Source organism: Passer montanus, unplaced genomic scaffold (genome assembly GCF_014805655.1).
Source record: "Passer montanus isolate IOZ18808 unplaced genomic scaffold, ASM1480565v1 scaffold7, whole genome shotgun sequence".
In the NCBI taxonomy this organism is placed as follows: domain Eukaryota; kingdom Metazoa; phylum Chordata; class Aves; order Passeriformes; family Passeridae; genus Passer; species Passer montanus.
Genome location: NW_024372147.1, coordinates 14,186,550 through 14,470,892, shown reverse-complemented (window position 1 = coordinate 14,470,892; position 284,343 = coordinate 14,186,550). Strand labels below are relative to the sequence as shown.

At 39.1% G+C, this 284,343-nt stretch overlaps 4 protein-coding genes across 13 annotated transcripts; 2 read left to right on the top strand and 2 right to left on the bottom strand.

Annotated features, from left to right (window-relative positions):
* The first annotated feature begins 45,890 nt into the window (after nt 1-45,890).
* ZNF366 (zinc finger protein 366) lies at nt 45,891-77,849 on the top strand. Of its 10 annotated transcripts, XM_039729595.1 has the most exons (10): nt 45,936-46,039; nt 47,238-47,287; nt 50,486-50,559; nt 60,882-60,951; nt 63,206-63,379; nt 64,314-64,439; nt 65,855-67,180; nt 69,069-69,260; nt 74,917-75,091; nt 76,020-77,849. In XM_039729595.1, the coding sequence occupies exons 6-10, from the start codon at nt 64,419-64,421 to the stop codon at nt 76,553-76,555; spliced, it is 2,250 nt and encodes a 749-aa protein (XP_039585529.1). In that variant the 5' UTR covers nt 45,936-46,039; nt 47,238-47,287; nt 50,486-50,559; nt 60,882-60,951; nt 63,206-63,379; nt 64,314-64,418; the 3' UTR covers nt 76,556-77,849. The 10 variants fall into 10 exon arrangements, with proteins under 10 accessions (XP_039585527.1, XP_039585522.1, XP_039585528.1 ...); XM_039729592.1 differs by lacking the exon at nt 50,486-50,559; XM_039729590.1 differs by lacking the exon at nt 63,206-63,379.
* Nucleotides 77,850-110,776: 32,927 nt separating this feature from the next.
* Nucleotides 110,777-122,569, bottom strand: PTCD2 (pentatricopeptide repeat domain 2). Its single transcript, XM_039729612.1, has 6 exons — nt 122,452-122,569; nt 119,685-119,776; nt 116,818-116,931; nt 115,296-115,370; nt 114,441-114,554; nt 110,777-113,052 (listed from the first exon to the last, which is right to left on the bottom strand). The coding sequence occupies exons 2-6, from the start codon at nt 119,751-119,753 to the stop codon at nt 112,828-112,830; spliced, it is 597 nt and encodes a 198-aa protein (XP_039585546.1). The 5' UTR covers nt 119,754-119,776; nt 122,452-122,569; the 3' UTR covers nt 110,777-112,827.
* Nucleotides 122,570-128,341: 5,772 nt separating this feature from the next.
* Nucleotides 128,342-170,335, top strand: MRPS27 (mitochondrial ribosomal protein S27). The gene is made up of 11 exons (XM_039729611.1): nt 128,342-128,493; nt 130,293-130,370; nt 136,091-136,161; nt 138,057-138,115; nt 158,189-158,303; nt 158,802-158,880; nt 160,115-160,230; nt 161,730-161,832; nt 164,030-164,172; nt 165,671-165,826; nt 169,921-170,335. The coding sequence occupies exons 1-11, from the start codon at nt 128,430-128,432 to the stop codon at nt 170,158-170,160; spliced, it is 1,224 nt and encodes a 407-aa protein (XP_039585545.1). The 5' UTR covers nt 128,342-128,429; the 3' UTR covers nt 170,161-170,335.
* A 9,223-nt stretch (nt 170,336-179,558) lies between these two features.
* MAP1B (microtubule associated protein 1B) lies at nt 179,559-251,073 on the bottom strand. Its single transcript, XM_039729801.1, has 7 exons — nt 250,572-251,073; nt 245,897-245,998; nt 204,765-204,847; nt 200,999-201,139; nt 188,342-194,888; nt 185,976-186,214; nt 179,559-184,210 (listed from the first exon to the last, which is right to left on the bottom strand). The coding sequence occupies exons 1-7, from the start codon at nt 250,747-250,749 to the stop codon at nt 184,055-184,057; spliced, it is 7,446 nt and encodes a 2,481-aa protein (XP_039585735.1). The 5' UTR covers nt 250,750-251,073; the 3' UTR covers nt 179,559-184,054.
* Between the last annotated feature and the right edge of the window lie 33,270 nt (nt 251,074-284,343).

Sequence of the window (284,343 nt, the reverse complement as noted above, 5' to 3'; positions counted from 1 at the left end):
ACAGGAAATCTGGCACAAATAGGCTTAGGCAGACTGTTCATCTATCTATTCCTTTACTGTCATGTATGTCATGCAAAACTGACATAACAACTTGTTAACAGGCATAATATCACTGCAACACGTCACTACTACTATAACTACAGAAGCACATATGTACACCAGATTGTAGGAAATACAGCAGGTAGACATGTTAGGAACAAAATTTTTGGCCAACACAGTTTATCCTAAACTCACATGTTTAAATATTAAATAATATTTATAAAGTATCAAATAATAATTTTGTTTACTTCATCTAGCTTTCTTATGTCTTTAACTATCAAACATTATAATAAATATTTATTTTAATATTACTGAAGGGAAACTGACAGTGAGATAGATTTAGGTTGCACTCTTTGAAGTAGCACAAAACAGTGTCACCACAGAGAGGAGGTTCGTACTACCTGAATGTGTAAATGTGAGGGGACAAAGGTCTTTCCAGTCTCTCCCAACTCCCATCAAAGCCTCAGCTAAATAATGTTGGAGAAGAGATTCACTTTGTATTTTCAAATATTTCTTCCCACACTTTCAAGCCCTAACTATGAATTGATTAAGAAAAACAGAACAATAAAAAGCTGTTAAGATAGCATGACAAAAGAGAAAAGTATTTAATTTCTATGCAGCTGGTTTCCTGTGATGGGGAGTGATACCAAATTTATGCTTCTGTAAAATATGAAAAAAAAACTTCACATGTTAAACCTATCAGTGGCAAATATCACAGTCCTGTGAGATACTGTCCTGGCTTTTGCCAGGCCAGAGTTCAATTTTCCACATTGGCTGTGCAACGGTGTAACCTGCAGCCATGTGGGTATGTCTAGGTGGTTATTCTATACCATGAACACACTGTTGGGGGTGGAACTGAGGGACTTCCAAGGAGAGGTGTGTTGCAGATGGAAAGAAAAGTGTGGGTGGGGAGGATTGGTTCACCATTCTGAGTGCTGTCTTGAGGATGTGCTGCAGTGGGTCAGGGTGAGCATATTTTGCATGTTAATCACTCTCTCTTTGTACACTTTTTTTGTTAATATTATGCTGTTCCAGCTAATTTTCTTATTTCATTGTTGATTTTAGTAAATTGTTCTTATCTCAACCCTTAATCTCTGCCTTTTGTCTGTCTTGATGAGGGGGGAGAGTAAAGGCAGCTTCTAAACCATAGATGTATTGAACTTCTGGCTGCTGCTGCTGTTGAACATGAAGGGTTGTAACAATGAACACTTGAGAGCCTGTTCTGAAGCCCATTGCCTGGCTCTGATCATCTCTGATAGCCACAAGTCAGTGGGACACAAGGCAGGATCCTACCCAGAGAGACCTGGACAAGCTTGAGAAGTGGGCCCATGGGAATCTCATGTGGTTCAACAAGTCCCAGTGTGAAGTGCTGCCCCTGGGCCAGGGCAGTCCCAGATATGAGCACAGACTCACAGGGAGAAGAGCTCACTGAGAGCCCTGTCGAGAGGGGCCTGGGGATTCCCTGGATGAAAAGCTGAACATGACCCAGCAGTGTGTGCTCACAGCCCAGAAGCCAGTCCTGTCCTGGGCTGCAGCATAAGGGAGCAGGGAGAGGGAGGGGATTTTCCCCCTCTGCTCTCATGAGACCATACCTGGGATGCTGCGTCCAGGTGTGGGGACCTCAGCAGAAGAAAGACATGGACCTGTTGGAGTAGATCCAGAAAATGGCAAGAAAGATGATCCAAAGGATGGAACATATCTCCTATGAAGACAGGCTAAGAATCTCTGAAGAAGGCTCTGGGGAGGCCTCAGTTGTAGCCTTTCAGTACCTTAAGGGGACTTATAAAAACAAGGGAGAGAAACTTTTTACATGAGCAGATAGTGACAGGACAAGGGGTAATGGTTTGAATGAAACTCAAATATGGCATGTTTAGATTAGATGTTAGAAAGAAATTGTTTACTCAGAGGGTGATGAAAGACTGGAAGAGATAGCCCACAGAAGCCATGGATGCCCCTTCCCAGAATTGTTCAAGGCCAGGTTGGGCGATCTGATGTACTGAATGGCATCCCTGCCCGTGGCAGGAGCTTGGAACTAGACAACCTTTAATGTCCCTTCCAACTCAAGCCATTCTGTGATGTCATTCTGGTTGATCCTGGCCTTCTCCTGCCTGGCTTTTATGCCCTGTTGTTTTCACAAAGTAGAATTTCAGTACTCTAAACTCTCAGAACACTGTTTCTCCCCCCCCCACCACCCCCTTCCATTTCTACAGGTAAAAATGTATTGTAACAAACTTGTCTTTCTGTAGAATTTACTGTATATTTTTTTTTACCAAAATTAACTTTTGGTTATTATTTTGGCTCTGGCTTTTAAACAAATAAAATGCATTTTTCTGTGTTTAGATGACTAAAACTATGTTTCTGTTTTTTATTAGTAATAGGCACATCAACTCAGCCTAACAAACTTCCTTTTAACAAGAAAAGCTTTCTCCTTGTGAATGAATAATGCATATTGGAGAAATAACACCACTCCTGCATTTTCTGCGTAGGCTGATAACATCCTATCTTTCAGTAAATGCATTAGGCAAATGAGAACACTTTGGGGAAACAGCCATCTCCCAGAATAGAACATTGTGCTCTTGCTATAGCAGAAATAAGTTACAGTGTTAGCAACTCCATGGTTTAAAACTCTGGATGACTTGTCTTTGCAGTCATAACTGGAGTTGTGCAGCAGGAGGAGTTACATATTAATGGTCCTCCTTACTGTCAGAAGAAGTAGCTGGCTCCAGAGGGCTCATGCCATCCCCAGCAGGTCAGAAAGCAGGGTGACAAAACAATGAAATAAAGTTGTAGGGAGGTGCAGAATGTGTCACAAATATATTCTCATGACAGCATTTGGGAAGATAGTAATCTTCCCAACAGGTCCTTAGAAACTGTGATAACATTCTCTTGAAAAAGACATGTTATGCTGTCATTCACTGAAGAAATTTTCTATGATTTTCAGGCTTGAAATACAGAGGTCCTCAGACTGTTTAAGGACTTAGATGTGGGAGTCCTCACTGCTTCACCCAGCTCAACGTATCCTATTTCCCAGAAAAACCTTCTTAGACTGGCATGAAAACAATGTATTGATAAAGAAATAAGAAAAATACGAATCTATCAACCTCACACTATAAACTCTCTAAGGCAGAGACTTTCATGACAAGATTTCCTTTATATATTCACAGGATACAAACATATGTATTTTATGCAACATACATAAATGCAACATGCACGCTGCATAGAACACACACATTTTTAGACTGTGTTTTTCTGTACTATATTATTTTTTTTAATATTACTTCTGTATTAAAAAACCCCTACAAACAACACAAAACCAAAACCCAAACCAAGCCCAACCCAAGTGTCTCTGTCTGAACTATTTAGGAAATAAATGCAGACAAGTTAGAATGTTCTGACACTCCCTTAGAAAATGTCACCATTTTTCTTTTCACTTTCTTAATCTTAAATATGTGGGTGGTGAAGACAGCTGATTACTGTGTCTGTGAGATCATAAATAAACAGGGTCTCTGAAAAAGATCTAAATAGAAAGAAGGCAAAAAGGCAGTATGAACAGAGGCAAAATCAGAAAACCGGAGAGGAAATAAGCTGATGCTACACTGCCGTATTTGGCAGCTCTGTGTTGAGAAGAAGAAGATTGAATACAATTCAAGATGGGGCTGAATAGAAGACTAAATGTTCAAATGTAGTTTGGGAAATACCTCAATGCATTAGGAAGTTATCTGTGGGATGGTATGTTATGTATGCGGCATAAACAAATCAGAAATAATTTGGTCATTTAGAACAATTTTCCCACAGGAATATAGTGAAAGGTAAACCTATGCAGAAAGCACCATGTGTTACTAGTGCCTACTAGAAATCTGCGTCATGGGTTGTGGTTATGTGAATTTTGCTTACATGCTTGCAAAGGTACAGTGTCCCTTTACTCCTCTGGGACAGAAACTCCTGTCTGCAATCATATGCTCAGTTTCTGTATCACCATAGTCTAGTGATCTACTGGAGTTGTGTTGGGGTCTTGAACTGGACTGCAGCATTGCCTAGTGATGTTTTCTTGGCTCACTGCCCAGACTGAAGATTTATTAAATATTTTATGAGTATTTAAAGGAGACTCTTTAAAAGAAAAATATCTCAGAAGCTCTAACTATAATTTATGGCTTTTGAAACTCAAGAGTCAGAATAAGGAAGAGATTGAGAGCATACTAAGGATAATTCTTCCTTCACTTTTCTCACTTCATCTAGCTGGAAAGTAAAACTGGCCTTCTGTTGCCACAATTTGATTATTTTCTCTGTGTCACTGATTAACGTGATTTTCGTCCTGACTCTGGATGCAGTAAGGCATCTGACTAGCACATAAAAGCTTCCTGAATATCATGCCTATTCCTGAAACACAGACAGAAAAGATAGTGCAGCTGTTAGTCTTGTTGATTTGTAATGCTGCAATGCTTAGAGTCTCAGCCAAAGAGACTCTGCATATGTTAGCCAGCTACAAACTGGACATGAAAACATGTTCACTCATCTTTGTGCCCCAGTCCCATAGTTTTACAGAATTTCTCCTGCTGAATTCACTTTGTTATGATTTATTTCATGGCAATACCCATGAGGATCAAAACAGAAATATAAAATTCTCCATGTATAAGCTATTAATGTATACAAGAAAAATCACTGTAGGACCCCAGTACTTTGAATGGATTCGAATTTTTTAGTATTGTACATGTCTTCAGCAAAAAGAGGAATTATACACGAATGTAAGAGTATGCTTTCATACCAATTCTCATCAGAAATGCTGTATTTTTATACCTCAAGCTTCCCTGCTAAAACTAGAAATTTGAGCCTGTCAGTGTAAGTGCGGAAGCTCTAACTGCTGTTTTGCTTATTAACTGTTTTGTAAATATCACTTTAAAAATCTGATTTCCTGTAGTTGAGTCAACAGTAGGTCAGTTTATAGCATTTTAATGTGGAATTATTTAATCTAAAAATACATAAAACAAGTTTATTTTACCCAAAGAAATAAAATATTGTGAAATAAATCCTCTGCTAAAGGGCTTTTTGGAAGGGCTAAGAAATGTCTGTCACTCTAAGTTAAACAACAAAACAACTGCCTTCCCTGTCGCAGCTCGTATATTTTCCTTTTGTGATTGCTCTTACAAACTATGAAATTTACAGTGGTAGTACTTTATGTGGAGATACAGGGAACTGTGTAGGAGACAATTTTTGAGAGCAGAGAAACATATGAAACTCCTTCTAATGGCAGAATACCTGTTTCTTTTCTGTTGAAGCAGACCAACAATATAATCACAAATTAAAAACTTGATTTGAAGCCTTCCATATGATAGATGGTAGATACACATGAAAGTTATGTAAAGCAACCATTAAGAGAAAAATCTTTAAGGATTGAGAGAAAGCCAGTCTGAGAACTGGGACTTATTTTGCATTCTGGGCAGAAGGACAAATTTTGCCGTATGTCTGTCGAAACTGGTACAAGAAGCAGCTGACTAAAGTAGCTCACAAAACACGTGGTAACACTCTTTAAAGATAAAATTTTTTAACACCCTTGGGCAATATTCTTGTACAACATTCTTGTCTTATGATGAACAGAGTTCTTAGGTCATTAATGGATAATTTTCTATATCACTGCATTAATTTTGAATTATTTAATACTCACACAGTCATGTTGAAACTAGCTACAAAATGTCCATTTGATTTTAACAAGAGAAATCCCTAAAGCTGCAAAATACTACTAGGAGCAAAGCCCCAAACTGTACTGCTATTAGTCATCCTCAGTAGTAGCTAGTCCTTGAGTAGACCCTTGAAAACAATAGGAGCATTTTAGAAAAAACTGCTACTTAGCTGAGTAATATGTGAATAAAAGGAATGAACAGTTTGTCTAGTTGACCCAAAACCTTTTAACAAGTGCACAGCAGTGCAATAGTTGTAGAGACATGGCTTTTCTGGCAACAGTTCAACAGCTCCAGCACTGTAATCAGCTTGCAGCCTTGGCATTTACAGGGGCTTATGCTGCACTGATGACCAAGCCTTGCCAACAGTAGCAAATCACGTCAACATGCAACCTAGTAGAGCTTTGAGGTTGGAAATGTTCCACATTTCATTCAGAGGTGAAAGGTACAGCTGTGACCAATTCTTTATTTCAGTCTTTGCCTCAATAGGCAGTTTGTGTTTTGAAAGACACATGTGTCAGAAAAAGTGCTTTAGAGGAGCAACCTTCTCTTAATTGTATAATAAAAATATAATGGAAGGTTATCTGTAATTGGGTCTAACTTGAAGCAGATTGTGCTCATCATATTTCAGCTAGAGGCTCCTGGGGTGGTATGCTGATCCAGGAGTCAGAGACTACAGCATGCCTGTTGAAGCAGCTGGCTGGCTTTCTGCCCACTTGAAAGCCAGTTGCTCCTACCGTAAGTGATGAGTCATTTATCTGGTAATGCAATGGCAGTGAAGAATCATTACAACTAGCAGTAAATTACTTAAAACAGCAAACTATCTCAGTTAATTCTATCACTATCATAGACAACAGCCATGTTCACTTTTTGTAAGTACAGGGAACTTTGGCCTGTCTGAATTTTCCTGAATATCTTGCTCACCCAGCCTATATTTAATTCTCTGTGCCAGGTGTTTCCTAATGCCTATCTGTACATTTATGGTCTCTGAACTTCTGAGGCCAATAGAATCTTCACTTATGGCTGGAAATTTATCTATCAATTACATTAAATTTTGGCCTGAGTTTATGGGGCAGGGGGTGACATCTGCTCATGTCACTTGCAACTCCTGGAGTTCAATGTATCATCTAGGTGAGCTTCTCAAAGAAAGTTTGTGGTGTTGTAGACCAGAAGTATAGAAATAGAAACCTTTTTTAATACTTGAACCCATGAGCACACCCTTTGAACACACATGGGTGTGCTCAAAGCCACCCATGTAGGGCACACCTTGCAGAACAATTTTCATGCAGGATAACCTCTGCAGAATGAAACCATCTTGGTGGCAAGCATAATATAGAAATATAGAAGGATAGAAAAATGCCTTGCATTTGGGCAGTGGCACATGACCAATGTTCTGCCTGGAGGCCAGAATCCCGACTAGATACCAGTTTAAACAACTTCCCAGCAGCTCTACAGACAAAAGCAGCTCTCAACCTTGCCGTGGTCTTAACAAGTAGACAGACTTGTGCTCTGCATTACTTGAAATTGTGAATGAAACAAATGTACATTTTAGGTAGCAAAGAGATGGTATGAGCAATGGATCACGGTGTGAGCAATGGCTGCAATGTGTCTGCAGCCAGGTAAGGTATTACTGGCAAAGAAGGAGAAGGAATATTTGTCAAGATGTTGGGTGCAGTGATGATAACTTTTGGTTTTGCCTAGTAGTAGTAGAGAGGGATGTGAGACAGGTCTCATGTTAGAGACAACATGTGGAAAAATGTCCTCCATTCTTCCTTCTGCTTCTTCCTGAATACCTAGTTTTTTGCTTTGTCTGTGAAAATGCCTTTCTTTTTTAGGAAGTCTGGCATTCTTAGCTTTCCAAGTACTCACCCAAATCACAAAACAATAAATGGAAGCTATCTTCAACATTTCGTGAAACATGTTTTTTTTTCAGAGAGAAAATCCATCCAAAGAGACAACGTAAACACAAACTGCTTGAATCCTGATTTGCAGATAACATGTTAAACCTGATTAATGAAATGACTGTGCAGATGTAGATACATTTACTTAAGCTAATTTTTCAAACTATCATGGCTGCTAACTCTTGTGAAAGGTTATGGTACTTTTCCAGTGCACCTGAAAAACAAGACAAATGGTTCGGCAAGTCACCAAATTACACATCCAGATTTTGTTTTTAAAGAGTCTGCTATTTAAACTGTTGAACATCTCTTTACCAGTACTTTTCAACAACTTGAAGATGTTACCTGAGGATGATTGGGAGTTTACTACCAATATATCAAGAGATCCAGGAAGATCAGGAAGATCCAGGCACAGAAGAATTCCTACTGTGTTTTTTTCCTTCATTTCATAAGTTAAATTTATTTGGTTCCTTTTTATTTAGTCTGCTACTTCATCCTATTGTCTTGTTCAACCTTCCACATGTCCTGCTAAGGGGCAACAAGCACTTTCAAACACATTTCCTCTTAATTATTAATTCTGAAAATGAAATTCACAAGACCCAGAAATCTGTTCAGGTTTTCAATTTTATCTTTATCATTACATTTACTAAGACCAATAGGAGAAATAATATTTATATAGAAGCTGCATTTAATTAAAATTTAAACCTGCTATGATGACCTCCAATCTGTTTCCTATGATTACTCATCATTTCACGTTACTCTGTGAAATCCTCTAGTTGCTCCTACTGAACATTTTGTAAAAAAAACAGGTAAAGTTATATCCACAGACATTGGATGAAATAACTTGTTCTACAGTCCCACCAAAATCCATCACCTGTGGAATGAGCTTGGCTAACTGCTTCAATCTGTTCTGTCACTTGCCATATAGAGATCCAAATTTCATTTGCTAAATCGTGTCATCATAAATCTTAACATGATCTCTGGGTTTTTCAACGATGTTACACAGGCTCAAACCACTACAAGTATTTACACAGAGGTTACATCACTGCCCTTGCCAAGATACACAAGCATGTGAATACCTAAACTACTGTACTAGTACTTTTGAAAATGGTAAGAAAATCAGGTATCTATTTGCATGTGTGGACAATATATACCTTAAACTCCAATTATGAGATATCAATACATAATTTGTGTGTACATAAAATACAATATATAATTTGACAATTTATATATACAGTTATTTACTTTAAGGGAACAATACCTAGTGTTCTAAAAACTGGGACAGTTAGTATAGAAACTTCACATCTGTCCTGATGCAATTACTTATGTTATCCTCAGTTCTGGGTGTTCAAGCCATCACTGGAAATCTGCTTGGTGTATGATGACAGGAAAACTATTTTCATCTTTTTGTAAGGATAATGACATTCTTGGTCCCCTTCCATCTTTTCTCTCTCATCTCAGCTTCTCACCCTGCCCCTCATCCTTCACCTGAGCTTGAGCAAAGGTGGATTTGTACGTACCAGTTCTGGGGTCCATGTAGATACTGATGAGCTGAAAGTGCATAGACTACTCCCTCAGCTACAGAGCATGTTTGTTCAACCATTCAATATGGTGCTCTATTAAGTATTTAAGCATTTACCTAATTTCCAATTACTGTATCATTAAGAGTTGTTTAAGATTGTTTTTTCTATTAGCACATCCCCAAGGTGCGACCAAGGGCCTGCATTTTTAGAGGTCTTACTCTTCCCCAAATAACTTCGACAACTTCTTTCCTTTTCCAGAGAGATGTTTAGAAGCAGGGATCCTGCAGATGTGGTCCACCACAACAATCTTCAGAAAAATGTCAGATTTTTATGCCCTGAGCCATGTAATAATGCTGTCCCTGCAGCCGAGACTTGCCACATGCAGTACCATCAGCAGGGATGCAGGTTGGTATGGTCCCTACTACTGATGGCAACCAACAATCCACTGGGCTGTGAGAGAGCTAGCCAAAACCTGCGGGAGGAGATGCCAAGCCACCTCTCAGCAGACTCCTGCTCAGGGAACCCTGATTGCTTGCATATGCAGGTGCACATACTCAGGTGTGCATTCAGAGCATTTTTTTCATGAATTCTTTCTGTTGCTGTGGGTCTCCACCAAATGAAGCTCACCAACTTCGAAGTACCAGTATTCAGATGGAAGTGCCGGCAGTAAAGTAGCCAACACCTACCACAGTTGCTTGTAGAATTTTACACGTAATTGGCAAACTGAAGCCATGTACAAAGCAAGGTTCTGTTTTGTTTCAAGCTGACTTTAAATTTTGAGAAATTTTTATGTAATCAATTACCATAAAGTACAGCTTCCCAGCACAAAATATAGCAATGACCATGAAACTCTGCAGTACCCTGTGCTGCTGAAACAACACTGTTTCACATTTCTTTGCCATCTATTTGAAGACAAGAACCCCTACAGCAATTTTTTTGGGGTGATGGAAATTGCATAGTGACTAAGTTCAGTATCTTTTCTGATGGCAAACTACTGCCACGCAGGAGCTGTGAGAAAAATTAGGTTTGACACCTCACCATATTCTGAATCTGACAAAAAATGAAAGACCTGTGAGGTTTTTTTAAGCAATAGCAAATGACCATAAATTATTAAAATGGACATGAGCACTGAAACTCCAGGTGTAAAAGCTGAGTTTGAATATCTCACCCACATAAACACATGCTCCAAAGGCCACTCTCCAGCCCCTCAAGGAGTGGAAATGTGGACTGAAATAGTACTGTACTGAAACTCCTGCTATTTAGATTTAGTGAGTGTGACTTAACACCACATGGTTTATGACTTAATGTGACTTATGGCTGATGTCTCCTGCCTTTGAGGTACTGCTGCTTTCTGTGTCGGACAGATCTGTTCTGCAGGGACGAGCAGACCTTCTACTACGGGCTGTTGCATTCTGCAGCAGAAGATAGACACAGTGTTGTTCCTATTTCTAATACAGTTTAAAATGTTTCACGAGGAAGTATAGTATATTAGAGAAACATTTGTACTCTGAGCAGTGTTCTAGATACAGGTGTATATGAATTCAGGTATATCTCCAGCTAAAGTGCATTTAGATAGCAGTATTACATCTTGTGCTTAAAAGCAAAGTTGCTGTTTCCTGTGCTGTCATTCTCTTTTCAAATTTAGAAAGCATTAGCAGGAAATGTTAATTAGCTTAGCCATCTGAGAATTTTAGGTCAAAATTATGTTTTGCAGAAAATGTCATCATTCTTTCACACATTTTATTCATGAAAAAATACATTTTTTCTGAGTCACATTAAAATTCCATTTTACTACAATAGGATTATATTCTGGTCATCCATAGCAGGTGATGTTTTATTTTGTTTAAATTTTATTTTAAAACAGCTGCTGTATGAAAAATAACTGGTCTATAACTGGGAATGATACTGGAAATGGACATTAAGACTTCAGACAAAAGACCTGAAAGATGACACTTAAAATTACTAGCTGCTTTTTCATTAAAATTCCATTTTACTACAATAGGATTATATTCTGGTCATCCATAGCAGGTGATGTTTTATTTTGTTTAAATTTTATTTTAAAACAGCTGCTGTATGAAAAATAACTGGTCTATAACTGGGAATGATACTGGAAATGGGCATTAAGACTTCAGACAAAAGACCAGAAAGATGACACTTAAAAATTACTAGCTGCTTTTTTTTTTTTTTTTTTTTAGCAAAAAACCAAAACACTACATTTGTAGACAAAATCTGATATTTGCTACTAAGCTGCTGTTATCAGGAGTTACAGTGATGGTTTACAGAGCTTTCTTTCCTAAATTTGAGAAATACATGTCAAGTTATGTTGTAATTGTTGCAATGCACTATCAAATTCTAGGATGATAATAATAGAAAAATTTGGTTTGAAAAGCTTTTATAGACACAGAGTTTAAGAATACAACCACTTGTATGGTCCAGAAGATCCTTTTTACAGCTATAGAAGCTGAACATTTAGAAAGAGATTGAGTATTTTGACCTAATATTATATACTTCTTAGTAGGAAAAAGTGCACATTTTTGCCTTGCAGATCTCTAACCAGCTGGACTGAGGACGAAACAGCTCTGAAAGTGTACAGCAATTAAATACAATGATTAAAGGGTTAAAGCCAGTGCTATAGATCAACTGTAAAGAGTTGATGTAAAGACTCAACTATGAGTCAAATGAGATGATAGTAATAACATACTTTTCCTTCATATATTATAGCTTCTTCCCACACAACCTCTTTAAAAAATTAAACACTTAATATTGCCAGTTGGTTCCTGTGTTTTGTCAGTAATATATCTGCCTGAGATTATGTTGTCTGTCTAGCTGACTGCTCACTATATCAAAATGACTTGCTGTCATCATATTTTCCCATTTCAGCTCTGTGGGACTAGAAGTGAATATTCTGGTGACTTCAGTGAAACTTCTTCTCTGAATAAAGGCTGCCGGGGATACACAAGGCGGTGAACAGATTGGTCAGGAAGGTTGTGGATTCTCCATTTCTGGATAAACACAGCCCAAACTCTGCATGGCCTCAGCAGGGTCCCCTTGGTTACCCTGCTTTGAGCAGGAGACCCCTTCCAGTCTCAACTGTTTTATGATTCAGCCAAGATGCCTTGGCTTTCACAGCTCTGAAGGGAATTGAGTGACTTTGGAAATAAATGCCAGTACCTTGGTTGCCTCTCACTGAGCTGAATAAATCAGAAAGGCACCAACAGGCTGAAAGCACAGATCATATGTAATGGGACATAGTTTTCAAAATAGCTGAATGCATGATTGTGGACAACAGATCAGAAAGCTGTTTGATATTTTGTCAAATCCCTTCCATGCTAATGTCTTGTCTTAACTTTCATGGTCCTAGATTTCTTATTGGAACTTAAGAAGGTGGCATTTTTCTTTTGTGACTATGATTACATATCATCATATCATATCATATCATATCATATCATATCATATCAATCTATCGATCTATCGCTATATCTATCCATCAATCCATCTATCTATCTATCTGTAACTATAGATCACATTGCCCATATTTGCTGTCATGTAATGGGCCTTAAGAAGTGACCCCTATGGCACAGTTCTTTTTAAATGAGGATTTTAGGTGGTAGTATAGTATTGTGTATTGTAAAAAAGCACCGAGATCCTTAGGCTGTATTTGTAGTGACAGCTAAGTTAAATGGTTTAATCTGAGTTATCATTTAAACACCCTGGTTCCCAAGTACACAGCTCCATAGCACAGTTTTCTCCTCTGGGCCCAACAAATACAGGGATATAATAAAGTCTTTCCATCAACTGTTACATGACAAAGGTTTGACTAACTATTTTCTTTTTTAAAACAACTAATGCACAGATCTGATTTGAAATTTATAGTACTTTGTACGTTGAGTAAGAGACTGCAGTCCATGGTCAAGAAAACACAAAAATAATAAAAAGGTCTTTCTTAGTAATGAAATGTGAACATTTAAGTCTTTAACAGCTACTGTGAATCTGGCAGGACAATTATTGCATATCATAGTCCCAGAATTCTCTGTAGCTGCAAGACATAAGCAATGTACAAGACACATATTGTGCTTCTAGTTTAATCAAATTGTCAGGAAATCGGTGAAAAAGTATAGTTTTGGTATAAAATGAAATTCTGATTAAGGTTGACTTTGTATCAGCAGTGATTTTTTTAATTTGTGAAAAACAGTGAAATAAGAGCAGAAAAATCTGTCTTACTCCTAACAACCCAATAAATCTTTAAAAACAATAGGCTGTCCTTAAACTATAATAGTCAGATCTCAACAACCCAAAGAAAAGCACAGATGGTGTTGAAAGGTACCCTATGAAAGAAGCCTTATCTGCTGCCCATCCCAGTCTGTAGTGACTCCAAGTCTGAAAATGAATACATTTCAAGCTCTGCCAAGATTTTGCAGCAAATTAAAATGGAATAGCTGAATATATTTGTCAGTACAGAACACTCAAGCACTTGGATGATCTCTACATTGTGTGAATTTTCTAACTGGTATGTGGATTTGGCTGCTCTTACATGGAGTGGTTTAAGAGCTGTTTTCTGGATTTAGTCCAGCTATAGGCAAGGCTGCTGCTGCTCTAAGTCTTGGAGTGTTATGAAAGAATATATTCTAGGCTGACTACACCAGCAGGGAAGATTGAAGAGCTTTAAACATGAAAGCTCTTTCCCAGCTAAAGAGAAGAAGCAATGATACGAACAGCTGTAGCAGCCGTGACAAAGCTGCTACAGAGTCATCTTCATATTCCCATTAACCCCATGACCTCCAGTCACTCCATCCTCCTGTCTTGCTAATGCTCATAAAGACTCCCATGTTTCCAGTATTTAGACAATGGTTTAAATGCCAAGGCCAGTAGGAGTTTTGTCATTGCTATCTACCATGACCCCAGTGGTGATGATGTTTAATTCTGCTTGGGATGAATCTGGCACAGAAGCAGCAGCATGGCCTAGTGCCCAACCACTCATGTCTCAGAGCCTTACCAGCATGACAGGTAACACAGCAGATCCTACTAGGAATGGCACAACGCCATGGCCCTGTGCACAACAAAAATAGGCAGAATGGGAACACAACTATGCCACTTACTTCAAAGCCAGAGCTCTTTCAAAGCTGTCCACGGGTGATTTGATTCTAAGTTCCCCACCCAGTTTGTGGATTATCCCCTGAGAAAACTTTCAGATCAACAGAACATCATCATGCAGAACTCTGCTCATTTCCTCTCGCTCATCCTCACCAAAAGGTGTAGCACACCTGCTGTGTTGGCTTGCACAACTGTGAGGCTTGGTCTGGTGCCTTGCTAAGGAAAACAGTCCAGCCTGATTGTAGTTGAGCAGCTTCTATGCTACGGCTGCTCTTGCGGCCCTGTTTATATTTCACCAAGAAGTTTTACCTTTATGTGGGTTAGCTCATTCTGCCAAAGGGGACTGGAAATCACAGCGTCTTCTCAAGACTAGCAAGTTATCTGGTCAAGCTGTCTGTATGAGGCACACAAGGTGGAGGGTGTGGAGATCTAAGTCACCAGACACAAACTGTAGTGTGAGTAACAAGAGAAAGTATTTTCTCTGCAGATTAGTATTTAGTGGATTAGCCAGACTTGGCACATTTTACTAGGCAATTCATAGTCTAAAATAAAATTCACAAATAAAATTATTTCCTGGAAATTTAGGGTTGAAGGTACTTAACAGCATTCTTGTGACAACACAAATCAGTTATATATAAGCTGAAACTCTGGAAAAAATTAAAAAAAAATACTTACTCTAGGAATCAATGATGTCCTAGATTTTGCTGTGTGATACACTATTGAGGGTCATCCTCTTAGCCAGTTTTTCTGGAATATCACAACTTACTGACAATGGCTTTCTTCTTGTAAACCTATTCTGAATTTGAATAGTGAAAATAACTTTTAAAGGAATTAATCACTTCTTTATAGGAAATTGCTTGACTATTTTTGTACCCATTGCTTTTCATTAAATGATCAGATTACTTCAAAACATTCTAATTTTTCACTGCACATATAAACAGAAAAATTAATTTTCCCTCCTCTAGTTGAAACAACTTTTGGTTTTCCATCTTTTTTTCCCAACAGAACAATAAATTTATCACTTTTTAAATATTTGGGTTTAATAAAGTGCCCCTCTAATGGGATCTAATGAATGTAATGTAATAGCAGAAATATTCCTCTGTATGTAATATTCAGATGAAATAGTTGTTAATCTGACACATTTTTGTATGAATTCAGTATTTCTTGAAAGATCTATATGACTGACCACCTTTCCATGAGATCAGATTTGATTATGAAGATTTATTCCTTGGAGGTACTCATGTTTTGTAAAATGCAGAGGACAAAACCAATCAGTGCCTCCAGGCACTGGAATGAATAGAGAAGCTGATGCTACTGTTCCTGTGTTATTCACTTATCATTTAGCCAGTAATATGCATAATGTGATATTACTTTAAATGCTGACAAAAATTTCTTTCATATAATAATTAATAATTACTTAAAAATAATAAAACCAGCTTGGGCAAAAGCTTCAAACACAATTAGAGATTCACAGTGACTGTAACAAAAAGAAATTGCTAGAATTATGAGAATAAGAGAAATTCTATTTCTAATAAATACTCTAGGAACACATAGTTATTATTGTAGTTATTGTAGTATTAGTTATATATACAATTATATATTATAAAATAGATAATAATAGATAATGATTAGATAATAGATAATAATATATAATAATTATTATATGCTCATAAAAATGAGGCTTTTGGGAATAGGCATATAACTTAATATTTCTCTGTGTCAAAATGTGAGTGGTGTGGATTTCTCTTTGTCTTTCAAGAAGTCTTTTGCAGTTTTTGGATCTTTCAAGCTCAAAAAAAAAAAAAAGGCAAGAAAACATTTGAAAAATAATATCAATGAAATTGTAACACCAGTGCATAAGCTTTACACCAATCCTTCTGTGCATGACAGAATGCTTTATTTCCATGTTTCCATGACTCTAGAAGCATCACATTTTCTAGCAACTGATCCCATCCCTTGACACTTGCAAAACCTCCTGTGTTTTGGATAAGTGCATATGATGTAATAATGCTCTATTCTTAGAAATCTGATTATGTGCTTCGAGAAGCTTAAAAAAATCTAGCAGTGATGCACTGTCAACAGGAATGTAGAAGAGCTTTTGTGTTCCAGGGAGGTTAAAGCCATTCTTTCTTCTCTATTAAAAACGAAAAAAAATCTGGAAAATAAAACAAAATTGGAACCAACCCCCCCAGCTTTCTACTCACTGCAACACAGTCATGCTCATGCTGAGTAAACATGAACACAGCTGTTACAGCTCTGCTGTGTAAGAGAAAAAAAATATAATCTGTACATTTGTTGACACAGTTTCTGACATTTGGCCAGGCCACGCCACTCCCAGCTGAGGTGAAATACAAAAGTCATATGCTGCTGGCACGTTCGGCACGAGAGATGAGCTGGGGTCCGTGTGCCTCCCGTGCGAGCAGAGAGCTCAGAGCCCATCAGCCCGCGGCAGCTCCAGGGCAGTGCCCGCAGCCCGAGCCCTCTGCTCGCTGCCCCCCGGGAGGGACTTGGGCACCGGAGCAAGCCGCAGCAGAGCTGTCTGCAGAAGGGGCTTGGGGCTCTGAGAAAGGAGCCGAGACCCAGGAGACGCCCTCACCTACATGCTGGGGACTGGCAGGATCGGCAGGGGAAGAACTTATCTCACTGCCTGCGAGCAGGGAGGCTGCACACACAGAGTCCCTGGGCACTTGGGTGTGTTTTACCTCTGTATGAACCTGAGCAGTGCTGCCCCTTAAAGAAAGGGGCCTCCAGCAGTTCAAACTTTGAATGATTTCTCTCTTTATTTCTCATGTCTCATCTAAGATACCCTAATTTTGAAGTTGCACAAAATGAAGACTTATGGTTTCACTGGGCACAGTTTCAGGATCCCTCAAAATTTTCCAGAGAATGTTGGGAGTAGATAAACCTATTGGCTGCAGAGATGACATCCTTAACTCTGTTTTTTGGGGACTGTAGAAATAGTCCACACGTCCCTAGGGTCCAGAAGCATCAATTATAAGTGTTGCTAGAACATAAAGCAAATATATTTCTGCAAATTATTACATCATCTCATTCATTTCAATTTGCATCTATATGTTAGAAAAAGTTTAAAAACAAACTTGATTATATATAGATCTAAAAAGTTTCTTCTACTTGCTATAACCTCATGGTTCAGTTATTTAATTCCTGGACACTGTTCAGAGAGAGGTAAAATCAACATCGACTTGGCAGAATTTATTTGCTTTTCTGTTCATCCCTCCATTGTTTTTCCAGTCCATCTAGATCTCAACAGAAAAATAGTATTTGTTTTCTTTTGGAAGTTGACAGAAAGTACATGTTACCCACAAAATAAGTGGAGGCCTTATGTGTTGCTGTTTCTTGAACTTCATGACAATTAGCTGTGGGTGGGTTGGACCTATACACTGTTTGCATGAGTACCACCTCAATACAAGCAAATCAGAAAGCACCGACTGTACAGGACTGAACTAGTCTGAATACTCATTAAATAAATATGTAAATGCTGTTATACAGTCAAATTATTGGTGGGAATTTGCAAGAGCCCTCCTGCTGCAGAATTGATCAGACCATTATAATCACAGTATCTCTTTTTCAACACAGACAAATGCAATGCTAGAAATCATATACTGGGGAAATCCCTCAGGGCCAGATGTAATTCTGATTTATTCCCAGAGAAAATGTTAAGAAGAAATGTGTTTCTTATAAGGCCCGCTGGAGTTATGTATAAAATTAATTGCTTTGAGACAGAGAGAAAGGTAGATGCAACTAGATTTGCAACTAAGACAAGGATTACTAGGGGATTTCATATCCTTCCATAAGCTTTTTTAATCTTTGAAATTACATGTTAATTTTGAAAATATGTTAATTGTCTTATTTCGATTTATCTAATCTCAAGAAAGCTCTGAAAGCCACTAAGATTTTGCATCAATACATTTCTATTGCCAGAAGTGGTACTTTGGACTCTGTACATTAATGTATTGTAAAGCTGTGTAAAGAAAGACACAGGACCTACTTTCAGGTTTTCTCCTTTGAAGGCCTGGGTAAAAAAGAGTTCTGTGTTTCAGGGATATGAAGGTCATGAAAGACTGGATGAATCAGGAAAAATAAGTATCAAATTAGCTGCACAATGATGGATGAAATATATTCTTCATTACTATTGGAAAGAAATTGTCAATGAATCACCAATAACAATGGTGCTGGTGGTTTTACTACAGAATTGACTCATTTGTATATTATCAGGCAGGTGATAACTTTAACTGCTTTTTTTCTAATAATGCAACAATAGTTACTGTAGGTCCAAGTGAAGAAACAACTGCTGACAAATATCCCCCAACATGCTCATAATATGTACTTCATTACTCATCATCTGATCAAATCATCTGCCTTCCAAGTGTTTGTAGTATTTGTTGAGAAAAAGTAGCCTTTTCCAGCACCCTGCAGGACAGACAAGGTTTAAAAAACCATCCTTTTGTTAAAAAAGATGCTTCAATAGAACAAACATTTTTTCTTTGTATAGATAATTTCAGAGAAGAATGGAATGTACATTACTGTAAGTGGAATAAGAATTGTGTCCTTCACAAAAAATTAAGGACCATCCAGAATACATTATTAGTAAAAGGTCAACAAGACCAAGCAATTTAATCAGAGAATTTAATTCCTTTTGTTGAAATGTCCAAGAATAGATTTTTTTCAAACTTATGTAGCCAATTTCTATTTGTGTTGTTTACTTTAAGGATGCATGTAATTAAGTTAAATCTTTAGCTTTAACTCAGTTCTTATGAAACAGTGAAATTTTAGCAGTAACATTGTTTCTGTTTCCAGATGTGACAGCATTTCTGATAGGAATTATAAAATTGAGGTTTTGGTTAGGCATGTGTCCTGGGGTGCCTTTATGATGCTGAATTGTATCTCTATTCATCTGTTTAGCCCAGAAATAAGTTTTGCACCTTTAAAACTAGATCTGAGAATGAAGGGGGGGCAGAAGGAGAAGCAGTGGAATGTCTGAGGTGACTGTATTCAAAAACATGGAGATAAGAGTTTCAGCATTCCTGCTCACAGACTGTGTTGTCTGCAGCATGGACAACAGGAGTGAGCTCTCCTTTGCTTTTTAGTTAGTTTTTTTAGCTAGCTGAGGCAGTGAAGTTCCCTGGAGTGTGGCTTTTCCTTTTCTTGGAGCTGATTTGCCCTGCTCTGGACTGAAAACCCAGAAAAACCAGGGCCCAGGACGTGGTATTTTCCAGCCCAGGAGGGACTGGAAAGAAACTGAGAGAGCTGAGCTACAGCTCACAAAAATTTCTGAATTTGCCATCTCTTCAGAATAGTGAGAGGTTTTATTGTTTAATGTTATTCATTTTCTATACTTGTGGCTACTTTGCTTGTTAAATAGTTTTTTCCACTTATCTCCAAGGAAGTATTTTCCCTAACCAGTAGGGGAAGAGATCAATTGGATCTGTTTTTCAGAGGGACCCCTTTGGAAGTTTCCTCCATAATATGCCCTAAACCAGGACAGCATGCAAAAAGGCAATCTTACTTATGAACTTCAATGGGAATTGCTCATATAATGAGAATTTAGTGTAAAAACTAGTAGGCTTTGTTTTTGAGTTGAAATCAACTTATAGCAGAATTTTTATTTCAGATTGAAGGGAGCATGTGTGTGAACTGTTTGGTTTTTTGGTTTAGAGGAGTGGAAGCAAATTAATTCTGTAGTTGTCACAACAGCATTTTGGAACTCAATGTGTCAAAAAAAGGAACTTATGTTATTTGATCGACAAAGATGTCCTTCCACAGGTATTACTATTTCAAATAATCATCTCCATAAATTAGCTCTATATTTAAGTATTTTAAGCTGAATTAGTAGCTTATACTCTCCCATGTTCTGTGTTGAAAATTCTCTCCAAATCCATTTGATCAAAGAATACAAAAAAACCAAACCAAAACACAAGACACCAACCTAAGCCTTTCACGTCTTCAAGACTGCATTGTACCTGCAAAAAGGCAGAGTGAAACAACACAGTTTATTCAATTTCTCAGCGTACAGTACTTGTAGTTGATTTTGTGCTCATATTAACCAGGCAATACAGAGTTTACTGAGTGTCTCCTAACTTGTGAATGTCACTGCAGTCCAGGCTCAAAGAAAGTTATTTATAACTAAAATATATAGGCACTGAAGTCTTTATGTGCATGATACTCAGAAGGAGAAATCTGGAAATGAGAAGCTGACACAGAACATTTGTTACAGTAGTAATAAGAGATCATACTGTGGTTTTGTGGTCTGGTGCAGGCAGTGTTTTCTGTGAACTTCACAGCTTCCCTCCTTCATTTTTCCTGTATTTGAAATGGGAGCAATGTCTCACTGTTTTAAGCAGAGTGGAAGAGCTAGCAGGGTGTTTGTAAAGCAATGTAGAAGAAACACAGACAGCCAATAGAAAGCCAAGTTAAATAGCTGTACTGAAAATGAAATAGAAATCTTTAGGAAGAATTCCAAGAAAAAACATCTGGCAAAGGAGGCATGGGAGGCCTGACAGAAGAAGAGAAAAGCTGGATTATTACTTTGTTTTTCCCTTTGTAGATCAAACCGACATGTCAGATGCAATGCAATCTGTTGTTTGTACAGGAAAAACTGGGGAAAGAAAGACTGGGAACATCCAATCTAAAGAATGTCATAAAAATTATCTGTGCTATGCCAAGAAGTAGATGGGGTATGTGGATGGAAGCACAGGGGTACACGGGAGGATCTGGCGTTGAGCTCCACCAGTCTCCGAGGACAGGGCTACTGTGAGAGAGGATCCGGGCCTGGCTGCTGTGCTTATAGGCAGATGGAAATAGTTTTATGAGTCTCTACAGGGAACAGAAAAAACATGGCAAAATGTCTAATATCCATCAGCTCAACTTAATAATATAGTGATGCATCAGTGAAATGAGCTGCCAGAGACTTGTTTTTTTTAATATATTTTCTTGTCCCCAGGTTCCCTGTTGGTCTTACTTCAGTTTCAGCTTAGCTCGTTCCTTTTTGTCTCATATTTCTTCATTTTTCCTGTACTGTCCTAGTCTTCTTCTGTCCTATTCCTATTTCTCTCTTTTTTTCCATTAACTTGCTTATTTCTTTTTTGCATTCCACATTGACTTTCACAAAGCCTTGCTGTGTGTTGTTCTTCTGTAAATAATAGCAGTGATATCTATTCAGCTGTGGTGCTCTTTTCCAGTTCTCTTGCCTACAGGTAATGTTCCTGTTTAGAGAACTGAAACCAAACTGATGTCCCAAAACTTGCAGCTACATACAAACAGAGACTTCATTAACAAAAAATTGACAATTAATGTAAGACAAAATAAACAAATTGTTATTATCAGGCAGTAAATTACAAGGCAGAAGATCCTGCCTGATGAGCCAAAGACTTATTAACTTAGCTCTAAGAAAGAGATAGTTAGTCTTTTATAGGTGTCAAGAGGACAGCTGATGAGTCTGATCTGAGGCAGAGCAGGAGAGGTAAAGAGCAACAAAACATAAAGCAGTGTCCAAGTTCTGGGCATAGAGTTAATTTTCATCGTGGTGGCTAGTATAGGGCCAGGTTTTGGACTTGTGCTGAAATGGTGTTGATAAAACATTTTGGTTATTGCTGAGCAGCCATTGCTCATCATCAAGGCTTTTTCTTCTCCTCACACCACCCTGGCAGAAAGAAGGCTGGGGGTGCACAAAGAGTTTGGAGGGAACACAACCAGGACAGCTGAGGCCAGCTCACCACAGGGATTTCCTATACTATATGACATCATATTCAGCAAATAAAGCTGGGGGAAGAGGGAGGAAGGATGGCACATTTGGAGTGATGCCATTTCCCAAATCACCACTGTTTGTGCTTGAGACCTGCTTTCCCAGGAATGGATGAACTATTGCCTGCCCAATGAAAATGCTGACTGAATTCCTTGTTTTTTTTGGCTTGCGTGTGTGGCTTTTGGTTATCTTTTAAAGTGTCTTTGCTTCTACCCACAAGTTTTCTCAGTTTTATTCTTCTGATTCTCTCCCTAGTCCTGCTAGTGAGGGAGTGAGTGGGCAGATGAGTTGGTCTTAATTGCCAGCTGGGTTTAAATAACCAGAACAAGCAGAAAAGAGCTTGTTTTGAAGATCCATCATGGAGCTCTGTAGGATTATTGTGAGTGATCAGATCTGGGAGCTGATGTTGTTATACTAAATGGGATACAGAGAGGCCTATGGAAGGCCTGTGAAAAGGAAGATAGGTAACTTCTCTCCTATGTGTTAGAAGGGAGGATCCAGCAGAGTGACATGGCTGAAAAGATTTAGCTAGGTGAGTAATCCATTCAAAACTTTTTTCTTCTTCTTCTAGCTTAAACAACTTAAAAAAAAATAAAAGAACACTTGGATTCACATCACAACATTATTTCAAATCAATGGCTAAAGTTAGCACTGAGTCTTGTGCAACTCATAATTGAATCACAGAATCACAAAATCACAGAATATCCTGAGTTGGAAGGGAACAAGAGGTATCACTGAGTCCAACTCCTGTACCTGCATAGCAACATCCCCAGCAGCCACATAACATACCTGAGAATGTTGTCCAGATGCTTCTTGAACTCTGTCAGGCTGGTGCTGTGACCATTTCCATGGGGAGTCTGTTCCAGTGACCAAACACCCTCTGGATGAAGAACCTTTTTCTAATATCCAACTTACACCTCCCCTGAGACAACTTCAGGCCACTCCTTTGAGTCCTGTTACAGAGAAGAGATCAGTGCCTGCCCTTCCTCTTCCCCTCATGATGAAGATGTAGATTACTATGTGGTGTCCCCTCAATCTCCTCCAGACTGAACAGAACAAGAGACCTCAGCTGCTCCTCTTAAGTGTTCCCATCATGGCTCTCCAATAGTTTTGTATCTCTCTTTTATTATGGCACCTAGAACTGCCCCCAGCACTCGAGGTGAGGCCGCCCCAGTGCAGAGCAGAGCAGGACAATCCCTCCCTTGTCCAGCTGGCCATGCTGTCCCTGATGCCCCCAGGACACGGCTGGCTCTCCTGGCTGCCAGGGCACTGCTGACCATGTTCAACTTGCCATCAGCCAGGACCCACTGGTCCCTCTCTGTATCGCTGCTTTCCAGCATCTCATTCCCCAGTCTGTCTGTACATCCAAGGCTGCCCCATCCCAGGTGCAGAATCTTGTTCATCTTCATAGAGCTGGTGATTGTCCAGCCCTTCACTTCACCTAGTTTTTCTGTAGGAGCACTCTGCCTCTAAGACAGCCAACAGTTCCTCCTAGTTTTGCATTTTCTGCAGACTTGCCTAGTATCCTTTCCAGTCCTGCATCCAGATCATTAATGAAGATATTGAAGAACACCAAGCCTAAGGAGGAGCCCTGTGGAACCCCACTAGTGACAGGCCCCCAGCCTGATGTCACCCCATTCACTGTAAGCCCTTGTGCTGACCCATGGGTCAGTTGCTCACCCAGTACTTGATTGTTTACCCAGCTGTGTGCTGGACATTTTGTCCAGAAAGATTCTGTGACAGACAGTATCTGAAATCCAAAAAGATTACATCACCTGGCTTCCCTTCATAAACTAGGTGTGTTACCTTGTTATAAAAGGAAATCAGGTTTGCTAAGCAGAACTATTGTCTCATGAACCTTTTGGCAGTGACCAATGACTGCATTATCCTTTAGGTGCTTTTCAATACCTCCCAGAATAATTTTGTCCATAACTTTACCAGGAACTGAAGTGAGCCTGTAATAGGCCTGTAGTTTTCAGGGTCTTCAGTTTTTCCCTTCATGAAAACTGGGACAATGCTTTCCAGGTTCCAGTCAGCTGGAACTTCCCTGGGTTCTGAAGACTGGTTAAAAATCATTGAGAGAGGTTTTATGATGACATCAACAGCTCTTTGCTTATTCTTGGATGAATCCCATTATGCTCCATAGTTTTGTAGGAATCCAGCAGAAGCAGCAGATCCTGCACAGCAATTTATCATTCTTGCTGTCGTCCAGCTCTTGGTCCTCCATTCTTGTTCCACCAGCTCAGGGCACTTAGGCCCCCGTGATGCATCCTTTGTGTTGAAGAGGCAAAAAATGCATAAAATGCATAAAGACTCATTCTCTTGGCAAGCAGATCAAGAAGGACATCTTTCTGAGCCTGCTCTCTAAGGACCTGTTCCATAGAGTTGTCATCCAAGTTTTTTAGGAACCTTCTGGCCCAGCTGTGTACCCTTCTTGCACCAGCTGTGTGATGCTCCCAGTTAATTTCTGATGAGTTGAAGTCCCCTATAAGGACAAAGGCAGTAGACTTGGAAACATGCCTTAGTTTCTCAAAGAATAGATCATCAGCACCATCGTCTAGGCTGGATGGTCTATAGCAGACTCTCATGATGGCATTATTTGTTTGCCTCTTGATTCTTACCCAGAGGCTCTCAACAGTGCCATTGCCAACCATGAACTCCATACAATCTTACCCTTTATATACTTTAGAAGGTTTAGAATGTAGGAGCTCACCCCTTTGTCCCCCCACGTCTCCTGCCTTTCCACCTCTCCTGAAGAGCCTGTAACCATCCATCAGAACACTCCAGTCACAGGAGTCATCCCACCAGAATTCATTTATTCCATAGAATATTATTTATTTATGTCAAATCTCTGGGACTGGGCCAAAGCTTTGAGCTTTGAGCTCCTCTTGTTTGTTCCTGATTCTCTGTACATGAGTGTAGAAGCATTTCAAGTGTGGTACATTGTAGCCAATGCCTGTTGAAGCACATTAAGTCATCTCATTAGTGCTCATTTCCTCACATTTTGGCACACCATCCCATTGTTCATCACTGGTTTTGACATTTCCCCTCTTATAACCTAGTTTAAAGCTTTGCCAACAAGCCCTGCTAGAACCTGCGCTACAACTATTTTCCCCATCTGAGATAGGTGTGTCCCATCTGGGACCAGGTGTTGAATAGATCGATCATCCTATGGTCAACAAACACAAACTTTTTTCTCTGACGTCAACCTTGGAGCCATACATTGACTTCACATATCTGCCTAGTCCTAGCAATATTATGCATTGTTACTGGAAAAACTGAGGTGTTCCTGATCCCTCTACCAATCATCCCAGGGCCCTGAAGTCTCTTTTTTGCCCTCAGACTTCTATTTGTAATTTTATCACTTCCAATTTGAACAATAAATAGCAGATAGTAATCAGAGTGCCTTATTAGTCTGGAGAGTGCTCCAGTTATGTCCCTCATGTGAACCCCTGGGATACAGCAGACTTCCTGTGAGTACAGGGTCTGCATGTTGGGCTCTCTGTTCCCCTTAGAAGGGAGTCCCTTATTAAAACTACCTTTCTTTTCCCCTTAACAGAGGAGACCATGATGTGGGGTACAGTTGGTGTTATTTTAGGAGGCTCCATAATTCCAGATGGACCTTCACCCACCTCATCAGCTGTCTTCAGAGCTTTATACCTGTTGTGGAATGTTCAAGTCCTCTTTGTCAAATCCTGGGAAGGAAGAGGAATGGTATCCTCCTGGTATGTGCCATGACCTGCTTCCAGCTTTCATCTTTAACAGACCTTTTGCTAACAGTCCTTTGACTAATTCCCCCACAGCATTTGGAATCCACCTGCATCTAAACTAAAAGGAGGTCCAAGACTCCTGATAGTCTTAAGGCTATAGCATCTCTGAAAGTAACTGGTTCACTTGAACACTATGTAGCCTGTTCACTTCTACCAGTAGCTCCTTAACCTGGTGACACAGCTCCTCAACCATGGCAGACTTTCTGCCCCAGCCTCACAGAGAGGCATCAGACACTCCCAGCAGCCAGTGATCTGGAGAGCTGCATCTACCATCGGCGGGTCTGTCTGTCTGCAGACCTCTGACATGGCTGGTTCAGTGACCCTCACAGCTGCAGGGGACTGAGCATCAGGGCATGTCAATACCGTATCTGAGGAAGCTTAATCTAGTATGCTAAAAAGACTGAAAGGACCTCTTTGTTCTTCCTCACCAGCTACTGGGACTGTTTCCTGACTCAACTCACTACTCTCAGCTGGTCAGAGGGCAGCCCTTCCTGCCCGCCCTGCCTGCAGGAGCTGCCCTGCCCTCACTGCCCTGCCCTCATGCCCTCATTGCTGTCACTGCTGTCACTGCTGTCACTGCCCTCACTGCCCTCACTGCCCTGCCATCACTGCCCTGCCCTCACTGCCCTCCCTGTCCTCACTGCCCTGCCTTCACTGCCCTCATTGCCCTCACTGCCCTGCCCTGCCCTCCTTGCCCTCACTGCCCTGCCCTGCCCTCCCTGCCCTCACTGCCCTGCCCTCACTGCCCTGCCCTCACTGCCCTGCCCTCACTGCCCTCACTGTTGTGCCCTGCCCTCACTGCCCTGCCCTCACTGCCCTGCCCTCACTGCCCTGCCTTGCCCTCACTGCCCTCCATGTCCTCACTTCATTGCCATGCCACAAACAAAGCCATTAGATGTCCAATGGCTTCAGAGTTGTGATGAGGCCTGGGGGCTGCTAGATGGGTTCCTGAAGTTGGGAACCCCTCTGTACATCTTGATCTCATTCTCTGGTCTTTCCTTCAGCCACCACCACTTCAAAATGAAAATGTAATTGCAAAAGTTTCAGTGTAGACTTGCAGTGGGATACAAATTTTCCCTAAGTACAAAGAGGACAAAGAAGACGTGAAATCCCCACATTCATCTGAAGTAGATAATACAGATGGAAAATAGTTTTAAGCAACTCATTTAGAAAGGGTCCTCAGAAATAATATACCTGTTTCTTGGCCACTTTTCTCCCAGACTTTTTCCAAGAACACAGCAGGCCCTTTTCCAGTGTTGTCAGAGACAAAGGGTATGAAGTATCATATTCCAAATGCCATCTTAGTGCAAAGTCGCTGCTCAGAACCTAGTCAAAGTCTACTCACCTATTCCATTCAGCTCAAGGTCACTTCCCACCTATATCAATCAATCAATCAATCAATCAATCAATTTTATTACTTTTTTCCATAATTGATATCACTAAACTGATAGATTAAAAGGCATCAGGTCAGCCTGAGTACACATACAGTAAGCTTCAGAATTCCTGCCATCTCATCTTCTAAAGTATAATAGCTTTAGTGAAATTGTTATTCTGTCAAGTTGGGATAACTTTTCAAAGCAGTAATGTTATTTAATCTAAATGGGATAATTTCCTTTCTCAATATTTCCATGATATAATTTAATGTCAAGCATGCAGGAGTTTAGCAGCACTTCCTCCTCAAACACATAAAACAAGAATGGCTGGCAATCAGTGAAATACATGAAAATCAGTCAAGAAATTCTTATACAAAGAGCCTACTTAGGCTAACAATATAATATACGACTTTTCAGATGGAAATCATATTGATAGACTCAAAGCTAACAGCCTGCAGTAGCTTTGTGATTTGGTGTGACATCTTAAGTCTTATTAACATCAATTATAGGTATAGCTCAAAGAGGTAATATACACCAGAATATTTCAATTAATGTAATGAAATCCAAACCTCAATGCAGGAAGGTGAAAATATTAAGGATCTAATTTGGCTTTCTCATCTAGTTAACTACTCCATCACAGTGCATTTACCGACGTGCAGGAGGGTAGACTGACTCAGGCCCTAATTTTTGCACGTCAAATCTGTTCTTTGTATTAAAGGAAAATAGATAACCTTGAAATTATAAGGTTATAAATACACTTCTTAGCTATATTTACCAACACAATTTAATCCTAACATTTGGATTTCATTCCATTCTCAGTTATGATGAATAATAAGTAAGAACATCAGTAACATGTTGCATTTACTTAATGCCCTTCATTTGATGATTTTAAGGTCTTCAGGATCATGAATAAATTAAACATTAAGACAACAGTCTGGAAGTAAGTAGTTTTGTTGTGTAAGGAAGAAAATGAAACATGAGGAATGACATGAGTCACCCAAGCTGAGTCAGTGCCTGACTGGGACACAGCCTGGACAGTTTTGATCTTGCTTTTCTCAGCTTGGGCACTTGGAGTGCTTTGCATGAGAAAAATAAAATTGAAAAAACCCAACCAACCAACCAACAACAACAAGAAGCTACAGAAAGAAAATAATGAATCATGAATCAGAGAACTTTCAGATTGTGAGAGCTTGAGGAGACTGCCTTCTGAAGTTCTTTCTAGATGCCTTTCCCAGGCAATCACAGAGAAAACCAGATGCACCTATTCTTAAGAAAATACTACAAGACTTTCTCTGTGGTTTTGTATCTTGTTGTTCCAAATAAATTTCTAAAGCAAATTTCATGTAATAGTCACAGGTGGTGGTCTGTAAGGGAAGGGGTGGACTGGCAGCCATGTATTCACCCACCCACCATGCTCCTTGAAGGTGCACCCAGCTCTACACCTCACTCAAGATGAATGAAAAATAATCTACCAGGTCTTTTTTTAAAAAAAACCCTCAGATTACCTTGAAATTGAAATTTAAACACTGACTGCTAAAGGACTGGCTTTCAGACTTGGCCCAGTGCAGCACATATTGCAATCAATACAGTCCTTCCTCTTAGCTCCAAACCTAAGATTATGGTAATTTTGTTAATCAAGGTACAAAAAAAAAAAAGTTTCCTTTAGATATTTCCTAACATTCTTATTAAAAAGAGAATAGCGAAAAGGAAAAGTGATAATGAAATTACAAAATGACAATTAATCTCTAGGATAGCAAGATGCATTGACATTCTATTATTTACATCTATGACTTGAACTTGAGATACAGTGCTTTTCTCAGAGCAATAAGAAATAAGGAAACAAGTTCAATAATCAACAATAAAATGATTAGCTTGAAATCTAGTAATTCTTTGTTGGTCTAAAATGTACACATGCATACCCAGGTACAGGTACACATTTCCTCATGTGGCTAATTTTATAACATTCACACTTAGGTTTTTTGATGGATAGTTTCAGGCCTGTCATATTTTGTGGTTACAGGAGACCTGATCTGAAGGATGAAGATGCTTCCCTCAGCAAACACTCATTCTGTCACACTGGGAGTGAAATCTCAGAGTTTGTGCCTGGAGTATTCTATCTTAATATGGGCCTGAAGAGGCTTAAAGGATCCAAACAAGGTCAAGCAAAACTGAAGAGAACAGCAGAGAGTCATAAAGAAAAGAAGAGAAAACACAGAAGCAAAAGAAACATGGAAAATTTCCCTTCCTTTCCCATCCAGCAAAAGTGATGGCTACACCAATTTTTTTTTTTTTAACTTTTTTAAACTTTTTTTTACTATTTACATGGACTTACAGTACATACGCTCCAGTAAACAGAAGGATGCATGATCTGAGGTGATCTCAGCAAAATAACTTTTTCTTTGTCCTTTTACTCACTGATATATTCTTCTGAGAGGGAAAACATTCATTCTTTTCATTCTTCTTTACATCTTAACTTGTTTTTGTAATTCTGTGCAGAGATTCTTTGACCAGGGCGTTCTGTAACATCTAGGTGAGAAAAGGGAACTTTATGGTTGCCCGACTGAAAACAAATATGGTTACTAGGACCATTGCTGAGATCTGGGACAGGAACAGCAGTAGTCTCTGATTCCTCAAAGATGGTTTTTCTTCTACCACTGCTTATCTGTTGTTGTGACCTGATGGGAAATGTGGCTGCCTTGGAGTGCTGGAGCTGCTTCCCCTCTTTTTTAATTTTTTGAGTCTCTCCATGTAGTTACATCTCCATCGCCTTTATATCAGGTAGCTGCTGGGCTCAGAGCCAGGTTTGACAGTATCTCAGAAGCTTTACCACAAAGCCCTCAGACTCCTAAGATCTACATTTGCCCTGTTTCCAGGCTGTATACTTTACACAGGCATAGGTAATGCATGTCAATGGAGTTCTACATTGTTTGTGAAATGTACAGGCTCAGGACTGTATAAATTCTGATCTTGTTCAATGGAAAACATTACACTGAACTTGACCTTCTGATTGAATGCAATGCTGCTCTAATAGTATGTCTGTCTCATTTGTATTGCTCAAGGAAATCCTGTTCCCGGTGACATTAGCTTTTATCTGTGCCATCAATCTCTAGCAGAAAGACACAGAGAAACTCTGCTTAGGGTGTAAATTCTTTTTTCATTATTATTAATGCTGAACATAACCACTTTATCTTTGTAATTCATTATTTTCAGAATTCATCTGTTCATTTTTCTGGAACTTGGGAAAACTGTAGTTTTTATGTCTTATTTAACGAACTGTGGTTCACACCATAATGGAATAGCAAATGACTGTCAGATCACAGATAATATGCCATCTGTGATGTTATACTAAGTTGTTGGGCCAAATATTGTGGTATAAGTCAGCACAGCTTAATTTATACGAGCAGAGCCTTTTAATCAAACTTAAAAAATCCATCCACTCAAATGATCTTTTTCTTCTTCTAATTGCAGGGCCAAAGTGTAGATTTAAGAAGTTCTAATAAAACATCTGGGAATGAGAAAGCACTACAGCAGGAAAACAAGCAAACAAAAAAATCCAACCAAACTTTTAAAAATAAGTTCACATTTACCTTAGATATTTTTGCTGCTGTCTTTTTTGTGTTTTGTCTGCCTCTGAACATTAAAGCATTCAGTCTGTAGCAAAATTTTTATCTCAGCCCTCAAAATTTATTGCATAAACTGAATATTTTAATTTTTCAGTGTGCTAAAAATTCTCAGAGACAGGCAGGGAGATTGCTGTGAAAAGCAGATTGTTGAGACAACCCACAGACCTCACAACCCCTCCAATGATGGAGATATAGCATGGCCAGATTCTCACCAGACATGTGATGACAGAAACAAAATTTTGGTAAATGTTAGAGGCACTTCCAGTCATTGGACATGAGGGAACATGGCTTTTCAGTGCCAGCATGGGAAGTTATATGACCTGTCTCTGCTATAACATTTTCTACCCAGCCTTGAAATCATGTGGAGCCACAGCTATTGCCATTATCAGACACTGACCAGGGTAAGCATAATGTAAATGTTGTGACTGAACTGCCTGTGACTTGGTGAGGCAAGACCCTCACAGCCACTCAGCACTAGGGCAATGGCACAGACAAATCAGAGAGCAGCACAGGGGTTTTCAAAACTTTCCTAAATTCTACACTTTATAGCAAACTGAAAAAGATTTAAAAACCTCAGTAATTCTATGGGGGTGTGGAGGGAAGCGAATCTAGGACTTTTGGAAAGACCCAGCAATAATTGAAATAGTTACAGGTATACCCACAGTTTGTTTAACACTCATCAGCAATAGAAGTTCTGGACTGATAAGGTAAGAACAGAAAAAACTGCCATTTTTAGCCTCTGGAAAAAAAAAAAAGCTTTCACCTTGCAGTGCATCAGCACAAACAGGTATCCCCACATCCAAGCACTCAGAAACATACTGCCAGCACTTAATCACTGTTTGGAAAACAGGCAGCTTTGGGAAAAAAAGGATGGGAAAATTTTTCCGCAATGCTTGGGAATGCTTGGCATGCGGAAAACCCCTGTTGGCTTCCTGCCACTCTGCCTGGGAGACAGAACACAGAACTTCAGATTCTGCTGATAGCATCCTAATGTGTTAATTTTGCTGCTGCTTTAAGTGGTTTTTATCATCCTTGGTCAAAGCAAGAGAAAGACATGAGGGACCTTTTACTGCTCCCTTTGAAGCCCATAGCAGGTTTTCATTCAATGGCAAAGTGTCAGAACCTGTGCTTGGCCAAATAATTTTGCATTTTTGCAGCAGATTGCATGTCCCTAAAAGATCTTATCTGAACCATAGGTCATAATGCCATAGACATAATGCCATGGTTACATAACAGCTGGTCTTGGAGCTGGCATCCTGTGCAGATGATGTTCCTTCATTTAATGTGACCCACCACAGTGAACCCTGGATGTCCTACTGATGGAAATACCTCCCCATTGTCTGTGGCTTTGTGCCTTCTCCTAAAGTTGTATCTTGGCCCTTCTTGGTTTTCATTTTCACACTTGCACTCACACTGGGGCACCAGGACCATCGGTACCAGAACCGTGTCAGGGCAGGGCAGGAGAGATCGTCAGGGTGGGTTGGTTATCTTCCTTACTGATCCTTTGGTTCTGGTCCTGCACCAAAATGTTTCCTTGCAGGGAAAATTATAAATTATGTCCTTGATGACAATTCCCTGCTCTGACCCTGGTCTACAGCCTGTCTGAGGGATGTGACTCTTGGGCTCAATGCTGTAAGGAAGCAAAAGATTCTCACATTGGGTGCACCCAGAATGAGCTTCATCCTCAGACAGAAAGGACACTGGTTATGTTAACTGGAAAAATAAACTCCAGCCTTGAACACCATGTTTACCCTGGCTGCAAGCACAAACTGTTTCACATCTATATGCAAGATATGTGCATGCCCCTGTGGTTCCTCCCCATTTGTGGCAGGAGGGATCAAGAAAAACTATAAAGAAGAAAGCTTTTACAACATCCACCACCAGCTTTTGAAAGCGACAGTTTTCACCTGTTTCCTGTCTCACTGACATGGGCAAGTAAGATGGGGGCACTGGGAAATGGTAACACTCCATTTTTTAGCTCAAAAGCACTAAGAGGAGTATAGCAATGAAATTAAAAATAATATATGATTTCTGTCCCGAGGAGATGCATGCCTTCCTACCAGGGAGATCAAATGTAATGGGCACAAATAACCATTTACATAACAACAAGTGTGCTGCTTCTTACAAGACTGTAAGAAACAGCATACTGTAACAGGGATCTGTAGGCCAGAGCTGAAGTGACATTGATTTTTCTAGTGATAACAATACTCAAGCAAATAAACCACAGGGCTTTGAAAACACATCTAAGATACGCATTACTGTTTAAGGCACTTAGATGAGACGGGAAATGAGCCTGCTGGAGCTATTCCATATCTGAACAAGATGCAAAATAGTAGAGTTTGCAAGACACTTGTGTGCACAGAGCTAACAAAGACAATCAGGAAGCAGGAGGCTCTATTACATGTTTTCATAGTACATGTCATGCATATTCCTTTCTGTCACTATGTGATAAACTGTTTGTTTGTATCCACAGATTCACATACTGTAAAATAATCAGCAAAGGACTGCATTGCAAAGCAGGGTGTCACTGCTGATTCTCTAAGCTTTCTGTGACCTCTCTTTTGACCATATTGTTGCTGTTTGCCCTTCTAAAAAACATGTGGCAATATTGCCAGTATCAGGAAGAAAGAAACATTGCTAAAGCAGAAGTTTAACTGCGTCAATCCTTGCTCAAAGCAGAGCAGGTGTTAAACATCTGCAGCCTGAACATTGAAGCACTGCACCTTTCCTCTTCCTCACTTAACCTAATGCAACTCACAGTGTTATCTAGTGGCCTTGCATTTTTCTGCAGCCTATGGTCCCATGTTGTGTCTCAGGTTGTTTAAAGCAAATAGAATATATGTAGAGTTTCTCTCAGATTTTTCCTATAATTAAAAAAATATCAGGTAATAAGTCAGTTTTATTTTGCTTTTTATTCAAATGTCATGCAACTTTACAGACAATTGTTAAACCTCACAAACCTCATACAAGGAAATGTGTCTGTGCATTTGTCAAGATGAAAACACAAGGACACAGAGGTTAAATGATCAAATGAAAAACATACTAGAAAATTAGTGGCAGGACCAAGAAAAAAAGAAAAATAAAGAGCCCTTTCTCAGCAGCCATCCTGTACTATAAAGTCTTCATCACTGTCCTTAAATGCAATGCATGGAAGTGTACAACTGCTTCCACTGATGCTTGACCACTAACAATATTTTTCCATGCAGAGAGGAATACAAATTTTGTATGTAGATTATTTCCAGTCTGTAACAATTGTTTCTAAAATCCTCAAGTGAGTGTCCAGTATTTTGTGCTTTGAAAGCAATATCTTCAACAAATTTAACTTTATGATCAGGAAAAATTTATTAATTTTTTTTTTTTTCAGGTGAGATATTGGATAACCAGAAAAGATGACCCTCTTCTTAAAGGAAGTCTAGTATGGAAAATAATTTTCTGAAATTATTGTCATGCATGTTGAACACTAGGGGTCATATTTAGATAACCACTGACATACTGCAGAGCACATCCAGGAGAGAAACAACCATTCGCTCATCAATGACCCATGAATTTTAAACAATTTCCAGAGGAACAGCAGTGATTTTCATAGTATACAGTGCAATAACTGGTTTGCTGTGTAGTGCTAGGTTGACTCCTGTGTTTTTGACAGGAGCTGGGAAACAAAATGGAAAGGCTCATAGCATCAGATGAGCCCTATCTTTCTCCTTAACAGAAACTGATTCTGTGCAGGTATTTCAGTCTTTCCTTTTGTATTTTTGGTACCACAATAGTTCTATTTCAGGAAGAGGGGGGAAAAATTTTGTTGTTGAGACAAAGTGCTCTGGAGAAAGCTGTGACTTTCATTTAGGAGTCAGAATCAGAGGCAGCAGCATGGATATTTTCATTAGTTTTACTAAGATTTTGTATACTTACACATTTCCTGTAGTTAACTTTCACCACCAGAAAACAGGCTCCAAGCAAAGTACCTTGATGTTAGTTTTCCACCATTCCCACAGCAGTAGGAAGACACAGCAAGGAGATACATGCATTTATGGAAGTGAAGTTCTACCAGTGTTGAGACATAGATGTATTCCCATACATCAAGCATGAAAGATGAGAGGTAGCCTGGTGCTTGTCTTTGCATTCCCACTGTCCCCAGCTGTGCCATGGCTCCCAATGGCTGCAGAAGGCTTGTGTGCTCATGCTGCTACAGGTTATCATAATTCTGGGTAGATCTCGACTTGCAGCATTGTGCTGCTGCAGTTCCATGCAACAAAATGCAGATATAGAATACAAGAGTCATCTCAAGCATAACACCCTTCTGCCCTCATGGCTTGCTTGTTTCCTGTGTTATAATTTCCACTACATAGTTGTTCAGTCATCTTTAAAGTCCTAAGTACTGGAGTTTCCAGCTTTTACTTTTGAAGACTATTTCACAATTCGAAATGTCTTGCTGTCACAGAGGTATTCTTGACATCCATCCTAAAATTTCCTTTTCTTAATTTCATCTCACTATTACTAATTAAACACCCATGTGGAAAATTCCTTCCCAGAACTAGAGACAGACTAAGGCTGATCTTTTGTGCACATGCAAGCTGAATAAGAAACCTGAATTCCTCTTGTCTGTAAAATAAATGCAAAACTAGCACTAAGAAAATCTCTAAACAATATTCTTTCAAATTTGAATTGATGAGTGTGTTAATATATAGTTAGTTTGAATTCAGATACTGTAGAAAACATGAAAGAGAACTGAGAATAAATAAGCAGTGCAAGACAAATAAAGGTCTAAGTTTTTTTAAAAGCCTTTACTGCTCTTTCATATTAAATATATCATGTCATAAACATGTCTCTCAATCTCTCTTTAAAAATGTATTTCCACACTTAAATATCCCAACTGTTTTGTGTAGCTTCTTGTGAAACCACCTGACCAGCACAACATCTTTCTGAAGTGGTTAACAAATTATTCCAAAGCCTTTTTGTTGATAACTTAATAGTAACAGATTATTAATTGAAGCAAGGATTTGCATTCAGGCAAGGTGGTAAAAATCCTGCATTCAGAGCTTTGACTAAAAGTCATCAGCTCTTTGCACAATAATAAGAGATTATTCCATGTTGTCCTGATTAAATTCTGATTTACCTCTATTGTGTTAACTTTCAATTTTCCTGTAGTTTCAAATTGAAAGGGCTGTTTTTAATTAACCCTTCTTAAAAATGACTGTACTGTGTTTCTAGTACACAGCAGCTGGTTTGGTAACGCGTATCTCTGACACTGAGCCTCAACAGTGAGTGGAACCATGGATACGATACTTCAACCTCTAAATACCCTGCAGGAAATCAAAAAGTTCTATTAATATAGAAATCTAGCAGTATAGGCACTTTTCGTTAAAATATGTAGTTGTTCACAAAGTTTGTGTTATTCCATGTAATTTCATACATCATATTTATCTCAGATTCAATTGCAGAAAAGCCAGAACAGAGAACTGAGACTCAAAAGGACAAAATTAACCCTAAACCCTAAAGAAATAAAAATAACATTTAAAAATGCTCCAATTCAAATTAAATGACAAACATTTAAAATAGCCTTGTTTTTTTCAGATCTCTGGGGAGAGATCAGTCTTAAAAAATTGATTGATTTTACAAAGCACGTGAAACCAAGTATTGAATCTTGGGTCTCTTAACTGGAATACCAAAAAATTACATTGCTTTTAATTCTTTTTTGCTGCTTGGGGCAGAGAAGATCCACACAACTAATTTCTGAAACTAATGCCTTTTCCTACATCATACATGGCTGGATTTGTGGATTTGTTTCCAATGCTAAGTCATGCAAAGAGTGTTGGGTAAGTATTCCTCTCCCAGTTCATCTCAACAGGATGGATTTTATCTGGGGACAGTCAGTAACGTGATGCTGACCATGATTTCAGGGTGGATGAGAAGAGCACATGTCTGGACCATGGCCACTAGGGCACTTCTGTGGATTTCAGGTGGAAAGCCTGCTCTCTGCTCTGCCAACTGGAAAGGGCTTTTTCTGGAGTAAAGCCAACCAGGCAGTGAAATTAAAAAAAAAATCTGTTTTCTTAGAGTCCTACAGACAATTTGTATGCAAAACAGGTGTAGTAATAGCATAATTAAATATTAACATAATTTTTTTTCCCTTGGGTGCGATGTGACAAGGTAATCATGCAAGGCTGAGGCTGGCAGCTGAAAGAGTCTTCTTGTGAGTTTTCACAAAGCTTAACTAGTAGTATTTTCGTGCTGGTAGGTTTTAAATAATTTGTTGCATTATATCATTGTGGCCCATTTCAAATCCCAAGGAGTGCCCTATTAATTCTGGAAAATGTCATCTCAAAAAAGGGAAAGTTTTATAGACTGTTGGAAGCTCTGGGTTTCGCTACATCTCAGCCTCAAAATTTTTAACAGTAGGATCTCCACCCTATACTACATAGAAAGTTATTTCATTGAGCATTTATTTTGGCATAATCTATTGCTATAATCAGGTAAAAACTATAAGAGAAGGATACATATTAAACTACAGAATTTCTATCCGATAGCAATAGAGCACTATTTTTATCAAATGTGTGACTTTGTGGGACAAAAAAAACACCTGATGTACTAAAGTAAGGCAGATGGAGCAACTCATCAAAGGCAGATCAGAGGCTGGAAGAATTAGCATAGGACTCTTATGCTAGACTCTTGGACTCACCTTTACTTGATATGTTTCTGAATTCCAATAAGAAATCACATAAACAAAACTTGTGCACTTAAATATTGAATTTAGAATTTCAAATCACAAGTTGGACACCTTTTAAAACCTGGTGAGAAGATTTTGGCTGAGAACAGATTATACAGAAACTGAAGCATGGACGTTTGCTGTGACAATGAAGAGAGTGACTCATCTTCGGAGTACTATCTTCACTATCTGACTCTTCAAATCACAGTTTCCCTGGTTGGGAATAGAAGAAGCCCCTACAAAGCATGGGGCTGAACATCCTCACTTCTTCTTTTTAATCAGGATTGGTGAATTCAGTACCTTGCAAGAACTGAGTTATGTTTGAGGAACTACAGTGCTGTGTTTTGTGTAATTTTCTGCAAAGCTGAGAAAATCTTCCCTCAGTAAATTGTGGTTGGAGAATTATTTTCACACTGAAAGTAAAATTTTGATATGGTAAGAACCAGGCCTGTATGCTGCAATCTACTTATCTAGGTTTTTATCCAAAACACATAAATAAAATCTACTGATTCTTTGGGGAATACCCCACAAGTACATCTAGACCAAATATTATTATTCTGCTGTAGCAAAAAAGGATATAAAAGTAGGAAGTCTATTTCTATGGGCTGTCCCAAGACACATAGCAGCAAACAAGCAAGACAACTCAAGAAAGGAAGAACTAATGACCACCTGACTCTAGCTTTGCCTAAAGGAATGAGAGGGTGGGAGTCCCTGGTGGCTCCAGGAGTGCTCTTTGCTGCGGACGTAGAGCTGTTGATCCAAGGACTCTTCAGGACTCTGCAGGCTAGGTGGCCTTAGGATGAGAGGCTAAAACATCACCTCTACCCTTTCTTCCTCATGCACCGTTCAGATTCAGGCACCTGTGGCTTCATGATATGACATTTTTAAGATAGAACCTGCTCAAAATGTTGCAGTCCTGATTTCCCCACCCTACATGCATTGTGTGAAGCAGTGCTGCAGTTTCTCAGTAACCTGGCAAACAGAGACTATTGCTTTAGTTTGGGATGGATGAATCATTGTTCCAGGTGTGACTTTTAAGCACACAGTCTCTGCAACTCCTGCCCAAAGCACTTCCTTCCCAATGCAAGGCAGGTCTGTCCTAAATTTTCATTTCTTCTGTCACCAGTAGCTCATAACTGCCCCATTGCAGCCCAGCTGGAAGAATGACTGCTAGCACTGGGGAGCCTGCTAGGGAGGTCACAGACATACAGCAGGCTCTCTCATGCTCTTTCTCATATTCCAACAGGTCGCAGAGACATGTTAGGGGTAGGTGGAGAGGGAAGTGAGAAGCCATGAAAAAAGTGAGGGTTGTTGTGGATTCAATTTCTCCTTCGAGCTATGATCAACTCCTAGGATGCTTCATAAGACAATTAGAGCTTATCTAAGGCAACATAAATTACCTAGAGATGTGTTCACACTGTATAATTTTAGACATCTAATGTACATGCTCTGACTGGCCTTCTGAACAGTCTGTCTCTTTCTCCATTAACTCTGTGGGAGCTCAGGCATCCAGGCTCTCCCCAGGCTCTTCTGCATTGTCTCCAGCAGTTACAAGTCCAAAGTGGCCCAAAATATTGAGACTATACATATGCAGAAGCTCCACTCTCTTGAACTCCAGCAGCAGGGGCTGCTAGCTCGTGCAGGGAGAAAAAATCCTGCACAAAATGAGGAAATCCCCCAGCATTTCCTCTCCTGATTGACCATCCCCTGCAGGGAGGTATGACTGGGGCATGGGGAGGTCTCTCCATTAGCAAGCACTGCTGTGTGATTGCATACATGTGTTCTTTGTGGTACTCATCTGAAGAGACCTCTTTGACATAAACGGCCACGCCTGAGTTTCTTCTGTCTTCCAGGGGAATGACAAAGGGACTTATGAGACTAGGATTGTTATATCAAAGATATACAGGATGCAATAAAAAGCCTACAAAATGAACATTTTTCGTGCTTTCCAAGAATGGAGGATACATTTATGAAGTGTTTCTCTCCCATTTTATTCTTGAATAGGTTGTGATCTGTCTTGCAATTGCAAAATGCTTCAAATCTTATCCTTCAGTGACATTGTGTTGATGTGAAAATGAGATGCACCAGAGACTGAAGACTTTTCACTTGGTAGGTTATAGAGGCAAATTGTTATTTTTAACACATAGGTGATCTTCGTGAGACTATCTCTCCATGTATCTGGTTCAGTGACAGCTCTTGGCAAGAAAGATAAAAAGGAAATCTGTGTTTCAAGCAAACATGGGAGAAGTAAAACAAAAGAAAAGGAAAATATCTTAATAATCTATGAGCTTTTTTAAAAGAAAATCTATTGCATTAAAGAAGTTTTAGGACATAGCTTCTTCAGAAATATTCAGGAACACTGCAACACTGTTGCATGAGTAGCAGCTTCTCAGAAGGGATATTCTGGAGGTATACTCCTACAGAATGATCACCAGCAGAGTTATATCAGGGTATGCTAATGGTGTATGAACCAAAGCAAGCAGCCCTGATGGACCAAGTGTGAATGTAGAGCTAAAGAAATCCTAGTAATAAGACTTCTAGTGTAGAAGGTTTTTCCTGTAAGTGTTTTTTTTCTCCTGTGCTTTAAATCTTAACCAAATGCTCTTTTGAAAAAACAATAGCAGTCTCAGCAAAAGTGTTTTGTTAAAATAAAAAGCGTACAGTCTGAAAACAAAACCCATTTCAGCTTTTGGAAGAAGAGAGGAAATCTAACAAGCCTAAGAGGTCTGCTTTTCTTTCCCCCAAATTATTTTTGGCTAAATTTTGTAACACTTTTTATTTATTGATAACAGCTTTGAAGTACTGTAAGCTCATGTGTCAATCCACACGCTCTATCACAATCAATTAGTTTACATTGTGACTACTGGCTGTAGTCTATAATACATGTATGGGGCCTAAGACAATTATCTCCAGTTATGGGGAAGTCTTAGAGAAGTCAATAAGAGCATCAAATAAATGACGACTTGAGGAGTGTTTGCTCCGCTGAGTATTTTGAAGAAAATAAACCTCAAAATAGAAGAAAATTCCTTCCTTCCTTCCTTCCTTCCTTCCTTCCTTCCATCCTTCCTTCCTTCCTTCCTTGACTTCCTTCCTTCCCAACTTCCCTCCTGACTTCCCTCCTGACTTCCTGCCTTCCTCCCTTCCTTCCACCACTTCCTTTCTTTCTTCCTCCCTGCCTCCCTCCCTTCCCTCCCTCTCACCCTCCCACACTCAGGCTATAAAAAAGCCTTGGAGACACACTTGAACACCGTTCATACTGGCATGGAGTACACATTTCCCTGCAGTTTTTTGTCTCTACAGTCTAGCAGCCATAAACCAGAGGTGCAACACTGGGTAGCACTTCTTCATTTTGCTCTCAGAAAGGGCCTTTGTAAATTGCCCACAGAACTTCAGCTGTAGCATAATCACTACTTTGGAAAAAAAGTGCCAGAAACTAAAGGACAATTAGTGTACAGAACCTGGAGACTGCCTGGAAAAAAAATAAATTATAGTCTTTTCAAATTAATCCTGAGATAGAATATCAGGCTTCCAGAAGAAGTAGTTCTATTGTCAGATCTAACAAGGTAAGAACCATCACAATACAAGGAAGAACATGCAGAAATGCCTTTTCTTCATATTTTGCGGAGAGTCACACATTTTCTCCCATTAGATGCCCAGCCTTCACCTGTAAACACATTAAGTAATTGCAGTACTGCAGTATGTTAACCAGAGTCCATGAGCATGCTTAACTGAGCAAGATAACCAAGAACGACCAGAACAAATGCTGGATTTATCTTCCCATCTAAGCAGAGGCAACACTGCAGGTAAAACTGCTGTCAAATGGTCATTTTGAGAAACCACTAAAAAACTTGGTGGCTACTTTGTCAATTTCCACATGTGACAGATCTTCATTGTGACACCAATTTCAAACATAGTGCCCAAAGCCACATTCTTGTCCTGAATAAGGCTCACAGTGCTGCTCTCCTAACTTCATGCATGTTATAACATGAAAACACATCCTCTTAATCAGGCCATCAAATTTTAAAATAGCTTCTGATTGCATTGTTTTAGTAAAGGTACTTGTGATGATTGCATACAGGGTACAGGAAAAGCATGTCTTTAAAAGACTGCAGTCAATGTAATTTACCAGAAATTATCTTGGCCCAGGATGAGTTTTAAAGGCCACTTTAAATTATAGTATGATATTTATTGCCAGGAACACGACTCTATTTGATACAAATTTCCCCAAAACAATTGACATATAACTGGTTGGTCCAGAGGTTATAGTCTGCAAATGTTAATTGCTCTTTAAAGTGGCAGTTGGGTGTTACCTGTGTCTCAAAATTAAGAAATACATTGATAAAACAGTAGTAAATTTGGCTGTGCAAACACATGCTCATGAGAATGCTCTGGTCATACCATAGTCATGAAAGATGGGCAGTAGCACAAAATCTTTAGAATATCTCCTGGCATTCCAATATATTATAAATAGAGAAACTAAATTAAATACATACCAGTGTATGCAGGAAATACATACCAGTGTATGCAGGTTTATTTTGTCACAATACAATAAATTGCAAAAAATTATATAATATTGGTAACTAGAATTATGTCCTCTACATGCTGGAGCACAGGAGTTCTTTAGACTCAGCCTGTACCTGGTCCCATTAGCTTTCTGCCAAACTGCTCCTGAACAATCTATGTTGAACATGCAATGCAGGAAAATAGACCAAGAAAGCACATATAAGAGATGGATTTATGCAAAGCAATTATGTGTCCTTCAGTACTTTTTTCTTCGATTGAGATCTATATTATTTTTACTCAGCTAAAATGCCACAGGTATGCTGTAGACTGTAGCCATGATATTCTATGAAAAAATCCTTTCCTAGGATTTTTCCTGTCCTGGGGAGCTGAGAGCCTCAGGAAAGAAATGTAAACAATAGCTATCTGCTGCTGTGGAATGCCACAGGTGCATCTTCCATTGGTCCATGTGGATTGTTTTCAATTAGTGACCAATCACAGCCACCTGTGCCAAGGCTGTGAGCAGTCACAAGATTTTGTTATGCATTCTATTCCTATTCTTGTCTTTGTAGCCTTCTGATCTTCATCATCATCTTCTTCTTCTTCTTCTTCTTCTTCTCTCTGTTCTTTTAGTATAGTTTTAATGTAGTATTTTAGTATAATATATAACATAATAAATCAGCCTTCTGATGAAAATGGAGTCAAGCCTAGTGTCTACACACAAGGGGTTACCGAGACAAGAGTAGACCAGAAAGAAGACATTAACCTTATTTTTTTTCACAGGCAGTTTAAATATATATGATTATTGTCTTAAAGCAATGAAGAAAGCCAGTAAATTTGTTTAGTCTTTGCCTCTTGTTTGATTTTCTCAGGATGAAGTGGGATATTATTACTGGTGCAGTTATCTCTGTATTCTCTCCTATTATGCTAGATAGAGGCTGAACTTGTATATTCCACTCTTATTTTGAACACATAGGAAAGTGTCCCTGCTGTCATTGGAAAGAGACTGTGAAACACAATTTATTCCTCAATGTTGCAAAAAAACCAAACCAAACCAAACCAAAACCAAAACAACAACAACAACAACAACAACAAAAAACAAAAACAAAACCAACCAAACCAAAACAAAACCAAAACAAACAAAGAACAACAACAAAAAAAACCAACAAAAAAACCAGCTTCATATATGCTAATCAAATTAAAGGTCTAATCCTACAAATTGGTACTAGAGGAATCTTCTTCATCTTCAGAATTCACCTTGACCCTTAACACAATACTGGCTTTTTTTCATGACCACTCCTTCCAGGATATTATGTACTGGATCCAGGAAATATTTACACTCAACGATGCTCATCTAACTGCATTGAGGCTGACACTGTATCTCTCTGAATTTGGATCAGTGCCTCCATTTCAATTAGAATAGACTGAGAAAAGGTTAAAATAAAAACAACAAAAACCGGGCAAATATTTTTTCCAGAAATGCTCTAAAAACCACACCAACTTGTCTCTTAAAACTTGGGTAAATATCATGCCTTGTTACTGGATTTGCATGACTCAAAATACTAATGATTTTGTATGTGCTTTTTTTTTTCCTCCACCATCAGTAATTATACTTTGACCTGACATGCAAAAGACATGCATTGCAAAAGACATGCCTTGCAAATGATGTGACCTTACAAGGTATTTTTATGGCATGTAAATCACAGTTTTAGTGCCTTTTCCTCATTGGGTTGTGAATTTCTGACAGCAGTTGGGAGAAACTAGCAAAAGTAAGAACAGATCAAGTACTTCAGTGGCTGCATGCTGGGACTTGGCTGGGGCAACTGAGTAAGTTCTGACCTCTTGGATGGGTGGAAGGGCTGCTGACAATGGAACATGAGATAGAATTAAGTGAAGGAAGACCTTACATCTCCTGCTATCTCTGCTGAAGTAGGGGTCTCTCACCGTCCACCTTAATCAGGATTGCAAAGTCGCTGTTGAAGGTACTTCAGAGATATTTGTGTCCAGCTCCTTAGCTTTGCAGTCCTCAAGGAGGGACTCTTTGAAGAAGTATAGGATAGCTGTGAGAATTAAATCCTTCACAGAGGACTACACAGACTATCGATTATGCTCAGAGACTTAAGAATGATCCTAACTTAATCAGTATAGGTTTTCAAATATGCTTCTGCATTAGGCTCCCAATGGAGAGAAACAAAAATGCTATATAATGGCATTGTATAGGGTCTCATTAGCTTGTTGTGCCTGGAAAATTAAAAAGTAAATTGTCTGGAATGCACTGGAAGCTGCTACTAGCTTCAAAATGATGATAAGCAATTTTGAAACAAAATTGCAGGTCTTGTGCCGTTGGGCTGACCCTGCAGGACAATACATTACTTTGGTGGGTTTCCATGCCTCTTTACTTTCCTTGTGCTCTGTATGCAGAGGAGATCTCTTTGATCAGGATCCTCATTCCCAAGGAAGAGTTAAGGACTTCAGTTGTAATATATTATCTAAGTGCATTGCATACTTTTGCTTTGATATGGTTTTGCCCATTTCAGAAAACCCTGGTGGTGGTGGAGAGAGATCACACATAGCACCTACAGGGCTTTGTCAAATGCTGATGTCCATTATCAAAGATTTCATTTTATTAATATTAAGCTAAAAGCCTCTCCAACTAATTAATGGCTGAATAGCTTCAGGAAATAGCACCAGGAATTGCATGAAGGAACACAGGTGCTAAGAACTACTTCCTATCCTGGTTTAAAGTTTATAAATTCTCATTATTGTACAATAAATGAAACAATAATCTCTATGGGATAACATACTAACTTGTTCTTCCATTAAAAGTGGATTTACAGCAGTAATCAAAATTATTTCAGCAGCATTTATCTAGCTATTGTTTCCAGAGCAAACTCTGGATGCAGAGTATGTAGGAGAGGACCTTTTGAAAGGGTTTTTTCTAAAAAGTCTTTCACAAAAATCAACCCAATTGCAGCTTCATATTCACTACTACATTACCAGACAAACTAAAGACATAGCTCCATGATAGTGTGAAGTTGTTTACTGGCAAGTATGTTAGAATGAAAAAAAATTAATGGGAAAGAAAAGGGAGCATCTAATCACTCTAAGTGACCTTCAGATGATAGATATAGTTAGGGGGAAAGACACAAGCAAACAAAAACACAGAGGAGCACAATGGGCTAAACTTATCCCACATATAACTCTGGCCAGCTGGCCAGTATCTGGTTGTCAAAATATGTTTAATAGGGAAAGAATGAAAGTAACAAATGAAGTATAAAATCTCTTCTAGAACACTGTACATTGGTTCTGTTTGGTTAAATCAGTATGTCTTCTATAATGCCATTCTTTGAGATCAATTACTCATTATTGCACTGCCAGTATCAAACTATGATCCTCACAATTTTTCTGACCCCTTTCATCACCCTTCTTTTTCCCCCAGTGTTCTATAAATAGCCAATGTGCTATTTTCTTGTGATCACTGTAAATAGGGGTTTTAGGCATTTCTTTACCTATATCACCATGGAAACAAGATCTGTGTATATATCTATGATTAGTCTTTCTCTATAGTAAAAGCCTTCATTATCTATGCAAGCTTACAGCTAATTGTTCTGCATAAGATATGGGTGTCTTATTCCTACCTACTACTTCGGAAATTCATTTCATGTAGTTGCACATAACAAGCTGTAAAGAGGGTTTTATGAAGCCAATAATGCAGATATAATACTTAAGGAATTCCTTTTGGATTGGATATATTTATTTTTCCAAACATTTTGTTTGAGAGAAAATGAGATTGCTATCTGCTGTTTCCTTATTTTTTTGCAGGAAAGCAAAGGGTTGTTGACTTCCTCTCCCCTCCCTTCCTTCCTTCTTTCTGAAGGTACTGTACTCATCTGAAAAAAAAAGAGAACGAAATGATTGTTCCTGTTCTCCTTCTTAAGTCATTTGAAACATTGTCCCTGCTAGTTTTCTAAGTTTACTGCAATCTCTGCACCGGGGGGAGGGAGACAGCAGGAGAGAGACACAGATATTACAAACATCAGAGCAGGTAGTGTTTAGGGCAAGACTCCTTCCAGCTTCAACAACTGGTAAGTTAAGTGAAATGCTTCTATGATTAACTCTTTAAAAGTGCAATATATATATATATATCTGTGTTAGTATTAAGAAAAGGCATTAATTACATACACATTTAACTGATAAAAGAATAATAACCATATGCATTAATAAGCAGTCTATTTACGCTAGAGATACCTATAGTCTGGTTTTTAGATAATAGTGCTATTACCATATGGTTTAACCTAATCAGATAGGAAAGTATTTTCTAATGAGGCTGATAATATTCACAATATAATCTCCTGTGAATTTTGCGTATATAAGTCCTGCCACGAAAATCTTGTTACAGGCTTCACTAACTTTATACCAACAGTTTCAGCAAGATTCACTGGGCCATTGCTAAAATACAGAGAGGAATATGTATTCCCATATACATATGGGAATCAATGTATTTAATTTATCATCTGCCAGTACTGAAGTCTGCTCCAACACACCAACCTGTGCTATACTGGGAAAAGAATTACTGGGGCTGGCTGTTTTTGTTCCCTTCAAACTCCATTGTGTTTAGGATTACACATGTTTATCTCTACTCATCTGTGTATATGATTAGTCTAGGAACAATGACATTTAGGAGGTGGTAAGATGGTTCCTGGATCTCACTTGGAAAAAAACAAAACAAAAGTTCATGTTGTGCAGTACATAACAGCACTGAGGCTGATCACCCACATCGGTAATATGATGGACCTAATAGCATATTGTTTGCAAAATTTAGACACCAATAATGTTTTCATGTTGATTGTAAATGCATCAGAATGATCAGAATTGCCATGTTAAATGGCAATTTGAAACCTGCAAGAGCAGGTTTCAAATATTGCATGAGAAAAATCCCCCCCTGCATACTTTTAAAAAAGCAGAATGCAGACGTGGGGCAAGAAATAGGACAGGTATCCACTTCTTTGCAAAAGGAGAATTTGCTTATCTTATGATTAAGTGTTTCTTCAAGGTGCTGCTCTCTGAAGTGCAGGATGCCCACAGCCCAGACAGAGAGGCTACAAATGGTGGGGAGATATTGCAAAAGGCTGTCAGGCAGCTCCAGCTGCCCTGCTCCAAATCCTGCTCCCGCCAGGGTACCTGGGCTGCTTCCGCCCTGGGACAGCCTCCTGCTCTCAGCCCTCACTGAAACAACTAGTAGAAAGGACTTTCTGCCTCCCTCTATTTGGTGTCTTTCTACAGGTTTTTCCATAAGAAGGAATGGTTTACCACAAATTCAGCCCATTTTCTGGGTAAGTTGTAAATTCCTTTTGTTTTGGGAGCAGCCAAAGGGGGTTTTGTCAAAGGAGATGGAAATAACTTGTTTCTTGAACTCTTTAGCTTAATGTTGCCACTCAGTCTAGTTTGGTATGAGTCAATTGTTTATTTGGTTGTACTTAACTCATAAACAATTTGTTATCTGCTAATAACAAATGTCTGCCAGATCTTGCCATGAAAACCATCTACTACATCTTCCCCTTGAGATATCTGGGTTTATTTTTATGTGACTATATACTGATTCAAATTAAAGACATGATTTGGACAGCTATTTTGACAGTTACATGTCAAACACCTGGAATCCCAGTTTTTACATCAAGTGAGACATATAGGAGTCTTCCAAACACACACAGAAAATTACATAAACTCTGTTTTTGTGGTGGAATTTTGTTTAAACTGCAGGGAATTAGTCTGGATTGCAATCACTTTTAAGTTTTTGGTCTGGTTGGTTCAAAAGTTAAGTTTGCCATATAGGTGAAAGTAAGCTGCAGCCTTTAGGTCCAGGTTTTATTGCTGAAGATGATAAACATTTGTGCTTTCTTGATTTAGATCATATATACAATAAATTCTTTCTCTGAGACTTAGTCTGAAATACATATATATGAACAAATTTGTTCAAATCATAGTAGGTGAACAAAAGCAGTACATACTGTTTTAAAACCCAATCCCCAATAATAAGCACAGATAAAACTTTTTAAAAGGAATGCTTAGTAATTTGACAGTAAAAAATAGACCTTGAATTTTGAGTTTTATTCTTATAATTTATCTATTAGGTTTATTTTCCTTTTAAAAATACATCTTTGCAATCCTTTGGAGCTTATTTATTTTCACTTTGTATAATTTATTGCCAGAACCACTGTAACATGATTTTGTACAACAGGAGCTTGTAACAGAATGAATATCTATCTTAAGGTGTCAGAAAAATGATTTTTTTCAAATCACTTTTGATATTCAAAAATGACATGTTATTCGTACATCACTGAGATACTTACAGCAGAGAAAGGTATAGTCTGAGTCTGTATCGGGTACAGATTTGCTACGGGTTTACAGCACAAATTAAACATTTGTGCAATGAATTTTCAGTTATTCACCGCAATGTTTGTGAGAGACTGGACTGTTAATGTTAATGGCTCAGCTCTTAAAATTATAAGCCAAGAATAAAAAGAGACAATTTGTGTTCATTTTTCTTAAAATCTTACTGCTTCTACTGGTAATAGCCATATTTATGTATATAACATAAAGTCGGTGTATGTATTTCCTCAGAGAATTATTTAAAGCAATTATTTCCATTTGATGTGTTCTCAATTATAACGAAGTAAAATATAGAAGATTACTGCTTTTGTTTGGAAATTGAAAAATAAAGCTATACCAGTAATGGCAGAGAGGTTACAGAAAAAATTTGTAGCCTGTGGAAATCCTAAGTTAATAGGTCTGGTTCAAAAAGTATAGAAGCTAAGAGAAGTGTTTCTGTAAATGTCATTGCCTTTTTGTATTTAAGACCAGCTTCTTTATGTGTAAAGTATTGAGACTTTTTTGATACAGAATAGTAGCACTGAGTTACATTCCTAGTAACATTTTGGCATGTCTAATGTACATTTTTGACCAGGAAATAATTTGAAGGTTTGCATCCCAAGGAGGTGGTTTGTTTTTTTTTTTTCCCTCCTTTTTTTTTTATTATTTTGTTTTATTTTGTTTTGTTTTGGTTTTTATTGTTTTTCATTCTTACAAAAGCACGTCAACAAGAGCCTTATTTTAGGACTATCTGGGTGCAGAGCAGAAAGTGATGGTTTGAAAGACATGATGTGCATCTCAGAGATAAATGTAGCGTCATGTCTTTAAGGTGCTGTTCCTAGTAGTGCTAGAGAGATATGCAGGATTTAGAACAGGATAAGTATGAGGGGTGAATCATAGAAGCAACCCAATTCAAGCCCCATACACTGAGACAGAAGAATATAGATTTCAGACAGAATTTACATTGTTTTCAATCTTTGAAATTGCAAAGACTCAGTGGTGCAGAAAGGTAGAGGAGTGGACTGCTCCACTCTTCTGGACATGTCAGCAGAATCTCATCATAAGAAACAAAAGCAGTACAGGCTGCATAAGGTAATGGGGATTTTCTGTGGCTGTGTTGAAAGGACATAAATCAATGGTGTGTAAGGCAACATCTTATTTACTAGTTGATAAAAAATGACCCATAGTTGTTAAGCATCAATGCATATTCTTCAGTACCAAGTGATCCAATCAAATTGCTCCTTCAAACAGACCTTATAAGTGCTGTGAGACTGCTAGAGATTGTTGTCAAATTATTTGTTTGATGGATTAATTTTATAACCAAAAAGCAAAATTTGAAAAAATGAACTACCTATTAAAACCAAATAGTTACTTTCTTCTTATGTGCAGTAATTTTCCATGACCTAGCTTATGATCTCAGAAGACCACTAAAAAGAAAGGAATGTCATCTTGGAGAAGAAAGAATCATAGAGACACAAATAATGCAAAGCCTTTGAAAAGAAATAAACAAATTCAAGGGGAAAAAAGATGGGATATTTTTGCTAAAAATTTGCTATTCTGAAATTGAGACTGCAGCTTTCCATTGCTGTAAAAATTCAGTGGCATTTTATAAATGATATTCAGATTTTTATCCAATGAAGAGGCCTATGTTAATCCCCAGCAATTATTTAAAACATGCATTGAGTTGCATGCTGGATGTGTATTTTTTGTTTATATCTACCTGACGGGGATTAGTCCTTCTTGCTTGACTTCTAAAATACTAATGATCCAGTGAAAAATATTACTTAATATTTGCTTTAGATCCTTCCAAATGTAAAAGCATTTTCACTTGTTTCTGTAAAACAAATGGTTTTATACACGTTACTGTGTTCTTGATAAGTGAAACACAGTATTTTCTTTCTCAACCAACAATTCTTAATGTACCGTAAAAACTGTAATGTCACTGGTAGTAATTAAGCTAAGTAATCATGTAATAAAAGAAAATATTTTTGTGCTCTGGAGGTTATGAGAAGAAATTATGTGAATATTTTTCTTTTTACTTTCATTTCTAATTTCCTGCTTTTGATGTTAGAAAAGACCTCTTATTATTTATTTAAATGTAGGATGAAAATACCACCCTATTTTTAATTTCCTTTCCTTTCCTCCCTCTTCTACCATGGAAGCAAAAACCCTAAGACATTTTCCTCCTACTTTGTGGATGTGCAGGAATTCATTTTATTTAAAGGAAAAATCTTAGGTAAGAAGTATGTTTTCTGAAAACCTATTTTTCCCTTGTCAATCTTCAAAAAAGTAATCCTGGAAACACCCAACTTTTCATCTGCGTATGCTCATTAGAAGCACTAGAATTCAGAGAACACTGAAAAATACAAAGTTGACAATTGGTCTCCTACACTGATAACATCACATTTTGTTAAGAGCTTGAGACAGGTAAAACTGATTTACAATTGAAAGCAAGGCATGAGAAGGAGGATACATTCTTGGATGATGCTGTAGTAGAAGCAATGTTAATGCACAGCAAGACCCACACAGTCCTCTGTCTGCAGGCCTGATGAAGAATAGACACTGCCTAATTTCCCTGCATGGAAGAATCTTGGTCTTCCCACAATGGAGGACCAGATGTGGTGGGTTTGGGAGAGAACCATGTGGTTCTGCCCTTTCCTATTCTGACACCAGCCCTCTGATAAGCCACAAGTGTGTTGGCTGGGAAGGACAAGATGACTTCTAGTCTTCCTTTAAATTTGTTTGTTGCTATTGCTGGTTGTGAAAGAGCCACTTATACTTCAGTCTTCCTTTTTTAGGGTTGCAATGTAACTCTTAGACTCTTTCTGCAGTGATGAAAGACTTCCTCTTTCATGGTAGGCTCTGTACTGGATCTGCCACTTAAAAATTTTAAATTGGAAAGAGTATGTATTCTTACCAATGTGCAATACACGGGATCTGAACCAAATTGAAAGGTATCCAGGATGGATGTGTTGGAATGCAGTGAGTATTTCAGGTTTAGTTTTTTCTCTGAGCTGCTTTCTAGAGCATATAGTGTTTCAGCTTTGGTCTTTCACCTCCAGATAAAAATAATTTTAGAGCATTATTTGAAAAGGCAGCATCTGTCATACAATACTTCCAGTTAGCATAATATTTTTCTACTAGTCTGCTTTTCCTTAAAAGTATTTAGACTACATGCGTAATGAAAACAATACCAGGAGGTGGAAAAGGGAGGAATGACCTGTTTTTAGAGCATCTGTCAGCTTCTAAGAATCAGTAGAAGTAGTTTGAGGTATCTGGTAGGCACAAGCCCACCCTAGGTTAGTTCTTTACTGTAGATTTCTGAAGCTGTGAAGATCACCCTGTATTTGTCCAAAACCATTGTCCTGAGATATGAATTCCATAAAAGTATAGAGGACCTCTTCACCAGAAATAATGCCCATCCATTTATAAATGAGAAGGACAATATTTTTTTAATAGAATCACAGAGCAAGGAACCACAGCAGTATGAATGCTACATCAAACAGTTTTCCTGCATAATGCTGCACTCACAATACGAAGACACCAAGACACAAGATTTCTGGAAGAATTTTGTGTCTGTAGGCAGCGTTTTGTGAGGATGTCACAGAAAGAGTCACATATATTGGAGGAATGGTGCTCACCATCTCCTCTTTCCTCTGCCAGAAAAACAGAAATACCAATCTTTCATTTCAAACACATTAACTGTTTTTTTCACATCCCACAGAAAGTGAACCCCACTTAAACTTCAGTCACAGGTAAAGAATGTAGTTGAATGGCTATCACTGGATTCTGCAGGACAGGGATCAGGACTCAGGGTTCAACCTAATGACTTGCTGCAAGAATTTTGGCTAATTTGTTTCCTGCTAAAAAACAATGAACAGACTCCCACTGGAAGGCAATGAATCTGGTTAGGACAGTGAGTCATGACAGAATTCATTGGGTAATGTTCCTAAGCCCAGACCAGAGCCTTACCTGCTATTCCTTCTAAAAGACTGCAAGAATTCCTATTAATTTTTCCATGGTTTTGTATGTGATACTTTTTTTTCCAGGAAAAAGATCCTGGATAGAATGATTTGGGATGGGGTTGTGGACGTATGGGCAGGGATTGGTAGAGACAGTTATATTAATACATAAGGTGATTTCTTACAAAGCTTCATTTTATGATGCCAGTTGGCCATTCTTAGTCATGCTGCTGAGTCACAGTGGTTTGATGGGGTTTTTGGTTTCCTTTTTCTTGTGATGAAAATCTGAACTGAGTTACTATCCAGAGCATCACTTACGGTGAAGGAAGGATTAGTACTAGACTGGTTTGAAAAATGTTCAGAATTTCAGGTTTCAAACTATGTTGATTTTCTTCTTACTTTTTTTTTGACAAAAAAGAATTGCTTATTTATTTGTGATTCCAGTCTCTGTTCCAATATCTGCTGGTGCTACTTGGCTAAGTCTGAGCTGTCTTTCACCCTCGATATGCTAGTTTATTGAATTCAGTAAAACTATAATTTTAAATCTGTTTCAGTTTAAAATAATTAACCTCAAGAATTATTCCCCATATTGACCAAATGAATTTGTTTTCTAATTGATGGAAATTGTAGAAGCAAGATAGAATTTGTTTTGAATTTCAGATTTTCTGTAGTTTTGGCAACAAACTAGTGCTTATTTTTTAAACTTTCTACAAGTTAACAAAATCATTAAGAGCAAGATGCAGGAAATGTTTTGGGGATCAGAGAGGGAAAGTATTTTGTTGTTCAGTCAAGGACAAGATTCAAGTTTGGCACCACAAATGAAGGGCAAAGGCAGAGAAGAAGATATCTTAAACTACTTCTTACAGGTACTTCATATGATCAGACAAAAATGCCATTCTGTGCTGGAACTGAAGAAGTAAACACATTTCTCTTCAAACTAATTTTTTAAAATTAATCCTCATTGAATGAAATTGTGAGGTGTATGTGAAAGTGATAATTTTTCTGGACAATAAATACATATTCAGTGCAGTTTCAAAGCTTTAATAGAAGTTTTATTCTCCGGCAGTTTGGAAAGCAGAGCTCCCTAATCACAACGCAGATATATATCAAAAGAAGTTCCTTCCAATGGCTCAGCAATTTGCCTTAAGAGCCTTTTAAAACTCTTTCTTATTGATGAGATTCTTATTTTTTTTATTGTTGGGTCTCAACAAAATAAACACAGTGGTGTCCTAAGAGCAGCACTGATATGTCTAATTCCTTTACTGTGTTTTGTGCTGTACTTAGGTTCAGAGGGAAATATCTAAGTCATTACTAAGCCAGCTTAATTACAAGTGAGTAATACAGGCTAAGAAGGATTAATCAGTCTTTACAGCCAAGAAGCTTTTCCAGCAAGAAATCTGCTCAGTCTTCACCTGAAATAAAATGTATTCGTGTTTTCCTAAATGAATAGGAAAGCATTATCTGGTGATTAATTTTAATAACTGGACACTAAGATAAGAGTTTAGTAGCAGATATGTTTCTGTAAATCGCACACACACACATAAATATGTACTCACTTCTGTCACTTTGTGGGTGAAATCCTCTTCTTTCAGTTCTTGTAGGATATAACATGTCTTACTGAAACACATGGTACCTACCATTTTAGCAACCTTCAGTTTCACTATGAGTTTTGAATTGTGTGAAACAAGGAATTGAGCACAAAATAAATACAAAAAAGCAATGGTTCTGCTGAGGACTAATTATACTCTTCCATGTTTAAAAAACCTAACCTTTCATTAAAACTTAATCTGTTTTGGAAACTTTACAAAATCTCTTCCATACATTCCTCTAATCAATTTGCCCTTTTCCAATCATGTGTACACATTTTATCTGGTCCTTTCTTTTTTGAGGTACATGCAATGCCCATAAGGTGCCATTAACTGCTGATGGGGGTAGCCAGCTGGCTGGCTTGAAGAACCAAGCTGAAGGTGGCCCTTAGCTACCCTTTAAGACAACAAAGATATGGGAGGAGAACAGACCATCTCTCTGGCTTCCATATAGATGATAAGGACACTGGGATTACAGTAGGAAGGAAAGCTCAGTGTATTTCCTTTTTAAAGGTCATGAATGCCAGTGAAAGGTTTGCTTTCAAAATAAGAGCTCAAATAGGACAGCATGAGGGTTATGGAAGGGCATGCTTTTTTGATCATTCTAATTTTGGATGTTCTTCATAGCTCTGTTATTTTTCTTAAAACAACAGCTCAAACCCTCTCTGTTCTGTTTATAGTGTTTAATGATTGTGCATTGTAGGTGGAAAGATTATACCCAAAGTGTTCTTTAAGGACTCCACACTCTATCCAACCTCGCTATTTTACTACAAAATCCTTCCTAATATTTATGTTATTCATTTGGTCTTTTTGTTCACGCTGTCTCTTTTTATATCTGTTTGTAGAGGAGAAAAACCCTAAAGCTTTCGTGGACATAATTTGATAATTTTCCAGAGGAAAAACTATTTAACACATAGGATTTCCACAGTGCCAAAATTGCATTATTTTAATTTGCATTTGCAGATATGGGATAGACAGGAAACAGGGATGGAGTGATAGGACTTTTATAAACAGTGATTAAAGTGACTCCACATACTTTATAAAGGCAGGGACATATCCATAGTTCCAGCCTACAAAATGAGATTGCCTTATCCACTTAAGAAAAGGAAGAAATTTGTCTAATTTTCATCACCTCACAGCAGTCTAATCCCAAATCTTGTTCTCAGCTACACCCCAGATATTACATAATTATTTCAGTGCAACACAGATGATGTCAGAGAGAGAATTAAGCAGGCTGCTTAGGATGAGAGTTGTTTAATTGAGTAATTAGTTGAGCTGGCCAATCCATAATTAATTCCAATGCCTAGTGAGGGCAGGATCAAATTGCATTTCCACCCTGTCTTCTGGCACCAGTTAGACTTTGCACGTTTGAAACTCTTCTACTACATGTGCCGCAAATCTCACCATTATGGCAAACCTGATCTTGTCAGCCCTGAGCTTTGAGGAGGGTCTGAAAATTCAGGATATCTATGCCAAAATACTCTCAGGAACCAAGTCCTGTAAGAATACTTACATGTAACTGCACATACACTGACAACATCAAATTTGGGGAAAAATACAAAATCCACAAGACAGGAGACTGATTAATTTCCCTCTCAAGGAGTTTGGACCCACACCTCTCCTCTTAGGGGAGTGCCCTGCCTAAAGCCTGCGCTTGTCTCTCTGGTCTCCTTCGTCTGGAGCTGGGCGTTTAGGCTAACAGAAGCGCAAGTGCCAAGGGCAGGGAGCAGGGGGAAGTCAGATGTGATTGTTAGGGGCTGCAGACTTCAACCCTCTGGAGTCTGGACTCCTCCCAGGCGTAACTTCAGGTTACAATCTGTTTGCAGGAAGTTTTTTAAGGTGCCTGAAGATCAGGCTGGAAAGCTGACATAATATGCCTTCCTGTTTCTTGTATTCTTCCCAATACCAGTGTCTTGGGTGAACTACCCTGCTAGCCTGAGCTGACATGCCTGGCTTGACATCCTCCTGTGCCTCACCAGAGGCTCTGTTCCCTCTAAGCTACGCTTAGCAGGTTTTTGCGGAGCAGCAGCGAAAAGCAGGAGGCAGGGCCGGAGCCCAGCCTGCTGTGGGCCCAGAAGAGTTGGGCCTACGCGGTGGAGCCAGAGGCCTCCAGCGCGCGGCTGTTCCCTCCGCCCTGCGCTCCAACGCTGCTTTGAATCCCATGTCAGTACCAGCAAATCAGGCAGATGCAGGTGCTCCGATGAGGACATAAAATCTTGGTCCATTTACACACTGTAAGACCATTTAATGTGCTGTTCCTTGCAAGCTGCCATCATGTGTAGCTGTGGTTTGGGGTGACTTTATGTAAAGAGGTAACAATTCAGAGTCTGTTGACTCAACATTCATTTCATTATGCAGACTGTCTCTGTGTTGCTGATCATTTTAGCAAACAGAATAGAGACATAGAGAGGGGGTGAACAACAGATGGAATACAGAAATGAAGAGGGAAGAGAAGGACTAAGAAAAATCATTAAGAGGAAGAAAAAAAATACAAAGAAGGATAAGAAAAATAAAGATCCAAACTAGCACTTTAAACTATACTCAAAAACGACATTGTTCATGACCCGAAATAACTAGAGAGGTCCACAGGGCTAAGAACTGCTAGAGGCATTGCCAGTAAGCCCCTAGGGTAGGTAGATTGTCTGTGGGTAGCCTAGACATTCTGCTCTGTCACCCTCGCCCACTCCCTTGTTAGGTGGCAGAAGGGTAGAGAGAATGGTAACAAAGGTGTCTCTGGAATAAGGACAGAGCACACATAAAAGCAACAAGAGGTATAGCAACCATTTTGTTAAACTGACAACTAAGCACTCACACTGGAGAGAAGAAGTAAATCTGCAGCTACCTCACTACAGCATCTGTCAACTTATTTTTGGTTTAAATTGAATCAATTCAAACATGGAACACAAATTATTCCATAAACCGTATAAACACATCTGATGCCATAAACAGTACCCCAGCTTAAGTAGGCTACATGGTGGGACTGCTCCAGACTTTCATCAGAGGAAATCTGAAAGTCTTGTTCAATACTTTCAGTAATTATATAAAAAAAAAATAAATTATCTGTAAGCTATGGAAAGGCTCAGTAAAAAAAAAAAAAATTATCTGTAAGCTATGGAAAAGTGAATGTGTATCATTTTGATACTATTTTAAGGGATTTCCTCTATTACAATGAACACCAAAGTAACTATACTCCTGTGAAAGTGCTCATAGTGTCTTGCTCACTAAAAATGAATACAAACAATGAAACAAATGAGATTTACATACAAATCTATCTGGATTTCAAAGACAGTGCAGGCAAATGGGTATGTTTGACTTCTGCATTTCTCAGCTAATATACAAAAAATTATGCAAGTTAAAATATTAAAATTTGGGAGAAGCAAAGACAATGAAGGGAGAATATTTCTACTGCACAGTTTCCTTTGAGAAGACCCATTTCTTTGTATTGGTGACACCTCCCAGACAATATTAATGCAACTATGCTGGATAGGAAGCCCTTAGACCAGAAGGAATATCTAAAATGACTGATCTTCAAACTAGAATCTAGGATGATACCAAAATAGCAAATGAAGATAAAAAATAATTTAATAAATAAGATGTCCTTGAAAGTTCATTACTTGTTGTATCTGTTTACTGTGTCAGATTTTTAATCAGCTAACTTCCTTTGATTTTCATTAAGCTTGTCAGCAAAGGTTGCCACCTGCTGACATATGTTCTGAGGATATGAGTATTTTTTTCATTTGTTTGAGGAATAGGTGGGCTCCTATCTCATTGAGCAACAGAACCCATAACAAATAATAAGGCAAACTGTGAGAAATACTTTCAGGTGCCGTTGGAAGTCTTCCCACAGGCCTTAATGAGGTCTGATTATGTCCTGTGAAGAATTACAAAGGTTATCACTTTTATTTTACAAAGTATTCACTTAGAGAAAAACCTGACATTTGTTGATGGAAAGAAGAAGTTTTATCCTGAAGCCTGCTACCAGCAGATGAAGGTAATTTCCCAGGGAGAAGTGAAAAGACACTGATCTTCTTAGTACTATCATACTAATGTAGGAAGAAAAAACCTAATCTGTTCCACTTCTCATTTTCAGTCCAGATCGTGTTCATGAACAATTGCTTACTTATTTCTAATTCCAGTTCTATTAGTGATGATAATCCAAAAAAGGAAGAGAAATATTTATGGCAGTATCTTTATCTTGATAGCCCTCTCCATTTAAGCAGACATACGCCTTGTAAAAGACATGGAGCAAGAAACCTTATCTCCATAGACAATTAAGTTAATGGTTAAGTCATGGACTTCCTTTGACATCTCACTTCAATGCATGTGAGACTGAGGAAATAAGTGTTTGTAGGAGTGGTATTGCAAAGTATTTGACTAAACTCAATGACTATTATTCTCAGCTCAGGTTTGTTTTTCTAAAAACTTCCACCATATTTGTGTCTCCTCATCAAAAACTGCACTCATTGATTTTGAATACTTTCTACAAATCCATATTTTTTTTACAAGGTAGTCCAAATTTCACAAGGTAGTCCAAATTTTTGTCTTCTCCCAACTCCAAACTGTGACAGAAGAAGAAGTTTAATTTAAAACATATATAATCTTTCAGGTTAACTTCAAACATTGTAGCATAGAAACATGAAGGCCGATTTGGGTGTCTTAATACATCTTAGTTATACATGCACATAATATGCACAGAGTTTATATAGTCAGATTGAATTTATTAACATACACTCCGTATGTGTTAATGGGGTCCGTTTTTCAAAATGTTCTGCTTGAAATGTGGATATTTATGCCTGGAGAACAGGAATGGAGAGTGCTGCTTGCACTGACTTCCCTAAAGAATAGGATGGTAGGTTTGACACTGATTTTAGAGAAATTCTGATATGGGCATCGATATGTTTTATTACTTTCTGCCTAGAAGGATTCATGCTTTCAATGAAGGAAGATAGCAGGGAAAATTGTAAGGAGGGATGAGATGTGTACTACTCAAAAATACTTGGTTAACAGTAATGGACATTTTCACCTTAATACAGGTGTTCTTGGCATTTTCAAAGTCAGACAAATAAGTTAAAGCTGTCTAGATTCAGTAGGGAGAATGCTTCACTGCTGAAATGAAATTAATTCAGTATTATAAAATCCCTCAGTCAGATACTGAGACAGATGTAAATTTTGCATAAATAGCAGATGAGAGAAAACTATGTAAATAATTTTCTCCTTAGTTCAACAGCTGTATAACTGAATACATTAAAAACCAAAACATATTTGGAAGAGCAGACTGAGAGCTCATTAAACCTATTAAGATAATGATAATTATTGCCATAATAACAGTTGACAAGAATCAGTGATTGAAAAAAACTCCAGCTGGTTGTTCAGTAAAGCTGAAGCTCGCCAACTGCTCAACTCCAGCTCAAGAAATGTAATAGTGTTAAATTTGTCAGGAATTCTTACCACATCCAACAGAAAGAGCTGTTAGTTTTGATTCTTTGCTTACAGGCGCCCATATTTCAGGCCTCACAAGGAGAGCAGAATTGCACTCTTACAGGGCATGGTTTCTGCAGTCCTACTTGTTCAATTAACCATGGAACTTCTCTTCCAGAGAAGAGAAGCTGTTTGGCCAATTTAGCCCCCTTTTGACTTATTCCACTTTGTGTGTTTCATCTTCTTCTGAAAGAGCAAACATAAGTGCAGACCTCCTAATAAAGTAACCCATTAACCTTTGTCGTATCTCTTTCACTCATTTTAGCCTTATTTCTGGCTTTATGGTTGTGTTGTCCAGGAGAAAAATCAGAACAGTTGTAGTCAGTGTTTAAATTGGAGAAACTTCATAACCTCCCATTTTTATGGCTGGACATGTTATTAGTCTTTAGGCAGAAAGTACTTTTGTCCAGGAAACAGAATCTTGATTCTACTGAATTCTTAAGAAAATTTGCTGTTGACTCCAGTACTGGAGACTGTGACAATATATTTGCTTGTAGAGTGAATAGCATCATTTACATGCTTTCTCTAATCCTTTGTCTTAGAAATGAGAGAACGTGAGAAAGTAAATGGTGATTTATATTCTGCATTAAACTCTCTTCCTCTTTCATAGAAGTTAGCAAAAATATTAGCTGTTGCATAGAAATTCCTCAAAAACTATCTCAACTCACTCTAACTTTTCTTGTTTTGAAAGGACAGGAAGAGTTAATTTGTAGTTTTATTCTTCAAAAATACTGTATTTCCATTTATATAAAGAAATAAAATTTGTGGATGCTTGTCTCTTCTTCAGAAACTGACTTTAGTTCTGGAGTGCTCAGTTTAGTGGGCATTCAGTTTATGTGGAAGGACCAGTACAGCATGGAAATCTCTGTCTCAGTGAGTTTCCAAACCAACTTTTCAAACTTAGTAGCTTACCTACCACTGATAAAAGATAGAATTTTCTATGACCATGAATGTTTAGAATCATACTACATAGCACTACATTTTAAATAATAAGTTGTGCAGAAAGAAAGAAGTTTAAAGTTCTTATATAGGAAACACAAAAGGTCCCTAGGTGATATTTGAATTTAAAAATATGTAAATAAAAATAAATATTAAAGTAATAAAAAAAAATTTAAGTTCAAACTCCCTGGTGTTGAGTATTAAAATGACACCTGCTACTCCAGGGTCAGGTAGAAAAAAAGTACTGTGGACCTGGACTAAAACATTAAAGTTCTCTGCTGAAGCTATTTAAAGAACAAGGGACTGTTCCCTCAGTATATTTTGCATTGGGGTAAAACCTGTCGTCTCTTCTGTGGTTTCCTCAGAACTCATTTTTTTGTGGAATTATGTTCTGGACATAGTTAAGATCATGCCTCCCTTCAAATTAGCAAGGTGTTGCCACCAGAATGAAAGAAGAAATAATTAATGTATATATCATGGTGGTTTCAGGGGTAGAAAAACCAACAAGGTGATCCAGATATAGACTTGGTGTTGGATTATACAGCATATCTCTGATTGTGCTGGTTACTGACTATAAACACTTTCCCTTGTAGGATTGGTCCTGTGATGCCTGTAGCTGTGGCCAATGGAATAAGCTCATGTGCTCAGTGAAAGTAGTCAAAGGTTAGTAGTGCAAGGAAAATGTTTCTTTCTGGTAATTTCAAGGGGTTCGTTCTACAGCTCTGAGTTGCAAAAGAGTGAAATGTCACGCAAAACTCGATGTGGAAGAGGGGAGTAACTGGCAGCCAAGAAACAAGAAAGCAATTAGAAACAACTCACTGTCATTTCTGTGTACTTTTGGCAGCATTTCAATAATCCAACAAAAGCAGTAAAGAACATAACTGGGTCCTCAATTGCTCTGCACTTTCTTAAGAATTTTGTACCCTTATTGCTGGGGAAAAATGAGGCAAAGTTGGAAGATGTTTGAGGCACATACTTCATAGGGAAGATTTTGATCTATAAGCATTGTGTTCAAATTGTGTGAGTTTACTCTGCTAAAAATGAGTTTTAAAAGCTTTTTTTCTTTTTTTTGGAAATAAATTGAGGATTTTTCAATACTTGGGGGATTCCTTTCCCCTTCTCCCTTTTTAATAAGCCAAACCTCTGTACCCAAAGAGTTTTCAAGATCTAACTGTTGCTTATTTTGACTAGGGACCTAGGGTGACAAGGAAACATTAGTATAAATACCCAGTAGAAATTCTCTCTGATGAAACATACACACATATATTATATATATATGTATGCATGCACATAGACATCATAGGGTGCAGTTTTTAGTACCACATTATATGAAGGATATAAATGAAGATGGTGAAGGGCCTTGAGGGGATGCCCTATGAAGAGCAGTTGAGGTAATTTGTCCCTTTCAGTCTGAAGAAGAAGAGACTGAGGGAAGACCTCATTGCAGTGTACAACTTCCTCATGAGGGGAGGAAGCAGGGCAGGTACCAGTCTCTTCACTCTGGTGACCAGTGACCAGGAATTGAGGAAACAGCCTGTTACAGAGTCAGGGGACATTTGGTTTGAATATCAAGAGTAGCTGTTTCACACAGATGATGGTTCTGCCCTGGAAAAGGCTTCCAAGGGAAATGGTCACAGCACCAAGCCTGACATAGTTAAAAAGCATTGGGACAACTCAGGGTGTCCCAGGTATATGGTGTAATGCTTGAGGGTGTCCTGTGCAGGGCCGGGAGTTGGATTTTGATGATCCTTCTGGTTCCCTTGCAAATCAGGATATTCCATGATTACTTGAATTGATATTGTTTATATATATGTGCACTATTTCCAGTCAGTGCGCTCGTGACTGAAAGTAATCTTGTGGTATAATTATGAGATACATGTCCAAGTTGTATGCAATTATTTTATCTTTTCTCTCTATCCAATGTGGTTTTTGAGTAATAAGTTTATATATCCTTCACTTTTTGTTGTAAGCAATTATTTTATCTTATCTTTTCCCTCTATCCAATGTGGTTTTTGAGTCATAAGTTTATATATCCTTCACTTTTCCTTCAGTTAGTCCTCCTTCTTTGTGAGTTGTTTGATCATTTTGTCTAAACTTTCCGTCTTAGAGTTTTGTCACTGAGCCTTTAGTTTCACACTTTTATCTCAAAGATAATTACTGAGTCTACAGTATTAGAAGGAAACAGTCTGTTTGCACAAAGTTTTTTAAGATGTCTTCTCTTGCCCATGGCTTAACTAGGTCACAGAGATGTGCTTTCATCTATCTTTGGAAGAAGACTCATCCAGCATGGAACTTCCTAAAATAGAAATAGGAGTGTGTTTAGTGCTCCACTCACCTTCATGCTCTCCACCCAGCATTTCCAGGAATGATGTTATAAATAGAATCAACATGTCAGAGATGATAGAGGGAAAATGTGTTTTCCAACCTAACCTTTGTCTGGTTGGCTAGATACATGCACACAAATACACACATTTATATAAGTGCATCCCTCAGAATTTATGCAGAGAGAAAACTGGAGAGGCCAAAGCCCAACTCAAACTTAATCCAGCTACTCCCACAAAAAATAGCACAAAATGTTTTCATATATACATTTGAGTAAAAAAAAGGGCCAAGGAGAATCCTCATTCTTTGTTGGATGTGGGGTGAAACTTAGTGTTGAGTGGTGAAGAAAAGGCTGAGGTACTTTGTGCCTTCTTTGCTTCAATCTTACATAGGCAGATCAGTTGTTCTCAGGGAGCTCAGGCTGGAAAACAGAGACAGGGAACCAAATGAAGCCCCCATACTCCAAGGGGAAATAATCAGCAAGCTGCTACAACACTTAGACCCACATAAGTCTGTGGGAATGATGGGATCCACCCAAGGGTGCCAAAAAGGCTGGTGAAAATATCTCACCGAGCTACTTTCCATAATTTACCAGCACTCCTGGATGTCTGAGGAGGTCCCAGTTAACTGGAGGATGGCAAATATGGCTCCCACCTACAAGAAGGGTTGGAAGGAGGATTGTGGATCAGGTCATACTGAGTGCCATCATACAGCATGTACAGAACAGCTCATCAGGGGATCAGGCTCAGCCAGCATGGGTTCATGAAAGGCAAGTTCTACTTCCCATACAGGACCTCCTTTTATGACTCAGTGGAAAAGGGAAAAGTTATGTATTCTGTCTTCCTGGACTTCAGCAAATCTTCTCACACCATTTCCCACAGCATTCTCCAGAGAAACAGACAGCTCATGGCTTCATGGGTGCACTGTTTCCTATGTAAAAAAATAGCAGGATGCCCTGGTCTGGAGAATGGTAGTGAGTGGAGCTACATCCAACTGGCAGATGACCACCATTGGTGTTGCCCCAGGGTCAGTACCAGGCCCAGCCCTGTTTAATATCTTTATGGATGAATGTGGGGATCAAGTGTCCCCTTGCTAAGTTTATGGATTACTCCAAACTGGATGGGAGTGCTGATCTGCTGGAGGGCAGGAAGGCTCTACAGAGGTATCTGGACAGGCTGGATCATGGGCCAAGGCCAGTGGTGTGAGGTTCAACAAGGCCAGTGCTGGCTCCTGCCCTGGGGTCACAGCAACCCCAGGCAGTGCCACAGGCTGGGGCAGAGTGGCTGCAAAGCTGCCACAGGAAAAGGAGCTGGGGGTGCTGCTGACAGCAGCGGAACATGAGCCAGCAGGGCCCAGGTGGCCAAGAAGGCCAATGGCATCCTGGCCTGGACCAGCAATGGTGTGGCCAGCAGGAGCAGGGCAGGGATTGTCCCCTGTACTCAGCACTGGTGAGGCCACACCTCAAATCCTGTGTTCAGTTTTGGACCCCTCACTCCAAGAAAGACGTTGAGGTGCTGGAGCATGTCCTGAGAAGGGCAATGGAGCTAATGAAGGGTCTGCTTCACAAGTCCTGTAAAGAGTGTCTGAGGGAGCTGGGGTTGTTTAGCCTGGAGAAAAGGAGCCCCGGGGTAACATTATCACTCTCTACAATTGCCTGAAAGGAGGTTGTAACCAGGTGGGTATTTGTCTCTCTCTTCTCCCAGGTAACAAGTGACAGGACAAGAGGAAATGGCTTCAAGTTGTTCCAGGGAAAAAACCTCTTCACTGAAAAGTTGGTCAAGAACTGAAACAGGCTGCCCACAGAAGTGATGGAGTCATTATCCTTGGAGGTATCTAAAATATATGTAGATGTAGTACTTAAGCACATGGTTTTGTGGTGGATTTGGCAATTACTGGCTGGACTTGATGATCTTAAAGGTCTTTTCTAATGAAAGTTTTCTGATTCTATGACTCTAGAAGGACAAGGGAAAAGGTAGCAGCTGTATTTAAGATTAACCAAAACTTATAACCAATGTTTTAGATGAACCACAATTTCAGATGAAGTTCCCCGTATGATCAGTGTAACATAAAATTTTTCCAGGAGAAAATTATTAATCTGCCTCATTACATTGTATCATCAGATATGCTCAGAGCATTTTTAGGCGTCAGTTACTCTGGAGTCCCAGGGGTTTTGTTGACATCAGTTTTATATTTAGTTTTATAGTGGTGATTTTGCCCACCTGTTTAGAAACAAACAAACAAACAAACAAAAAAATCATAGATAAAGCCTGTTAAACTGAGTGTAATTTGGAGAGCTGTCAAATGTCTTTCCTCTCCCAGATCTGCCAGGCAAATATGTCTGTGATTAAAACAAAGAAAATAAATTAATCTCCGCCTTCTTATTACAATACAAAGTGCGAGCAGCCAGGAAACATGGCGCAAAACCTGATGGTACACAGTGTCCTTAGATCACTTGGCCATTGTTTTCTCTCACAGCAGCACATGTTAATGATACAAAGAAGTTTAACATTTTTTGGCTTTGGCTTTTCATGTCACAACCATAATAAATGTGCATATTATTGTTTGTATTGCCATATCCTTTAGATGCGCCGCCAATTTCTAGAGCCTGTTCATGCACAGCCAAGGACAGAATTTTGCCCACAAACAGACAGACTGAATAAAATTAGGCAGAAACATTGCTATACTGGTTCATCTGTGAAAGAGTGTGTCACAGTACAGTATGTTTATGTTGTAAAAAATGTTGTGTGGGTCAAATCTGCTACAGGAAGACCAAAGTTTTTTGCTTTTCACTTACCAGTTTGATTCTGCTTTAAAAGGCCTTTGTCCTATATGGACCTAAGAAATCCTTAGTTGTATTTATTTAAAAAACACAACAACCTTCAAAACAATAAAATGGTCAATAGAATGTTAAAGAACATGAAGAAATAAACAGATTTGGCATAGGCAGAAACATTGCTATACTGGTTCATCTGTGAAAGAGTGTGTCACATTACAGTATGTTTATGTTGTAAAAAATGTTGTGTGGGTCAAATCTGCTACAGGAAGACCAAAGTTTTTTGCTTTTCACTTACCAGTTTGATTCTGCTTTAAAAGGCCTTTGTCCTATATGGACCTAAGAAATCCTTAGTTGTATTTATTTAAAAAACACAACAACCTTCAAAACAATAAAATGGTCAATAGAATGTTAAACCCAGAAGAACATGAAGAAATAAACAGATTTGGCGTTTCTTTTGCTTATTTTAAGGAATTTGGGCCACAGAGAAGAAAACTGAATATGATGAAGAACGAAGAAACAAGTTTTAATGTGGACAATACCCGAGCCTCTCCCTTCTCCCTCTGCCTGCAGCCTCTCAGCCCCGTTACAAAGCCACACAGAACGCAATTTGATGAAGAATTCAGAACACACCTCTCACATTTCCGCTACGGTCCTCCTCCTCTTGAAAACATGGAAACATTCCAGGGGTCCTTGGAAGGAGGGTCTCGCAAACGCAAGAGCATGCCAACAAAAATGCCTCCTCCCATCACTCCTGAGGATTCCTCATCATCACCAGATCGACCTGAGGATCACAATGACATAGGTTCTTCCAGTCTCCCCTTGGTGTTCCAACAGCCAGCTCAGCCCAAGTACAGTTCCCAGATGATTGACCTCTGCAACTTTGGTTTTCAATTCTACAGAACTCTGGAGCATTTTGGAGCCAAACCCATTAAGCAAGAACCAGTGAAGCCTAACATGGCATGGCCCAGTAGCCCAGCATTCATGCAGGCTCCTTACCCTTATTATCCTAAAGTCCACCCTGGCTTAATGTTTCCTTTCATTGTACCACCAAATTTTCATTTCAGGAACCCTTTTCAAATGAAAAGACCTCCAGAACCACCCTTCAGGAGGGCTGAAGTAAGAGAAAGTGGTGAAAATAAACAGAAAGTGGAAAGAGTAGATGTCAACCTTCAGATAGATGACAGCTACTATGTTGATGTGGGGGGTGAACAGAAGCGCTGGCAATGCCCCATGTGTGAGAAGTCCTATACATCCAAGTACAACTTGGTCACCCATATCTTGGGTCACAGTGGCATTAAGCCACATGCTTGCACGCGATGTGGCAAGCTTTTCAAGCAGCTGAGCCACTTGCACACGCATATGTTGACACACCAGGGCACTCGGCCACATAAGTGCCAGGTGTGCCACAAGGCTTTCACTCAAACAAGTCACCTTAAAAGACACATGATGCAACACAGTGACATCAAACCTTACAACTGCAGGATCTGTGGCAGGGGTTTTGCCTACCCCAGTGAGCTGAAAGCACATGAATCCAAGCATGAGAGTGGACGGGAGAACATTTGTGTGGAGTGTGGTCTGGACTTTCCAACTCTGGCCCAGCTGAAGAGACACCTAACCACCCACCGTGGCCCTATACAGTACAATTGCACAGAGTGTGATAAGACCTTCCAGTACCCAAGTCAGCTACAAAACCACATGATGAAGCACAAAGACATCCGCCCATACATCTGCACTGAATGTGGCATGGAGTTTGTGCAGCCCCACCACCTGAAGCAGCACTCCTTGACTCACAAGGTAAGCCAGCTCTCACCTTGCATCTGAAGGTAGTACAGGGATTAGAGGCCATGAAAGATACACGTAGATAGGTCCCTCCTCAGAAATGTGGTCTCTTGCCAGCTGCAGAGGATTACACAGAAACTCCAGCATTGCTGGCAGTCGTATCAGCCAGATGTCTTTGTCAGCCTTAAAAAAGTACATGCAAACCCAATTTTGTTATAAGCAAGAATTCAATATAACCCCCTGTATCGCTTCCCCAAACTGGATTCATATCTCTCTGTTTCTTGGGGGTTTTTTTGGAATGACTTCTGTCAAATTTTGCAGAGCTGTATACCCACCACCCAATCTCAAAATTTTAAAAGATTATTTTTACTGAAACTTTGATTAATTTTACTGAAACAGTTCTGATACTTTGTTCCCTTACTTAGGAAGTATGTGCGTTTGTGGTGGACAGTAGCAAAAAAAAAAGTGCATTATTACTCATGCCAAAATCATCAGATTTTGAAGAATCCTTATAATAAGACGTTTTAAAAACAAAATAACCCTAAGAAAAATTCCCCTTTGTGCATATGTTAACCAGAGCGCCAGTTAATAGAAATGGACAAGCAGGATCATAATAGCAGTCAATTCCTATCAAGTAGCAGTCTTGCCTCTGCCGACAGTGGTGACAGAAGGGTCAGCTTAGGGTACGAGAAAGCTTTGGAACTTTTCCGAAAAGATTGCTTCCAAAAATAGGAAAAATGCAGTTGTTCCATTCAAGAAGCTCTGAAATTGACTATCCATTTTTACAAAAATAGTAAGAGAAGTCAAATCCTTTCACTTTAAAAAAAGTTTGCTGCCAGATTTGCATGTTTTTCCTTTAACATTTGAATTTTGGCTTTTACATGAAAAACATTAGAAATACAGAAATCTACAGTACTTGAGTCTTATAGTCACATATTCCTTGAAAACTGCACAACCTCTACTTTCACATTTGCTTTTTCTTTTCTGCTTCATGCTTATAATTTCTGTTCTTTCTGGAGATTCCCTGCTCTTCGGATTTACCATGGAAGATTCCACTAATTGAAGATTTGGTAGGTTTTTTTGTCACAGGAAATTAAATGCCCCTGAGCCCTTAGAGAGCTTATGCTTTTTTGTCCACAGCCACAGGTTGATTAACCATTAATATAATTTATAGTACTTAGCTGACTAAACACAGCCTCATATCAGATGAGCAGACACTTGAAACTGGTGGCGATGTTCAGTTTTAGCTTTGTAATTAACTGTGAAAACCACTGGCAGTCATTTCACGTCTTTTTGAAGAAGGGCTGTGGAAGGAGTAACTGCTCTCAGCACTTCACTGGTAAATCTGTATTACCTTCAGCAAGTTAAACTCTTAAGCTGTTTAGTAGTCAATTCTTTGATTTTCGTAGTATCTAAATCACTGAAAAGCTGGCAGACCACATGGGTGTGAGTAAGGATATTGAATTACGCAGTAATAAATTGAGTGGATAGCATAAAAAGTGATGGAAATGCTCTGTAAACCTCATATAAAATGAAATCTTTCCATAGTGGTTACTGAAAATCACACCAAGAATAACCAGGTTTTTCTCTCTGCAGAAAATGTGAGATGTATAATCAATACTTTACTTAAGCCGTAGAGCAGGAGAGGGAAGCCCTGACACTGACTATGTCTGATTTATTTGAAAAAAGGCTTCATTATTTCATTAAGCTTACATTTTGTTTTACTTCTTTGCTTCTCAGAAGCTTGTAAGAATTTGTCAGGAGAAAATACCTTCAAAAATGTTAAAAGAGAAATAATTTATTATCGACTTTGCTAATGCAGAATGAATAATTCATAAGTTGCTGTACTGACAATTAAATTACCTAGAAAATTTTCCACTACAGAATTTTTCTTTTCTTTCAGGGTGTGAAAGAGCACAAATGTGGAATTTGTGGCCGGGAATTTACTCTGCTGGCCAACATGAAGCGACATGTGCTGATCCACACCAATATCAGAGCCTATCAATGCCATTTGTGCTTCAAGAGCTTTGTGCAAAAGCAGACTCTCAAGGCCCACATGATTGTTCACTCTGATGTCAAACCCTTTAAATGCAAGGTGAGTGCATTTGGTGGCAGAGGTATTACCCTAAAGTATATTTCTCTGATATTGTCATCTTATCATATTAGAATTAGAATTAAAAAAAATATTAGAATTAGAAAAACAAAACTTGCTAACACATACTGCACTTGTATTAAAAAATTAACATAAACTAGTCTGATTTTCTTTCTTTATCCAGATTCTGCTTGTGTAGCACAAAATAATGGAGATAAATGCCTGTGGTTTACTCCCTTTCCCTTCAGGATCATTCATCCTCACATAGTTTTGGAGGGTTTTTTTGCCCTGTGATTGTTTAAGTGTCACAGACATTTGAGGACAGTAAACATATCTGACATTTGCTTAGTACAAGCTTCCAAACAGAAGTTTAAGTGCTTAATAGCTTGAAACACTGACAAAAAGCAGAAATCAAGTCATGCATCCTGCAGAGGATCATGAAAAAGCAGCAGCTACAATTTCACGCAGTGATGCTATGCAACAGTTCAAGAAAGGAGTCAGAACAAGCCACAGCAAAATAAAACTACAGAAGGGATTTGAATGGGTAGAGTGTAATTACCAGACTGGAATTCAAGGCAGGATATCAGTATGCGAACAAAACAGCCTCTGAGACCACCTGGCCTTTCTACTATCCTGTGCAAATTCCAGTTTGCCACTTTCCCCCAGCACTGGAGGCTGGCATTCCCTTTCTATCTCTCTTCTCCTCCCTCCCCATAGACCTTTAAGACTTTATTGACCCTGCTTACTTCTAATATATTTCTTATTAATTATTCATATCTATATTCTTACTCAGTATTGGATGCTGCATAAGTTCTTTTGCTGCCTATCTGGTTTATTACTGTAGTCATGCTTTACAAAGTCAAAGGCTGTAGATGTTTTCCCCCTTTAATTTGTTCTAAGATGGCTGTAAATACAGAGTGGAGCATATTACTTATGCATAAGTAAGTAAAGCCTGATTTGGAAGCAATTTCTATAACTCTTGCATCCTATATATATATATGGTATTGAATATTTTCTTAAAAGGAACTTATGAAGAAGCGGAGATGGATGAAAAATTTTAAATGGAATTATTTTGTCTTGAAAAAATGTAGAATTTCAAAATGTCATAGGAATATATGATATTCAGCACTAGTTTTAGTTAAAGAATACAATTAATATAAGAAAACATCAAAATTAATCTTTCTGACTGCATGATTTTTCTTTCTTAACTTCACAACATTATACTTTGAAAAACTAGCAGCAACGTCTTCCAACTTCAGTATTTTGTTTTATTTTAATGTATGTATTATGAAAGTAGTATGTTGTGTAGTACTGCTTACATTTCTTTATGTTGATAAAATAATTAATTTTACTGAAATTCTTAGGGTGTAACAAGTCAGGTCTGCTGGAGGTTTTCATTCTTTGAGAACATCTGCAAACCAGCCTGTTGTTCCCATTTGGTTGAAGTCCTTCTCTGACTCCTCAAACTTCAGAAAATAATCTCAAATTTTGGATCAGATTTTGTGGGTGCAGTATGTAGACTTTTTGGTACGTGCAGATTAGCTGGAAGGTTGTGTTCAGCTTAGTGTTTGATGATGACAGACTATTGAAACTTGGAGAGGGCAATAGTTGGAACTGGGAAGTGGAGTATCACCAGTATGTTTTCCAGACAGTAACAAAAGCTCTACAGGAACACCTGTTTTTCTTATTTTTTTACTTTTCTGTCCCCACCCAGTGTTCCAATGAGGAAAGAAACAAGTAAGCATAGTGAATCTGTTTCTCATATGTTTGAAGGGGCATGAACCAGCATCATTGCCCCTGACAGTGAAGATTGCAACAATAAGCAGATGCAGAATCGAGAATTACTTTTTTGCATTAGTAACATCCTAACATTACCTCTCTGACAGCTCCCAAAGACTCCTGAAAGCAAATATTTCTAGCTGGTACTTGGAGGGTTAAGGCAATGACCAGATAGCAGCCTTTTGGCACCAAGCTCCTCCTCAGCAGAAGGAAGGATATAGCTGTATGAACAGCCTGCTTAACAATGGCTCACATGTCCCCGGGGAACCGCCTGCAAATAGATTTCATCTTGCTTTCTCTTGTACTTTTCAAAGCTTCCTGTTTTCTCACGGTCCTTTTGGACAGTTTACAGTCATTCTCCCTCTCCTTCTTTCTTTGAGGAAAGGAACACCCTTCTTATGAAGAAAAAAAAAGAAGAAGAAGAAGAATACAAGGGAAAGAGAGCACAGCAGTAGCCTTTATACTTCACCGCATGCAATGGTTTTCTTTACCTTTTTCTCACAGAAAAAGAAAACATGAGCTTTCCTATGTGTCTAATCACAACTAAGCACATACTATCAGAAGTGAGGGAGTAGCAAATAGTTGTCCCTTCTGTTTCCTCACCCAGCTGCAGCCTGGATCTCTGTTTGATTTTCTGCTGAAGAGTGAACTTGTCTGTAGCATTCAAAGGCCTTAGCCTGTGTTGTCTTGTTTATTACTGTTTAAGAAAAAAACCCCAAAATCTGAAGACTTACGAAGGTATTCCAACAACTGGTGCAACAGCAGTAATTTGGATTTGTAGAGAAAGGTTCAATGAAATTTACTGTTGCTTTTAGTGCTGAAGTAAGCAATGTTTCAGACCTCCAATAAAGGATGCAATGGATTTTTCTTCAGCCCAGACAAATATCTGCAACAGATGTTTTGAACACCATGTTTTTCCCCATCTAAAAAATGTGGTTTTTAAACAGGAGTCAAAATCAAAGAAAATGTGAGAGAGAAGTACTTCGAGAAGAAACAAAACTGATGACAAATCTGGAAGGATGACACTTCATGTGCTGGCTTAGAAGGAAAAAATATAGGGTACAACTAATGTAGATTATTCTAGCAAACTATACTAAACTCCATTTCATCAGCAGTGCAACTGAGTCTGTGCACAGACTTGCAGATGAGGTGTTCTCTTCAAGGCTTTAATTTTATTTTGTCTAACATTATTTTGTTAGACAGCCTAACAGAAAGTCCACAAGTAAGCTGTGTTTTTCCCAATATCCCAAGTTCTCTTGCATAAACTTCTCATCTCCCTGAGCGCTATGGTGCAGTGGGTTCTTCTGGAGCTCCTCCCATGGAACTGTCTCGGGGTCATCTTTTGCACTCTGCTTACAAGCCTGTCATGTCAGAGAGAAAGAAAATCTTGTAAAATTGTCTAGTTTGATCTGCAGACTCAAGCTCTTAATTGAGCATTAGCTGTGTACTCCAGCTAGATTTGAATTGCAGTCTTCCAGCATACAAGTGAGAAACCTACTTCCTTTTACATCTGGATCATAGATATTCATCTGAAAGGTGTCTTGTGCCTTTTTGAAATGATCAGTAAAACGGAGATTATGCCACAGAGACCCATCATTCTGAAAAACAATTTTCCTGTCTGCATTTCTTTAATTTTTCTGCCACGCCTCTGCACTCTAGAACCATTTCCTAATGTCCCCAGAGGAGATTTCAGGACAAGAACACATTACATATCTTGAAGATGTGCCTGCCTTTGGGAAATGGAAAACCCATCAACTTTATTCAGACACAGAACTTTTATGCTGTAAATAACCTTTACTGAGTCCTTGTCTTTTCAATAAGAAGAAAGAGAAACAAATATTGCCTTGACAGAAATCAACTTAATGCGCCTTGTAAATAAATTTTAACACTCCAGACCTTATGAAGATAAGTGTTTGCATGCAGTACTGAAGCCACTCATCTACTTAACATGAGTAGAGAAGACCTAGATATAGGAAAGCAAGTTCTGGTGGTAACATATGTCAGCCATAATACAAGCAGATAACCAGAAGCCTTCAGCAAAGAGGTATTAGAGAGATATTATGGTTGACGTTCTTGTAGCAAGAGTAATGTTACAGGTTGTTCCAGCAGCTGTCAAGATATACTCAGCTGCTGTTACTCCTTGCAAATTTTCTGTGCTCATTAGTAGTCTCAGTAGATGAGAGTCTGATTCCTCCCAGCACTTTCTGAGGTATTTGGAGGTTCCATCATTCCTCTGACTGTAAATAATCCTGCATATTAACTTTCTTTGAACATGAAGAAGACAGTATTCTTTCCTCAGTGGATGGATGACCCTTGGAAATAGCTATCTTACTTTTTCAAATTAATTACTCACTTTCAATGGCTATTCTTTTTTTCCACCAACTGTTTTGTCTAACACTTTACTGATAAATTTATTTGCTAGAGTTTTCATTTTAGTAAAATCACAGACAGAAAAACACAAATGGACCTATGCAGCTGAAGCAAATAATTTTTTGAAAAACAAGTGGATGTTTTCAGACTCTTTTGAAGCACTGACTAAGCTGTAGTTTTTATTTTAAAACAGTAAACTTGCTAATTTTTGTGTTAATGAACTGATTCAATTTTCCCTCAAGAGAGGTCTTAAAACACAAAGCATACAGTACTTTTTTTCCTAGGATCCTTTCACTATTTATATTTCATCCAGATATTCCAGGTGATGACTTTCTGAATTTACATCTACAAGTGATTTATCACTTCTTCTGCAATACCAAATAAGTAAAATCTGAATTCAGATTATACAAATAAATCTGGTGGAGTCTTAGTAACTACTACTTATTAATTGTCTGCCAGATAGTGACCCTGCTAGATGAAGGTTTCAGTTACTCAGTAATAGTGATGCTGGTTCATATAGTAATATGAATAATTGAAAAAAAATTAAAATCCAATGATAAAACAAGTCAGGAAAAAAAATGTAGAAAGCAAGCACAGAAGTTTGCAAAGGATGGAAATAGCCACTTGAATGTGAATAAAATTATAAATCCTGGTAAGGAAAGACCAAAAGACAAGTAAGACTGGATGCCTCCAATAGTGATGTCAAACTCTCATGTCTTAATAATACATAAGAGTTCAGACTACAAAAGGACCCATCTAAATAAACAACAATGAATAAAACCCACCCATATTGTTCCATCAAAGGAAGAATTGCACGATCAATGGCTTGAGCTGGCAGGAACATGCTTCAGGGAAAGCTGAGTCATTCTTGCAGCCTGTTAAAATGACTGTTTAAATTGCAGCTTACTCTCCGGAGATACCGAAACACAGGAGTTGATAAACAAATGATGAAAGAATCAGCGAAAATAAGGGGGTGAACAAGAAACACAAAAAAACAAGGAATTGCTTTTTCTAGCTTTAAGAAAAATGTGCAGCCATTTTATTTCCGTTTAAAAAGAAATAATATTCTGCTTGACTGTTTCACAGAAACCCTTAATTGGTTTTATTTTATAATTCCATTCTTGCCTGACATTGTGGGTGATTAAAGGCTATATGTATAAACTACAAATGGAATGGTTCACCCGGGCAGAAACTTTTACTTTGAATCTCATTCAAGTCAAGAGCCATCCAGATTAGTCCCTTAAGTCTTTCCCCTCCTTACAACAACATTGACTGCTTTTAGGCAATCCTGGACTATGTGTGCTGATCACCAATATTAAGAGATGTCAACACTTCAGAGGGTCTTAGATACTCAACCATATGTTTTTGCCTGTAGGAACTTGGAAAAATATATTGCAGTCTAAAACTGTCAGAGTTTAAGTTGAGAAGTGTAGGTCCTCTTTCCTTTAAAAATGTTGTCCTTGAAAATACTGCTTCAAACTAATAATTTTCATTTTAACCATTTTTACAGCTGTGTGGAAAGGAGTTTAACAGAATGCACAATTTAATGGGCCACATGCACTTGCACTCAGATAGTAAGCCGTTTAAGTGCCTCTACTGTCCCAGCAAATTCACCTTGAAAGGAAACCTAACCAGGCACATGAAAGTCAAACATGGGGTCATGGAAAGAGGATTTCACTCTCAAGGTAATAATTTTCAGCAAGATTATTCTCTGTGAGATCTGAATATGCATATCAATAAACACAAATGGGCTTTGTACTACAGATCCACAAACTTGTGCCATAGATCCAATGCTACTGCAAGAGCCAGAATCCCATAAGCCTGTGAAGCTGTTATTAGCTATATTGCTATAGCATTACATGGCAGTGTTACATGTCCCAAATAAACCAAAAATTAATCCTAAATTGATAGAAAAAGAAAATCTCAAACACCTATGATCCTTTCTCACAGCTTATTGGATTCCAGTCTGGAACGGGGATGGAATCCTCAATGGATCTGCTTACGAAGCACTGCCTAGTGCATAGAGCTTTTCAGGTGATTGTTTCTCAGTGGATGAAAAGGGAAAAATTAAGGAGAGTCATAGACTGCTGAGACTGTTGTGTTTAATTTTTAAAATATTAACTTTGAACCGTGGTGTCCATAGAACAAATACATTACCATATTTTTAGTCTCTTCCACTCCTCTGAAACATAAGATACAAAACCTGGGACTTGAATTCTTTAGAATCCAAGACTGTGATTCTTTAGATCCAAGTTTTAGTTTAGAAAAAGTATAGGAAGGAGGAAGTGAGTAGGTTGATAGGCAAAATTCAGTTTACAAAAGGCCAGACCATTTCACTTTTCTTCCCACCTGCATCATCCAGAGGCTGGCTGTATAAAACAATGTTTTGTGTGTCATAACCTGGCTGTGAAGTGTATACAATAGCACTCCTTTTTGCAGCATCTCGAAGGAGATGCCACGAGATGTAAACAGTGAAGTACTTGGAGATAGCTGGATGGAAGACAAAGGTAAAACAAAGACACCTCAGAATTTGGTTTTTTAGCCATGTATCAAGTAGTAAAATTTCCTATATATAATTTTTTCCTTTTCTCCTTCCCTCAAACCCACTGTAAGGTTTTGGAAGAGGAAGGATTGCTCTGTCCCAGACAAATGTCTTGAGAAGCTTGGAACAGGAAGAGCCATTTGATCTATCCCAGAAAAGCCAAGGGAAGGGAATCTCATTTCATTCTGATGGTGAGAGTGCCAAGGGAAGCTCATGCCAGGAAGAAGAGGAAGACAACTGCTATGAGGCAGAGCAATACAGCCCTGCCACATACCATCATGATGACAGCAAGCTGTACATGGCTCAAGATCTCTCTGGCAAACCTGAGTGCATGATGAAGGACTTCAGAGAGTCCTACTGCAATGACAAGGAAGAGGTGTTAAGTGAGGGAGGACTGGGGAAGAGAATAGGAAATGCAGACAAAGAGGAGAGATGTGGAGAGGGAGAGCTTACAAACAACAAAGAACATCTCGGCTTTAGATCTTTTGAAAAGGCCAGACTTGGTCACTCTCTCTCTGATTATGTGTATTTCAAGCACAGGAACAAGAGCTTGAAAGAATTGCTGGAAAGAAAAATGGAAAAACAAACAATGCTTATAGGCATTTAAAATGGACATTTTAAATACAGCTGGAAAATGGTAACATAATGGTAACATAAGATTTTAACATGAATTGTAAGCTACTAAAGCCTGGAAGTCTGTAGTAGTATTTAGAAATAAATAAGCCAAATTATTAAAAATAATTTAGGGTAAAACACATACATTAAAAGAATTAAGCAGCTTGAGGTTACCAAGAGATGTAATAGATCTTGAAAAATAACACTTTAATATTTATCCATTTAATGTATAACAGACAATGGGTTGGGTACAGAAGTTTACTTCCTATTATATGGGGATAGATACTTACATCCAATTTTCTACTTAGCAGAAAGCAACATACTTTAGCATCTGATTTATTATCTGACTGAATATATATGAAAACTTCTAACCATATGCCTCAAAAATACCTGAAAATACAAAGTATTTCACATTATAAGCCGGAATACTATTAAACATGGCATGCATGAAAATGCTATCAACATTCAGAACTAACACAGTCCAGACACTTTGTTTTACTGAAGTGACTCTTAGTGCAACTACTTACAATGAGAAATGTGAAACAAAATAATAAGAAAAACTAATGTCTTGGGAGGCTGTAAAGGACAGTTCTGTAAGGCTTTGAAAGGACTGGAATTTATTACAAAAGTTAGTTCCCTGGCACAAGGAATGTTCATGCTTTGCTGTGTTTCAGCCAGTATGGGAATATTCAGAAATTCTTGAAGTGAAATAGCATAGATTGTGTTAACATTTTGTTCTGCTGCCTACTTGGACCAATACCTGTACAGGGCAGCATCAGCATGCAGCATTCACAATCTTGCCATAGTTACACATAACACAGTCATTTAATAGAAAAAATTATGCAGCTTTACCATTTATCTTTTCAGTTTATCATTACTAGTAAGGATAATTTTGAAATACACAGATCTGGTCAATTTTTGTTTCAGAAGGTAAAAACTACCCTTATAGAACAAACAGTACCTCACAGAGAAAAGCCTTCCTCTTATTAAAGTCAGAAAACTTCTCTTATTAAACACTTCTTGAGCAGTAAGCTGCAGGCCTTTCAGACAAATTTCACTCATGCTGTTATTATGGCATCAAACTCAGCTTTTCATCCCTGATTCCCATACAGTTATTGTAACCAATACGGGAAAAGCATATTCCATTAAACTTTTCACTAAACTTTTCATTAATTACATGAATACTTTGAACAGCATATTAGTTCCCATATCTTCAAGAAAGACAAAAAGCAGCCCTGCATCATTCTATTGCTTATGTGGAAATAAAAATTTAATTAATCATAAAATTTGTCCTATGTACTTTGGATATCCCAGCTCAAAAGGTTAAAATCCATACATATGGTACATCTCTTCCAAATATTACTTCCTTCTTCACTTACCTGCCAAGTTCTTGATTTGAAATACATTGCAATCATGCTCTCAGTATTGCAAGTTATAATTAAATATAGTAGTCTGCTTTTATGGCTTGCTAAGACACGTCATGTAGCTGTAGCTCTCTGCCCCTATAAGAAAACACACACCTCTCCAATTAATGATCTTCATGTCTACCAGTTAAGCAGCATTCACAGGACAAAGTCCTTATTTCTCATATAACTGGGTTTGTGTAGTCCAAGGCTATATACAGTGTTTTCCAAGGCTACAGGCAGTGTTTTCCTTTTTCAAGGCTCAAACCAAACATGGTATAACATATGCAGAAATTCATGCAGAAAAAGCTGTTGGTAACAGAAAGAGTAACATCCAGGTGACTCTTCTAAATTAATTCTATGTCCGATGTACATATTTTTTAAAATAAAAATGTTATGCCAGATTGAACTGGAAGATAGGTCACTTTAGAATTTTATAAGTCTTTGAGGTGTATTCTAGAGGTACATGGTAATGTTTCTTCAGGGATTAACTGTTCTATCATAAACATTCCTCTTCCTTGCTTTAGCTGTAAGACAATGCCTATTAAAAAAGTAGCCATCTTTCTTTCAAGGTAGACATTGTGGTCAAGCAAAAAAGTAAGGAAAGTTTTAAAATAATGAGTGTAAATGTATTTCTTATACTATAGGGGAAATGATTGGGTAGAAATTCAGCACGGTCTAGTGGATGGTCCCTCAGAAATAGGAGCAACTCTTTCAGTTAACTTCTTGGCACTAGCTTGTCTCTACCAGACAAAAGCTCCCATTTGAGCATGTGTGCAGCCAAGAGCTGGGAGTCTCTAACTGTTAGAATTGTCTCCCTCTTGATGGTGTAGTTTCCAGCTGTGCATAGTTCAATACCAGTCCACTCCACATTTCCAGATATATTAGTTCACATGATAAAAAGAAGAAGCAAGGAACTGTGAATCTCTTCGCAATTTCTAGAAAGGTAATCATACAAGTGGGTGGAATTTAGCAAGTCCTTCAGTCCTGTGGTGTGTAAAACAGGAAAGTACACAGCCCTTCCATTGCAAAATCTTGTCTATTAATTGGAGAATGCTATGGGACAGCTAGACAATCCTTATCAAGAAAGAAACAAAGAATTACATATCAATTGCAGTCCAGACAAATGGAGCGAAGGAGACATTTTCAGCAGAGTTCAGCTCCCAGCCACTAATATCATAGGATGTATTCTATCTGGGCTTCAGCAAAGCCTTTCATACTATCTCCCATGGCATTTTCCTGGAAAAGCTGACAGCTTGTGGCTTGGGCGGATGAACTCTTTGCTTGGGTGAAAATGTGGCTGTGTGGCCAGGCCCAGGGAGTGGTGATTAATGTAGTTAACTGCAGCTGGCAGACAGTCACCAGTGGTGCTGCCCAGGGGACAGTATTGGGCCTAGCCCTGTTTAATATCTTTATTAGCCATCTGGATGAGGGGATGGAGAGCCCCTTCAGTCACTTTGCAGATGTCACAAGCTGGGTGAGAGTGCTAATCTGCTGGAGGGCAGGAAGGCTCTGCAGAGGGATCTGGACAGGCTGGATCCATGGGCTGAGGCTGATGGTGTGAGGTTCAACAAGGCCAGTGCTGGGTCCTGCCCTGGGGTCACAGCAACCCCAGGCAGTGCCACAGGCTGGGGCAGACTGGCTGGAAAGCTACCACAGGAAAAGGAGCTGGGGGTGCTGCTGACAGCGGCTGAACATGAGCCAGCAGGGCCCAGGTGGCCAAGAAGGCCAATGGCATCCTGGCCTGGACCAGCAATGGTGTGGCCAGCAGGAGCAGGGCAGGGATTGTCCCCTGTACTCAGCACTGGTGAGGCCACACCTCAAATCCTATGTCAATTTTCACTCCAAGAAAGACATTGAGGTTCTGGAGCATGTCCAGAAAAGGGCAACAAGTCAGACATCCCTGGAGATGTTCAAGAAATTATTGGATGTAGCACTTAGTCTATTTGACCAGTTGGTGATTGTTGAAAGGTTGGACTTCATGATATTAAGAAGTCTTTTCTTACCTAAATTCTGTGATTATGTGATTATGTAACTGCAAAAACTATGTCTACTGGAAGCATGCAGACTGGAGTTTCCTTTCTGACCTTGTAAAAGAATGTGCCATCTGTATCGTTAGGAAAGGAAGACAGTTCTGGGTTGTCTAAATGGTTAATCCAGACTCCTTCAGCACACTCACTGCAGTCAATTTACCCACTTCTGCAGGTGCAGTTGTCACTGGAGCAGAAGTACTGGACAACCAGATAGAGATGGCTAGAAAAAAGTCCCAGAATGGCGATACTCTTTGCAAGTAATTCATAATGTGAACCCTTTTCCATCGCATTTTACTAGAAAGCAGAATATTTCTTCACAATGAGACTTCAAGATTCTGCCCAGACGCAAAGTCATACTAAGCTAATTCTTAAACACGCAAGTCTAATTCATGTCAGAATAATAAAAGCCTAATTTAAAACTATAAGTTATCAATAAGAAATTACAAACAATATTATTACTGAGATAAGAAGACAGTGACAGGTGACCCAAGCAGTGGTTAGGAGATGACAGTCGTCCCTACTGTAGAACATAGTGTAGATGGGTCTGAGACACTTGTTACAAAGAGGCCTCAAGGGACAAATTAAAAGTGAAATAACAGCCTTCATTGTGAAGCACCTTGCTTTTCAAACATAAGTTATTTTCACACTATTTACATTGGCACCGCTTTGGGAACAGACAGTAACAGCCTTTGCTTTTTAATAGCTTTGAAAATGCTTTATAGCATTCAAAATTTGCTCTCATAATGAAGCTATTTCCCATTTGTAATTTTCAAGGGATTAGCTTCCTTATTTTGCCTTGTGTAGAGGCTCAGAAGTCCAGTAGAGACACTGCCTGTGTCCTGGACATTGGGGGATATATTTTCTTCTTTTTCTCTTTCCTAATGTGAGTTTATCTATTGTCTTCTAGCTATGCTGTGGAAAAAAAAAAAAGTCTTTATCTTACTACTGTTCAATATTATGTGGGTTTTCAGTTTATGGGCATACATAAAACTAAAGCCCAGTCTCCACCACCTTTCCGTAAAAGCACATCTATACCATTTCCCTGCATTGTTTATACAGCCTTGTTTCATCATTTCAGAGAGCATTACAGCAAATAAGAATGGCTACAAACTTGCACAGCTGAGATGCTTCCAGAAGTCAGGCTGAAGAAAAGATAAATTTGCCCTACGATAGAGAGTTTGGGCAAGTGTAGGCATGTGGTTAATTTAGTTAGGGGCTTTTCTGATGTTGAGGGTAGCAGGGAGAGTTCTGCAAGACACTTTGGAGCACAGAGTAGGTGGAGGAAAATCCAAAATATGGGCTAGTAAAGTTTAAGGGTGAAGATAGACAACATATTTACAGGGAAAGTGAAGTTGAATGTGACCTTGGAGCAAAGGGATTAACTGTTTTCAGTCTGGTAATAAGGGCTCGGCCATCTCGTTGTGAAACTGAGTTTTTCTGGCTGCCAGACAGCCTTCACTTTGTGACAGAAAAGCCAGGTGCTCTGTGTTCAGAAGCTCAAAGAGTAAAATACTTTGTGATTGATATCATAATTAAAGTTTATCCTGTGCTGTTTCCTGTAAAACAGTTACTGGAAAGACCAAGTAATGCTACTGCACCCACCTTTCTACAACTCTGTGTTTGTCTACTACCTATTCTTTGATTTCTGTCTTCATATGGTGCTGCTGGACTCTGCTGTTTTGAGTGTACAGTTAAGAAGTAATATAAGTACGTATTTATTATTCCTAGAAGTTTTAATCGTTATTAACATTTTGAAAATGTCATGTCTGCTTAGCTGAACAAGATGTAACAGAGCTAACATTTTGTACTCCTAACAGATTTTTCAAATAATATGTTGCATATTTATTTCATGTAGAACATTGAGTTCTTGTTTAAAGCCACAGCTCATGAAGTGAACCAACTATATGTGAATCTTTAGTTTCTGGCTTTCTATTTCAATAGTAAAAGCATGTATGATGTATTGTATTAATTTAAGCAAATAAATATGTACTGGAAAAGCTGCTGTACTTTGTATTGAAATGGATATGGAGTTTTTGGCATTCTTGGTATTTTATATGGCAAATGCCTGGGTTTGGTCTGACAAGGTCATTCTTCTCTGAGCATCACTGAAGAGTGGTTCTTGTAAAGGGAAGGCTAAATCAATGATGGAGGACCAGTTAGAAGAGAAGAGCATAAGAGCTGCCAGGTCTTTTAAGGCAGTGAGATAATTTTATTATTACAGACTACACAGAGGACATAAAAAGTGCCCTCGAGTGATTATGGTATTTGTCAACTTGGCTTCAGATAAGCTAAAAGAGAAAGATCTTTTTCTTAGAGGTTTTTTAAAGAACTGCATTGTGTAAAAAGAGAGGGAAAAACAACCAGATGTATTGTAAGATTGAAGTTAAGAAAATAGAAATACCATTAGATCTTAAGGAATAAGCAGAAGATTGAATAAGACACTTAATGTTGCTTTTCTTAAAGGAAAGGGTCACTTTTAAATACTAATTAACCTCTTGAATTTGTTTGTTCAAATGAGATCCTGATTGAATTGGCATCATCAGACATCACAGAGAGAATTTCAAACTTTTTGAGCATAGAGAAAGCAACAGGAATGTTTGCTATAAGATAAATAATAAGATATTCAATACATGCTGGAGGTGAACACCCCCCCCTCCTCCCCCTGCCTCCAGAACTAAACCTTTGGTTTTTTCACCATTTTATTTTGTTTTTCCTGATGCTTTGATGGTAGGTAACACCTACTGTCAGGATTATAGACTACCTCTACATGAAGAGGATGAAGATGTGTTGGAGAGTGATCTAGTTCATTCCCATGTATCTTAGTATAAGTAACTCTTGAAGTTTCTTCTTTGTCAGTCACAAAAATATGATTTAGAAAAATTTAGAAAAATACATGTTTGATATTTTTCACAAACTTCCTCTTCAACTTAGTTCAAAACTGAGCCATGTTCACTTAAGTTTTAAATTACATTTTCTAACCATCAGAAATTAATTAGAAGAGAGAGCCTCTCAAATGTTCCTGGGGGGCATTTCTGTGAAAATGGTGAGATCTTGAAAGGTCCAGAGTATCTAAAGTTATGGAGACAAGCAAATTATCACACAACCTTTTACCAAATTTGTCCCATTAATACACTCTTAGGCTCGTGTGGTGTGATACAGTTGAATGTATTTTCCCGCTGGCTCCTAAAGTGAAAATCTGATCTAAAAAACACAGGCAGGATGTCAGTAATTTCAACATTTGCTAATGATGAAACACAGTGCTAATGCTGCTTCTATATATGATAATGCATGATATGATGTTGTGTGCTATATGATGAATCATATAGCATAGATTTTCCTAACGATTGCCTGCAATGAAAGTACAGCTGAACAGAGAATAGATACACTATGAATAAGTCTTCCGGTGTCCTATCATTTTGATCACCCTCTCTGAAACTATCCTTTACATCCATCCCATCACAGAAATGATTTAATTTGGGTGAAGCCAGACTTTGCCTTTACTTAATTATTTCCTGTACTGACATATTTCTTGTAGTGGGAACATTTTATTCAAAAGGCCTCTATCAATTTACATTGGTAGAGAATGTTAGCTTGTATTTTTGGAGTTGGGATTCTCTGATTGTACTGCACTTTTTAAAGTACTTAAATACCCTTACACTTCTGAATGGAAAAGCACTGAGGAAAAAATTATTCAAGACACTAAAAAATTCAAAACACTAGTTAACCAACTAAAAAATGGGTTGCAGTAAACCTGACAATGATGGGTTTGTGTGAAAACTAGGAACGTATTTCTACCTTGTGGAGAACTATTATGAAATTCATGGAGATAGGAACTATCTAATAATGTCAGAGAAGGTGTCACATAAATGTCTCTTAAAGAAATACAGTTGTATAAGATATAAACCCAAAAGAATATATATTAATACAGGGTGATATGTTGCAAGGGAATTCTGCAAGTTACATTATTCTTTACAGAATTTCTACTAGCAATTATAGGATTTTCTAGAAAGAGTAAATAATGATTTTTCTATTTGTTTCAAAGGCCAAGATGATTTTTCAAAATCGGGTTATAAAGCTAGCCAGCCACATAAATATAATGACAACTGACAACTGTGGTGCAGTCTTGCTGTGAAGAAAGTTACACTAATATTGAAACAGCATTGTGCCTAGTACAATCTATTCTGAAGGCCTGTGAGAGCAATACCAAGATCAGACAGGTCCAAAATTATTTCCGATAAACATACATGCAGACACTGCCTGGAAGCTTGATCTTACTTTGATGGAAAGCATTAAAAGCCATTCCCTAATGAGAGTTTTTCTGAAAGCTACTACATAGCAGTAGTAGCTAATCCTCCTAAAAGGATTGTACGAGGCAGACTTCACATGAACAGTAAAGACTAGACACCAGCAAAACTAATTCCGCTGAAATGTTTCCTACAGAAATGTCTGGGGTTGCTCACGACCACAGTGGCTCATACATGTTTGTTACCAGCGCTCTGTGGGAGGAGCCACCCCCAGCCAGCTGGCTGATGGATCGTGGGGGAGCGTTGTGCAAATGTCACCCATTGCGCTGCAGCTACTTCATTTTAAATATATTATCCCCATAATATTATATTATAATATTATATTATAATATAATATTGTAATTATATTATATTGCAGGTTAAGCACACCTGCCTAATTTCACTCTGAAGGGGATGAGGCCTGCTTGTGCTGCCTGTTCAACCCACTCTTTTGTAACATGCATCTGTAAGACAGAAATATTTTAAATATTTCACTACCCATTTCACTAATGAACATGTGATGAGGATATGCACTAGCATTTCTGATTTCAGCAGTGACATCAGTGGTCTTCCTATCTGACTTGTATTAGCAGATCCAATACCTGTGCAGCATGAAACCACACCACTAGTCATTCCTGTTGGATACTTACAGATTTATTTAGGGCTTTTATCTAGGGCTTTAATTGTGCATTTTTAGGCTTTCATGTAGAGTCAATTTCTGTGTAAATCCTATTATGCATATAGAGGAGAGTGAAAGATTAATTGCATGTTTTTAAAGATAGTGGCAAAATTGCAAAATTATTATTTTTCTGCATTTTTTAAATTAAAATAAGTTTATTCTCTTTTCATTTTACTTGTTCTCGTTTGCTCCTTAAGACCCTAGTGCTTAGACCACCTATCACCTTTCTACAAAGCACTCTAAGTGGTCAGGATGATCTCTGAGAACATTGCTGCAGAGCCATTTCTATCCTTTTCTTATTAAATACTTGAAAGAAAAAGGAGCAGCCCAGTGTGATGAATGAGCAGACAGAATGACTGGCGCAGAATGACAGAATGACTGCTATTTTCAAGAAAATGTGAGTACAGTACAACAGTCCTTGCTACTAAGCAAATTGAAAATTTAATCAATTTTTGATTTAATTTAATAATTTTAGATTAATTTAAAATGTGTTTCAGGGTTTGCACTTTTCAGATTATAGAGTGTGAGTATGCAAGTAAGAGCACACTGTTAGAACATATAGATTTGCATGGCGTGGTCAAAATTCTTAATCTCACTTTTATGTTTAGATCTCATGAATTAACAGTCCAGTAAGCCAGAGTATATTTATAATGCATCATTGCATCAATTTCTATATGTGAAATTTTTCAAAGACAAATGAAAACAAAATGGATTGACAACAACCATAAAATTCTGCAATCAGATTCTTAAGAGTTGTCTCATCCTGTTCCTGTCATCCCGAAGCACAGCCAGAAAATCTTCACTTGCTTTTGTGTACATGTGGGCTTGTTGAACAGTTAGAGATCTGTTTGCCAAAAATTATCTGCCAACTTCTGTGGAAGTGCCCAGGTAAAAGGTGACCTGGGGGTGCTGGTGACAGCCGACTGGACATGAGCCAGCAGTGTGCCCTGGTGGCCAAGAAGGCCAAAGGCATCCTGGCCTGGATCAGGAACAGTGTGGCCAGCAGGAGCAGGGAGGTCACCCTTCCCCTGTACTCAGCCCTGGTGAGGCCACACCTTGAGTGCTGTGTCCTGTTCTGGGCCCTCAGTTTGGGAAGGGCCTTGAGAGGCTGGAGCGCATCCAGAGGAGGCAATGAGACTGGAGAGAGGCTGGGAACACAAACCCTGTGAGGAATGACTGAGGGAGCTGGGGGTGTTTAGCCTGGAGAAAAGGAGACTCAGGGGTGACCTTGTCACTTTCTACAACTCCTTGAAAGGTGGCTGTGGTCAGGTGGGAGTCAGTCTTTTTCTCCAGCAGTAACTGACAGAATGAGAGGACACAGTCTCAAGCTGCACCAAGGGAAATATAGGTTGGATATTAGGAAAATGTCTTTTACAGAAAGAGTGATAAAGTATTGGAATGGCCTACCTGGGGAGGTGGTGGCATCACCATCCCTGGATGTGTTTGAAAAAGGACTGGATGTGGCACTCAGTGCCATGGTTTAGTTGAGGTGGCATGATGATCTTGAAGGTCTCTTCCAACCTAGTCATTCTGTGATTCTGTGGCTCTTTTCTGCAGCTCAAGCACCTCAATTGCAGTGTTGCCTTAAGGAGAGGAGCAATTGCTTGTAAATCAGAAAATTTCTCCATTTTGATTTTTTGTTTTCAAGCTTCTTCAACATTTCACCTTAAAATTTTGTCCCAAATATCCATGAGTCATACAAAAAGAGTTAGGGGAGCAGAGAAAGATAGCATAATCATTTTGGAGGTCTACTTGATTAATAAAATAGATAATCTTACCAATATTAAATGCTTTCCAGACTCTATAGGAAGCATCCCTAAAATTTCTTTTGTTTTACAGCTGCTTTATGTTGTTAACATGAAGACAAAGCCTAGTTACCCAGCAAATAGAAGTAGAAAGCTGTCCTACACTGTTCAAACCTGAAAGCACTCCAAAACAATTTAATTAAATATGCAGCTTTTCAAGACTTACTCAGCATTTTATTTTTGCTGTATTGTACTTTCTCAGTTCTGACCTTCCTGTCACTTTCTGGTTCAGCTACACAAGAGCATGCTTGGAGGCAAGGCTGTCATTAGAACCACATCTCCCTTGCCCTGCAGCCCTATCCTCTCCAGCCAAGGAGTCTATTGAATTTTGCAAGCTGATTATGGAGCAAAACTTTTCATCTGTTCTTGTGGGGTATAAGCCACAGAAGTCAGGTTAGTGGGAGAGAAGTGTGGCTTTTCCCCACTGTGACAGAGGGTCACAAGCTTCAGACACTCTGTCTCCCAGGGAGAAAGTGGTCAGGGTTGCCCTGTGGCACACACCAAATTTGGGGTCAGCCTTGCTCTAGAGAAAAAAAGATTGAAAAATTGTACAGAAGAGAACTACATCTGTACACCACGACTATCATGAGTCAGCCCTTATAATTTCTCCCATAAAGTTCAGTCTGAGTGGATGCAATTAGACATACTCTATACAGTGGCTGGAATTATCTTCAGAGAGGTGGCTTTCAGGAGAGCATGAATAAACTCAGGAGCAGTCAATTAGGCTGAAAACCAGCCCCATACCTCAGTCAGGGGAGAAGAATGCAGTCATAACTGAGACACAACTGTGTATTTCTCCTCTTCTAGCTCCTCCCTTCACTTAGCTCTACCTTCATTTTCCCAGGTCCTTCACAACTGCAGGCTACAAACCATTCTCATAACACTTTCAGCAGCCATTTGACCAGGATATCCAGTCCTTGTGCTCCTTTTCTCATTTTACTGTTATGGGTTTCCAACATCTGTAAAGCAGACGTACCACGCCCTCAGCTTTAGCTCCAAGCCTGGGGGAAACAGCACTTCTTCCCTTCAGCCCTCCGGAATGCTTCTCTCCATCTTGCTGCTCCCTCAGCAAGGTGACTGACTGACCTTCCTCACTGCGTGTGTGAGCTCTCTTGGTTTCCATGCTGATGAAGACATTTGAACCAATTTTGTCCATCTCCTCACAACTTTACTTATGCTGGCCTTTTTGTATTTGACTTTACAACCTGAACAATGTCCATTTTGGTATACATTTAGTTGTTAGGGAGCCCTCCTTTGTGAGAGGGGGAATAGCATCACTTGTCTCAAGTGTCATCAGCTGCCTTTTCTAGCAATCTTTGTTCTCCTTCTGCTCTATCTTCATTTTGCTTATTTTTTCCTCTAGGCAGCTGCTACTGGCACATCCTCTTAACAAGTGGGAAGCTGTAGGCGGTTATGTTAGCCAGACTGTAAGACCAAATATAGAGCTGCGTGCTGCTCCAAAGCATGTTAAGGTTCACTGTGTGAGAAAGTAAGAGTAGCTTGATATTTGTGGTGGATGGGATTGCATTCTCCATGTCTAAATGCAAATTTTAATTCTCTTGTCTTCAGCCATTTTATTAATATTGCTTTTTGAAGGGGCAAATTTTAAAACCATGCTCTATGGGAAATTTGAATTGATTTTCAGAACTGACTAGCTTTACCACAAGCCCAGTGTAACACATGTAAGAGTAAACAGGAGTTCATGGAGACAGTTCAGCACGTTGAACAGCATCTCAGGTCTGCCTCCTGTCTTTGATGGGCAGCAGATTGGGCCTGATAGCCAGAGCAGTAGTCACCTCATCCAATGGCAGTGATGATACCAACCTGAGTTTGTCCTTAGGCAGGTCATGCAGGCAGTACTTACAAGACAACCTAGTCCATCCCACAGCTCAGATGGAAAACAGCTTTAGCTCTCAGTTGAGACTGCTGTCTGCAGCTTACATTTTCAGCCCATTACTTCCCATGAGGAAGGGATGTACCTAAAACAGGTGCCAGTAGACCTTTCAACTTTGAATGCCTGACCAGCTGCCAGTTCTGTATTTACAATAGAAGACAAAATAAGGTTTCTGACAGCCAAACTTCCTTTGCTCTCTCTTCCTTCTCCCATGGTTGAGCAGACTCTGAGCTGAAAATGCTCCTATGCTGGTGTCTGACTAGACAGCATTACCCTGGTAAAGTGTAAATCTGACCCAGTTTGACTTGGCCGTTCAATTTTTAATGGCACACAGCCAACTTGCTACCAGTTGGGCTATTCATGCTGCAATAGGAAACAATCTTCCTGACATGCAAACTTCCTTCTTCTTCTGCCTGAGCAGCAGTGCAGTCAAAGATGCTGAGCTAGATAAAGAACAATTTGACCCTATAAAATATGGGTCTTGACCCAAGGCTTTACTTCAGCTTTATTGTGCTAACCAGCAGAAAAAAAACCCCTATCATTTAGCCATGGAAAACTAGAAAAGACAAAAATGAGTTATTGCAATACAGAATCACTGTTATAGCTCCTAGAGAGGCACTTACTCCATATTCAGATGTAAATTTGTGACCTGCAAATCCCTGTGAAAAATTGGACCATGAAAGGTGGTAATCAAAACAGGAGTTCAAGGTGTCACTGCATAGTTTGATTACATTAATCTTGCTGGCCAGGAATACTAATGCAGTAGGAAGGGCTTCATCATTTGTCCGTTAGGTTGGTTAGATGAGATAATTTTCTTCCTTTTCTTTTCTGTCCTCATGGAAACTTCTAATCCTATTAAAGAAAAGTCTACAACAGATTTCACAAATAGGTTTCATTAGTCTCGTCACTTGAGCTGATATACAGTATTCTTCCTGGAGTACAGCAAGTTAGAAGGAGTATCTGTTCCATCTAAGAGCATCATGACATCAATATAAGCCATGTGTTTGAATAAGGGTCTCCTTAGGTCCTTATCTGAAGGGGAAGGAGAAGCTTGAAACAGCAGCAGGAAAGAAATGGGGAACCTTTGTTTTAGTCTCCAACTGAAACAAAAAAGACCTGTTACAGCCTATACCTTAACACTTATATTTTTTACTGTTCAGTTGAGCAACTGGAAATTAAAGTCACTGATAAGAAAGACTTTAAAGAAATTAGAATAATTTGAAGTTTGCAGTATCTAGCTATAGGCTCTGTACTCTCTATTTGCCTAAGCCAGAGAGATAAGAAATACACAGCAGGAGTGAAGCAGGAGTATTTATAGAAGAATATAATACTTTTGGCAGAAGAACTTTCCCTCCAACCTACTTCATCATTGTGACCATGGCGTTTTTGAGTCAAGACCCCATAAAAATCTTGTACCTCTTGCCGATCATTTCCACTAGTTTCCACTGGTTTCCCAGAAAACTCAGAGGTGAGTTAAGGCAAGGGACATTCACACAAAGTTGTACAGTAGGCTATGGGTCCACACTGGCTTGAAACAGCCCAGACCAGCACCTAGGGAGCCTCTTCAGAAACGAAGACAGTGTTAGCCAATCCCCTCAGTCAGTTTGCAGGTGACATCAAACTGGATGGGAGTGCTGATCTGCTGGAGGGCAGGAAGGCTCTGCAGAGGGATCTGGACAGGCTGGATCCATGGGCCAAGGCCAGTGGTGTGAGGTTCAACAAGGCCAGTGCTGGCTCCTGCCCTGGGGTCACAACAACCCCAGGCAGTGCCACAGGCTGGGGCAGAGTGGCTGCAAAGCTGCCACAGGAAAAGGAGCTGGGGGGGCTGCTGACAGCAGCTGAACATGAGCCAGCAGGGCCCAGGTGGCCAAGAAGGCCAATGGCATCCTGGCCTGGACCAGCAATGGTGTGGCCAGCAGGAGCAGGGCAGGGATTGTCCCCTGTACTCAGCACTGGGGAGGCTGCACCTTGAGTGCTGTGTCCGGTTTCAGGCCCCTCAGTTCAAGGAAAGTGTTGAGATGATGGTGTGTCCAGAGAAGGGCAACAAAGCTGTTGAAAGGTCTGGAGCACTAGTCCTGTAAAGAGTGGTTGAGGGAGTTGGGGCTGCTCAGATTGGAGAAAAGGAATCTCTGGAGAACATTATTACTCTCTATAACTACCTGAAAGGAGGTTGTAGCCAGATGGGGATCAGCTCCTTCTTCCAAATAATAGAATAAGAGAAGTGGTACTCGGGTTGCTCCAGGGAGAATTTAGATTGGATATTATGAAAAATTTCTTCACAGAAAGGCTTGTCAAGTATGGACTAGTCTGCATAGGAAGTGGTTGAGTCACTAGCCCTGGAGGTGTTTAAAAGATAAATAGACATAGTACTGAGGGACAGGTTTTAGTGGTGGACTTGGCAGTGTTATGCCTCGATGATCTTAAACATCTTTCCTAATATTAGATTCTATGATTCTATGCCTTTCTGGAGGTGTTCTTGACATCAACAGGGAGTACTGCAGGGAGAGAAAGAAGCAGTGACGTGTTCTGCTATTTATGTCAATACACAGTATGCATAGAGGAAAAAAACCACGTTTTATTTAGATCCTTGAATTGCCTATTTTTCTGTCCCTGGGATAAATACTCACTTCTAACTGTGTAAAAAAAGCTGAGGAAGAGAGTTTGAAAAGTCAGGATTTTAGAAAAGCAGTAGCTTTGAATCAAACATCAAGTACCCTGAGGTGTATATATCTGCTTTCAGCCAAGAGTCTTTACATAAAACATGTTAAATCTGGAAAGTTTGCAATTTGGGGTGTGTGTTACTCTCTGTTTACAAAGAAAGTACACAAAATTCTCTCTCTTTGAATACAGTAGGGACAAGCAACAGGAGGCAGTTTCTTTGTTCAGAAAATCAAATCTGTTTTAAGCCAGCATTCTGTCCAAAATTAGAACTTTCTCTCCCAGGCTGGATCTTTTCCAGGACCATCCATGCTGCTGGTATTTCCTTGGCTGGTTCTGTCTCTTTTTTGACTGCATTTTTGGTAGATTCAAGTCACACTCACTCATAGGCACCCTTATGATCTGGTCTCAACCAGTCATCTGTGTTTGCAGAATGTCCCAAAGAAAGCTTTTTGACTGATAGGATAAGAAAAGACCAGGCTTTCCTTAGAACCTTGCTGGTCTGTGACTCAGATAGCAGTTTCTGCTGTTTTCTCTCTTGCTAAACAAAAAAGTATCTGAAAATTTTCTTAGTGAGATGTATATTAGAGTCTACTAGCCAGATATACTGAGGTTAGAGAACTACCAATATGTCAAATTATGAACTAATTATAAAATTAGTTACCAACATCTTTTAGCATAGAAGTGTTTTATTTGTTAAAAGGAAACAAATTTACGTGCACAGGAGTTCAATTGGCAGGTTGGGTATTGAGAAGATGAGTATGAACTATATACAAGTATGTATGCAAAGAGGAGCATTCTTATAGATTTATATGATTAAATGCTACAGTACTGTAGAGAGGACTTGACTTAATTCCCTTTGAATATTAATTAAACTAGATAAAAATTTGATTCTTAAAAACAGTACACAACAAGGTTAAACGCAGCTTACCTTAGGTACTTTAAAATTAATTTTGTTTCACATATTTGAGTGTCATCTTTTATGTCTAAACCTTCCAGACTGCTTCTGTGAAATTAAATGTCTGCTCAGTGTAACATTAATATATACTGACATGCTTGAAGCAGTATGTAGTAAGCATTTAGCATTGTTCTGAAAAATTACTCCAGCTGATGATACAGAAATCAGAAGGCATACAATGTAACCCCTCTGCCAAAATTGCTCTTAGAAGCAATGGCTATTAGTTGAGAGTCAAAACCACTCTGATTTAGTAAATTCTTGACTTCTTGGAAATGTGGCATTTCCCTAGGGATATTGCCCAGTCTGGAAATCAAATAGGAGATTTAGTTAATTCATCACTGGGAAAGGGGCATGAATAAGCTGGTGTGTTGGTCCCAAAGCTAGCTGAAATGGTGTAACTGAAGAGCAATTTGAAACATTTTCACAGAAAAATGCTTCCTGAGCTCAAGCTTTTCTAGAATTCCCTTTCAGTGAATGGATGGCAGTAATTGTCTTAGCCTCCAAGTCTACTCTCCCTGTTCCTGTGATTTGTCCTCAGAGAAAACAGACACACACATCACTTTCTCTGCTGGTTGTGTAAGGGGACTCTTCCTAGTGACCATCCAACCTACCTGGATAAAATTTTGTAGGAAATGCACCAATTCCTTGTCCACAAAATGTTTCAGTACAATGCAAATCAAAGTCACTTGTTACACTATAAATAGAGAGCTACTCTTGTTTCTATTTGCTGCCCAGAAACATCTATAAGGACAACTTATGTTACTTATGTAATTTAATGACATCAAGTGACAATTTTTAAATTTTTTTTTTAATAGATTCCAAAATGCAGTCTGAAGCTTTTCTGAAATAAAAATATTTCTGACTGCAGAAATTTTCACTCAAGCCAGTACAGCTTTCCAGGAGAGAAACAGGTTGATTTGATGCAACTTTTTTTTGGATATAAGTTACTCAGAAAACAATTTTCAGTTGTAGCTACTCCTGACCTTATAAAAACTTCAACTGTTCTCTAAAACTTGAAAGTTCTGATGGTTACATGTACAGTACTGTGTTCCTTTGACTTTTCCCCTTCCTTTAAAATGTAAACCCATGACAGATCCTTCTATTTGTTTATCTTTCACAGCACAGAGCCATGCACATTTCTTGTCCTATACAAATGATTAATAATGTCATGACTTTTTAGCCACTGACTATGAAGAAAGACTTTGCTTCTTACCCTCTACTTCATAATTTGGAGTCTCCCACCCCCCTCCATGACACACAGGCCTGTCATTCTCTTTCACTGTCATTTCCTTCTATTTTATCTAAGTGTTTCAGGGTTTTCCCCAGGAAATTCTTTTCTATTCATTTTTAGTGCCTTTAAGGGAGCAAACAAGATGAAAGCTTAAGGAAAAAAAAGTTGTCTTTCTTGACATTGTAAATATAGCTGATGTTTCCCTTTTTGTAACTATGTGGGATGCAATCTGAGAACTATTAAGGTAAACAGCAAAAAAGACTTAATTTTACAGCACCACAGACACTGCTAAAACAGAGTATGTTTCTAAATCACCTAAAGACCAACACAAAATCAGATAAACAGAATAAGGGATTTCAGTGGATATATAAAACCTAATTGCTCCTTTCCAAAGCAAGTAATATAAAACAATTAATTATTTTTTGGCTCATAACAATACCTTTAAATCCAGGAATATAACCTCATTGCCTTTTTTATGGTTTAAACCAAGAGTAATAATTTAATGTTGAGTTTTTCTTACATGAGGGGCTGTTAATGAAAGTCTGGTAAAAGAGATAAGAGTAGTTTCCTTTTCTCTAGCTGCTTTTGTGCAATAAGCAGATGGTAAAATGTCTTTCCACATTTTACTGGCACCAACAGCCTTGTGCAGACAATTTACTGAACATTGTCTTCCAAAAGCCCCATCTGATAAAGAAAAATAAGATAATCCCCCCCCCTGTGGTAATCCTTCACCTTCATTTAGATCTTCCTGAAGTATGGTAATTAATCTAACAAGTGGGAAAAATTGAAATATAGAAATTCCCCTTGTTACCATGGAAACTACCAGTTGTCTGACTGACAAAGGAAAACAGATTTGTTGCATTTATAACTTCAGCATCTGAAGAGAACACAGTATTTATGGAGTTGGAGAATCACAGGATAAGTGAGGTTGGAAGTGATGACCTCTGAAGGTCATCCAGTCCAACATGTTGTTCAAAATGGATCCAACTAGATCAGGTGGCTGAAGATGTCAGTTGAGTTTTGAATATCTCCCAGGGATGAAAACTCCACCATCTCTTGGGGGAAGCTGTTCCAATGCAGTGAAAATTCTCCAATGAAAGTATTTTCTTATTCCTGTGTTCTGATTTGTTCTATTCCCTCCAGTCCTGTCACTGTGCACTTCCATGAAGGGTTTGGCTTTGTCACTATCAAAGACAACTTCCAACCACTCACGCCATTCTCTATAGTGCCACACCAGGGCTTTGGACTTGCCCTTGTTAAACTCTCAGAGGCTCCTGACACCTCTACAGGTTTCTACAGGCTCTCAAGAATTTCAGCTTCTTCTCAGCATGCCCTCCAGCATATCTGCCATCCCCTGGCTTGATATCACTGGCAGGCTTGCTGCAGCTGAGCTTGTGATCATGCAGGTCATTAACAGAGGCATTAGGCAGGATGGGTCTCATGTCGGTTCCCTGAGGAGACACAGTGAGTAATCACATGCACTTTCTGTACTCACGGTCACACAGCCCTTGAGTCCTGCAATACTGCCAGTTTTCCACATTCTTGACCATCCAATCTCTAGCTCACCAGCTTGGGTACTAGGACTCTGTGGGAGATCACATCAAAAGCTTTGCAAAGTGTGGTGCAGCTATCTCATTATAGGAGCCAGTAGGTTTGGGTGCAGCTATGTTTGAGCTGCTAAAGATTAATTTTGATTTCTAGATTTTTTGCCTGTTTCTTTTAATTACTTTTCTAATTTTTACCCTGCTACTTATATGAAGTTAAAACTTGTGGTTTTCGTTGTTCCCTTAACACAGTACTGTCTGAAATTTCAAAAATCACGTGAAAAGGGAAAACAGAAGAACAGATCTCCATGAAAGGAGACCTGCACTGTCTTACGGCTTCTGCTAGTTAGCACAACATGCATGTGAAACAGATTTTTCAGTCAGAATGCTATTTTTCTTTACTGGCCAGGTTTCCTGGCTGCCTAAAGCCTCTGGGAAGGCACTATGTGTTCTTCTCTTCTAAAAAGAAAGAAACTTTTTTGCACTTGCAAAGCCAAGACCTATGATAGAAGATGCCATTTAATCATTGCTGATAGACAACAGTTGGCAAAGACACTATTCAGAAAAGAGGTTTTTAATTTCAGCTAAAATATAGTAAACTTCAACCACAATGAAAACCTTTACTGATTTTTAGGCATTCCATTATTTGGCCAAAACACGGGTTAATTTTTCTTCATGGAAGACGGAACATACTTGGGGAAAATATTCATTAAAAAATTTAGTTTTCTGCTGAAGACCAGTTTAGCCAGAAAATATTTTCAATCTGTTGGCTGAGGCTAGGTGTGGTGAATCCCTAGAACCTAGTTGAAAATTAAGTCATGTCCTTTAAAATAAAGATAGAAGTGATAACCCTTAAGTACTCTTCTCATAGTGCCCCGAGTCACTCCTAATAAAATGTCTGCTTGCAAACCACTGTTGAAACGTTTGTTGCAGTTATTCAAATAAATATTTCAAGTATATATTTGAATACCCAACACTAATAATAATAATAATAATAATAATAATAATAATAATAATAATAATAATAACCTATAGTAATATAATTGTCAAAAGAATACTTCATAATATATAGTTATGAAAAGATTATATTATTATATATTCATCATATAAATTTGATATATTATTACTATATATTTATTATAGACTAATATTAGGATATTAATATATTATTATATATTCATCATATAAATTTGATATATTATTACTATATATTTATTATAGACTAATATTAGGATATTAATATATTATTATATATTCATCATATAAATTTGATATATTATTACTATATATTTATTATAGACTAATATTAGGATATTAATATATTATTATATATTCATCATATAAATTTGATATATTATTACTATATATTTATTATATACTAATATTAGTATATTAATATATTAGTATATATTATATATTATATACACTAATATACTAATATTTAATGATAATATATTTTATATAATATAAATTAATATCTTATAATAGTAATTATTGTCATTCTTGTTGTTGTTGTTGTAAAACACATCAAACTGTGGATGGTCCATTTATTTCCTTACAAATCCCTGTGATGAAGCAGACCAACACAGAGTTACAAAAGTTAACATTGTTGTGTGATGTGTCCAACATCCATGAGACCTCATGCATGACTGATGTGCTCTAACAAATCGCAATTGCATTCTTTCTCAGGATGTTGTACTTACCTCGTTGAACTTTGCAGCAAAATTATTCTAGCTCCTGTGTCATCCTTGCATGACATCAGTTCTTTCAAATCCCTTGTTAACACATACCAAAATAGGTTCCCATTTTAATTTGTGTAAGCATTTTGTGCTACTCAGCTAAAAATCACTTAATTTTGCACCTGTCCCTTCCTCAGTTTAAATAATGTGTGCATATTTCTCCTTCCGGCTATTGTTCTCCCACATAGGAAAAGTAAGAAGATTCACAGTGAGTACCTTGTAAAGGAAATTACATGAATGTATATTGGAAAACTGCATTAATAATAAATGGCTTAGCATGGAGAAGACAACGTGTCTTGGTGTCAGTTTGCCTCTTAATTGGAAAAGGATGACTATTTATATTGCACAGCTGCTTATTCTCAGGGAAACCACATTCCCTCCAACCACATACAACAGAGAAATACTTTAAAGAGTACAAGTTCTAAAAACTTTGTTTTTAAAGTATTAGTAGAAAGCTATTGGAATGGTTAAGTTTTTTGATTGTGGAGTCTAAAGCGTCTCTAGTCACCTCTGTAGCAAATGTGAGGGAGAACATCAGTGCCTCTGTGGACAAACTGCAGATTCCATATGACACCAGCCTTCATAGTTGTGCATCCTAGAAAGGTTGGAAAAATAACATTTTCATACTATTGTATAAGACTTTGGAGAGAGACAAAGCCATTATTAAGACCATAATTCCTTCAGTGATCAAACTTTTGTAACTAACGTGATATATGGAAGTCTATTTTTAGTCCTGCTGAAGGGACAAGAGCAGGGAATTCTGACTTTCTGATTTCTCATTTAGTGAAAACTAGTTTCAGTTTTGTTCAGTGGAATATGTTTGTACACCATGTCAGCATTTTTCAGACATTTCAGGAGTTTTTCAAGGTACAATATTGCTCATGTAATATTTGACTCCTGGCTGCTGAGAACCATGGACCAAATTTGAGGCACCAATACAAAGCAGTATAACATATATTCAGAATAGAGAGTCCCATCATGTTTACTACATATGATGGTATTTTAATTTTTTTTTATTTAGTATTTTGATAATATGTGTACTGTGAGTCAAGAGAAGTAAATATATTTAATCACTGAATTCTTCTGATTGTTTTCCTATGTGTAGAGGTGGATGGATGAAGGTCACAATAATCTCTGGGGCACCTTTAAAAACATAACTTCTAGCATTTTTCTATGTTTACATTACTGCTTGAAACTATTCAAAAAATGCAATCACTTTGTTAGAAGAACAGTTTGTTAAGTTCTTTAGAGTAAACATCTCATTCTCTAAATGGTAGAGGGCATATTTTTATTTTATCAGTGTCACAGTAGGACAAATTTTGATTTTGTGAACAAAAGCTTTTACACAAGGATGTGTTTCCTCAATGTTCTGTCTTCTGATAGCTGAAATTAAGGCTGTAGCCCCATGAAGTTGCAAAAGCAGTAGTGGGGTTTAAGCATACCATCTTCTAAGTACTTACAAGTTTTGTAGTACTAGATGCCTGTTCTATCAGCAAATGCCATACATAATTCACCAGGTATGCAACACAAACCAAAAGTCATATTTACCTGCAAAGTATCCAAAACAGCAATACTTTTGTGTTGAACAGAAAGAAGAATCCTGTTGGAAATACCTCCTGTGGGTTGACACTGGTGCTAGGCACCCACTAAAGCCACTCACTCACTCCCCCCTGCAAACTGCCCACAGGAGAGAAAATTTAATGAAGGGTTCATGGGTTGAGATAAGGACTGGGACAGATCCCCCACCAAATACCATCACAGGCAAAACAGGCTCAACTTAGAGATATGAAGAGAATTCATTACTAAAAAGTCAGAGCAGCATAATGAGAAGTAAAACAAACCCTAAAAACAACTTTCCCCTCACCCCTCCCTCCTTCCCAGCTCCACCTCCCCCCTAGTGGCACAGGGAGACAGGGAATGGGGGTTATGGTCAGTTCATGACCCGTGGCTTCTCCCACGGCTCAGGGAGAGGATTCCTTCCCCTGCTGCACTGTGGGCTCCCCTCCCATGGAGACAGATCTCCCTGAACTTCTGCAGAGTGAGCCCATCCCACAGGCAAGTCCTCCCCAGACTGCTGCAGCGTGGGTCACTCTTCCATGGGTGCAGTGCTCCAAGGACAGGCTGCTCCAGCCTGGGAGCAGGGCCCCTCTCTCCATGGGTCTCCCACGGGGTCACAGCCTCCTCCAGGCATCCACCCGCTCCAGCATGGGCTCCTCCATGGGCTGCAGGTGGATCCCTGCATTCCCCATGGATCTCCATGGGCTGCAGGGGAATCTCAGTGTTTGGGACTTCTCCTGCCCCTCCTTCTTCACTGACCTCGGTGTCCACAGGGTTGTTCTTCTCACATGTTCTCACTCTGCCCTTCTCTGGCCACAATTACAACTGCACAATAACTTTTGTTTTGATTTCTTCTTAAATCTGTTATCAGAAGTGTCACCACCATTTCTAGTTGGCTCAGCCTTGCCCAGCAGCATCTCCATCTTTGGAGCCATCAGAGATTGGTTCTGCCAGACACGGTGGAAGCTTCTGGCAGCTGCTCACAGAAGCCACCTCTGTGGCCCACTTGCTACCAAAAACCAGGCCATTCAAACCAAACACATCACCTAAAATATGGCAAGTAATTGGATTTAGGTAAACCATGTTTATTGGGTCAATGATAAACTTGCAGTTGTGCTTCTAACACATCAGAAATATTAACTACATTCCTCCTTACATACAAAGAATGGTAAGAATTAATTTCATTTATATGTCATGCAATAGACACAGTAAATTTTAAGTAACTATTGCCCAGATGAAACATTGTTTCCTAGTTGTCTGGGGTTTGTTTGTTTGAGTTTTGTTGTGGGGTTTTTTTGTGGGTTTTTGTATGTTTGTTGGTTCTTTTTTGTTTGATCTGTTTTTTCGCTGTTTTTTGGCTGTTGTTTTTGTTTTTATTTTCAAGCAGTGGGTTGTTTTGTTTTGTTTTGTTTTGGTTTTTTTTAACGTATGAATAGAGTTTGTTCTGTGGACTCTCCAGTATAACTAGCACTTGCTCTCTGGGTCCCCAGCTGAAGATAGTTTCTCTTGTGTAGATACAGTTTGCCCTAACTGGTCATTCTGTATATGACATACAGGATTTTGAGATACAGCTCTTTTTTCTTTGCCTAAGAAGTTCTTGCTTTGGCTTACCTTCATTGTCTTGCCTTCTGCTTTTGCTGATTCAGCATGATGATGATATTTGCATTGCCAGGTCTGATTCCAGATGTAAATGCTTTATATCACTGTGAGCTGATCTCACATTATTTCATATATCATACTTCAAAATGCACATGCAATTACCTGGTCCCATGAAACAGCAAAATACTGTTCTGTAGATTTGCCCAGTTTCTGTCCATGCTGCTGAAATTTATCACCTACAACCACAGTGTAAAGTTTACACAGACAAAAAGATGTTCTATGCCAGAGAAGAAGCATCACATTCATGATTAAGGAGAGGAAGTTCACGAAGGACCAGCTGGCCTCATTGGACTATGCAAGCAGAATTATTTTCCTCAGAAAGCCCTTTGACCTTACTAGTTTTCAAACATGTGAATCCAGCAGTAAACTTAATTACAGTCTTGCCTTAGCTTTGCAGAAAAAGACATAGATGGGTCCAGATGTAGCAAGACACCTTTACCACTGTTTTGCTGTAAGAATGGTGAATTCAGATTCTCAATTTAGTCTGTATGTGTAAAGGAACAAGAAACAATAAAGAATGGCTGCAGCTACAAGCAGCAGCAGCTGCAGTTGTGAAGTGCATGAAGAAAGATCCCTCTATAGCAAAGATAAAGGTCTCTGCCTCTTCTCTCACCTGGCAGAGCAGGAGGCGTGTGCCGAGCAATAATACTGTCCCCATAGAGAGAGGCAAATCTGTGTGCACAGATAAAGATCAGTACAGAGAGAACTGCTTCCTTGAAGGCCAGGGCATACCAAAATAACCTTGCCAGTGATGAGGCATGAATCTTAAATATAAATGCAGCATTTATTGACTCACACAACGAGGAAAATAAGTTAGATTAGACCAGGCCAAAATTAGGTTTATGCAATAAATTGCAAATCTGCTGTGGATTTTTCTATGCTTCTGGACTGAATTGTCTCTATTACCCAAAAAGGCAGTTTTAAGAAATGTCTGATATTCTCAGTTTTATACTTTCATGTGTTCCCTTAAGGTAATTTAGAGGAACAGGAAGCATGTTCATGTATTAAGTTTCTGCTTATTGTTTAAACAATAGCATTTGCTGAGCTGGCCTTTTAAACATATTTACAAGGTCTAAAGACTGGGTGCTTGGTGTTGGAATCCAGTGAAAAATTCTCTTACAGAAGTAATCAGAGCTGAAATGAAGCAAAGTGGCACACAGAAATTTACACTAATGGGTCTGATTTTTATATTTTCTTGAGTTTATACGTAAGTCCAGGTGCTTCATGTATCTGAGTGAAGTAATCTAAGACAGTAGTAAAGTAAGTAAACTTAAAATTAGTTTTAACTTAAAGTAAGTAAAATAAAATTAGTTCCATTTCAAAATAATCTATGTTTTATGGAAATGTTCAGATTAATTCTCAAGATTTCAGGATCTTTGGATTTACAATGCATGTAGGAAAAAATGTAAAATTACCCTGCTTCCCATCATCCTTACACACATATATTTCTGGCAGAAAGAAGGGCTTGTGAAGTAAATCACCCTGGTTAAGTACACTTAGAGTGACTTGACTATGACTTGACTGCCAAGAGCTATTAATTTCAAAGCAGGAAGTCACCAAGATACCATATAGCTACCAGCCAAAACTACCAACAACAATTTTAAGGAAGGCATCCAGTCTGAGGTGCCTAATTTCTGGGACACCTTACCTTGTTCAATTTTCTGAGCTGCCAGGCAGCATAGAAAATCCATGTGAAACAGTATCTGAAATTCTGTCCCTGAATTTCCATGGATGATCTCTCTAAAATGGAGGCAAATATAAACATTTTGGCTATAAGTACATATGTGTCCATAAAATACATGGAATAATCCCTTCACATGAATGATACTTCTTAGACCCTTGGTGTTTCTGGCTAGAAGTTAAGGAATCAGGATGGCTAAATTTTCTCAGGTGTTTCTAAGGAACAGATTTCAGTTCTTACATGAGTTTTTGGTTATGGTCACAACATCATTTTGAGAATACAGCTCTACTTGCACTCACAATCAGAGAGATATGGCAGTCTCTCATGCTATTCACAGGAAATTTTCTAAGGTATTGCATGGTAGACCTGATTCAACGATTCAGATTACAATAATTTTCAATGTGTTTCCTTTGAAATATACATATATTTATGGAAGCATGCTGGGCTATTTAATAAGGTATCACGGGTGCTGAAAGAAATGGGAAACATTCTTGCCATAAATAGAGACCACATGATTTGTTATTACCCTTTGTCATTGCTTTTATTTGCCCTGATTCACATCAGGAATCGTGACTGCAGCCAGGATAGGAAAACAGCTCTGATGAAGTGAACACACAAGGATGTAGTTTTCTTCACCATGGAGAACCAGGTCTTGTTTCCTTTCCCCAACTCCCTGTTTTCATAGGTCTCCTTTCTGAGTGTGCAAGTGTAAGAATAGAAATATTAAGAAATTAAACAGAAGAACAGAACAGTATGACTTTAACTTGCTGTTCCCAGGCTGTTTGTATAAATGTTTAGAGTAATTACAGGAGGAGTCTTGCTCAAAACACACACTAATGGCCTGACTCACTATTTATAGAAATGACCTTGAATATTTGAAAGACAGAAGTCGCACATGTAAATTATTCCCTGCAGCTAACAGGAACACTTTCAGCTTTTAAGCATGGAGGTGAACAAAGCATTACAACAACATGCATGATAATTGGCAAGTTGAACACAGTTTTAGACCTCTTGCTAAATTATAGGGCAGGAATAGGACCAAGCACAGCACAATGGAGGAACAAAATCACACCTGGCTTTATATGTGAGCACGAGAGAAAAGAGACACACTGACATGTCACCTTGGGACTGGAGCAAATCTATGACTGCTCAGACTGGGAGAGAAAGCAGCTTGTTGTTTGGACATCCAAACCTGAGTGAAGGAGAAGAGAGAGGACAGCAAGACCAATATTACTTATAAGCCTTGTAACATTTTCACACAGGAATAATCAGAGCCATACTGGGATATTGCTTCTTACTGCTGCTATTTTGGCAGTGTGAAAAGTCTCCTGTTGATCTGGACATTTCTAGATATGTCATCAGGATCTGGAAGAAGCTCATCAGACAAATATCACACTCCAACCCCTAGGACTTAAAGGAAAAAAATGTGGCTAACTATGTAAGTATTCCATTAGATGACTGACATGGGAAGTATTGGCTTGGTTCAGGAAGTTGTACAAATACTCTGACCTGAAGGAAAAGGTATTTTGAAACAATAGTGTAAATATAAAAAGAACATGAATGAAGTATATGGGACTTCAAATTGTGTGCTGTTTTTTGTAGAGATTCACCTCTAGCAGAAAGTGATTAATTATATCTACCCAGCATTCTACTCTGTGGGCAGAGTAGAATGGAGCAGTGGTAAGTTCCTTAAAATCACCTGCCAGTGCAAGAACAGCTCTTAGCTCCCTTCTCTGGAGATCACAGGATTCTTTTAGGCACCGCAACTTAGGGACAAAACAGTAAAAGCTAGTTAGTATTGCAAGCACTAATTTGGAGTGGTTCTCAGCTCATATTTAAAACACAGTCATTTCAGGAGTAGGCAAGAACAGGAGCTACCTGTAATCATGTGCAAAGCACGTGAGTTAACTGAAAATACATATTTCTTAAAAGGAATAAAAAGTGAAAGAACAAGGTTGATTTCGCTGGTAAAAAAAGGCAGCTACATGCATATGGCTACAATTGTACAGGCAAGGCTTTTAATTTCCTTTCTCTGATGATGTTTCATGCTTTACTCTGCTGATATGTAATGGGGGCTGGGACAAGGTGACGTCCAGAAATCTCTCCCATTGTAAGTTACTCTACAGTTCAGTGATTAGTTTATTTAAAAAAATAAATTAATCAACCCAAAATAGAGGTGTCACTAAGATAGTTACAAACACATGTAAAAACATGAAAAATCTAAAACTGTCTTTGGTAATGTAAATATTACAAGGCACCACACTTTTCCCATCACATTCTTCAAGGTAGGAAATTATTTTGTCTGAAAATTAACAGAAGATAAAGATACATGACAACTCAAGGGACAAATGCCTTGCAGTCCAACCCATTGAGCCCATGCAAAGGTACATGTGGTGTAAACTCTCAGGCCTGAAATTTGACATGCTGATGGTTTCATCTGTGTGACTGTCCATGAAGAGGTGCATTAGGGTAACAGACACTGCAGGTTCTTTTCTAAATTCCCCAGCATTTTGTGAGAAAGGTTTCAAAGCCTTTATTTGCTAAGGCTTACAAATATTAAACCCTTCCAAAGGGTAGTAAAAGTGCAGCAGAGCAAATTTTGTGGTCTGAATTTCCCCTGAAAGTACCTAACCACTATGGCAATTCTGTAGATGTATCATCCTTTCTCCATCACAGTTCTCTTTTTCTGTCATTCTGATATGAGAACTGATAAAGCTTCAAATATAAAGAAGAAGTTCTCAACAATGTCCCTCCCTTTTATTTCTCCTTTTTATTCCTCCCTTCCCTTTACCCTTCCCCAAGTGATGGTATTGTAGAGAAGGAGGATGAGAAGTTTCCCAAACTATTGCTCATGTTTAAGCATAAACTTAGGACTTTTTCAATTATGTGAATTTGTGAACTGATTCTCTTTCCTCTTCTAACAAGTTATGTTGGACTCTGTCTCTAGTTCTGCAGCACATGGTGGCTGAAAGGACTGCAGGTCCACTCTTTCTAACAATTAAGTCAGCAAAAAAAAAAAAAAAAAAACAAAACCCAAAACATTATTAAAATCTTGCTATCCACAGCAAGATTAATTTACGGTCATAAAGCTGAAAGAAGTGTTAGCGCACTTGTAAGTACTTATAGATGGAATAATTGTAAAGGAGTTGTTACTTGGTGTGCTTTGGGCTGAGGTAGAATTAATTCTCATCTCAGTGTCTGTTATGGGGCTGTGTTTTGGGTTTGTGCTGAACACAGAGTTGGTAACACAGAGATGTTTTTGTTATTGCTGGGCAGGGCTTGCACAGAGCCAAGGCCTTTTCTGCTTTTGGTACAGCCACACTGGGGAGGGGACTGGGGGTGCTTGGCAGGTTGGGAGGAGATGCAGCCAGGACAGTGACCCAAACTGACCAGAGGGATATTCCAGACCATGTGGCACCAAGCTCAGTGTATAAAGTGGGGACAAGAAGAAGGAGTGGAGGCACATCTGGAGGGATAGCATTTGCCTTCCGCAGTAACCGTTTTGCATGATGGGGCCTTGCTCTCCTAGAGAACTGACATGACATTGCATGCCCATGGGAAGCAGTGAGAAGATTCCTTGTTTTGCTTTGTTTGTATGCACAGCCTTTGCTTTCCCTATTAAACTATCTTTTTCTCAGCCCATGAATTCTCCAGCTTTCATCCTTCCAATTATCTCCCCAGTCTCTCCAGCAAGGGAGTGAGTGAGCAGCTGTATGGGGCTTGGCTGCTGGCTGGGGTTAAACCATGGGAATTCACACTCAGCTGTTTCAAACATTACTATTAAGTTATTTTTTCTAATATTATTTTCTAAAATTTTCCATCAAGATTGGTGCCACCAAGTCTCCTGCTGCAAGACATCTCCAGTTCCTAAAGCAAATGTGATAACTTGCTAGCCTGAATTGCCTAGCAGCCACGTGACTGGTGATTTTATATTCCATTTTGCTGTTGCAGTTTCTGCTGGATATCAGTGAGGCCCTAATCTGTCTCCAAGCAGCTCACAGGTCAGTGGGAGTGGGACTCCGCAAACTTCCGTCAACTACATAGAAACTGAAAACAAGGACTAGCTTGCCACTTAGGAAACTGGACACAAATAGTTCAACTTACAGTCTATCTAGAACAGAAACCTTGAAAAAACCATCTTCATGTAAACTAAGATGGCAATTTCTTTTCTGGGCCAGGTGCTGGAGTGGATACAGGGGCTGACTGCTGCAAGCATACATCCCCTTGTGATAGAATTTGCCTAGTTATCATCATAACTATTTGCAGAGCATATGGTTGTCATATTGATTTGGGAATTTGCACTGCTGTATTCTGGTAGAAAAGGGGCAACAGAGAGGCTAGGTTTGAGTCCAGAACTTCCATTGTAACTCATAATCCTGACATCTCAAGTGAGCATTAGGGCCAGGATAGGTAATCACCAGTTTCAGAATCAAAGAGACTAAAAAGAGAACCTTTTCTGTACAATTCTGTAGAAAATGGCTACATTGTGGTATTCTGAGAGTATGAAATCTTCATTTGTTTCTCACAAGACAGGATAGTCAGTAGGTCATCCAGGCATATAACAGAATAATTCAGTTTGAAATGGACCTCCAAACCCCAGCTCAGAGCAGGTCTTATCAGGTAAAGTTTCTTAGGGCCATGTCCAGATTCCAGGTGAGTCTTGAAGGCCTCCAAGAACAGACATTCTGCATCCTCTCTGGGTAAAATCATGAGGGAGTATTTGAACTCCCTCATGATAACTTCTTTTATCCCAGTACCTGACGAGAATGTCCCATGTTTCAACTTGTGGCTATTGTGCCCAATCCTATTGTCATGCATTTCTGAGAACAGTCTAGCTCCACCATCTCTGTCATCTGATCAAGATGCTGTAGACAGGAATAATTTTCTCCAAGCCTTCTCTTCTTAAGGCTGAGCAAATCCATTTTTCTCAGCCTCTTTTCCTCTGACAAGCTTGGTGACAAAAAGGCAGAGTGCCTCAGTCTTCTCCCTGTCATTGTCACTAGTTCCCCTGTCCCACTGACCAGTAGGGCCACAATCTCCTCAAACTTCTTTTGCTGCCAATATCTTCAGAAAAGACCTTTCTTGACATCCTTCACATTCTTTGCTAATTTCAAGTGCAACTAAACTTTGGTTTTCCTGACTTAATTTCTGAATGGACAGGCAATGTCTTTGCATTCCTCCTTGGTAGCCTACCCTGCTTCCATTTTCTGTATCTTTTTTTTTTGTGTTTGAGCTCAGTCAGGAGCTCTGTATTCATTCTGTCCCTTTGCTGGCTTGCTTGACTTTATACACATTGAGATAGATCATTCCAGTGCTCTGAAGATCAACCAGCTCACCCCAGATATTTTCCTTCCAGGACAGTTTCCTACAGGAACCTGGATGTAAGTCCCTGAACATGCCAAAACCTACTCTTCTGAAGTTTTGGATCTAGATTACTCTCAGGATCTTAAACTTCACACTCTTGACTCCACAAGAATTACTTTTACTACAGCAAACAATGCTGCCCTTTAGACTATCCAGCAATTGTGCATTTATGAGTCACAGGTCCAAGAGAGCATCTTCCCTTACCTGCTCCTCTGTCCCATGGAACAAGATAATACCCTCAGTACATTTCAGAAATCTCCTAGACTGATTTTGTCCAGCTATGCTGTCCTTCCAACAGGGTGACTAAGGTCCAGAGAGGAACTCGGGTCTGTGACTGAGACTTTCTCCAGCTGCTTAAAGAATGCTTCACCTGTGTTTGTGTCTGTGCACACACACCTTCTCTATCAGGCAGGAGGTAGCAGATAACCATTGAAGCATCCCTGTGCATGTCTGTCCTCTGATCCTTACCCAAAATCTCACTATTCATTCATCACCTGTCCCAAGGCAAAACCCACACACCTGCTTTACAGAGCTCAATCTCTCCTCTTTGCCAGCCTTACCCACCCTGTCTTTTCTGCATCCATCCACTGCAGCACTATAGTCATGAGATAGTCACCATAATCCTAACAAGGTCTTAGATCTACAGTTGTCTACACACAATCATCCTGCTTATTCCTTATGCTCATAGATTTGTGTACAAGTGTTCGAGATGGGTCCCAAGTTGCACTGCTTTTATAGGGAAGTGAGAGAGCCTTCCCTGTCATGCTGTTTGCCACATTCAGCTGCACTTTCTGTCGTGCCCTCAGTTCTCTCCATGTTATGGTAACCCTTCCTGGCATGCCCCATGTAAAGCCACCCTCACTAGGTTAGGAAGCTTGTTTGCACAGACTCCCTTTGTCAAGCATACTCCAACCAGTTCTCTCTGTGACTGTGGTTGCAGAAGCCAAAGGCCTGTCTGTGAAACCAGCCATGCAGCCAAGCTTTGGCACCCTGTCATGCTTAGTTCACTTAGACTTTTCCCTCTCTTCTGGTCAATATCTGACAGACATCATCTGTTCCACCTATCCTTTACCCTCCTCTCAAGTGTAGCCATCCCTAATGCACTCCAGGTTGCTCTCAGCAGCATTGCAGGTGCCCCCTTGGAAGACCAGCAAAGGGTAAAAAATCCAACAGCAACAAGCCTGAGAAGCACCTCCACACATTCCAGACTGGCTGCTGGATTACTGCTTTCATCTCCATAGGAAGGAGTCTCCTTTAATTAACAGAGTGCTTTTACCCTTCATACAGACACACAGTTGAGGCCCAGCTGACTTTGATCCCATGTATCTGATCTGTGTGCATGATTCCTAACACAATTTCCCTCTAATATCAGTGCTCCTGCATTTATTTTGAGTTGCAGTTTGACAAAAGAACTCTGAAACTGACTTTATTTGATGGTAAAAAAGGGTACCATACAGGAGGGTTTGTAGTTAGAGCATCTGTACTTGGAAGAAACCAGCATCTTTTGGATGCCTGGGGAGTTGGTAAGTCAAACTATCTGTTTTTACTGCACATGCTGCTGGAATTATTAGGAGATCCAGACAACTGCATGAAAACTCAACAAAAGCCCCTGAAGGTCTACAGCCAACCATCTTCAATAGCACAAGCAAAGATAGGTAAGAAAATAGCACTATACTTCACATTACAAAACATGGGACCAGTAGTACCAGTAGCAGTTTTAAGTCTCCCGAGTTCATCTTGCTGCTTAAATTTACCATTCAGATGAAAATGAAATTACTTAGAAAGTAGTCTGCGTGTAGGCAACCAGTCATTTGCTGAGTTCAAAGTGCTGATAATAAGCAACAGGTTAAAATAAACAGAAGATGAAGGTGTTGAATGACATCTTCTTTAAAAACTTATTCTAAGGAAAATGTGACAGTAGAAGAGCATGCAAGGAGCCACAACACATGTAATTTAAAAAAAAACAAGTCTCTTATTTCACAATCAAAATTTTTTAGAAGGATGCAAATCTGAAGCAACCTTGTGTTGAAGAAGAAAATTCACTTTGGAGAAGCACAAAAAAGGCGAACCTTCCTCACCAAGACTCAAGATGTTTGTGGAAAGGAATATGAAAAACAACAAAGTATTAACTCATGGAGAAATGCAGAAGCATCTACAGCAGAGAAATGTCAGTCCTTTGAAGACTGCATACAATCCATATATATCTGAATGTAAAAATGAATGCTTTTAAAATTCAATTAAGAATTTTAATTTAATTTCCATTTAAATTAATTTCAATTTAAATTCAATTTAAATTTCAATTAAGAAAAGGGGTCCAACCTTCTCTTAAAGGTATAACCAATATAAGAACTTATAACTGTCATTGGTCTATAAGAAGCAACATCAACAGCCTGTCATCTAGATAATTTATTAGGATTTCTACAGAATACTGTACACACTGTACTGTGATCATCGACAAAGAGAAGTTATGTCGATAAATGCTGTAAATTTCAAAGTAAGTGCTGTAAATCTCTAGGTTTGCAGTCATCACCAACCATGACTAACAATTCGAGGCAGCTGTTGTCTGGACTGTCCATTTTAAGATGGCACATGTTAAATATAGGGCAAACAATTAATTCTGCCCTGGCCTTACATAAGTGACACTGCAGGCCATCGCTGGAAATAATGTTGGCAGGAGAGTATGGTCAAGAAACGCCACCTGCTGTCTCCTGGATCACTGTTCCAAAAGGCTGTTGCAAGGACATGCACAAAACTCATGTTGCATTTTACTGGAGAAAGAACATCTGAGTATGCTAAAGAGAGGTCCTTTTCCACAGAATACCCCGAAGAGCTCTCAGATCCTCACCATGGCTACTTACAACACATAAAATGTTAAGCAGCACTTCCTACAGAATCTCTTTCTGTGAAACCTAGAGAAAAAAAAATGCAGCAATTCACTTTGAAATGTAAATGCCTTGGGGTTTTTTTTCAGATTGTTAAAAATAAAGTTAATTAATTTTAAGAATGTTGACTTCTCTTTGGGTTCAAGGTTCATCATTGATAAAAACGGAGTATCAATTCCAGTAACAATGCTCATCCTGTTTTCTGAGGCTGTCTCCGTAAGAGCTGTCTAGCAACTCAGCCCTTGACATTCCAGCCACTATTATCCAGCAAAACCCCTAAGTATTTGCCTGTCTTTAGACAAGCTTGGGCTCCTGATCTTGGTGCTGCGATACCATCATCACCTAAGTACACTCAACTAAGCATCAGATTGAAGACTCTTCAACATGAAAATCAGTGTGCTTAGAATCTTGATGCACCAAAAGATGAATTGATAAATAATCACCCAAATCCAAGATTACCCAAATAACAGGCTCTGGGACTTGTAGGACACAAATTACTTAGCTGGAAATCAGCTGCATAAATATTAGAATTTTCTTATTTCTCCCAGCTTTTTTTTTCCTAAGGTAAAAGGTTAGCAGTCTTCCACCACACTTCTAGAGCAACAGTCAACATTCTAATTTTAATTGTTTGAATTTGGTGTATGTTTCTTTGAACCTATCCTTTAATCTTATGTCCCTGCTTTCCTTTTCTACTGAAGTACTGTTAGTCAAGTGCATCTCCTTTCTTTCTCAAGACAAAGATGTTATTTCCCTTTTAAAAAATCAACTTACAAATAAACCTCAAGAAAACACTAACTTCGAGAAAACAAGTAGTCATGAGAAAACAGAATGGAAAACATAAAATATTTTGACAATTTTAATAAAAGTTATGATTACTTCAGTTGCAGGTAGGAGACAGCCTTGGTTAGGAAGCTAAACAATTCTCATTAGAATGAACAAGCACACATGCACAGTCCTAGGGTGCAACAACTTCTTGTAATTAATACAAGTTTTAAAGTGCCAAGTTAGGAAGTTAAACAGAACTGACTTTATTTATTTGCTATGTAAAACTAAATGGGTTAAACTGTCTTTTGATGGCCTTTAAAAACATGGCATTTATACACTTTCAACATCAAAAGAGTGGTCCCAATTGTACTGGATGACACCAGACAGTTTTCCTGCCCATACAAACAGAGTAAACTGAACAGTAATTAATTCCTTTTAATTTTTTACCACTAATCCATGCCACAGTGCAAGCAGCCTTTACAAATCTCATATCAAATTTATTTGTGGAGAAATGATTGAGAACTTCCAAAGGGTCCACCACATAGTATTGGAAATGTTGAAAGAATTTTCAACAAAGGGAAACTACATGTGGAACTACATACTACACAATATTACAGAAAAATTAATAGCTGTGGTTTTAGATTAATGTATGTAGTACTTCAGTCTGTGCCACCAATCATAAAAAGGGTACACACGATTCACAGAAGTGCGATACACACTTCATATTATTCTTCACTTGCATGAAATTCCATCTATTTTGTAACAGTTTTTGCACATTTTAAATATTAACAAGACACACTGTGACAAAAGAAATAAGTTACACAGCTAGAGCTTCAGAAGGAAACATCCCGCTGACTGAAGCCACATTTGTTTTGAAGCATTGATGAGTTCTTGTTTCTTTGGTGTCCCACTGGCTTCAGTGACATAGATGCAGATATGTATTCACAGAAAATGTACTCTGAGTTATGACTTTTGCTTGAGCAGGGCAGAGACAAAATAAACAGAAGGTAGAGGAGAGATAATGCAGCCCAACTCAGCTTGTATCAAGCTGAGTTCCACCTAGTCTTCTGTTTACAAGACTGCCAGGTTCTTTTATCAATGTGTTCACCATCTCACATGCAAAGGAATCCAAAGGCACATGAATGTTAGCCAAGACATCTCTGTATCCAATTCCTTCTATTCTGGATGGTGAGTGAGTTCAGATTCTTGGGTACACAGGATTCACAGACACAAACAACTTTTTATTGCTAGAGTCCAGCATATTTGATCTAGAGTCATTAAAGCTGGACAAAGTAAAGCTTCTTTGTACTTTTTTTCAATCAAAAAATAGGGTAAATTATGCAGATGGTGTAATTATAGCTAAAAATGTGGCCAGAATTGCTCTAAAACTTTTTCTTACTTAGCTGCAAATTTGTATCAAGATTGGCTTATCTAGGAATCCTAACATCGGAAAAAAAGAAGGAAACATTTTGTGCAGTCACTCACTCTGAGAGTGACTTTTGATCAGGAATTTCCTTCAAGTGAGAAAACAACCACTTGGTCACCATGCTAATTCCCATGGCATTTCCATGATCCCAGTTGACAGGAAAAAAATACTAATATATTTCTTTAGAAGAAAAAGATTAAAGTGAACAAAAGATTTATGCTTCCCCCTGATTCCCTTCAGATTTACAGACTTTGAATTAACACTTCAAGCACTTCCACGCTCTTTTATCTGGACTCTTGCATCTTCTATCCTTTCAGTCAAAACAATTAATCTGATGAAGACCAAATTTTCTTCTCATGAACCACAGAAGTCAGGACAGATACTCATACCACTTTGCTCATTTTGCTCACTTCCATCCATTCACTTCCAGAATATTTAGCACAGGAAAATCCTGATACAAAAGCCTAAGCAAAAAGTCAAGCCTTTTTATCATTCCCATTTCTGAACAACATACAAATACCCACTGTTGCAGCTTGTTTTTATGATCAAAATTAAAACATGGAAGCTACATGATCTGTTTTTAAAATGAAATTTTATACAAACAACTTAAAACTCTCACTCTGTAAAAAGGGAAAAGACATTTTATTTGAACCCGGATTATAAGAGATGCTATCAGCAGTTCAGTTTGGCATCAAATACAGAGCTATCCTAACAACAGATTTGACCAAAATGGATTAGCACCCTGACAGCCCAATTGTTTTTGATTTAAAAGCTTTGCAGTGGTCTTCTTTGAACTAGGAATCTGGAAAAGCATGTCTTCCAGCGTGCACATGGTTATCTGTCCTGAAGCTTGTAGTTTCTTATAAATATTTCCTAATTTGACAGAAAGGTCAGGGCTCTCTTCCATCTTTTCCCTGACTGCAGCCAGCTAAGGAAGAGAAAATGACATATTGTTACAGTTCAGCAAATGGAGTTCTCATTCTACCACCACACTGAAGAAAAGCAATAACTCATAGTAAAAAACCAAAGTACACAGTGTAAGATAGGTGGCTAAGGCAATGACTCATAAGATGAGGATTTTATGGAAAGTACATTATGCATCACCACAAAATGGTGGAAAGGCACTGGTTATCTGTTAAAGAGAGTTTATTAGATTTAAAACTTCCTCAGAGTCGTACAATCCTATTTGCAGCCCTAGTACAGACAAACACAATTATTTTCTATTTAAATCCAGGAAACATAATTGCTTCCTGGAATCTACTTTCCAGATCAGCACAATTTTAATTATTATGATGTATCTTCGTAAATGCACAGTACAGTACCAATCCATAAAATTCAGACCATAGAAGACTGAGAAGTTCTGTTTGCCATACACAAGAGTATGAGCTCAAGTGTTAGGTAAATCCCTTAAAAATATTATTATCAATAAACTCTTGTGGAAGGGGACAGCTAGGACTAAGGCTTAGTCTTCTTTTGGCAGCTAAAAATCTCCCAAAGTCAAAACAAATACAACACTAACACATGCAATGTTTATTACAACAACTGTACAAAATAAAATGCTGCTTAAAGAATTTCTTTTCAACACAGCAGTTAATATATATGGGCTATTTTTGAAAGGTTGGCCCTCTCCTTCTTGTAATATTTACTGTTTTGCCTATTAGTTATTAATTTTGTTTAATAGACAGCAGTGAAAGAATAACTATTTAATTATTAACACAGTCTTAAATGTCTTGTTCTATAGGCATATCCAAAATAATATACTAAAAAAGCTTCAGGAAAAGCAGCAGAAATGCTGACAAACTGAGAGGGGCTTTATATGTGTTCTGAAGGAAGCCTTCTTATTGTTCAAGGCTGTAAAAAACAGTTTTCACAGTAAAATATTGTTAAATAGCAAGAGCTACTATTTCCTATATCACACTTCCCTGTATAGCATCATAGGTCTTTCATATACTACCAACTTAGCAATATCACTGTTACCAGAAACTTTATTCTCATTTCCTATGAAATGAAAATAGCACAGGAGACAAGAGATTAAATCATTTAACGCCACTAGGGAAAGTGTCACCTACATTCAGATGAAATACGAGCTTCTAGAAGCAAGATCTGAAATAAAAAGTGAAGCAAACAGATAAGTTTGCTTCAGATTAAGTGTTTTGTCCAAGAGCAGAGGAAGCCAGCCAGCTGCTTTGGCCTCAGAATGCACCAGAACCCAAACAACTAGAGCAGGGCAAACTCAACCTGAAATTCTGTATGTGAACCACCACTGTCATGGCTCAGCCCAGTACTATGAACCTTCTCTCATCACTGTATACTTACCACCTGCTCAGAAAACTCAGTTCTTTTCACAAAGGGAGGTGTATCTACTTCCACTGCTGACTCTAATGTTTTTATTACTTCTTTTAGCAAACCAGATCTGAGCTGGACGAGAACCTTAAAATAAAAACATAAACACACCACACAAACAGTATATATCATAAGAATGAAAATTTTTACAGAAGTGTTTGAGGAAGACATGAAGCAAAGCAGGGCAAAATACATTCCCAGACAGTGCACTGAGAAAAATCCATCCATTGCAAAGAAAGAGATGGAATGATCAATTTCTTCAAATGTTTGGGGACCTGGAAAGGAAGGTTGAGGCTTGAGGCAGAGCTCCTTGGAGAAGCTGCACTACCTGCTCTTGAATAAAGTGGATTTTACCATGGTTTAGAGGTCACTTACACGGCACATGCAGACTTTCTCTCAGATTGTAGGCTACACAACTAAAGAAAAAACTGTTGCATGTACACATGTGGATAGGGTGTGCAGGGCTGAAGGAGGCTTAAAGTGGGCAGAGCATTTACTTGGAGCTGGGTTTTTAAAATCTTTTGGAGCTAGAAAGCCAAAATCATAGCTAGAAATTGTTCATGGGTCTATGCTCACAGATGTAGGATTGGTCTACTATACATTCCCACCTATTGCAGGAAGTGATTTTAAAAAGTGGGTGGAGATTGTTAACAGTTCAGAATGTAAGTCATCCAACTGACAAAAATTGTCCGTTGGCTCAAAAACAAGCTCAGCAACACTACCAACACATGCCTATAAGAGGCTGATCTTCTGTTACTTTGCACTTGGGAGTTTATTGGCCAGTGTAGCATACTCTGCAAGATTTTAATACAAGGCAAGCATACTTACTTTAAGATTATTGTATAGTTTGTTCTCTGTTCTCATTATCTGGGAACAGTAAAATTTGGCTTGTGCTACATCGTTCTGGGAAGGAATCATAAAGAATACAAAAATAGTCATACACGTGTCAGAAACTTGCACAATGAAAGAAAAACAACAGTCCTTCACAACTCTTCAATAAATTACAATGCAGCATCTAGAACCCCTTTACCAAGACCCCCAGACACCAAACAGCACGCAGCCTGCAAAAGGAATACCCCATGCTGGAGTTCCCATGCCATCTGACTCTTTAGTACAGTGTGTGTCTGTCACATGTAACCACCACGGAGCATGAGATCACCTAAAGGATGGAAAGTTTACACACATGCTCAACTCAACACATGTCAGAATAATGAAGTTCAGCATATGTTACTCTGTGTATTTATCCAGCCCTTCTAACCTTTTGGACATACATATTTACGATACTGTATCTATGTCATCAGTTGATTTGAATAGACATTAAATGTTACACTGACATCTACTAGACCAAGCAATGTTACTTGGGATCAAGAAACATCTTTCTTACAGGAAGGAGTGCTGTACAAAATTAATTCAGTTTAAAGAACAATGAAATGTAATGTGGAACATTATTCCATTTGCAATACAAGAATTTTATCATGCCATTGTAGACATGAATAAATTTATTTCAATGATACTATTTTTCAGGGTTTCCATTCACACAGACAGAGTGAAGAAGACCACAGAGTGCATAGAAACTTTTAACAATTCTACTCCATCCATCCAAATTTGTGAGTAAGATCAAATTTATAGCACTTCCAGTATCTCCGACCTCTATTTTAACATGAAACAGAGAAGGTTCAGGACATACCCAACCTGTATACAAAAATTAATGGCAGAGGAAATCCAAACTTTATTCCAAACCGTAGAATTTCCTAATAGTTATTCTCCTGCTCCACTTTTCACCCTGTGCTGTGTCAGAGCCTCTTCAAACCAGTACTTAGGCATATGAGGTAAAGCAAAACCTCTACAGGCAGAAACATATTGTGGAGAAATTCCACAATATGTTTCTGCCTGTAGAAACACAGTGAAACACATATCAAAATGTTTGAGTCTGCCTCCCAAGACAAACATTTAAAAGAGATGATTGTGCAAATACTTTAAATTATCATTTTAATTCTATTTAATGGAAATTACCACTAAGTAGCAATATCTGCAGGACTAGATCCATGGTGACACCTAACCTAGAGGCCTAACTCTATAATTTTTTAATGTTCTAGATAATATTATTACAAAATACGCATGCATTAGACTTGAGACATATGTTGAGATTTAGAAACTTCCATATTCAATTTGAGTGAACATTATCTATAATCCTACTATTTCAAGAGCCCCGAAGTTCCAATACTTGAAGCTATTACATAGTTATAATTTCTCCATGTTAGCTTCCTTTCACTCCCCATCTAGAGCAAAACTCGAGAGTATTTCTCTCTCTCCAGAGTCTCAGGCACGACTGAAAACAAAGAGACCACACCTGGTTGAGAGCAGCCGCCATTGCAAAGCAGTATGCTCGCAGGGGCAACATGTCACCTTTTAGCTGTGCTTCTTCAAGCAGTCTCGCAGAGATTTTGGAAGACTCTGGGTTGTCCTGCATAGAAATATCAGAGGAAGTTGTGCTTGTTATTCTGGCTACCTGAAAGGAGTATAGGCACCTACAATCATATTCAGAAGGTGTTCAGAAGTCAACATACTATACAATCACAACAGCAATATGTATCTGAACCCAACCAAGCAGATTCTGTGAAGCTCTTTTTGAGAAACACAACATAAAAATATAATATTTGAAGTGACAGAGGTCACAGGAGGGTATAAATACTTCTATTATTTTTACAACTACACCTTGCCCTAACTAGCTGGGCTTCTGCAACAGATGAAACAGCCCTACCAGTATCCTAAACAAACAGACATTTTCATTTTCACTTTCAAATAATTTCTAAATCAGGAAGGAAGATTAATTTTTGTTGTTACTTTATTACAAAAGCTACATTAGATAGTTACTGAAAATCAACATTTTCTAAGCTTTGAACTATTAAGTACCATTCCACTAAAGAAATCTGTATACATGTGAATTTGAACATTCAGACATTTTTAGCCTCTCTTAAGGATTAATTAATGGAAAATGCTTACAAATTATATATTCTAATATTACAGCTTAAGAAATCTGCCTTTTTCCAACACAGAAGGCTTCCATTATTGTTGGGAATCTTCAACAGACGATACTAAAAGGCAATGAGTTTAGCTGTGTGCTACCTCTCAAACTATCAACTCTCCAAACCAATGCTGCTCACACTGGAAATCACAAGTAGAACTGACTGGACCCCAAACAAAATAGTATCTGTCAAACCTAAAAGCTGGCAGCAGGAAGGTTTTGTAACAATTAGTACCACCAATATGGATAATAGTCCTCAGATTTGGTGTTGATTTCTGTTCCTAGTATTCAAAGTGTCATTCCTGAAAAATATGGTTTAAAATATGTTCCTTGAAAATTTAGAAATATTTTGACCACCAGAAGATTGGTTATTATTATATAAATAGTTTGTTATCATCAAAAGGCCCATAGCTCTTTCCTGCACTAAAGGAAAGACCATCTGTTACCTCAGAGTATGGCAGTGCCTTACAGAGACTTAAACCAACCCAGAAGTGTTTTAGAGTTGACCTCAAAAATACCTTTGTGCAAACATTAAACATTAATTCCTTTGTTTATCCACTGGAAATAATCTCAGTTTAAGCCTTGTACATTTTTGTCTACTGCTCTCTGGCAAGGTTATTCAAAAGAAACCAAGAATGGTAAAAATCCAGCAAAGCTTTTAATTATACCACTACCATTATTTCTATTATTTGAGTACTGCATCTTGAATATACTTAATTTCAAGACTTTTTATGACATGTCTATCTTGTATGATGAGAAAAAGCAAGCTTGAGCTGCACATTTTCTCCTCCTCCTTGTAAGAGATAAGCCAAATAGATTAAGCTTTTAAAAGAGCACCACCTAATCCTATTTAGTGCATAAAGGGTTACTACAGCTTACTTCCCCACTGCTAGTATTTTATATTAGTGAAAAAGCCCCACAAATGTATTGTGACTAATCAACCCAACCAGGTGACAGTGCAGAAGCATCTCCCCCTCTCTTTTCATCAATAGTAATAATGGGCCAGATTCTCTATTGAAAATATGTGTAGGGCCAGAAGTAGAGGAAAAAGAAGCCTTGGGAACCTATTCCTGTTGCACATACCTTGGATCCCAGCACTCTAATTGCAGGACATGTTAAAAAAACTTGTAAACATTTCAGGAAAGAAGCTACAGCAGACCTAAAGGCAGCTTAATTCACTGGAACTGAGAATTTCAGAAAAATCACATAAACTACTGCTGAGCTACCATTTTAGGCCATCTCCTTGTTATCACAAATGCACTCAGTTTCATTGTATGGTTAACTGAGAAACCTGAGGCAGTTTAGTCTAGTGGTATAATTTTTTTCTCCAGCTAGTATCTTTACAAAAGATGATGAAATGGAAGAAGAGTTCCCAAATGAGTTTGGGAAAGGTTCACATTAAAATTTCAAAACCCTTTTCCTGACCCAGAGATGGGTCTGGAAGAGTGTATTGCAGAACTGACTCAAATCTGGAGAGGAAGATCAAAATAAAAAAGTTCTAGGATTTCACTTTGCTATGAAAGCGAAACAGTTCTAAGAAAACACTAATAGAACTGATGTATTCTAGTTTCTTACCACACTCATGCTCTTTTTCTTTGAACTAAGCATACAGGTAAGCCTCAAGGGGTTGTCTGTTTACTTGAAGACATTCATTTACACTTCTTTTCTCCATTCAACTGTCCATTTTCATCAGGCATGTAGGGAACAGATTACAACTCTATTCATTGTCAAATTTGTGTACAGAAATGAAATTACAAGACTGCTTGTAGGGTGAGAGGAGAAATGGATGGGGGATGTCTGGCAAATAGAACATATCATGTATATGCCTTAAGGAAACAAGACTATAAAACCAATACTGAGGCTGAAGCACAGCGTATTGTCTGAAGAGATGGAAACATCATTGAGAAAGAATAAGTTAATCAAAGGCTTTGTTTTAAATTTGTTTCTTAATGCTCCTGTCCATGCAACCTTTTAGAGATTTTTTTTTGTTTGTATGGGAAACAAAGGTATGTGCACCATATAATGTACAATGAAGCACCTTAGAGACTATACATAAGTTTAAAACACTTGCACTAGATACAAAATCATGACAGGGAAAATATGGAAACCCAAAAAGTCCAAAATTTAAAATTAAAAAAAAGGAAGAGAAAGAGAAGAGGCATTTCAAACACTTATTCATTCATAATACTTACCAATTTATAGCATATTGCAACTGCAAGTAGATAGGTTTCTCTGCTGAAAGGTATACCTTGTTTTTTCATTTCAACCAGAACTTCCAAAGCACCTATCAAAAATATATTAGTGTTACTGACTTCATAAATTTAAGACTGTACCTCTCATAACTGAAAAGAAGAAACAAGTCGATAAGGTATGAGTTCAATAATTTTTTTTTAAAATATGAATGTAAAATGAAATCTGTTATTTAAAAAATTCAAGAAGTTTAATGCACAGTCATTTGGATCTCTTTCAACTTAGCAAGGTTTTCAATTTACACTAGCATATGGCCTTATTCCTCTATTATTTTTATGTGAAAATCTAAAACTAAATTCTATATACTTGAAAAAGCCACCCTCATTGTTCTTGTTTCTGCCCAGAAAGCTTCCATCACTGCAGGCCAACTACATAGCATCTTCTCATTAACTCACATGGCCCATTTCACAACACTGAATCACAGGATCACAGAATCATTAGGTTGGAAGAGACCTTCAAGATCACAGAGTCCAACCCAGCCCTAAGACCTCAACTAGACCATGGCATCAAGTGCCACATCAAATCTTTTTTAAATCCATCCAGGTATGGTGGCTCCACCACCTCCCCAGGCAAACCATCCCAATATTTCACCACCCATTCTGCAAAAAACTTTTTCCTAATATCCAACCTGTATTTCCCTTGGCACAGCTTAAGACTGTATCCTCTGGTTCTGCATTTAGGTGCTGATCTAGGTTTCTTTTACAATGGCCCAGTTGCAACTTTTAGGACTCAAATTTGCCAAATGTTAGGAGACCAGCTGTTATGTGTTCAATAAATATCAAATAGAGGAATTTGCTTGAAAAGCTTTAAGGTGTTCTCATGGGAAGTCTTTTAAGTTAGGTCAGATGATTTCTCCTTGTCTTCATACAGGGCCAAACTGATTTGAAGCATTGGACTTCTACATTGCAGTAGCCACTCTGAGAGAGGATACAAGTAAAAAGGTACTCTTCCTTGCTCATGTAGAATGGAGAAAAAAAACATTGAGGAAATTAACATTCCAAAGCTCACATAAACCAGGTTTTGAATAGAGAAGAAAAAACGCTATAGGAAATTACGAAGCAAAGAAAAGTAACAGTTCAGTGAAGAGGTTTGGGGGAAAAAGCTCTCTTGGATAACAACAGTTCTGTGGAACTTGAACGGCACGAATTCTATAGAGAATGTGAAACAAATAGACCCTTTCATTTTTATTACACTACAGTGCAACACATTCAAATCCACAGTCATTTATACGATGTTTGGCCATCCAAAACCATAGTAAATCAGCCAATACATATATATATATACACACACATGCACCATCTATAGTGAGAAGCATCTTCCCCAAAATTAATTTGCCTTAGCAAATACAGTACTTACTTTCAAAATGGCCCTTTTTAAACAACATAGTCATCAAAATATGGAATGATGTACTGTCTGAGAAAAAACCATGCAAATTCTGGAGAGGAAATAGAGCAAGCATAAAAAATCAGGACAGTGAAGAGTCTTACTGTGCACAGCATTTAAGAGGTCTTCCTACTGGAATAAGTCTGATCTTTACAAGCTTAGCATTTAACTCTCTGGGTTCCTTGACTGTCTGTCCCTCTGTCAAATGATGTCTAAAATACCAGTAAGTCATTATGGTCAAAAGCTCACTAAAATTAAACAGAAATTTCCCAGACAGTTCCACAATCCTTTTTTTTTTTTTTTTTTAATGAATTTCTTGTTAATCACAATATCAAATGATCAGCACAAGAGCATGACTGATGATAGTAAGAGTATCAGAAGAGAGAGGAATTAAATTTTAGACACTAAACACTGTGTGTTGGGAATAGACAAAATATATCAGAGGTATTGAGTTTCTGCAGCAGAATCTGGAGAAGTGGTACTGTAACTGTATCCACCTGTACTATAAGTACAGCAGTTCCTGCCTTAATGACACAGATCTCAATAAAAAAACCTCAAACCATAATAGAAACTACATATACTCTTTTTTTACACATGCCTAACTTAAGAATAATAGCAAGACTTCTCCCATTTCTGGCTAGACCTATCTCATGCCTTAATGAATATTAATATCAGTGAGGTTTTCATTGGTTGCCAGAGATTTTTGAAGTCACAACATTAATGCACACACTGGACCTGATTATTGTCTTGCCATAATAGCTCACAGAGAATTTTAGAAATGTTCAGAAACAAGTCCTTCAGTCCTTCAGCACTAAAAAGGCCAAATTCCTGAGCTGATATCATACCACCTCTATAGTGTTCAGAGAGAAACTGAAGTACAGAGCAACACAGTGAACCTGTTGGTGCAAGTAATCCAAGGAATTTCAGAGGACTACCACAGAAAAACTTACAAGTGCTCATTTGAAGAATGATTTAATGCAACACAGAATGCAGGAAAACATGCATCAGGTGTATTCATTTAAGTAATTATTCTTTCATCAATACTTTTTATTCAATTTTTATTCAAATTATACAGTCATACAGAAATAAAGTTACCAATCAAAATAGCATTTACTTTCCTTTTAATTATTACACTAAAATAAAAAAACCAAACAAAAACAAAACAATGTGATCTACACACCCACATTAATGTCATAGATATCTTTGTTACTGCGACACATTTTCAAGTCTATCAGCTCATGCAAGGCTCATATGTAGCATACCATTGCTCATATTTGACTAATAATAAGAACAACAATATATTTAATATATACACAGGGGAATTACCTGATCTTTGATAAGTTCTACTGCAGGTCTTTCAAGATCTAGCTCATAACACAGCCTCATAAAGAGTGGCCCAAATTTAAAATTATGTAATGCTGTGATTCTATTCTGTTCATGGTACCTATGGGAAAGATTTAAAAATTAATCACACAGGGCATGGACTTTGCCAAGGGAGAACAGCTTTAAAGAGACAGCAAGATCTGTAGCTGCAATGACAGAGGCACACTTTCCTAGCTACATCAGCCAAAGATATATAGATAGCAGGAAATACATTTTAAGGAAACTTATTGTTTTGATCAAACAAAAAAATTAACTGGTAATAAACAATCTCTTTTATTACCAATAAAGTAACCTTCATTGAACAAATAATAGAATGGGTCTCTGCCTTGAAAATTCTGAGCTACTTTACCTTCTATTCACGGAACAACAGCAAAGGAAGATGCAGCAGTTTATTTTAGCAGCAATAGCTCAAAAAAAGATAAAGCATTTCATTTTTTCCTTTATAGCCCCTATATTGTACCAGCTGGGAAAGTTTCCATTCATAAAACCTTCTGCTACTGACTACTGGTTGCAGGCCAGTTTATAACCAGGCATGTCTTGGCTGGAATGGCCCAGAACACCTCTGCCTCGCAGCTGTGGGATAATTTTTTTCTCTGGTTCACCATACTGTAGGAAACCACTTTGCTCCCATAGCTTAACCCTCCTTTGACCTGAGAGTCTCTAATGGGTTGGAAGATCCAAAGTATTTAAATAAAAATACAGCCTTAAATTAAGGGATTAACTATGCATATTGCAATTAGGGCAAGACCTCGCCTACAGATATAGCCTGGGATGATCTAATAAAAGCAAAAAGATAAAGACAGAAAAGAGTGTTACCTGGATTGTTAAAAATACCTGTAAATAATTTTTCTGGCTAGCTCCACATCAGATGAATTCTGACATAAATGCAGCAAATTTTTTAATTCATTTCTGAGAATGATTCCATTTTTCTTTAGTTTTTCTTCAATATTTTTAAAATATTGATCTGAAAATAAAACACATACAACGACAGTCCATTACCTGTGTTACAAAGTTACTACCTGAAACATGGAGACTCAGTGAAGCAGAACTCTTGTTTTTTTCACCAAGAAAATTACATAAAACTTCTAACACACAAGCATGCCAATATGTCCCCATGAAGTCATGTCAGACTTAGAAAACCAAGGAGATGCTTACTGTGAATAATTTCACTATATATGTTACAGAGCATATCAGGTAATGCAAAAGTTTTAACAAGGAACAAAGTTTTGTGACATTTTATGCTCTGTTTCTACAAGGCAAGCAAGCAAACAAAACCATTTCCACTCAGCATTCAAATGACCATAAGAATACTGTTCAGACAGAAGACTTAAATTCCTTCACAGCTGATGAACACACAAAGACTTTCAAACATAATCTACCTATTTCTTTAAATAGCCATAAACTTGGAGTTGGTACCCCTCTACTCTAAAAGAGAGGGTTCTCTATCCAGCACATTTTCCTATGACAAAGCAAGCAGAAAGACTAGTCCTTTGGTTGGTAATTTCAAGCCTCTGACTCAGATATGCACAAGATTAAAACCACATGTACCACCTAGCATCTCCATTCCTCTCATGGTGCTGCCAGCATCTTGGGCTGGGAAATTAACTTCTTTGCAGCAGTTGCTGGGTCACTGCTGTTCCCAAGCTAGTAACCTGCACAAGAGGTGCAGAGCAGGCACCCTGGAGAACAATGTGTACAGTTACTTAATACACATCTGTGGCAACATGCAAATACAAGTCCTTACTCAAGACTGAGGTGCAGAATTGAAGCCTGTGAAGCCAGATGAATGCATATATACAAGTATGCACATATAATGGCTGTGATGTGCTCAAAAGTGTGCAGGAATTTAAAAAAATATTTGGCATCTGAACTGTATTTACAGTATTCTAGCTAAATTAATAACTGCCAATAGTATAACTATTGTGACTACAGTAAAATAATTATAGTTAATACTTGCCTCATAACAACAATAAATAATAGGTATTATATATTTTGTATAACAGTTATTACGGCTTTCCCTAAATTTTCTAAACAAAGTTTATTACTAGCCATAGCTCTTTTCAACTTTCAAGTATAACATTAAACACTACATACAGAAACCAACACACATACAGACAAATAGGTGCTTGGAACAATGTTTTCATTAGTTTTCAAAGGATTCAGTTTGCACAAAACCAGAAGGTCAACTGTGACCTACAAAGCAAAATATCTGGCTTCTACTAACCTGCTTTAGCAGAAATGATTGACCCCCAGGAGAAATTTCAATGTTTCTCAAGTATGGGACGAATAAATTACAATATGAGTATATCATTATCCCAGCAAAATATAATGATATTATGACTTACAACTGCACAATTTAAATTCTATTTAATACAGAAAAAATATCAGGATTATTTTACTTCCCTCTCTGTCCCAGAAGAGTGGTTTATATAACACTAGATCTGATTATTTGTCTCTTCTTGCCTTAAAATTAACTACAACCTTTGGAAGAGTTGTTAATTTCTATCACTAGCACACCCCTGCATGATAAACCAGGAGTTTACCTTGTTTTTTTTAAATAACAAGGGCAGCTTCATGTTTATACTTATGTTTCTTAAAGAAATGAATTTGTATACATTTTAAATAGCATGGCAAGACCAGAAAAAATCCACTGATCCTGCTCCTACATTAACCTGGAAAACAGGAATTAATTTTTCATATTCTGAGTAGCATATATCATTTAGAATCAGATGTACAACCGAGAACTCACCTTAGGCAAAAAAAAAAAAAATCAAACCTAAATATGCTAACAAAATTTAGGGAGCAAATTAAAAAAAAAATACTGTGAAAGACCTTTTCTGGATGGTAAGGTAACTATTTAGTTTTGTGTTAACTTTCTGTGCTGAAATTATACTTGAAGCAAGGTTTGTAGACTGAAATACCTCTTTCTATTAGACTATCTGACAAAGTTGGAAAAGTGAGGGCAGAAACATTTCAGGTATTGTATAAACACCTTACATACATGAAAGCTTCTCAACACGTATTCTCAACACAGCATAAGTAATACTACATTTCATTCTGCAAAGCCTCAGATCTTCCAATAATTAAGTACAAAATTTGCAAGAGGAAGACATAATTTGTTTCTTTAAATGAAGTCAGTTGGTATCATATTATTACGACTTTGACTGTTTGTTTCCCAAGACTCATGCTAAAGTGGTGACTATGAAATAAATGGCATACCTTTATTGCCATGAAGCTCATTTCTAATCGCCACTTTCATCTGCTGAAATTCTTGTAACTTTATATCTTCTTCTGTTAGCAGATACCGCTTCCCTGCCATAAGAAAAAAAGAGGAAGGTCAAGTTTTATGTTACACTGTATGATTTAATAGTATGGAACCTAGCAAGTATGAATTACAGACAACTGTGTGATGCCAGACCACTGGGACAGGACACTAAAAAACAGACTGTAAAACTGCAGTTACTCACATCACTGACAAAACAACCAAAATAATGTGTCACAGCTTTCCAGAAATTATGTGTACAAGGACGAAGAAGTATCTAGTTATTGGATGTGCAAAACTAAAACTAGAGGCTACATTCCTCTCCACTAAGCCAAGGTACAAGAAGATTCTGCACAAAATTCCTGCTCCCTCCTTTACAGCTTTATAAGAATTTGTCTTGTTTTCCTTTGTTTGCCTCAATTCACTAGTGGCAAAACTTGCTTACAAACACAAGTGCTGTCCTAGCTACTATAAAATTAAACATTTTGGAAGCTCCAAATGCAGTAGGAAGTCACAAAAAGCTTATTTTTTTAATTTATAAAAACAAGTGTATTATTTGGATTATAGTAACACTCTGGAGACCTAGTAATGTTCTGCTGCAGTACAGACATCAGAGGTAAGACAGCCACTGAATCCAGGATGTCAAAACTAACTATGGGTGCTGATTTTAACTGTACTGTGTTGCAAGCTGCTTTAAAACAAGCATCATGCAAAAGGTATTTGACAAGTTTTTGCTCTCATAAAAACAGGTGTCCAGAGGATTTTTATTTGCAATTACTGACTTTGTAACAGAGAGCCACAATAACAGCTTATACTGTTAATTACAATCTAATTACAATCTAATATTTTAAGGTTTTGGCTTATAAGGAATTATTCTAACCATTAAAAGACTAGACCAAGTATTGAACTGACTTAGGTTGTTTATTCTGTGTATCCCTAGGAAAATGTAACTGACCATGTGAATAAAAACACTTGTTTTCTAAGCAAGTGAAGCATGATAATGACATGCTTCATAAAACCTGAAGAAAAAAAATCCATTAAATGGTACATTTATCCATTAAATTTAATTGAAACAGTTCCAATGGGTAAACAAATAAATTTTATTCAGCATGAAATTGACCTGTATTACACTGACATTTCCTTCCTGCAGACCTCTGTTGGTTTAACACTGAAAGACCATCCTTGTTATGAGCCTCTCCAAAGCTGGTGCAGCACTCATGCTGGTGCCTGGGGTGGGACTAGTGCACCACACATCATGGACACTCAGTGGCCAGTGTCAATAGAGAGACTGGAGCAGTAGAATTTTATCTTTCTTGAATCCAACTTGCTGAACTGTACTGCTTCCTTAGACACACACCTTACAGTATTGTATTACGGAAATGTTTCAAAACCAAAGGGACTGCCAAGGATAAAGGAGGGAGATGGATATGAGAGGTAGTCCAGATTATCTCAGAGAACTCAACCAACCAAACTGCTTAGTGTCAGACACACTGCAACCCTTTACACAGCCATTCAGACAGAGGAGTCTCCATGTCTCTCAGGGGTATAATATAGGTGTAACCTGAGTGAAACTTTCAGTACTGCTGGCACAGCAGGATAGGAGCCCTGACAGGGCCTAGGCTGGGAAGTCCTCTTTTCCATGTGCCCCTTTTTCCTTATCTCTGAATCTCTCCATGTCTCTCAGGGGTATAATATAGGTGTAACCTGAGTGAAACTTTCAGTACTGCTGGCACAGCAGGATAGGAGCCCTGACAGGGCCTAGGCTGGGAAGCCCTCTGCTATACCTCTTTTCCATGTACCCTTTTTCCTTATCTCTGAATTCCAGGGTCTGGATAAGGCTGTCTCCCAGAACACATACACATTTATGAAGCTGCACGTTTATTTGTTTAGTTTTGGGGTTTTTTACTGTCACTAACAGTACCCCTGGGATGACCTTACTGCAGCCTTTCAGTGGGGCCTGCAAGAAAGCTGGAGTAGAACGTGCACAAGGGCTTGTAGTACTAGGACACGTGGGAATGGCCTTCCACTGGAGTCAAAGGCTTTGATTAGAGAATAAGTTTAGGCAAGATGTAAAGAAGAAATTCTTTACTGGGAGGGTGGTGAGACAGCAGAATAAGCTGCCCACAGAAGCTAGATCTAGCCTTCCTGGACATTCTCAGGGCCAGGCTGGATGGGGCTCTGAGCAATGCAGTCTAGTGGAAGGTGTCCCCACGGCACGGGGTTCGCAGTGGATGATATTTAAGGTCCCTTCCAACCCAGGCCACTGTGTGATTGCTTCACCGATTCTAGGACACCGTCTCCACCCGCAGGGCACCTCTGCCGAGCCAGCTCGGCCTGTGCACCGCAGCACAATCCGCGGCGCTCCCCGCCACAACACCCCGCGCCGAGCGAGCCATCCGCGCAAGAACTACAGCTCCCGTCAGGCACACGGCTGGCAGCGGCGGGCGGGCCTGCCGGGAGCCGCAGTACTCCGGCAGCTCCGCAGACAGCGGGCAGCCCCGCGCCCCGGCCGGGCATCCCGGCGCCCACCCCCGCCGCACAAGCCGCGGTACCTGCGGGAGCCGCCCGCCAGCACCGCCGCCATCTCCCGGCCGAGCCCGCGGGGCGGGGCGCTCGTAGTCCCCCCGCTCCGCCGCCCGCCTCCTCCGGCCTCGGCGCCATGGCCGCCCCCGTGCTCCGGCGCGCCGTGCTCTGCAGCGGGAGCGCCCTCAGCGCGGCCCCAGGTCGGTGCGCTGCTGGCGGGGCGGGGGGCGCGGCGCTGGCCGTCGTGGTTGCCTCCGGCTGCGGTGGGGAGCATGAGCAGGGACGGGGTGCTGGGCAGGGACTTTCCCTCTTCATCTACTTCTGTGTGCATGTGTTGGAGATAGCACAGATGACATTTAATGGCTAGTATGTAGTGCAGGAGACTGTTCGCAGTTTGTTTTTTAATAGGTAATCCTCCGAACCGATTTCATAGCTCGACCTCCCTTTTTGGGTTAGGGCGAAAAAGCCACGCGGAATTTTACGTGAGGCCGCCAGACCCGCGGCAGGAAAACTGGTACCGGCGGTGACAGAGGCGCCGCCAGGGCTGGTGTTTTGGAAAAGCCAAAGGCCTGACCTTTGGGAAGAACTGACCCAAAGGCTGGGTGCAGTGTGGTGGCGGTGGGCGGCTGCTGCGCCTGCCGGGCGCGCGTTTCTCCTGGCAGCGGGGACGCGCGGCGCGGCCGGGCCGCTGGCTCCGGGCCCGGCCTCGGGGCCCCGCAGCGCAGCGCTCCCGCACGCAGGGCCCGTGCTGCGGAAAGGCGCTGGAACCCTCGTGCTTGCTAGTGGCATCGCTAGCCTTGAATGAATGAATGGCTTTTTGTTTTTGCTGAGGGGAAAAACCGCCAATAAAAGATCCAAAACCCGCCGCACCAAAGCCCCCGAATCTTTTGTGTGCCGCTTTTATCAACACAAGGAAAAAGACTGCTAAAGGAAACACCGCCAACCAACTAGAAATACCTTTTTTATTATTTTTATTTTCTAACTGTTTGGTAAGGTCTTGTACATATTTTTGAAGACTGACTGCGGAATTCTGGATTCTGAATCTTTTTGGTGATAGTTTCTTGAGGTGTTCGGTGCAGGATTTGTGGGTATAATTGCATGTCAGAAGGGTGATAAGAAGGAAAAATTGTTTCACAACCAAAAGGAAACTTTTAGCGCTAGAAGATAGATAAAGATATTTAGATTAAGGCTTTGAAGTGGTTGCTAAGACTTTAGTGTAGCATTGTAGTATTTATTTATTTTTAAAATATTCTCATTTCATAACGTTAATTCCTGGGACCTTCTGCATGTATTTCTCTATCTTCCTTCAACAAATTTTATCCAGATGTTCCTCATGCATTTTCAAGACCTCATCATTTATGACTTATACACAAATTCTTCAAAATACTTGCAGCTGAAGCATTTTCTGTTTTGTTTCAAAAGCTAGCACAGCATCTTGAGCAGTTTTTGTGGTACAAAGAGTGTTTGGAAAAAGCTTTCAAAAATGTTTCAGTGAATCTGCAGTTCATAGGAGGTGAAAGAGTGGAGATTATAAAAATGAAAATATTTTCAGTGAGGCATGCCTTTATGGGTGGAAATAACTATTCAGCAACAACAAGAAAGCATATTTGTGTGGGGTTTTTTTCCCCCATATTTTTTTTAACATTTAGCTAATTGCTAACTGATACAAAACCTCTGCACAAGGAAGTTGCTTTTATTGTTGAAGGTTTTTTTCTACCTTTACAAATTTGGTATTTTCTTAAATATGGAGTTTAGGTTTGAAAATACGTTTCATGCTGAAAAAAAAACTTCTGGGGAAAGCTCTTCAGTTTTACATATTACAATGTAATAGATGATCCACATATAAGGAATCTGAATTGTTACAGTAGTAGTTACTGACGTAAAGACAGTTTAATGCATTCCACTTTGCAAATGTGACAGAAGAAGGTGTACCTAATAAAATGTTTGTGTAGAGCTGTGTAAGTAACCCAGTTTACATAGTGTTTTCCTTCTTAATTAGGTCGAAGATCTCTTCTTTCTTCAGCCTATGTGGATAGCTCAAAATGGGAAAAGAGAAAAAAAGAGGAGCATAACCTGGGTGAGAAGAGTTTGTTTCTTGTCTCCACTTTGTCTAATTAATTAACCTGAGCTCATTTTTGTTTACCTTACCATCTGTAAGACCTTCAGAATAAAAAAGGGTATGAAACAATATGCTTCTGAGCATCTATGTCAAAAAGCACTCAACATGTTTAGAAATTTGTCATATGTATTCAAAGCCATAGTGCAGAAACACATTTGAATTTGCCTGTTTACTTAATATACAGTTTCTACGAGCTCATTTTTTTCTTTCACAAAATCCAGAGTGTGTGACTGTCTCTGACTGATGTCTTGATTGACATTGTTTTAACACTACTGCGGTGTGACAAAAAAGCTATTCTATAAGTATTACAGGACAATTATATTTAAAAACACTTTTTAAAGGTGAAATTTTCCTCAGGGTTTGAAGTTTCCTCTTGAATTACAGATTTTTTTTTTAGGGGGATGGGGGAGAATGAAGCTAAACTTTTTATTTTCAAGAAGTTATATGTTAAACTGTATCTGCACATGGTACTGAGATCTGCTGTACAAATTTTATAGCTAAATTATTTGTCTAGATTATGTTTGAAATTCCACTATCTTTTTGGTGACTTTGTTAAATAAAAAGCATCTTGCAAAGCATTTTTCCATGCTAAAGATGTTGGTCTTTTTTTATTTTGTGCCACAGGTGTTTTGGAGACTCCATTATTCACAGTCTGTTCTCATTTTTGGGCCCCTGAACTGTGGTTGTTATTTCAACACAGATTATGAGGCTGTAAGAAGAATCATCAGCTGAAATTCAGGAGTTTTTGTCAGGCAGGAGGACAGACAAAATAATCAGACTGGTTTTAATGCACTAATTTGTTTCTTTTATTTGTCTATGAGGATTTAGGTGGGAATTAGGTTCTACATGGATGAGAAATAGTCAGTGGGTCCTTATGTATGTAGCTTGGATCCTGCAGAGACTGTAAATACCATGTTACACTTTGCTGTTAATAGGACTGCTCATGCTGTGTATTTTGGGCTGGAGCCACAGATTTGTGCCCTGGGATGCATTTGGACTAGTCACACCTCCAGGTGAAAATGGCAAGTGTCATAGACGATAGAAATCCATTGTAGAAAAAAACATTGTGCTGATGCTGTTACAGTCCATGTTTGGCTTTCTGCGGGCCTGGCAAGACCTTCTGTGAGTGTTTGGCAGGAACAGTTCTTGCTGCTCTTCTGCTGATGGTCTTGAGCCAGAGCAGATGTCTGTTCCATGATTTTCAAAGAACTACTTTGCATTTTCATTTTGTGTTCACAAAAAAGAGAAAACAAGTTAGCACGGTGTCAGCTGTACTAGCATTTTCAGAGAGGAGACAGCCCTGCAGACGTCTGCTCTGGAGCTGTCAGTTGTCTGGTTGCACATATAATCTTGTCTCTACTAACTGGTGATTACAGCTAGAGTTCCTTGTATTGAGTAAACGCTCTTTTATTTCTGTGTTTCAGACGCTGGTTGCACATATAATCTTGTCTCTACTAACTGGTGATTACAGCTAGAGTGAGTTCCTTGTGTTGAGTAAATGCTCTTTTATTTCTGTGTTTCAGACATTGTTTTAGAACTGTTGTTACACAAAACTATGTTGTGAGGATACTTTTAAAGGCAAAAGAAGTATTTTTTGATGTAAAGTCAGTTCCATTTCTCTGCTGCAGTGATGTGCTATCCCAGACACAAATGCATTTACTGTGTGCATGCGAGACATGCTTTATTGTCTTCACTGTAAAGACTATTGTCTTCACAGTTTAGAATCCAGATATGAATGAGTTTAGCAAACTTCACTGCTGAAAAATGTATAGGAAAGAGCAAGACTGTATTTTGTGTACCAAAATGCTTTTGTTCAAGAAGACAGGAATTGAAAACGTGTTAATTTGGAATTTGCAAATTGCTTGTTGGTAGGAAGATGCCTGCCTAGAAGTAATTTGGATTCCATTTATTAAAAATGAAGTACAAAGGAAACCAGAGTCCCAGGGGATGGCAGAATCCAGGTGAGATAGGAAATTTCTTTTTTTTTTTTTTTTAAAAGATTCGCATTACCTAGTTGGCTCATTTGCAACACCAGGTGGCAGTGCTGCCCTTACAGACATGAATAATTTTCCATTCAAAGCCTTGTTCAGTACAAAGCTGTTGTTCTTTCCAGTTATGTGGAAACAGAGATAAATGTGGAACAAATAAATTTTTCAGGCAAAATACTTACCTTGGCCTTTATATTTTAGTTGAGTCTTTAAAATAAAACAAGGCTTTCTTTGTAGCACCAGTTAGCCTGTGAATTAAGGTGTTAGCTCTGCCCATCACACACAGGATAGCTAGACTTTGCATCTCAGTTTTATTGTCATTTCTCATCACTGCATCAGACCTCTGTCTTGAGTGAACCATTTCTAAGAATACAAGGGTGTAAGTAGAATAAAAGTGATGTTATATGGTGGCCAAATATGTCCCATATTGATAGTGTGCTGCTTGTTGGTGTGGCTACATTCTGTGGGTTGATACACACTGTGAATCAAACTGAAACTATGATGGTTTCCTAGGCCACGAAACTGGTACTACAAGTCATAATCACTGACTTGGAAGGTGATGGTCAGTATTTTCTGTCATTGTCCTGAGCCACCCTGTTGCAGGCAACAAGATACTGAGTTAATATGGACAAATGAAAACAAAAGTGGACGTGATGTCTCATATACCAGTGTTGTAAAGACCTCTGTGAAGTCATGGCCTGAAATTGAATGACTGAAGTTATATTTATGGTTTGTTTAGTTAATTTTAGTTCTTGAACATACAGTAATACATTTTTAGAGAAATTAAATTTTTAGAGTTAATTCTGTAGAAATGTATTTTTAGGCAGCATATATGAGAGATTGTATAGACTAGTGGTTTTTTTGATGAGTCAGACAAAAGGATTTACAGTATGTATCTCTTAAAATATACATAGAATTCTGACTTGGCCCTTAAAATATTGGCTTGGTTTATACTGAATGTAAGCACTCAGGTTTTACTGCCAGCAATGCTAGGAGACTTGGGTGTTCACATGCTTGCATTCGAGTACTGCTGTCAGGATGCTTTAACTAAGAAGAAACTTCAGTCTTGATTATTGAATAGCAACTTATGGAGCAAACTTGATTTACAAAAATTAGGAATTTGAGAAAAAAAGTCTGGTTTTAGGTGTTCTTCACAGAAAACAGTCTAGGAAGTAATTACTCATTGCAATTAATTCCCGTAATAATACTATTGCAGAAACTGCAACTTGTCTGAAAACAAAGCTAAATTTTCCATTATCTTAATTTGTCTGCTATTATTTTAGATTTAAGCAGCCCATTTTGTTGTGACTCTTACACTGGAGATGATAAGTGTTTAATGTTTATATGGAGTTCAATAGGTAAGTGCTTTCCATATGTAAATCTGATGGAGAGTTTCAGCTTTGCAGGCAGCAATAAAGGTCAGTCATTAAAATTCTATGTGTGAAATCTCTCAGAGGATGCTCAGAGGAAGCCATTGTATAAAGGCTAACAGTGTGATCTTGTATTCATGGTATTGTATTAATTTGGTTTATATTCTACTAAAGTAGTCAGTGTTTTCTAGAGCAGGCTCTTAATCTTCATGAGCACCTAGACAAAAGAAATGCCAAGCTCAGGACTTGAGTGTGGCCCACAATAGTCATAGGGATCACCTTCTAGATGTGGGAGGTTCTGCATAACTAAAACAGTTCTGGAATAGATAAATGAACTGTGATTCTCAGGTCCACATTGCTGTGTCATCAAAGATACCAGATTTGGAAACAAACATGTCTTTCCAGCTGTTTCAGAATTGAGATTAAGAATGGTGGGTGACAGTTGGCTTCATTTAGGCAAGACCTGCCCTGTGCTTTGATCGGGATAAGCTGGTTGGTCACAGCATCCCTTCTCTCTAAATTGTAGCACTACTGGGAAGTAAAGGCACCCTGTGCCTTTACCCATGTGCTTCATCATGACCTTTGTGACTTACGGAGAGATGGATAATACAGAGTCAAAGACATTTAGACACTTCTTTTAAGGGTATTGCCATATAAATTTCTTTACCATTAAAAAAGTTGCTTTTTTTTTTTTAGTGGTTAACTTGTATAAGCATTGCTTTTAAGGGTATTGCCATATAAATTTCTTTACCATTAAAAAAGTTGCATTTTTTTTTAGTGGTTAACTTGCATAAGCATTTTCCTTGATAGCACACATCACTTCAGCATCTTATGCTGTCTTTTGCAGGAGCTGGTACTGGCCTTACAAACTTTGCCACAAATTTCTCTTTGCTTTCTTGGTCATGAAAAGTTTGCTTTTCCTCAGCAGAAGATAAATGCTTATTTTGTGTTTGAAGAACTCCACAGGAGGAAAGTTGTTAAGTAAACAAGGAATACTGCTATGTGGCAGACAACAGCATGTTATAGACTAGGAGTCAACTGCTTTATCCAAGTCAGGGCTCTGTCATTTTACTGAATACTTCATCCATGTGCTGTAATTTGACAGATTACATATAATGAATGTCATTTGTGCTGTTAAAACTGTACCCTCCAGTGTTCACTGTGATACAGCTGTTTTAAAAGTAATAAATAGGGATATCACTTATTTTGTGGACCGCATCCCTCAGAGACAGAGCATTTTACTGATGCAGTGCTATTTCCTGCCCCTGACAAATTTGCAAGACTAGAAGGGTTAGTTCATTCTGATGTAGTGCTGCAGTTTCTGCTTATCTTACATTTCACTGACGGGTGTGGAGGCAGGTTGACCTTTTTGGAAAATTAATTTTAAAACGAGCCAGCCCATCAGCTGGCCAAGGATGGCCAGCGGGCTTTATTGTGAGGTGTCAAAGGGGTGACCCACTGAGTAACAGTTGCAAAGGAGGAAGCAAGCTCCAAATATTGCAGAGGGAATATGTTAGTTTTCTGGTCCTCAAGATGGAGGAGAATAGCAAGAAAGAATATGGTTGAAGTCTCTAAAGCTTATAGATTTGATATTTTCAGTTCATGGTCAAACAGATGACACTAAGCATATGTTGAGCAGCTTACTCTTTCTGAATAATCTTTATTTTCCAGGAACGGTACAAAGCTAAAACTCCAAATTAAATTAATTTAGCTTCCAATTAATTCATTAAATGCAATGGCTGGCTGCCTGTTCGACAGTCAGAAGTTTAAGTTCCTGCATGGTCAGATTAATATTGTTATATGACTGCTGAAGCAGAATGCTGTAAAGCTACTTACTGGTGCAGTGCCCGATTTGATTAATGGGATTTCATTGGATTGCTGTTTGTAACTGTAAGGTTTATCAGTATGCTACTACATGTTTCTATGTCTCATTGTGTTACTCTAAAATAAAAATCCATGCCTAAAGCACTGTCCAGCATATGCTAGGCTTGAAAGCAAATGGGAATTTTAAAGATGCCTGCTAATTTTTTGTTTTAGGTGACTTATATTAGTTATACTAATTTCATCCAGCACTTTATAGAGTAGGGTTTTTTTTTACTTTTTTTTTTTGGAAGTTAGGATCATGTTGAGAATTTTCTCTTGTGATATTTCTGTTAAAGTGTTCAACAATATTTGAAAGTATATTTTCATACAATTTTAAAATGGAAGTGCCTCGAATTTGATTTCATGGACATAGGTTCTATTCTAGGTTATATGATGGCTCTGCAGATTTTCCTGGTATGCCAGTTGATTAAACACGTACTTTTTCTGCTTTCTCCAGCTGACTTAGCCCACTTAATGGACAGAACCTATGAAAGAAAACTGCCTGTCAGCTCTTTGACAGTAGCCCGGGTAAGGAAATAAATCCCAATCATAAACTGGTAGAAGTGACTGTGGAATGCTTGTGTAGTGAAGTGAGCTGAGAGGTGATAAATGATACCACTTCTGTTAGCAGTTCCAGAATCATAAATGTCTTGTTATACTATTAAATTGCTGTATAAAGCTGTTTTATTGATACTTTGTACTCATTAGTTAGTACCCAGATCACAGGGTCTTCAAAACCCTGTCTTCTTTTTTTTCTCAGTAAAATTGGTGATCACTGTTATTGGGTTGTCTATTTCCCTAATATGTGTTTCCTTCCTTCCTATGGTTTCTTTGTGAGAGCTTTACAACCTCCTTAGGCACTGCAAAAGAGCCCAGGCTACTAAGGGAATGCATTGAATTAGTACACTGCACTGTCTATCTTCTTCCAGTTCCAGGCTTCTTTCAGAGTGAGGCGGAGGTGGACATATTTTGCTTTCATAGCTTTCCTTCACTGCAGCAGACTGAGGCAGAACAAATGCTGACATGGGTTAAGCAAAGCCATTATTTTTACTGGGAAGGATAACCAGTTCCATCCTCTGGATGGGTTAATCTGGAAAAGGGGAGGAAAAGCAGAGATACATGTTTTTAAATTCCCTCTGTAGATGAGTGTTTGTAATGAAGAAGGAGAATAAATAAGTTGTTTGTTTAAAAAACAAGACAACAAACTAGTTTCAGTCTTCAAAATTATCCAGAGAAGCTGAATTATCTCAGTCATACCACTAATGGGATAATTTGCACCACTAACTGAGGAGTGACTGAACACTTTGTTCAGTTACAAGAGCAAGCATTTACACAGATCAGGCATTCTTGACCATTGCTTCTGAGACCGTGTCCACAAAGAAAATGGGTGTTCCTCTCCTTTTTATGAGTCAGATTTATTCCTTTCCTGCTTTGGGCTGACTTCCCTGGAGAAATAGCAATTTCTGATTGACAAATAGCTCCACTTTCCAATACCTGGAGCTAGCATCAGATTCTTACTTTCTGGAATGTAGGTAAAGCACGCAGGCATGTTTATTGCCATGCTCAGAAGATGAGATCTCTATGTATACAGCATGCAAAGAGAATGAAGGAACAGGAGACCAAATACCAGTCAGCTGAATTATTGTTTTTAGATTAGGCCTAGTACTGAGAAGTACTGGCCTTGAGAACATGTTTGCTTATCCTGAACTAAAGATATTATATTATAAAGATGCCATAGTGCTCCAACACCTTTATGCTTATGTTAGTGAAATGTACAGGAGAACAGGATTCACTGTTACCATAAGACAAAGTCTGGTTGAAAACTTGGCTTGTATCTAAGAAATTGATAGCACTGGGAGTTCTGTAACAAGACAGGATTGTAAATGAGAGGACAATTGTGTTGTACAGCGTGGGAGGGTGATTTTTTTCTTACCATTGATTATAGTGAAATACAAAATTTTGCTGTCCCTGTGCTTCAGAATATATATTATGGGTAGGCACAACAGGCAAACTATAGGGAAAAAAAACAATGAGGCATGTCAAAACTCTCTCAAAATTGTGACAAAAAAATGTAAGGAACTGAATATATGTTTAAAATAAAGGATGTGATTAAAGAGCAAAAGATTTAAGGGAACAGCAAAAATACAGGATACCGAGATATAGGTGTTTAATCCTCAGATGGCTTTCAAGATGAATAAGGGTTTCTCAGAATTAAGGAATAGCGTTGTCTCAGTTTAAAAAGATTTGAGTTTTAGCAGTCTAGAAGAAACCAGAATTAGGAGCAAGGAGAGATATGAAGAATTCCAGTACTGTCAGACAGCTAAATGTTCCAGACAAATGTATTTTGTTGTTTGTTATTTTCTTCTAATATGTTTCATGTGAGTGCTCCTTTTTTAAGCTTTTATTTCTTATTTTTTAATCAGTTTGTTGACAACATTTCTTCACGAGAAGAAGTGGATCAAGCCGAGTACTACCTTTACAAGTAAGCATCTTTTCCCCTCAACATGAACTTTAAGTCATACGAGTAAATACCATGAAGTCTTGTCCTTTGAAGACTGACCCTTTCCAGCTTCTTGGCTTTGATTTCTCTCTCACAAAGTATGCACATCTACTTGTCTTACAACTCACAGCCAAGGGCTTTCTTGCCAACTTCTCCATGGTTGTGGCTGCCCTTCTCTGGACCTCTGGCATTGTCTCCTGTCAAGCATGTTAATCTGAGATACTGAGTTAGCAGCTAATGCAACCTGCAGCTTTGTTTTACTTTAGAGATGCTGAAAATATAAGCAGTCATGTTTGTTCACTCTTTTTCCTTCTAATACTTTTTTTCTTCTCTGAATCATTATTTTTCTGAATTGATTACATGGGATTTGGATGTGTAGGTGTAGGACTTAAGGAAGCTTGTTTCCTCAGAACACAGAAGAATGAAAATGGGCATCCTGTGGTAATCAATACAAGGGTGAATGAAATATATTATCCCCTTAGTACTCGTATGTTTCCGAGATAAGCTGTGTGTAGTTCACATTGTGCATGAGTTGTTACGGTTTTTGACAACTATTTTTGTGTTGATTGAAGTGTACAGGTTCTCTGGTACAGGTTTTTGCTTGTTTCAAGTCAATACCTCTCAATGTTGACTTTAAGAGGGTAGCAATTATTGCTGATCACTAGAATAAATTGGTTCTTCTATGACAGTTGCACACACATTTTGAGAACTAAGTTTGTGAGGGAGAAAGTAACACATCATGTCAAAGTGCATGAGAGAGCATCCTTACAAATAGTATCAGGTAGTTATTTATAAATAATAATGATTGAGGTTTTTTAGTTAAGATGTTTTCTGGACAGCTGATTTAAGCATATGCACAGTTTTAAGTATGTGACTGCATTAGACTTCAGATGTCCCTGATTCTGTGGTAGTACTGGGACAGTATCCGAACCTTGGAACTTCAAAATGGAAGCAATAGAAATGGGTGAATACTAGCAGTATCCTGTAGTTTAAAAATAAAAGTAGGAAGAAGAATCACTCACAGAGGGCAGGTTAGTGGCATTTTGATTCCTTTTGATCAAGATTCCACTAGTCTCACCAGAATCTGTTGTCAGAAATCAGTTTTCCATCTTGCAACAGCAGAGATGACCACAGAAGAAGGTAAAGCCAGTTTAATGAAAGCCCTCTAGTACCTTTTAGTAACATTCTTGAATGTGTTATGTTATGTCACCTGTCTGTACTTTCTCTATGATGGAGTCGGGCCCTCTAGGGTCAAGGATTTCAAGAGACCTTTGACTTCCCTGACATGCAAAGGAAAGTGGGATAGTTTTAATTGCTAAATCTCAAAATGGTACAGATAAAATCCAGATAGTGAGGTGTCTGTAATGTATTTTACAGATTCTTTCTTGAAAAAAAGAAGTTCAGAAAGAGTGACAAAAACTTAAAAGCATAAAAAATGAGCCATAGTAAGAGAGAGAGAATATTATGGGAATCTCTAACATGTAAATATCCTTCTTAGTTCCAATATGTTCTTGGTTAATGCCTCAGGTAATAACACAGGGTTTCTATCCTTAAGAACACATTCTAATAGAGAGAGTTACAGTTCAAAAGCAATCATGGTTATTTACAATTTTGCTAAGATAAAATTCCACTATGACTGGTGAAAGTATAGCTGTGTGCATATCAAATATAATATTTTGCCATTGATGCAGATTTTAGTCGTCCATATGGAGAGAATAGAAAAGTATTGATGCATGGCTTATCAGACGTGCTCTGGCTGAAATTTTTCTTCTTTGTGTCCCTGTAATGCTGCTGTGTTTTGGTGTTGCAAAATGCTGTCTGTTGGTGATATTAGCATCAGCTTTCAAGGAGACTTCATTCCAAACTATTCCTAAAATGGATGTGTGTTCAGGTAGTGAAACAGCATAGAGAGGTCTGTAATTCATGTAAAAATCATAATTGAAACAGCATTTTCTCTGTCAAGTGAAAATAAGTGTTCTAGCTTCAGGATTATAGGAGATGTGGGTATTTGGAAGACCCTTTAGTTGGTCTTTACAGTTTGCACTTAGGCTGGAGATAAAATGAAAGACATTTTTATAAACACAGGTCTTTGCAGCTGTGAGGATGTTTGACACAGAAAAATGTCTCATGTAAATGGCCACACCATGAAACATAAATGAGGGGTGTAGAGAGGAAAGAGGGGTGTAGAGAGGAAAAAAAGAAGCAGAGGAGCTTTGACAGGAAATCTTGATTTTTCTGCCTTAATGAGAAAATCCCAAGTACAATTTTACTTTTATTTAAGGAGAGGAAACTTCTGAACAGGAGAAAAGCAGTATCAGAGAAAAATTTGATTTTAAATTTGGTTTTTGCATTTTATTTCTTCTGAGGTATACAAGTCTATTGCAAACAAGTGTTGTGTACATGGCCTGGTATGTTGACTGTATGTGCATTTGACTGAACATAATTAGTCAGAATGCTCCCAAATCCTGTGGTTTTCCCCTTGGCTGCTTGTAGAGTATAAAGAGGGAAATTTGATACCTCTGCCCTGTGTTTGGAGCTTCTGGGAACCTGAGGGGAAAGGTAATCAGTTCCAAGGCCCCTGCAAGGTTAGAAGATGTTCCTGGTACAAAAGGCAAACTGCCTGTGGGAAGAATCAGACGGAAGTAATGGCATTTCCATGCTTGCAGTGTGGGGTTTTCCTGAAGATGGGATGACAGATCTTGTAATTTTTAGCTTTGTAGACTGGAGACTTTCCATCTATAATGTGAGGCAGAACATAGTTTCAAAAATTCTGGAGCATTACCATAATGCATTTAGGATCCCAAAATAAAATATATTTGTTATATTTAGACCTACTTAAATTTTATGTCCTTTTAAAGCATAGGATCTGCAGTCATACTGTCTCCACAGAGGATCTTGAGCTCTCAAGAATAGCTGCGTGGAAACTCCTATTGTGGAACATGTCAGTAGGATGGTAAAGGCCAGTTTGAGGCATGATGTCATCTGCTTTCAGTGCTCCTCTTTTTGTTCTCTTCTGAATAACTCCCCCCTTCTGTTAACTGTCAGACTTTAAAAAAATCCTTTCATCTCCTAGGATCCCAGCAAAAATTCTCATCAGAATGCAGAGCACTTTCAGCCAGATCAAAGATCTGCAGTTCGCTGTACTTTGTCCTGTCTCACTGAGATGTCACTATTTCACACATCAGGGTGTTTTTCTTATGATTGAAACATTAGCATAATGAAGAGAGGTTTTGTGATGAGGTAACTACTGATTTTGTATGTAGGTTTTATGCCAACAAAGATTTTTCAATGTGTGTGAAAAGAATGGGTGAAGTTTTTCTTATGTTGAAACTCCTCAAGAGAATTTTTAATTGCTTTAAACCCATGACCCACCATGTAAAAAAACTTTACACAGTGTCTGGAGAATGTTTTTGTATATGCCTGTGCTCTACAAATTCTTGCACAATCTGCCTGGATTTTTTTATTCCCTTTCTGTTATTGGTTTGTTTTTGGTTTTGTTTTTTTTTGTTTTTTTTTTTTGAATACACAGCTGTTTCTGCAGACTTCAGGATTTATTACCTGGGCTCCATACCATACTATAAGCACAAAATGGGACAATAGCAATGATTAGAAGTTATTCTTAGATGTACTATTTTTGCTAGAATCATAGAATTGTTTAGGTTGGATGGTAGTAAGTTACAGTTTTGAGGCCTGATTTCTGCCTTTAAATAATTTTGGGGCTCTGATCTCTGTCCATACGAAATTGTGCTTTTTCCTAATAATACCTGTCTGTCGCTGCTCAGGGCAACATTAAATGCAAAATAAGTTTCACCTGCACTCTCTATAACATATGCACTCTTTATGCATGTCTGTTGTGTGGATGCAGAAATTGCCCTTTTACTTTCATATCAGTCAAGCAGCTTAGTGTCTGAAAATTTTGTTACTTTAAAGTATTGTTTATAACAAATTTTCATGATGTACCAAAAAAAAAGTATCGCTGAATGATACTTGCATGGCATTCATTCTTACTAGTATGGTAATTTGTTTCTGTATAGAAATCTACAGTACGTAATGAATACCATTACCTGTTCCAGGACAAATAGAAGAGATGTAGACACAGTCCTATAACATACTTAATTCTTCCTTTGAGACATTTTCATTTTTTTAAGGCTGTAGGTGAAATAACCGATCAAATCTTGGTTTTCAATGCCTCCAGAGAAGTATATGGGTTAAAAAAAAAAGGTATAAAAATAAATTAGTCAGAAATATCTGCCTGCTATTCAAGTTATGCAGCAGTTATGTTTTGAAATGATATTGAGAAGTGGTGGAAGCATCTGAAGAGAAAAATACAATTTGTTGGCAGAATGGTATGTTTTACCAGTTTGGACACCTGCCTAGGCTGAGTGCTCTAAAATAAGTTAATTTGCAAAAGATTTGCAAAAGCTTTTCAGAAGGTAAGGAGGCACAAGGAAGGGAAACACCCAATGAGATGTACCTCATTAGAATATTTAATTATTTTCATGTGAATGACAGAAATACCAGTGTTTAGTTCTGTTCTGCTGTGGTTGCAAGTGTGTGATGCTGCTTTATGTGAAGAAATATTGGTGACTATCCAGGCCAGTGCTGCGCGATGTAGGCATTTTGGCTGTAGGGATTCCACTGTGCTTCTGGCCCCAGCATTCACTTATTTCTGCACAGAGGGGTGCATTTTCTTGCTCTCCCTCTCATCTTTCACAGTTTCTCTGTTGTCTTCATCTGAACTGTTGGAATCTTTGGAAAAAAAAACATTAGTAACTACATTTCAGAACCCAGAGCCAAATTTCAGCAAGCCTTGTCCTGTAAAAATGTCAGATTTCAGTGTGCTCAGTGTAACATGCTTTGAAGTGTGGGACAACCATCATTAAAGATAAAACATTGAAGAACATTCAGGAGGATCTTTTCCTGTAATACATGCCCTTTCATTCATCTGCTTTTCATAGTTCATCTGTCCTTTTGTATATATAGTTTTCTTGAAACGTGGCAGAAACTGGTCAAGAATTTTCTAGGCACTGCATATAAAAGCATAAAAAGTTGGAAAGCTTTTCATCAGCACTGATTTTTTTTTGTTGTATGTTGCCAATGCTAGAAGGATAAGCATTTGGATTTTAAAAGGTTTACATTTAAAACAAGAGGAAAATAAGGAATCTTCTACAAACAGATGCAATATCAGTGTTGGGAGTAATCTCTCTTCCTCCTCATCCACAATATTTCTGGAGTCAGTAGATAGATGAAGCCAGTCAGATTCAGAAATTGACAGAAATTACTTGGTCCACACTCCATGTGGATGTATTTTTTCATTTAATATTGGAAGACAGGCTTTCATTACAATTCTTGGCAGAAAAGAGTATAGTAGAATTTCCTTCTCTTTTACCCAGCATCTTTCTTGCCAGGAGCTCAAAGCTTTTTGTCTAGTAGCTTCTATGGGAGATAGTCTAAAGTACAATGTGACCAGGTCTCAACTGTCACACTATATGTTGAAGGAGAAAGGGCAATTTTGTCTCAGAGTTTGACCCGTGCTCCTCCTTAAAGGTCAATTTTGCTATGTCCAGTGGCATTCGAAAAGTTGTTTAGTAAACCCCTGCATCAGCAAAAAGCCTGTCTTGAGGCAGATCTTGCATTATGTTTCAGAAATACTGAAAGTCCAGATGGAGGTTAAATGCAGCCAAAAATGTAGAGAGAGCGCCATTCATATGAATACAACTGGCCAGGACAGACTAAAAACTTGTATGAGATTCAGAATTTAAAACAAGTACAAGCAAAGATCTGTTCCTATGCTAGCTTTAGTTATTTAGTTATTCCTGTTCCAGCTTAGATGTGGTGAGCATGCATTCCTGCTATTTTGAGTCACATTAGTAATTTTTGAGCTAAACTAAATATAATGTAGAAGAGTAGGGAGTATATTATGTCTGCAGCTGTAGAAGGGGCAATAATTATTAAAAAGTCTGTTTTCAGTTGCTTAACTAGTAGCCTTTTCTAGTTTTGTGTTATGCTGCTTGTAAAGCTAGCTGTATAATATGTTTCCTGGGGAAACAAATACCTTTAATACAGATTTTTATTTTTGGGGCGTGTGAGCTGGTGTATTTTTTAAAATAAGAATTTGGTTGATTTTTTGGTTAGCTTTAATTTACAGAATTGTAGTGCTGAGTAGAACTGGGTTATGGGGTAGCCATTCAAATTAAAAGATCAGGCTATTTAATTTTCATCTATTCTTACGCAGCATATATGAAATAATGGAACAGGCTAAAAGTGGGAGAGTGTTTATCCTGCACTTTTGGAAATTCACGTTTTTGTGCTACTGCAATTAGCATACTCAAAATGCTGAACAGTTTAAATGTCATAAACAGAGGACCAAGTACAAAGTCAAAAGGCTTCTGGGCAGAAAATGTCTTAGGAATGTCATGATCAAGATTCTTCTACTGTAATCAGCAGTAAAAGATAGAATAAAGGTAGTTTTTGAGGTAAGTTGAGGTGTTATTTTGTTGCCACTAGAAGTGGTTTTACAAGGGGTGAATCAGGGTGTTTCTAGCTTAAATGGACTCTGCAGCAGTGGATGTGCTTCTGATGAGACAAGATAGAATAAAGGTAGTTTTTGAGGTAAGTTGAGGTGTTATTTTGTTGCCACTAGAAGTGGTTTTACAAGGGGTGAATCAGGGTGTTCCTGGCTTAAATGGACTCTGCAAGCAGCTGTAGATGTGCTTCTGATGAGAACAATCATTTTATTGAAAATTGATTTTTAAGAACAGGATGAGTATTTAGAGCCTGTATTGTGTTAATTTTATTATGGAAGAAAATTGATTTAGGAGCTGGAGAGTGAAGATGTGCAATAAATAGTGTCGGCTTTCAAATGTCCTCGATCTGGGAAATAGGAGTTGCATAGCTTGTCGCAGCTGTTGTGTTGAAAATGCATCTTGGATTAAATGTATATGCTGTAAATATTACTCACTTACCAGAATTTACTTTGTGTTTTTCCTTATAATTGTTTTCTCTGACTTGTAACTAAAGGAGGGTTTATAAGAAAGTGGGACTGGACATCCACTAAGAATGTGAAATGTTTTTAAACATTCCAGGGCATATCACGTAGTAATTTAACATGGAAAGAGATGTCTGTGTGGTTTTATATATTTTTTTTTCCTTTACAATGTTTGAGGAAGCATTTTTTCAGGAGACTAATGTGAATGCTAGTAAGACCTATACAAATAGTTTCATGACATTTTTGGTTTTCTACATGGTGACAGTATATGCTCTTGCAGGTTGCATGGAAGCAGGCCTGGGACCAGAGCATCTCTTAACATTCCACTGCCTGAGAATTCCTATTCTGTACTGCACTTGTTAAGAAAACTGCCAGTATGTTTGAATGATGGCAAGTTATGTGCTAGTTTGTAGGGTAGACTGATGGAGAGAAGGACAAAGGCATTAATATTTTTTCCTGTCATACCTCAGCCAATGTATGAAATACAAGGCTTATGCAATATTTCTGTGAGGACATCCCTTCATTTTACTCTATGTAATGAAGAGACCATATGATCTTAGTTTGAAATAATTGTTTCATAAAATCTTGGCTTATTTCACAGGCTTTTAAGATGACTATAATCTGATCAAGCACATAAAAACGGGGCTACACCATCTAACTGGACTTGGTAGTCAAGAAAAGTGTTCTGTGCGTTGTTGGTAACAGTGAAGATGTTCAGCTTAGTAATATGGTACAGTAGAGTGGATCCAGTATAATCTTTTGTGCTCAGACTGTCTGTGGTTTTAATGCACATTGCTGCATAGTATATAGTAACAGATAACAGGTGTGATACAAGTTCCAGAAGCCAAAACCCTTTGGAAATGGAAAAAACATTTCAGATGACCATGTTAAGAGATGGAATAATCACCGCAGTTATACATCTGATCTACTTTTTTCTGTTGTACTCCATTTCAGACAAAATGGTTTTATAACCAAATGAAAATTATTATGATGGGAAGGGGGTAGATTTACACTAGCACACTTTCTTTAACTTGTAAATGATTTGGCATGTTAATTTTCAAGTAGCTCCATTTTATTTAAAAAAATTATGTTTATGCTTTTGTAGGACTGAAAGTGTTATAAAAACATTTAGTTATCAAGACATTTAGAAAATTACATGATTATATCAAAAGACTGTAGATTTTTTTGGGCCCAGTTAAAAAAATTTGAAAAGTCAATTGTGTTGCTTTATTCCAGTGGTTCCATTTTTTAAAAATAATTCCATCTTCAGAAATGTCCAGAAAGATCAGAGTGCAGAAAAAAATCAAAATAAGTGGGTACATTTATTCAGCTTGTATATATCTGCTTATTTCTGCATATACATTTGTGCCTGTGAAAAAGTGTTCTCCCTATGGACAGAAGCTTGATTGACAGATCCACGAAACAGTGCTTTGCTGTAATTGAATAGAGGAGTATTGAATCAGCAGATAAGCAAAGGTCATGTTTATTACTCTTATTGTTTACAGAAAAGTTAAGTTAAGGTGCAAATTTCTGAATATAAGATGCTCAGTAGCAAAATGAAAAAAAAAAACCCAAACAGCCATTCAGGGTACTTAGTTTTTTCCTTGTTTTGTTGCTATGTTGGTTGCTTTGTCTGCTGTTTGCTTGGTTGGTTGGGGGTTTTTTTGTTGTTTAAATGCTGCTTTAATTGTGAGCATTTTGAAGCTGCATGCTCCAAATAACATATGTATGTTGTCTGCTGGAACGAGCCCAGTTGCATTTTCTGTGCTTCTCTGTACCAAGCACTCTGCTGAGCTACCTGCAACTGTTCCTTCTCCCATAGCTTCTGTTACCTCTTTCTGAGATTTACTTGATAAATCCTTGGTTCCTAACTAGGTTGACTAATCCCTGAATAGTCCCTTCCTTACCTTTCTTCTGGGTGTTTTTGTGGAGGGCATTGTGGGGTGGAAGAACAGTATAGGTTTGGAAGAAGCTTAGATAGAAGTCCGAGCCTTTCTTGTCAGCTGATTTTATTCCCTTACCTGTTTCCTAAAATCCTTATGTGCCCCTGTCCCTGAAGGAGAACGTCCCTAGGCTTTTCAGCTGCCTCTCTGTCTCCCCTTTGCTACATCAGTTTGAAGGCCTGAGGGACTCAATTAAATGTGGTGTTGGTTGTTTCAGAAATAGCACTGTGTCTGCTTTCATCAGTTGGTTTCTGTCTTCATCACTGATGCATCTCTGTGGGATGCTGGACTGCACATCCTTGAAAGGTGCTGGGGTTGTCCTTGCCTCCCAGCTTTCATCTAATTAATGATTATGTGCATGTGTGGTGTGCTAGGTCCTCAGCTGATTGGGGCAGGTCCCTGATAGCTTGGAGGAACTGTGTGTTTTCTCTTTGGACCAGGTGAGGATTAGACCCAGGATCTAGTTTTAGGGAGCATTAGCAACCAGTGACAAAGAATGTTTTCTTGGATTTATTGTTAAAATTGGAAAGGGACACACAAGAGAACAGCTGATAGAAGGGCCTGTTTGCTCAGCTGTGAATGTAGACCCAATAATAGTTCCTTTCTCATGCTGAAAAGTGAACAGGGATTTTGGTTATTTCCCCCCCATCCCACTCCTTCAGTCTAGAACTTGTCAGGGTGAAAGCATACAAATTTTGGCATCTGGATTTGCAAACCTATTTTCACCTTTATGAGTAATATCTGTTGTTTAAGAATTGGTGTGGATATAAAGCTACCTGTAATCTCCAAAGTCAACTTTATGATGATCCTCTTTATGTTAACATTTATTCTGCTCTCTCCTCTGTAACTACTGCTTTCATTTAAAAAAGGGGGAAAATACTCCTTTCTTCAAAGTTCCACTAGGGAGTGAGTAGAGCTGGACTAAATTGAGTGACAAGCTAAGTAGACGGCCTCTGGCAGCAGACAGCTGGTTGTAAAATAGACCCCATCTCCCTCCCCCTTGTCTACATATTCTGTGCCAAAGTTGACAAACGAGACTGGCTGCTGGTGTGTCTGACTGGTGGTGAACGAGGTGTAGCAGCTACTGTGAAAACATGACAGCAGAACATGTGCAACAGGAGTGTTACAGTCCACTTTTCCAGCAAAAAGATGTTTTTGTCTTCATTGAAGTTACTGTCCTGCAGTCATTACTTCTTTTTGCAGTTTTCTGTAAGTGGTGCTGTGAATGTCAGTTTGGAGCCTGAATACAAGGTCTGAGTAGGGCCACTGTAAAAGGGCAAAGTAGCAAGTTATCCTGGCCTTGCATTGTGGGCCAGTCATTAGCAGAACTAAAAGCATTAGTGAGTTATCATAGAATATGCTGAGTTGGAAGGGACCAGTCATGCTCATTGAGCCCAACTCTTGGCTCTGCACAGGACGCCCCAAGTATCACACCATGTGCCTGAGAGCATTGTCCAAATGCTTACTGGACTCTGGCAGGCTTGGTGCTGTCACTGCTATATTTGTAACTAGCAATCTGGGATGTGTTCCTGTCTCAAAAGAGGATTTCATTATGAAATCCTTTGCCTGTTTTGGGTAGCATGACCTCATTTTACTGTGCAGCTTTCAGCTACCTACGCAAGGGAGCATTTGTCCTACAGTACATGCAGTACTTAAGGAGAGGTACCTGCTGTCTCTCTTTGAATAACAGATCTGATAGCACAGTCTTTTTCTGAAAAGAATAAAACAATCATGTAGCTGGTAAGAGCCCACAAAATTCAAATTGCCTTACAAAATGCTTGAGTCCAGTTTGCCATATTTATCCTTGATGTACTTGCTGTTCCTTGGGATTGACATATGCAAAGGACATATGTGAGGCAAAGGACATTTTGGTCTCACTGGTCTCAGTACTGAGTTAGATATACTAAGAGCTAACTAGATGCCTCAGAAGTACTTTGATTGGGTACTGTGGATACAGAACAGTTTAAAATGTGTAAAGAATTTGAGCATTTTTTGTTACTCATTGCTAAAAGTATTTTTATTAGGAAATGCAAGATAGGAAGACAAAAGAAATACCAGTAAGCATTGCTCATTGAGACATGACAGGAAAAGTAGACAGAATAATGATGAACTGCATAGTAGCCATGGCCTAGTCACCCTTTGGAAATGGTTGCCTTTTTGACAGTGGCTGTGTATGAAACTACAGGTATCAGGGGTTTTGTCCTCTTTTTAGCTGTTTACATTTAATATTAAAGCCTTCTTGTCTGTCTCCACTTCATTCATGGGGTAGAGAAGGAGAGCGAATACACAAGGACATCAGTCTGTAGCAGTGAAAAATGTAAATGTATTAGGTCAAAATTAGGCTAACTTGAATTGTCTGCCTGTGGCAACAAATCTGAAAAGGTAAAACCTGAACTGTACAAATCTAGTTTGTGAAGTATTTGGCAGCAAATGCAAGGTTTGGCTTTTCCCCTGCTTAAGTTGGTTACTGAGATCCATTCAGTATTTGTATTCCTGGAGCACTGTCTTCCCAGCACCTCTTTTTTGCTCTGATTGTTGTGTGAAACTAACTCTGCAGAATAAACAGTTTGGCTTGTACACTTGTGTATTGCAGCTTTTGACATACTCAAGACAGAAATACATCACTTACTATCTGTGGGAATTCAACTGTGATCAAACTGAAAAGTGTCAAGGGTTATGTCAGTCGATGTAATGTTACAGTGGTTTGAAGCTAATGTGTGAACTATTTCTGGGACCTGTTTTGTGAACCATAAAGAATTTTAGTAAAATAAATGGAAAATGCAACATAGTTACAATGTAGACTGCAGGTTTCAGTGATTAGGTCTCTTAATAGGATTACATTAATTTTGCTCCTAGTTAAATCTACACTGAATATTAGTCATTATTAAAAAGTTGATGTTTGCAAATAAAATAATAGCAATATCTGTTAGAGGCTGATATTTTTCCTGCCATAGAATGAAGTCATTATTTGCTTTTCTTGACAGCAGTTTTTATGCATACACATGAAGTATGCCCATTTAATATGGTGTGAATAGAGTATTCTCTCATAGTTTAGGCTTAGTGCTAAAAGGCAGAAACATCTTAATATGTGATGCACTTCCCTCTGACACTGAGCTATTACAGAACTTAGAATCACTGTTTTGTCTGCATGGAAAGCCCTTGGTGCTACATCTCTGTCCAGCTTGGTTAATGGTTACTGTGACATCCCTGCAGTAGCTGGTAGCTGAGATGGAGGTTTTCTAAAACATCTGTAGTAATTTATTTTTTAAAAATTAAGCCTAATGAGCTTTAAAGCAATTCAGTCCTTAAATGACTTAACGTTATCTGTGGTTGAAAAAAGTCCATGACACAAGTACTATTTGATACACAAAAGATTTTAGACTTACTTTTGAAGTGCAGGTAGTGGGAACTACCTTTCTGCTGGAAACTGACTTTCTGGCAGCCTTTAATGGTCAGTCACTTGGCAAAGATGGTAACAGTAACTAGAAGTTGCAAGCATGCTTTTGCAAACATTTGGTTTCCGTTTTGAGAAACAAGTTTATAACATGTATACTAGCTTTCAGGAAGGTTTAATTTGTTGAAGTAATTACAGGCATAGCTGAGTTTGTAAAATGGTAACAATCAAATCAGTGATTTACTAATATGTACATTTTTTATAGCCTTGTGTTAAGCAGAGATCCAAGTAAAAGAATCAGCAGAACTGACCCTTTGTTGAGCTTTGAAACAGCAAGTTTTATCCTGATGCACTTTGAAACTGCTGAGATTAAAAGAAATTCCCTGAAGCAAGAAATGTAGTATCTTGGATGGTTCTTAATTTGCCTGTTTTTGTATGCCAGGATACCGGAAAAAGATGTAATTAATGGAGGAGTCGGTTTTAAATTAGACTTGATTATGGTTGCATGGGGAAAAGGAAAGGCACTTGAGAGACTCTTACCAGCATCACTATAGCAACAGCTGACTTCCTCATTCCCTGTGTGTTTTCTCAGCCTGTGATACTTTCTATATAATATTGGTGACATTTATATTCAAAACCAGTCATTTCAACTGTAAGTTCAAAAGTGTTTGTCACAGAGAGCTGTGTTCCTTATAGTCAGTAGTTTGGGGAGATGTTGGGTTTTTCATTGTTGTTATTATTGTGACGCTACGTTTTCTTCTTAATTGTTGCTCTTTGAGTGAATTTCTTCTTTGTGGTGAAAGTAGTATAGATTCTTCATGTATGTGAGAAGAAAACTAGATTTTTCCTGATTGTCTTTTTTTAAAAGGAGTAGGAGAGGTGAAGGGTGGTGGGTAACTATTATCCTGGGAAAAGGAGAAAAATACCAGTACTGTGTTCAAAAATCTGTTTTGTTTCCTTCATTGCAGTTCACCTCATCAGTTAGTTAAGTTGAAAAGGGTGGTTGCTTTATTCATAGTTTGCATTTGAAATAAAACTGAATGTGATGAATTTACTTCCTTCATGAGACTAAAACAGGCATCACCACCTTTTCTTGGTAGCAGTGTTCTTTTACCCACAAGTCATGCTGACTAAAAATGTCCATGTTTAGTGAGGTAGCTGGTGACCTTCCCTTTAACTTAGAAGACAGAATCGTGTTGATACTGGATTTTTAAATATTAAGGTCTTTAGCTTCTAGCTAGATAAGGCCTGTGACTGATGTCATCCTATTTCAGGTTAGGCGTACAAAGCATGTTCAACCAAACTGACACAGACTAGTTCACATTCTTCTTAGTAGTGAACTTCCATTAGAGTTCTGCCAGGGAATATATAATTCTGAAAATCTACTTGACTAGAGGAACTTTTTAGGAAACACGTTCAGCAGCCTCAAAGAGTTTTCTCAGGAACAAAGAGTGTACTGAGTGTATTTTGTTTGAGCCTTGGCTTTGCTTTTTCAGTCTGAACTAATTAGAATAAAGACTTGAAGCATTTAAGGTAAATGTGGGATATTAATCAGGTTGTCTGAAGGATTGCTGCTTTGTGCTTTGCAAATATTTTTAGGGGGATTCAGGACTGCTGGGTGTAACCTGCTGGCAGAAGGTTGGAAGAGCAGCTCCACTGCAGTTCTGTTAGGTTGAGTGCCTCTGGATGGGAGGATTGATAAATAATACAGGAATAATATTTTTCAGGTATACTAGTAGTTGCTTAAAATATTACGATACCAGGAATACCAATAAATTGCTTCAAACTTGCCATAGGCTCCGTATCTGTTGTATTGCTGTTTCTTTTGTAATAGCTCTTAGGTCTATTTATGTATAAGCAAGACAGTTCTTTCATGCTGTGGTAAACTGCTTGTCCATTCCTACGTTATCTTGAGATTTATAAAATTTATCTAGGATTTTGCAACTCTTTGATCCTACTGTTTTTTAAACTTTTAATATAATAAAGCTTGTTCCTTATGCTTCACTCTTGACGGTTCCTTAAATTCATCAAAAGGAGGAAGAGCATATAGTGATAAGAGGCTGACAACAATGGGCAGAAAAAAAATAAAACTGTCAAAATTGCTAGGACAATAAAGAATAAACTACCTCCTAGCTGGTATATGGTGAATGCTATGTGATAGTTACTGTTAGAAAGAGTTTGTGAAGCTGAGCTTTCTGTGCATGAGTGTAGTTTTGAGCAATGTAATAGCTACCCTGAAACTACTGAATAGTGAATTTTCTCCCTTCAGTCATTGGCAGAGGAAAGTTACCCAGGTGGTATCCTAAGTCTTCCTAAATAACTGTGTAGTAGGTAATTCTAACCAAAATATTTCCTTTTCCAAATCTAGTCTTGTTACTAAGCTTAAGGATTCAGAAAAAGATGAACTTGTAATATTGAACAGAAATAAAAACTTAATGTGGTTTACATGAAACAAGACATGATACTTAAAATATCCTTAAAGTCTCATGCTCAGCCTTGATGTTTGACTGTGGTTCTGTACTGTAATTTCTCCATATCTGATCATTTAGGTCTGTTTTGGGGCCATCATCAGATATGCATTAGTGGTGTAAGAGCTCTGTGCAAGTCTTGAACAAAAAATGTTGTGCATGAAATATGAATTCATGTGGAGGTGGAGAGAACTTAATTTAGAAGAATTAATTTTAGCATCAAAGCAATCAGGTTAAATTAGTTCAAAATAAAAGACTGGGGAAAGTAAAAAAAAAATTAGAATAGGGGCTGAACGTGGGGTTTTTTCAGGGAGTCTGCAAACCAATTTTCTGCTTCTGTAAGATTCTGCCTCAGCCTTAGACTGTGCTCTTTTACAGTTGTCATGTCTAATTTTTTAAGCTGTCCTATTACTGCTTTTGATAATCGATTTCTTAGAGTACACATACTACTTGAGTTTTTTATTTCAACACAAAAGCAACACAAAAGCTGTTTTTGAGTGTAGACAGTTAATGTGTGAGGCATTTCCTATAGGAATGGTAGGTTTACACATGAAATTTTTACAAGATTTATACAAAAAGGTGAAGGCTAAAATGGCAGTCGAAGGGATGGAAAAATAGTGTTCTGTTCATTTTTGAAAGAAAATTTCTGTCAATAATGATTGCTTTTCCAGGATTGTTTTCTTTGACACTGATGTATGAGCAATGCCTCTGGGTCCATTTAAAATGTAGATGATTTTCCCCAAGGCTTGTGGCTTGAAATGACAAACAAAGGGAGAATTTTGGGTGACAGCCTTCCAGTTTCCGAGCTAAGCCTGCCTGGAATCCATTTGATCATTATGCATTGTAGCTGAAAAAAATGTGCCTGGGAAAAAAAAAGTATGACATTGTTAATATGCTTTTCAGCTCTGTATGACTCATGTAAAATGTGAAATTGCTTTGGATTCATTCATTGAGATAGCTTCTTCCTGGTTTACAGAGATATTTCTATTATATTTATTAATTTTAAGTCTCTTTACATTTTGTGTTGGGACTTCGTAGAATTTTAAGTGGATGAGAAGTAATCTGGCACTCTCCCTTTCTATTGAAAATACATGAACTTGCACACTAATGTTTCTCTCTAGTTTTAAAAGAAGAGAGTTAGGAAGTGTAGGATGTTTGGGTCATTACAAAATGCTTTCTCATTAGGTCAGGTAAAGGTGGAGAAAGGAAGGGTCTCTTCCTTCTGTTTCACAGATTGGGGAAGAATGGGGAAGAGAAAAAATAGTGTCTTGCGCAAGGATAGCTTCTGGGAGTACCAGGAATTGGACTGGCCCTTAAGAAAGCCACAGAGTCCAAAATGGGACGTGTGATCAATAAAGAATGGGAGCCGATATGCCGAGCTGGTTTTCCCTCTATACTGCAGAGCTCTTCCTCATGGTGTGTCACTTCTGCAGCACTTTCTCCTCGGTAATGCAGCAAATTTTCCTTCACCATCTTCCTAATTTGTCACTATCCCCAAAGCAATGCAGTGCCCTCTATCAGCCTAGGAAAAAGAATGCAGACCTGTTATGTTTGCTCTCAGATTTGTTGCATTACTTCCCTTGAGAAGACAGGGTGTGTGAAAGCAACTAGAGTGCATCACCACTTGATGGCACAAGCAAAATTGCAACACTGAAATAAATGAGTAAGGCAGGAATTCAGCTTTTCTGCAGTGTGTGAGTGCACCAGTGCACCAAATAAGTCATGCTTGGTGTAGTAGTACAGCATCCCATGAAGCACTCTCAGCATCTGTTAAACTTTTTTATTTTTTTCACACAGCATGAGTACCCCAGCATACTGAAAATAATGAGCAGTAGGGCTTTATGTAGCCGCACTGCTAACTGTGGTTACTTAGTAAACTGACAATGTAGCCCAAAGTACTGGCCTGTTTGTGAGCAAGAGAATGTACTTGCTTGGCTGAAAATGTTCCGGTTGCCTTGTACTGAGGCTGTACACTACTTCTATCTCTTCCAAGTTATAATAATTTTGCAAGCACAAAGCAACTGTTAGTGAAAATCAGGTTTCTAGACTGCATAATTTGAACAGCTTTTAAAAAATAAAGTGAATTCTCTAGAGTATTGCATTGTGTGCTGTTAGATTCACAATGACCTTGATATTTCAGGCTCTCCCTGTAATATAAATATTTCTTTTTTTATTCCCCATGGAGGCAGATGTTCCCAGTTCAGTGACTGGAAGGATGACCATATTGATTCTTTAGCCATTAGCATTAAAGTGTACCAACAGAGAGCTTTTCTAATACTGTTACAGTTCCATCTTGTCTTTTCTGAACACATTGTAAGAACCTTGGCTTCTCAGGTTTTTATACTTCTAAGAAGAATGAGCTTCAGCAGCAGGCATCTGCAAGATAACCTTCTGCTCTTCCCATTAAACACACAGCAGTTGCTAGAGACTTCCTTCATTTAATTCATTCTGAATCCTCTCTTTTTTTCTGTAGTTTTAACTTCCTTCTGTCTTTTCGTCTGTCCCTGAACATATTGCCTTGCTTAATTATATCCTGTTTGGTGGACAAATAGAAGGAGGAGGATGTTAATGCTTGTCAAAGTGATGAGCAACCTCCTCTTTTTCCTAATTCCATTTCAAGTACAAGTGCCTACCACAACATTTGGTTGATTTGTCTAGGTTAACTGTAAAAAAACAGATACTCTTGGTTTCTCTTTTCAGCTAGTACAATAGAGACAGAGCTTATCTCAGCATTATATGAATCAGAAACAATTAAAGTTTGCAGTGTAGTTTCCCTTCCAATTCTCCTACCACATCATGGATTAATGGAATCCCCTAGTGTTGGGGGATCTTGTACATGCATATATATTGCATTCATGCACCAGTCCCCTCTCTTCATTCCCATGCAACTGACTTGTAATTAATTGTTCGAATTAACGAGAAAATTACTTTGTTGAGAAGTACTTTGCTTTTCATTTGCCTAGCACTAGGGCAGGCAAGACCTGATCTGAGCATAAAGATCAGCATAAAGATCTTAATAGTAACATAATATCTGAGAGGTCCTGTGGTTGTCATACACACACACACACACACAAACACAAAATCAGTCCAGCACTCTAAAAGCTGATATGCAGATTTTTTAAAAGATTTTATGACATGCCTCTGGATTTTGTGCATATTGATTCCAACAATGAGTGTTGATTGGATCAGCTTCATTCTGTTTCTAGGCCATATTGTATCCCTGTTAGGCTTTTTGCTGTCCAAATCCAATTTTACTTTGAAACCTAGAAGCTTCCATGACAGTAAGCTTTAGCAGTCCCAAGGTACAGGTAGTTTAGGAGTGCTCTCTCTTGCTGTGGTGTACTCAGGAGAATAAACAGCTGTGAAAAAAGTTGAATATTCAAATGTGTTAGCATTAAAAACAACTGGATAGGTTTGTTGTTGTTTGAATACTTGCTTTTCATTTGCAAATATTCTATCAATAGAAAGCCTAAATATTTGAGAGCATCAGTGTCATGCTTTTTGAAAGACAGGTCTGTTATTTTCCACTTGTGAAACAGTACTAAACATTTAATGAAACTTTAAAATATGTCGGCAGCATTATTGCTGGGTGCTGGTGTTCCAGCTTGACCCTTCTTAAATGGCTGGTGAAAGAGTCTGTAGCAATTAGATAATTTTTTTGTCAAAATATTATTAAATCCAAATTCCTGTAACTGATACTTCCTGAAAGCATATGTCCATGACACAGGACTTCAGTGAAAGCAAATATACGTTCTTGCTACTCTCAGTATTTGAACTCCAGAGAGAAGAAAATGGAAAGTAATTGTAGCACCAGAATGGATGCTTGGAATTTAATATTCAAAGCATGCTTTTCTTTTGCTATTAAGTTCTAATTTAATGGGGAGATTTCTATGCCACTTACAAATACTTACATTTAGATTCTGTAGTTGTTTAGCTCCACTTTTGACATGGCAGTCTTTGTTCTGAAGGCTCTCTAGGCTGCAGTACTTTTGCAGCCTTGGTCATCTGTGTAGCCCTCAGTGATAGACAAGAGATTTACTGAGGGGGAAAGAGGGTTGGTGGCTGCATTAATCTGATAAACGTTCTGGAAAGCATGCTCACTCAGATGGAAGAGTCTGCCCTGTCTCTAAGTGGTGCTGCATCTTGGCTTGGGGCTGCAAGCATTGGCGCATGAGCTCAGCTCAGTCATTGGTGTTCTTCGCAGAAAGTGACAGTCACTTCTGTGCTGGGGACTGAGATCAGTTTTCATTTGAATTGAGAAAGACTGCATGCATCTCTTCACACGTGGGTGTGAAAATCTGCTCAGGACCAAGGCAGCAGCTCCTACCACTAAACTTTTAACTGGTGCTTGAATGTTTGCCAAAACTAAAGCTCCATGTGTTTTTTGTCACTGTTTGTTCAAATGTGGAGCAAAGTGCATGTGTCTGAATAACGATTAAATGAAATTAAAAGTATTTAGTTTTGCAAATTGGTTGAGCACTGGAGTGAGTTGCCTTGGAAGACTACTGAAGACATGACATGAAGTGACTCAGAATAGATTAAACCAGTGTAGAGGGGCAGGGAAAAGGTTTCCACCAGTTTCCTGTGCATGAGGTATGCCTCACTGATGAAGCATTTCTAAGGCAAATGGAGCATGCAGCAGCCCAGGGATGACCTGTGCTGAGGCATAATGAATTCTTAACTGGTGAAGTGAGGCATGAGTTACAGAGGGTGAGAGACACCAGATTACACAAGCTCCAAAGATTCAGATGCAGTTATATTTTGATGTAATTCTGATACTTGCTGATGTCATCAGTTGTAGCTCTTTGGCAAGCCCAGCATTATTATCATTATTATACGTTAAAACGTTATACAATGCAATCTTACACAATCACAAGGACAAGGTCAAAAAATACTACAGTATTTATACCAGTCTCAGTTGCTCATCATAAATATACCAAACTGTTATTTTTTGTAATTTTTTTTCCAAAAAAAGCAGTAAGCTTGCTGGAAAGTGAGAAGTTTAAATGTTATGCATTTGTGAAAAGGTCATATTCCCCTTTGTACATACTATTAATGTGTCAAAGTTTTGTTTCTCTTGCTTGAAAGGGCTATCTGGAGCAGCTGTTTAGAGAGCAGTGATTGACTGCCAAATCAAACATAGAGAGGTTTATATCTGAGTTCATGAATGGTGAGGTTTGAAATTCATAATTGGGTTGATTACAGAGTTTGTTTCTGTGATTGCAGAGTCATATTGTCACCAGAACTCTTTTTTATCTTTAGGTTTCGGCATAGCCCAAATTCTTGGTACTTGAGAGACTGGACCATTCACAGCTGGATCAGACAGTGCTTAAAATATGGTGCCCAAGATAAAGCCTTATACACAATACAAAACAAGGTAGGTTTTGCCAAGGAAGAGGCATGAGTATATTTGATCGGCTTTTTGATTCAGGTGTGGCTTGACAGGAATTCCTGTTGCAGCCAGGGCCTGTAGACTGTGGTTTAAGTTCAGATTTCTTTGTCAAACAACAAATTACTATTGCTCTTCAATATTAGCAATAGTCTTTTTACAGCTTTTAAATTCTCTCGTTTCTCAGAAGGGTCTTTGGTTTTAACTAGTGTTGGTGTCCAAAACATACTAATTGCAGGGGAGGCATAATAACATGATAGGTAGGGCCATTCCTTGTCTGAAAGGCTCAGATAAAATGCTAAAACAAATCCAGTGCATCCGAGGTTGAAGAGCCTACATCACAGGAGCCATGCTAATCTCTTGTGTTGCTTGATGTACATTGCATCAGTGTGGAGTGTCGTGGTTCTGCTCTGCCTGGTATATGCAGCACTGTGCTTGGGAAGATTTGAACAACACATTTGCACACAACTTTTTTCTCTTCTTCAGGTTCAGTATGGAATTTTTCCAGATAATTTTACATTCAATATTTTGTTGGATTGCTTTATAAAGCAGAAGAAATATGAAGGTAAGAAAACACATACCAGTACTGCATCCTTAGTTGTATGCCCTTATGTTTACAGAGCTTTTCTTTAAACTAAAAACTTGCAGCCATATTTTTTTATGAATTCATCATAAAACAGAACTTCACCTTTCCTTGAAGTATTTTCTGCATGTTTTTCTCTCTCTTTTTTTTTTTTAATTTTATTAATTTTATAGTTTTGGAACTTGTGAAATTCACAGATTCTACTGTTGTTAATCCTATTGCAAGTGTAAACCATCTTCTTCAGTTGTAAATCTGACATACGTGGTAATGATATAATAGGACTTATTAGTGACAATTAATTAGAGTGTTACCAGAATCAAAATGTGTGTTGGTCTTCATCTTCCATACATTTAGCTGTTCAAAAAGCTACATATATAAGTTATTTGTGTAAGCATTCTGTCATTGGAGGCAGCCAGCTATGCTGAATTGCCATACTGGGGCTACTTTTCATTATTGACTGTTTAAGTGTTTGGATGAGTCCTCTCATGTTTGATGACAGATACTAATTTTGATGACTGATTTTAATTTCACTTCAGGTTTTCTAGTACTGTAAACTTGCAGTAAGCTTTCCTTTACATAAAGCTCTTATAAGACAGATAATGGAACAGAACTGAAAGATTTTGCTAAACAGCAAATTAATACTTCTTTTTATTTTGAGACATTCCCCCTTATTTTATCCATATTTCTGTTCTGTGTGAAGGCCTCTTTCCAAACTGTCCTTCCTGATAAGAGAGTGTCACTGGAATTCCATGTAGAGCTCCTCCAGAACATTGTTTGCTGAGTAGAACACTGTGATTTGTGACAACATTTCTTATCCTTTGTGCTCTCCTGTCACCCTAAGGCTAATGAAGTTAAGTCAGTCTTCTCTTGTTTGAAAACAAAACACAAGAACAAAGAAATAATTTAAAAATTTTTAATGATTAAAGAGCTAAGGAAAGAATAGCCAGCTGAAGTGTGTAGAGCTAAGATGATTTTAATAACTCCTTGGCTGTAGTTTCATGCTATACAACCCATTCTTCCTTCTTGCAGTGTGTTTGAGCAACCCAAAGGAATAAGACTAATTCTATAGGTGTATTCTAGTTGCAAGAAATGTTTAACTTTCTCTTCAACTGTTTCAAAGTGTATCACAGCAATAAAGCATCAGTGCACATGAGTGGCTGCAAACAGAAGATATGTATTGGAAGCTATGCTGATTAAGTATTGTTTTCTTCCATAGATGCTATGTCAGTAGTAACAGAGATCATGCTCCAAGAAAGTTTTGATGAATTATCAACACAGCTTCTTTCTCTCTATGTTTTATACCAGTACCTGGCAACCAAGTTGGAACATACGGTAAGCTGACCACACTCAGAATGATACACAGAGCGATACACTCTGCTTCCAAGTGTTGTGGTGCAGTCAATTAAGCATTCAATCATGAACATTTTTTATATCCCATAAAAAATGCTCCATTTTGTTATTATTTTTGCAACTGCAGAAGAAAGAAAGAAAGGAAAAAAAGAAACAACGAAATATGAAAACCATTAAATCACTTGTCACCCCTTTTGATCCTTTCTCTGAAAGGAAGGGTGTGTAGGAATTTTCAGATGTAATGTATGCCCATTTGAAGGACATGAATTGATACTTCAGTTCAAAGCAGACTCTATCAGTAACCACCAAAAAAAAAAAAAGGTCCTACTCTATAGGACCCCATTGAGCTAAGTATTGCTCACTATTAGACCTTGATAATGGTGATGTTGCAGAATTATAAAGCATTTTTACTAGGTTTTTTAGTATCCCGATTGGGATACTAAAAATTTTTTTTTGGGTGTATGGGTTTGGTTGTGGGTGTGTTGCTTCTTATTATATATCTGTTTTAAAACTAATTTTGTTACATTTCTCCTGTCTCCAAGGATTATGGGTTCATTATTTACAGCTTGCTTGCTTAAGGCCAGAATGACAGACAGTTCAGGATCTTGGAAGTGGCACTGTTCTACCTTTGCAGAAGGGGCTCAGTAAAGGGCTCTGACATGATCTCTGTAGGAAGCTATTTTTAATGTAGTTTGGCTCAAGCCTTCAATAGCATGTTGTTATCTATATGGCAAATGCCTGAAGCCTCCATCTGTGTTACATGAAGCATCTTCCAAAATGCATTTTACAGGTACCTTCAGGTTTTACCCAACTGGGTTGTAATTTGAGATTTCACTGAAGAAGAGAAAAGCACATTTACTATTTTGCATATTTCCTTCATTGCCTAGAAATAAAGTATGCTTAGTCACTTGTATGTGAAAAGCAAAGGGATGAAAAAAATCCCATTTTTCCATTGTGTTTGTCCATGTTTGTATATCCGTACTGCAGAGATAAGCATTTGTCAGTATGTGTAGTGTTTCATGAAAACTGAATGTGCAAGTAAAGGTGTTGTGAACATAAGACATGTTTAAGGCAAGCTTATTTGTATAGCTGTGACTTATTTAATATGCATTTTGAAGCAATCCCATGAAAAGACAGCAATGAAATTATATTTTTATTTGTATACACCATTCAAAGTACCATTCAATGCCCCATAATGCTCAGAACCAGTTTTCTGTGTTTGGTTTAAGACCTAGAGGTAGACATAGTAAGAAGAACTTTCTTGCAAAATTACAACCACTCACATTTTAGTCTTCTGCAAAGAGAGTTGTTCCTCAGTACAATTCATACTGTTCCTCAGGAAAGATATACTGTAACTGAACACTGGGCATATTTAATAATTCTTTACTTTATTGCTAAGATGTGATGAAAGCCATGCATGCTGCCATTTTATATTTGTGTTTGTTAAAGGAGCACTTACTTAGTTGATAAATTATTTGCAGTGGGAAGAAGAGAGAAATATCGGAGCTTCGCTATTGCTTACGGGTCTAAAGCAAAGTAACACTGTGGGTTTTAGTTCCCAGCTCTATGGCTATGCATTCCTTGGTAAGTTTTACCTCCCTCATTGTCAGCTTTCCCCTCTTGACTTCAGTGGTTGTATTAAATTGGCATCTTTGTTTTATTAAAATGTAATCAAGGAGAAGGCAAAGGACAAAAAGAAATACTGGAAGAACAATTTCAGAGTTACAAATGAATCTGTTTTGTAGGCCTGGAGGGTAGAACTGATTTGAATTTGATTCATCAGACAGCTTCAGAACCAATTTTAGGGCTTCCTAAAATGTTTGGGTTAGATGCTGAAAGAGAGAAGATACTCTTAAATAACAGTGGGATTGGTTTGTTGGTTGACCAACAAATTAAAAAAAAATACCCTAAAGTACAGATTTCTGTGACACACATTATAAGGTTATGGACAACAGACTGTTTTTCTGGTTAATGAGCATCTTAAAATAATCTTTAAACCTGATGAGATGGGAGAGCACACCCTGGAAAATACTTAGTTTAGAACTTTTACTAGTCACTGTAAAGTGAATGTTGGGGTTGTGAACAGCAGATAGCAGTGCCTTTATCCTGTGTCTGTTAAGAAGTCTTTGTTGTTAATAACTTGCTATATAGTATTAAAGAGAAGTTAGATCAGAGTGTATTCAGAATTGAAGGGAAGGGAGATGGGCAAACAGTTATTGAATTTCCTGTGACTCTTCAGTGGAGTATGGTACAGATAGGTCTTGTTCTCTACAAAATTATTATTTTCTAGAAAGTAAGTAGTCAACAATTTATTGTAAATTTTTGTTTCATTACTGCATTGGTGAGGGTAATAAAAAGTGAATTTGTTCTTCAAATGTCACCTCAAAATATGATGTGTGGTGGCAGAGTTACGATGCTGATTTGTATTTATCATGACTGTAAAACAAAAAACTAATTTTCAGTCAAAAAGAGGGATAAATGTGCAAACTAATTTGAAAGCAGAATTTTTCATAGCGCTGTAGTTTGTAATCCAGTGGAGATACTGTTACAAACAGGGACTTTGCTGTCCAGTTGGCATTCAGTTTGGAGAGTTTTAAATGTCATATAGATTGGTGAAGTAGTGGCTGTATTTCAAAAATGTACTTCACTCTTGTCTGAGAGCAATAGTGCTTAGTCCATGACATTGACATTCAGTGGATCAAAAGCTATTTACTGTTATGTCACATATTCCAAAGTCTTGCCAACGCTAATGGAGCTGACCTCTGAGAGAGTAAAAGATGTCTACAGGCATAGAGTGGCCTCAAGAACCTCAACTTTTTTAATTTAGTCATGGTCCAGAGGCTTTGTCTGTGCACTTATTACCTTGCTTTTCCTAAACTGTTCTGTCTCATGTAAAGAGGGTGTCTCTTATAGTTTTATGTTACTATAGCCAGAGTGCAAATTGGATTGAGAGCTTGGAAACTACTCCTGTATGCTGCACTTGAAGAGGAATTATGAGTTATGCTGACAATAACAAAATCAAAGCCTAAGAGTGACAATCAGTGTAAATTGCATCTCTTACAATGTGATGTGCATTTCCTCTCTTATGCAGGATTTTCATGATCTCAAGTAATTACTGTCAGAAGAAAAGCCACATTGCAAGTGGTGCAGTCTGTCACAGCATCACAGGTCCTGCTAAAATCAATGAATACCTTGTTGCACAGATTGTCTTATATCAAGAACCAGAATTTCCTTTTTGGCAGGTGTCCCGTATTTTCTCTTAGGAACCTCAGCAGAAACAGGGGTAGTAAGCTGAGCACTTAGCCATAAAATGTGCTGTTATGGGTGAGTAAACCCTAGAGGCCACAGAGGTAAATCTGGACAATCAGATTTAGTGCACACATGCTCCACAGTCAGCTGAAAGCTAAGGAGACATTTGTCTGAGGTCTTCAGGCATCCTTCTACAAGATTCTGTTACGAAGCCTGACAGCCAGAAAACCTGGCCACTTACTCTGGTTTCCATCTGGGCAAAATTTCTGGGTGAGGGGGAATGGAGACGTACCAGAAACATGCACAGAATTAGATTAAGTTGAGCAAAAAAAAAACCAAATGAATTGTTTTTTTAACATTAATAAAATTAGAGCAATGGAAATTCTATCAGAGCAACTTTGTAGAAGTGTGTTGCTTTTACCACCAAAGCCAAGACACTTGTTGTTACTGCTAGAAACCAGAGCCAGCCTATACAGGTTCCATTAAGATTCAGATATTGAAACACTAACAATAAAGTGTGTTTTTATTACAGGGAAGGTGGAGTTGACAAAAGGATTAAGAGCTGTATACAATCTAATGCCATTGATGTGGACACCTGGATATTTGAATAGAGCCTTGCAAGTGATGGAGAATGTGACTTCATTGTCAGGCAACATCAAAATCTGTAAAGAGGCTGTAAGTATAAAGGCTATACCCCACTGAACAAGGGGAATTTAATATAAAACAAACTTCAGTAAAACCTGTGAATTCTGTGCCTTGTTAATGAAAAGATGCCCTCCAAACTTCATAGGCCTTTACAAGACAGGAGAAGTAATGCTTAGAACAGAATCAGTGCTTAAGTTGATGAGCCAGTGATAATGTCTACTGGCATGTCCTTGGCAATGAGTATGTGCTACTGCCACAGACCATTTAAGTAAGTTTTTTAAGCCTTGCCCTCCCTTTAGAGACACCTGCGTCTGTGTTGCAGGAAAAAAGTGTCTGTAGGGATGGAAAGACACCTTTGTTTCTCAAGTTTTTGAAACCACTCAGAGACATATTTCTTTGCAGTGAGGACGAACTGTCACATCTTCTTGCTCTTATGGCTAATTTTATGTGTTCTGTGCCCTCAGATGATGTCCTGAGTGGTACTGGTCCAAAAAGCTTGACAGAATGATTTCTAGGTTTGTACTGCCCTCAGTCAGGAAGGATGGCTAGATTCAGTCCTTTTATGAGGTTGGCACTAACTAAGGGACTTGGGGTTTAGGATTGCTGTGGGGAATCAGGCTGTTGCTGGAATCAGATAGCTTGGGAGTAACTTAGTATATCACTACCAAATGGGCTGGGGCACAGAAACATCACTGAGGTCTCTCCTCTTGGTACCTTTTCCTGAAGGTGCCCCTGATGATGAGAGCCTCCATTTGCTCATATCACTACTAAAATTGCAATCTCCCCTGACAAGCAGAAGTCTGGGGCACTGCTCAGCAGGTACTCCTACCTATTGCTTCATTTTTTGAAGCTTCTTAGTATAATACTGGTCAGTCCAAGACAGGTCACATATGTGACTTCCACCAATTTTGAGTTCACCTCTTCAGGTGTGTGGTTTTAGAGGTATCTTTCTCACTTCAAGTCTGAAGAACTCAACTTAATACCCTTGTGGTTTTTTTGTCTGCTTGCAAACCCTAGACAAATTCAGGAATTTCTCATCTTGCTCTGTGTTGTAGATGCACATCCTAGTGTTGAAACAGGCTGTATGTGTCTGGTACCATAGGTCCATAGAAGATTGTATCCGTCTGCCTCCTGATACTCTAAAAACAGTAAATGCTATTAATACCTAGAAATGCTATCTGTATAGAGGTACTTTTTACTTTGTTCAGCAAATAACTAAGAACTTGTAAAATAAGGCTTTTGCTGATTCTTTACTAATGCTGCATCTCTGTACATACCAGTAGTAGAGCCCAAAAAGCAATGCATTGACTGTGAGTGAGAGCCACACACTCCAATTTCCCAACCACAATACAAAATTCTTCCAAGATTGTCTCATTTCCTTTTAGAATTTGATTTTCTGTTTAGCATATACAGAAGTCATCTCAAAATACAAGGTAATGAATTAAGTTGTTTGAATGCATGACAGTTGTGTTACTTAGATTGTATTCCTACACTCTTGATTCTGATCATGACAAATGTGATTGTTCAGATTGATGCCTTGGAGACCATTTTGCAGTCTGTCCTTGAAGCCAAACCTGATCCAGAATCTGCTGAAGAAGCCAAGAAATTAGAGCAGAAGTCGCAATGTGCAGAGTCAGAAGAAACAGAGCAGTCTAAAGTACCTGAGTACTACAGCCGATTCAAGGTAATGCAGTTTAATTTCTCTAAATATTCTAAGCTGTGGTAGATCTCTGTGATGCATACTAGAAAATACAGATGCTGACTTACTATGGCTGGTAGTCTGACACCCTTTCATTGTCAGGAGTTCTTTCTTTCAGCATCAGGAGTTCTGTTTGGCATTTTTGAAACTAATGTCACCTTACATTTTCACTTCTCCAAATGGGAAGCAGCAGCCTACAAAGACATAAAAGCTCAAGGCTACTTGTCTTTTGTCTGTCTGCTGGAATTTTATCTTCACTTTTCATACATGAAAATGATAACTCCAGTCCTGTTTGCAAAAGTGGAATGTCTTTAGAGACCTGTTATCTGACCTTGTGTGGGCTCTTGCTCATTAAAATAAATTTTAATGGATGTGAGACTACCCTGAATTTGTTGTCCATTTGTGTACATTATAATTATGTAGGAATGTTGTATCTTGTACTTTCAGACTGGAGAATTAAATTAGGTTCATATAACCTTACTTTTATCTTTAGATTGTTATCATCATACTGATGATAACATTAAGAAACACAGAAGGCTGTTCATTAGGGTACGTCTATATAATAAGTGCATTTAATTTGATCATCTGATTTTATTTGATCATCTCAAAATTAGCTAAATGAGCTAATTTTACTTTATCAACTCTGATTTGTGCTGTGGTAAGAATCAAGTACTTTAGGTTGAAACTTACCTGCTTACAGTTCCAGGAGCAGTACTCTTTCCATAACCCATCCGTTTCCATTGTTTCTGCTGGATGGCTGTGACCTTGGACAGTTGTGCTGGATACAGACTGTTCAAAAGAAATTTCAAAAGTTAAAAGACTAGTATCCTATGGTTTCAGCTCACACACACACACACTTTCTCTTGCTTTAATTTTTACTTACGTATTGGATATTAAACTTGTTTTGTAGACAGTTAAAACTTTTTAATGGAAATGTTTGGGAATCATTGGATGCTCAGCATATGGTAATGCCTGGATGAATTTCAGTGAATTAGGTAAACACAAGTGTTCTTTGAAGGAGGGAGTGAGAAGTTTTTTATGTGTCTCTTATTGTCCATCCATTGTCTAGCCTTGAGGAAAATAATGCAGAGTGCTCAAAATGAGGTCTGTATATCAAACTGGGGACTAGTGCCAAGAACCTAGTTTTCACCTCAACCTTTCCACAAATTGCATAATTAATCCTAATTCAGGCATTCCCTGGTGTGGCAGTGACCTTTGGCCAAAAAACTAGTCCCAGTGTTTAAAATCTGACCAGGAGAGTCTGAATATTAGAAAGACCATGCCACCATGTGACATCCAGGCATCCAACAGTAATAAGCCAAAATTTCTGGTTGTGTGAATGAGGAAAGGAGCTCATGAGTTAGAATGCCATTTCAGCTAAGCCTGAAGGAGTTCCTAGATTCCTCTCCCAAATCCATTAGGCCGGCTGTAGCAACACTTCCCAGGTGGCCTGGGACACTTAGGTGTAGTTTAACGTGCACTAGAAATCCTACAGGTGTGAGGGAAGGTGGCAGCTCTGAGTCAACCTGGTGATGTGTGCATTCCCAGCTGCTGTCCCAGCACAGATCATCTGTTCCTTCTGTGTAACCCCAGCAGAGGTTTGCACTTCTGGTGCTGAAAAAAATCAGTTGCACTTTGTCCAGCCCTGCATTAATTAGCCTGGATGTTCCAGTCTTTCTCCTTGACCTCAAATCCAATTGCTTCTGCCTCCTGGACTCCCAATTCTGCTTCACAAATCATATGCCTCAGAATGCAAGCAAAAGTATATGGGTTTGCTCCAGACATACACATGCTCTTCCATGGTACTCCATGCAATAGCATCTGTCTCATGCCAACCTTCAGAACATCCATTTGTAAAATTCCTGAAAAAGGCATGGAAGTCTTACAGATACAGATACTTGTCTTTGCTTCCACTAAAAAAAGAGGACCTAAGGGCATTTGGCTCTTTCCACAAAAAGCTGTTACAGCTGTAATCTAGACTCTGACATTCATTTGTGTTCCAATCACCTGTTTTAAAGATCCTGTATGCTGAGACTTACTGCTCACTGTAGTGTTCTTCAGGCAATTCTTTCCATCTGTGTCAACGATCAGTCAGCGGCAAACATTTTATCACATAAATGCTGGGAACACCTTCTCCAAAAGCAATGCACCTTCTTCCCTAACTTGTCTGCATGCAGAGGCATGGAGACTGCTTATAAAAATAATGATTAAAACATTTAAGAATGTGCTCTTTTAGTACCTCTGGGACATACAGCCTGCTTTCCTAAATCAGTATTACTAATGTATAAGAGAAGAGCAGGAAGTATTCCAGGATACCAATGATACTAGTAATGGCTTAGGAGACATGACCTGCTAGTTTACTGTTTATTGCCTTTCTGTGTTTCAATTTCCTGTGTTTAGGGAAGATGTTTCAGCCCCTTTTGAGCACATGGTAGAGTTCAATAGGAAGAGTGTGAATGATCTAAACTAGTTACATATCTAATCTATGAACATAGTTGTCAAGTTTCTTCCCCAAACTCAAGCTGTACAATCTCTTCAGTTTTCTCACTGATGCCTTGTGTACCTACTGAGACTAATACATCTAAATACTTTATTGAGTCTGGTTTTAGTTCATTAGCTTTGAAGACATTGGCTTTGTCTTCATTCTTTATCATAAAATCAAAAAAGAGACAGAACCAAATATGCAAGCCACTCAGAGCTGCCTCTGTAGCATTTTAAAGAGTCTTTAATCTGCTGTCTGTCCAGTTCAGACCTCCGAGGTAAAACACAACAATGCCTGCCAGTTATGTTGGCTGAGGGACAGAGAATTGGAGAGGCTGAGGGAGAGAGAAGTGGAGAGGCCTCAGAGGAGACATAATAGTTTCCTGCCTAAGAGCAAGGCAGAGCCTCCAGGTAGGAGCTATGGGGGTATGCATTTGTAGATGATTGCCAGCATGAGCTTGGGTAAGAAGGACACTGTGGATCAGCTGCATAGTGCTTAAACTTTCAGTGATAACTGGAAGTCTGGATATCTGCATGGCTCTGGAGCTGCCATTTTGTTTGGAGGAGAACAATCCCCACATCTTTGTTCCATTGTACTGCAATGCAAAACAAGTTTCATTCAAATGAAGCAAATACAAATGTACCTTTCATTAGAACACATACTTTAAACATTTTTGCAAGTGCTGGGCTGGGTAAAATGTTTTATTTAAAATAAGGGTTGGGAAAATGTATTTTCACCTAATGGATGAACAAGGGATAAAGAATTTTCCAGTGCTGTATCATCTTCTTCTTGGTTGTGTATCTGCACTTTTAAGGCAATTAATTAGAATGTTAAGGAGCTATCAGGCTAAAGATCACAGAAAGCCAGAAACAGTATCACTGGATGATTCATCATCTTAAGTGTATTAACATTTTATGCTGCAGGAAATCTATATAAGTAAAGCTCAAGAAAGAAAACTGGAGTTCCTTTCTGAGGCTTTGCTTTGTTTCAGTGTGGAATATCCCTGAAAAAATATCTCTTGCTTTAACAGTGTTGTATAATCTGCCGAAGTGTAGTCACACGTCAGGCACAGTAAGTTTGGAAGAAAAATTATGGGAATTACTTAGTATGCAGTTATAAAGAGAACATTTGAAGTGATGTGCACCTGTTGGGAGGGATGCTGATGCAGACAGTGTGGATGAAATCATGCAGTTGGTTTTGAGGCAAGACACAAACCCAAGGTATCTAAATAATACTTATTGTGGTTGACTGGTCAATTGATCTTTGTTAATACCCGATAACTGAACTTGTAAAAAGAAGAGAATTTGAATAGTTAATGAAAATGAAATTTAATTGGTTCAGTTTTGTTGCTATAAAGACAAACACTCTAAAGGTTAGTATTTCAAGAAATGGTAGCAGCTACCACAGTTGAAACACTTCTTTGTGATAGTAACCTGGCCTGTATAGCAGCAGCAGCAGCAGCAATACTACTACTACTACTATTAATATTAAAAATAATTCAGTGATATGTTGGCTGTAGAGAAGTATTTGTGTCTGATTGTTTTGTGATTGACGGGCTTTCTCCTTGACACTCCTACCAAATCTCTTTTTCTGACAGGAGCTGTACTCCAAACTGCATTCACTTGGCAAGGTTGAATCTGAAAGCCTGTTAACCCTGACCACCCAACTTGTCAAGGAGAAACTGCCAGAATGTGAAGTGGAAGACATTGCAAAATACGAGCAGAACCTCAAGAAGTGGGAAGAACTACAAGTACTTCTCATTGAGAGAGAAAGAGAGATGAGAGAACAGGCTAAGCAGGGAATGGAAGTTCAGAAGCTAGCTAAAGCATCTGCTTAGTACTGGAACTATGAATGCAATGGTGTGCACTTCTCTGTCAGTGAACTGAAGTGCTTACCATTATAAATATTTCACTTCAATCATGCTGCAGGTGTGACTGCTGTATGCAAATTAAGCATCCCATTTGCTCTGTTTCCTGAAGTAAAGCACATGTGGTTTAGAAATCTTCATCCTGTATATGCTGTGTTTTCTTTCTACCATCAGCCAGGCAAGAGATGGGATAGAGACAACACAAAGAAACAAAAGCATAAGGACTAGCTTGCCTGTGATGAAAGGTCTAGAGGGTGGAAAGAACAAAAGAAAGGGGAAGAATTTCAAACACAAGTTGTTTCAGTAGGGGTTTCTCACAGGAAAGAATGCCTTTGCTACTCTGAACTGCAGACACTAAGAGGATTAACATATATTGATTGGGTTTTTTTCTTTTTCCCAACCCATTCGGAAAATTCAAGCTTCTGTGTATGGACTAAGAAGGTAGGAAGCCTTACTTTAGGCTATTTTTAAAACTACAAAGAGTTTCAGCCTAGTGAGTTAGCACTTGAGCATGCATTCAGATGTGTCTTTAAAGATGTTAGAAATTTCTGCATTTACTGGTGCGGCTTTGCTCCATTTCTAGACACGAGAAATGTGCAGTCACCTCGGCACACACCAAGGAGCCTCATACTGCAGTGCGCTTTGCTTTTATATTCTGGGCACTGTTTCATTAGGTTTTTGACCTAATTCCCTTCACGGTCCCATGCCCCATTCTTCAGATCAGTAAAACAATGTAGCTATTCACAAGAGCACAAGGAAATGGCAAGGGAGGAAAGAATCATAGTGCATTGATTGTGGTTGTGATGCATCAGCATCCATCCCTTCATACATTCCCACTGAATCTTGTCATCTGCAGCCAGCAACTCTTTGTAGGGCATAGTGGGACAAGGTCCTTTAAAACAGGAAGACCTGAGCAACAGCCCTGCTGTAATTGCAGTTTGTTAAGGCAACAGCAATGTTGTCTCACTGTGCTTTACCACAGGGTCTAAATAATAAAATTTATAATTTTATAATATGTTTTAAAATTAATAAAATAAGCATTTCAAGTTTTATTGTGCATCTGTGTAGTTTTGCAGTGATAAAACTCACACCACAAACCCACTGTAAATCCAGTGAGAACATGCTGCAGCCCTGTGAACCTTGTTTTAAGTGTAGGAAAGGATACGTTAAATACACCAGACACCTTTCTTAGAATTCCCAACAAACACATTCAGAGTCTGCTTGCTCTTTGATGTCTAGGAAACCTGATACTAAGGTCCTTGACCCCATCTTGTCAGCAGCTCCTGTAGTTTATCCTATAGAGCAATAAGAGAGTGCTGTGTCCAGCCAGGTAAGTGGATGATTTTTTAGCTTGTCTAGCAGCAGTTTCCTGGAGAACTTTTGAGAAAAGTCTCCTGAATGTTTTTTCTCTTTCTTGGTGTAAACACCTTCTGATTACTAGGAGAAGTTAGGGAGCTGTGAGGAAGGGTAGAAGGCCAAATGCACTCCTAAGAATAATTTCCTTAAAACTGGTGTCCTAAAGGGGTCATAGTCACTCCTAATTGAGACACAAGAGAATGTATTGTCCCTTCACTGACCATTGTTTCAGTTCTTCGGTTTCAGAGCATGATCTGTAGCTCCAAAGGTTTTGTGATCACTCCTCCATCCAAATTCCTGTATGAGCTTCTCTCTACAGGCATCAGCTTTTGGGATCTTCACTACACTACAATTTTACACATTTCTCCTTGGTTATTGTTGGCCTCTTGTCAGCACAAGGAGCCTGTTTCTGTGGGCTCTTCCACCCTCCCTCCCCCAGCCTGCTGGTAGATACAGCAGGCTGCTAATGCTAATTGAGCTCCAGCAAGCTGCCAGCTGCTGTGTCCCTGCTGTCTCACAGGGTTGGGTTCACTTCCCCCACAACTACCCCCTTTCCCATTTATTTAGACTTAACTATTACAGCAATAGGAGAAAAAAAAATCGTCCTGTGAGCTTTGAGTAGCCTGCTAATGAATATTATAGGTTGCCTCTTTGTTTTATTCCAGGCATGTGGGTTGGAATCCTCTGACCACAGTTCAAAGCATTAACTTAAACCAGCAGATACAACCTTTCGCTGCCTTTTCCCTAGTCTACTCTCATATCCCCCTCTGCCCCTGGGAGAAGGATTTCTTTGCAAAATGCTTTGCAGGCAGCAAATCAGATTCATCAGCCAGATGAAGGACATCAGACCCAAGACGTGCAGCAGAGGATCTAGATTATTTGTGACATGAACCGAAAGCCAAACCCTCTAATTTATCTGTCCCCTTGGTATCACTCTGAGTGAGATACTGGTTTTGACACTTTGACCAGCTGGACCAGCTGCACACTAGGGACCTTCTTCCCCTTAGGACCCAGCTAAGTATTCTTCCATGGTCCAGTACTGTACTGCTCCTCCCCACCATAGGTTTCACTATGGTCTCAGCAGCGAGCAGTTTCTAATGTTTTGTCTAGTCAAATGTTTTCACACCCAGCAAATCCTTACATGTCCAATATGTGTACCTGCACCCTCCTGAATTCTCCACGAATCCTCATTCCTTTTTGATCTTACCTGTGATTCCCTTAAAGTTCCTACTATGTATATCACATTTATTTGTTCTCCTTTTTCATGTCTCTGCGCTGCTTCCACATCTCAGTGGTGCAAGCAGCTTTGGGGTGCCAAGTGCTTGGGCATCCTGAGGTTTGAGGACTGTGGGTACAGCTGAATCTCAAGATGCTCAAAACATGTATTAGCAAAGGAAGCTTGAGGGAGGGGAAGAAGGTACTCTCTTCTTTGGTGCCCTCTCCTACCTGCTGGCTTTGAGCAAGGTCAACAATAAGACAAATTGTGAGACAAGCTAATTCAGAGACCAGTGCTGTTCAGGCATATGCTTGTCCTTCCCAGGAAGACACATACAGTAGCTCTATACCGAATGCAACAGCATGAAAAATCAACAGAATGTCAACTAACTTGGCTTAACTTTCCTGCTTTTCTCCTTCCCACCTCAGGAAATCTAAGACTTGATTATTTGCCCCCTTGTATGAATCATGTTGCACACAGAACCTGTTTTTTTACCTGCTTTTTAATTAATCTGAATTAATCTTACGAAAGAAGTTTGAAGCAGCACCTAGGAGTGAAACTGGGCCCCAAGCAGTCAAAAGCCTTTCAGTCCAAATGTCTGCAGCCATGTGTGCTCTGCTGTGTTCGCCGTCACCTGCTGTGATGCAGCTGTCCACATTTAAAAGGAGGAGGGACAGGGAAGTCATATAGCTTCTTTTGATCTGCTACTGCTTAAATGTGAACTCTCATACTAAAGGAAGAGTGTGGATGTGTGTATATGCATATTTTAAAAAATAGTTTTGTGTTCTACAAACACAAAAAGCTCTGAGTTCATCCAGCCCTGCTTCCTCATTCTTGATTTCGTGTTTGATGCAAGCTCACAACCCAATGAGCACTTTCTCACTAGGATGCTCTCCAGCTTTTTGAAGCATTTCTGTTTCTTGCTGTCCTGTTTCAGACAGCTGTCTAGACCTTTCTATACATGAATAGGACTGGCTAAATGCTTACTGGAGAGGACAGACCAAAATCTTAGTAGTAACACTAGCTCATATTTTTGAAACACCTCTCCTAGAAGTGTTCCTTCACATCCTGTTTTCGTTTGACTACCTCTGTGATTAGGATTAAAGCTATTGCAGTTTTTCCCTTGTCAGTATATTTCTAAATCACAGTAGTGCATCTTTCTTGCAAGTTTTTGAATAATTTCCCTGCTCCTTCTCCTGATGTTTTTATTGCTAAAGGCAGGGGAAAATCTCCCATGAGCAGTAGTACATTGGCTTGCCTAGCGACTGAGCTGTGATGAGCAGCCCAAATAATACCTGACTGGTAAGTGTGCATGGTACAGCATTGCCAGACTTGTATGTGCCAAACAGTGTGAAGAGCTCTCCCATGTTTTTCCAAGTCTGGGAGAGACCCTTCAACAATACTAGCCAAAAGAAACAGAGGCCAATACAAACGCAAAGCCTGCTCGGTATGTTGGTAAGCATTTGGCTGCTCTTAAAAGACAAAAAGCAGCATCCCAATTCAAACGTATAGCAGACACCAAGTATGCTGCCGCTGAGGCAAGCAAATATGTAACTCTTCCTCCCTTGAGTGTTACTGGCAGAACAGTTCCAGCAAAGCACTGAAGGTCATTATTCACAACAAGAAAATTACATATTTATACCCTTGCATCTCACATAAATGTTGCCAGAAGCTTTGCACAGATGGGCCATATTTATGGTAACGCCTGACCTTGCCAAGATAAGGTTACAAGATGCTTTCAGACCGGGTCATATGTTGTGTCCTAGACACAGTGCTGGTGTCAAGCACCTGTTCATTCCCTAAGTGGCCTTGTCCCAGCTGTTTGCCTGCCCATCCCAGAGTTCTCTGGTCACCCTTAAACGATAGGACTAGGATGATGACACTTGCCAGCTTTGGGTGAAGGTTGACTGGTACAAGGAGATTTCTAATCTGAGCAGTCATCACTGTGCTGTTGAGACAGACAGAAGACAGCTGGGGGCACAGGTTAGCAAGTGTCCTCTCTTCCCCTGCCTCATCAGGAAGCTGGAGTTACAAAAAGGAGTTGCACCACTGATTTAAAGGGATGAAAGATGTAGTCCACTAAACAACATCCACTTTTGCTGAGGTTCCTGGGTCAGTTTATGTACAAACTACAATTCGGCCCTGCAAAGTATATTTGAATATTTGAGCACATCTGTGGAGAGCAGACTTAAATTTACCTTTCCAGAAATTTAATGATAGGAGCTGTTGAGATGAGGAAAAGGATTTTCAACTGTAAAAGAGAAACTACTGCTATACTGCTGACAACCTGAACTGGTGACAGTGACTCTTTCATAATAAAACCATGGAGAATGAAGTATAGGTCAAAAATTAGTGACAAATCATTAATTCAAAAGGAACTTTAGATGCTAAATGTGGTAGAAAACTGTGCCACCTACTCTGCATCAGTATCCCCACAGAAATCAAAGTTGTCACTGAACTCAGCTAGCAATTGCATAGTACTGGGTCATGCTAATCTTAAACCTTTCTGGTGAACTCAAGTCCATTCCACCCATTCCAAATTGAAAATGCCCCAGGCACAGAAATAACCTTAGAATTAGAGGCCCAGTGACAAGCACAGGGCAAAATTCAGCTTTCAATGTGTCTTGCTCATTGCAAATCTTGACAATCCTCCCTTAAGTGATATGGGCAAAGAAATTTTCAAGCCTGTTCTGATCCTTACACAGGGTAACTCCTGGTATAATTTCATGTTTGGAAACTGTAAACTCTCTGTGGGTATACTGACTTGCACTCTTGAGGAGGATTCATATTAAGTATTTAATTGGCTCAGTGGTTCAGTTTATCTTCAGCTGTTAGGAAAGTAACACAGGTAAGCAGAGGTAAAATAACATGAGGTTTGTAAAAGCTCAATCAAAATTATTTTTGGGACCTTAAGAGGTACAGAGGATGCAACTCGAGTGCTTATAGGAATTGTTATGTATGTTTAGCTTTGTTTATATTAGAGTATATGCTCCAGATATTTCAATTATTTTTTCTGTGTGATTCACAAGCACAGGTGATGGACCAATCTGCAGTATGATGTGTAAATCATGCCATGAAATTGTTTTAGCAGTGGAGCTGGCATCAGATGCACAGTCAACCTCCACCTTGCCAGCAATTCATACTGGGGTTGGTAATGCAGGAATTGTTGAAGTGTAGAGAAGCAGGTGGTAATGATCTGTGAGGACCAGCAAAAAATGCTTGTGCAGACTATAGTACCTGCTGATTTAGTTCTGTATTTTTCCTCTGGATTTTGTATCTGGTGGAAAGTATGCTGAACGTAACAGCCAAAAAACCAGCAAGCAGAACTGATCAGCCAAAGTCTTCTGCTATCATGAGGGCAGTCAGCATTATGCAGCTTCTGGTAGTTTTGGGCTCAGTCTGAATCACAGAATCTCAGAACTAGCTAGCTTGCAAAAGATTTGAGAAATAGGCTTTGACATTAGCAAATCCAATGATGACCTAATACCATCTTGTCCACTAGACAATGGCACTATGTGCAACACCCAGTCTGTTTTTTGAGCATCTCCAGGGAAAGTACTCCACCACCTCGCTGGGAATTCTAATGCCCAATCACACTTTCTGTGAAGAAATGCCTTTTAATGTCCAGTGTAAACCTCTCCTGATGCAGTTTAGGACTCTGTCCTCTTGCTCCGTCACTGAATGCCTGGGAAAAAAGCTCAGCTCCCACCTGGCTACACCCTCTTTCAGGGAGTTGTAGGGAGGGACAAGCCTCCTCTCCTCCAGGCTAAAAAAGCTCAGCTGCCTCAGTTGCTCCTCACAGGGCTGAAGCTCCAGATCCTTTCACCAGCTCCATTGCCCTTCTCTGAACATGCTCCAGCACCTCAATGTCCTTCCTAAATTGAGGGGCCCAGAACTGGATGCAGGATTTGAGATGTGGCCTCACCAGTGCTGAGTACAGCAATCCCTGCCCTGCTCCTGCTGGCCACACCATTGCTGGTCCAGGCCAGGATGCCATTGGCCTTCTTGGCCACCTGGGCCCTGCTGGCTCATCTTCAGCTGCTGTCAGCAGCACCCCCAGGCCCCTTTCTGCCTGGACTCTGTCCCTAGCCTGGAGCTCTGCCTGAGGTTGTTGTGGTCGAAGTGCAAGACCCAGAACTTTTCTTGTTAAACCTCAAATTGTTGGTTTCTGCCCATCAATCCAGCGTGTCCGGGTTCTTCTCCACTGCCCTCCTACCCTCCAACTGATTGACACTTGCTTCCAGCTTGGTATAATCTACAAATTTGATCATGGTAGACTCAATCCCCTCGAGCGTGTCCAGGTTCTTCTCCACTGCCCTCCTACCCTCCAACTGATTGACACTCGCTTCCAGCTTGGTATACCCCTCATATATACGTATATATACCCCTCATCAAACTCATCAATAAAAATACTAAACAGAACTGGGCCCCAACACTGATCCCTGTGGGACATCACTAGAGCACAACTGGATACAGCACCATTCACCAGCACTCTCTGGGCCTGGCCATCCAGCCAGTTCTTAGCAAAGGGTACACCTGTCCAAGCTGTGGGCTTCGAGGTTTTCCTGGAATGTGCTGTGGGAGATGGTGTCAAAGAGCATGGTGCATGCTAGTGCAGACTGTGGAAGATGAATAGTGACTACAACAGCAGGCGACGGTCAAAAACTGCTTGCTGAATGAAGGACATGGGCAATGCTTAAGGGCTCAGAGATGCTTTAGAAAGCATCAAAAGAGTTTTGTTGCAATGTTGGGCACAAGCTGGATCTATGGCATATCACTGTAGTTGTTAATCAGAGACTCCTCGATACCTCTTTTTTGCCACATCCTGGGTGTCTTAGGTTGCAAATGCAGGGTGTGGCCGGGGTGTGTATCCTATTGCTGTCTGTTAGAGGTGGAGCAGTTATCTTCTGTATTTGCGCCACCTGTTAAAACCAGGTGGGGCAGTTTTTCTTTATCTTTTCCACAACAAACCTTTCCTGTTATCTTCCGTTAATGGGCCCCTGAGTGCCACTGCATGACTGATAAAATTACATCATTCCATTGTGAGATGCTCTGCCCAGGGGGAGGAGCCAAGCATTCCTACCTGGATACAATCTGACATTGGAACACCACAGGCAGCCTTTTCCACTGGATTCCCAGAGTCATAGCTGTCTTCTCCACTGGATTTCCAGAGGAAGACCAGGCCCATCTACACCACCACTGGACCATCAGAGGAAACATACTCCCTTTCTATAGGCTCATTGTTTCAACAGAGCCTCATCTGTCACTCTAGGAAGACTGCAGCCAACATGTAATCAGACTGCTACCAAGACCCTGGTCATATTCTGACTCTGTCAGTGTTGTTTTGTATTACTGCTTTTTTTTTTTTCCTTCCGTACCTTTGGCTGAGAGCCCCTTAATTTCAAAAGTATAGTAATTCAGACAGAGAGGCTTTACATTTTCCATTCCAAGAGAAGCTCCTGCCTTCTTTTGCAGACACCTGTCTTTTCAAACCAAGACACTGGGAACAATGAAAAGCTAAAATTTCCTCCCATCCACAGAACATTAGAAATCAAGAATGAATAGTCTACTGGTCTAGGATGCCACAAGATAGAACCCCATTTTTTGTAGACTGAAAAAATCTGAGGAACCATCATGTTCCCATGGAATCTGAAATAATATCTCATAAGCTGATTGAATTTGTTAATCTGTGTTGAAGAGAAGAGCTTTCATGTGGCATCTACAAGCAATAAGTCAAACACCACGCACCAGGCAGGCCTGGCCCCTGTTACACCTAAGCAAATCCAGGAACTTTGCTAAGCTGCAAGGAAATGACTGGGATTGAAGCTTGACCTGGTCTTCTTCGCACAATCATTTTAATATATTTTAAGTAGCATCAGTTACTCTACAACAAAGTTTAGAAAACCTTGATGTACACATATGCAGAATTATACTTAGGATATAAGATTTGCAGCACTTGACTTCCCTCATCTAGTCATCATTTTTCCCTGTTTCACCATGCTCAATCCAATTCAAGCAAACTACAGCATTTCTTATTGTCATAAGAAGCTAGAAAGAAATCCTTGGACTCTGGAGATGAATAAGGGCCTGCAAAAGAAGACTGCCACCTGAGGGTGAAGGACATCCCACAGGATCTCTGCTTCTCCTGGGAGTGAGCACCCCTTGCATTTTGCTGCCCCAATCTACCTCCTTTCATGCCATCACCATTGACTGTGGCAATCTCAGGACAGCTGGCATTGCAGCAGCAAGCAACTACAAAGGCGGCAAGCCTGATGTTACAGCATCCCTCAACAGCACTAGAGGAATTCTAACATTTATAGAGTAAATAACTGAACTGAGGGCTCAGCTTCCCCACATGCTCTGTCCCCTCTAACCAAGATGAATGGGCAGTGACGGTCAGGAAGGCTCCATGACTACTAGAGACAAGCTACACACTCTTGTGGAACTGCTACGACTTTGGAAAAGACCTTATGGTGTGCTCAGCTTGATGTAACTTTATTTGGCATCATCTGTGACTGTGTACTTATTGAAAATGAGGTGTTTTCTCATTCTGCTGAGGAATACAGGAATGAGAACAACAATGAGAAGCCATGTCATGGTACATCATGGTAATGTTTCACACCACAAGATAAAAGTATCCTTCCACATTTATTTTCCAATTACTAAAGTGAGATTGGGGTTTGTCTGGCATTCAAATAATCACTGATCTTCAGAGAAAAACCCCCATAGACTAGGTAATCATGACTAAGAGAAAGGGAGAACTTAAAAATACATACATACACAAAGACAAGAAACATGTCAACACCACTTTACCACTTTTGTATTTTATTGTGGAACTGAGTTTGATTCCTTTACATCAAATATCCTCAATGGAAGAGGGGATATTGCACACAAATATCATAAAAGCACTACATATTACTTTCACTGGAAACTAATTTTCTACATTAGATATGACTGGATAGAATAGAAGTGATGCAGGATAATAAGACATAATACCATACACAGCTGCAGACTGACACAAACACCATTCAGAACAAGAGAGAGGAGGTGTGTGAGGTGCTTCTCAGCCAGCCACAAGACTTTCTTTCCATAGTTTGGAAGATAATGGCTGCATGCAAATGCGTGAAAGCATATTTCAGATTTTGTCTTTTACACTGAGATTACAGCCCAGTCTTGAAGAGGTAGCTCCTGCCTTCTGGAGCGCTTAGTTAGCCTAGTAGAGAGAAGCTGCTTCTTAAATTTTTTTCTTTCTATATTTTATGCCATTGTTTTATCTAGTTACTCTTTTTTTAGAATTTTTTTTGTAAAGTCACAACAAACAAGAGTTTTTTCTTTTTTTTTAAATTTTAAATAGCAAACATTTTTAAACCAGGTGAATTATATAATTGCATTCTAAGAAATGCTTACCTCTAGTTGATTTTAGTGTTTTGTTCAATTATTAAGTGAAAAGATGAAAGCTTTTCTTTCAAGTGTAAACATTATATTTTTTCATATTCTAGTAAATCCAGACCAAGAAAATTACTATTTCTCTCAAAAGCATCATTACTGAGCAAGAACCTCTGGCGACAGATGAACAAAGAGAAGCGCATGACAGAAATGTTCCAAATGCACAGCAAGTGCTCTTTGGAACTCAATTGCTTGTGTTGGGAGGGATTGAAAATTCAATTAACAAATTTATTAAATCTTAGTAAAAGAGTACCAGAACTCTCCTAAAATGCATAAGCTATCATAGACAATTAAAAAAACCCCAACATTCATATACACAGTTATCTCCATTCACCACAGTATGTAAAATAAGTAAAAAAAAAATCAAAGGTGATTTCTATGAAAGATGGGGTGAAAATAGAGGTCAATGAGTCAGGCCCACCACAGGACTTTGAAAAGGCATGCAAGAGAGGCCCTGTCGAAGTTCAAGAGTGGGATGGGATCCCCAAAGTTAATTCTTCATTGAATTATATGAAGCATTATATTAATAGCATAAAGTTCATGACTAGGAATGCTGTTATGGGTAATACCATCATTGAAATGGAGTGTTCTTTGCACTCAGGTATTGAATCTTTACAATTAGAGTAATCAATAACAAACCATGCTCCTAGAAATCTATGCTGATCAACAGCACTCATCGTTAATGTACACAGTACATTTTGATGACTGTTACACTAAACTAGTTGTGTAGTACTAGGATTAGCACAGGTAGATTAGATCCACAGGCAGGAAAGGCATTAAGGGCAAGGAGGAGCCAATGGAGGAGCTCATCGCTGTGTTGAATCTAGGTGCCATTGCCATTTGGAAGGGAGTGGATGGAACAGGCATTACATTACCTCAGAATTGCCAGACCACGGTTTTAATATTCTTGTAGCAGCAAAAAAAGCAAATGTACATGTAACTGTCTAATTATCATTATTATTTCAGAAGTAAAACAAATGTTTCAGCCATCATAAACTTGCTTGGGCATATTTAAGGCTTGATTCCAATTTAATTTACAGTAGGATCAGATGACTGTAACTTCCCTGACAGTAGTGAAATTGCTCCTGATTCACAGGAGTAAGTGGCATAAGTGAGATTAGTCACAAAACCACTGCTGTACTTAAAACAAGTTTCTACCAAAGCAGAGATACAAACCATTTCAGGTGTTGTCAGAAAATCAGAAAATCTGTTCCCACCCACTCAAAAGGTTTGAATTCTGAACTATATAATAAAATAGATAAATCAGAAAGAATTGTAGAAACAGTACAACTGTTCTGCCAAAAATTTTGCAGAACATATCTGCAAAATTATACAACATAGTCTGCAAAGATATCCCATATCTTTGTAGACTATGTATTACAAAAGCATTTTTAAGTGAATGATATGAGCCCAGCAAACATGCTTGTTTTCACAATACATTTCCATCTGCCTTTTGTGCCATAGTCACTCTGAGTTATTCTTAACTACTTAAAAGGTATAGCAATAAATAAAACAGCATTGCTAGAGAAACCTAAAAAAAGAGAAGACATGAAAAATAAATCAAAACCCCAACCACTGACAAACAGTAATTCACAGCATTAAATGGGCATGAGAAGCCCACATTTACAAGACTCTAAACCAGTATTAAAAAACCCTCATAAAAATTAGGAGTGCAAACTTACACCTATTAAACAAAAATATGCTAACAATGTAAAATTGAAATAAATTATAGGTAGAGAAAATAAAATGAGGTCATAGTTCACTACATTGTAAAACTTAACAGCCATAATGGTGATTCATACAACCAGCACATAACTCCATGCTGTATGCCTTCACACCTTCTTAAATTCAGATTTGCAGACCTTCTGCGATACAACAAGACTTTTTAATTGGGGTAAAATTTCTGAGAGTAAAAAATCCAAACTGTCTTAAATCACAGAGCAGTCGTGCTGTTCCTCTGCAAGCAGGCTTAGAGAAGGAAAAGAAGGGAGACATGAAGAAGGAAAGGAAAGATAGAAAAAAAGAATAGTAAAAGAAGAGACAATGAGAGGAAGAGGAAAGAAAGTGAAAGAGTAAAAAAAGAGGAAATGAGAGGAGGAGAGAGGAGTAAAGGAAAGAGAAGGAGGAAGGCAAAGAATAGAGGAAAGAGGAAAGCAAAGGGGAAGAGAAGGGAAAGTAAGGGAAGGAAAAGGGAAGAGAAAGGACATTTAGCTTATTGCTTGTTCTATCCTCTTCCAAGATCTTGTGAGGGTTGAGAATGTAGGTTATAACCTTTTAAGTATTGGGCAATCAACTTCTCAAATCCCATTTTCTGTCACCATCAACAGAATAATTTTATGAGGGTATCCTTCCATACCCGTCTCCTGCAAAAGGTATTAACAGCTGACTGTTTTCAATAAATTTTACCTCAATATCAATTCTCACTAGAATCTTAAACAACACTACTCACTTATCTTACAAAACTACTAAAAAGACTGCCTTCACCTGAAAAATTTTTCTTTGCATTTACCTGTAAATGAAAATGTTTGTTACAAGTCATGTATTAAAAGTTCATGCAGCACTAAAAGGAAAGGCTTCTGTACATTTGTTCCCATGTTCACTCTTAAATTAAACAAATAAAATCAGGTAAGACAAAGGAAGGCTGAATGCTGTACAGGCTCACAGGTAACCTTTTCCATCATTCTGAATGTTTCACTAAGTTTTGTAACTCTGATACTAGACACCACTTCAATCTTGCTTCCACAGTACGAAAGGAGCCTTCACAAAAAAGCTCATCTTGCCTTGTTGAGCTGTCCAGGTGCATCTATGAAGTGTTCATATAACTGATGTATGTAATTCATAGCACCAAACCATTTGACCAGTCAGATAAGTTCCTAATACCACACATGCACACTCGTGCTTCTTTACTGGTGTAACTATGATCCTACACAGATGTTTTATAAATTTGCTGTCTCAGCATTAAAAAATAAGTGCATCAAGTTTCTTTGTACATTCAAGTCACTTTCTAAGGCAAATTGTCTACTGTATGTACTCCCGACCGCTTTGGTATTTTGCTTCAGTTAATCGACAGTGGACATGGGTGTTCAAGCATGTGGACTGGTCAGTTCTGGCTGGAGTGAGTGGGCTTTCGCTGGAAGCATGCCTTAGACCAACAATTCTGCATGTTGTAAGAAAGGTTTTAGACTTCTGGATGGGGTGCAGGCTACATGCATATTTGGCCTGTGATTGTTACGGTGTGTCAGTATGCAGAGTTCAAATTAAAGTGGAAAGCTGCTGATGAGTGATTAGGTCATACATCCCTTCCTAGCCATGTTCTCTTTCTTTTTATGTTTGAGCTAACTTAATTCTTTAAAAAAAGGATCCCCATAGTGATAGCTCATATTGATAAAAATTTAAAAGTTTCTTCTCATGTGAGAACATAAGCAGACTGTACTAAGCGATACATCTATTGCCATGAGACTAATGCAGACCTAATAATTTACTACTTTCTCCTCCTACTCCACTCTCTCTTTCTCTCTTTGTGTTTCTTTAGAGGGCAAATGCCTCTACCTGGCAAAAGTCAATTGGGGTTGCTAGTGCATGGTTTCAAAACGTTCAGTGGAGATGCAACTGGATCTGTATTTTCGCAGTAATTTGTACTCTACCATGGGAAGACTGTTATTTTCCCTTAGCAACCAACAAAGACAGAAAAATATATTAGTGACTTGCATCACTGTGACACAGTATAGCATTTGGCAGGTATATAGTTCAGCAGTTGAAATAGATTACTTGAATTTTCAGGAAAGGTGTTTTTAAACTGAAGAATTTCTGGAAACAAGTTTAATCTTGAGATGCTCCGTCTTGTTCTTACAGTTCAATCTTGCATGCAGGGAAAGACTCATCTTGCATAACAACAGTGCTGCTGCTTGCCAAAACCATGATGTTGAGATCCTGCTGTTTCTCATGGGTTTCTTGATACCATTCTCTCATCACTTCGGAGTCATGGGTTGGGATTAAAGTCACCTGCAACATGAAATAAAAGTCCTATTGAATGGACCACATAAACAGTTGATATGCAAAATGTCTTTTCACGAACACCCAGCCAAAAAGTATATTTGGAAAGAGTGAATTTTTATGCAATAAATACTTGAATAAATGGATGGATAAAAAGAAATCAACCTGTAGGTAAGGTAGAATGACTGAAAATAAGGTTTATCAAAATAAAATGTTGGTTTTGTAAGGTGCTGTTCATAACTATGTAGTTCTTGGCTTTCACTATTGTGTATTGGCTTTTTCAAATTATTGTTAATCATTGTGATTTTGATATAGTACAATTTGTAATCACTTTTAAATGCATTTAATATAGTATAATTTGTCAGCTTTTTCTGGCCAGTGCCTTGGTCCCTGTGTAACTTGTATATTTTAGTATGATAAACATGAATTATAGTTTAGGCTTTTTCAAAATATTAAAGTGGATGCTATGTGTTAACTTTTGCAGAATTAACTGCAGTTGCGGAATAATAACTAATGCCTTTATTTTTATAACTAACTGACAGAAGTGAGAATAAGAGATGAATTTGTGAAATAGGTAATGTTGATTTAAAATAGTTGTGGAAATAGCTAAATGGTCTGCATGGTCAGATAACATTTGAGGAACAGATGTAAAGACCCCTGCCACTGACCCTTTGACTATCAATCACTGTTGCCTGCTGAAAGCACAGAAGTGAGACACGACTCTCAAATTCACATCCATGATTACTGCACGTACTCTAGAAAGATGGGTCAGGGTTCAAACCAAGCTAAAGAATCCCCAGAACATGTAAACAAGTTTAAAGAAATGTTTGAATGTGTTTAATCTTTACAAATATACATTTGACTAATACAATGAAAAAGTACATAAGAAGCCTTGCTATGATTAGCCAGTGTGCCTCTAGCTATGGCTATGCACCCATTGCTGTTTACCATCCCTTTTATCCCTTATTAAACTTTTAGAAATGTTGAAGAGTGAAGCTCGTTTCTCACAGTGCTGAGATGCAGCTTTCAAGAGAAGTATAACACTGTAATCTGCACTGATAACTCTTCAGACTACAGATCGATAGTTTGGTCACTTTTTCATCATAATGGAAAGGCATTACATGCATTTTCACACATTTGGAAACATGAAGTTTCCAAATGCATGTAATTACTCTATGAAGTGTGAAACATTAAAAACTGCAACAATTAAACTTAAAACCGCAACAATGCCAAACTGAGATCATATATGTGGTGCAGTAAAATTATGAGACGGCCAGCTGGCCCTATAAGCCAGTTCTCAGCTGTTTTAAAAACCAGGAACTGGTCTGAATGAAGTGCAGTGCAGCTCTGTGCTTCACACATCATCAGTGGCTTCACTGGTGCCCAGTCTGGGGGCCTGTTGGGATTTAGGATTCTTCCTTTTGTTTCTTTCTCTCATGGAATTCTCTCCCACACGTGTTGGTAGGAGACAATAACAATGGGGTACTTAAGAGAGGCAAAAGAAGTTGCCATATCTTAGGGGAAGAGTGCAGCTAACTATTCTCTTTTTACCTGGGGAAAGACAGAGACCCTGAGAGAATTGGTCTGGGTGAAAGGTGTTGGGTGCAGGTCCTCTTTCCTCTCATCATATTCTCCATTCCTTGGTAGACACCTGTCTTTCAAACCAAGACAGGGCTCCATTTTCTGGCATCCGCCATCCCTGCCAGAGGTGCTCTAGTTTCTCATAGCTGACAAAGGTTAGATTTCCAGGTTGAGATAGAAATGAAGGGCCTACCTGCATGTTACTCTCCCACTGTGCCTTGCCCTCCAGCAGGGAGTCCAGAACAGCCCTACTTGGCTCCTCGGCCGCAGCATCATTCCCGCTCACCACATAGTAGGATGATCGCACCCTCTTGAAAAACTCAACATCAACATTCTTGCTATTGCTGTGGTTGGGAATGTAGACCAGATCCAAATACACTGGAGGTCCCGGAGGCACTGCTGTAGATTTTGCCACCTTAGTATTTCCAGGTCCTTTGGAAACCAAACAGCAAAAGAATATATCATAGGCATATGGTTAAAAGCATGCATTTATTAATTACTTTTATAACCACTGAAGTGAGATGTGACCAATTACGGAATTACCCTCCTACATGTAATGACATGTTACAGCTGTGTTGTACCCCAATTCTGATTGTAATGGAAGGAAAAACCTGAAAAACTGGAACTATATTATACAATAAAAAAATCACTACTATTAACAAAAATTTGGCTGAACCTTTTCCAGTAATATACTACTATTATGCAACAATTACTATGCAAGGCTGTGATTACTGAATTACCATTCAGTAAATGGTGCTATTATTTTCTTGATGAAGAAGTGCTGCTTTTTGAAAGTCTAGGGTATGACTGATTATAAAATCTAGTATCACACAGGAAGCCATGAAAATTTGAAGCTGTCCTGAAATCTGAGGTACACAGCAGGACATGATAGCAATTGATGTGCTCAGGCTGCCTTAGAGATGCATCAGAAATCTACTACACGTGAGCACAAAGAAGGTCAAGGAGGAACTTGGAAGGAGGAAGTTGCAACGCAATTCAATGAACAGAGTCAAGTATTTGTTTGCCTGCTGTATCCTTATTTACGTACACAAATTAGCCACTTTTTGCAAAAAGTAGGGGGAAGCATTCCTTTGCTGCTGTACATAGTATATACTTGTTCTAAGAAGAAGAGCTTCAGTCAAAATGAAGTGCAACATGTAAACACATTAAAACTATTACACAAAAAATCACATCTTTTGCTCCAAAATCATGGTGTAAACTAAAAATCTGGCTTCAGCCAGTAATTTTACCCAGATGACCAACATTTATGGTTTATTAGCTTTCTCATGTTGATTAAGTTTGGTAAACAATTATCTGAGCAATATGATCAATTTAGGGTCAAACAGTGTAAAAGGCCAGGAAACATCTCTCACAGTTGTTTAGCATGTTCTAACACTCACCACAGGGCAAAATGCCAAATGAAGTGATAAGATTTCCTGATTTAGAGAGTTTTTGCTATTGGTTTTGTTACAAAATATTTTATCATCTTTGATGTTAAAAATACAAAATCTCGGATGTCTTTTTAAATTGTGCATACCAACACTGATTAAGATACTTGTTGCTATATTTTTACGATTTTATATCATTACAAATTATTCCAGCACATGCCTGAGAAGTATGCCTAATAACTTTAATTTAGAGCTGAAGTGCTGCAGAAATGCACAGCATGAATAACAACATTGCTGCTTTGAAATGTATCTTCTAACAGACAGATGCAAATGAATGGTGTGAGGAAGGAACAGCGGACAACCAAAAATGGGGAAGCTAAGGACAGTTGAATACTGGTTTGTTTGTGCTGAATCCTAGAACTGCTCCTTGTAAAGAAGCTTGCAACAGAACATCACTCCTCACAGCAGAAAAATTAAAGTATCCCCCAAATAGTCCCCCAACAAGGTCTGCTGGAAACAACAGATTAGTGCAATACCTCCTTCAGTAATCTAGTTCACAATTTTTAGCTACTTAGAATGTATAACAGACATTCAAAATTACATTAACTTTCGGTATGTTTAGTCATCCATGATGGCATAAAACCGGATTACGTGATGTACATGCTTACTTCACTAAAAATGCTTTTACTAATGTTTATTTTTTTAAATGCTGCTTTTAAAATCAATCCAGCAAAGCAATAAGAGCATTCAAAGAGAGATAGTGACTTTGCCTCCCACAATATTAAATTGCATTAATTTATGTTGAAGATAATTGTATCTACTTATTTCTCACAATGAATAAGGCTTCACCTTGCTACTGATTTTCCTTCACCAACAAAAGTGGTACTTTCAATTCTATTAGGTGGTTAACTGTTTAGACAGCTTGTATTAAATTCTTTCTATTTTATGTACTCTCTGAGCAAGCTGACATAAATTTTCTCAGATTATAGTAGTAAAACTAGTGACTTTCATGCATTTAAATGTGGCATTTACATGCTGGATTTGTACTTAAAACCTGAACTTTCTTTGAGGATATGCCACAAACCACACTCTCAGCTGATATAATGGCAAGCTAACTACACTGCAACAACTAAGAAAATCGTAACACCAGGGCATCACTATTTGTCTTTACCTGTGGTTGCAGTCTTTGCCGACTTGGATGCTGTTGTATTTGCTGCATTCTTGGTATCCTTATCTTTCTCTTCCACTCGAGACTTCACCTCTGGATTAGAGATATTTTTGGTTGCCTTCTCCACAGATTCCTTCTTTTTTGGAGAAGCTGTTCTGGAAATTTTGTCTAAAGATTCTTTTGTAGCTGGTTTTGGTGAAGCTACTTGTTTTGATTTACCATCACTTTTTTTAACAGGAGAAGATGACTTGGTCTTGGTACCCTGCTTTTTTGTCTTTGTCTTTTCTTTGAGGTCCTTCTTCAAAGGTTTACCTAAATTCTGTTCAACTGGCAGAGCCTCTGGATCAACCATGGTAACATCAGGGTGCCTGGGGGAAGGGCTGCGATCCTGCATTGGGACAGGTGGTGGGTCAATGTGTTTGTAGGTAATTGTCTTGTCCGTTGGAATGGTTTCTGACTCATCTTCTGAGTCAATGTTAGCATCTGCAGTGATGGAAGGGCATTCCTCAGTCTCCGGGGGAACATCCGAATCGGTCTGAGATGGGGCAGACTCGCTCACAGATGTGGGAGGAGTTTCATCACATTGCCGTCCTTGCGGCTTTCCCCCAGAGGGAGGCTGAGCTCCCCCAGACTGAGTTAGTGGCTTCTCTTGATCTTGAGACTGTTCTTCACTTGCAAACCACTCAAGGGGATTTGGGTTGATAAACGAAGGTGAAAGTTCAGTTTTGGGATGTTTATATTCACAAGAGGACACAAGGCATAAGTCAACATCTTGACGTGATTCTGCTAATGATTTACTTGGAGTAAAATGTGCACTTGCTTCATAGGAATAGCTGGTAGCTTCAGGCGACCTCCCAGGGGTAGCTCTCCCAGTTGTCTCAAACGAGTAATCTGTGGCTTCAGGTGAACTAGAGGCTTTCTCAGTTGTCTCGTAAGAGTAAGTCATGGCCTCTGATGACCTGGTGGTTCTCCCAGTCGTCTCATAGCAGTAGCCAACAGCTTCTGGTGATTTAGAGGTTTTCCTTGTTGTCTCATAGGAATAATCCATAGTATCGGGTGATCTGGGAGCTTTCCCAGTTAACTCATAGGAATAATCTGTGGCTTCAGGTGATTTGGTGGTTTTCCCAGCTGTCTCATAGGAATAATCTGTGGCCCCAGGTGACCTGATGGTTTTCCCTGTTATCTGATAAGAATAATCTGTGACCTCAGATGACCTCATATTTTTTGCAATTATCTCGTATGAATAGTCTGTATCCTCGGGTGACCTAGTAGTGTTCCTGGTTATCTCATAGGAATAATCTGTGGTCTCAGGAGACCTAGTAGTTTTTCTGCTTGTCTCATAGGAATAATCCATGGCTTGAGGTGATCTAGTAGATTTTCCAACTGCCTCATAAGAATAGCTGATATTCTCTGGTGACCTTGTACTCTTCTCTCTGGCCTCATATGAATAACTAAGTTCTTCTGGTGACCTGCTACTTTTCTCTGAATCTTCTTTATCTGGGCTGAGTAAAGGTTCTGGACTGTGCTTTGATAGGGGTTCCTGATAACCAAAGGCTTTGACAGAAGACACTCGTTGTGACAACAAAGGTGTGTGACTAGCTGACACTGCTTCTGTGATTGCAGGAGGTGAATCTGGAAAAGTAGGAGAATACAGGGGAGAAGATTCCCTTGGAGTCAGTGGAGACAGGTCAGATTTTGGTGACAGCTTCTCTCCCAGGCTCTGCACCTTTTCTGAGGTAAAAGAAGAATGCAGTGACATCTCTCTGGGTGGAACACCACCTGAAAAAGTTTCCTCTGGCAGTGGTGAAGCTACCTGGGAAGGTGTATGAGCTGATGAAGTTGAGGATGAAGCTTCAATTTGAGAAACTGAAATAATTTCTGAAATATCTTTCTCTTGAGAGTAAGATGACTGTTCCACAGGTGAAATCTTCTGTGCAAAAGGAGACTCCTGTGTATCTGAAGGGCTATAATCTACTTCCGTTGGTCCGTTTTCAGAGATATGGTGTACACTAGTGCCTAGAGCAGGATATTCTGGAGACTGCCTACTAAAATCCATTGCTAAAGACTGCTCAGGTGACTCCTGACCATATTCTACAGACATAGCTGACTGCTCAGGAGATCTGTGATCAAGCACTGGTGTTCTTGATTTTGCAGTTTTAGGTGAGAAATCTGGTGGAGAAATTGACATAGGCCTTGGGCACTCCTCTTTAGATGGAGACATTTCTGTTTCCTGAAAAGTTGTTGGTGTTTGTACAACTGACACTGAAAGGGAATCGTCAACTTCAGTAGAGTGAGGAGAACCAACCTCAGCATGCAAGGAAGGAGATACATCATCAGTAGTTGGTTCTGGAAATGAACTAGTAGCAACAGATGCTGTAGAGACAGAAGCTACTCCTTCTATATGGGAATAGGTGTCTTCTGCAACAACTTCATCAACGGGAGTTGCAGACTTGTCAGAGACAGTGCCTTCCGAAATTGACATTTTAGTATCTTCTTTTAAAGAACCAAACTGACTGATATCTATTTGAGTTGGTGAGAGATCACCTGCTAACTTCCGCTCATCCAAGACCAGTGAAGACTGGGAGCTGCTAGGTTCTGTATCCTCCATTTTCCTTTCCAGGCTGAAGCTTTCCTTAATTACCATAAATTCCATGCTTTTTTCATCTTGTTTTTCTTGGAAGAGGCCCACAGAGCTTGCTTCAGAAGCTGGGCTCATCTGAACAGGTGATTTTTCTTTTTCGGGTTTCCCCTCAGAAGGACTTCCATAATCTCTGGTGGGAGACTTTAAATCAGCACTCAAAAATGTATCGTAAGTGGTCTCTGAACCTATCAGTGGAGGACTCCGCAGAGGGGAGAGAACCTTTTCAATGGGAGATTCTGAATCTGGCACAGGCTCATCCATAGGGCTTATTCTGCATTTCGCAGACTCATCTTTGTCTTCACTAAACTCAAAGCTAACAGGAGCTTCTGTTGACTTTTCACTGGTTTCAGAGGGAAGCTGACTGGACTTTTCATCAGTGGGAGACTGATAATAAGGTGTGTGACCAGCACTACCAGCAGCAGACTGTGACGGAGATGCTACTTCTAAGGTTTTATCTTCAGGGCTTGTGCAGTGCTCTTCAGCAACTTCTTGGTGTACATCAGGCAATTTAGCAGTAGGGACAGACTCAGAAGGAACCTTGATCTCATTGGGAGTGAGTGAAAAGTTCACACTACGTTCACTCAGTGGTGTTTTGGCAACAGGCGAAGGAGGGGACAAACTGTCAGCTGGACTCTTGGCTGAACTATGTTTTCCACCATCTTCTTGGTAGGATTCTCTGATTTCTAATTTGTCAGTGCCTTGGATTTCACTTTCTCTTTGCCGGTATACATCTTGGAGTGCAGATTTGCAGAATTTGTCTTCTTCTAATGAAGAGGGTGGTGAGATGGTAGAAGCTGAGGCATTATAATCCTTTCCTTCTGTGGCCTCTGTCTTGGATCCTTCGGATAAGCCATTAAAAGCATCTGGAAGTGGGGAAAGTTTAGCTCTGCTGAACTCTTGAGAGTAGAGTGATGTCTCATACTTGGTAATGTTCACATACTCCTGAGAAGGTGACTCGCTTTCCTCGTTGTTAGTTTCATCACTCATGACATCTCGGGGTGTTGACATTTCATCCATTGGAGTTGGTTCACTGGATATTTCAATGGTGGACTGTGTGTAACCTGAAGTAGCAGTGAATTCCTCAGGTTGATCTTCTCTATTTTCTTCATCAGAAACAGTGGCTTCACTTTCTGAACCACCAGGCAGTGTCTCGTCATGGATAGAAGAAGCTGGTTCAATCACAGGAGACTGAGACTCTGAGCGTTTAGTTGGTGTAATTATGAGTAAGCCATACTTATCCTCAGCTTCACCAGATTCTGCAGCTTTGTCTACTACAGCCATCACGTAATCTTCTTCAGCTTCTGTTTTTTCAGTTTCTTCTTCATCTCTGATGTCTTCTGCTTTGTCTTCCTCATCTTCTTCAGTCTCCTCAGTTTCTGCCTTTTCTATTGCTTCTTCCCTGTCTTCTTCAGCTCGTTCATCAGATGCCTCGTAATCTGCCTTTTCAATGTAATTTTCATCTTTAATGTTAGTATCTACTTGAGTCATTACTTTTTCTGAGTCACCTGGAATTTTTCTTGATTCTTCCATATATGGTTTTGTGGCATCCAGTTGTGTTTTTTCTACTTCATTTTCATCTCGTTCTTCAGCTTCTTCTGTCTCTGCCTTTTCTTCATAATCTGCTTCAGATGATTCTTCCAAGCCAGTTCCCTCATCTTCAAACTTTTCATTGTCATCAACCTTGTGTTTTCCCACAGGTTCCAATTCTTCAGGTGTCTGTTCACACTCACCTTCAGCCTCTGTGGTTGTTATGCCTTCATCGGATGACTCAGCAGGTCCTTCATTATCCAGTTTTTCTTTTTGTACTTCAAAGGTGTCTTTTTGTACTGTGCCAGTGAGTTTCAGATCATCCTTTATAAGTGCAACTTCAGATTTTGTTTCTTTTATTGTTTCTACTTCTTCAGCTTTTAATTCCTCAAAATCCTTTGTTAAATCCTCTGGTGAAGACATAAGGGATCTTTCTGCCTCAAGCTCCTTTCCACCGGCTGTAATTTCTGCAGCTGCTACAGCTGTGGCTCCAACTGCTGCAAGGGCAGCTTGTGCTCCACTGACTTTGAGGTCCTTCTTCACACTTTTAACTTTTCCTTTTTCCTTTGGCTTTCCAGCAGGTGTTGCTTCTTTTTTAGCAGGTTCCTCCTTCTTTTGTGGTTTAGGCTTTGCTGCTGGCTTTTTGGCTTCATTTGAAGGAGTAGCTGTCTTCTTTGTTTCTTTAGGAACCTTCTTGATGTCCTTTTTGGCTTCTTTGTCTTCCTTCTTGATTTCCTTCTTTTCTTCTTTTTTAGCTTCTTTTTTAGCTTCTTTTGTTGAAGCTTCTTTCTTTATTTCCTTCTTAGCTTCCTTCTTGTCTTCCTTTTTCACCTCTTTCTTAACTTCTTTCTTGATCTCTTCTTTTTTTGGTTTTTCCTCTTTTTTGATGGGTGTTTTCTCTTCTCTTTTAGAAACCTCTTTCTTTGGTTTTTCTTTGTCTTCCTTCTTTTCTTCAGGTTTTGGTTTGACTTCCTTTTTCACTGTCTTCTCCTTTGACATTTTCGGTTTTACATCTGTACTTTGTTTTTCAGGAATTTCAGATTTCACTAGTTGTTCTTCCTTACTTGCTATGTCTTTTTCCACTACTATTGGTTTGGCTTCTACTTTTGCTGGTTTTTCTTTTTTAACTGGAACTTTTTCTTTGCTTTCCAACTTCTGAGGCTTTTCTGGTACTGGACTAGGCTTCACAGGCTCTGGTGTTTCTTCTTTAGATTCCTTTCTGACAGGCTTATTTGGTGGTGTCTTTGCAGCAGGCTTCAGACTCTCCTTGCTATCTGTTCGTTGTTTCAATTTCGCTTGTTTCACAGCTGGACTAGCAATGTTCCCAGTTAGGTCTTTTTGTGTAACCATTGGTTGTTTAAGGAAGTCTAAATGTTTGAGTTTTTCTAGTCCCTCTAGAATATTATACTGGGTGCTGTTTCCGGGAAAGAGAACTCTGATTATTTTTTCTGCAGGATTAGCTGGATGCCACACAATCAGGGATGAGACAGAGGTGAAATAGGATAATGGAATGTCTAGCTCTTGGCCATTTGGTAGCAGGAATTCAGCTTTATCTTTGTTAGTACCACTCCACTGCTGCATAAAATATTGCATCTCTTTGCTATTTTTGACAGGATTAAGCACATACATCTCAAGTTTGCCAACTCCCATTTTCTGAAATAAAATGATAGGGTCAATGGTATTTCCTGTATTTCTGAAAAGAGGTTCTGGTTTCATAGACAATTTATTTAGATATTGGAGAGTAAAACAAGCTTCTTCTACACTCCTTTTTACTCTAAAATTAGGATCCAGGTTCTTCAGGTTCTCAGGTACGTTAAGGAACACAACTCCTAAATCAGGTGAGATCAGGTTTTTCATCCAGTCACTGTTGGTAGTAGACCCTTGAGACTGTTCCTCTTCTAGTTCAGCTATCTTTCGCTGAAGCATGCTATTGATTCCTGGCAGATTGTCGTCTCCGATGTGAGTGAGCAGAATGGAATCTACCCTGTCCAAATGCCGGATAAGTTTCCAAAAACAAGATTTTCTTTCAGATCCTCCATTGATAAGCATATTGAATCCATTCACTGCAAACAATGCAGAGTCGCCTCTTCCCCCTGGGAAAATGTAACAGCAGGGTTTGGAGAGCTTCAAGAAACCTCCTGAGGTTGGAGGTTCCAAAATGTCGAAAGGTGATGGCACTTCTACTGATTCTGACAGATACTCTGTGAATTCAGAGAGTCCTTCCATCTCAGGCAGTATGGAAGCTGAGTTGAGTTTAATGTTAATGAAGTCTTGAAGGTTGTGTCTGTCAAGGTTGGAATTTTTCCAGTCCCCTTCCTCAGGGCAGAAGAGAGTTAGGCTGGCTTTGTTGGCAGGGTGTGTGGTGCTCAACAATTCACCAATCTAGGGTTATAGAACAAAAATACAAGAAGATGCACACAAATTTATTTTTTAATAACAATTAATGTCAACAAATATTTCCTAATCAGATAGATAAAATCTTTTTCATTTGGTTCTGCACTGGTGAGTCTCCATTCTACACACTAAAGTAAGCTGGTATCACAATTATTTTACTGCCTTATTTTTTTACAATACAAAGGAGGACCTTATTTCTGGTCAGTACTGCCCAAAGGACAACAGGATACAAGGTTCCCCTTTCCCTCCTCTATACTTTATAGAAGGACAGTCCTAACTATTATACTGAAAAGCCAGTATTGCTCCTGGATTTATCAAGATTGGCTGCAGGGGAGTTTTTCAGAACAGTGATCATGAGATGGTGGAACTCAGAATCTTGTGAGGAAGTAAAGCAGTAAGTAGGACTAGAATCCTGAACTTAGACCTCTTCAAAGAGTACTTGGAGGAATTCCATGGTTTAGGGTTCTGGAAAATATAGAGGTCCAAGAGAGCTGGTCAGTATTCAAGCATCCCTCCTTCAAGCTCAAGACCAGTGTATTATCATGAGCAACAAATCAGCCAAAGGAATCAGGAGACATGCATGGATAAGCAGGGAGCTTCTAGTAAATCTCAAATGGAAGGAAGAAATTTATGGGATGTGGAAAAAGGCACAGACCACACTGTCAGAATATGCAGGGATGTAACAAGGAAGGTCAAGGCCCACACAGAACTGAGTCTGGTAAGGGCCATCAAGGACAGCAAGAAGGTCTTCTACAAGTACATCAGCTGCAAAAGGAAGAATAAGGAAAATATGGGTCACTGATAAATCAGATCGGTCTCCTGGTCATGGAAGACTTAGAGAAGGTGGAAATACCGAATACCTTCTTTGCCTCAGTCTTTACTGCTGAGGCCAGCCCTCAGATCTTGGAGATAAGGGAGGCTGGAGAAAAGGAAGAATTTTCTTGATTCTAGGGCATTGCATTAGAGATCAGCTGGGCAGACATAACATCCATAAATCCATGGATTTATGGATGCACCTGATGAGATGCACCCACAGGTGCTGAAGTAGCTGGTAAATGTTGCTAAGACACTCTTTGAAAAACCATGGGGAAAAGGAGGTGGATGATGACTGATGACAGGAGGAAAGTCAGTGTTACTCCTCTATTCAAAAATGGGAAAGAAAAAGGACGCAGGAAACTACTGGCCAGTCAGCTTCACTTCCATCCTCGAAAGATGATGGAACACATCATTCTGGAGGTCATCATCAAGCAAATAAAAGAAAAGGAAGTCATCAGGAGCAGTCAGCAAGGATTCCCCAAGGGGAAATCATGCTGACCAATCTGACAGCCTTCTATGATGGAAGGGCAGGATGGGTCAGTGAGGGAAGAGCAGTGGATGTTGTCTGCCTCCACTTCAGTAAGGCTTTGGACACCATTTTCCATAACATCTTTATAAGTAAAGCTCAGGAGATGTGGGTTAGATGAATGGACAAAAAAGGTGTATCAAGGAGTGGCTGAATGGCAGAGCTCAGAGAGTTGTGGTCAGGTGAGGAGAATCCAGTCTTATCCAAACTGTTTATCAACAACCTGAATGAAGGGATGGAATGCACCCTGAGCAAGTTTGCTGATGACACCATGGGGAGTGGCTGATACATCTGAAGGCTGGGCTGCCATTCAGAATGACCTCAAAAGGCTGGAGAACTGAGTGTAGAGAATGAAGTTCAACAAAGGCAAATACAGGGTTCCGCACCTGGGGAGGTGTAACCCCAAGTACCAGTAACAGGCTGGGGGCTCAATTGCTGGGAAGCACCCCTGCAGAGAATGACCTGAGAATCTTGGTGGATGACAAGCTGACTATTTGCCAGCAAAGTGTCCCCATGGCCAAGACGGTCAATTGTATCCCTAGAGAATACCATTCCTGAAAAGCCAGCACCATTCCTTCCATCAGGGAGAATATAGCCAGCAGGTTGAGGGAGATGATCTCTACTCAGCCTTAGGGAGACCACATCTGGAATGCTGTTTTCAGTTCTGGTCTCCACAGACCATAAAAGACAAAGATTTGCAGAGGGTCCAGCAGAAGCCACAGAGATGATGAAGGGACTGAAACATCTTTCTTAGGAGGTGAGAACACGGGAGCTGGGCCTGTTAGTCCAGAGAAGTCTGAGAGGTGTTCTTGTCAATACATATTAAATATCTCAAAGGCAGGTGTCAAGGGGACGGTGCCAGACTCCTTTCAGTGTTGGCCAGTGACAGGACAAGGAGCAATGGCCATAAGCTAAAACACAAGTTCCACTTCAAAATGAGGAAGAACTTCTTTATACTGAGGATGGCAGAACACTGGAACAGGCTGCCCAGGGAAGTGGTTGAGTCACTATCCCTGCAGGTATTTAAGATCTGTAGATGTATTGGTGCTTGGGGGCAGAGTTTAGTGTTGAATTTGGAAGTGTTGGGTAAGAGATGAACTTGATGATCTTTGAGATTTTTTGCAACCCAAACAATTCTGTGAATTTGTCTTTTCCAATCTTAACAATTCTATGAATCTATGATTCTAAGTTTTGTACTTCTGAGATTCCAAGATCCAGAGCCCAAGAAAGATCAAGGAAAAGAAACAGGATTAAAAATGCTCACCACTAGTTTGATTTAAAATTCATGGACCACAGAATTTGAAATCTAGAGTAATTCTATTAATTTTGACAGTATTACTTAATATTCTAGTATCAAAACCAACTGTTGCAATAAAGGCATAGAAAATATGAATTTCCATGCCATAGTACAAAGAGCCATTTTTTATTACGGGTTCTGAACTAAAAAACAGTATTTGATTGTCCCAGATAAGTAGAGAAACATGAAAAAGTGTGACATATTTTACCTTATCTCAGTGCCACAGATACTTTCATTTGACTTTTTTAAACTGACAATTCAGTTAAATGTACCTTATTTCTGTTCTACTTGCCCTTAAGAAAGAGACCACCAAATTTCTATAAAGAAGTAATTCAGATATAAAATGTCAGTGGAAAATGTGCCAGCACATCATCATGAAAAATACCATAACCTTCTTTGCAGAGATTCAGTTGTCAGTTGAAGATTTAAGCAAGATTTAAGAACATTTTCCATAAGGATGATATAGATAACACTACAGGTGAATAATTGGGAATTCTTGGACCACAAGCTGTATCAACAGAGGAAATGAATACATGAAAGATTAATAATGTTCAATTGTGTTGGATCTCTTTGGACCTCTTTGTGTGTAGGTCTCACTTTTTTCTTTGTGTTACATAACTTATTTTTTAGCATTTACCAAACACAGAACTCAAAAAATATGCAGTGGCTGTTTTAAAAATACCAGTCCAACCAAGAGATAAATAAAGCCCAAAACAAAAATTTTCTACCTTCCTTTATCATTGTTATTGAATAGGTAAACCATTTGACAGCAGTATAAATAAATCTCACCCATATGTCAGATATGGCCCTATCTGAATGACAGCAAATAAAAAAACAAAGCAGAAAGAATAAATGGAGAAAAGGTTGAAAAGGCTGAAAGAGCAGAACAATAAGGGAACCATTACTGTTGTTTATTGCAGAATTAAGAAAAGAGGGGCAGCAAGGATGATGCCTTTGAAATGGATTTAGCTTCTCAAAAGTACTCCTTATGATATGTCTCTGATCAGGGTTGAAAGCACATTATTAGGGAGAGCCAAATGTAATAAAAAAATCATTTCCTCTGAATAAATAAATCCAAGTCTGTTGCATGCATAAGGAAATAAAACTGGAGAACAGACTGTTTCTCATAAAGAGCCGATTTTCTGTCTAGATTTTGAAAAAAACAACCCTATATGGCAACATACTGGGCTAATGAATATATTGTGTCATGGTTCAGGGTGAGTCCTCTCTGGTTTATATTATACCATATTTGGTTTTCTGCTTCATACTTCTAAATTCTGACTTTTTTGCTCCTTAAAGTTGGCATGCATAATGCAGACGGTGTTAAGCCACTGGAAGCCCAGGCTAATGAAAAATTAAAGGAAGTTTATTCCAGGCACAGATTGTATCTGTTGAGAATAACAAATTCAGTCATGCCTCAGGAAAAAAGTATCAATGGATTTGAATTTCAAATGATGACACTAGGGATAAACACTAACACAAAGATGTAGCCACTCCTCTTCTCCAAATTCAAAACCACTGTGTGAGCAAAGAAATATATCTGTAAATCTGAATAAACCTTTTTTAAACATTGAGAGACATCTGTTGAGGAATGCTTGAGTTTTAAAGGTGTTACAGCCAGTGAAGACAAACAGTAAGTTGGCTTCTCAGAGAAAACGCGGTTATTACTTCCTACCCTGAATCACAAAGGTACAAAGAAAGACTTTCCCGTTCTAGCTGTTGTTGCAGAAGCAAGGGAATGGGACATTTCCACCTTCCCACATAGGATAAATTGAAAATCCCGCTTTCAGGCTTTTCCTGAAGAGAGTTCTGCATGCTAGAGACAGATTTCTGAATTAGACTTTATACAAGTATTTCCTGAAGTGTATTTACTTATTTGCAAGCACTTTCCTTGACCTCAGTTCAGGTTTGGCTCAGTGAAGTAAAAATGGGCAGAGGTCACAAACACGTACTCCCACCTTACATGGTCCTAGAATCATGGAATTGTTTAGGTTGCCAAAGACCCTTAAGATCATTGAGTCCAACTGTAAATCTGGCACTGCTAAGTCCACTAGGATCAGGACAGCACAGTAATTCTTTCATCTCATCACCACATAGAAAACCAGTAGCCACTTTCTCTAGACCTTTTTCCGAATTATTTTTTTCAATTTTTAAAAAATGTTGCACACATGAACTGTAGTATGACAGCCATGATCTTTCTTTGGTTTTTTGAAAGCTTGCCAACACACTGAGACCCCAGGACTTCAGAAACAATAGGCTGGAAGCCAGCACTTGCTGAGAGCCATGCCAGCTGGCTGGTAAGCACGCTGCCAGCCGCAGAGATGAGCCAAATGAGCCTTACTCATAGCCCACGGGAGTGTGTCCTGAACACCCACTACTGCAGCAATCCCACAGCATCTGCAACTCATGGCCAACCCCCATCCTTCCACTTTCCAAGCAATAATTTTGTTTCCTAGTGGTAATGGTAGCATTTGCCCCTAGTTTTGCATGTAGTCATAAAATAATTATATGTCACTAATTAGGCAGACATAAGGAACTTGAGTTTGTAATTTCATAGAAAAGTAACTCTGAGAAGTGCCAGTGAATTTGAGGTGCCAGGACTGTCTCAGAGAGCAGGAATCCAGCTCTTTCCTCACCCGTTTGCTGAACAAAGAGGCTTTGAGAACAGATCATATGGATACAGGAAGGTCAAACATAGTTTGCTGCAAACTATGCTGTTTCAGTGCTGAACTTTCAAACCTCAGTCTACTGACATGCTTCTAATTAACAGTGGAAACTAAATTTGTATGGATGCAGCCATACAGTTTATTTAAATATATACTTTACATGGCAGCCAAATTAAGTATGACAGCTTGTTTACTATGGATTCCTGCCCTATGGGAGCTTTCAGACACAGTACATTAAGGAAGAGAACAAAGTAACATGTCATGAAACAAATGATAAATACTGTATATTTAATGATTATCATTTTGGTATGTAAAAACCACAAGTTTTACAGATTCACTGGCCATATTTTAGACATTACTACAGAAAAGTTAAGCAGGTAGATGGTGCAAAAAATTACAGTTATTCTAGCAACACCCTCTGTCTTATTAATGCCACTTGCTAATTAGCCACAGGCAAGAACCTGGTGTCAAGTTCAATTCAACTACTTTGTTGCACCTTGCATTAACAACCTGTGTATTTTAAACACAGCACTGCCTCCTTCCATTGTAAAGGGTTCCTTGATTTTTTTCTTTCCGAAAGCTGTAATTTGATTTCCCAAATTAATATTTAATTATTTTGTTAGGCAATTTATATTAAATCTAAAATAAAATAAATAAATGTTTTGCAAGAAACAGAGTAAAGACCAGCAGCACCAGACTACCTATGGTAACTCTAACAAGACAGACACTTTTAGTCTTCTAGGAATCTCTGCCAGCCTGTAACAATGCATGGAAGACACTTTTCTAAACATACCTCTTGATCTGTGAAAATCTCAATGAAGTTCTGGAAGGAGAAGGACCCTGACTGAAGAATGAGCTCTCCTGTGTTTTCAAAGCACTGGCCAGTTAGAACAAGGAGCTTGTGCCTTGCAGCATCTGTGATCATTAAGCGCACCTAGAGCGAAGAGGAGAAATACATCAATAATGGGAGTGACCACATGTGTCAATAATCCACTGAGAACACACACTTTATCTCTCCTAATTTACAACCAGTCTCTGGAACAGGACTCTCAAAACATGGAGTTATACTGCTGTTTACAAAAGACAATGAGAAAGGGGAAAACATGAAGAAAAAGGAGGGGCAAGATGCAGTTAGAAAGAAGGTCTGAAGAATAAAACAAATTAATGACATGGAAAAAACATGCAAGGAGTAGAACAGAATACAACTTGAAGAAATAATTATTTTAGAAACAAACTTATTCATAGTATAGTTCTTGGCATACTTTTATGGAATTGTATCAGGACAACCTTGGTAAATTATTTAAGAGCACATCCTTGTTACTTTACTTGACCCTCACTACAGCTACTAATTGTTCTTGCTTACCACTCCCAAGGGAGAGATTTATGTGCATGCTAAGAGAAAGCCATATATTCTAAACTTAGGAATAAAACTAAATAAAATTTGTGTAAGATTCTATACTGTTGAGTAAATGATTTGCAAATACTTCAAAAGTCTTACCAAACACTGAAATACCAATTCAGTCTATGGTAAGCTATGAATTTCAAGTGCACTCTATTAAGAAAGAATTAAATCAAACCAGAACAGTGATTTCAGAACAAGACTATCCACATATTAAACTAATTGAGCAAATGAGCAGAGTCCATCTGGGACAGCTCCACATGATAATGCACCCAAGCTCCATCTCCATGGAGATGACACAATCAACTCAGCTCTCCTAGCAAGATATTCTTTCCAAGGTTTATATTGATTGTTAAGCAATCAATTTTTCTAAATAACTCTTGTGAATGCCGGGAGGCTGAGCCAGGGAGGCTTAACTTGAATCTCTGCTGAACAACTCACGTTTCCAGTACAACAAGAAAATACATACTGGAGAGTTTGTATCTCAAAGAAGATCCCAACTCTATCATGTCTTCACTGTTATTTTATTAAATAAATGATGCTAATACTGAGAAGCAGAAAGTTCCTTTAACTAAATGTAGGACTAATGCTGGTCTGCCACTAATTGCGCTAAATAATTACATATTCAGAAATATCATGTATAGATTTAATGCATCTATTTCTATTTCAGACAAAAATATAGATAAATGCAAACATTTGTCTGATGTGCATTACTCAAATCTTCTCTGTTTTCACTCTATTAATCAGAGTATCAGAACCGGCTTCTTCTTCTGAGTTTTCTTTTGTTGCTGCCAGCAGTGCATATCAGTCTGACAACTTTTGTGTAAACTCATCAGGTTTTCCAACAGTAAAACTACTTTCTGACTTGTGAATCACTGATATTTAACTGTCATATAATTCTCCTTCTATTTTATTAATTGACAATAAAGCACATTCTGCAGAGTTAGCAAACTATGCCAAGAAAGTAAGTAAATAAATATTTGCAGATTACAGACATTCTGCAGAGTTAGCAAACTATGCCAAATATTTGCAGATTACACATCATAATGTGTACACATGGAAAACCTTAAGAGACACATAAATTCTGTGTCTCGGTACAAATAAGGTTTTTTGAAGGATGACCAGAAATTTGTCTCCTGATTTCAAGACCACTTAATTTTAGAAGAAATTCTGCAAGGTGATGATTCCATTCAGTTTAACTGCTGGGTAAAGTTCAAAACTTGCTGAAGGAAGTGCACAGCAAGATGTAGGTTCAGTCAAAACAGAGATTAAGATGGAGTGTGAACAGAGACCAGTACATCAGCAGAGCAGTGGTTTCCCATGATATGGTACATATGATATGGTACATTCACAGGAACATTAAAGCAATGGAGTGGGAACTTCCTAAAAAGGAAGTAAATATTCATCAGGGTTTCCTTCAGGAAACAACAATCTCCCTCTCTTTGGGAATTTTTCTTATGGGAGGTGTTTGGCATTTGACAGGACATGACAGGAGCTCTGGCCACCATCATGCGTGGACTACCACCAGGTAAGGCTATTAACAGCCAGGTTACCAGGTATATTGTATTTCTTTCTAATTTTTTTCTGTTTGCTTGTTTGGCTTGGTTTTCTTTTTTATGCTGTTGTTTTACTTTGGTTTGTTTTTTGTTTCTTTGTGTGTTTTGTTTTTTTCCTGACTGAATAGATTCCAGTTCCTCTTCTGGTGATATCAGAGTTTCATGGTATATCTCTGTCTCCCCCAGATCCACCCTGGAAATCTCTGGTATATGAAATTAAGTTCTATTTGCCATACTGAACAGACAGTGTCTACTCCAACCTCTGATTTAATTCTGCCACCTCTTTTTGACAGTCTCTTTTTGAATTGTGCCTATTCAGAGCCTTGCTTAGCCAGCCAAGTTAAAGCTCATCTGTCTGACTGAGACCAGTTTGGCAGGATGAAAGCAAAGATCACCTCCCACAGTTTTTTGAGATGAAATTTACGGTAACATAGCCAAACATCTTCCAGAGCCAATTCAGTGAGCCCAGGGTTCAGAAATCATGAATGGGTGTCAGATCATGTTCTTCCATGTAGTGATCCATCAAAGGAATGACAAGCAACAGTAATAGAAATAGCATTTCCCAGCTTTTGGCAGTTTTTCCTCTCTTCCACCTCTTCACGTATGCACACACTTGATGGCTTTTTACTCAGAATGAATGCATAGAGTTGCTATCCTGGTGACCCCCTTGTCCTTTACCAAGCACCTCTAATGCCTTGTAAGAGATCTTCATGCACTGTATTTTAGTGAGTTCCCATTGACTAAGGTGGCTTTTAAACTTCTACAGGTTCAGAAATTTTGGAGTCCTTTCTTCTGTTTGTGTTCAACATCATTTAACAACTGACAGCAAAAGAGTATTTTCACCAGTCACCACCAGCAGAACTGCTTTATCTCCCTAAAGAAATTAGACTCTGGCAGTGCTTCCCAGCACAGACCAGCAATGCAATTATCCCTATTATTTCAACCTTCTCATTAGCTAAATAAATCAATTTTGTCCTTGAGCTACACAATCAGTTCTTTGACTCTGCTGAGTTCATAAGGAATTGGCAGTCCTCTTATGGGCACTCTCCAGGGTTCACTAATCATGCTGCATGCTTTTTGAAGGACAGATAGATCAACCTAGAGTCACCACCACATAGCTGGTAATTCTCTCAGACCCAAATTTGTCCCTGGGCACCTTCAGACATTTTCTTCATACGCAAAATAGGCACCTAGAGCTACCAAACAATGCAGAGCAAACAAAAAGCTTAACCACAGCTGCCTCCATCAAGAAGAGAATTTGATGCATTATGAGAAAAGGAAAACTGGGATCAGAGGCGTGTGTCTGTCCCATGCTTCTGACAATTTGTTAGAAGTCTGGAAAACCAGGGAAAAGATCAAGGGATGGGTGACATTTTTCACAGTATTTATTCCAAATATATCCTTTCATTCAGTCAGGACCTGCTCTAATCATCTGCTAAGACTTTGAAAAATAGTATTTGAGTTTGTCAGCCTCTAAGCTGGCAGGCAGGCAGGCAGTGACTGATGCTCCATAATCACCTCAGCTACATCTGCCTCAGTGCCCCCATCACGTCCATTTAGTGGAGCTTTCATGACATACTTTCAACAAAGTATTTCTTACTTACCTCAGTACTAACTGCTTCATCTGAGGGATTGATGAGGACTACAGTTTCTAAGACATCACTTCTGTGGTGAAGAATCTTCTGACCTGCAAGTGCAGAGAGGAAAAAAGAAAAATTAAATTCAACCACCATGGTATAGACCAGGACTTTCCAAGATTTTGCTGTGTCACAGCCCTCTGGCTGACCTGTCTGAAGAAGTACCCATAACTCACCTTGTTTCACAGAGCTGGAGCAGGTAAGGGAGTAACCATCATCAGGTGAGCATCTGGCCCTGACATATCAAGTGAAAACTAGAACCCACGCTGCCAAAATGCTCCCTTCAGCCTTCCACTGGTATTGATTAACATTGGAAAAAGTTCCCTATTGGGATGGTTAGACATTTGCCATGCTGCCTACTTTATCTCACTCCTGCTTACAAAAGCTGTAGCACACAAAGTCAAGCAACAAGAGTGACAGGGCATACAAATAACATCTAGATCCTGAATTAGTAAAGTCTGGGCAAGTTTGGAGCAGCCTCACAGCCTACTGGCTTTCATACTTACTCTGTCTCTGTATTTAATAGTGATATTCATCTGACTGGGAGTGAATGCCAGAAAAACAAAATATGACTGTTGATTTTTTTCCCGTGCTTATGTTAATTGGCAAGTTCTTATCAGGGTCTCTTTCTGTGAGAATTGCAGTGAGATTAATTAGCACTGGATTGTCATTCAGAAATCCAGACTGGTAATTAGTCCAAAAAAACAGAAGAGCCATCCCTTCTGAGCAAACTGCTTGGCGCAGTATTAATCAATTAAAATAATTAATTAGGCTTAAAAGGGAGTACAGGACACAGACCTATTTGCCAACTTAGAAAACCTCCCATGTAAAGAGATGCAAATTAACAAAGCTGAGGACAGTCAGGCTGAGAGGAGCTCCACATCCCTGAGAGCATTGTGTGAGAGAAAGGGCAGCCAGCCATTCCCACAATGTCCCTGGCTGGGGCAGGCTCTATGCTGCCCTACCTGCCCCAGCGATGTCCTCTTCCCTCCTCACTGACCTGCCTGCACCAGTCCTGCCTTATTCCTCCTCCTTGTCCCCTGAGCTCCCACTGTGCTGCATCTGTCACTGTTGCTCTGGGAAATATCTACATTTATAAGCATGTGAGCATAAAACCAAATGATAGAAAGTGATGGAGGAGGAAAATATTGCTCTGAAGTAAAATGTGAGATAGGGTTGTAATCTATTCTCTTGTGTGTGACAGTGCCTAGAAATTTAGGGATAAATATCTACTTAGTTTGAAGAAACCTAGTTTTTTTAACATATATTCTTTCTGCTACACTTCCTTGAAAGAAGGATACAAATTATATATTACAAAAGGGGAAGAGGGCAGGTCTCACTTCCTCTGCAACACCCAGTTCTTATATTACCCTTTGCAATTCAATTTTTTTTAAAGTTTTGCTTCCTTGCCTATCAGAAATGCACATATAAAGCTAGAGTCAATAAAACATCCAGATGGTTCTGTTACTGCATACTCCTTCAGAAGATGCTCTGTGCCCTGGTATTTTATTTGTTTGTCAGATTTCCCTTAAATTAAGAGATTAGGTAGAGTTTACTGAATCTTATCATTAAGGAAATGAAAGGAACCCTTTATCAGACACTGAAATTTCTTGCTTAATAGTTGGTGAGCACATACTTTGCTTCAGGCTAGACTAAGCCTCATATATCATCAGACATGAACACATTAAACACAGGTAGAAAAGAAATGCAATTAGCCACACACAATGTTAGACAAAAATGCACAGCTTTAATTGAGCTAAAAGCACATACTTTGGACTTAACTGAAGCTGCTCCAAGTCATGTGTCTCTGTAGCTAGGAATGATGGTTTTACCTCAGGAGTCACAACTCCTGCAGACCAACCCCAGCAGTGGCTACTTGAATCCTACCAGACACGCTGCTCTAGTGCTTGTGTGGGTTCATGGGCCCTGACACTGATCTCCAGAGGGAGGCAAGTTGTCTGCACCATGTGCATGGTGCCCACTCAGAGATGCATGTGTGACTTTCTCCCTCTTCAGCTCCTTGGGATAAACATGTTACTGATTACCACACAGGTTACTGATTACCACCTGGCACTGGCAGGGTGTGAGTCACTATGAGGGTTCCCATCCCAGGAACATCTGGAAAGTTTGCAGATACTTGCTGGTGTCAGCAACACAATCCCATGTCACTGCTTGACAAATAGGAAAGACTTTGAAAAACTATTTGCAATTTTGTAAGAGTAATGCAGGCTCGCTGCCCAGATTGATATCCTGAGATGCTCAGCTGAAATGAGGGAAAGTCTCTCATGGGAATGGTTTTATCAGACAGAAATTTACTATCACAGTGTGGGAGCAGAAAGCAGCAACAGCACCTCATAAACTGGCAAAAGACTATGACTTACTAAATTACAGATGGAAGTGGGAGAACCTGAGACTTGTGTACATCTGGGGTTGCTTTACTGGATTTTTCCAGCCACTCTCTACACATGGCAGATCATTCAATCAAGCATCACTACTGACATGCTTTTTCCTGGGCATACCTGTGCAACTCAGCCCCATGGGTGTGCCTGCTGTAACAGGCTACTCAATAGAGGAGTGTCCACCAGCTTTTCCTGTCACTCCAGGTAGAAATCAACATTCACTTACTCCCTATCAATAAAATTCCTGCACAAAGTAAACTCTGAGGAACCAGACAAATCCTTCCTGTGGTCATTCTTGGCAGAAAGGGTGAAAGGAGTATTCTCCCTGGAAGTGTGTGCCTTCTCCCTGATAATGGTAACCTGATCTGGCATTCAAACACATTTCTCCGGCAACTTTAAACATCTCTCATTTTTCATTGTAAAGAACTTCAAAGTCTCGTTTCACTGCCAGAAGACATGACTGTGGCTGTGTTACATCAGCCACCGTGCTGGGTGGTATTAACAGATGGCACAGCCTGCAAGGCTGGCTAATGGAACTTCCCACGCCATGAATATGCAGTGACCTCTCTGCAGCTAGGAGCCTGCAGTGCTCTGCATTGTAAGAAGCTTCAATGCGCAGGTCCCCCCAGCTGCCCCTGGTCTTGTGGAGGAATTCCCAGACATTGAGGGGAGAAATTCTCCAAAATGAACCATAAAACACCCATCCCTAACATATATTCTTTCTGCTACTAAAATTCCAATTCTCCAAAATGAACCATAAAACACCCATCCCTAAAATTCTAAGGGAAGCTTAGCCTCTTGAAAGACAGTATTGGAGCTTGTCAGCCACTGTGCTAGGAAGCAATAACTGATGTTCAAGAATGATCTCAATTACAATCTGTTTCAGATTTACCAGGTTGAAGGTTATTGGAAGGTTACCATATCCCTTGCACAGTAATCTAATAACTCATACATTTTAAGTAACTTCAAACTGCTCACTATTTCATCTGCTATTTCTAGTCTGGACTTCAAACTTGTCCTACAAAACCACATGTGTTAACATTGGGCTCTTTGTGGTCGTTCTATATTAGCAACAGAGTACTGAGAGTCTGGACGACTGGTATTCTGATGGTTACTATATATTGTATTAACTCAACAAATCTATTTTCCCCTGTTTTCAACGCAAAGATCAATGGGTATAAATTGTCAAATAATACTGTAATTGTGACCAGCCCCAAATATCCTGTCTGCCTAGAGGCACTACATAGCAACAACAATTTCAGACCATAGAGAAAGAAACAATACCTTTTCATAGCAGACTATCAACTATCTGAAGAAATCTTTCATAAATGATATGGAGCACTCTGTCCTCTTCACCTTCTTTTTTGAGAAAGGGATACCAAAGCAAGCTAAGCTTCCTGCTGAACAAAACTGCAAGCTGGAGAAATAGGTAAGTGTCCAGCACTGAGCAAGGTAGTGATTTTACAGAGTCACCAAGTCAAATTCTGATGCTGTAAAACTCCGGAGTTCTGTATCTGAAAGTAAGAAGCAAATGATTTGCAGACCTGATGAAGAAATAGCTCTCTAATATCCAGGCACTGGACTGCAAGAACAGGACTTCAGAAAGCTCCTTTCAGAAAAGGTCTGAAAGCCCTGCAGGTGATACCAGGGACTGTGGAGGGCAATCATTCAGTCTTGTAACGAGCTGACACAATGGGGCATGCATAACACAGGCATAACTTCATTTATGCCAGAGAAGATGGATTCACTGCCTCCAGGGCTCAATTCAGCCCAATGGCTTCTTAAATTTATGCTGTCTTCAAGGAAGGTATAATAATTTTTTTCCAGCTACAACTCCTATATATGTATGAATAGCAGAATATTTTACACATTTCTAGGTGAAAATAAAATCCCGCTAGGATGTGAGCTGATGTGACAGCTATGAACAAATCTAATAATGAGTTAAAATTGCTGAACACTCTGATGGAGAAAAATATTTGGAAGAATGACACTAACTACAAAATGTGACTGTTTTCCCTGCCATCATTTAAACCTGCTTGCTCTGGACATGATGGTACATTCAGATTTATATCTAATGTTACATGCTTTTTATAGGGAATTATGTGTTATCTTTGCAAAGTTAGGTTAATCTTTCTTGCATCTGATCAGCTGGAATATTGAACTGTGTTGTGACTATTCAGAAAGCATAAATCTCTAGTTTCTCTGTCTCCCTGCATTGCACAAATGGAATTGATGTTTGAATTTCATTTGGCTCAGCTGCAGCCTGGTGATAACAGTTAAACATTCTTCCTACCCACATATGAATTGGAACAATTTATTAACTACAAATCCTGAGAGGCAATGTCCTGCATCCTCCTGTATTGTATTTTTTCATTTTTAAGCTCATATTTATTTAATGAAATAAAGCCCGTTGCATACAATTTCATTTTTGTTTTTGGGTAAGTCCTTATCTGTCAGATCTCGTTTGGGTTTATACCTCCAGATAATAACAGAGTCCTGAAAGTGGGAGGCTAGACAGAAGACGATTATGCAGTCTGAACAGTGCCTGCAAGATTCAGCCTCCAGTTACTGTACACAAACCCAGTTAACCAATCCTTGCTCAGGACTCTTAGACAGCAGTGAGAGAATGCAAGTCAACCTGTTTGCACTAATTTTCATAGCTGGATTCATATTTTCTGCCTCAAACTTTAATCTCTAATACTTGCAGACTTATGAACTGAGCTGTGCAAGGAGCTGTTGCAAGAACTATAAGCGATTGCAGGGACCTCACTGCTCTATGACCATTTGCCCTGAAATATCCTGAAATTAATCCAAGTCATTACATCACCTTTTTCACAACCTGTTGATCAACAGACAATTGTATCATCTTTTCACACTAAATATTGATTTCTTCCATGTCTGCCAACTTTGCGTGACATCTAATTTGCTGTCAAAATACAGCCATTTATCAAGTAGAAGCAAACTGCCCTTTCACTCCCACCTGTTAGTGTTGGGCAAATTAGTACTCTCACCTCTCATTTCTCACCTTCAGAAAATGGTATTTCTCACATAATTCTTGATATTTTACAATTTCAGGACACTATGAAGGACTTGAAAAGCATTAAAAATCAAAGACTACCCTGAAAAGTTGAAGCAAGTAAGTCTAAGTAAAATAACAAGAAAAGTTTACGGATTATAATTTTAATGTCTACTAAAATAGATTTATCTCCCACAAGAGGGAAAACTGAACCAAGTAGCCAAGGATTTCATTATTGATTTCACTGAGTCTCTGGACAGAAGTGAAATTTAAAACCAATACTTCTGAATATCTCAATAAAATCAGAGTCAAAAAACACTTGCTGTTTATATGCTGAACTTGCAACAGTAGTGGAATCCAATGCCCAATAAATGGGTTCACCCATAACTTTGCTTAAGAAAAAATATACCAAATAGTCAGACAACAGCATCAATTTATTCAGTTAGTTCAGTGACAAGTTATTGTTGTGGAGCATTAAAATTCACTACCAATGGGAAAAAAGACCATGTCTTTGTGAAATGAGTGGCAATCTTTGATTGTTGGAGTACTTCTTGGATTAGGAAATCAAACATTCCTGATCTATCCTATGACAATCAATTATTCCTAATATATAAGATTTTATTATTCTGGGGAAACTATGTAATATCCTAACCAGTTGTATAGACAACAGATCACTGGCAACAGTATTTGCTTTTTCATATGATGCCACAGCCTTGCATGGCTATCTCTGAACTCTGTAATTTCTCTTCTTCCACTGACCTGTGTAATGTACAATTCACATGACAAGAAAAGCTTAAATCCCAGTAGCCTTGTACACAAGTATTTAGTAGCACTGTGATTTCAGCAAGAGGATAGCAAGCACAGGACATAAATATGAACTGGAACACCTGGAATTATACTTTCCAAAAGGAGAGTGCAGCTTTATGATCCTACTCCAAGAAATGAGATTACTCCTACTCCTACTTCTGGGATTACAGAAAGAGGAAAAAAAAAAGAAGTGTTTAGAGAACAGAGTAGTTTAACATCAGGGCAGAAATAGAAGAGTGATAGGTGTTTATTAGAAGGCTATGCAATGCTCCTAGTCAAGAACTGCCTTAACCAACGTCATGGCTGCAGTCAGTGTAGCTTTGAGTAGACAACACCTCTTTCCAACTCAAATGTCTGACATGGGCTTTCACCACGAATTCATTTACCTGAAGCCACAATCTCCCTCATGAATCACTCGTCCAACCTTGAAACACGTAGTTTCAGAGATGCTAGAGGACTGCACAATTCGTAATTGGTTTGCGCTTTGATCCTTTCTATATGAATTATACAGCATTTTCAGTTATTTTCAAGGCAACATATAGCTCCTATTAATGCTCCAGATAATTAAAATTTAAGATCTTCCTCCAAAATATTTACAGTTTCAGAGTGGCTTCCTGAAATATGTGGCATTTTCAGTTATTTTCAAGGCAACATATAGCTCCTATTAATGCTCCAGATAATTAAAATTTAAGATCTTCCTCCAAAATATTTAGTTTCAGAGTGGCTTCCTGATATATGTATCTTAATTGTGTTGTACAATATTTCCACATACTGGTTTTGTAGATATAACTCTATAGACACTGTGGTCTCTAAACAACTACAATTTGTTTTATCTTGAGAACAGATCTGATAAGTGTGACAGAATTTTAATCCCATAAAATACATATAGGGAAACAATTTCCAAGGTCATATGGAAACAGAAACATGAAGCTTTAGAAGCCAACTAGAGTGCTGTAGCTAGACAATCCTTTTGGCTCTGCAAGCACATCACAATTCCGTGTTTTTGAGAGTACTGAATATTTAAAAAGCTAAGCTACACATAATGGATTTTTATTTACTGGGCCCTGTTAGCTACTTCCTAGAGCTGAAATTCTTCCATAAACTACTTCCCTGACTGTTAAGATATCAATATTATTTAACACTAACAATGTTATCACTGCAGACCTTCAAATGGCAACAGAAAACAACATCCAGCGAACTTTCTGAGGAATTTGTCTGGGACCATCTAGACAAAAGCCAAGCAATTTCATGTTTTCCTCTTCCAGATTCTGCATGACACAAAATTGAGGCAGGCAGGTATTAAATGTGATACTCTCTCCAAGCATTTTTCTTGAGTTACGTACCTCTAGATTACAGAAGTAATAATCTTAAGAAGCTCTTAAGAGAAAGACAGTAAATTCCTGGCATATATACCACGATCAGCCCTATATTTTTAAGCTTTTTCATTGTCTCTCTCTTCTCTCCTATCCTTAAATCTAAATTACATAGAAAATAGCATTGCTTTAGGATGCACTGCAGAACTGGTCTGGAGATTTATTTTTCAGCAGCACAGCACAGTGCCCTAGTACTGCATAGAAACTGGCAGCCAACACGCACCGTGACGGGAGACTGCAGTAATGCAGAGCTGACTCATGAGTCCTGAAGGTCAATAAAAGTCCTCAACTGAAACTGCATTTGGGAGGGTTACTAACCAGGGAGAGAAGGAGAGGTGCGCAACAACAGATCTCTTCCATAACCCTCTCTGTGTAGAAAGAAGGAAAATTTCTTTAACTTCTGGAAAACGTCTCGGATCTAGGAACTAAAATAATCCTGAGCAGAGCAGATCTATTTTATTTGAAATAGTTACTGCAATGTGATATTTAACTTTGGTCACTTATTCAGAAAAGTGCATCATTTCTCACTTCTCAATTGTCAAATAGCCAAACAAAATCTTCTTTAGGGAAAATGCCACTTCTTTCTCAATACCCCTATCTCATACTTCATGGTTTATTGAACACATCATATGTCATAATTCACGGGACTGGTTAGAAGTGTAAGTGTTCTTTTGTTATACCAAGTGACCAGTATATTCACATTACAGACAAAACTGTTTACTGGGCTGTTAAGCAGGTTTTTTGCACCAAACATGCTTGGCACTTTTTCCAAGGGCTGCTTTTTATGGGAAAAAACCAAATTCAACCAAAATCTAGCGGACTTATTTTAATTACTTCTGAAAACAAAATATGATTATGCCAATCTCCATGATCTAGCTTAGTAGCATCTACCAGTGTACTCCATGGGAATATTGCCATCGAGGAATGGAAAAGGTTCTTTGACTATAAAGATCTGCTTTTGAAATCAAGATAGGAAATATCAGCAATTATGGTTCTTCTTAGTGGTATTTAACCAAGTAGCCAAGACCCTTCCTATATCTCAAAAGAATACTCAACAACTTCAGTTAAATTTATTTTATTTTCTTTCAAATGTTGCCATTACTAAAACTTTTTCTTTTTACATCATTTCACTTTACTTCCTTGTGCTGCAGTGCCTGCCTGTACTGTTCAGCCCACAACATCCTGACTGCCAGGGGAGGGAGGCTTTTTCCTTTTCTCTGCAGCACACTCTGCAGATGCTTCCTTGCACTTCACCGCAACTCCCACTTTCATAAAGAAAATGGAGCACAGCAGCATCAGGGAAACTATGACGTAAATTTAAAATGTGTTGCAAAGGGATAAATGCTGAAATAAGTATTTCAGAAAAAAATTATTTCAGAAGTTTGCCTTTTCTCTTCCCAGACATCTCTATCTCAGTACATTTTTAGTCTTTTGCATCTCCTTAGGGAGAAGTATCTGAATTTTGATCACTGCAGAAGGTTTCTGTTAATATTTCTAAATTGCTACAGCCTCCTTACTAATGGGTTTTCATCACTATAGCAGCTGAAGCCAAACCCAAAGCTCCAATTAGAATCCTCTGGAGAATATTTCTGGGTCTTGGTATCATTACCTTACATGCAATTAAGTTTTAAGTTCATCCACCATTCCTGTTGAAAATCTGACAAGTCAATACAGTCTATAAAGGCTTCACACACAGGGAATCCATTCCTTCCCTAGAGCATATTCTCTTTGCAGTGTACTTATTACAATTTCTCAGTTTAGATACAATTTTTATTCTTCCTCCTATTTCAAATCAGAGAGGATTTCCTCACCTTGACAGTCCATGAATAATGAATGACAGATTCTCTTTGCAAGGACTACAGCTGTTCCAGGAGCCTTGCACTGCAGATTAGACACTTTGCCGTGCCATATTTTAAGATTACTTACGTTCAAATTTTCCTATGGTCTGTGAGTAAGTATATTTTTTTGGGAAAAACCCTACAGTTAATAATCCACCCTTGATTCCTGTACTGTAATGTTGATTACACACCAGAAAACCCCTATGTTGTTTGTCAAAATATCTCCTTAAACATCATTTACCTAGTGGCTCTCTTTGAAGAACTGTTAAGTTCTTCTTCCTCAAGTAACATCACAGCTTTATTGCTATTGCCTGAACAAATCATAGAATCATCACAGCTGTATTCCAGTGGAAAACTTGTAATTTTTTAATACTTGGATTTATTTTTGTGCATTTTAGGAAACTGGCATCTTATTGAATGTAGCATTACTATCAGCTAATTCTCCAGCTGTGGAATATCCCTGAGTCTCTGCAACCACTACAAAATATAACAAGATGCTCTGTTTGTAAGCCTTTAATGAGAACTAGGTATAAGCTTTTCCCCTGGCAACCACCCAGCTTCCCGGCTCCATAGCAAAACTTGCCCAAAGCTTTTATTCTGCTTTACATATAAACAGTGTTGCCAATCAATTTCTGGATTAAATTCACTGAGCCTTTCTAGCAGCAAATGTTTTCCTGGTCTGAAAGAGCAGAACAACTGTCCCACTCCAAGGCAGAGACAAGAGAGAGCCTCTTAAAAACCTCCAAACTCCTTCCTCCACTGATTCTTTACTGGATGTGTGCAATTCTTCACTGTGATGTTTTCATACAAACTGCAAATATAATATGAAATAGATTGCCTGTGTGTACAATACAGGCAAATACTATTAATTAATGCTAGATTTTACAGAGAAGAAAATGAGAAGGCACACCTGTTTCAGCACAAAGGGAATATTCTTCTGGGTTTAATTTCTGGAATTAAAACAAGCCATAAAGTAGTCCCTCCAGTCTCTGGCCTTCAATTTTTGGATAATGTGCTTAAGTACAACCAATTGAACTACATTATAAAGCAGAAAAAGACAAGACTATCCTCAAATTAGATTATCAAAACCAGGGAGAGGCTTTTTGTTTATCAAAACCAAAAAGCCAGCATGCATCTTCAGGAAATACAAGCCCACATTCAAACATTGCATTGCAAAGGCAATGTCTTTCATACCCAGCCTCTTAAAATGTCATCAACCAATTACCCTTACCAGTGGTTGAAACTGTAACATCAATAAGCAATGCATAAACAAGAAATAATGATAGCCAATATCCACTGATACAAGAAAAAAATAGCCACCAGCAGAGGTTAGAGGACTTGGGAACCAGAAATCAATGAACCGGCAAGTGTGACAGCAAAAACTGGCCCTCTAAATGACATAGTGGAGTAATTCCAGAGGCCCATAAAGCAACAGCTTGGATGTTTTTATTTCTTTACTGACCCTGTATCTTCTCCCTACACCAAATTTGTACAGAAGGATGAGTGAGGATCTAGCTCTGAAAACACCTATTTTAATCTTCGAATGTTTAACTTGTTAAATCTTTTTCTCAGGAAGAAGTAGATGCTCCCAGAAATAGTTCAGGCAGCCTCTGAACTGAGGTGGAGACAACTACTGTTGCAGACCTTAATGGGAGGATCCTTTTTGCTTAAGCAGCCACAGTATTTACAGGCTGAAACAGAACTCACCCCTGGTGAAACCATTTACACTTGTATATGCAAGAACTGCTGTGGAGAACTGTGTCCTCTCTAATCTGATAAAGATCTATCAAACTTCCAGAGAAGTCATGACAATGTTCAGCACATATCAAAACTAGTTACTTTAAAATGAAAAAAGCAAAATCTCACTGTCACAGAAAGCAAAACATATAATTAAATATGAGCTCTTCCTTAGGTTCTGTCTCTTGCAGCTAAGTTTTCTTACCTTTTACTAAATCTTCATTGTTATTTTGGAACCTCTAATCACCTTTTATGCCTCAAAACCACAAATCTCTGAAAATACTTAACATCAACCAGTAGGAATAGCAATACAATTTTGTCCCGGTCCTTTGTGAAACTCTTGGAAACCTCTAGCATACTATGACTGCTTAAACTTCCAAGCTTTATTCTTCCTTTTTTTGTGTGTGCTTAACTTCCATAATGCCAATGAGAATTATGTGCATACAAGAATGGAAGATTAAACTCTTTCATTGTCTAAGGGGTGCTATCAGCCCTGTGCTGCTTCAGTGAAAAACACCCTCAAGGATGTTGCAAATACTATGGGGAATTAATCTCATTACACACTACTAATAGCATTTGTGGCAGTGTTTGGTTCTTAGACCAACCATAGGTGACCACCTGGTGCCTGGTAACCAGAAAGCTGCTTCCATAACACATGCACAGACCAGGCTCTTCCTGGGAGACTAATCTGTAAGCTGCTATGGCTCTAGTCTCCTTACACTTTCTCTCCCACTGAGAAGAACATGTGTTTTTATTTTCAGTTTGAATATTTTGAAGTGAAGGACAGCGCTTTGTGAAAAAAGCGGGTTTTTTAAAAAGAATCATGGGTTCAAATACAAAGATTTTTAGTTATGAATTAATATATTGTGATGCTTTTCAGGGAAAACTTCACGTAGGCTTGTCTTCTTGAGTTACCAAATGATTACATGATCAGCTTCACCTAGTCTGTTCCAAAAGTAAAACTGCTGCAGGGCTGATTTTAAGTACTCTTCAGGAGAACTACCAGTGAAAATAAAGACATCTGTAAAAGAGAAACCAGGATACTGAAAAACACATCAGATGTTGCTTTTATTGGTCAGCATTGTCTTGTCTGTAAGTATTATAGAAGGTAAGTATTAAATTTACAAAGATATTTTTAACTAGGTTTTCTTAGTGTACACCAATTAAATCAGCAGGGTCATGCTGACTTGAAACAGCCAGTGACCTAGCACGCAAATGAGTCTTACTGCAGATTTGAACAGAAAGGACACAATCACTAAGCAACTGTTTGCAAGCACCAACTGAATAATTAAAGCTGGTTTCATCGCACAGATGACACATCATGCTGTGAAAAAAAATTACCTCTGGCAACACCTGTTTCTGTATCTGAAGCCTAGAAACCTTAGGGTTAAAGCACAAAGAATGGTGATCACCTACCTTTTAAACAAATTTCATATTTCTAATTACATCTGGCAATTGATACCAAGTAGCCTCCAGCAAAGAACTGCCAAGATGACACATTTCTAAGTGTCAAAACTGAAATCTATAAATGTGTTGGGAGAGTATTTTTAATAGAGCTGATGTGCTTTTACAGGCATACAGCAATGAGGACTGCAATTAAAATACAGTTCTTTCATTTCATGTGTTTTAAAAGATGTCTTGCATCCATATTCCACCTGGGGACTTCATAAGGACGCCAGTAATTTATTTAAGTGGTATCTCTTTAGCAATACAGAGTGGATACTGGAGATATAAAGGTTCTATTTAAATCAGAGGATTTGGAACAGTTTTTGGGCCCACTCCCCAGCAAGCTTTGCCTCTGTGCACAGACTGCACCTGCAAATGTGTTTCTAGATTTCTGAAGTCTGAAGGCTCTCACCTGTAGCCCCAAGGGTGATACTGTTGAATTATCTTAATGAGGTATATCCCTGATTAAAAAAAACACAAAAACCCAACAACTAGGGAACATGAGAACCAGAAAAAAAGAACAGGTTTTGGGAATTTATTAAAGGACAAAATCCAGATAACATTGAAAAATGCTCAGCTCTCACATAGTTGAGAATGAGAGAATGTGGTAAATTCAGTAGATAAATGGTAGTTTTGTGGAAAAATTTGAAGTACAAATTATCTATCAATAACGAATATCTACCCTATCTAAGTCTCAAAAATTCTTGCAGGCTTTCCCCTTGAAAATTCTGCAGAATCTAAAGTGGCAAAAGTGAGAATTTTGTAGCATTAGGCAAGATTCCATGAGTATATTTAAGGCATGCACAAAAGGAGGTCCATTTCAATATACTTTGAAGGAGACCTCTGGAAAAAGCAACGGAAAAGCATCGTCCTGACTCAGATATGATGGTATATGATTGCGTATTTTCCAAGAACAGATGAATACATGATAAATAAAGGATGTCAAGTATAAAAGTAGCATTAGGGAAGTCAAGCACTGTACAATGCATGTGCCTCAAGCTCTATGTGTCTTACAGTGAAGAGTATGCACTAGGTCTGCACAGGTGGCAGGGCACAAGGAAACATCACCTTTGCTCAGAGGTTGAGATTTCACTGTGTTATCTGAGTATTCCATGTTGCCTGCCTTTCTTAACCTAATGGCCATTTCTGGAGAGCTCTTCTTCAAAGTACAGTCACTGCATAAGTTTTTATTCAGGTTTTGTTTTATCCCTAGCTGATACATAAAATTATTCAGTTTCTAGCTCACACTCTACCTCAGGATGTGCTCCATATCCAAGTCCCCTCACTTCTATGCAGTTCTGCCTAGGCTGACGAAAACCTCACCCAACCCAGATAACCTTATCTTCCTCATTTGCAAAAGAACTGGCACTGAAACAGCTGATTTTTAAACACCCAGAAAATGTAAATCCCCAGTGATCATAAAAAGAGCCACTGATTACAGTGGCTGTCCCCACATAAGCCTAGGCAGGTGGCTAAACCCCATATGCTGCTACTCAGTTTTTAGTAGGTCACTGGGCAAACTTTCATTCATTTTTTATGAATGTTAAAGTTAAAACTAAATATGACTGCTGGTAGGCATGGGGTAGGAGATGGTATATGTCCATAAAGAGGTTTATATATTCTCTGCACATAGCTAAGAAAGAAAAAAAAAGAAAAAATATAAAATAAAAAATATACATATTTATCCTTACACTAGGACTGCAGTGCTGGAAGCATTCAGTGCTTATCCTAAAGCTGCTTGTATACACCCATTTAAGAGGACAGAACCAGAAGAAGACCCATTTACTCATCTGCAAGTCATGAGGATTTTAGAAACACACTAACCCTTGATGACAACAGGTACCAGCAAGACAAGAGAGGCCTTTGGTACTCTCAGGATAGCTTACATTGGGAATCCACAGGGAGATTGCACCCCAGTTTTGGGACCCATCCTTCGTGACAATCAGCAGATTTGGTGAGGTGAATTTACTTCCCCACTGCTGCCAGGAAAAACCTGTTGGGCGAGACTCATGCTTTCCAGTGCTTTAGGAAATTGCTAACACATAAATCAGATTTGGATTTCAAAACAATGTCTCTGACCTCCTCCGTAGCATCCCTTAATTCACACTTTGAGGGTCTCAGCAAGATTGCTGGATTTCTAACAGGTCTTTTTTGGCCTCTTTTCACCAAATAATGTGAGAGACTCCCTACGCTGTTGTTTTTAATTTAGTGACAATGAAGCATGGAATATAGTCCAATCAAATTCTAAGCAAAAATATTGTCTGGTATTACACTAATATTTGACTTGTTCACCAATAAAACATTCATAATGATATTTACAGCTGAGGGAAAGGTTCCTCTCTTATATGCCAAAGAATAAAAAAATAATATGAAAGAATCTCCAGAAAACTGGCACATTTATTTGCAGATTGTCCTTGGACTGGTTGCTATAAAACAAAACCTTATGTTCTTTGGCATAGCTCTCATTGTTTATGGATTTAATCTATTTGCTGTTTGTGAGTATCAGATCTTGATCTGCAACTTCAAACAAATCCCTGCTGCTCACTGAGGTGAAAGCATGGGGACTTATACTTTATATCATCAAGACTCAGCATGTTTGCTCTTATTTCAAAATATTTAAAAAACATCCCATGCAACTCTCCTTTGAATTCTATTAATTGCTTTCATTTACTCAGGGATACTGAGAATTCAATATTCAATTCAAATATTCATTGCAATATTTCATTTAATGCAAGAAACTCTCAGAAATCCCTTGTAATATTCAACTGAGTCAGAGGTGAGTTCTTAAAACATTAAGGGCTTATTTATATCTTCAGAGCCTATGTCAGTTTTCAAGTCACATGAATTGTATATGCACACCAAGTGCATGGCAAAGACATATTGACATATGAGCAAAAAATCAATTAGCAGATCTGACCTTAGGTTCTAATTACACTGATGCAGTACTCTTTTCCCTTACTTGACTTCTGTGTATTAACATTCCTATGTATTAACATATCTATGAGATGGTGCTTCACTCTCATTCGTTTCTCTGAATGCTGATCTATACCAACATTAATATCCTTACATTTTTCCTACCCATTTCAAGTATCTGGGTACCATCTACTCCAATATTATCATACTTACTGTATATGCCATTCTTCATCCATATGCAATCTTACAGTTTCTATAGTGCCTTTCTTTCTGTTATTTTCATCTCCAAGAAGAACATTCATTTCTTACCTCAGCATCAGATAATATATTAAACAATAGGTTCATTTAAATTTAAACTACAGATTGCAGTACATCTCCACAGTTTGTGTGGCAGTAAATTCTAAACCCTTCTGAAACACAAAAGATCTGAGCAACTTAATTCCAGTGTTTGAATCTTTCCTGTTCATAAACCCAAGATGTGAACACTGGTCACACAAATTGCAGCGCTGAAGTACAGTCTGATGGCTTGCAAGGGTCTGTCTTCATTTGGCCAAATCCACTGCTGGATACATGCAGCTCCTGGTGGCTTGGAAGGAAATAGGAAAGCAGTAAGAAACCAGATCTCCTGGGCAGGTTTGGCTCTCTGACCTTTTGATGAGGATGAGGTGTCCTGTCCCACTTCACACCATGGAATTTTATCTCCTTTGCACCACCAACATCACAAAATGTTGAATATGTTTGTGCTGATTAATTACAAAACTGCCCTTATTTCTCTACTCACTCCTTTCTCTTCTTGATCCTTGCCCTCTTTCTCTTCAAATTGTTAATTTTCATGGACAAGAACTCACATGAGAGGTAAGTGAACTGACACAAACATGCAATATAAACAAGTAACACAAAAGCAGCATGAGCTGCCTGTGAGCCCAGCATGCATTAGGTGTGTTGAGGCTGAGGAGACACCCAGGACATTCTGTCAGTCCCCCAGTGGAGTGGACAAGGGCAGTATCAGCACATCCAGCCACAGCTGTCACTACTTATGGCCAGGATAAGTTCGCGTGTCTCAGCTGTAGAGACCTTCCTCCTTCTACCCCACTCTGGAATACACTAAGGGAAAGGAGATCTTCGTGAAAATGTCCCCGATAAAGCCAATCTTACGCTTTTTTGGTAAAAGCTTTTAAATTGAATTAATTTTTTACACCATTTCAATTTGGAAATTGTGGGAACAACAAAAAAGATGTAAGATTTTACATGTTTGCTTGCATCTGAAAAATCCTGCACATAAAGAAAAACAACATATTTTATAAAAATGTGAATTCTATTGAAAGGGCATTTTCAATTCAAATATGTTTAGCTAAAACCTTTGAGCAGCTTTGCAATCTTTATTTTCAGTAACAAAGGTCAAAATTATACTTTTGGTTTCCTTCAAGTGTGCCTTCTGGCTCACTCCCTGAGCTCCTGGGAGCGCTTGCTTGCTTTATTCCTGACAAAACCCCTCCAGGCCACAAGGACAGGGGGCTAGTCCCAGTGTGTGCCACATTTACATTTGGAGTGAGTGTCTCACAGCTGCAGCTGCTGGCCTACCGTTTCTTTCATTGTTTGTATTTCAAACAGAATCAATGGAAGTAATGAACTACAAAACAAACTGAAGTTCTACAGAGAAAACTAATGCCTTATTTTTTTCTTTCCTGAATCAGCTGCTGGAATACTGAAAGACTGAGAACTTGGTAAAACTGCACAGTCCCTAATACTGAGTACCACATCAGATGAGACCAACAGTAGTTTTCTGTCAAAAACTGTAATTTAAAAACTTCTACAGCTGGTGGTAACCTAGTTTTTAATAGGTAATCACCTATGTGATTAAAGCCTAGCTTAAATACTTTAAAATATTATTCCAAAATTAGTATAACAGAAAAGAAATTGAGGCTAACTAACTCTTTCCATTTTCTTCCCCCAATACCTTATGCTGCTCTATATTTCACATGCTATAAAAGTTTGCATTTCCTGCCTGGAAGTTTGATTTGTGGTTCCCAGACCAATATCTATCTCAGCCCTATTGCCATATCCTTTAGGTAATTTCTCACTTGCATCAATCCCCAATCTGAAAACTTGCTTAGGAGGCTAGTGTCAGATATAACCAAGAAACTGCAGGCAGCTACAAATCCAGGTTCTGCAGGGAAATGGAAAAGGCAGGAAAGTCAGAGTGAATACCCTGTAACAGCCACGAGTGTCTAATATTAATCCTGTTCATTCTCCCCTACTTCCAAGCAGGGAGTAGGGGAGAATGAATCATCCATTCCCTGCTGTACCTCCAAATGATTTACATCATGTTCAAATACTAAAGAACATTTCTGACAAAAAACCCCAAACCACAACTATTCCTTGGTGAGCAGGGCAGTGAGAGAGCACTGGGATTTGAATTGGCCACAGTGATCCTGTGGGTATGACATCAGCTCTCTAAAGCTGATGGTTGGGACACTAATAGCAAGACTACTCTGTTTCTTAATGGACCTCTGGGCTCTTCAGCACACTCTTAGTACAAATAGTTCAGCATTAGTCCTTCCCTTCACTCCTTCCCTTTTTTCCCCTCTCTTCAGAGCTGACATAATGCTAGATAAATAATTTTTGCAGAAAGTGGCAGTACCAAGGTTACTATTTTATCTTCCAGTCCTTGATAGCAAAAGCTCAAAGGATTGATAGATCCTGCAGGGACTCATCTCATCTCTTCATGCATGTCTTACAAAGATGTCTGGGTGCACACGGAAGTGTGCCACAAATTCCCATCCATAAGCAATTTGTCTTTTGCCTACTTAGAATCTCCCTGGCTAACATGTTTGCTAGTGTTTGTTATAATTTTCTGGGTGCTGTGGAAAAAGTTGTCAAACAGCTTCACTTCAAATAGGGCAATGTGTTTACTGTTTACATTTCTGTTTGTAACATTGTTTAATGAGTGTTTAGGTAATACTTGCATTTTATAACTTCCTATGCAACTAGATCTTTGTTCCAGTTATAGCTATTGTACATGATTTGCAATAAAAATAACAGAAGTATTACAGAAGATAAGATTACAGAAACATAGAAGGATGTAAGATTATAGAATCATAGAATAGTTTGGCTTGGAAGGGACCTTTGGGATCACTTCTTCCTGCCCTCTGCCATGGGCAGGAACACCTTTTGTTAGACCAGGAGCTCAGGGCTCCATCCAGTGAGCCCAAGCACCTCCAAGGATGTGGCATCCACAATTTCTCTGGGCCACCTGTTCCACTCTCACAGCAAAGAACTTCCTGCCAATATTTAATCTAAACCTACTCTCTCCTAGTTTGAATCCATTCCCTGTGCAATTCCATTGTCCTGTGCTCTTGCATTCCCCATCCTCTTATGAAAAGTCCCTCTCCATCTTTCTTGTAGGTACTGGGAGGCCTCAATTAGGTCATCCCGAAGTGTTCTCTTTTCCAGGCTGAACAAACCTAATTCTCTCAACCCTTCCTCACAAGAGACGTGCTCCATTCCTCTAGTCATCTTGATGACCTCCTCTGGACTTGCTTCCAAGAGGTTGTTCCCATAAAAATTGCCAAGAAACGCCCTTCTTCTACCAAGGATCTCAGAGCTGGATGCAGCACTTCACGTGGAATCTCACCAGAGTGGAGTAGAGGGGCAGAATCTCCTCCTTCAATATTTATACAGAAATAATTTGACTGTGTACATTTCTCATGCACCATCTATCACATGCTGGAAACCAAAGAAACATCCTAAGTGGCAGAATATAGGCAGATCCAACTGGCCTTTAGACAACAGACATTTTCTTCACTGACTTCAGTAAAGTGGACAAACTCACTGGATTAATTAAAAACAACAGTCTAGAAAATGTATCTTACAAGATAAAAAGACAGGATTTTTCACACTGCCAAAAATATTTTACCTAGCTCATTACCAAGCCCTAAGAAACTTGACAGATTTTAAACAAATTAGTATGTTCACTGTGAACATATTAATATGAATTTTCTTTTTAATTTAAGAGTAAGTTGTGATTGGGTTCTTGATCTAATATTGTGAATTCAGACATAAATTATTAATCCACTCTCATATACTTTTATATCCCATTGCAAGTTACATAGGAATTGCCCCCACGGCACAGATTCCATCTCACATAAATTGGCACAGCACCAGTAGGTTCAATCCTATGTTTAGCCTGCACTTAGCAAGAGGCCCAAAAAAATTCTGCTTGAGAACATCAAGCCCCTGTGAACTGAGTTCTACAACCTATGTGTACAGTGGTGGTCCCAGCAAACTCTCTGGTTGTATTACCAGATGGATTAAGAGCTGTTGGGAACAGTGGAAAGAAGAAACAGTATTTCAGTAGAATGCTTAAAGCCAAGTTAAATTAAAGGCCTAGGTCTAATTCTACTAATTTAGGTCCAGGCATCTGTTGATGTGCATGTCCTTTTTACCCATCTCATTCAAGCTCTTCTCAACAAAATAAGATTAAGAAGACAAATTGGAAGATAGAGGGAAAGTTTAAAAAACTGCACACTTAAAAGTGCTATTTTTTACATCACTGTAAAAAAAACCCCAAACATGAAAATACAAGCAAGCATTTACATATTTGAAGGACAGGATTGAGCCACATTTCTATGACCACGGAATGAGTCACTTGAGTAAGAAGTTTAGAAGTAGACTCAACCATGTAATAGTAGAACCTTACTAGCGTTAAAGGTCTAATTTTTATAATAAAGTAATTATGAAATTTTCAGAAGACAATCTCTTGATTTCATACCTATTCATTCTATGTATTAGCTTTTTATTGTGTCTTAAGTTAATGTTGAAAATGCATTTTAAGGAAAAACGTTTGTCAAGGTGCTGATTATTTTAAAATACTACCTTTAAACTCTCATAGTTTATTTCTCTAAGTGTTTGTGCAAATCAGAACCCAGATTTGAAAACTTCTTTGGTCCACAAATGCTACCTTCTAGTTTGTGCTCTCTTCTGCTGCTGAAGACAAATCCAATCATATCAGATACTTATCCAGTGACAACTTAAGGACAAGTGAAAGATGAAAAGGAAAGTTATTTCCCTTCCCTTTCTTACCTCCTAGCACGTCTGATTTTATTCATGCCTGTCTATTGTGATGTCCTTTTGTACCACACATAGCTTATCAACTGACACAAAAATAAATGCCTAACAAATATTTTACAAGACCAGACAAAAGGATTTGCTAAATATAAAGAAGCTGCCTGGTCAGACTTCTACTCTTATCCCTCAGGGTGAATACTGCTGCTTCTGACATTTCTCAAGTTTTTGCAATACCATCTGAAGTGCTACTGGCAACCAGTGATTAGTCTAGTTCTCAGACACCTTGAGGGTTAATAGAGGGAAAAAAGGCAACAAGTCCTACAGATTACCTTAAAATCAACTTGTGAAACTGGAATGCCATAATGGATGGCTATAAACACTTCAGTAGGGATAGGCAAGGAAGAAGAGGCTTTCATGTAGCCCTGCAAGTTAGGAAGTGTTTTGATTATCTTGAGCTTAATGATGGTCACAATAGGGTTCCGTGTTTATGGGTAAGAATCAGAGGGAAAGCCAACACAGCAGACATCCTGGTTTGAGTCTGTTACACACCCCCAACCAGGATTAAGAAGCAGATTAAGTATTCTATAAGCAGCTAGGAGAATCACTTACCCTTGTTCTTGTGGGGAACATCAAATTAATGGATGTCTACTGGAAATGCAACACAACAGAGACGAAGCAGCCCAGGAGGTTCCTGGAGGGTGTGAGAGATAATGTCCTGGAGCAGCTGATGAGGGAGCCAACCACGGAATGTGCCTCAAGGAAATGTGCCTGTCTAAATTGACCTCCTTCTGTGACAAAGTGTCTCACGTAGTGGATGAGGGAAAGGCCCTGGATGTTGTCTACCTGGACTTCAGCAAATCTTCTGACACCATTTCCCACAGAATTCTTCTGGAGAAACTGTCTTCTTGTGGCCTGGACGGGTGCACTGTTTGCTGGGTAAAGAACCAGCTGTATGGCCAGGCCCATAGAAGAGTGGTGGTGCATGGCATTACATCCAGCTGGTAGCTGGTCACCAGTGGTGCTCCCAGGACTCACTACTGGGACCATCCTGATCTGGATGAGGGGATCAAGTACACCCTCAATCAGTTAGTAGATGACACCAGGCTGGATAGGAGTTTTGTTCCACTGGAGTCGGTGAAAGCTCTACATCTGGACAATCTGGACTGATGTGCTGAGGCCAGTGGTGTGAATTTCAACAAGACAAATTTCCAGGTAATCCTTTTCAGTCACAACAACTCCAGGAAGCACTACAGGCTGGGGTGGAATGACAGGAAAAGGAGCTGGGGGTGCTGCTGACAGCAGCTGAACATGAGCCAGCAGGGCCCAGGTGGCCAAGAAGGCCAATGGCATCCTGGCCTGGACCAGCAATGGTGTGGCCAGCAGGAGCAGGGCAGGGATTGTCCCCTGTACTCAGCACTGGGGAGGCCATACCTCAAATTCTGTGTTCAGATCTGGCCACTTCACAGTAAGAAAGACACTGAGGTGCTGCAGCAGCTCCAGAGAAGGGCAACACAGCTGGTGAAGGGTTTTGAGCTCAAGCCTGATGAGAAGTAGTTGAGTTTTTTACATTGTTATCTCATGTTCACTCAGTATCATATTTCTGCATGATTCTTCTAAAAAAATCCTGGCAACCTTGTATAACAATACATTAAATAGTTTAAGTAAGGCTTGCACATGGGCCTATCATGAGCTGCCATCTCTGCTTTCTGTGTGGAGCAGGAGCAAGTATAAGACAACATTTGGATCCATGGCAACATACATGAAGTGGTCTTAGCAAAGGAAATCAACTGAATGGATACAAACATAATATAATTTCCTAAGAAAAAATTTTGTTTTATTTTATTTCCTCCTGGGATCTGGCTAAATTTCTAATCAGAATCCATCTGACATTCTAAGATCCTTTGTAGTGTACCTGTCAAAGCTAGGTCATAACCATATCATGAGAATGGCCCAAGAGTTCACACACAAGACATTTTCAGGGTTTTTATTCGTAAGCTTATTCTGAATGTTTTACCATTTGACTACAAAGTAATTTGCTTCCCTTAGGAAAAATGTATGGGAAGTTAAAAGTCTATAGTCTATACCATTTTGAAATGCAAAATTGAAGTTCACAAAAACACTGGTTTTCAGCTACATTTCTAGTGCTCAAATTGTTTTTGTTTCTTCTATAAATAAAATAAAAAATGAAGTCTAATTTAAAATTACCCCTCTCAGCTTAAAATTTTCCTGTGAATCATCTAGTTCTGGCCTTTACAGTAATCCAGTGGTCTTTATGACAATTATGTATTTCCTGTGCTGATGGCTTAGATTCTAACTAGATGGGAAGCCCTCAAAAGATGTGAAGTAACGTGAAAAACATATGAGAAAGTCCAAGCAAGTGTGACAAAGGAAACAAGGGTTTCCAACAGATCAAACATACACCAGAACAAAGGCACACCTGGATGCTCCGTGGGGGAAGCTCTCTATGCCTTCCTCTGTTAGTGTGCACTACACTGTGGTCCACACAACCATACGGGCCACGTAACCAATGTGGCAGCAGCAGAATTACCTTTAGATAGAATGGCTTGCAGCAGCACTGACTAGTTGTATTTGATCACACAATCTATATACAATCTGACTACATGATTTCCTCTGATATTAATGAAAATTTTCTCTGTTTTCTTTCTACAGAAACTCTGAATGGAAATCTGTTAATATAAGGCACAAAGGCATGGCTTCCCATCTCCTATGTTTCATTAAAGAGGAAGAAAATTTAATACTAAAATAATCTGTCACAAAGGTCTTGTGTCAACTTTGGCCCCTATATAATTTATGCAAATTATAAATACATGTATAAACTGCTAGCTGTTCATGCAGACTAAGCATTCCTGTGCACATATGGTCTCCCACTTGGGGACTGATTCCATATTTGTGCATTACTTTGTTAATAAATGCAGATATCCTTGTAATTAAACAGACATTTAAACAATTAATGTCCTGAAGTATGTGACCCTGTCAAGATTTGTTGCAATTTATTCCCAATTACCGGGTACATACTGTAGAAGGGAGCTGTTAACAAAGGAACGAGATAACAAAAAAAACCCAAACCCAACTACAAATAATTACAATAATGATGAACCTCTCATTATCCTCATATATTTTTTTTTGCTGATGACTGATCTGAACAGGTTGTCTGAGTAGTGAAGAGCCAATCACCTGGTAAAATTAAAGGTTTAAGCTTTGCAAGAATTCTCCTTTAGTACTGATTAACCTCAAATTAATGTTTGAAGACACTGTAACATGAAGTATATAATGCACTTTTTTCTTTTCATGAGAACACAAAACATATTTCCAAGTCTGAATTTCAACATAGACTATTAATAAGAATTGTCTCCAGGGCAAAAAATATATTACTTTGGAGACAGAAAGATTTCCTTTGGACTGATAAAAGATAATAATGGGCTTTTAAAAAGTCTAGACTGAATTTTTTTACTGGCTTTAAAAAAGAAAAAAAAAGTAAAATTAAGGCATTACTAGTTATGCTGTGGTTTGATATAATCAATAAAACATTTTTGTTAGTAATGAATAAAGCCCATTCATAAGCCTTTGAGTACCACCAGGGACAAGAAAGTTTCCCCTAGTTTCCCACATCCCCTCAGTCAGCATTAGAGCCATTCTCTTCTAGGGCTGGCTGCAGGGTGGATGGATGTACCAAATCCAGCACTTTGAGATGGTCTTGTTTCAAAAGCCGTCTCAAAACAAAGTTGCACAAGAAACAAATCCAACTCTTTTTTGCAACATCCAGAGTGATTCTGGAGCTCTTTTCTTGCAGCCTTACCTTGATGATTTTCAATCAGAAAATGCAGAAAAGTATTCAGCAAGCTTGGCTCTCAATTTAATGCCTGTGTTCTATTTTGGCTTCTGTGTTCTGTACTTACAACTGAGAGAGCAAGAAAGCAGCTGGTAGCTGTGAAAACCGAAGGGATCTCTGGCCATCCCCATCTTAGGGGATTGGCCATTCTTATTCAATGCTTGAGCCTGTCAGAAGGTATGAGCAGGTACCACAAGAGGTCTGAGCAGACCACAGCGCCAGCCCCATGGATTGGTGCCTGGGTGCATTTTGATGGAAAGAGCACACTAATGGGGCAGAAAATGAAGGAAAAAAGGAAAAAAAAATGCCTCCCTCCCTCTTGAAGGCTTCTTCCAGCAGCAACCACAAAAACTGGACATAATTAAACCTTAAGGAACTGAAGGACATTCTTTCAGCCCATGCAGAAGTGAATGATATTACAGTAAATTTCTGCCATTTTATTCTTTTACAGCCAGGGGGGACATCCAGAGATGGCATAGAAGGTGAGTAAAAGCCCTCCAGTCTGTCTGTTTACCACTGATCTCCCCCTTGATATATTCCTCAGCCTCTGTGGTTCCTCCCCTGAGAACTGCTGTCACTAACACATCACTCCTACTCTGCCTGAGAGGATGGTGTCTGCAGCCCGAGATGCTGTGCTAGAGCTGATCCATTCATTATCTGGCAGACAACGCTCTCACAGGCAATTCCATTAGCAATATATATCTCAATGACAAAGTACATCTTTTACGTGTCTGGTTTCCAACCACATAGATCTAAGTGTTATTCTGGGTCCCTTTTTTTGACATTGGAAGTCACTGACATAGTGCAAGTTGTGTTTATTGTCCTGTTTCTTTCAAGCTGCTGGGTTGACAGAAGTTTTCCTTTTAAAAAATGCCCTATATGCTTTGGTGGTAAGGACACTGCTCTGGCTGGACTAAGAGAACTAATAACAATGAACGTTCTATATAAGGCCTAATAAAATAAAATTAGATTTACCTCTGAAATGTGAAGCTGCATTTCAAAAATATTAATATTTCAAAAATATTAATATTTCAAAATTAGGTTAAGAATATTGGTAAAGGACCCTTGTAAGTTATTTGTGCTCTGCACTTAACTTCACATTATTATTGTTGTTTAAATGAAAAAAGTAATCCAGTGAAAATTAAATGAGCAATTTTCATGTGAAGGCCTCTGGGCAGTATTAAGATTCACCACAGAAAGTGTCGTGCTGCTTTATAATAAATTGATCTGAGTAAGGTACTAAATATCTACTGCCTTTATAACTGAGAAAACATTTTGCATTACCGGTTTCTGAAACAGACTGACAACCAATTTTTTTTCTTAAATACACAGCCACAGGTTACATGCTCCAGCATCTTCCAGTAGCAGCATCCATCCTCCTATACTCTGGCAGGCAAAAACCCTGATTAAATTAATTCGCGTCTTCAACTACTGTTGAGCTCATCAGCAACCTTCTAACATTGTATGTTTTGAAGATATATGCTTAAGTGCAGTAATTGTAGGTATTGGTTCATTAGCAAGTATGATCAACATGGGTTATCAAAAACATTTTTCATGCATAACAAATAGAGCAAATTGCTAAAACAATAAAAGAAATATCTAGGATCTACAGCAGGTTCATCTGCATGATGTAATAATTTGTTAACATAATTAGCAGCAGATTTATAGTAACTCAATTTTCCACCTTCTTTAGTCTAAAGGAGTTCAGGGATACTCTCCTTCTTTCTGCAGAAAGTTTGTGCCCTGGCTGGCAAAATGTCAGGTGAAATTAAGACTGTGCAATGAAGAAAATGTTCTTTTAGATGTGATAGACTCCCTTAAGAAATCTTGCTGATTGCACACAGGCTGTGTAATTACGGGCACTTGTGAACTGTACTTCATTACAATGACAAAGTGTTGGCACTGGTGAGACATGTAACCCTCCCAGTACTCAATGAACACAATTCAAGTACTCTTTTAGAATCACCACAATAATTAAAAAAAAAAAAAAAAAACCAAACAACACAAGGAACATGGTAACAACATAGTTGTACTTTTCCCCCTCTAAAGATTAAAACAAGGCAGTATTTATTTTCTCCTTCTAGGGCAATAGAAATCTCATAACTTTTAATATTTTATCTTGACTAAAGAAATGTAAATGTTGCCATTAACATTGTTGTTCCACTGGAAGCTTCTGTTCTTGCGTATTATAGGCAGAGTTGCAGTATTTTCATCTTTTCCATATGAACTACGATACAGTTTAAGTTTGGCACACTTAATTTTCAAAGGGAATTACACTAAAAGGAGAACTTTTACTAGATGTCAATGAATGGACCTATGACTGATGATAGTTCTAAGTTGTATAAGTGCACAAGTATTCTTTCTTAGCTTAAGACAAAGGTACTTACCTATGGAGAAGAGAAATAAACAATGGAACCGTTGACACTGCCTTCATTGTGATAAAGTGCAAATTTCTGACTGATTTCCAAAAGGAAAAATTTCTCACACAAGACTTGCTACAAATTGAGTCTATATTTGAAGGCTCCAGCAAAGAAAAGAGAGATTCATCTATGCTGTACTAGTCAAATCAGATGTATCTGCCAGTTTGAGAATACTTTTTAACTTTCTGATTATGATCTTTACTATATTTTTTGGAAATGTCTACACTTACACAAAGTTACATTACTGTGTAGTTCATAACTCATTAACTGGAGAAATGCAAATTTTAAAATAGAAATATTTCTACTATACAGTATTACAAACATACATTAAATAAAGCCATACATAAGGAAAATGCACAAAACTTTAAGTCTTTTACTTCAACATTTTCTGCTAAAAAGTTGTGATTTATGGCTTCTGTTTCAAGACCTTTGTGAATGTTCATAAATGAGCAGAATTTGCATATCATTCTAATATGTTCCCCAAAAGGAAAACTGTTTCCCTTGTAGACAACACTAAAATTAATTTGAGAAGAACAATCATGAAAAGAGAATGAACAACGACCTGGTCATGCAAGCTCTCCTCATTTGGCGTTTATTGTATGGTCTCTGTAAACCCAGACACTCACGTAAGTGTTTAGAATACTAGACTATGCCATACTCACTTTTCACATAAAATTTGGATAATCAGAATAAATTTAATGGAATTATGTAGAAACTTCTTCCCAACCAGTGCTTGCAAATTACTCTATAGCTACACATATTTACATTTGGGCTTGATAATTTTTAGCCAATGCCTTGACCCATTTGACGTCCTCCCACTATGCTCTGCAGAGCTGCAAGGAAAGGACAGCAGTCCCCAAACCCAACTCCCTCTATCACACCTACGTATTGGATAAGAATAGCAAAGCACAGGAATGCAGATGAAACTAGAGACAACACATGGTCAGTCAGTGTTAACCCTTTTTAATATTCCACTTCCCACCAGAGAGAATTTAATTGTTTCTTAAATTGCTCTAGGGCCTCTGGATGAGCAACAGAGTAGACATTTCTTTGAAAAAAAAAAATCTCTGTAATAAATATAGATCTATCATAACCATGGATCATTCTGGAGTCACAGCAATCTTTCCTTGCCTAATTAAACTGTGTAATATGAAAATGCGGGCCAGGCCCATAAGGCACAACAGATCTGAGGGAGTGTGGAAATGCCTGGAAGTTGCAAGCTGGGCAGAGAGGCAGAAAGGCACAGGAACTGCGCCTGCATGCTAATGAACTGCACCAGATCATAATCCATACAGATGCAATTTAAATTCCCTTCCACATCCTCAGCCTCAAATTGTCCTAATTAACCCACAGCCATGAGATAAGCAGCCATGCAGTGGGGAGGATGGCTCAACAGAGATGACAAAAGGCAAAACACAACTCCTTGCCACTTCACTTTCCTCAGGATTTGAAAGTTGTGTCAATCATTAAGCCAAACTCAGAGGGGTAATCAAAATGTCATTTACTTAATATCCCCATGACATTTTAACTTTTACCTTATAAGCATTTCTGGATTTAGACCTGGCAAAAAATGTTTTAGCAATCTCAAAACACACACTTCCACAACCACGTGGCAGCTCTTAAAAGCATTTCCCTCCCACTTGACAAGCAGCTTTGTTAAAGATGGCAGGCAGTATTTCATCAGCTTGGCTTACAGTTTTTGTAGAGACACTCAGCTTCCTACAGAGGTTTAAGTGTAATAGAAGTCAATTTATTTCCAGCTCTAGCACCATGCAGACTGGCAAAGACACCAAAGAAGAGAAGTGCTCTACTTAATTCGACTGGTGTCACAGCAACCCAGCAGCCTTGCATGTTACTACATGTAGAAACCTGTTACAAACCATAGTTCCCACAGCCATTACCCTCAAACTTGCTATAGATGGGATCTACAAACTGCAGTCCCTCACAAGCACTCCTAGCATCTACAAACTGCAATTCTTCAACAGCAGTCCAATGCTGCCTTAACACCTAACAGGGTAGATCCAGAGAGACCTGTCTGTTTTCAATAGAATTCCTCATAAATTACACTCATTCAAAAGCAGAATTTGTCAAAGTGGTTTTTTAGTAATCACAATAAGACAAACTGCTGTCTACGGTTTTGGGCATTTTCTGGTTTGTTGTTGTTGTTGTGGTTGTTTGGGTTGTGTTTTTTTAAATGAGTGGTAACAAAGAGCTGCTTTCAGTAAGCACTGAGAGCTTGCTACTCCACTGCAATTAAATGAGATGAAAAGTATTTGATTGTCCATTTACCAGTATTTGCATATATGAAAAGATTTTGCCCATGCAAATGTATGCAAGTGTTGTTTAATAAACAGGTTCTCATGTGTTCTTTTTTAATACAACTCAGAAATCTAAAGGAGTTACACAAATGGAGTTACACAATTTCACAAATGGCAAATCTTAGCTTTCAATCTCTATTACTGTTATTTTCAAATCAATTTGAGTGATCCCTTTAGTGTTTGCATTTAACATCTGGCTAGTATCTTACTAGCTTACTTGAAGAGAGTTGATGTCCTCATTTTGAATTTTAATGAAGACCACAATGCATAAATCACTGACATTAGATTCCATACTGGTACACTTGGCCTTGATGGAAAGGTGAAGCAAGACAAAAAGAATTAAATGCCATTACATTACTGCAACTGAATAATCCAAATCATGGGTCGTCCACAGCACCTGAGTACGACTGCCACAGTCAGTCTTTACATAGCTCAGGAACAAAATTAAGAAAACTTCAGGTCTCTTGATTTATGACATGGCCCGATTTATGATTTATGTGTTCCACAGTCACTAGAAAACTGTGAATTTTTTCCATCTCTGAGAAAGAAAAAATGCCACACTGTCCTATGAACACCTACATATTTTCAGACAGCCAATAATGATTTGCTTTGTCAAACTACCTACTACTGTACTCCTATACTTCTAACAGAAAGTCACAGCACAGACTGGGACAGGGAAAAAACCTGAGATATACTAAATTTGACAAGTGAGTCAGACTCTACTTGCTTAGGTCTCAGGCCTTTTATTCCATGCTGTGCTCTGAGAGAGAGAGAGAGAGGTACTACTCCAGGTCTTACTGTGGTTAATATTGCAGCTTCTAAACAGGAGACACTGAGGCCTCTTGGAGATACCCAGAAAATACAGAGAAAACATGATCTGTCAGGCTGATTTTCCTACCTGTATCTAGAGGTATGTTAATTTATGCACAAATCTAGCTGTGTGTAATGATCTTGCTTTTTTCCCTACCAGTTTTGCAGAGTTAATGTTAAGCCGTTTCTTAAAATGATCACTATCTGTAGTCTTCAACCTGAGAAAGTTCTTGACCTGAATGAGCCTTTCCTTCATTGACACTGAGAGATATTAATTTTGCTGAGCTCACTTCACATTGATGGATTCATCTTTCACAGTCAACAGAGCTGAAGTCTCTGAAATTTAAACTCCCAGCAAGATCTCAGAGAAAACTAGAAAGATATGTCTCACATTAAGAACTAAGACATAAAAACATTACAGTATTCATACTGACTTTAGAATGTGATCATTTACTGCACAGCAGTGGGCATGGGCATTGAGAATGCCATCTGCTGGCAAAAACAGCACAAGGGAGCACAATTCCTTGTAAGGTAACTTCCAAAAATGGGAAAGTTTAAGAAATATGATGTGGATGGTCAGTTGTTTGGTTTGGGTTTGTTTGGTTGCTTTTCCTTTTTTTCTTAACTGCTAATTTGAAGAGATTTTTTTCAATAAACTAGCTTTAACCTTCATGTTATGATGAATTTTATGTAGAAATTTAGGTGGGAATGGATTTTGAACCAGAAGAGTATTACACCTTTATTTTGCACTGGAAAAGACTGACTTTTGAAAATTGTAACAATTTAAAAGACATCATACATAACAAGGAAATATCAATAGAGCTGAAAGACTGAGATTGCTTTTACTTTCTTGTTCTTCTATGAGGAGCAGCTGAGGACACTTGGCTGTTCAGCCTGGAGAAGGCGAGACTGAGGGGAGACCTCAGTGCGGTCTTCAACATCCTTGTGATAGGAAAGCATAGGGATGGGCACAGATCTCTTCACTCTCATGACCAGTGACAGGACTCAAGGAAGTGGCATGAAGCAGAGTCAAGGGAGGTTTAGGTTGGATATGAGGAAAATGTCTTCCACATAGAGGGTGACTGGGCACTGGAACAGGCTCCCCAGGGAAGTGGTCACAGCACCAGCCTCATAAAGTTCTAAAAGTGTTTGGACAATGCTCTTGGGCACATGGTGTATGTGGTTCCTTGGGTGTCCTGTGCAGTGTCAGGAGTTGGACTCAGTGATCCTTGTAGCTCCCTTCTAACTCATCAAGTTCTATGATTCTGTGATTATCCTATTTCACAGGATCTCAAAAGTAATTCTCAAGAATTTATTAACTATTTGGTGAGAACATGGAAAGTCTAAATCTCTGCAGTAAAAATTGAAAAAAAAAATCAAATTCAGCAATGAATCTATTTGTTTATGTGCCATCACATAGAGCAAGTTATTCCAAGCTTTCTGTGGCCAGTTTGTGATTTGACCACAAACAGTGGATAATACCTGTCTGGTAACTCCACTTACAATACAGTGACTGTTGTCATAGGACTAGAGCAAGGCAGATCCACAGAAGCCAACCTCTGCTGGTTTCAGAACTGTCTCTGCTGAGTTGAAAACATGTTTTCTTCTCTTTTTTCTCCCCTCAATGATAATTGATTAAGTGTTTTATTGTGTCCATTTCCATAGCCAACAACAACTAAGTTACCTAAACTATCTAGCAAAAACCAACTAGTCTAATATTGGCCTAGTGTTAACTGAGTATCCCATCCCTGAAAGCCATTCAGAAACATAGGCATAAGATTTGGTGGGGTTCAGCAAGGACTTTGGTCTAAACTTGATTTGATTATTGCTTAGACTAAGTTAACAGCCACTGACAAAGAGATGCTCAAAAGTAAGACCAACAAAAAAAGTTGGAAGGGACAGATGTCAACTCCAACATATTTAATAGCAGAGGGAAGCCAGGAACAAAAGAAAAAACTACAAAACATATTTTATGAGCAGAGTCATCCCTGACCACAGATTTTCCTAAGCTCATCTCTTAGAAACTACACATTTATTTATTGTCAGCTGTTTTGTGGCTCCAAGAAAGGCAGCACACCTGGAAGATCCAAAACTGACAAGATACCGCTCATATTTTACCACTAGGTTACCATGGCTTATTCTGACATATAGGAAGGTTCCAAGAGGAAGAGCATGGGTAAAGGAAGGTTAAGTGTTGTCTTGGATGAACACAAACTTCTCTCAAGTCTTGAAAATATCTGCTAATTTGAAAACAGCATTTCACCCATTTCAGGAAAGAAAGAAGCAGGATACAAGGTTTAAAATAAGCTTAAGAAAATTTAAAAAATAAGGAAAATAAGAAAAGTAGCTTTAAATGTTAGTGTTACAGAATTAACCCTTTGATCTCTGCTATGTACAGCAAAAATTGCCCTTGCAGGGATACCAAAGCTGTCTCCGAAACGCATCAGTAGAGCCCTGTTAACTCAGAGCTGTGGTGAGGATAAATGCTGGTGTGGTGAGACTTTCCTGATGGAACTTCTGAGAGGCCCATCACTGGTGAGATCATTCTTCTTCAAGGGACTGAAGTCTGGGGCTGCACTCTCCTGGGTGGAGGTACCAGCTCATCTGTGGCTGTCAGGCTAGCTCTACACAGGACTGTCCTTCATGCCACTCTTTCATTTCCAAATGTTAAAGAAAGATCTCAGGGTGCTCCCTTCTTTTAACATCATCCCTGGGGGATTTTTGTGACTGAAAGTCTAGACATAAAGGCAAAAATTGTTAAATCTGCCAGGATTGGAATATTGCCCTGAATATAACACGCTGAATACAACACACAACTGCTACCCTGGAGAGCAGCAGGCACTGTGTTAAAAACTCACTTGATTCTCAGAGCACTCTAGGAATCCATGAGAACACAAATAATTACATAGATTTCCAGCTCCCTGCATGAAACACTGCATGAAAACATAGTCCAGTTAGGAATGAACATCAGAGGAGCATCAACTGTTCAAGTATGTAACATGCTGCGTGAAACTCAGAAAAAGAGAGATACACAAAAATAAAGTCAATCTTTAAGTGTTTTCCAGATTCTCTGTAAGAAGCCGATTCCTTGGCCCAGAATATACTTCCAATTTAAAGCAATTTAATTACAAAGGGAGCACAAAGCACATTAAACAGTCCAGAAATTAAAACAATACCTTTTTAGGTATGCAGGGGTCTAAAGAATGGTTGCATTATACCATTCAAGAGACTGAACAGTAAGTCTATAATGTTTAAGGAAATCTGCTGGCTTGGTGTTCTTGGTCTCCTTCCTCTGATTACTGTCTACAAATGGCTGTGGAGAACCCACAACCCACACCAATTAGCACAACCCAGTAAATGAGCTTCCCCCACTCAACAGCTCCCAACAGATTAATACTTTAAGATCCTGCTATTCATCACAAAATGAGTATGTTGGCAAAGTCTCCTTTCACATGATAATCCACTGCTTGACATACAATGACACTATCCCACCATACCCAAAGACAAAATGGGATTCTTGTTATAATTACAGGCTTTAATAGGTAAAGGGGGTTGTTAGGTGCAGAGCAAGTATTCTCACTAGGCAGTCTTCAAGAACACAATCAGTGTACCCAAACTATTTAGGCCATTGAGATGGTCCTATGATCAAAGATATCCATCCCTACTTTTTAAGTAGTAGGTTTTAGATAGATCGATAAGATAGCAGATTGAATCATAAAAAGAATGGAATTACTGAAACAGTGGACAGGAAGATTAAAATATGTAAAGTTGCTGGGAAATGGTAAATGTACAAAAGCCTAATTAGTATTGAAAAATATTTAAATCTTCCATGTCTAATGAACTTTTAGAATTTGAGCTTTGCAGCTAGAAATATTAGGTTTGAAAAAATCAATAGCGCTATATAAATTATTATGTGCAAAGCCGTTAAATTATTAGTTTGAGACAAGCATTAAATCATATCCCAAGATATTCTTGAAGGCTTGCTTTCTATATCTGTTTAAAGTACTGGCCACAAACAAAATACATATATTTAAATTTTTCCCAGTGCTGTGCAAGTTCTAGAAGACCAGGAAAACAACAGGACACAGTCTGAGGTTAAGAAAGCATGCTGGAAGGCCATAATACCCATGACAGAATGTGTACTGTTTCCAAGCCTTAAGACCAGGAGCAAGACTCCTGTAGTTGGCCTCTCTTAGGGCTCTGTCAAATTTCATCCCCTTTACTCTGAGGGGTTAAACAATGGTGTCAGCAAAAAAAAAATCTGACCGGAACACAAATACCTGCATGCAATGTCATGCTCAGCCACAAAAGCTAGAGTAGAGGAGGAAGGTGGGGCTTTTAGTTATTAAGGTGGAGGCTGTTCAGAGACTGGCTGGGCATTATTTTGCCTGTGTGAGGTTCTGAGCAATTTTCTTCACTGTTCTAACTGGTTTGGTTTTGCTTTTTGCTTTGGTTTTGTCTTCACCTACTGATTCACCTTTATCTGGACCAATGAGTTTTCTTACTTTTGCTCTCTTTCCAGTCCTTCAGGTGTGGGGGAGAGCCTCAATCCACCATAAAGAGCTTACAAGACCTAGGAAAGCTTATTGATTACTCAGGACGTGGGAGCCAAAGCTGGGATCAGTCTTTTCTTCAGAAGAGACTGAAGAAAAGAACTGCCATAACGTTGGCCCAGCTTCCAAAGACAGCCTTTGACAGCGGGGAGTTGACTTCCATGTGAAAGTTTGCATAGTTCCTCAGAATCAGTCAGAGATTATACAGTCTAAGAATATGGCTAATCTTTTACAAGAGGGGTTTTTTTGTTTTTTTTTGTCTGTTTTGCTTTGGAGGGTTCTTTTGTGAGGTTAATTACTTGTTTTAAATAACACCCCAAGCTTTCCAGAGCTGTAGATCGGCATAATGTCCCACACATAGCAATGCATGAGACACAATGCAGAGGAACACAAGATGGTGACTTATCTCACCATTACAGACAAGCTTTGAAGTACTAAAATACATAAAATTGCAACACCAAAACAATACTAAAATTCACACAAGTTTGTTTATGAATTGGTTATTATTTTAATACAATGTTTACACTTAATCTTTTATTTTATCGGTTTTTGAATCACAAACGGATAAAAATCTGCAAATCTGGTCACCAGGAACACTGCTTTTCTTCTCAGTTCTAGGAACAGATTACCACCAGCAACTATGACCCCAAACTAATCATCTGGTCTTTTTGGTGGGACCATGTGGGGGGCTGATGCAAAAACATGCACCTTTCTTATAGAACTATCCAGCTTTCTATTTGGGACTGACTGCAGTGCTTAACTCATATAGGGGCTGTGAGGTACTGTGGAATACTCCTGGCAGTCAGGATCACACAGATTTGCAGCCAGCATGGATGCACCTCTTGTACCTGTATCTACAAGGCAGATGACAGCTGGAGTATGTGTAAGGCTGGTGTCAGTAGCCACAGTGTCAACTCTCATTCTACAGATGGCAGTGGGAATAAACATGAGCTTCCCATTCCACCCAGTCTGGAGACAGGGAGCGTCTCAACTCTTCTTACTCAGGTCTGGTTCTATTTCTGAATACAGTGGTAGGCAATTAACTTCAAATGAAGTAATATTTTTATCTTTCAAGAAGGAAGATAAAATGTTCACTTTTTTGCTAATTATGGGGTATTTTTGTCTTTGTTCTAACTTCAAAATACTAGATAGTACCTTCTCTAATCCAAAATCCAATCCAATTATTTCAGAGGCCTTTGGATTAAGTTTCTTCTCATTATGAAGTGCAATTAAAACCTTTAATATTTCTCTCAAGTAACTGATAAATTACATGAGAAAGTAAGAAATTCCACAAAAGTAAAGTATGTAAGACTTAACAAAATTAAGAAAAACAGACATTTGACAAAAACATTGCACATGACAGAAAGAAAATAGATTTTAAAAGTGGCAATGATATTCTGGTTACATATTTATCATAAATCCATGATGGAAGAGATGAGAGGTAGGTCATCTGTAAATGATACTGGGCAGAGGTCAGAAATAAAATATTCTTGAAATTTTCAGTTTCAGAAATCCCATATAGACAAAATATTATGAAAGAGATTGAGGAATCCCACAAGCAACATATTAAGAATTCTATCAGATAACCCTTAACAAAGTAACCTTTGTGAATATACCTGTGAATATTATAAGCATATTAGGTATGCTTAATTTTTGTTCTTATAAAGAGGAATGGGGATTCAAATTTCATAATGCGGTTAAAATGCTGTAATTATTCATAACTAACTTAATCCCATGCCTTTGGTAGCTGCCTCACACAAGCCAAAACCTGTTTCCATAAAACAGGGGCTATTCTACGACGATTGAACTTGATGTATTTAATTTTGATATAAAGCATTTAAAAATAACCTCTCACCAATTTTGCTGATTCACACTAACAGCTTAGCATCAGCAGGTACCAGTGTTTTGGCAGCAATGCAAATGCATGCTAATTTTCTTTGAGCTCTTTCCTAAAAAAAGCAGAAATGGAAGTCAATGCCAGAATGATTGTCACATAAGTGCAACACCTTACTCACTGTAAAAAAGATGATAAAGAGACTTTTTAGACCATCTCTAGAATTTTAAATAGTACTAAGAAAAGAAGGCTTTGACAATTCTTGTATCCAAACAAAGACGCTATTACACTGTAACCTTCTTCTGAACCACTAAAATCCTAGTATCTCCCCACAAAAAGTCCAGAGCATACACTCCCATCAACATCCTCCAACAGGACCCGGGAGCTCCTGCCTTTGTACTGCTGGGCAGCTCCACAGCTGCAGCCCTGGACCACTGGCAGCTGCAGGTCACCCTGCAGGGACACCATTTGCAACCACTGCAGCGTGAGTCAGCTCAATTACCTTTTCAAGTCTGCCTCCATTTTCTTTCTTTCAATGCGCAAATACTTTGAGACACAAAGCAAGTCTAGTAGCCAACTAAAATTAACTTCCCCAAACACATAATGAGCTAAAATGATCCCACGCAATAGCTATTCCAGCTATGATCACAGCCTCTAAATACCTGAAGAATCATATTTGTAGCATGTCCCCAAATGTGCATACCAGGCCACCTGAGATCTTAAGCAAAATTAATTCCTAGGCAGTTACGGCATTCTGATAGTGCCTGAAAAATCTGGTCTTGACCTCCTGTCTCTTTTCCCTTTCTTTCATTTCAAATGATAGGTTTAGCTCAAGTACCTATGTCCTGACTTGAGGAATTTTGATGAATTTAAGTTTTCAAGTAAATCAGCACAAAACCCACGGTGTCCAGGATTTTATTAGTGATCCACACAAGTCCACACAGCAAGCTACTAGGCGTGATGTTAACTGGTTTTAGATCTGCTTTAACAAACGAAATGGGACTACAGACCACTTTGTTGAAGTACAGAGCTGTGCACATTGCTGACCAAAATTCCCAGATCCAAAAATTCTCCACAGATTATGAGCAGCCCGAAACAGTAACTTTTGAAATGGTAACTGTCAGAAGAGAAGTTATTAAAGCTTTATGGAACAATGACAGTATCATAAAGCAAAGACCTTTTAGGAAGCCTGAAGGAGGCAAGCCCACTGCAGCTGCTGATGCAGATAGCTGCCAAGAGGAAATAAAACATGTCTTGCACTTTTCCAAGATCCTCTTTGCCTGCAGGCAGGCTGGAAATAAAATAGTCCTAGGCACAGGTAAGGAAGGACTCACTTAAGTCAGCAGTTAGCCTCTGCACTGGCTAATGGGCAACAGGAGGCCCCTAGTACTATTCAGATAGGAAATGCATAGACATTCTTGATAATCACAGGACAAAGTACAAAGTAGCCACAGTGCATAGCTTGAGCAGTATTTATTAGAAGGTTGGGGGTGAACAGCTATTTAAATAAAAAGGATTTTATCTAGACAAAGGCTTGAATATGCACGAATGCAACAGTTAAGTGTCTCCAGATGGAAACTGACAGATAAAATACGAGTGTACAGAAGGGCCGTCAACAGCTTCACCCTACCCCACCCAAAAACATGGTCTTTTGTGAAGCTGCTTTATGCAGCTGAAACTTTCTTGTTAATTAAGCAAAGATTGGTAGGTACAGCTGCAATTTCAAATGAGCTCTTTCCAAGACCCTCCACTTGTTCTGCCTCGCTACCAGATGCACATTTCCTTTTCCAGCTTGTACATTGTTTGCATTATTTTTTGTCCTTTTCATATTACCATAAGATGGAAGTTTTGAGTACATGACAAAGAAAACAGAGGCACCACTGGAATACCCCTTTAAAGTCATGTTGCCTGTTGTCATGGCAACCATTTAATTAGTTGCATTACTCATTTTTCACCAGCACCTGGCAACATCACCTCCCCAAGATCTGTTATTATTAAGGAGTCTGCTAACTCAGCTGCTTTACAAGGTAACAGAAAAGATGTGCAGGAATTTCCACTCTGAATCTTATTTTTAAGGAATCGCAAATCACTCATAAATTGCCCAACAGCTGAATACAAGGTGCACAAATATTACCGTGACAACCCATCCCCTTGAAAAGAACATAAAAATAATCTTGGTATCTAATCATACTCCCTGCAGTACCAGGGACTGCATTGCTATTCACTACACAGAGAGGTGTATCAGACCTTAAATTCTTTCAGTGAAAACACACAAATGCTTTGACAGACAATCTCTTGCACCTCTTTCTTTTGACATCACAGGTGTATGGCATGGGGACAGAATTGGCCCCATTTCCTCCAAGCTTCCTTTTGCAGGAAGATTGCTACCCTTCACATCATTGCTGTCCATATCCTCAAGCTGTGCTGAGAAGCACACAAGCATGTGCTGAACCACCACCACAATTACCATAATTAAACATTATAATCAAACAGGCTCCAGTCAGCCAGCAGTCGGACTTGAGAAAACCAGGAGCCTTCCTCAAGAGTAAACTGTGCCTATATGTGAGCTGCACAGAGACTTCAGACTCAAAGGGCTGGAAAAGAAGAGGTTGTTTAATTACATTCCACAGGCAATCCCATCACCTTGGATAAATACTTCACTTGGACAAAAGGTCACCTAGTTACTTAAATTCCATTTCAGAGTTTGGGACCATAAAGGAATACATACTTACAATCATCTTTGGAAGTCCACTGTTTCAATGGCTGAACCCAGAGTTTAATATTTGGGTGCTGTTACAAAGTAAACATTCTGACATTTTTATTAGAATGGGGAAACAAAAAAGCCTTCTCTCTGCCAAACAGCAGAGAGGATACAAAGGAGCCTCATACAGAATTCTACATCAGAGAACAGCAGAAAGAAACCAAAATAATTCTCTGATCTGTACAGTGGGTTTCTGAAGGTACAAATGCGCTTCTCCACAAAATTTTAGATGAGAAGTTGGTCAAAATGGATAGCTTTATCCCTTGATATTGCCTTTATTCAAGTTTCAGGCTCCCTTCATGCTTTGTAAATACAGACTTTGGCAGTTTATTGTTTAAAGATTGAGCAGTAGTGAAAAACACATTCATTTCTGCTTGTCAGAGATGTTGATGAATTCCAGTCACATGCAATTAAGCTAGAATTCAACACAATGACAGATTAAACAGCGAAGTCTAGACAAACAAGGGGGAAAAAATCAATCAAAATACAATTCCCAGAGAAAAATTCCTAAACAATTCTACATTCTTTCTGCTGAAAAGGAGGGGGGCACAATCTTATCTTATTTATTACATGAAAGTAGAGTATTTGTTTTATTTTAATTCTCGCAGTGGTATTAGAATGCATCATCTAAAAGAGGCAGTAAAGATACTAGTCATGCTGTAATATTTTTGCTACAGGAGCAACATAGGAGCTTTAAGTTCTTAAAGTAAAACAAAGATATGCCAAAAGTAGGATACACTGCATTTTGCATTTCTTAAATTCTCTCTCTGTAAAGCAAAGCAGTGTCACTGAGATGTTGAATTGGCTTCAAGACATTTAAAATTCAATGAAAGACAAGTATTCTAGGGCCCAGTTTACATCCACATAAATACAGGGCTACATGTCTTCACTCAAAAATCTTCATGCTGTGTATTTTTTTATTAGTTATGCTGGTTTTCAAACCCTAGGACAAATCATAGAAGTATGTAATTTTTTCTTAACCCTGGCAGTGCTCTCTAGATATGGAGAGATACAGCAAAAACTGCTTTAACATATGCTGCAAGAAGAAAAAAGTAGTTACACAAGACATTTTTGTACATTATTTAAAACCATCAGGTCAATGCTGTCATGATAGCAAGGCATCAGGGTCTCTGTCAAAAACGTATAGCAACTGACCTCAGGAAGGTGATTTGGTTGCATGATACAAAATATCATAGCCCTTTTTACCACACATTAGAGATGTTCCAGAAGCTGGAATTTTTAACACTTGTCAGTAGCAGGTTGTACTGTATGACAGTACTTAACATGCATATGGCCACAATGATTTCACCAATGACAGAAACCTCTACTACTTTGAAAAGGTCATATATGTTCATATGAAAAACCTGATTGAATTCATCCACACTTATTCAGCAATGGTATTAAGAGTAATGAGATCTTAGAAAACTTACCGAACACTTGATTCTCATGACACCAGACCAAACCCAAACTTTACACTTCACAAAACTGGTAAACAAAAGATTCAATTTATTGAATGAATCCTCTTAAGGAAGAATGGGCTTGAAAAAAAGGCAGCAGAAGAGATTTAGTGTTGCTAGCCCTATACATTTCTGATTTCCTCATACAAGCCCAAGAAAGTTCCTGGGAGTGAAGGCAGACTCACCATAACTTAGCTTCTCATACCAAGAAAGATAACTAAGTTCAAGTTCTTTGGGAAGAAACACAGGGCTTGAGATGCAGTAGTACAACAGCTGTGACATCAGTTCTGTCTCTGTCCAACTACAGAGCGAACCTTTCCAGTTATTGTTTTTTATGTACACCACCTACCACAATAAGCTTCCGTCACTGGACTACTAGATTGGTGCCAGGTGAAGAAACTGTTCAATCCAAAGGTGAGTTTTCCGAACTTTAAAAAGCCCTAAAACTAATGGGCCAGGCAATTTCAGGGTGTCATTTAGCATTCTGTTCTTAAACTCACCTCGAACTTCAGGAGAGAATCGAGCTGAATGGCGAGACACAAAAAGTTTCAGTTCTTGATCCAAGTTGCATTCGACCAGGTTTGTGTCCCATGATCGGATTCCTAAAATTCAAAATACAAAACACATGTAGCTTGACACATGAGCACTAGAAGTTTTAACTGAGTACTAGTTCTATTTGCATTCAAACTATTTGCATATTTCCAAATTCCAAAACCAGCCTCGCTTTCTTCCACGGCACAAAGCTATTTTTTAAAATGCACTCAGAAGGAGTTTGACAGCAATCAGAAAAAAAAATCTGCCTTTCTAAAGGGTGACCATTCTTTAAGGCCCCAGCTTTAGAACTGCAGTAGTAGCCACTTCACAGTAAGTTACCAATGTCCCTGACATGACTTTAAAATCCCAACATACAGATTTACAAAAACAGAAGAGTGAATCACCTAGAGGACACTTCAGTCATGTTGCCCCTTTGAGACTAAAAAGACAGCATTACCTAGCATGTTGCTAATTAATATTTAAATACAAAGTATTAAATTGCTGACTTCTTCATTCAGCATCTTTGAAGCATACCATATTTTAAATTAAAATTCAAGTGATCTTTTATTTATGAAGTGTCAGAACTCTAGTTTTGAAATTTGAAAATGCTGTGCTTGATCTTTTTTTTAAAAAAAACCAAATTGCACATCTCTGTTCCCTACTGTTTTTCCCCCAGCTACTTAAAAAGTGAGACACTTGACACTTATATGACCAAAAAATATATTATTCTTAAGTAGATTTTTAGGGACTGAAATTTGACCAGGAAAAAAAGTCATTGCAGCCAAAAGATAAGTTTCTTGTTTTCCTCCATAAGACTTCAATGAACAGTTTGGGGGAAAAAATCAGATTTTTATATGATTTTGTTTCAAAATTGTTCTGAAAATCTACTTTTGAAATAATGAGCAAGCAGTAACACTACAAGTAAGTCCAGGAACTGCTGCAATTTTGAAAATGAAATATGCACTCATTTTTTTTAGAATTTAATCATTCATTTTTAAAAGCCCATCATTACATCTACAGAAATGAACTGGCAAACATAAAATGGATTGCTGGTGAGGAAGTGTCTGGTGGCCCCTCCCTACATGACCATGCCTTTGCATGGAATTATTGGATTAGACTACTTTGGGATTTGACAACAAGATGCCTGAAGAGGTGTGTGTCCAACCCCTCAAAATGAGTGTAGAACTAACACTTCTCTCAGGGTTTCAGGCTGTGGATGTTACTGCAATGCCACTTCCCATGCTATATGTATTTTCTATTTCAAGGGAGCAGAAATGTCAGAACTTAGACTGGCAGAAGCCATGTTGCAGGGATGAAGCATGAGGAGAAAAGAGGGAATAGCAGAGAAACCAGATCTGCAGTGCTATTCTCCCATTGCAGCTCTGAGTAGGTTCTCCATGCAAATATGAACATCTGCATTTCAAGAGCTTGAAGCCTCTGCAAGAAGAATGCATCCAGGGCTCTTCCTTGTCAGTATCCAAGTAAAGGTAGGAGCAAGCTTACTGTAACATGGTACCAACAATTAAGTAGCTGCCATTTGAATCTCAAAAAAAATTTGAAAATGCAGTATTGCCTGTGTGTTCCACAACCACTTGAGAAAAATCACTGAGCTATAACCAGCCACCTCCACTTCCTGGCTGACGCATCATTGTTCAGAGGCATAAGCAGCAAGGTTCTTCTGCAAGTCTCCTTACTTTGTTTCCTCAGAAAGCACTTGGCCATATGGTACATTTTTGGGACAAGTTTTGGCAGGCAAATACATCTAAACAGGGTTTAATATCTTCCAGGTGTTGGAATATTTGAGAGCAAGAGCACCAAGATGATATAATATGATACAAATAGAGCACATATGAAAACAATAACTATTAAAGTGACATTGATCACAAAGTTGAAGTACACTGAATGAATCAGTGCTGAATTTCAAGAAGCTTGAAGAGAAACAGCTCCCTGGCCTATGACACCAAGCTTGGGCAGAGAAACTATGCTTTCTGGAGGTCGGTGAAACGACATGGACTATGATTCATCAATGCTGCTAACGAAAGGACTGGTCCACCACCCCTAGCTGCTTTAGATGTGATCCTAATTTGCTGTAGGGATAAGATTCTGATTAGATATAGTCAAGATTGCTCAATCATTGCCTGATTGAGCCAGGCAATGTCCAAAATACGGGACTCAACACAAAATAAATAGGAAAAACAAAAAGCCAAGGGCATAAAAGCCTTTATGGTCTATGCATGCAAGTTGAAGCTGGAATTTGGGTAGACAATCCAAAATAAGCAACTGCATGATTCAGCAATCTGGATGCAAAAATTATGCATCTGTATTATAGCAGAGAAAACTGTATTAAACGAACGATATCACTGAATCAGGTCTTGGGTGGAACAAAGGTAAACGCAGAACTAAAATCCAAGGTCAGCCCAATGATGGCTTAGCAGTGTGGACATAACTGCTGTAAACATGGCTGAACTGGAGCTGTTTCTTTCCTTCTGCAGTCTTAGGAGTGCAATGCCACCAGACACAGGACTAATCAGACAGCAGGGAGGGCACACCCAGTACCATCTGCTAAATCACTGGAAAAATCTTGAAGCTTTCTCTTCACACCCCTCTTCTCTTTTGGCGGATGGTGGGTTGGAGAATTGCCCCCTTAGCAAAGTCACATCCAAAATGCAATTAAAGAAAATGTGTCTTGCCACACCATTCCCTCCCCACCATATATTAAGAAATGACTCTGCATTCCACCAGGTTGCGTAGCATCACGCCACTGATGTGTTATCAGCAGATGTTTTCTTTGACACGTTGCTCTGCAGTTTGGCGCATGAATCCACAGTTTTCAGTCATGGTACTCAGGAGATGTACCAGGGAAGACAGCAAACCAAAGTTATAGAGAACCAAAATGCATTCAAAGCTCTATTGAGAATAAAGGCAGCAAGAAATTATTTTTTTCCAGTCTACAGCAGACTTACCAAACAAAAAAATATTAGCTGAGCCCACAATTGCCTCACACAGACAAAGCATCAGACTCCCACCGTATTCATCCAGAAAAAATGTACCTCAACATTTCACCAAGGAGTTTTCTTAGCAGGCAAAATTCTCAATTAGATAGTCTAATACTAGAAGCAGCAAGGTGACTTTAATCCAAAATGATGAATTAAAAGGCCAAACACTCCTTCTGAACACCTAAACCTGTAAGTGGGTGTTACGCTTAGTGGCAGGAGATAGCAGCAACTGAGCTATGCAGCAGTGACTGTACAATAGGAGAATGAAGAAGAGACTGGAGAGCATTTCTTGAGGGGAAGGGTATTAGCTGTCTTGAGGGAAGAAATTTTATCAATTTGCTTTATAATCTCTGACAATTTAATAAAAATGCAGCCAGTTCTCTTCTAACACAACTGAAAATTAGATAGAGTTAAGGAAGTGCAATGCTGAAGAAGCTCTGAATGACAAAGCACCTGCCTCAGTAGCTCTCCCCAAGAGACAATGGTAGCAATAAAGATGAACAGGTTATGATGAACCTGGTTAGCTGAGATGAGGATGCTTTTTACCTCAAACAGTAATGAAAAAGGATTCAGAGAAATAACCAACTAAAGCAACAAGGGTTGAGAAAGCAACAATAGAGACACAGATGAAGTCCTAACTGGACTGCTGAACCACACCTACATGACAAGGCTGCTACCAATTCCCCCATTCCAGGATCTCTTCTCCACTCTTAACAATGGCAGTTCCTGAAATCTTTGTTTTCACCAGCCAAGAACAAAAAAATACATATTATAAAATCAGCTATCAACTGAGTTTAAGTGACTGTAAGGTCCAACAATCATTTTCTTCGTGCTTTATTCCACTAATACTGCAACAGCTTGTTGTTTTTTGTTGTTTGTTTTGTTTTTTTTTCTCCTTTCTGCTTATAAAACTGTCATTTCACTTGCAATACCACCCTGCACGCCCGTCTTAAGAAAAGGACAAATAAACGCCGAGTCAGAGGAGTCCGCAGTCGGACAATAACGCGGCTGAGCCCTCGGCTAACAGCCTTGTTACTCATATGGGTTTTCTTTATTGGAATATATACGCGTATATAGAACTTGGGTCCTGAAAAATTGTCCAGACGACAGCAAAGTCCCAGCGCCCAAAGTTAGACACAAAGGCGCGGCTGCGCTCCCGCCCGCGCAGCCTCTGCCGCCGAGAGGGAAAACGCCCCGACCCCCGCCGGCTTAGCGCGGCGCTGGGGGACGGGGACTGCGGGCGGCAGCCGCCTCGCAGCCCCAGCCCAGCCCGCCCAGCCCATCCCCGCCGCCCTTTGTCCGCCCCGAGCAGGCACCGGGACCGCAGTGCGGACCGTGCCACGCCCACCCGCCGGTGTCTCCGGGCAGACGGGCTCCCGAGCCGGCCCCTCCGCCCAGCCATGGCGGGGAGGGGGCTCGCTGCGGCTTCCCGCAGCCCCGCTCCGCAGTGCCCGCGCCCCGCGGGGGAAGGCGGGTGGGTGGGCGATTGCGGCGGGACCCCCCGGGGAATAAAGAGCCGGAGCCGCGGCTGGGCGGGATGCGTGTCGGGGGCTATCCCGGCTCCCGGCCGCGCCCAGGGAGGGGCAGGGCGCCGGCGGGGGGTGTCGCGGCGCTGCTTGCGGCGCCCCGGCTCCCGCCGCCTCACCTCGCTCGATATTGGTGATGGCCCGCCGCAGGTGCTCCTCGGTCACCAGCTCGCCGACGACCACCAGCAGGTAAAACTTGCTGTCTAGGAAGCGGTGGGAGAGACTGGGCGAGGTGGAGGTCGGGTTGGGGATGCTGCATGAGGGCTCCGAGTCCACTTCCACCACTACGGTGGCCATCGCCTCCGCCCCGCGGCTCCGGGGCGCTGAGCGCAGAGCAGCTCCGCAGGCGGCAAGGAGGGAGTGAGGGCGGGTGGGGAGGCGGCGACGCTTTTATACGGAGACGGTGCAGGGCAGGGACCTGGTGAGGAGGAGGAGGAAGGGGGGGAGCCGGCGCATCCTCCGCGCCGCCGCCGCCTTTCCAGCATCCACAGCTGATGTCATCTGCGGCAAATCCTCCCCGCGGCGGCCCCCGGAAGCAGGAAGGACGCGGGGGGCGAACAACGCCCCGAGGGGACGCCAAGGGGTGCGCCCCGCGGCTGGCTCCCGGCCCGGCCGTGGCACCCCTGGACGCCCCTCGCGTCCCTTGCTGCCCGCGGCCCTCCGGGGCGTCACCCTGCCGGCCGCTTACCCCTGGGCCCGTCCCTTAAATCAGGGCGATGGGGAGCCGCAGGTGATGGCCTGGCAGACCTCGTGCGGGAAAGCCGGCATCGGGACTCCAGCAGCGCTCCAGAAGCGGATGAAAAAGCAGTGCCACTGCCCAAAGCCAGTTGTCCTCTCCTACATCTTGCTGTACCACTGCAGCAAAATTTGAGTCATACTTAAATACACACCCTCACCCAGAAATCGAAATATTCTTGCTACCTTTTTAAATTTAAAAGCAGTTTATTTGATAAGATACTTCACACATAGCTCTTCTGAACATATTCAATACCCACGGATATATGACACCAGAAAAACACTGGTTTTGGACAATATGTTGAAACCCATAGTCTTAGCTTATTAAAAGCTGCAGAAGTTCAAAGGGCTTTGATAAGTAATGTTGATTGGGCTCAAGCATCTCCAGGGAGCAATGATGGCGGAAAACTTCTACAATGATAGAACCAAAGGTTTCGTTTCTCTTCTTATAGATATTAGTATCTACACCCCCCATACTCAGTGATAACCACCTCTAAAAGTGTGTTACTGTCTCCTAACGAGGGATGGAGAAGTCAAATCCGTCTGAGATGTTCCTCTCACTTTACTGACATAAACAAGCCACTTGTGTACACTAAGCCTCTTGTTTATAAGGCTCATGTCATGTGGGATAAATTTCACTGTGACATAGGAAAGGATATAAACATTTATAGCTTGTTTTTTCAGATAGCTGCCTGTCCCTGACTGAGAAGACACTTCCTCTGTCTGCAGCTTCTTACAGTGCTGGGTGTGCAAATTCTCTGCCTGCTGCTCAGGAACAGAGTGCTTGCCTGGGTGAACCAGTATGTCAGCCTTGTCATCTTCGTATTTTGTTCCAGGACACAGTGGACTGGTTTGCATGCATTTCAGGTTGTCACTCCTAAGTTTTTTCTGTCTTACTAGCCTAGAGGCTACAGTTTCAACTACCCACAAAGATTAGAAGAGGATCATTATACATGCTGGTCCATAGTGTTGTATCTGTCTATAGCACCTAGTGGTTTTGATATGAATAGTTCCTCTGCATAAATACAGCACTCAGAGTCTTGGCTTACGCAGTGTGGTGTGTTTGGATGTTGCATCCAAAGTGGACTTTTTCTGAACTGCCGTTATTCTGAAGGTTGTGGAGTGCGGACAAGCGTTTTCACAGCCATGTCAGGTGGCTGAGATGACACAGTGGTAAAGAGCAGCAGTGCTCATTCTTCACTGGAGCTGACACTGCTTATAGGACAAATACAATAGCATAGATGCAGAAGAACTAGCAGCAGTTTTAAGGTTTGCAAGGTATTCAAAGGTGCAGTGTGTTCCTCTTGGGATATCTGGGCCCCACTGTGACCCACATATCTGTTAATCTGGGCCCCACTGTGACTTTGCTGTTTCCTGTCAGTTTCCATGGGATGGAGTAGATGCCTACTTAGAAATAATGTCCATCCCCTGAAGCCTTTTCCTATATGGCCTCCTTCCTAATAATTTATTATAATTATAGATATCTTCATGACTTTCCATGTGGTACCCACTGGAGAAAGCCAGCTTCAGGCTTCTGTTGCTGCAATCTGTAGTTTTGGGATGTGCCTTTATGTCAATCATCAGCAAGAGCAGCTAGTCTCTCAGGCATGGAAGGGGCTTGCCAAGGGGTCTTGCCAACTGGTTGCAGAATAGACAGATGCTGGTTCCTGGACATGAAAGTAAAACAATTACTTGCCTCACAAGCACAGCAGGTTAAATGTGATAGTCAGAGAAATGCATGCCAGTACTCAAAAGGTGCTGTTATGTGCTTTTAAGCAATTTCTTATTTTAAGGAAAAGTGGAAATATCCATAGCTGGAAAGATGCCTGTGAATTTGAAAAGAGCTGAAAAGAATGCATTTTATCAGAGAATAAAATGCTTACATACAGGTAGGTGATGCAGTTACATTTGAAATTGCCTGCTCAGGTAGTCCTCTATTTTGTACTACAGCGTAAAATAACATGCAGTTATTTTAAAATACCATGCAGAACATGGTGTGATAAAAGGTGAACTGTTGCAGTCAAACTTTCTTGTGATGGGTGATGCGTCACCCATTAAAACCCTAAGGACAAGAGGTTGTCTTTGGGAAAAAATGGTCTTGTGCTAAACTCTTCAAAGGATGCAGACCTCTAGCCTTGTCTATTCACAAACATATGCTGTCTCATCTGAGATGGAAGGTAGACAAGAAAGGTGCTTTATCCTCCAGAACATATCTCTGAGGAAGCTGCAGGGTCCCAGCTCCATAGCCACTGTTCACACTGTGTCTTGCCCTGTCCGTATCTCAGTCAGGTAGATTTGTTTGTCATCATCTTTCCCTATCTGGAAACTAATTTGTATTCTGCAATATGGAGCATCATGTCCACTGCTGAGTGAATATGCTGTACAAAGCTGACTTAATGTCCTGTGACCCCCACTGTTTGAGAGTGATACCACCTGCCTGTCTGCAGCTAAGTCACATAGATGTGCCCCTTCAGCAGAAGAAGCAGCGGCATTCATGGACTATGGAATATATCTTACTGTTTCAAAGAGACAGTGATTGAGATCCGCACCTGTCTGGCTTTTAATTATCTTGCTTTGATTTAGTTGTTTTATTACGTTCAATACCAAATTGGAATCCCACAGCTGAATGTGGTCAAATAGTATATGCAAAGCTGTATTTTTTTAAATGTTGTATTTTTTAAAGAGGCAGTTTAAATAAAGTGATTGAAATTTAAAACATGCTTCTTGGTAGTATGTGCCATTTGTTACCCACTAATATTCAAGCTTCATTCAAGTCCAAACTTCAAATTTTAAATGAAGTTTCAGTGATGTACAAACCTTTAGACTGGCCCTTTGTCTCAGGTCAAGTGTCATCCCTACCATAAAAGAAATACATATCCATATGGATTGCTTCAGACCAATTGACATACAGACTGGGGAACAAGAGGTTGGCGAGCAGCACTGTAGAGATGGACCTGGGGTTGCATGTGAGTCAGGAAGCCAGGAGGACCACCCATGTCGGGGGGGCATCAGGCCCGGCATGGCCAGCTGGGCAGGGGAGGGGATTGTCCTGCTCTGCTCTGCTCTGCACTGGGGTGACCTCACCTCGAGTGCTGGGGGCAGTTCTGGGAGCCACAGTGTAAGAGAGATACACAACTCTTGGAGAGTGTCCAAAGGACTGCCACGAGGATGGTGAAGGGCCTTGAGGGGAAGCCGTATGAGGAGCAGCTGAGGTCACCTGGTCAGTTCAGCCTGGAGAAGACTGAGGGGAGACCTCATTGCAGTCTACATCTTCTTGTGAGGGGAAGAGGATAGGCAGGTACTGATCTCTTCTCTGTGGTGACTAGTGGCAAGACTCAAGGGAATTGCATGAAGTTGTGTCAGGGGAGGTTTAGGCTGGGTATTCACAAAAGGTTCTTCACCCAGAGTGTGGCTGAGCACTGGTAGAGGCTCCCCAGAGAAGCTGTCACAGCACTGAGCCTGACAGAGTTCAAGTGTTTGGACAACACACTCAGGTGCATAGTGTGATTCTTGGGGTGTCCTGTGCAGCACCAGGATTTGGACTTCAATGATCCTCATGGATCCCTTCCAACTCAGGATATGCTGGGATTTTTTTGAATTTAAGAACTTTACTGAAACTGAAGTGTCTTCATTGAGAGAAATGCCAGTCTGAGGACTGCACAATATGTCATGAAGGGCGTTCCTTACATCAGTAGGATTTCTTAAGGTTAGGCAGGAACGCCTAACTTCTAGAGATGCAGATTTGCCAGCCTAGGCCTGAGGTGATTCACAGACTGGCTGGTTGGAAGGGGCTTCTGAAAGTCATATTGTCTAATTTCCCTGCTCAATTGGATGGTAGGTTTCTGAGAGCTATGTCCAGTGGGGTTTGAGTATCTCCATGGATGGAGACAACCATTCTGGGCTACCTCTGATGCATGATGAAGTCAGGAATATGCAACCAATATTACAGCAGATAATAACTATAACATTGTGTACCTTACCTGATGCTTTCCCATTGTGACCATCATTCTCAATATCCCCACTCCACCTCATCCCCCATTTTCTGCAACCAGAAGCTCTACCATCCTCCCATGGTGCAGCCTTTACCTCTCAGTCTCCTCAGTGCATGGTTCCTTTGGGGCAACTCAGCAGAGTGTGCAGCAGCAGCACAGGTGCAGAGGGACAGTCAGCATGTCACCCTGGCCCCAGCAGGGCAGAAGTGTCACCCTGCAGCTGCTGGCCATGGTGTGATTAGTCATGAGCCCTTCCCTGCCAACACCTGGGCGTGTAGTTCATGAAGACAACTCCTCCTGCCTTCCCCCACTTTAGGCAAGGAAGCATCTTCATCTCTAACATCCTCAAGCTGATGCAGCTAGAGGAGCTCCTCCTGCAGCAGTGATATGGCAATAGCCAGGGTCACCAGAGAGAGCTGTACCTGCATGAGCAGACAGAGACTTGGACTCCATGAGAGACTCTTGGAAAATATTTGACGTTTTAGGATGGCAGGCTTTAACCACATGGAAAATAAAAATTACTTGACCAACATTCATTTCAGGTATTTTAAAAATATTACTTCAATTTTAATGATTACTTTTTAAATTTCAAAGGGGAGAAAGCTTCTATTTGGTTATCATGAAATATCCATTTCAATTGGTATTTCATCTGTTTCCCACTCCTTCCACTTTCTCCACAGAAAAGGAGAAGTTACATATAAAAAAAAAAGTGAAGAAAGCAACACTATTGCTTTTAAAAATAACACTTTTTCTCACTTTTAGCTTTCTGCCTTGAAGTGAGAGAAAAATAACACCAAGTAACATTTTGCATTAGTTGCCAGTGGAAAAATTTATTATTTTTTATCAGAGTAATTTCCCTCTTTTCCTTTAGTGGAAAAAAAGAATTAGAAATGAAAAAAGATGAAAGTACTTTATTTAACTGCAATGAGAACTAAATGAAAAGAAAAAGATTTTCCACTGGACTATTAAAAAGAGACAAATTGAAAAATAATTATTTTGCATAATTTTATCATGACATTTGCTACGAAAAGAACATGTAGCTTTTCATGAAAATAAAATTATTGCTTCTCCACTATTGGAGGGAAAATACAGCCCTTTTAAGTAATTTTTACTAATTAGGATGGTGCTTAAAATTCAGCAATAAATGATAACAAAAGTATTGAAGGCACTAGTGCCCATTGTACCAAAAAGCTGGATGGATAATTAAAGAATCATCAGCTGCAAAAACAATGGTAAGACCAAGTGGTTGGCATCAGGCAGTGGTTTTGAGCATCCTCTGAGTGCAGGGCTCAGTTGTCAACTCTTCTGAACAAGAGAGAGAATGGTCTGTTTGTGGGATATAGTTAGGGTTTCAGGAGCTGAGTTTGTCAGGGTTTTAATTCTTATTGAAGGACTGCAAGTTATAGAATTGAATTTGGGTGCTAGGGGTAAAATACAAGTTATCTCCTGTCCCACCAGCCTGAGGAACCCTATGGCCCGGAGTCCCCACATGTGCTTCCTTTCAAGCTAGTTTGAGAGCTCTGTCTTGACTTACGAAAGGAGACAATTCTAGCCATGGGTTTAGAAGGTCTATACATGCACTATCATCTGCCTCTTTTGGGGGCAGCTGGAAGCTGAGAGTTCCTGCACTGGGCTGTTGACCCCCAGGTTCAGCCTGGCCACAGGCTGCCCAAAACCTGTCTGCCTTGGCAGCACACCCTGTCCATGCTGGAGGACCATCAGCCAAGCTTTAGTCCCTTAAATCACTACAGGCACAAAGGAAAAGAATATCAATGAATATGAAAAATATAAAAAAAATAAAAATGTCAGCTGTTGGCCACCTGCTGCTCCATCCTAGACACTCGGGTGGCAAAAGCATAGGGAGGTGCTCTAATGAAAAGGGTGGGGTTTTTGTTTGTTTGGGAGTTTTTATTGCGGTTTTTTTGTTTGTTTGGTTGGTTTTGTTGTTTTTGTTTTCTCTCCAAGCTGAATTGTCTAAAGCTGCCTATGGCAACCAAATGGCAAGTAGATATTTTACATAATATTTTCATGTCATTTTAAGACATGCCTTACAATACTTTCCAGAGGTTACCTGGAAAGGTTTCCAGATGTTAGCTGATTACCAGCTCTGCTGGTTCTGTAGGATTTAGAATTGCTTAGAAATTATTATTTTACTAGGGTCCTGTTCTCTCAAGCACACTACAATAGAAATGACAAATCGCTACTGCACAGAGAATAGAAAGCAAGAAATCTAGGCAAACATAATTTCATACAGAGCACTGACAGACTTCCGAACACAGAATCTGGGAACTGCTCCATCTTCCTACTGGAAAGGTCCAACAGAGCCTGATCCTACACTGGAGGCATCACAACTCACCAAGGCTGCATGTATTGCATGGCTGCAACCAGAGTAGTGCATCATTTTTCACCCTTGCCCAGGACTTTTTGTGTGTGCAAGGATGCAGTCTTTCATTCCAGTGCTCTTATTATGTTGAAAGTTGCAATCAGTCTTATTCCTAAAAGTATAGTTTGTGACTCTGATACAGCCTAAACAGTGTTTAGCAATTCTACTGGTGTAGCCTGTAGTCTTACTGTTACAGTCATCCCATCCTTTAAGTGTTTCAACTACCACAAAGCCTTATACTTTTACAATAGAACTTGATACTCGAACAGCGTAAGTGGTAGAAATGGTTAACTTAATTTTATATGTATCTCAAAACAAATTCCAGAGTTGGAATTTGTAGGAGACCACCTACATGACTGACCATCTGGTTCCTTTCCCCTTTTGTGCACTTTATTATTATGGCTTAATAGCAATGTTACTATTTGTATGATTTTGCAGCATAATTTTGGTGCTTTTTTTGTTTGTTTGTTTGTTTTCCTTTGTTTTCTGGGTTATTTTTTTGTGTTTGTCTGCCCCAGGCACTCCAATAGGCTGACGCAAAGTACGGATGATTTAAGGATGCTCTTTAAATAAATAAGTCATTCCTGGTCATTGGTATTTTGCAGTAGGTTGGGATGTGCTGACTAAGAGTTGCACTGCAGAATTTACTGAAAGGTTTGAGTGGAGGGTGTGCAGCAGTGGTGCCAAGAAAGCTCAGTAAGCTGAGCATTTTGCTAAGGGGCTCCTGTTTCAGGTGTGGACAGAGACCACCACCACTGGGCATTCTAATACAAGGGTTCACCATCAGTGTTTGCTTTGTGCCCAGGGGTGTGCCTTTTAGTCCTGCCATGGCAGTGCCCCAAGAGTCCTTGTGAGCTGAAGCCATGCTATGGGATAGGCAGGGTCTGCCATGATTTCCTCCTAAGAATTATCCTGATTTTTTGTCAGGTTATAATGCAGCTTTATTGCCAGAAGTTGTATGATAACCTCTTCGGGTAAATCTAGAGTGATGCTGTATTTTTGAAATACAAAGAAATTATGTTATTTCTCATTATTTGCAAAGGTAGTAGAACAATGCTGAAAAGTACAATTTCCAATGCAGGAATATAGATCCATGATTAAGTACATTACAAGATGCAGAAAATAATTTAGATTTTAGATTTTTTAAAAATGTTCTTTTCCAAATATTTGTAGTCTGGTTTTTGAGGTTGTCCTGTGCTGGGTCAGAGTTGGATTCAATGATTCTTGCGGTTGCTTTCCAAGTTAGGTTATTCTATGATTCTATTAAATATTCCGTTCAACTTTTCCTAAGATAGCTTGAACTTCTTTAATTGTGGGGGTTTTTTTTCTCTAATTTTTCCTTATGCTGGTTCCGAAACAATTTTGAATTCCAAATTTGGAAGGGTACGGTAGTTCTTCAAAGCTCAAGGAAGGCAAGATTTGTATTAGCCTGACTTATTTTACTGTGGTCATCCTCAGGCATACTTTAGAGATAGCAGCTATTATATTGTCATTATGTGGAATAATAGCATATACTTGGGTATATCACATAAATGATACAAGAAAAACGTCTTTCTCCTCCCAGTAATACTGGTAATACTACTTTTTACATCTTCTACCACAGCAGCACAGAAATGTTGCTATTTCTGGGATAACACAAAGTGCCATTGCACTCAGTTTTGTGAAAAGGCATGAATTAATATATCCTTTCCAAGCAAAGTCATGGATATACATTGCATATATAGAATGCAGTCTCCACTTTTGAATAACACAAAGTCACTGTATTTTGGCAATGCATGGTCAGAACTATTTTTTCATATTTCCCTGAGAAAATCCTGGTTCCACAAACCACAGTGTGTTGACTCTGTAGTAGGAGGGAACAGTTTTATTTATCTGGATATCCTTACCGCAAGCTCTGTATGATTTCTTTGGATGATTTGTGTTGAGCATGTTCAGTCACAGTAGATTTTGTCATCACTGAGAGAAAGGACTCAAACAAATCCCTATGACCCCTGGGTCATAAAATTGTTTATTGCTATATTCGTGCATTTATACATTGTATTTTTAACAGCATTAAAGCCATTATAGATGATTCATTCAATGAAAACGTTGATTACCTCTCGCTTTTTTGACATGTCAAGCTATTGGCTCAGTCTTCCAGTTTGGTCACACCATTTTCTTTGGGTTCAGTTAATGTCTCAATCTGATTTGATAGTAACAAACTCAGTAGAGAGCATAAAGCAGCTGTCCATGGCCACTTTTACGGAAAACTAAATTAGAGTTGTGGTAGAAGGACCAGTAAATCTCCATCTAGAAGGAAACTGCCAAAGCCACCTTACAGTGCAAAGTACTGCGAAGAGGAATTAATGGAAGAAAAGATTGGGAGACACTGCTGGTTTTGGCAGAGATAGAATTAATTTTTTTTTTTCACACTAGCTGCTATGGGGCTGTGTTTTGGACTTGTGCTGAAAACACAATTTTATATGTAGAGATATTTTCATTGTTGCTGAGCAGTGCTTTCTGCCAAAGCCTTTTCTGCTCCTCACACTGCCCCACCAGTGAGGGGGCTAGGGCTGTAGAAGGAGTTGGAAGGGGACACAGCTGGAATAGCTGACCCCAACTGACCACAGGGATATCCCAGACCATATGGCATCATGCTCAAGAAATAAAGCTGGGGGAAGACAAAGGAATGGGGATATGTTCAAAATCATGGCATTTGTCTTCCCAATACAAATGATGGAGCATGATGGATCCTTGTTTTTCTTGAAGAGAGCTTGCCCATAGAAAACAGTGAAAAAAAAGGAGTACTTTGCTTGTTCATGAGACTTTTGCTTTACCTATTCATTTATCTTTATCTCAATGTACAAGTTTTCTGGCTTTTGCCCTTCCAATTCTCTCCCCCATCATGCTGGCGAGGGAGCGGATGAGCAAGTTTGTGGGGCTTTGTTGCCAGCTGGGGTGAAACCTGACAGAGATTAAGTGCTAAGAACACTGCTGAAGTTATAATAAAATTAACAGGGACTTATTTTCTTTCTCATGATATCTTTTGAAGTCTAGGTTTTATGCCCCTGTTTTTTGGGGATTTTAAGGATGATCAAGGTTGATGGTAAGATTTTTTTGCCATTGGCTTTCCTAGTTAGGAGGCTAGCATGGCAGTCTGGCTCCAAACAGAATTGCTGGCAGGCAAAGCCCATGTTCTCCTAGCATACAGCAAGGGGTAAATATCAAGTCTGTGAAATATTTTTAGGAGAAAAAAGTTTCTGAATAAGAACATCATGAAATCAAAGAGTCATGTTTACTTTGGCTGAAAAAGATGCCCCAGATGCTGTGCAACCAAATATTAAAAGACATATTAGTTCCTCTTTTCAGGCTGCTGCCACTAGAGGAAAAGTAGAGTAAGAGCAAAGAGGTGACTAGCAAGAGGGCCAAGATATTGTCAATTGAAATTGGAAATTAATTACAAAAATAAAGGATGAGACGATGTAGGAAGAGACTTGGACAGATACAGTAGGTATTGGAACAAACATTAAATATGATCACTTCTCTTCCCATGCATTCTTCTTGCAGGTAACAGCATAGGAATTCATCATTTGGGGAAGAAGAGGAAGAAGGTTGGTTCTGGTACAATTCCCCTTCAGCTGTGCAAAACCCAGGCACAAGGCGTAGGTCAAGGTGTGCAGTCCAACAAGTAGAATGAGTTCTTGCAGCCATGGTTTTCTGTGTTCCCCATGGAGCAGAGCAGTGGCCATGCAGTCAGCACTGAGAGGGCACCTGAAGATTCCCATGTGGCTACAAGGGATGCAGAAGCCCCTGCTGGAACCAGCAGAACTGGTTGTGCAAGGGCATCATGTATAGCAGAATTGCTATACAGCCTCCTGCCCGACAGCTTCTCTTCAAGCAGTGCCAACATCCTCTGGGTCCAAGGCCAAAAGCTAATGGGGATGCTCTTGTGAGTAAGCATTTCTGGACTGAGTGCACTGTGATCTTCATGGATTGCACATCTTTGGGGAAAAATTTCTCAAGATTGCTTGCAGACCCCTACCTCCCTCTATCTCTGCATCGTGTCACTGGTGGTTTATCCTGTGCATCCACTGTTGCAGGAGCAGCAGCAAGTGCAGAAGGACTAATGACAGGTGTCTAACATACCTCCACATTGGGGCTGTCTGACCAGAGTAGCCACCAACATTTTCATTCCATGAGAATTGTTTTTAGTGTCTTCAGCATAAATTCTCATTTAAAAGTTTTTCGTTTTTGTTCTGTTTTGCTTGGGGTTTTTGCTGTTGTTTTGTTTGTTTTGATTGCACTTTTTGGGATTTGTTTTGTTTTCTTGGTTTGTTTTGATTGCACTTTGGTTTTATTTTTTCTTTTTCAACATACACCAGAATTCAGTAAATACTGAAAGCCAACCTGGGCTATTTTGGGTTGATGCATCTATAGTGATATTGTGAGTATTTAATTAACATTATAGTAAAATTTTCTTTATTATAAAAAAAAACAGAATAAAACTAGCTGATCTTCCAAGAACTGAATTTGTCCTCTGCTGTTATTGGCAGTAAAAATTGATAAAGTATTATTTTAGTGTGCAGTGTAAGCTCAAATAATTTTCAAAGGATGAAAGGAGCCCACCTGCCAAGGGAAACAATGTATTTTACCTTTGTCCCAAAGTTGTATTTATATTAAATAATATAGTTGGCCCTCATTGTTCTTCTGGTTTTTTCATGTATAAATCACAGATTTTCTTGTCTTTGGAAAGCTATTTGAAAAGCTGGATATAAATTCTGCAAGAACAGCAAAGTAAGAAGTGATTTTTCTCTAGGTTTTAGTTTTACATTAATTTTCTTCCACTCAATTTCCTACATGTATATCCTTATTTTAAGGAAGTTTCTGCTAGTGTTACTCACTTGTTTGAGGGTTTTTACTTTAAGTATTTATGCTCTTGATGTCATTGATTGGAAAAGCAGGGAGATGTCCATATGCAAGGTAGTGAAAGTGAAATTATGTAGCATGAGAAGATTATCATCTTCCTTTTGCAGTCTCCTAACCTGAGGGGTTATCTTATCTACTCTCTAGATAAATTCTAAGCAGGCTGTGATAATATTAACAAAATGAATTTATCATATTGTGAGTTTATAATTTGCACAGCTGTTAAGATTCAGGCATGCTGAAGAAAAGTCTGCCTTAAGCTCACTTTTTTTATATTTTCCTGAGAGAATAAAAAGTTTACTCTGCTGGTATAATAGTATATCCAGTAAAATATAGCAGCATAGCTCTCTTTTTACTTGTGATACAATGCCTCTGTCTTAGTATAAATTCGTTATGCAGCACGCCCAGTTTACTGAAATTCTGGAAGCTGATAACAATAATTAAAATACTACACGACAAGTAGTATTTTATTATCCAATCCCACAATGCCTCAGTGAGTTGTTAGGCACACAGCCAACTGCTTTGAACCACCTGGAAGAATTATTTTTACACCTATCATGGATAGTGTTAGGGAAGGATCTGATGGGCTTGCAGATCTGCGGTTATCACACACTAATCACACTGGTAAGATTTCATCTCCTGAGTAACTAAACTGATAGTGAGTAAGTGATAATGACCAGGGGTGAATATTGCTGCTGCCTTAATGACTGATGGAGCTAAACACATGGCCCAAGACTTAACAACAGGCCCTTAGTCAGCAGGCAGAGCCCCAAATGCAGCTGTGGGTGTTGTTATAAGCTAAGACAGGCTGCAGGTGTTTCAGGAGGAAGGGGAAGAAAAAAGCAGCATTTTTGTATGGGCATAGGATCTGCCTAAGGAATAAGGTGTGCATGTGCCAGATGTTGTAAATGTGCTTAACATTTCATAGCTGTAAATATGTGTAATTTATCTGAGTAGCTTCTAGTTGTTTTTTTTTAATAAAACTTTTTCAGCCAAATTACTTAAACTATCTTAAAAGATTACATTTCCAGAAAATGGGATGTCCTCAGTCTGGATACTTCATCCTCTGATGTCCAGTTTAATCAAATATTGCCTTGATTTTCAAATTTATTTGTATACTTTTCCAAGCCTTTGCTCACACTGTGACTAACCTGGTGCATGATGAAGTCACAGCAAAAACCACGGTTGTTCCACTGGGATGATAATTCTTCTGTAGTGGTTTTGCGGCTTCAAGATACCACCAGGTTAAAATTTGTAGTATTTTCCTAGTCAGGACCACAATAACTTAATTTATTTTCTTCATTGCAACCTTAAGAGCACAATGATCAGTCCTTTTGTATTGCTACTTACTGTTGCATTCATGTACTTTAGGTAATGAACATATCAGGATTTCCCAACAATAGCCATGACAAGTTAACCTTGAAAATGCACTGTGAGTATTGGGAACAACCATATTCTCTAAGAAAGACACTAAACATGGGTTTCTAATAAGGAATGATTTTTTAATATATACTCCAAATAAATCCTTCCTAATTTCTGTTCTGTGTATTATCAGGAGAGAAGGAGATGGTGTTCAGAGCAAAAGCCTGACTGGGGTGCGCTGAGAAGCGCAGCGCAGGAGCATCCCTTTTCCTCTGCTTGTTATAGTGGGAACTGAGGAAGCTGAAACATTCAGGACACTAAATTAGATGCAAAAAAAAAAAAAGTTATTTGAATAAAAAATATAAGCTTATCATGTTAAATTTTGTGTTGTATAGGGAAAGTGACTGAGTCACTAGTTTTGCATGAAGGCTGAAGTAGTTTTGGTTACTCAGCTGATGACAACGCATGGTTTCTTAGAAGATAATGAATATTATTGGTGCATGTCATAATTTAGGAAGGATACTCCCCAGTTTAGTGCTTCCACTGAGACTCTCTAAACCATGTTGCTTCTTGGCTCCCCTTCCTCCTCCCCCTCTCCGGCACTGGATGGAGAGGAGAATTGGAGGCAAAAAAAGGTAAAGGGTTGAGGTAAGAACAATTTACTGGAAACAGCAATGAGATAAGAAAACAAACACTGACAGCAACAATATTAATAACAAAGTGTACAAAAGAGAGAGAGATTCATTTGCAAAATGCTCACTGCAGAGCTTGACCTGACCACAGCCACACCACCTCGACTGCTCCATCCAGCTCCTAACCGGCGCTGCTCAACTTCTCCCTCTGGCTTAGAGCCAACATTACCCCACTGTTCTTCTGCCATGCCTCCTCAACAGGAAAGAACCCCTTCTCCTCAGAAGAGAGTTCCTTTCCCCTGCCCCTGGCAATGGTGTGAAGTGGTGTAGAATAACCCCCAAGTCCTAGACATGCTCCCTCCAGGCTACTGCAACAATTAACCCTGTCCTGGCTGGAACTAGGACAGTAATTGAGCTGAATTGAAGAGCATGAACACTTTGTTCAGTGTGTTTATTGCTGAGTTTCATCTAAACTTAACTGTCCTATAAGGCGTTTGAAGGAAAATAGATTTTCTGTTCTTAATGAGTGAAGGGCCTTTAAGCAGTTTTGCCTTGAGTGTTGCCTCTGGAACACAATTTTGTACTACATTCTCAACATTTCACAATGCAAATTCAGAAAACATATTAACACAAAATTCAGACAGACAGTGTAATCATGACAGTCCCATGCTCTTTGAAACCCATCTGGAAAGAGAGCTCAAATTCCGCAAGTCTTTGCCATTTTCTATAATGCAAAAGGGAATTTGAAACATGCAGTGGTAATTTCAGCTGCCTGGCTGACTGGTAGGCTGGTTTAGGTGCTGTCTAGCAATGGCTTGCTCTTGCACAAGCCTTGGTCTGATGGATTACAGCAGAGGGAGCATGTGGTGACAGAAGATGCCGTTTGTTTTTTCACCTGTGACCATAGGGTCTATCATAAAATTAAAAAAAAAAATGGGATAACTGATCAATATCTGAGCTGCAAGAAAAATAGGAAAGTGTTGCAGGCATAGACTTTGTGAGCCTGGCACACAGGTTGGAGGTGTACAGTATTAACCTGTCATTTAAATCAGTTGTGTGAAAGAAAAACTTGTGGAAGATGTTTGGGAAATCATAAACCTGGAAAACTTCTGTGGAATGATTAGTAAGGAGGGTGCTGAATATATATTTAAATGCCATATAAACTCTCCATCTTAGAGAATACACTTAGCAGAAATCTTTGGGCAAACTTCAATCATGGAAGTTGCTGACAGCAAAGTGAAAGGCCAAATGGCAAAGGGCATCATCTCTATAGAAACACCGTCACCAGAGGTTTATGAACTGTGTTTCCAGGAGCAGAGCTGCACAAGATAAGTGGAGCTATCACAACTCTCTTTTTCCCAGCTTTAGACCTGTCATGAATAGCTATGCTGCTTCTTGCTTCCCTGACAGCTTAAAAGAAATGCAGGCTATAACTATACTGCTGCCAGCCCAACGTGACTTCTCTTTGTTATCAAAACGTTTGCCACAATGTGTAACACTGGAGAGCACAGACAAAACCCCCTGCTTTAAGTTTTAATTTACTATTGTAACCCTAAGGGGAAAATGCTATCCATGAAGTTTCCATGAAACATAATATGAGAATGGGTTGGGAAAAAAAATAAATAAAAATTAAGATTTTCCTACTCTGCTGCTCTCCTTGGTGGTGTGATGGGCTTAAAAGCTGGTTTAAAACCAGAGCTCTGCAGGTGGCTGCAGAAGACCAGCACAGTCTGTACCACCTGGCTCCGAAGAAATTTCCACTTTGATTGCTTATAAGCAAGTTGCCTTGAAAGGTGCTATACCATCAGCAACTGCTGCCAAAAATGCTCCTTCTCTGGAAGTTTCAGGCTTTTAGCACTAGGACCCCATCCAACTGAAGGCTCAGCAGTGATGATAAAGCAAAGCTATCAGCTCAGCTAGACAGAGAATAGTGCCTTTGATGTAGGTAAGGAAAATTGCTTTTCTCAAACAGCAGCATTCAAGATTTCCTTTGCATTTTTTGTTTTTCTTGCATTTTACCTAGATTAGAGAAATGGGGGGGCCATGAATAGCTATGCTGCTTCTTGCTTCCCTGACAGCTTAAAAGAAATGCAGGCTATAACTATACTGCTGCCAGCCCAACGTGACTTCTCTTTGTTATCAAAACGTTTGCCACAATGTGTAACACTGGAGAGCACAGACAAAACCCCCTGCTTTAAGTTTTAATTTACTATTGTAACCCTAAGGGGAAAATGCTATCCATGAAGTTTCCATGAAACATAATATGAGAATGGGTTGGGAAAAAAAATAAATAAAAATTAAGATTTTCCTACTCTGCTGCTCTCCTTGGTGGTGTGATGGGCTTAAAAGCTGGTTTAAAACCAGAGCTCTGCAGGTGGCTGCAGAAGACCAGCACAGTCTGTACCACCTGGCTCCGAAGAAATTTCCACTTTGATTGCTTATAAGCAAGTTGCCTTGAAAGGTGCTATACCATCAGCAACTGCTGCCAAAAATGCTCCTTCTCTGGAAGTTTCAGGCTTTTAGCACTAGGACCCCATCCAACTGAAGGCTCAGCAGTGATGATAAAGCAAAGCTATCAGCTCAGCTAGACAGAGAATAGTGCCTTTGATGTAGGTAAGGAAAATTGCTTTTCTCAAACAGCAGCATTCAAGATTTCCTTTGCATTTTTTGTTTTTCTTGCATTTTACCTAAATTAGAGAAGTGGTGGGGGGGCGGCTTGAGACTTCTAATGCATACCTTGTTATGAAAATAGGTTAGTATTGCATTCCAGCATCAGTCTTGTACAAAACAGAGCACAGCATCAATCTTGTACAAAACAGAACATTATCTATTAGGAAATTCCACTCCTTCACCTCCTAAAAACTCATCAATATTTTCACTTTTTTCTGCTGTTGTGCTTTGAGTCCTCAGACTCCATTAGTCCTATCTCTTATCCAAAGGCAATGCTGGAGGATGGCTGAACTCCCTCACACAGCGCAGGGAGTTGTGCCAGAACAGATTGCAAGGAGAGTGATGCAGCACAACTCAGCTCCCTCCTTCTCTCAAGATAGAAACTGGGCTTTGAAAACAATAAGCCTCTCCACCAGGCATGCTCAGAAGCTCCCCACCGACTGCTGATTACTGTCGGCATCCACTTACTGCCTGGAAGGTGTAACAAGCCAAGCCCCAGCTCTTTTCTGATGTACCACAGGGTGAATCACTGGTTTTGTAGTTTTGAAAAATATAAATATTTGATGAGCTACAGACTATCATTGTCTCCCAACTCCCTTTCCTGCACTGTATTTTTCACACAGGAAACAATTTAGAATCTGTGTCCATAGAAAGATCATATATCCACCCCTGTGAAATGAGCTGTTAAGGTGAATGCGTCTAGGTGCACCCTAGATGATAATTTAAATCCTGTTATCCTATATATCAGATGACAGAAGGACTTTGCCATGAGTTACGTATTTTCTCCTGCAAGAGCCAATTTTTTTAGCAATTTTCCTTGGATGTTTTAAATGTCATAACTTTTCAGTGCTATTAGTTGAATTCAACATTGGCAAAAAAAAAAACCAGTGGTAAATTTTATTGTCTCCACCTGAGTATTGATCTGAGATTGGACAGTAGCCCCCAGTTACTTCTGAACATAGCAGTGTCAAACTGGCAAAATAGAAGTTTGACTAAGGGTAATGTCACCAATAAGCTGAGAACAGAAATACTCTATACAGTGATGCAAAAAGAATAAAAGCCAAATAATTAGCATAAATTTTCAGGAAAGAGTAAAGATTACAAAATTATTTTTTTTTTAATTGTGTCATCTTTTTATGACAGAACTTGGACAAAAGGATTTTTGAGAAGCCTGATACAAGGAACTAAGAGCTTCCCTGTAGTTATTAGCAGAAAGGAATATTATTTGTTTATTTCAACACCTGAGAAAAATCAAAGCAATCCTGAAATCAAGGTCACCATAAAAAGAGGCTTGCCTAGTAATTCAAACCATGAGTTTTGACAAAGAACATTCACAGAGACAGAAAACATTCACAGAACCTGATAGTAAAGTTTGTTCCTTGTTTTCTCTATAGTCAGAACAGTGCTCATAATTTACTGCACACTAACAATAGTTTATTCTCCAATTTTCAACAGTCCCCAGTTACATTAGAAATACTAGCCCAAGACCCCAAGACTGTTATATTACTCCCTGAAACCCAATATCTTCATGCATCTTCACAGCTCACACACACTTTTAGACTGAATGCTTTTATTTGGATTATTGCAGCTACAACAGAAAGAATCATTATAACATCTCCTTGATGAAACACAGAACCTGTAGGATGCACACAACAATATAATTGGTCTTGGAATGGACCAACCCCCGAACAGGATGTGACCCTCAGTCTGTACCTAAGGAGGCACAGCACAGCTTTGACATGGCATGACTGCTTTGCTACTCAGCAGCAATAAAGATATGTGCTCAAGAAGTGTTCAAGGCCAGGCTGGATGGGACTTTGGGCAACCTGGTCTAGTTGTGTCTCTGTCCATAGCAGAAGGGTTGGAACCAAGTTTTCATCTGCAAGATCCTTTCCAAACCAAATCGTTCTGTAGTGGTTAATATTCCAGACAAAGGGTTTCATGCAATTCCCCCAACATGCTAAAAAAATGTCAAATCTGTACACTCCCATCCAAAAAAAGAAGTGCATGAAGCCCTAGACCTTCACTTGGGAATACTCTGTTTAGGGCCATATATCTCTTTTTGGTAATGTTCTTGTAGCATCGTGAACTTTAAAGATAAATTACATGCCAAATTCCACCAAAATGATTAGGAAAAAGAGGGAAGATATTAAGAAAGCAAGAGCCATGCAGCTTCTTTATTTTGTATAGTCATGGACTCTTTCAACCCCAAAGGAGAAGGAATAATATCTCTAACTCTGATCTCTCATCCTGGATTATTTCTGTTACTAGGTATTTTTTCATAATCAAAACACAGCAATTTCTTTCATGAATTAACTTTTGAGAAAGCATCAGCTTTGGTGAAGTAACAGATTTGAGTTTCTGAAACAGTTACTTCGGGCTTGGGAAAGCACATCTGTAGATGAGGACCAGAGCTATTTCCAGGTCCATTAGAGAATAAGAGTGATGCCATGGTGATCAATGCAATTATTTTGCTTCAGATGGAAATGGTTTGGCAGGGACATTGCAAAGGGACATTAACAGAAATGGGTTTTTTATTAGATAAATGATGACGATGGTTTCTATATTTTTTTTAATGCACGTTTGCTCATTTGTATTTTCCACTGTAATCTGTAAACCAGTAAATTTACAATCTTTTTAGTAAGCATATGTTCAAGAATAGTATTTGGTAATCAGGACACATGATGTACAGAATAGCAATTCAGTAGTCTGCATCTAATTGCTTAAAAATACACCTGAAAGTGGAAAATACATAGAATGATCATAGAAGGTTAGGTTTAAAAAGACCTTTAAGATTATTAAGTCCAATGCTGCAAAGTCCTCAGGTAAGCTAAATCTCGAAGTGCCACAACTACACATCTTAAATATCTCCAGGGATAGTGACTCATCCACTACCCTGGGGAGCCTGTTCTAATGTTTAACAGCCCTTTCAGTGCAGAAATTTTCCTAGTATACAATCTAAACCTCCCCTGGTCAAGCTTGACCCCATTTCCTCTTGTCCTATCACTTGTTACATAGGAGAAGAGATTGATCTTCATGTCTCTGCAACCTCCTTTTGGGTAGTTGTAGAGTGTGGTAAGTCACATTTTGCACCCCAGCCCTGAGCCTCCACTTCCCCAGGCTAAACACCCTCAGCTCCTCAGCTGCTCTTCACAGGACTTGTGCTCCAGACCCTTCCCCAGCTTCATTGTCCTTCTCTGGACATGCTCCAGCACCTCTTTTCTTCTAGTGAGTTGCCAAAACCTGAACACAGGAATCAAGCTGTAACTCTTTCCCCCCACATCTGAAAAAGAATGGAGATTCTCCTTAGCTCTCTTTCTGTTGTTAATGCATTTATAGAACAGAATACACATTTATGTTACAGTAACAATATAAATCTAGAAGAAATATTCTATTCCTTCTTTTGTTACAAACAAGGGACATATGCCATGAACAGCATTTTGCTTTCACTTAAATCCTTCATAATTATTATTCCTTCTTTTCAACTGAACCAACACCACCCTCCCAAAAAAAAAAAAAAAGAACAAAGATATGCTAGTGATGCTAGCATCACTAATGCTAGCTAAAATGTGGTTTAAGGCTGTCTGCATGCATGATATATGTGTACAACAGTATTCAACATTTGAAAAAATCAAGTGAGATGCCATGAGATAAGACTTCATGAGATATTTGACAGTTCCCCTTTAATTTGCAGGCTGGGTAATGCTGGAGTTGTTGAATGGATGCTATGAGTACAACTCTGAAAAAAACTATCCAGACCATTTTGATTTTCTCCTCCACTGGTGTAATGATATCCCAGGTAGCTGATGATATTGAATGGATGCTATGAGTACAACTCTGAAAAAAAACTATCCAGACCATTTTGATTTTGTCCTCCATTGGTGTAATGATATCTCAGGTAGCTGATGATGGAATTTCTTGTTTGTGGCATGATGCTCCTTGCAATTTTGATTTTTATACCCAGCAATCATGCTTTTAGAACTGAGGTCCTGGAAAGGAACATTTTCATATCCTACCTTTATGGGTACCTTTTTTCCTTTCCTTTTAAGAAAGAAGACAGGCTATTTGTTCATTTTTCATGATAAATTTGAACCATTATGAGACCATTGTATTTATCCTTTTTCCTTATTTCTTCAGTTGCTATCTTATGGACTTGTTTTCTTTCACTGAAAAGGAGCCCATTAATAGACTCTTTAGTGGTATGATTCAGTACAAATGTAGTAAAGCCTTTCATGTAATTTGCCAAAACCCAGAGGTCTTAATTGCCCAGGTTTCACATTCCTGTTTCAGCTGGCAATGTTGGAAATGCAATGATAACAAAAAATGTTGGATACATACAGTGATCCTCCTATAAATAAGAGATCTCACTTGGCTGTCAAAATGGATGATCATATTGTGTTTTACTGATAAATGGTATTTACCTTTTAGACTGAATGCATTTTTTCTAAATGCTTTAACTCGCAGAACAGAAACATCTACAAAGAAGTGGTGCTTTCTTTCAAGGCACAGGCACATATGCTTCATATCTCAGTAGTAACACACTGATTCACAGCAACTACAGCTTCTGTGACATGTGTTTGGATTAAAGTAATAGAAAATAAATTAAATGTTTGGATTCCAAAATACTGGCCAGATCTTTTATTTATTGAGTTATGTAAAAGAACTTGCTTTTCAGTGGATGCAAGAGGAGGCAGGGAGCAGTTGGATGCACTGAAATGAAACCAATTTACAGAGCAGTCTTTATTCTGTCAGAAAAAAACGCAGCCGCTGTCTTATTGTCCACAGCCAATCACATCAGCGTGAGACTGGGCACTGCTTTCAAATGGCATTGGACTGACATATACTTATTTACTAATCCTATCCCTTGAGCAGGCATTATTTAATTGCATATTTGGACAAAGTTTAGTAGCAGTCAGGTCAGAAGATTCATGAAAGAATCATGATGAGACTGGATGTGATCTTAATATCTACATCACTTGTCAAATCTTTATTCATGAAACAAGAAACAGTGCTGAGTTTCCACTTTGTGATGCTATTCTGAGACTACACTGAGCTGCCAGAAAAGGTTCAGAAAAATCTAGGATACAGGGCAGAGAAAATCCATCTGCCAGAATTTCTAAAAAGGGGCTCTTGTAGGGTCTGAACTGACTCTGAGATTTCTGAAGAGTTGACTGATCCCTCCTTTTCAGAATTTAAGGGCTTCAAACAATGATGGCCTTTTGAACTAAGATAATATTCATTTAGTGTCTGCTATGTTAAAATTCTTCTTCTTTGGTAAGGAGCCTCTTCTACTCAGTGCCATCTTATTTCCATGCATAGCCTCCCCCCAAAAAAACCCCACTCAACAGTCTGGAGGTTGCAGTACAGCAGGTGCTTAGTTTTTTCTTTGATGATGGTTGTATCTCCCAGAGCAGGCAGCTCAGGCTGAGGTGGTATTCAGAAGCAGGGCTGGCTGAGAAGCTGGCAGAGCAGCTCTGTGCAGGCACAGAGGTCCCACCAGAGGTGTGCAGCATGTGTGCAGCATTGCACATGTGCAAGGCCTGGGCCCAAGGACACAGAACTGACTGGGATGGCCCTGCTGCTCTAAAAGCTAAATAATATTGTAGAAGCAGCCAACAATTAGTGGGTGATGGTTGGTAAATAAATGAGCACGCTGAGCTCCTAGATAGCCATAGCCATGTGTTGACATCAAAGCTGGTGGAATTATTCTGGGTGTGTACAGGTAGAGAAGAGATCAGCATCCTGCCTGCTATATGCTTGTAATATAGAATTACAAGGTTGTAAATATAGAATAGCATACCATATTAAGATGAAATGTGTGCCAGCCTTTTATATACAGTTTGATTAACTTCAAAGGGGCTTCTATAGCACAGAAGCCATCTCATTTACAAAAAAAACCTAACCCAAAACAAACAAAAAACCCTTTCAGAACTGAGATAATTTGCCTGCTTTTTATATTCAGTGTACCTACTTACAACAGTTGCAGTGTGACTCTAATGATAAGAAAAATAGCAATCCTATATTCACTTTTTTCCCACTGCATATCCATCTTCTGTATTAGACACATTTTACTCTACAGCCTTTCAAGATGATCCTTTTTTCCCCACCCTCAGAGTTGCTGTGTGTCTGAAGTCAGGCTTGTCCTTTGCTGTACAGACTGAGAAGGGGAAGATATGGAACCATGATCTGTGTTACCACACATCCATACACACAAGCCCCACACATGTCTGGGAGCACAGGAGACCCCAGTGGCTGTGCATCCCCCTGTCCATCCCTTGTACTCATCCTGCAGCTGCTGCCAGGCTGGACAACAGCTTTGTTTGCCCCCACAGTGACCCATGCCGAAACTCCAACAGTGTGAAAAAGAGGGTGTCCTGCATGACATGAGGTGACCCCTGATACGTCATATATTGCAGACTCCCTGGATTTTGCACCCAGGGGTCAGTGGGAATTTGAAGTCTGACCCGTCCAGGCAGTGTTTTCCTGGGTTTTTTTTGGAAGGCATGAAGCCAGTTCCTAGTTTAATGTGTATATTTGTGGGGATGCTGCCCACCCCATGATCTGGGAAAGTTCAGAGAATACATCTATTGCAAAAGAACTGGGAATAAAAAATTCCTGTGAAATTCAGCCTATGTTCATATCTACACAAGTCATAAAGCTCTTAATTTCCCAGTCTCCAAGAAAGTCTGTCAGCATAAAGAAAATATGGTTTACTAATGTAAGAAACAAACACATTGTGCTATATTGATCAGGGAAACTCTCACATAGAGGTCACAAGCCTTTGTTTACATTCCACCTGGTTAGAAGCATGTAGCTTCCTTGGGAAAAAAACACGTTCTTATTGAGTTATTCAGTTTTACTTCATTATACATGCAGGTATACTTTATGATTACTATCATTATTCATTTGTGTTGTTTTGTTACCCACTAGCTCACTTCCAGGGTGAATGATTTGGTGGTAGATGTGGCAGAAATCTGAAAGAAAACAACAGTGAAAACAACAGTTTCACACAGATGAAAATGTCCTTCTCTGGCTCAGTCCTAGCTCTTCCTACAAAAGCATGAGCTGTGCAGCATTCAAGGCCAACATATTTCTGCCAATAATAGAATTAAACAATTGCCCCAAACAAATAGATGCATGAGGAAGAAAAGAAAGCAAGGGTAACCTGAGAGGGTGTTCATGAAGGGTAGCTGTGTTTAATCTCAATTTAACTCACCATCTGCCTCCTCCTAACCTGCATGTTCAAGACAGCACTGTGTTTAAAAAGGAGTGAGTATTTGCCTGATGCTGAAACTGCTGCTTCCTGTACAGTAGTTTGTTCATGATTCTCTTTCTGTTCCATCTAAATGTATTCATCTACATGTAAAAGCTTCATAGGAATAACAATATTTGAGAGGTATTTTAGAAGTGTATATCTGGACATTCATGAGAGAAAGGGAGTAATAAAAATCCAATCGCTGGTTTCAGCACATTTGTTATTAATTATTATAATAAACAGTTTATCTACAGGGAAAATAGAATTTTGACTGGATTAATGGAAAATTTTAAAGTCTTAATATATTTAATGCATGAGTTACTTATTTGGATTTGTATTAGAAGAAAACAAACACATTGAGTAATCCCTCAAATTATATTTTCTAGTAGATGCTTAAAATAAAATGGTGACTAAAAATGTAACAGATTATGCCATTTTTCCTCTTATACAGCTCCTGTTTTCAGACTTCAGAACTGGACTCACACTGCTCTCCCAGGAGGAGCTGGGCTTATGGCTTCTTGGGCAGCTGGCTTTCAGAGGAAAGGGCTTTTCCTACCCTGAACAGTCAGTTTGCCCTCTGCCAACCCACACGTCTCTATCACCCCACCAAGCTTTTATAAAGGCTGTTCTCTTCCAAGCACAGAGAAGCATCCTCTAAAACATTCATGAGCTGGAAGGATCACAAGCATGTCAGGATCTCTTGGTCCTGTCGATAACCAAACTTGGTAGCCCAGATTTGTCTCCAATTGCACAGGAGCAGTGAAAGTGAATGGTCTGTAAGAGCCTGTGGTCTCCCAGCTCCCCATCTGCATTTTCATAGCTTTAGGGCTTTTGTAACCAAACATGATGCTTTGCAATGAGCTTCAAAAGCAAAACACAGAGCTGAATAATTCAGGCCCCCTATTTTTATTACATTTCAGAAATGGCCTCATCTATATGTTTCACTGCTAATTTATACTCCACAAGAACTCCCTTTGGCTACACAAAAGGTCCTACAAAATGTAAGGTCACAAAAATGCTACTTCCAGTTTTTCTGTTATTAGCAATCAAAGATGTCCTGCCCCTGACACTATTCACTCCCCAAGGTATTCCTCCATAAAAACCAAACCAAACCAAACCAAACCAAACCAAACCAAACCACAAACAAACAAACAAACAAAAACAAAAACAAACAAACAAACAAACAAAAAAAACCCACCACCAAACTAATTTAAAATCCTGGGTGGGAAAAATATTAAGATCTGAAAGACTACAGGAGACATCATATCTGCACAGGCCTGTGTGGATTTCAGGTGAGAGCTGGTCCCCTTGTTCCTCACTTAACAAAGAGTGGAGCAGAATTCATCACTTGCATATAAATAGGTAGGTGAGCTCTGTGATGTATTGCAGGGACCACCCCCTTTGCTTCAGCAGCCTCCTAGCTGGTCTCTGCCTGCAGGAGAGCCTCTGGTTTGATAAGTGCCACCTTTCTCATCTCTTCTGTTTTCTTCTGGCTGGCTGTGTTTGAATTTTAAATTTTGTGCAATCCATCTTTCATATCCTCTCAGCACCACTTTCCTCTCCTCCCTCTGTTCTCTTTTGTAACTAGACACTTTTAAGCATCTGTCTAACCACTATCTATTTCTTTGCATGTTTACTCTAGTGAGAATGTGAGCACAAAAACATTAGTTTTCAGTCAATCAGAGACTTTCAAAATTGATCAAATCACTTCTCCTCATTTTGTAATGATTCTTATAATATTCCCATTTTGCTAAATGAGCTTTTTAACGTACTTTTTTTCTGCCCATGCTTTCTAATGGCTTTCTAATTACCAAAATTTATAGAGCAATTTATATTTAATAAAGCTGATGTCTGTTTGCTTAACCCAAGAGAATGCTTGCTAATAAATAATCAGCTACACAGCCCTCAGAAGCAATGCAAGAAAATAGGAAACTGCAAGTCACAGTGGATCTGTAATAAAACAATGCCCTCCACCCAAGCATGAATGTGTGAGAGGAGCACCTGAGCTCTACTGAATCAGCTAATCAAAGCAACAGAGGCCCCACTTGCATGAAACAAAACCAATAGATAATTAGTATCTCAGGACAAGCTTCCAAAACAAAATAATGTAGCAGAAGGATCTTAAGCCTGATGCTACAGCATTTTCCAGGGTAAGGGACTTTGTACTGTAAAAGTTCAGAGAAGTTCAGTTTTCACTCAGTGCCTGAATGCAGCAACACAAGAATGATTCCTATTTCCTGCCCTACCTTCTAACATTTTCTCAGATGCTCCTCTCATTTCAGAAGCACTGCACTTAACTTTTGGTGTCCTAATTTCTTTTTCCATCAATATATTTTGTGTCATCTCCCAGAATCTTTGATTTGCTCACTTTCTGTTGTTGGAGAGTGTTACAACTGAAGTATTTCCAAGAGTATGCCTCACAAAGACACATTAAAAGATAGCAGAACAGTTTGAATCCTAACATGCCTAAAGTACATTGTTAACAAAATTTTCTTATTTTTCCATTTGCATAGTTGTTTGGGACATTGCCACCCTCCTTAGAGCCCTTGGCCTTTTGCCATCACTTTGAAAGGGAAACTGCCACAAAAGTCAGTGGGAGATTAGCGTAACACTCAGTGACAGTTTTGGCACATTGCAGCTCTAATACTGAATTTTCTTGAAGGGTCATAAGGCTTAATAAGTGTTCATATCAACCCCCTTTGGCCATGTAATAATACACTCCATCACTGATGCAGCATTAAAAACCTGAAATTCATTACACACTGAACCACCCATGGTAATTTTGCTATCACTCACCCTGATGAAAGTCAGCTTTGGTACCACAGATATTGTTTCATGACAGCTCTACAGTTCCTTTTAGCTATCACATTAAGTCCTCTCCATCCTCTTGCTGCTTCTGCCTATCTTAATGTCCTATTTTCACTATTAGTTTTTAAACTCCTGCCTCTAAAACTGTATGTGAAACATACAGACATGTTTTTGCATGCAAGTGGGTATCCATCCATTCTTTCAAATTCATACATTCACTGACATATACTTCCTCGTTTGCCTTTGCATACATACAGAAATGCTAATTCTGTATGAAAGCAGATATAAAGGAAACGTTTAGCATATGCACCTTTGAACTCAAACACCACTTTGAATCTTGCTGGCATTTTGACCTTTTCTACTCACCAGCTAAGACTCAGAGGGAGAAATGTGCAAAAATAAGAAGTGGGGGAAATCTCTGTTTTCATCCAATATATAAGCAATAAGTGACACTATTGAAATGGGGCAATTGTTTAATTACTGAGAGAATGAAGCTAATTCAGATTGATTTGGGATGAAAACACAAAGTATTACTAATCCCAACTGAAACACAGCAAACACAATTACCATTCATTTGGAGAAGTAAAACTGAAGACATGCCAACATTCTTTTACAGACCAAGGACAACTAATAATTCTACGCTAAACTTTTTCAGTTGGGTCTAAATGCACACTTCATGGTGTCTAACCTTTAAAAAACAGAAAATAACTTCTAATAAACAGCAAGTAACCTCTCGATCAAGTTTTAAATAAGCTCTAGCCTTGGCAAGTGAGTATCCCCAATTAAAACTGGGACACTAATCAGGACCTTCACCAGTGCCTTTCAGCTGTTGTCTGTGGGCTGCTCTGAGAAAGCTGAATAAGAAAAGCAAGGGCACACACATGCATACACATACATGTGATATTCCCTGGGGAAATGCCACTCCATCACAAAGCAGCAACAAATGCTGCAGGGCTGGCTCTGTATAGAGTGGCCTGCAAGCTCATTTTCAGCTCACTACCTATTATCCCATAGCATTTCACCCTTACTCTCACAAAGGCCTTTGCTACACCTTCCCTTCTGATTTGCCTCACTGTTCAAAGTGTCCACGACAAAAAATGAGTGTGTGGTGCCTTTCACTGTCTCTGGCAGCATGGAGATGAAAGATGTCCTTTGTAAACAAGAACCCCTGCTGCTGCAATTTCAAACCATTGGGGCAAAACAGAGGCTGACAAGCTTAAAACCCTTTTTCAGACTTCCAGCTCTTCTTTCAGGGTTTTGCTGGCTGAAATGCTCTTTTTCTAGCTTTGTTACTGGACTTGCATCCAATGTTTACATTGCATTACCAATATCTGCTATATTGCTTCTGTCACAGTGTTTCAGATAGCATACATTTTCATTTTATAGCTCTCCTGCTTCTCTTTAACTTATGACCTTTATTGAAAATGAACCATTTGTTTGCAGAATGTCAGGCGAAAGGGTTGAATCACAGGGGCTTGGCATCTGTGAAATGCTTTGCAATCCATTGCAGCTGTATCTGGAAAATAGTGATGGAGAGCTATAAAATGCCTGACAGTTTATTCTGCAGGACCCTTACTTGCCTTTGGATTGCCACGATCATTTCACTTACCAATACACACAAAAAAAGGCCTGTTAAGAATTACTCTCTTGATGCTTCCCTAATGCATTTTTTTTTGTTGTCTCTTCTATAAGTATTTCTGTCATTTCCTTCATATCTTTACTACTCTCAGTATCTCACAGTTCTCCTCAGTGGGCCCTCGTATTTCCATGAAGTGCTTCAGAAGCCAGATGGGGACTGGGTGAGTTCCAGAACTCAGCAGTGTTTGGCAGCAAGGTCCACACTGCAATGCTGGGACATGGCATGTTACAAAACAGAGACAAAATCCCATTTTGCTTTAATTTCAACAATTCATTAAACACTATCCAATCAGCATCTTACATCTGCATTGTTTAGCAGCCTGAACATGCTGTAGTCTAAAACATGCATGCATCTTGTGTTTATAGAGGGGCAGGATGAGCTTTGCACCAGCCCCTCTGACAAAGGGAAGGATTTATCAGGAGGAGGATGGTATGAGGAGGAGGATGGAACATGAGACTACTTGTATGCTGTTGCTGCAGATATTGCTGCAGATATTCCTAAGAGGGTCTCTTCACACCCAGACTTGGAGCTAAGGAAGTTCTACCTGAGAGCACTGCTTAGTTTTTCAGGATTTTAGGTGGAACCTGAAATAGGATTTAGTAATTTGTGGAAGGCAACCACAGTTAAGCAAATCTTCTTCCTATTACTCACTACCCACCGGTACTCTTGCCCCATTGGCAAGAGTGTATTGGCAAAATTATGTGGAGTTTCCCCCATCACAGACCACAAATGGGTATCTTCACTGCTCTGGGCACAGCAGAATGGGAACATTGTGGTGGCTTCCCCTAAATGAGCACAGCTTTCAAGACCAGCAAAGGGCTGAAACATGAAAAATGGGCCAAAAGTCAGTGGCACAGGCCTTATTATATATACCTGGCTACTGCACTGGCACTCAGACTGTCCTGCTAGATATATGCCAATTACTGACAAGTTCTAATGACCTTGAACAACAGCATCTTTATTGATCCTGAAGATAGAGGGCTTTGAGGGCTTGACAGTATGTTTGGAACACATTTCTGGAGAAAAAAATCAAGAACCACAGGGAAGGAAGTGACAGTGGCATTTATGTGTCATCCATACAACTCAGAGCCAATTTGGCACCCTAGGAAAACATAAAAGCCATGCTTACCAGAGTTTACTAGAGGCCCCGAGTAATCCAGCTGATCGAGGTTAAGCAGGGATGGGGAGAGTGAGGAAAGCCTGCTGAAAGATAAGAATTGAACTCAAACAAAAGTACTGAACCCTCGGGGTTTTTTAGAATGTGGATGGGGAGAGTGAGGAAAGCCTGCTGAAAGATAAGAATTGAACTCAAATGAAAGTACTGAACCCTCAGGTTTTTTTAGAATGTTTTGGGTGGGAATGGACCTTGAAGATCATCTAGTTCCAATACCCATGCAACAGGCAGAGTCACCTTCAGTAGATTAGAGTGCTCAGAGCTCCATCCAGCCTGGCCTTCCTTGAACACTGCCAGGGATGCAGCATTCACAATGTCTCTGGGCAACCTATTGCCATGCTTCACCATATTCACAGTAAAGATTTTCCCCCTAATATCTAACCCAAATCTCCATTCTTTTAGTTTAAAATAATCCTCTTTGTCTTATCCCTATCTGCCCATGTAAAAAAAAATCTCTCCATCCTTTTTATAAAACCATTTTAAGTACTGAAACACTGCATAGACACAATTCTTCACAGAATCACAGAATATGCAGAATTGGAAGGGACTCAAAAGGTCCAACTCCTGGTCCTGTACAGGACACCCCAAGAATCTCAACACCATGTGCCTGAGAACATTGCCCAAATGCTTCTTGAACTGTGTCAGGTTTGGTGCTGTGACCACTTCCCTGGGGAGCCTGTTCCAGTGCCCAGCCACCACCGCCCACTCTGTGTGAAGAACCTTTTCCTGATACCCAATCTAAACCTCCCCTGACACAAATTGAGGCCATTCCCCTGGGTCCTGTCACTGCTCACCACTGAGAAGAGATCAGTGCCTGCCCCTCCTCTTCCCCTCAGGAGGAAGTTGTAACTGCAGTGAGGTCTCCCCTCAGTCTCCTCTGGGCCGAACAAGCCAGGTGACCTCAGCTGCTCCTCATACAAGTTTACCTTAAGGCCCTTCACCATCCTCATGATGCTCCTTTGGATGCTCTCTAATGGCTTAATGTCTTATGTTGTGGTAACTAACACTGCACACAATTTGCAGGACATCTCAGGAGATGCTCTCATCTGAACCCCACTCCCTAAAAAAGAAAACACCACAAAACATAAGACAATTACAATATAACTTGCCTTGAAGGGACAGGACCTCTCAGATCATGAGCTATAGCCTTGAGCATGATAGAGACTAGGCAAGTGACCCACACTGACACTGATCAAAGATCAATTAAGGTATAAGTAGCAGGCAGGATTTCTAAAATGTGTTTTATGTGGAAAATTTTAGGTTTGTGCGGAAATTTCTTTCTCAGAACTCAGCTGTGCTATTAGGGCCAATACTTGTCTTCCCTTAGAAAATATGTAGATTTTTTTTTAAAGGGTGATTTTTCAGTGTTTTTCTCATTCAACTCAGCTGTGCTATTAGGGCCAATACTTGTCTTCCCTTAGAAAAGATGTAGATTTTTTTTAAAGGCTGATTTTTCAGTGTTTTTCTCATTCACATTTTTTTTCTGCAGTTACACAAGATTATTTGTGGGCTATAGGATATTTTGTGATCTCTTCTTGATGTGTCAAACAGCTGGATCACCCCACAGTAAAATCAGACTTCATCTCCAAAGCATATTTCCTTGCTCTGCTGCTGAAATACCTAAGTTGTATTTTGTCCATTTTTTGGTCACTGCATATGTGATGTACTTCTGGGCAGACTTGTATTGATCTAAAAAAGCACGGTAAATTTTACAGGTTAGGATTCAAGTTACATTAACTGGAAAAGGCAGATCATTGTAAAACATTCTCAAGGATCAATAAATCTTGCTATCAGAGCAGATGAGGGTTTTCTCTGCCTCCCCTCCACTTTCCAGCCATCTCTTCAGAGAGAAGCAAGAAATTTTGTTGTGCAGGTGGAATGGTCACAAACCAAGTCCTCACATTACCAGCCTTGCTCTTCCCATGGCAGCAGCATCCACTCTCTGGCTACTGGACTAGGTACAGTTGCCAGAGCAAGAGAAGGGTTGGATTTGGCAAGGTAATTAAAGTGGTGTTGGCAGAGTGTTTCAGGTCTGCCAGTCATCTTCTGTCTTAATAGAATTGAGGTGTGCCAGGACTGCATCTATGACCTGTGTGATCCCTTTTAGCATTCCTCTATTTATTAGAGTTGATTTTTAAAATTTAATGGTGCATTTCAGTGTTTCCCATTTTAATTCCCAGAAATAATTTTTTCCTTGCAAATATCTTGAAAATAATCAAGAATAACAGAAGGGCATTTTGATTTTTGTCCTCCTCCTGTGTAGTCTTCATTGTAAAATCACTGTCATGAACATCTGGTCACAACAAAATCTCATTGCAAGGAATGCTGCAGCATTAGACTTGTTGCTGCCTGTTTTGCTGTGGACAGCTTATCACAGAAATTTTATTCTGTGCAGCATTTATTCCAGGTCATGGATCTATTTCCAGTGAGTGGAGATGAAGTTTTCCTACAGTTACTACAGCTACTTCAGTTCTGCCTCTTTTCAGTACACAGAAGATTCATGTGAAGGCTTTTCTTATTTGGCCAACATAGCCAAAACATCCTGGAAAACCGAAAAATTATAAAAGAACAGGTGGCCTTTCAGAGGGATTAGACAGAGAGAAATCACGAATTCAAGTGTCTGAACCTGATTCTGGGTGGGGTTTTATTCAAGATTGTTAAAGCCACTTCTATTTTATTCTTAGCACAAGGAAAATGACAAATCTCATATATTACCAGTACCATCAGCAAGAAGTTAAATATTTAACCTCAGCTCCTTTGGTCCCAGTAACTACAGAAGTAGTTCCATTACAACTTGCCTCTCTTGCAATCAGGAAATTTGTTAGAAACCCTGTGCAGTCTATTCCTTTGCTAGTCCTATAATCAGCACCTACCCATGAGGAATCATACTTTTTTTTTTTTTTTTTTTTTTTTTTTTTTTTTTTTTTTTTTTTCCCAGCTGAAAATGTTGAATTAAAGGCAATGTTTCAATTGTTAAAGCCACTTCTATTTTATTCTTAGCACAAGGAAAATGACAAATCTCATATATTACCAGTACCATCAGCAAGAAGTTAAATATTTAACCTCAGCTCCTTTGGTCCCAGTAACTACAGAAGTAGTTCCATTACAACTTGCCTCTCTTGCAATCAGGAAATTTGTTAGAAACCCTGTGCAGTCTATTCCTTTGCTAGTCCTATAATCAGCCCCTACCCATGAGGAATCATACTTTTTTTTTTTTTTTGACAGCTGAAAATGCTGAATTAAAGGCAATGTTTGATTTTACTCTTGGTTGCCTTTATCACCTGGGCTAAGATCTGGCACAATACAGTCACAACCAATCCTAACTGAATATTGGCAGCAGCACTGAGCGGGGCAGCAATGAAATTAACTCACATTAATGGATGGCGTGGTGGGACTCACCTCTTCTTTCTCCAGCCATCCCAATGAAGCCTTTACTGAGAGGGGAGACCCCTGCACCCAGCAGCAGTTTTGTTGCTTCAAGGACCAACCAGGACAACCTTCCCAGGATCCCTGATGCCATGCCATCAGGGTTTTCCCCCATACCTAGACACAGCCAGTCTGACAAGTTGATGAGAAAGAACAAAGCGGTTAGGTCAGTGTCTCAAAGGCTGGGATAGCAACAAGCAGAGCAAGATGGCTGGGGCTCAGTGACATGCCTTCTGTCTATGGGGAACATTGCCTTTCCTTAAAAAACCCAAACCTCTGGTCTCAGCTTTACCAAAAGAGTCCATCTCATGCTGTCTCATTTTCCCCTGACTTAGCATTCAAATGTTCTGGTGCATTTTTCAATGAATAATTAATCTCATTTTGAGTTGTTTTGCTTTAACCTACTGTTTTCAGCCTTGGTTTTATTTCCAAGCCCTATATTTTTAAGTTTAAAATATTATTTATCCCTCTTCATAATTTCCATTTAATTTAAAATTAAACCCGGAAGATAGATCTGATAAACGGATCAAATCTGTTTATTTTGGGAACGAGGGGGAACAAGAGAAGCAGGGGAACAGGAGTAGTTATTGGCAGCTTTAGCACTAGGCAAAAAGGAATCACAAAATTCTATGGAGTGGCTGGCACCTCAGAGGTCCTCTAGTCCTGATCCCAGCAGGGTCAGGGACAGCATGTTGCCCTGGAGCATGCCCAGGTGAACTTTTAATATTTCCAACAACACCTCACAATATTGCACCATTGTTCAGAAAATTTAAGTATCAACAGAGAGCAACAGTTAGCTATAAAATACTCTTCCTAATTGAGTGTGTTAAGAAATTTTGGCAGTATTACCATCTGAGACAAATAATGTCTCATTAAGAATTTGGGAACTTCCTCTTATGTTACCAGGATATAT

Coding starts and splice junctions, on each gene's coding strand:
- ZNF366 (XM_039729587.1), top strand. CDS start 65,792: ATGTTAAACCCAGAAGAACATGAAGAAATAAACAGATTTGGCGTTTCT. Junction 67,181..69,068: donor AGCACTCCTTGACTCACAAG/GTAAGCCAGCTC, acceptor CTTTTCTTTCAG/GGTGTGAAAGAGCACAAATG. Junction 69,261..74,916: donor TCAAACCCTTTAAATGCAAG/GTGAGTGCATTT, acceptor CCATTTTTACAG/CTGTGTGGAAAGGAGTTTAA.
- PTCD2 (XM_039729612.1), bottom strand. CDS start 119,753: ATGAAAAAACAAGGTATACCTTTCAGCAGAGAAACCTATCTACTTGCA. Junction 116,932..119,684: donor TTGCAATATGCTATAAATTG/GTAAGTATTATG, acceptor ATTTCTATGCAG/GACAACCCAGAGTCTTCCAA. Junction 113,053..114,440: donor CTGAGTTTTCTGAGCAGGTG/GTAAGTATACAG, acceptor TCTCTTCCTTAG/CTGGCTGCAGTCAGGGAAAA.
- MRPS27 (XM_039729611.1), top strand. CDS start 128,430: ATGGCCGCCCCCGTGCTCCGGCGCGCCGTGCTCTGCAGCGGGAGCGCC. Junction 128,494..130,292: donor CGCCCTCAGCGCGGCCCCAG/GTCGGTGCGCTG, acceptor CTTCTTAATTAG/GTCGAAGATCTCTTCTTTCT. Junction 158,881..160,114: donor AAAGCAGAAGAAATATGAAG/GTAAGAAAACAC, acceptor TTTCTTCCATAG/ATGCTATGTCAGTAGTAACA.
- MAP1B (XM_039729801.1), bottom strand. CDS start 250,749: ATGGCCACCGTAGTGGTGGAAGTGGACTCGGAGCCCTCATGCAGCATC. Junction 204,848..245,896: donor ATTCTCTCCTGAAGTTCGAG/GTGAGTTTAAGA, acceptor CTGCACTTGCAG/GTCAGAAGATTCTTCACCAC. Junction 194,889..200,998: donor AGATTTTCACAGATCAAGAG/GTATGTTTAGAA, acceptor CTATAACCCTAG/ATTGGTGAATTGTTGAGCAC.